The sequence below is a fragment of the Micromys minutus genome, assembly GCF_963924665.1.
Source record: "Micromys minutus genome assembly, chromosome: X".
In the NCBI taxonomy this organism is placed as follows: domain Eukaryota; kingdom Metazoa; phylum Chordata; class Mammalia; order Rodentia; family Muridae; genus Micromys; species Micromys minutus.
The window spans coordinates 120,302,836-120,591,193 of record NC_137970.1 but is presented as its reverse complement, the minus strand read 5'-3'; the positions used below and the strand labels follow the sequence as shown (position 1 = coordinate 120,591,193).

Here is a 288,358-nt window from a genome sequence, read left to right as displayed (position 1 = left end):
GTTGACCCCGGTCCCTCCTGCTGACTTATACCTGGGCTGAGGCCTGGCTGTCCCTGCAAGGTAGTGCTATTGCTGCTGATTATTATTTGCTGTCTGGACTCTACCAAACCGGACTGCTGGTATATCCATGAAGTGTTTACAAATGGATGAAGCTGCTGCTGCTGACCTGTCAACTGAACAACTCACAACACAGATGAGGTTTGCCCAAAAGAAAAATTTCGAAACAGGTACACTTCCCTCTATCCTTTCTTTTTACTGCCTCTAGTGGGTGGTGGGCTAGAAGGGAATTTAAAGTAATTAAGAACCATCATTAAAATTGTGCATTGAAAAACTTAAAGATACAATGGACTTTCATTTATTGAGCCATCCCCACACCTCTGGATAAAGCCTACTTGATCATGGTGAATGGTATTTTTGATATGTTCTTGGATTCTGTCTCTGAGTATTTTATTATTTTTGCATCATTGTTTATTCAGGAGATCGGTCTGAAAGGCTTGTGTTTTGTTGAGTATTTACGTGAATTAGGTATCAGGTGACTGTGGCTTCATGAAATGAGTTTGACAGTGTTCTTTTTGCTTCTATTTTTGAGTAGTTTGAATATAGTTTGAGTTATAGGAATAGTTTGACGTATAGGCATAAATTTTTTTGCAACCTCTCCAGCTCACCAACTGGCAGAGGTAGTTCAGGAAAAAAAGTTATTAGAATATGGTAGAAGTGAACCTGTTCAGCAATATTTCTTTGGGGGTGAGTTTGATCAACTTTGGCAGCAGTTCAGTCCTGTAGTAAACACCAAATACAACCCAGCAGCTGGAGACCAGTTCTATAGGTGGGTAGACATCAGGAATGAACCAGCAGCTACAGTTCAGTCCTTTCAGCAAACAGACACCAGGCAGCTGTAGTTCAATCCTGAAGAAATAGCCAGGCTCACTCACCAGCCTAAGGCAAGACTGCCGAAGTGGCAAGCTGCTGCAGGACCGTCGAGTGCAGTTCTTGGGTGAGGTTCTCTCAATGGTGGTATGACCACAAGTTGATCTCAACAACACTATGTAAGGCAGACCTATATATGCTGGCCATTAGCAAAGAATAACAAGGTAGAACAAACCAAACCAAGGCTAAGTGCTAATCTCCCACTGTCTGTAAAGTTATATTTATACTCTTTTAAGCATCCTTTCATGTGTTTGCTATATCCAAACATCCTTTCTCCTGTGTCTGCTTCAGAAAAGTAGTCTTTCACATGTTTGCCTTGGCAAGATAATATTTCACCTGTGTGCCCCAGTAAAACATTTGACATAACGAACTTTCCAAAGAACTAGAAGTTCACTACATTGAGGAGTATTGGTATTAGCTCTTCTTTGAAAATCAGATAGTATTCTGCACAAAAACCATCTGGACCTGGGCTCTTTTTGTTGGGAAGATTTTGATGGCTGCATCTATTTCCATGGGGCATATAGGACTGTCTGTTTAGATAGTCTAACTGATCCTGATTTAACTTTGATATTTGGTATCTATATAGAAAATCATCAATTTCCTTTAGATTTTCCAATTTTGTGAAGTATAGGCTTTTAAAGTAAGATCTAATAATTTTTTAAAATTTCCTCAGTGTCCTCTTTTTCATTTCTGATTTTGTTAATTTGGATACTGTCTCTGCTTTTTAGTTAGCTTAAATAAGGGTTTGTCTTTCTTGTTGATTTTCTTAAAGAACAAGCTCTTGTTTTCTGTGGATTTTTAAACTGCTCTTTGTTTCTAATTGATTGATTTGAGCCCTCATTTTGATTATTTCATGTCAAAAAAGCAATATTAAACAATGTACAATGGATATGACCAGGCACCTTACCATAAGAGAGATGTAGGATTAAATTAGTAAGTGAAAATATTTTCAGTATTATTTCTCCTAAAATTACCACATAGCTACTCATTTGTTTACCCTTTTTCTTTATCCCTGCTTTTATAAACAAACATTCTTTTCTTGTACAATAGAATCTGAATCAGTTTCTCCTCCTTCTACTCCTTCCACTTCCTCCCTCAATCCACATCCACTCCATTTCTGTTTCCCATTAGAGAACAGGCTTCTAAGAGATAACACAAGACAAATAAGAGAGACAAATAAACAAACAAAAACAGAAAATAACAGAGTAAGATATAATAAGATAAAATGAAAATAATCATATTGATATTGGTTAAGCCAAACCTACAGAAAACTGAAAGGGCTTAAAATAAGGAACAAGAATCAAAGTCCCACTTGTTTACACATTCAGGAGTCACACAAAAACACTAAACTGAAATATATAGTAAATATACAGACACCTGTAGGCCCTGTGCTTTCTACTTCACTCTTTCTGGGTTCATATGAGCTATGCTCAGTTGTTTTTGAAAGGCTTGTTCTCCTGGTGTCCTTCATCCCCTCTCTTTCCCCTCTTATTCCTTCTGCTTTCTCTTCTATGTGGTTTACTAAACTGAACGAAAGGATCTAATGGAGATATACAAATCTGGGCAACTTAGACTCACTCTGTCCTAACATAAAAGTGGGAAATAGGGTTAAGGATACCTAATAGCTTTGTATTTGACCCCTTGTCTAGCATTCATTATGCCTTAGTGTTTGAAAGGTTTAACCTTTATTTAATTTTTAATAATTATTTAAGAAATGCAAACACATCACCAAAAAGAAAAGTTAGTATAGTAATAATACAATAATAATTTATGTATGTACAATGCAAACAGTGCATATGTATATGTCCCTAATAATTTATGTCTTGGCTTACCAAATCAAGAATCAACTTAACTTTCTTTTATCTGTCACTTGCTTATTTTTCACATGATATGTAAATTTTAGGCTGACTTGCTTTGCTTTACAGTTTATTATGAAGCCTTATTCTGGATTTTACATACTTCTGTTGGCTTTTTAGTGTTTCCTTCTATAAAGCAGGACATTATGTTTATTTTATTGCTTGTGATCACAGTGATGAATATTTTGGCAATTTTTGGCTCTTTGCCAGTGAGAATTGTCTACATGAACAGTTATACACATGTTGCCTGTTATACATGTGGAAGCTTTTTCTAGCACTTCATGATGAATGAAAGTTAATGATCCATATTATGTCCCATAATGGCTCCAGTATATAATAGTCCAACTATATTTCACTTCAACCTACTATATAGAAAATGTATATTGTGCATTTACATTCTGGCCAGCAGGAAATGTTATTGGTCAATAAATGGAATAAAAGCAGACTGCACCTAACCTTGTGGTTTTGTTTTGCTTATATCATGTAATTATATTTTCAAAAATGTATTGCTTTTAAAACAAAGAATATTTTATCCAACTGTTTAGTGGATGATTTAGAAGTTTTATGTTTCCAATAATATTGTTTAAAATGAAATTTGATTTGTATAAATGCCTTTAATTGTGAGAATTCTATTTTGATTAGCTGCCTTGTTTGGGCTCAAATCTCTTGTTCTGCTCACACTGGTTCTAGCAACTTCCATTGATGCATATTTTTTCCTTCTGATAATTTCTCCATTATGAATTTGGACCCTATATTAATATAAGCTCAATTTTTCATTGAAGAGTTTTGACAGTTCATTTCATATTTCCTAATTTTTTGGAATGATAGTATTTAGATCACCTACATAACAAATTCTCAAACTGGTGTGGGTAGGAATCATCTGCAGATATTATTTTTAAAGAATACAGATTCCAATTAAATGTACCAAGAATAAAACCCAAGGATCTAGATTTCTAACAAGTTGTCAAGGTATGATTCTTTGTTAATCCCCAAAACTGTAGTTTGAGGAATGTTCTAATAGTCTGTCATAATTCTGGAAATAGAATTCTGAAAATATTTTTTAGGTATAAGTTATAAAGAAAATATTTAAGGGATATTTCTAGCAAACTGATCCAACATTTCTCTGAAACCATCAAACCACGAAGCTCTTAATTCCTAGTATGTTGACAAGAAGGTTTCTAATTTAAAGTAGGAAATTAACATATTATTAATAAATGCACATTGTTGCATATGATGAGTTTCTGCTGTAGAAATATCCTACATTGCTCTGATATTAACAACTTATTTAGTATTTAGCTTATTGATCTACACAATAAATCTACTTAGGAGATTTAAAAACATGTATCAGTGATATTTTATGAAAGCTATTTTGATCATATTAAAATCACACTTTCATTACTTAACACAAAGAAGACTGTATTTTCTGTTCCATTTTGTTACTATTTGAAGTATATTATGTTTTAGTTCAGGTCATAAATGGACTCTTGATAAAGATTAATATTCATTATCTGATGGTTGTGGGGGGGGCAATTCTGATCACAAACTACAAGTGGTTGGAATAGATTTTTCCAATAATATTTTCCTTTCTTTATTGTTTTCTCAAACAATGCACTCTCCTCCCAGCACCCCTCACCTCCCCTTTCCCTCAGATTCATTGTTCCTGAATTTTCCTTCAGAAAAGAGCAGGCTTTCTAGGGATATCAACCAAACATAGCATAACAAGAAACAATAAGACTAATTATACCCTCCCCTCATATTACAGCTGGCTAGGTAACCTGGTAAGAGGAAAAGGGTCCCATGAGCAGGAAAAAAAGTCAGAAACACACCACTCATACTTTTAGAAGTCCCACAAACACACTAACTTTGACAAGCACAGCATATAGGACCTAGTGTATACCTATGTAGGCTTTGTGATTGACTCTTCAATCTCTGTGAGCCCCTATGAGCCTTGCTTTTTTGATTCTGTGTGTCATATTTTCCTAGTGTCCTCCCACTCTTTAAATCCTTCATCCTCCAAGTGTTGCCTAATGTTTGACTGTAGTTTTCACATCTGCTCCCATCAGCTGCTGGAGGAAACCTCTCTGATTAGAATTGGGCTAGGCAAGAGAACTGAGCACCCAGGAGAACCTCAGGAGCCCTCTCTCTCCTGAGGTGACAGGTGAGTCCCTCCATGTTCTCTCCCCTGACTATCTATAGAGAGACCACTGGGAACTCTTGGGTTCTCCATCTGTGCCCAGAGCCAGAGCTGTCACACTACTATCAGGACTCACAGCCCACCCACAGAGACCTGAACACCCAAGATCAATCTTCCTTCTGCGCCCACGGGCCCACAGACATACAGGGGAGACAGGCTCCACTTAGAGACAACATAATCAACTAGCATCACAGACAACAAGATGGGAAGAGTCAAGCTCAAGAATCTAAGCAACAGAAATCAAGACAACCAGGCAACATCAGAACCAAGTTCTCTCACCACAGTAAGTAGTAGATAGATATCCCAACATACCAGAAAAACAAAATTTGGACTTAAAATCAAACCTCATGTTGATGATGGAGTGTCTTGAGAAACGCATGAATAACAATCTTAAAGAAATACAGGAAAGCACAGGTAAACAAGTAGAAGTCCACACACACACACACACACACACACACACACACACACACACACACACACACACACAAATTTAAAATGCTACAGGAAAACACAAACAAATAGGTGAAGGAATTGAAAAAGGAATTAGAAACAATAAAAAAAACACGAAAAGAGAGAACTCTCGATATAGGAAACCTAATAAAGAGATCAGGAGTCATAGATGCTAGCATCACCAACAGACTACAAGAGATGGAAGAGAAGATCTTGGGGTCAGAAGATACCATAGAAAACAATTAAACAACAGTCAAATAAAATGCAAAATGCAAACAGCTCAGAATCCAAAACATCCAGGAGACCCAGGACATAATGAGAAGACCAAACCTATGGATAATAGGTATAGAAGATAGCAAAGACTCCCAGCTAAATGGCTGTACTGACTAGTTTTGTATGAACTTGATACAAGCTGGAGTTATCACAGAGAAAGGAGCCTTAGTTGAGGAAATACCTCCATGAGATCCAGTTATAAGGCATTTTCTCAACTAGTGATCGGGGGCAGAAGTGGGGGGGGCAGCCCATTGTGGGTAGTGCCATCCCTGGGCTGGTTAATCCCAGGTTCTATAATAAAGCAGTCTGAGCAAGCCAGGGGAAGCAAGCCAGTAAGTAACATCATCGCTCCATGGCTTCTGCATTAGCTCCTGTTTCCTGTTTGGGTTTCAGTCCTGACTTCCTTTGGTGATGAATAGCTATGTGGAAGTACAAATGAATAAACCCTTTCTTCCTCAACTTGCATCTAGGTCATGATGTTTTATGAACAAATAGAAACCCTGACTAAAACAATGCCCCATTAATATCTTCACCAAAATTATAGAAGAAAACTTCCCTAAAAAGGGAGATGGCCATGAACATACAAAAAGCCTACAGAACCCCAAATGGATTGGATCAGAAAAAAATTTTCTTCTAACACATAATAGACAAAACACAGAATGTTCAAAACAAAGAAAGAATTCTAAAAGCAGTAAGGGAAAAGGGACACGTAACATATAAAGTAAGACCAATCAGAATTACACCAGACTCCTAAACAGAGACTAGGAAAACTAGAAAATCCTTATCAGAAGTCATACAGACCCTAAGAGAACACAAATGCCAGCCCAGGTTACTATATGCAGCAAAATTCTCAATTACCATAGATGGATAAACTAAGATATTCCAGGACAAAACCAAATTTACACAATCTCTTTTCACAAACACAGCCCTTCAAAAGATCATAGATGGAAGATTACAATGCAAGGAGGTAAACTACACCCTTAGAAAAGCAAGAAAACAATATTCTTGCAAAAAACACAAGAATAAAACCACAAAACATAAATCTACCTCTAAAAACATAAATAAAATAAAACGGGAGACAATAATCACTATTCTTTTATATCTCTTAAAATCAACGTAATTATTCCCCAATGAAAAGACATAGACTATCAGAGTGGATACATAAACAGGATCCAGCATTTTGCTGCATACAAGAAACTCATCTTAGTTACAAAGACAAACATCTCCTCAGAGTAAAAGGCTGAGAAAAAAAATCCCAAGTGAGTGATCCCATAAAAAAAAAAAGCTGGAGTAGACATTCTAATATCAAATAAAATAGATTTCAAACAAAAGTTATCAAAAAAGACAAGGAAGGACACTTAATTCTATCAGATCACCACGGACTAAGGCTGGTGTTCAAAAACAACAAAAAGCTGGCATAAACATGGAAGCTGAACAATTCTCTACTCAAGGATAAGTAGAAATAAATTGGTCAAGGTAGAAATAAAAAAGGAAAGAAAGAAAGAAAGAAAGAAAGAAAGAAAGAAAGAAAGAAAGAGAGAAAGAAAGAAAGAAAGAAATTGAAGACTTTTCAGAATTTAACGAAAATGAAGGCATAACATACCCAAACATATGGGACACATATGAAAGCAGTACTAAAAGGAAAACTCATAGCTCTGAGTGTCTCAAAAAATTGAATGGAGAGAGCATAATAAACAATCTGACAGCACACCTGAAAGCTCTAGGATAAAATGAAGCAGATACACCAAAGAGAGTAGACAGCAGGAAATAATCAAAATCAGAGCTGAAATCAACCCAGTAGAAACAAAAAGAAGTATACAAAGAATCAATAAAACCAGGAGCTGGTTCTTTGAGAAAATAAACAAGATTGATAAACCCTTCACCAGACTAACTAGAGGGCACAGAGGGAGTATCCAAATTAACAAAATCAGAAATGAAAAGGATGACATAACAGAAACTTAGGAAACTTAACAAATCATCAGATCCTACTACAGAAGCCAATACTCAAAAAAAAAAAAAAAAAAAAAAAAACTGAAAATTCTGGAGGAAATAGACAATTTTCTAGAGAGAAACCCGGTACCAAAATTAAATCAGCATCAGATGTAAACAGTTTTATAACCCCTAAACAAATAGAAGCATTCATCAAAAGCGTCCCAATGAAAAAAACAAAAACAAAACAAAACAAACAAACAAACAAAAAACCATAAATCCTGGACCTAATGAGTTTAGTGCAGAGTTCTATCAGACCTTCATAGAAGATCTCATCAATACTCTCCAAACTATCACACAAATAAAAACAGAGGGAAACATACCCAACTCATTGGTCGACACCATATTATGCTTATATCTAAACTGCACAAAGACTGTACGAAGAAAGAGAACTTCAAACACATTTCCCTCGTGAACATCTATGCAAATTACTCAATAAAATTCTCAAAAACTGAATCCAAGAACACAGCAAAACCATCATTCACCATGATTAAGTAGGCTTCATCCCAGGAATGCAGGATGGTTCAATATACAGAAATCCATCAACATAATCCACTAAATAAACTCAAAGAAAAAAAAAACCGCATGAGTATCTCAATAGATGCTAAAAAAGCATTTGACAAAATTTAACACCTCTTCATGTTAAAAGTTCTGGAAAGATCAGTAATTCAAGGTCCATACTTAAACATAATAAAACATTACACAGAAGACCGGGAGCCAACAACAAATTAAATGGTGAGAAACTCAATGCAATGTCACTTAAATCAGGGCTTAGACCAGGCTGCCCACTCTCCCCCTATGTATTCAATATAGTACTGGAAGTCCTAGCCAGATCAATTAGACAGCAAAAGGATATCAAAGGGATACAAATTGGAAAGGAAGATGTCAAAATATCAGTATTTGCAGATGATATGATAGTATACTTAAATGAGCCCAAAAATTCCACCTGAGAACTCCTACAACTGATAAGCAAATTTAACAAATTGGCTGGATATAAAATTAAATCAGTAGCCTTCCTGTACTCAAAGGATAAACAGGCTGAGAAAGAAATTAGGGAATCAACATTTCTCAAAATAGTCACAAATAATATAAAATAACATGGCGTGGCCCTAACCAAGCAAGTAAAAGACATGTATGAGAAGAACTTCAAATTTCTGAAGAAGGAAATTGAAGAAGACCTAAAAAGTTGGGAAGATCTCCCATGTTCATGGGTTGGAAGGATCAACATAGTAAAACTGGCCATCTTGTCTAAAGCAATCTACAGATTCAGTGCAATCTCCATCAAAATTCCAACTCAATTCTTCATAGAGTTAGAGCAATTTGAATATTTTTTTGGAATAACAGAAAACCCAGGATAGCAAAAACTATTCTCAAAAATAAAAGAACTTCCTGGGGAATCACCATCCCTGACTTCAAGCTGTTAAAGATTAATCAACAAAAACCCACACGATATTGGTACAGAGAGAGTAAGGTAAATCAATGGAACAGAATTGGACCCAAAAATGAACCCTACACCTGTGGTCGCTTGATCTTTTCCAAAGGAGCTAAAAATATTCAAGGGAAAAAACACTCACCTTCGTTTTGAAAGACTACCTGCTTCTATAATACACAATAATTATATAAGCATATAACATTTTTAGTAGGCAGTCAATATTGGAGGATGTGTTTAACATAATCTTAAAAGATTATACCATGGCACTAGTGACTTGGTTTTAACATTTCAATGGTTCTATTAAATAGATGATATGATCATACTAGTATGATCAACTGAAAATATGGGGACTATAATGGTAATTCAATTATGTGTTATAAAATAAAAATATGTAAATCCATATTTTTCTTGCACAGCAATAAGTTAAAAATACACTAAAATACATTAATTCACAATGGAGAGAATATAACAAACTATAAAGAAAACTATCATTTTAGGTATTATAAACAATTAAATCATAAATTTTATTACTTAAGCAAAACTATCATTTTAGCTACTGGCTGATTCTTGTACCAGCACTATACACTTTCACTTATTATCATTTTTATAGGTTAAATGGATACCTTACTTTTCATTCCTTGTGTTTTGTATTTTAAAATCGCCATCTATGTACTCTTAAAAATAGTCTGCAATAATAATATGGTAAATTTCTAGACAATTGTCTAACAATGTGAAAATTTTCTATCAATGCCTATTTAAAAAGCACAACTTTGAAATTTTTATCAAGGGTTAATTGAGCATATATGTTTTAATATTCAAAAACAGAGCGTTATAAGGGAAGATCCATAATTTCTTTGTTTTATATTATATATGCTTTTATTTTTTTCAGTTCATTAGATTTATTTTTAACCATGACATAATAACCTTTAATGAATGAATATTGCAAAGAAGAAACAAATAAATAGAAATGAAATTATAACTAATGAATCAAAAATACACATTTCTACATATGACCAAAATTATTATAGGTTTACTAATTCAACTTTTTTTTGTTTTTGTTTTGTTTTGTTTTCTTTTCTTCTTGGACTTCATACAGTCTGTGAGTTGTTTCTGGGGCAGTGCGAGCCTCTGGATTTAGCATCCCACTATCAGTGACTACATAATATGTCTGTTCTTTTGTGACTGGGTTATCACACTCAGGATGATATTCTCTAGATGCAGCCATTTTCTTAAGAATTTGGTTAAGTCATTGTTTCTGGTGGCTGAGTAGTATTCCATTGTGTAAATGTACCACAATTTTTGTATCCATTCATCTTCTGAAGGGCATCTGGGTTCTTTCCAGCTTCTGGCTATTATAAATAGAGCTGCTATGAACATTGTGGTGCATGTATCTTTGTTGTGTATTAAAGTGTCTCTGGGGTATATGCCCAGAAGTGGAATAGCTGGGTCTTCAGGTAGTATTATGTCCAATTTTCTGAGGAACCGCCAGACTGATTTCCAGAGTGGATGTATCAGTTTACAACCCCACCAACAGTAGAGAAGTGTTCCTCTTTCTCTGCAACCTCGCCAGCATCTGTTGTCATCTGAGTTTTGGATCTTGGCCAATCTGACAGGTGTGAGGTGGAATCTCAGGGTTGGTTTGATTTGCATTTCCCTGATGGCTAAGGATGTGGAGCACTTCTTCAGATGTTTTTCGGCCATTCGGTGTTCCTCAACTGAAAACGTTTTGTTTAGCTCTGTACCCCATTTTTAATAGGGTTGTTTGATTCTCTGGTGTCTAGCTTTTTGAGTTCTTTGTATCCCTTGGATATTAGGCCTCTATCTGATGTGGAGTTGGTAAAAATCTTTTCCCATTCTGTTGGTTGCCGTTTTGTTTTCTTGACGATGTCCTTAGCCTTACAAATACTTTGCAATCTCATTAAGTCCCATTTGTTAATCTTTGACCTTAGAGCTTGAGCCATTGGTGTTTTGTTCAGAAAATTTTTTCCTGTGCCTATGTGTTCTAAGGTTTTCCCTACTTTCTTATCTAATAGTTTCAGTGTATCTGGTTTATTGTGGAGATCTTTGATCCACTTACACTTGAGCTTTGTACAAGGAGATAAGAAAGGGTCTATTTTCATTCTTTTGCATGCTGAGTGCCAGTTGGTCCAGCACCATTTGTTGAATAGGCTGTCCTTTTTCCATTGAATGTTTACAGCTCTTCTGTCAAAAATCAGCTGACCATATACGTGATTTATGTCTTCAGTTTTTTTTCCATAAGTTAGATTTTTAAAAAAATAGAATAAATTAATAAATAACTCTTATTCCTGGTATTCTAAACAAAAACTCCAATCTTCTGGGCAGGACACAGCCATTAACTCTCTCTCTCTCACACACACACACACATCAGCTATTGATACTTGTGGTGGATCAGAACAAAAATCGCTCAGTCAGACACAAATTGTGGACACTCTCAGGAGGCTACACCTTTTACTCCTTAGGCTATATGCTACTGATTGATTTGGGGAAGGTGAAAATTTTTGTCTTCAGTTTTGTTGTTTCAACTTGTGACCCCACTATAATCTAATGGATACTTCAAATCCAGTGATCACCAAAATGGTTCTGGTTAAATGGATCATAAAAAAAACCAAAAGTCATGAATCCTGAAAAGGAGCTATTGGAGATAAGGGGGCAAAGGGAGGGTTGATTCAGATGGTGGGAGGGAAAAAAGAAAAGTTGGGAGAGAGAAAGTAATCATAAGATATTTTATAAAAGTGTAAAGTTGTTAGAGAACGAAACTAGCCAGTAAAACAATAGGAAAATAATAGAGCAAAATCTCTCAACTGGAAAAGGCCGTCTACATTATACTTCATTCTAAAAGTGAAATATTCCAAATAATCAATATCAGCAGAAGAACTACGAAGAGAACATTGTGACATAATTAACAGTCAAATGCTGTGGGAAATTCTTGTGATTTTAGGGAAAAGATGTTAAAATGTCATTCACAGTATACACAGAGATGCTTTCTGCATTTAATAATAAGTTGAAAGTTAAACAACCCAAACACCTACAAAATGTCAACAATGTACAGTAAGCTAAGGATATTAGGAATTAAAACACTCTAGATAATATATCATGAATAATAACAATTTATTATTAATTTTTATATAGATTGTATATGCAAATATATATTCAGACTTTTGGTAGAAGTTATACTGAGGCTAAGAGAGAGTGGAAGTTATATGTGGTCACCTCAAAGTGAAACTATAAATCAATGGGCATGATAAGAAACTTTAAATCGGTACACAGAAAAGAAATATGGTGATGCAGAGATCAAGCAACATGTAAGAGTACCTGGTATATAAGTGTGAGGATCTGAGTTCAAATCTCCAGCACTCACATCAAAAGCTAAACATGTTCACATGTAAATCCTTAATGCTGGTGCTGGTGAAGACTGACTGGATAATGTTGTAGGACTATAGTCATCATCATAACCAGATTTGGTGAGATACCCCATCTCAAAGGAATAAAGCAGTGTGACTAAGGAGAAGACCTAATACCCTTCTATTGCCTCCATGCTCATACATGAGTATACACACTTGATCATATATGTATGCACAATGTCCCTGCACATATATACACATACAAGCACAACTAACATTAACAAAGATGTTAGATAATAATATCAAAATCACATAGAAGGATAAAATTTGCTACTCCAAAGCACGGTGATAGAATAATAGTTTCGTTATAGCAATAATTTAGAACAGCCTATAGTCTATTTTTTGAATAATTGGAACTTAAGACTGCATAATAAAGACATAGAAATATTACTTATCATTTCATAAAGAATGTTATATTAATAGCTAAAATATGAAAATATGCTCAAAGATATATGCAAATTTTATGTGCTAAAATGGTAAAATATTGAAGTTCATTTGACTTCATGAAATTTGTAGGTAAACTGATGGAAATAGAGACTATCATCCTGAGTGAGGTAACAAAAGAACACACATGGTATGCACTCACTGATAAGCAGATACTAGCCCGAGAAAGCTCTGAATACCCAATACCCAGGAAACAATTCAGACATTATGAAGCTCAAAACGAAGTAAAGCCAAAATGGGTTGCCTCAGTCCTTTTTAGAAAAGAGAACAAAACTCTCATGGGAGGAAATGCATGGTCAAATAGAGGAACAGGGATTGAAGAAAAGATCACTCAGAAGCCGCCTCACCCGGGGATCCACCATATATGCAGTCACCAAATCCAAGCACTATAGCTGATCACAAAAATTACTTACTGGTAGGAACCAGAATGAAATGCCCCCTCAGGGTCTATGCTACAGTCATATAGATACAGCTGAGAATGCTTGCAGCTAACCATTGGTCTGAACTTGGGGATCCCAATGATGTTGCTAAAGAAAAGACCAAAGGAGCTAAAAGAGGTTGCAACCTCATGGGAAGATAACAACATTATCAACCAACCAAACCCTCCAAAACTCCCATGGAGTAAAACACCAACCTTTGTGCACACTTTAAGAGACCTATTGATCCAGTTGCAAATGTAGCTGAAGATAGCAGTGTCTGGCATCAATGTGAGAAGAGACTTTCGTTCTAGGGCATGTTTTCCCAATGTAGGGGAATGCCAAGGCAATGGGGTGGAGAGGGGGATCAGGAGGTAGTGCACCTTTGTGAAGGCAAATGAAGGAGGAGGGGGGATAGGAGTAGGGTGGGTAAAGGGATAACATCTCAAATGTAAATACAGACTATCTAATAAAAATTTTTAAAATTAAAAAAATCATTAAAAAAATAGACACAGAAGAGGGAGGGGCCACAAAGAGGGAGGGGAAAAAAGAAAATATAAGTGAGCTGTAGTACTTAATAAAAATTCAAGTGAAGTAATCCAGAACCAGAAAGAAAAACCCTGCATGTTCTTGCTCATCTGTGGTTTTTAGCTTCAAATTCTCAGATGTGAATATCTAAATTAAAATAACCACAGAAACCAGGAAAAAGTGTAAATGGACCACCATATAGTTGTGTGTGTGTGAGTGTGTGTGTGTGTGTGTGAGAGAGAGAAAGAGAGAGAGAGAGAGAGAGAGAGAGAGAGAGAGAGAGAGAGAGAGAGAGAGAGAGAGAGAGAGAGAGAGAGAGAGAGAGAGAGAGAGAGAGAGAGAGAGAGAGAGAGAGAGAGAGATGGACGGAGGGAGGGAGGGAAAAAGAGAGAGAGGGAAATTAGAAAAGGAATAGCAGGCTATAAAATGAGAAATGGAATATCAGGGAGGGAACTCCAACTGGACAGGAGAGGAAGAAGGGAGGTCAACACAGAAGGAGAAGAAGGGATTTGAGAAAAGTGACTTTAAGATTGTCTGATAAAGCTTCAAATATTTATATTATTTCATATTTAGAAAAACATAATACTGAGTATATGTAAACATATGTATTTGTATATAATCTAAAAAGAAATGCCACTTGGGCTGTCAAACCTCTCCTCAAGAACAATAGGCTAATAAAACTCCCAAAACCAATCATGAGAAACCTTACCTCAAATGGTAGGTTAGGAAATTCCAGATGACTTCGAAAATAATGTAGGTTATCAATATAGTCTTTGGTTGCTTCTCAAGAACTGATAGTAGGATTCTATTACAGAAGACACTATATTTGGGGTATTTCAACTTGGTTTTGACCTGACAGGCTTTTTTCCCCCGTGGCACTCATGGTTTCAGAAAATTCTTTGCAAACTGTCAAGAGAGACACTCTTACCCAGGTGCAACAGCATGAACCACAATAATTACTAGCCTGACAAGCTATGGACAAGGGTGCATTAAGTGGCAATCATTGGCCCAGGAAGACTCCTGACTAGAACTCGGTTAGCACAGGCACTGGGATCAACAGTTAGTAATGGGTCCTTCCTCAGGACTCAGAAAAGTCTGTGCATGGCAAACAGCATCACTTGGACAAAGCTGCAGAAAAAGGAAAGATTTTTACCAACTTCATATTCGATATGGGGGCTAATATCCAAAATATAGAAAGAACTAAAAAAAAACTGTTTATCAAGAAAACACTTAATTTAAAAAATGGGGTACAGATCTAAACAGAATTTTCAAAAAAGAGCACAAATGACTACCAAAGAAATGTTCAGCATCCCTAGTCATCAGAGAAATGCAAATCAAAATGACTTTGTTTTTCAGTTGCAACCTCATGAAAACCTTGTGAGTTTTATCAGGACGATTAAACTATATCATTTCTACGAAAGTTTAATGACAAATACTGTCTGTGGATTTAATCTCTTGTTTCATGGATGCATTAATTTGAATCTTAAAAACTATAGATGGCTGGCTGATGTAACATTTCAGTACTTTTGCATATTCGCCAGACATGTAAATTCCAGTACTCATGTTTTCAGGGCAAGTTCTTTACCTACTAAGTTATCTGTCCAATCTCTATTTTTTTGTAAAATTGTATTTATGGATAAATAACGGTTCATTTTCACCAGCATTCATTCTAGAAACTTTATGTCATCAAATTTCTATAATCTTTGCCAGTTACTTTAGCAATAAATAAATAAAAGTCACCTAATTGCTATTTTGATGTGCTTTTCTCTAATTCTCATTGTGCTTTAGCAACATTTCATATGTTTATTGCTTGCTCATTTTCTATTATTTTTATTGTTATAATTTTCACTTTTTCATTCTCTTTCAAACAGTTTGTTGAAATGTTGCATATGGTGGTCATTTTATTTTGTCTATATTAATATGTGTTATAGAGCTATTTTTCTGCAGACATTACTTGTCATATGGCATATTGCATTCATTTCCATTTAACACATTTTAATTGATACCTGTTATTATAATTTTGCAGGTATTGCCTTTTCTTTTTTCCTCCATTTAGAGACTCCTCTATCCAGATTTATGCCAAAGTTATTATAAATTGAGTTACTTGTCATACTTAGATCCTTAATCCACAAGAATTTAATTCTATGTGTTGGAAAATAAGTCTAAATTCATTTTCTATAGGATTCGAATTATTTTTTTTACCATTGAAAAGGATAAATCATCTTTGACTCACTGGAGTAAAAACTGTATTCCTATGTATTTTAAACTATTTTATACACTTTTAATTTTGATTCCATTACTTATTTGTCAATTCTGTGTCTGTGCTGTAGTATTATAATTTCACTACAAGTTTTGTATATAATTAGGCAAATATTTCTTCACAATTTCTTTGCAGAGTTTTTTTTTTTCTGTAAACATTAAACCCACTTTATGCAGTTCCAGAAATGAATCTGTATCTGTCAGGATTTGTGCAGATAACAAATGATACATTCACCTCGATAATTAGGGAGACTTCAATAAAAGGACAGGTGCAGATGAGATAAAGGCTACTGAAAAGGCATGGTTAATCACCATTGGGCTAGCAGTACCAAGAGGCCATGGCTACTTCTTGGTCTGAAGTTTGAAGGGAAAGCAGGAATTGCTTCAGTCCTAAGAAACAGTTACTAACAGGGCTCTTTTGTAAAGGACCACAGGCTGTCTATGACAACTGGATGTGAGGAAGTCAGTGAAATAAATACCCTGACTGTACTCAACCCCCACATCCAGAGTTCTTGCCTTACTGGCCATACTGAATCAGGAAGCAGAAAACAAGAGAAGGGGCACATGTACTACATATCAATCAGCATCTTAGGACACAAAGCAGGATAGAGAAGTGAGAGAGTGCATTTGGGGGACCAGACCAGATGGAGCATATCTAATTCAGAGCCCACTGAAGCCATGATCCCAAATCATATTCATATAATGTAGATTAATTTGTAACACTGAAATTTCACAGAGGAAAATCTCTGTGGTAGAAGGAAACTTGACAAATCAGAAGACTAGAAAGATTAATGAACAAAGGCAAGGATGATAAGGGTGAGGGGATGAGGAAGAATGTGGAGAGTTTCTTAACTTATGACAAGGAAGGGAAGCACTATTCTAAATACATTGATCTGCAGTCAAAGACTTTAGCCAGTCCAGGAAATGACCCTGCAGTTTTCTTTAGTTTTGGTACAGGGCTTGATATTTTAAACATACTTCAAAATCACTTTCCAAAACACACCAACCAACTTATGTTCACTTCAAAGTAAGTGATACTGACCATTTCAGTGACTATTGACTAAATAAATAAAAGTCTTGATCCATTCGTGTTACAATAATAGAATACCTGATATCAGGAAACGTATAAGGAACAGAAATGTTACTGATAGCAGCCTATTCAGCATAAATGATAACTTTTGTCTTCATGTGCAGGAGGGATAGAAATATCTGGAGAGTTTCCTCAAACTAATTTCTATTAAGTCATAATTTAAAAGCTTTCCTTTAAATTTTCATTAATTTTATACATTCATTTATTGAGTTGTATGAGAGGGAGAGGAAGAGAATACAGACACACCACGGTGCACATGCAAAATTGATAGGACAGTGCATGGAAAATAGTTTATCTTCCTTAATTTGAGTCCTAAAGTTCTAACTTAGGTCCTTAGGCTTACAGAGCAACCATAGTTACCTGCTGGCCACTTTTCCAGACCCTTTAAAGCTTTTTAAAAGACCATAGAATTTAAAACTAGCCCATTAGCAATTCATTTAAACAAATTCAAACTGTAACATAAAAGTATCCTGTTTTGACTGCATGTTCCTAAGTAATGTATGTTGGCATTTGTATTTGTTTACTTATTTTAATTTTTCTTTGACATAGTATGTCAGTCACTTTGCTCTTTCTGGGTAGAAGCACCCCCTATAACTTTCAGTGTGTGTCCAGCAATTCTTACTTAAGTCTCTTTTGAAAGGCAAGCCTCTCCTTTGGGTAAGCTATTTTCCAGTCAATGGTCAATGCAGGGTTAAATTTCTGGCCCTAGATTTAAAGGGAAACACTTCTGAAAGATTATGCCAGCTCTAATGCATTCCTGGGAAAAAAGAAAGAGTCAGTCAAGCTTCTGCTTTCATCATACACTGAGCCTATTAATCACCAAAGCACTTGCCAATTAGACTGCCACATGAAGGTTCTCAAGTCTGAGTCTGTTTCCCTGAGCCAGGATGTTAGTTCAACACCGAATTTACTCAGTGATAGATACACTTTTGTTTTTTAACCCTGGATCTTATATGTTTTTAAATGATCTCTGTTGCCTGTTATTTGAAATTTGGTCAACAGCGCTTTGTTTATATCCTTATTTAACTTAATAAAAGTTTATAATTTATATTATTTAAGTGGTACTTTTATAAATTTGGGCATTATTGTCAGTACTGCACCAGTAGGTGTGTCCTGATAGGCTGGCCATGTTTATAGTTCTCATGGTGCATAGCTGTGTAAGACTGGTGGTTACTTTTCTCCTCTGGTAGTGTTCATAGAAGCTTCTAGCACCATGAAAAGTTCTCCAGTAGAGAAGACACTTCTAGGTCAGTCCAAGATTGATTTCCTCATGCTGCGTGACTCAAGTACATACGATCTTCAGGATTTGTGTTTTTCTGTAAAATTCTGGAGAGTAAGAAAGAACAGTGATAATAGTTTATAATATTTGTGTTCAGTGAGTCTGCACTGAACAACAACTTCAAAAGAATCAACTCATTCCTGGAACTGGGCTTTTTGTAGTCCCTGGTGATTAGTAGGGGCATTGTTGCTCTGGCATAGAGTAGCTTCATTTAAACTTTATATATACATATATATTTATAATTTAAAAATCATGTGTTTTCATATTATTTCTTCAGAGGGTCTTTATTGTTATGTATATATTTTAACTTAAGAACATTTTAAAATTTTTCTCATTTTATTTTTACCCTTTGCATTGCTTTTGCTGTGATAGGGACAGAGTCTACCTCCCTGTACATTATAGGCAAAAAAAAAATTATTTGTATCTCCCCAGGATCCAAATTCTATCCCTCACAAAAACACTTTATATAATGATAATTTTTAAATGCTAACTTTATAGGTTATTCTCTCATTTTAATAATGATCCTTGGTAAAAAAAAATTCTTATGGAAAATCACTTGAATGTGTGTACTAAAGTAAAGGACTGATTTCATAACTCCAACTAAATATATTCAAACTGACTAACAAGATACCTGTCTGCTTCCCCCTAACCTCCCTTGTGTTCCCCAAAACTCTGACTCAAATTCATATTTTATTTAATCACTGATGTGTGTGTGTGTGTGTGTGTGTGTGTGTGTGTGTGTGTTCTCTTCTACAAACTTTGAGCTCACCAGACACAGATAAGCTGCCTAGGTTTATAGTAGTGCTAGACATGAATTTCCTCCTATTGAGTGAACTTTAAAGTCATGACTTTTGGTTACTCCCAAGTTCCACTACAGCATCCTTGGGTATACCTTGATGTGCTGATCATACTTATGATTCATAGGCTTTACATCTAGGTAGGGTATTTAATTAATTTTATCTCTCGTCAGGCTAGATATTACATCTTCAGGTGACATGAGAGCTAGGGCTCAGGGAGGAGGCTTCCAGATCAGTTCCAGCTTGAAACCTCTAAGTCCTATGTTTAAAAGTATAGTATCTTTGTTCTCCCTTCTAAGAAGAACTGAGTTAAATATAGGAACAGGGATTGAAGAAAAGATCATTCAGAGACTGCCTCACCTGGGGATCCACCCCATATGCAGTTACTAAATCCAAGCACTATTGCTGATGCCAAGAAGTACTTACTGGCAGGAACCAAATATGGATGCCTCCTCAGGGGCTCTGCCAGAGTCATACAGATACAACTGAGCATTTGTGTAGCTAACCATTGGACTGAACACTGGGACCCCAATGAAGGAGCTAGAGAAAGGACTGAAGGAGCTGAAAGGGGCTGCAACCTCATGGGAAGAACAACAGTATCAACCAGCCAAACCCTCCACAACTCCCATGGACTAAAACACCAACCATTGAGAACACATGGAGAGACCGATGGCTCCTGTTGCACATATAGCAGAGGATGGCACTGTCTGACATCAATGGGAGAAAAGGCCTTTAGTCCAGTGTGGGGAAATGCCAAGGCACTGAGGTGGAGAGGGTGATTGGGAGAGGGAACACCTTCATGGAAACAAGTGGAGGGGGAAGGGGAATGGGAGTGGGGGGGAGGGGATAACATTTGAAATGTAAATACAAAGAATATCCAATAAAATAATTTTTTAAAAAATGTAACTTTAGTAGTAGTTTTTTTTTTTTTTCTTCAAGTGGTGGGAAGCTACCATGAAGCACAACACAACACACAGGCACGCATGCACATGCACGCACACACACACACACACACACACACACAAGGGGGGAGGACAATTTAACCTTTGGATGTCTGCATGAGCCCTGAACAGAACTTGGCAATTCATTTTACTTTTGACATTTTTTTCTTTTTACTGTGAGTTAGAGGAAAATGCTTATTTGATATGACTTATGAGTTATTTAATCCCATTTCCCTCTGTTTCTGCTTTGAAAGGTAGAAAGAATAATAGCCATTGTGTGGTTATTTTGTAAATACAAAAATAAACTGATAAACATTAAGTCTTCGAAATATATCTTTAAAACATTTTAAGTAAATAGTATGTGAATGTTACTACCTTATGCATTTACCCCAATCATTTAACTTAGCTAGTCTCTTTTGTTAATTCCCAGTAATATTAGCCATCAGTAATCCATCAACCAATAAATTATCATTAGCAAGTCTCTCAACTCCAGAACACCCAGTTTAATGAGTATTTCAGCCACTGCACTGTTTTTTTTTTTTTTTTTTTTTTACCAAGATTGGTGAACAAAACCTCTATGATCCCTGCTTTCATATACTTGCAGGATATTATGTGTAGAAAGATACTTAAATAGCATGCAATCAGATATCCAATTAGATGTTATAAATGAAAAATGGAGAAAACTATCTTAATGTATGTGGGAACCAGTGCATGTTGCAACCCAATCATTATCAACCTCTTGGATAGTATTGAATATTCAAAGAACAGGTATAGACAGTAATCAAGATATGCATCAACAACCTCTAAGGAAGAAACTTTGGATTGAGAAGCAGTGTATATTATTGGAAAACAGTGTTGTCTAATGACCATTATGAGTATAGGTTGTAGGATAACATAGACTTGGCCATGGATCAAACACCTGATATTTACTGTGGACCCTGGACAATTTAACCACTCTAATCTTGTATTTCTTTATTTAAATAAGGTTGGAATCCTCTAATATTACTGCTAATTGTGAGAAATATGTGCAATACATGCACTTTGTTATTAGTACAGATCTTTATGTACAGAAAGTATTAACTGGTATCATTTATTATTAGACAACTTTTCTATTCCCTCAAGATTTATCTGATTTGAATGCTGTTTTTTTCTAGTACCAAATTGTATCTGTTTTCCCTAGTGCAATATTATTTCAGATTAAGATTACTTGCCTATGCATTCTTAGTATCTTACTGAAATCATAACAGTGCCTGTACATAGCTTATTATGTACTAATGTCACATGATGAATTTTACAGGTTCGTTCCTTAATTTTACATCTGCAAAGTAAAATTAATACTCATGTTTTAAAATGTGAATTGAGATAGTCAGAAGAGTAAATGATATGTACCCAAAACTACAGTGTTAGTAAATAAAATATAATTTTACAAGAAACTCCATTTCTACCTTCTTCAGAATTACATCAGAAGTGCATTTAGTATATTTGATCCTTTTCTCTCCTCTCTTCCAGGTTACCTGTACTATTTATCACTAGTCTCTTTATATTTTTATGTTTTTATCTTTATATTTTTCATATATAAAACCTACTACCATTTTTATTCTTCCACCTTGAATTCTCTTCAGGTAAATTGGTCCTTTACATAAACAAGGCAGTATTAAGTTGACTTGAACATCCCTTATCAAAGTTTAAGAATGTATCCCGTGTTCTTGGAGGGCAGATTTCGTAGTGCACGGTGGAATTGGGTACTTTCCGGCCTAGAGAGGGCCAGGTAACCACCATCAGGACTCGGGACCTGCCCCCAGAGAGCTGAGTTCCCAGAAGAGCCTCTCAAGCTCTTTCCCACCTGAGCCCACAGAGACAGAATGGAGTCCCTGCCATCAGAACTCACTGCCTTCCCACAAAGAGCAGAGGCAATTTACCCATTGTTTGTATAGAAACAATCTCCTTTCTGAGCTCATGGGTCCTCAGGCTAACAGGAGAGACAGGCTCCAGTCAGAGACAGCAAGATCTACTATAATCACAGATATCAAGATGACAAGAGGAAAGCAAAAGAACCTAAGCAATGGGAATCAAGACAACCTGGCAACATCAGAATCTAGATCTCCCACCATAGCAAGTAATGGATTGCCAAACACACCAGAAAAACAAGACTTAGACTTGAATTCATACTTCATGATGATGATGGAGATCTTAGAGAAGCACGTGGATGACTCCCTTAAACAATTACAGGAGAACACACATAAACAAATAGAAGCCTATAAAGAGGAAATACAAAAATCACTCAGATACAACAAGAAAACACAACCAAACAGGTAAAGTAATTGAAACCAGAAATAGAAACAATAAAGAAATCACAAAAAGAGACAACCCTGGAGATAAAAAACCTAAGAAAGAAATCAGGAGTCATAGATGCAAGCATCACCAACAGACTACAAGAGATGGAAGAGACAGAAGACAACATAGAAAACATTGAAACAACAGTCAGAGAAAATGCAAAAATCAAAAATCTCCTAACCGAAAAACATCCAAGATATCTAGGACACAATGAACAGACCAAACCTAAGGATAACAGGTGTAGACGAGAACAAGTCTCCCTTCTTCCAACATCCATCTAAAAGAAAGGCACAATAAATATCTTCATCAAAATCATAGAAGAAAACTTTCCTACCCTTAAAAACGAGATGACCATGAACATACAAGAAGCCTACAGAACTCCAAATAGATTGGACCAGAAAAGAAACTCCTCCTGACACATAATAGTCAAAAAATTGAATGTTCAAAACAAAGAAAGAATCCTAAAAGCTGTAAGGGAAAAACAAGTAACATATAAAGGCAAAACAATCAGAATTACACAAGACCTCATGAAATTGCAAAACTTCTGTAAGGCCAAGGACAATGTTAAAAAGACAAAATGGCAGCCAACAGAATGGGAAAGGATCTTTACATCTGATAGAGGGCTAGTATCCAATATATACAAAGAACCAAAGAAGCTAGACATTAGAGAATCAAATAATCCTATTAAAAATGGGGTACAGATCTAAACAAAGAATTCTCAACTGAGGAATATTGAATGGCTGAGAAACACCTAAAGAAATGCTCAACAACCCTAGTCATCAGGGAAATGCAAATCAAAACAATCCTGAGATTCCACCTCACACCAGTCAGAATGTCTAAGATCAAAAACTCAGGTGACAGCAGATGCTGGCAAGGATGTAGGGAGAAATGAATACTCCTCCACTGTTGGTGGGGTTGTAAGCTAATAAAACCATTCTGGAAACCACTCTGGCAGTTCCTCAGAAAATAGGACATAGTACTACCTGAAAACCCAGCTATTCCACTCCTGGGCATATACCCAAAAGATGCTCCAACATATAACAAGGATACATGCTCCATGATGATTATAGCAGCCCTATTTATAATATCCAGAAGCTGGAGAAAACCCAGATGTCCTTCAACAGAGGAATGAATACAGAAAATGTGGTACATTTACACAATGGAATACTACTTAGCTATTAGAAACAATGACTTCATGAAATTCCTAGGCAAATGGATTTAACTCAAGACTATCATGCTGAGTGAGATAACCTGGTCACAAAGGAACACACATAGTATGCCCTCACAGATAAGTGGATACTAGCCCCAGAAAGCTCTGAATACCCACGAAACAATACACAGACATTATGAAGCTCAAAAAGAAGGAAGGCCAAAATGGGGATGCCTCAGTCTTTCTTAGAAGGGAGAACAAAACACTCATGGGAGGAAATGCAAGGTCAAATAGAGGAACAGGGATTGAAGAAAAGATCATTCATAATACTCCTCACCAGGAGATCCACCGTATATGTAGCCACTAAATCCAAGCACTTTAAGTACTAACTGGCAGGAACCAGATAGAGATGCCTCCTCAGGGACTCTGTTAGAGTCATACAGATAGAGCTGAGCATGTTTGCACCTAACCATCTGACTGAACCCAGGGACCCCAATGAAGGTGCTAAAGAAAGGACTGAAGGAGCTGAAAGTGGTTGCAACCTCATCGGAAAAACATTATCCACCAACTAAACACTCCAAAACTCCCATGGACTAAAACACCAACCCTTGAGCACACACTGAGAGACCTATTTCTTCAGTTACATATTTAGCTGAAGATAGCAGTGTCTGGCATCAATATGAGAAGAGGCCTTTGGTACAGGGAGGGCATGATTTCCCAATGTAGGGGTATGCCATGGCAATGAGGTAGAGAAAGATTAGGAAGGAAGTGCACCTTTGTGAAGGGTAAATGTAGGGGGAGAGGGGATGTGAGCAGGGTCGGGGAAAGTTTTAACATCTCAAATGTAAATACAAAGTATCTGAAAAAAAAAAAAAAAGAATCTATCCACCTTCTTATCAATACTGTGAATAATGCTTCCATGGACTCTATTCTGGAACTACACTATCATACCATGACACATGAAAAAAACATATTTATGATTAACATAATTTTAAATCCAGCAGTACAGTAATATTTATTCATGAAAAGTGTTTAAAAATCAGAACAAAGAACCATATTTTAGCTAATTATAGTTACATTGATTTAAATAGCTTATGTAGATTATGGATAAATCAGTCACATAGTCAGACTTTACAACCTTAAGATTAAATAATAGATTGTTCAAGACACCTCACTTCTTTCATTAACTTAACTCTCTGGTACCTTTGTGACCATGGAAAATCTGGGTGATATATCCAACATTTCTTTTTAAGCATTCCAGCTGCTTATAAATGTCCTTTGCAGGAAGGTAAAGATGAAGAATGAAGTAGCTTTTCAGATATATTACACAGAATCCAAAACGGAAATCTTTAGTCTGAATTCAGACTTCATTTTTGAAAAAAAAATGCTTCTTTGTAAAGCAGCAATTCCCAATTATATCCAGTAATTTCCACACAGCTCAAAATGAAACAAATGATTCACCACTAACAGAACTGTAAGTGAATTAAAATGGGTTATAGAAAGTGATATTACTCACTGAAATGACTTCTTTTTCTTTGCTAGTGGAGTTTAGTGAAATATTCTCCTGAATTTCACTATGTAAAAAGAACAGAGAACTTCTTTCAGGGGTAAATAAATAGAATATCCCTACCTCTAATGAAAAGAACAAAGAAGGTTTCCACTGATTATAGTTTGGAAGCTATTCAAGTAAATTCAAAATGTGTTTATCATTAAAATGTGTTAACTAAATGTGTTTGTAATTGAAAGTTAAAAAATATCCTCAAAGAAAGCTTTCCCTGAAACTATGAAGTAACTACTGTTATTCATGGTGTTCCATTTTTATCTGCTCAGTTTGGAGTTCTACTTCACCTTTAACTCAGTTAGATAAACTCTCATTTTCACAGAAACAGACCCCTATCAAGCTGGAAAAGAAACTTGGCTGTTAAGCATTTCTACATACTAACAATTAAGATTTAGGTAGCATTCTTCATCCTCAGGTAAACAACAGATGATGTTGAGCAAAAATTTCTGATTCCTACGGGAGAACTTTCAGAATAGGAAAGTACCTTTACTAGGCAACTTCTTCAGTACCCAGATAAAAACATGATCACTTACTATATGTAAAACACTTTTATATGAAATTCAGTGAGGCTGTACTTCTTCAGCTTGGCAGTTTTTAATGGCTAACAGAATCATTTGAATGTTAATATTAACAGGAATAATTTAAGATGGACTGTAGTCACATTTCGTTTAACAAGCAACAGGGAAAAGATGTAAACAGCAAAATAATGACTTACTAGGGGATACTTTACTCCACTATATGGTTTACTTTACGTTCACTCATGTACATTTGAGTCATCTTGAGGTCCACTGAATGTATACCCTCATAGCATAAATATAGCAAACTCTAAGTAGCTAAATTTCACCCGTAAATCATTGCTTTTACATACTCACAAAAGATCTGTGGTCTATTTCTCCATTGTTTTATTTTTGAGATGATAATATATTGGAATCATTTCCTTCTTTATGCCCTTTCTTTCTTCCAAATCATCCCATATGCCCCTACTTGTTCTCTTTCAAATTAATATTCTCTTTATTTGAATTTTACATATATATTACTAAATATAATTTGGTCAGTCATAAAAACATTATCCATATGTATGACTTCAGGTATGACCTGAAATCCAGGTATTAGATTACTAATTGGGATTATCTACCACGGAGAAAACTATTTCTTCACTCTCAGAATTCCTTCATGGCCTGTACTTCTTTGTGTAGGGTGGAAGACTCATGGGCTTCCCTCCATCTACTATGCAATGTCTACTGTGTTCTTTGTTCAGCTCATCTTTTGGCAGTCATGTTGGTGAAAATGTATTGGTGTAGCTCCTAGCATTACCAGGAGACACAGTCCCACAACAAACTTGCAGATCCTCTGGCTCTAATAATCTTTCTGTCACCTCTTCTGCAATGTTCCTTGAGTTTTAACTACATTGAGACTGGGCTCCACAACTCTGCATTTTGAATAGTTGTAGGTTTTTTTGTAATGTATAATGACAACAGTTAGAATGTAGTTATGCGTTATGATGGTTTAATAATGTGGTCGTTGAAGGTTCTGTCCCAAGATCCTGAGTAGTTGGCTGCATTGCTAGTATCATATGTGGTTTCTCTTTTGATGAGCAACTTATTATGGCCTATTAGAGACCTGTTTGTTACCTCTAAGGTATGTATATTACCATTACACACTTGGGATTATGGTACTTTAATGGTTGTTTTAGTTTATAGGTATCATTACTGGGTAAGACGACTGGTTGGTTTCCTCCTTTGAAAGCTTGCACAGCACCTTCTGGAATGAGCCATATTTTAAAAAAAATTTCACTATCTAAAGTTTGACAGTGGTAGTGATGGTTGGCTAGGGAATGCCACTTTTGCTGGAGACCTGCAAGTTAATTAATTAATTAATATATGTTTTTATTTTTTATTTTGAAATAGATTTTCTTCACAAAATATATTCTTATTACGGCTTCTTTCCTGGACTCCTCCCAGATTCTCTCAACCTCACAGCCACCCCAATGTACATTCATTGCATTATTGCTCATTAGAAAACAAATAGACATGTAATAATAATAATAATAATAATAATGATAATAATAATAATAATAATAATAATAATAATAAAATGAATACAAGCAAGCATCATTAGGACAAAACAAAATGAAACAAAAAAGCAAAAGACAAAGCATAGGAAACACATGTAGACACAGAGATATACACATTCACATACAAAGAAATCCAATAGAAGCACACAAATGGAAACTGTAATATAGATACAAAATACTTATAAGGTTAAAACATAAATAAAAACAAACACATAAGAACTTCAAAAAGACCATTGAGTTTGTTTTGTATTGGTCATCTACTGCTAGGCATGGGGCCTAATATTGAAGGATGGTTTGTATGCCTAGTGAGACTCCACAGGCAAAAACTAATCTTTCTTCTATGAATAGTTCTGAGTTAGAGTTACTTTCTGGGTGGAGATGTGGGCTTGTATCTCTCAGTGCTGGGATGCCATCTTGCTGAGATCTGTACAGTCCTGGTATTTTCTGTAATAGTCTCAATGTGAGTTTATATGTGCATCAGTCCTCTTATATCTAAAAGCCCTTGTTCCCTTTGTGTTTTCATCTGCACTGTTTCAGACCATCTTGCCAACACTTCTTCCGCAGCATTCTCTAAGCCCTGTGGAAGGTATTTAATAGAAATATTCCATTTAGGTCTGAGTGTTCTAAGGTCCCTTACTATCTATACAGTTTCCAATTGTAAGTCTCTGTATTTGTTTCTAACTACTACAGGAGGGAGCTTCCCTGATGATGGCTGAGCAAGCCACTGGACTATGAGTATAATATGATGTCTTTGGGAACTATTTTATTGCTACATTCCTTTTGCCAAAAGAGTAGTATTTGGTTTTCCCCTAGGTCTGTGATTTATCCATTCTCAGATTATTGGCCATCTGAGCAGTATCAGGTATGAGGTGTATTCTATCTCATGGAATAGGCCTTAAAACCAATGAGAAAATGGTTGGTAACTCTCACAGTTTTGTGCCACTATTGAAGCAGTGTATCTTGCAGGCAAAGCACCATTTCAGATAGAAGGGTTTATAGGTGAGTTGCTGTTAATTTTTCTCCTATGGTAGCATGAAGTGTCCCTTCCAGTACCCTGAACACTAGTCAGTAGGGGTAAAGGCCCTAGGTATGCTCCAGTTCACTTGACTTTTCAATATTCAATGAGTATGTAGTTATTGTCTTCAGCAATAGAGCTTTACCATCAGTTTATGGAGAATAACCTATTGGCAATAACCTGGGTTACTTGGAAATTTCCATGAGACTCCTTTGGGCGACAACTTAATTAGATGTAACATATCTCTGACACTGGAGGTTTCATCTGGTGGTGAAAGATGTCTACTTGAAACATTGTCTCCTTTGTTATTTGGTACTCATATATGTATAGCTTTTAAAAAGCTTATTATGTTAGGTTTACATTAGACCCCTCAAATGGTCCTTAGTTTTAGCAGGCTCTTCTCATATTGTTTCCCTTCCCACCTTCTTCCCTTTCCCCATTTGACCCTCATATTCTAGCCCTATCCTTCCCCACCCTATCCATCCATAACTGTCTATTCTATTTCCCATTTCCTAGGAAAATCTTTCTCTTGTTCAGGGCTTGTCTAACAAGTTATGTCAGGGTCTTTTTTTGTATAGGAATTAACCAGACCAGTTGCTGTACTAACTAAAAATGGCAAACCTATTATCCACAGAATCAATAATTATTACAATTTCTTAATTCACAAGAAACAACTAAGGAGTATGGATTTTGTACTCAGACATCAGTTCTTGAAGCAACATGTGCATTTGAATGGAGGAATTACTTTAGGGTAAATAAAAAGTGAAAATAATCTGGCATAGGCACATCTAGTTACTGTGTTTTACATGGAGACAGTAAGTAGTACAGTTTATAGTTTGACCTGTGAATTTATTAAAGGACTGATGTTTGGAATAAAACTTAATATATGCATACATAGGCACATATACACATAAGTATACATGATCTACTATCAGAAGACTAATAGTTTGTAAAAATAAGATCAGATCATTTGATGATAATACATTATCTAATGAATACTAACTACTTAATAAAAAGTTATGGTTTATTTTATAAAATATCACATTCATAAATATTGAGATTTCATGTTATCACATGCATTGATTTTTTATTATTAGATGTACAACTATATGTATATGGAATTAACTATGCTTGTGTTTTCACAATTCTCATTTAGATAGTTTTCTAAATATATTATAACATTTATTTTGCTGACAACTGAAAATTATATGCATACCTAAATGTATGTAAATGAGTATTTATATTTCTCTAAATTATGGCTAATCAATTAAAGGAGATATAATCATATTATACAGCTAATTTCTAAGAAAAATCAATTTAATTTTCTTATAAAACTAACTAAAGGGATATAAGTTGTTGTTCATAAACTGCTAAGTTATTACTCCTTTATTTTACCTGGCCTTATTAAGTTCTCTTTTAGTGGCAGAGGTAAAACCCTGTAAATAACATCTCTTCTCTGGAGCATCAAGATATAAAAGTAGCCATTTTCAGTGTGCTGGTTTTTGGTTATTTCAATAAAGTAAAAGAGTTGGATATTTTATGCTGTTAACTTGAAGAAACTTTAAGATTAAAACTGAAAGAGATCCAATATAAAATTTTAAAAAATTGGAATTCTGTGGCTATTGAAAGAAGTGGTAATATAATAAATGAGAATTTAATCTCAAAATGCCTTTATGAATGAGGAAATGTTCAGGAGGTTCCCCTCTATATGAGTAGCTATTGGAAACTGGCAGCTGATAAGTTAAAGAGATCTATCAGGGGATGTAGCTGTCTATAGGCATTCCATGTTCTAGCAGGTGGTCCTCCATCATCTACATACTGGTGGCACTAACTGGACTCAGTGGGTTACGAAAAAGCACATAATGGTTGGAGAGAAAATTGGTGATAAGAATAGTAGAAGGAGTAAAGGGAAGTGTTGGAGGGTTTGTTTTATCAAAACACATTGCATTCATGTAAGATGTTCTAAACACAAATATGAAAACATAGTTAATTCAGCTGAAACTCTAAATCATCTGTCCAAGAGACCACCTCGGAAAACTGATTCACTTTAAGCCATCCTAAATACATGGGAGGAATAATTATCACTTATTGAGATATTGTGCTCTTCTAACATATAAGCTTCGTCTTTGTGCAGTAGATGCTAGATTCATGTACTTGTGTTAATCCTGCCCTCCTTTTTATTTTTAATTTTTTTTTGGGGTAGACAATCTATTTTATTTTATTTTTATTTTTATTTTTTACACCCCTGTACCTAATGTATTTACAGTGTTTATCAAAGAATAAACCCTTAAAATATGCACACAAGTCTAGGTCTGGTTCACTATGAAGTACAATTACAGGGCAATTCCACCTATTTAATTATAAAATTATGAAGAAAATGTGTTCATTTTTATAAGGTTGTAATTAAGTATTTGTGGGTACCTATACATATACATATGTATATATGTAAGAAGATCCAGAAAGGAGCCCTCATGTATATGGTCACCTGATTTTTGACAAAGGAGCTGTAACATTCAATGGAAAAAGGACAGCCTATTCAACAAATGGTGCTGGTCCAACTGGCAGTCAGCATGCAGAAGAATGAAAATAGACCCTTTCTTATCTCCTTGTACAAAGCTCAAGTGCAAGTGGATCAAAAATCTCCACATTAAACCAGGTACACTGAAACTATTAGATGAGAAAGTAGGGAAAACCTTAAAACTCATAGGCACAGGGGAAAATTTCCTAATCAGAACACCAATAGTTCGAGCTCTAAGGTCAAAGATTGACAAATGGGACTTAATCAGATTGCAAAGTTTCTGTAAGGCTAAAGACAATATCACGAAAACAAAATGGCAGCCAACGGAGTGGGAAAAGATATTTACCAACCCCACATCAGATAGAGGCCTAATATCCAAGGTATACAAAGAACTCAAAAAGTGAGATACCAGAGAATCAAACAACCCTATTAAAAAATGGGGTACAGACTTAAACAAAAATTTCTCAATTGAGGAATATCGAATGGCTGAGAAAAATCTAAGAAAGTGCTCAACATCCTTAGTCATCAGGGAAATGCAAATCAAAACAACCCTGAGATTCCACCTCACACCAGTCAGATCGGCCAAGATCCAAAATTTAGATGACAGCAGATGCTGGCGAGAATGTGTAGAAAGAGGAACACTTCTCCACTGCTGGTGGGGCTGTAAACTGATACAACTACCCTGGAAATCAGCCTGGTGGTTCCTCAGAAAATAGGATATAGTACTACCTGAAGACCCAGTTATTCCACTTCTGGGCATTTACCCCAGAGATGCTCCAACATACAACGAAGATACATGCACCACAATATTCATTGCAGCTCTATTTATAATAGCCAGAAGCTGGAAAGAACCCAGATGTCCTTCAGTAGGTGAATGGATACAAAAATTGTGGTACATTTACACAATGGAGTACTACTCAGCTATCAGAAACAATGGCCTAACGAAATTCTTAAGAAAATGGATGCATCTAGAGAATATCATCCTGAGTGAGATAACCCAGTCACAAAAGAACAGACATAACATGCAGTCACTGGTAATTGGATACTAACCCCAGAAAGCCCTGAACACTCCAGAAACAACCCAAAGACTGTGTGAAGATCAAGAAAAAAGAGGAAAAATATATTTTAATTAAAATAGAACTGTATCACATCCCCCTTTTTTTCTACAGCCCCTCCCAGTTTCTCTTCTATCTCCTCAAATTAATAACCTCTTTTCCTGCCCTCATTTTTAATTCATAAAACTATAACTGCCCTCCTGTCACCTCCTCTGATTTTCGATACTGGACATGGACCTGACATGCTTTCACAGACAATGTGAACTGTTTTACTTCTTCTCCTGCATGACGCTTACAAATGGCATTGTTTGTATACTAGGCTTTTCTTTAAACTCTAATAAAAAATTTCTCAATCTTCAAACAGACAGAACTTTAACTTTGGATGAGCTCTTCTCTTAGCATGTAGGACTGTGGATTAAATGATATCAGTGACTTGTTCAATATGACTTCCTAAATTACAACGGATAATGGAAAGATATCTACATTTAGGTTTCTTTACTTTCACATTGTAGCCAAAGAATCTCTGTTCACAAATCTAAAACTATTCAATATTGGATAATTTTTCTGACATTGCTTCTGAATAACCATACTAGGTGATTCATAATACAGTACTTACTAACTAAATACTTCAAATGTATTTTCATGGTTCTTAGGGCAGAACAAGTTATTTAAAACTAAGACGCAGAAATATGTACACATTGGCTTTACTGGCCATGCAATAGAATTTTCAGCTCTAGAAAATTAAATATATTGTCAAAAATGTTTTCAGCTAGTCCTAATGGTGTCAAATCCATTCTGTTATGAAGGCTTCTGCTAATTATATGTTTTACACAATCATTTCCACCAATTTGGGGAAGATTATATTTAATCTAATAATCATCATTCTGATACAATTTTTCATTATTTAAACCTTATTCTTTCGAGCTAAAACTGATGCATTGCTTTTTTAATCCAAATTATGTATATATATATATATATATAAAATGTCTTTGTGAATTTTCCAAAATGGCACTAAATATTGAACCTTACTCAAGATTTGTGAAACATTATATAGTCATTAGCTCATTATGTTATAAACCCTGTAGTTTCTCTTACAAAAACATGCAGGTGTGGCCCAGAGTGACTCAGGTAGATTCTGACCTGTACCTGCACCACAAAGCTGAACAGCACTCAAAAGAAATGGAAATAAATAGCTAGTTATATAGTTTCTAGAAGCAGGGTACATTGCACACCAGGAATATTTGTTTCAATTTTAATTAAATATTGTCAACACATATTTAAATCCTTGTTGGGAAGTGATGAAAGTTCCAGATCTTGGGAGGAAGGAAGGGGTAAAGTAATTTTGAAGGGCTAAGGGAATAATTTAAAATTTTAAGTAAATAAGAGAAGTATATGCCTGTAATTAGTAACTACACCATTTATTGGGCCAGGTATAATAAAACAAAAGAATTTTTGAGGAAATTTTAAAACTTAAAATTTCAGTTACTTTTTACATGGATAGGGTCTATCGACATAAAGATGAACTTAAATCACTTAGATATCCAGAAGTATTTTTCAAGAATAATAATCATAAGGGTGCCTCTTAAGTTAATCAGGCTTTTTAAAAATTAGATACTTGCTGTAGTTATATTTCAAATGTTATCCCCTTACACCCTCTCCCATAACCCCTTACCCTCCCATTGTCTCCACTGAAGTACACCCTCTGCAAATCACCCTCTCCACTTTAGTGCCTTGGCATTCTACTACATTGAGACAACCTGCCCTCACTGTACCAAAGGCTTCTTCTCACATTGATGCTAGACAACTGCGATCTTCTGCAACATAGGCAACTGGAGCCATGGTCTCTTCGTGTGTGTTCAATGGTTGGTGTTTTAGTCCAAGGAAGTTGTGGAGGGTTTGGTTGGTTGATAATGTTCTTTCCATGAGATTGCAGATCCATTCAAGTATTCCAGTCCATTCTTTAGCACCTACATTGGTATCCCTATGTTCAGTCTGATGGTTAGCTGCAAGCATGCTCAAATGTTTCTCTATGACTCTGGCAGAGCCTCTGAGGAAGCATGCATATATGGTTCCTTCCAGTAAGCACTTCTTGACATCAGTAATAGTGCTTAGGTTTGGTGGCTGCATGTGGGATTGATCCCCAAGTGAGGCAGCATCGAATGATCTTTTCTTCAATCTTCTGCACCTCTACTTGATCTTGTATTTCCTCCCATGAGTGTATTATTCTCCCTTATTAGAAGAACTGAGATATCCACATTTTGGCCTTTCTTCTTTTTGAGCTTCATAAGGTCTGTGAATTGTTTCTTGGGTATTCAGAGCTTTCTGGTAGTTAGTATCCACTTATCAGTGACTGTGCGTTTTTTTGTGACTGAGTTACCTCATTCAGGATGATAGTCTCTAGTTCCATCCATTTGCCTAGGAATTTAATAAAGTCATTTTTACTAAGTAGTACATTCAGCTAAGTAGTACTCCATGGTATAAATGTGCCACAATTTTTGTATCCTTTCTGCTGTTGAATGACATTCTGGATATTAAAAATAAGGCTGCTATGAACATGGTGAAGTATGTTAGGTGTTGGAGCATCCTTTGGGTATATGCCCAGGAGTGAAATAGCTAGGTTTTCAAGTAGCACTATGACCAATTTTTTGAGGAACAGCCAGATTGATTTTGAGAGTGGTTGAATCATCTTGCAAACCCATCAACAATGGAGGAGTGTTCCTCTTTTTCCACATCCTCGCCAGCATCTACTGTCACCTGAGTTTTGATCTTAGCCATTCTAACTGGGGTGAGGTAGAATCTCAAGGGTGTTTTGATTTGCATTTCCCTGATGATTAGGGATGTTGAGCATTTCTTTAGGTGCTTATCAGCCATTCAGTATTTCTCAGTTGAGAATTCTTTGTTTAGCTCTGTACCCCATTTTTAAGAGGATTGTTTGATTCTCTGGAGACTAACTTCTTGAGTTCTTTGTATACATTGGATATTAACACTGTCAGATGTAGGACTGGTAAATATCCTTTCCTAATCCGTTGGTTGCCATTTTGTCTTCTTAACAGTGTCCTTGGCCTTGCAGAAGCTTTGCAATTTCATGAGTTCCCATTTGTCGATTCTTTATCTTAGAGCACGAGCTATCGGTGCTCTGTTCAGGAAATATTCACCTGTGCCTATGTGTTCTAAGCTCTTCCTTACTGTCTCTTCTAAAAGTTTTAGTGTACCTGGTTTTATGTGGAGATCTTTGATCCACTTGGACTTAAGCTTTGTACAAGGAGATAAGAAGAGACCAATTTGATTCTTCTACATACTGACTGACAATTGAACCAACACCATTTGTTGAAAAGGCTGTCCTTTATCCATTGAATGTCTTTAGCCCCTTTGTCAAAGATAAAGTGACCATAGGTATGTGGGTACATTTCTGGGTCTTCAATTTTGTTCCATTGATCAACCTGTCTATCTCTGTACCAATACTATGCAATTTTTATCACAATTGATCTGAAATATAGCTTGAGATCAGGAATAGAGATTCCCTTGGAAGTTCTTTTATTGTTGAGAATAGTTTTTGTTATCCTAGGTTTTTTGATATTCCAAATGAATTTAGAAATTGCTGTTTCTAACTCTATGAAGAATTGATGTTGGAATTTTGATGGGGATCATATTGAAACTGTAGACTGCTTTTGGCAAGATTCCATTTTTACAATGTTGAACCTTCCAATCCATGGGTATGGGAAATCTTTCCATCTTCTGAGATCTTCTTTAATTTTATTCTTCAGAGATTTGAAGTTTTTGTCATGTAGATCTTTCACTTGATTAGTTAGTGTCACACCAAGGTATTACATATTCTTTGTGACTATTGTTAAGGGTATATTTCCCTAATTTCTTTCTCAGTATGTTTGTCCTTTCAGTAGAGGAAGGCTACTAATTTGTTTGAGAGTTAATTTTATACCCATTTACTTTGCTGAATTTGTTTATCAGCTGTAGGAGTTCTCTGGTGGAAATTTTGGGATCACTTAAGTACACTATCATCTGCAAATAGTGACAATTTGAAGTCGCCCATTCCAATTTGTGTTACTTTGACTTCCTTTTGCTGTCTAATTGCTCTTACCAGGACTTCCAGTACTATATCAAATAGGTAGGAAGAGAGTGGACAGCCTTTTCTAGTCCCTGATTTTCGTGGGATTTTTTTCAAGTTTTTCATTGTTTAGTTTGATGTTGGCTATTGGTTTGCTGTATATTCCTTTTACTGTGTTTAGGTGTGGGCTTTGGATTCCTGATTTTTCCAAGACTTTTAACATGAAGGAATGTTGAGTTTTGTCAAATGCTTTATCAGCATCTGATGAGATGATTATGTGTTTTTTTTATTGAACAACTTTATTTTAAAAATAAAGATAAATGTACAGATTTTAAGCATTTTTGGATAAAAGTATACGAATACATTTTTGGCAGTACTTGATTTTTTTTTAAAGGTTCGATAGTGTGCATTAAGATCTTACTAGTTACAATGAGCATAACGTACATGTAAAACAAGATGTAAACTGGAATTAGTCAAAGTTTTCTTAGTGTGTAAAGATTAAGCATAATGGTTTTTTATTTATTTATTTTTTCTTTTCTTGAACTTCATATAGTCTGTGAGTTGTTTCTTCGATGTTCAGTGCTTTCTGGGGTTAGTATCCAATTATCAGTGACTGCATATTATGTCTGTTCTTTTGTGACTGGGTTATCTCATTCAGGATGATATTCTCTAGATCCATCCATTTTCTTAAGAATTTCATAAAGTCATTGTGATCATGTGATTTTATTTTTCCTTTGAGTTTGTTTATGTAGTGGATTACTTTGATGGATTTCTGTATAATGAACAATCTCTGAATTCCTGGGAGGAAGCCTACATGATCATGGTGAATTCTAACTTGATGTGTTCTTGGATTTGGTTTTCAAGAATTATATTGAATATTTTTGCATCAATATCCAAGAGGAAAATTGATCTGAAGTTCTCTTTTTAGTGTCTTTGTATGGTTTAGGAATGAGCATACTTGTGGCTTTGAAGAACAAGTTGGTTAGTATTCCTTCTGTTTCTATTTTGTGGAACAGTTTGGAGATTATGTCATTAATATGTCTTCTACGAGGGTCTGATGGATCTGGTCCTGTCCTTTTTTTTTTTTTTTTTTTGAGGGTGTTTTGGTGAATACTTCTATTTCTTTAGTCTTCATGGGGCTTTTTAGATGGCTTATCTGATCCTCATTTAAATTTGGTACCTGATATCTATATAGAAATTTGTCCATTTCCTCTAGATTTTCCAGTTCTGTTGAGTAAAGGCTTTTGTTGTAGGATCTGATATCTTGAATGTCTTTAGTTTCAGTTGTTATGTCTCCACTTTTATTTCTGATTGTATTAATTGGATTTTCTCTCTGTACTCTCTCGATAGTCTGGCTAAGGCTTTAGCAATCCTGTTGATTTTCTTATAGAACCAGCTATTGGTTCTGTTGATTCTTTGTATATTTCTTTTTGTTTCTACTGGTCTTATTTCTACTCTGAGTTTGATTATTTCCTGCTGTCTACTCCTCTTGGGTATATCTGCTTCTTTTTGTTTTCTTGAGTTTTCAAATGTGCTGTCAAGCTGTTAGTGTATGCTCTCTCTAGTTTCTTTTTGGAGGCACTCAGAGCTATGAGTTTTCCTCTTAGTATACTGCTTTCATTGTGTTCCACAAGTTTGGATATATTGTGCCTTCATTTTTGTTAAATTATAAAAAAATCCTTACTTTTTTTATTTCTTCATTGACCAAGTTATCATTAAGTAGAGTATCATTCAGCTTCCATGAGCATGTAGCTTTTTATTGGTTTTGTTTATATGTAAAACCAGCATTCTTCCATGGTGATCTGATAGGATGCATGGAAGTATTTTGATCTTCTTATATCTGTTGAGGCCTGTTTTGTGACTGAGTATATGGTTAGTTTTGGAGAAGGTACAGTGAGTTGCTGAGAAGACGGTATATATATATATGTTGTTTTAGGATGAAATGTTCTATACATGTCTGTTAAATCCAATTAGTTCATAACCTTGGTTAGTTTCGCTGTGTCTCTCTGTTCAGTTTCTGCTCCCATTGTCTGTGCATTGATGAGAGTGGGGTGTTGAAGTCTCCCACTCTTATTGTGTATGGTGCAGTATACGCTTTGATCTTAATTAGATTTCTTTTATGAATGTGGGTGCCCTTGTATTTGGAGCATATGTGTTCAGGATTCAGAGTTTGTTTTGACACATTTTTCCTGTGATGAGTAAAAAATGTCCTTCCTTATCTTTTTTGATAACTTTTGGTTGAAAATCTATTTTATTCAATATTAGTATGGCTACCCCAGCTTGTTTATTGGGACCATTTGCTTGAAAGTTTTTTGTTTGTTTGTTTGTTTGTATTTTGCCAGCCATTTACTCTGAGGTAGTGTCTGTCTTTGTCTCTGAGATGAGTTTCCTGAATGTAGCAAAATGCTGTATTCTCTTTATGTATCCAGTCTAATAGTCTATGTCTTTTCATTGGAGAACCGAGTCCATTGATTTTAAGGAGTTGTGATTATTTTTTCCTGTTATTTTTGTTCGTAGAGGTAGAATTATATTTGTGTGCTTTTCTTCTTTTGATTTTCTTGCATGATTATTTTCTTGCTTGTCCTAGGATGTAGTTTCCCTCTTTGTGTTGGATTTTTCTATTAATTATTTTTTGTAGGGTTGGATTTGTGGACAGATATTATGTAAATTCAGTTTTGTCCTGGAATATCTTGGTTTCTCCATCTATGTTAATTGAGAATTTTGCTGGATATAGTAACCTGGGCTGGCATTTGTGTTTTCTAAGGGTCTGTATGCAGTCTGTCCAGGATCTTCTAGCTTTCATAGTCTGTTGGGAAATCTCGTGTAATTCTGATTGGTCTTTATATGTTACTTGTTAAGTGTTGGGTGGAGTTTCTCTTCTGGTCCACTCTATTCAGAGTTCTGTAGGCTTCTTGTACGTTCATGGTCGTCTTGTTCTTAAGATTAGGGACGTTTTCTTTCATGACTCTGCTGAAGATATTTACTGGGCCTTTTAGTTGGGAGTCTTTTGCCTTTTTTACTGTATAGTTTATGTATTTTCATTTAAAATGCTACACTCTTTCCTGGTCCTTCCCTCTCTAATCTTCCTCTCCCTGCTTTTATATGAATGCTCCTCCTGCACCCACCCACTCCCACTTCATCATCCTGTCATTCCCTTACAATGGGGAAATGAGCCCTCACAGGACCAGAGTCTTCTCCTTCTATTGATGCCAGATAATGCCATCCTCTGCTTCATATTCAGCTCCAGCCATAGGTTCCTCCATATGTACTTTTTAGTTGGTGATTTAGTCCCTGAGAGCTCTTGGGGGTCTGGTTGTTGATATTTTTGTTCTTCCTATGAGGTAGCAGACCCTTTCAGCTCCTTCAGTCCTTTGTCTAACTCTTCCATTGGGATCCCTGTGCTCAGTCTAATGGTTGGCTGAGAGCATTCTTATCTGTATCTGCTCTGGCAACACCTATCAGGAGACAGCTATATCAGCTTCCTGTGAGCAAGCACTTCTTGGAATCAGCAATAGTGACTGGGTTTGGTGGCTTCATATAGAATGAATCCCCAGGTGGGGCAGTCTCTGGATGGCTTTTTCTTCAGTCTCTGTTCCACATGATCATCTGATTAGATGCTGATAAATCATTTGACAAAGTTCAATACTCCTTCAGGTTAAAAGTCTTGAAAATATCAGGAATCCAGGGCTCATACTTAAAACATAATAAAAGCAATATGCAGCAAACCAGTCACCAACAAGAAACTAAATGGAGAGAAATTTGAAGCAATCCCATGAAAATCAGGGACTAAACAAGACTGCCCACTCGCTCCCTACTTTTCAATATAGTACTGGAAGTCCTGGCCAGAGCAACTAGACAATAAAAAGAGGTCAAATGGATACAAACTGGACAATTAATCAGGTTTTAATGTAAGATAAATCTAGCTCCTTGAAGGCTCCTATATAAGAACTGTCCTCTCTCTTTCCCTAACACCCAGAAATGGAGTTGATCAAAGATACTCAGTTTTCCTTGTCCCTTTGATCTTGTTTGTACCTCTTCCATGAAGGCAAAGTGACCTACTATTCATTCTGTTATGTCTACAAAAAACACTAGCCAAGTCCCTGTTTCTTGAAAGAGCTATATTACAGCAGATGTTATGTGACTTCTTTCCTATATTTTTCTTTTTTGAGAAAAGACTCTAAATAACCTTACATGTGTTGTTATTGTATATAAGCAGGGACTGTGTCCCTAGGAGACTAGAGCGCTCCATCATCTGGACAAATGCAGAATGTGGTAGGAACCTTTAGTCACCATGAAAATTTGAGATACTTTCATTTCTTAATCCCAAACCTATACTTTGAAAATCATAAAATTACAGATAAAATCTTGGATAGGATGAAAGTGGAGTTCTAAGCCAATCTTCTCTAGTATTTAAAGCAAAACAGGACCTTAGGTGAAATCACAGTCTATACCTTTTACCTAAAATTCATTCTTTGACATTTAAAATGCTTTTTAAATAAATTTCAAGCAATAAATTTTTAACTATTTAAATATCTTTCATAGGAGAAAGAAATAAGGTGTAATATACAATTAAATACAATAAGGTTTAAATTTTACTTTGTACCCTTTGAGATTACACTGGTGGCATGGAAAATAAGTATTAAGTACAGAATACATACACATGTTCATAATAAACGTATCGTTCCTCTGTTAAACTTAATTCAAAAACAACTTAGAAGTTGTCACATAACAGCTAATATACAACCCGAAATGGAAAGGGATACAATGTAAAGTAAGCATTATATAGGGGTATATTTTATTATTTATTGCTTATAATTATTTAATACATTATCGGTCAACACATATATCTGTATGTGTGAGTATATGTGCATGTAATTTTTGACATCTATTTTCAGTTTGATATTAGTTTAGTTTGTCAAGAAAGCAGTTATGCTACTATTTATTTCTTAGGATAACATTACAATACAAGTATCTTGCCTGATCCTTGACACATATGCCTTTGGTAGGAAACCACCAACCTTCCATTTAGGCTTTTACTGTACTCTCGGATTTTTTTTTTTTTTTATCATCCTTCTTATACTGCATTGAAAGAATAAATGTAATTGTCTATCCAAGTGCCAGCTGATTTTTTTCAGCTTCCTCTTTCTTCGTCCATGGGGAAAAATGATTTTTCTTTTTCCTATTTGGCAAATGTCAAAAAAAAATAGACTGGCTAAACTATGTATCTCATTCAGCAGCATGAATGAACATTATTTTTCCCAGTTATGGAGATTACCTACCTAAACCGTCATTATTCTAAACTCAGCGAATATTTTATTACTTGTCTATTGCCTCTCCTTGATTTAGTTCTGTTACTTTTCCAAAAATTCTGATTCCTCTTAAAAATGCCATTTTATATCTTTTTATAGTATATTTATCCCTGACCACTTACTCTACATTCTTGGAGATTTTTCTCTACTCTCATATTTTTTGATTTTGCCTACTATTTGCTGCCCTAATGTTATAATGTGTATTATAAAATTCTGGTTTTAACCTTGACATTCTTCTACACTGGGAAAATGTGCCTTCACTGGACAAAAGGATTTTCTCCCATTGATGCCAAAGGAAGCTATCCTCTGCTACATATGCAACTGGAGCCATAGGTCTTTACATGTGTGCTCAGTGGTTGGTGTTTTAGTCCCTGTGAACTGCGGAGGGTTTTTTGTTGGTTGATAATGTTGTTCTTCCCATGGGGTTGCAGACCCTTTCAGCTCCTTCAGTCCTTTTTCTAGCTTCTTCATTGGGTATCCCGTGTTCAGTCCGATACAAGCTTGCTCATGGTTTCTAAATATACCGTGAATCATTAAGGAGAACTGTAAATGAACAGATTTGTATGTACCATGTGATCTGATTATTAATCAGATAATAGAAAATAATAAAAATGAACAGCAAAAGAAAATGAAAAAATAAAATTCTGGTTTTGTACAAAATATACAATTTTATCTCACATTTTTTATTTTTATCTGTTTTTGTTTCCTTTTATTGTAATAAAATACCCAGACAAAAGGAACTCAATAGAGAAAGAGTTTTATGTGGTTTATAGTTTAGAGGTACCATCCATCATGGGTTAGTAAAGGTGGCAGAAAGTTAAGACATCTGGTCACACTTCATGAACAGTTAAGAAACAGGAGGATGAATGAAAGCTAATGCTCAGTTTGACATATATATATGTCCTATACAGTTTAGGATCCTCTATCAAGGGGATAGTCCCATCTGCAATTAAGATGATACATTTTATACAAATAACATATCAATTATTTTCCATATCAATTAGCAGATCCTTTCAAGGTGACAATATAGCATTAATCATCACAAGGGGGCGGGGATCTGCTCTTTGTCCAAAGACTAGTTCATTTTCTTTAGACTTTGAATTTTTTTTTAAAGTGTGCTAACAATTTGTGTTTTCACATTGTAATAGAAAGATCTCTACGAAGTTTCATTAACAGGGATGAGTTTGGGTAGAAATTGTTTTGTTTCTCTTATCTTTCCTATTTGTGGTGGATTGCATTATGCCATGTTCATGTATGTAAGGATATTCAGTCTCCATTACTTTCACTTTACTTCTGTGGATCCCCTTCCTCTTCCCAAATAATAACTAATGTATGCAAGTAAGAAGAAAACATACTTGCTGATTTTAGTATGACTTCTTTTGCTTAACATGATGATCTTTGATTTTTTTTCAATCTATTTTTCTGCAAATGATATAATTTTGAATTTCATTATGGCTACTAGTGTTTTACATTTTATACTTTTATTTTTTAGATTGATGATTCAAACTGTTATAAATCAATAAAAATTGGGTCCCAGTGATTTGTATTGGGCATAATGTTATCTGGAAGACATTCCACTTCCTACTCTATCATTAAATGCAATACACCTTATGTAACTATAATCTTCCTATTTAATGCATCATTCCTGTTAAGGGGCTAAGTAGAAAAGTAGCCCCCCTCTTGGTTCAGCAATAGTACATTTGTTATAGAGGCCCTTGTGTAAATGAATCTTTTTTTCTTTTATATTGGATATTTTATGTATTTACATTTCAAATGTTATTCTCTTTCCCCTATCTCACTTCTCCTCCTCCTTCCCCCCTCCCCATGCTCCTATGAAGATGCTCCCACTCCCACCCACTCACTCCAACCTCAACACGCTGGCATTCCCCTACAATAGGGAAATGAAGCTTCATAGGACCAAGGGCTTCTCCTATTGATGGCAGACAATGCCATCCTCTGCTACATACACAGTTGGAGTCATGTGTACTCTTTGGCTGGTGGTTTAGATCCTAAGAGCTCTGGGGGGGGGGTCTGGTTGGCTGATATTGTTGTTCTTCCTATGGGGTTACACAACCCTTCAGCTCCTTCAATTTTTTTTTTTCTAACCCAGTCACTATTTATGATTCCAAAAAGTGCTTGCTGACAGGAGCCTGATATGGACGTCTCCTGAAAGATTCTGCCAGAGCCATACTGATACAGATGAGGAGGCTTGCAGGTAACCATTGGACTGAGCACTGGGACCCCAATGGAGGAGTTAGATTAAATGAATTGTTTTATTTGTATGATGTAATTGTTGTTTCTGAGGCTTCTGACTCCATCTGCTAACCTAGGCTTATTTCTGGAAGCTTACTTCTGTACAATCTTATCTAGGCCTAGAATGTTTTCAGCCTCTGTACTTTACTGATGAATAAGCTTGCCCTTTCTACTTTTTTTTTTTTTTCCTGAATTCTGGCTGGCGGGTTCAACTCAGCTGTTCTGGCTCAAACTCTTCTCCAATATAACTGAATCAATCTGATTTTTCTCTTGGCCTTTTAAATTCCTGATTCTTTCAGAGTCTGGGGCTTGATTTCCTTGACCCAAAACTGATTTCTATTTCTTTATTTTCAGCAAGCCATTTCTTTATTCATTTAAAGAGCACTGTTAAAGATGCACAGTTTACTTTTATGAAAGTTCCAGTTGATCATCATGAGATTACCTTTACCTCCAAGACTTTGGAGCTTGCTACTCTGGCAAGAATGCAGAGATAGCTGTTCAACATTCCTGATTTTTAACCTTTTGTGGCTTCATTGCCATTGGGAATTCATCAGAAACACTTCTGAAATGTTCCAGTCTTCGGCTGGAATGCACAACTTCTAACTTTCTGTCTCAGCTTCTCTTTTCAAATCCCATCATAAAATTTCCCTTTTCTTCTTTGCTCAGGACAATGTAACTATTTGTTTCCTTTCTTTTCTTTCATCACATTCATATCTCATCATCATCATACTCATCCACAATGTTTGCAAGGCATTTCCCCGATCCAAACTAGTCTTCTGTGAGAAAATCACAACATCTAATATTGATAAAGTACTTGACTACATCACTGCATATATTTCTCAAAAAATTATATATATAGGCACACCCAAAAGGATGCTACTGTTTCAGAAATACGGTGTTATAGATTAATTTACACCCTATGTCATTATTGAGAAACATTTTATTTCCTCCAAATGCATGCTATGGCTAAGTTTAAAACAACAACAAAATAAAAACAAACAAACAAGAAAATGAAACCCTGAACCTCTGCAAATTATCTACTTATAAATAGAAGATGATTTGTTTGAACTTACCTGTTCAGTTTATAAGATTTTTTATATATATTTCTTTTTTCTCTTCTTTTTATGCTTTATTTCTTTTTTCCTCAAATGTCTTTTTTATTGGATATATTTTATTTACAAATGTTACTTCCTTTCCCAGTTTCCTCTCCATAGCACCTATAGCATCACTGTTCCCCTGCTTCTGTGAGGATGTTCACCTATCCACCCGCCCCCTCCCACCTCCCTGCCCTGAAGTTCCCCTACACTGGGGCATGAAGCCTTGGTAGGACAAAGGGCTTCTCCTCCCATTGAGACTCAACAAGGTCATCCTTTTCGACATGTGCAGCTGGATAGTGGTTTAGTCCCTGGGCTCTGGTTGGTTGGTATTGTTGTTCTTATGGGGTTACAACTCCCTTCAACTTCTTCAATTCTTTCTCTAACTCCTCCATTAAGGACCGTGGTCTCAGTTCAATGGTTGGCTGAGAGCATTCACCTCTATATTTGTCGTGATCTAGCAAAGCCTCTCAGGAGACAGCTATATCAGTCTCCTATCATCATGCACTTCTTGGCATCAGCAATATTGTCTGGGTTTGGTGGCTGTAAATGGACTGGATCCCCAGGTGGGGCAGTCTCTGGATGGCCTTTCCTTTAGTGTCTGCTCCAAACTTTATCTCTATATTTTCTCCTGAAAACATTTTTGTTCCCCCTTCTAAGAAGGACTGAAACATCCACACTTTGGTCTTCTATTTTCTTGAGCTTCATGTGGTCTGTAAATTGTATCTTGGGTATTCTGAGCTTTTGGGGTAATATCCACTTATCAGTGAGTGCATTACATTTTGTTTGTTTGTTTTGTATTTTGTTTTGTTTTGTGAGTGGGTTACCTCACTTTGACTAGTACTCCATTGTGTAAATGTACCAGGCTTTGTGTATCCATTCCTATGTTGAAGGATATCTGGGTTCTTTCCAGATTCTGGCTATTATAAATAGGGCTGCTATGAACATGGTGGAGCATGTGTCCTTGTTGTATGTTAGAGCATCTTTGGGGTATATGCCCAGGAGTGGAATAACTGGGTCCTCAGGTAGTACTATGTCCAATTTTCTGAGGAATTGTAACTTTAATACATATTTTAAAGTACTTTTTAAAATAAACTATATATTTTAAACTGAATAAAATATAAATTTTAATGCATACCCTTTGAGAATTACCATGTAGAAAGTATAGACTAGGGTATTTCTGTGATTTAACTTTAGATGAAAGATTGGAAATTATTTTAGTTCTATCTAGCATTAATTATTTTTCCAATAAGGTCTAATAATTGGTCATTACTTTTAGAAATGGGAAAAGAACACATATGAATCACAAAGCAAAGAGCTTGTCTTTAGAGCCTTTTCACAGGTGATTCTAAGAGAAGTCAGTTTTGAGTCTAGGAGGTAGCTCATGGAGTAAGGAACTTACATGCAGACCTGACAACTTGAGTTACATTTTTAGATTCCACAGGGTGAAAAGAGAGAATAGTTCCCAAGAGATATCCTCTAACCTCTGCATTTGTCTCCTGACAAATACATTTCATTTCTATCACACACACACATATGCAGGAAAAATAAAAGAACTTCAATAATACTGAGGCTACTGTGAAAATGAAAATAATTTTGATATGTTGCACATTTGTCATGGCTTCACAAAACAAGATTTTACACCTAATTATTCCATCCTGTTCAAAATAATGTACAACACTATGCTTGGAAAATTTCAGCACTAACATTTTTGTTACTGCATTAACATTGACTAAAGGATCCAGATAGAAGATGAGTAAAACTGCTTAGTAGTAAGTATGCAATAGGAAGAAAGCTTTTATTTAACAGAGAAATGTTAAAGGCTCATGATTGTTTTCAAAACCCAAAAGTAGCTAAAATACTGAGCTGATATAATCCTAAAATTCTTTTGTCAAATATTTTCTACTTAGTTTTAATTTTTTCCCATAATTCAAAGGAAATCTGTGTAGACCAGGCTGGCCTTGAACTCACATAGATCTACCTGATCCACCTGCCTCTGCCCCCCGAGTGCTGGGATTAAAGATGTGTACCACTCAATCTGTCTACTTTTGTATTTCTTATGATCATTTCTCTAGCTTGCCTAGTGACTTTCAATGGAGATCTGTTTCATTAACCTAATAATATGTCTATCCTTATAAATTAGTGGGACATTTCTTTGAAAAAAAAGCTTTCAAAGATTTTATATTTGCTAAATAAATAAATAATAATTTAATGAATAATAATTGTGTTATTAACTGACAACTTGATCCTTAACAGATATCAGCTGGTAGGAGTCCTTCAGGTCTGAATGTGGTCCAGGTTCTGGTCTGTGAGCCATGTGCTAGCATATCTAGTATCAAGATGGTCATATTCAACAAGACCTAAGGTTACATCAGAAGACAAGTTAACTATTTCTCTAATGGCAGGCCTTCAAGGGGCTGACCTACTATATCAGGGCCAATGACTAATGTGTTCTACTGACAGAATCAAAGCAGATGAGCAAGTATTCCCAAAGCATAGGTGGCATCCATTGAACTCCATTAAGCATTCAAATACCAAGTGACTCACACTGTTCTTAATGGAAAAAAAAACCTGCCACTCCACCCACCTTAACCCATTTATCCATTAATACCTTAAGCCCTCAGCAAAGAAGTTCTCCAAATTGAGAAATATGTGATTACAAGTAGGATGCTAATTGAGATAGTACTGACTTGAGGAGGGTTATAATAGGCTGTGTTTATAATTATTCTCTAGGAAAGAACACATTATAGAAGGAGAGCTCTGAGAGTTGTGGTTAGGGTGTGAGGCAGGTAGGCTGTGTTATGAATGAACCCTTCTCGGTTGAGATGGTTGAAGCCCTGAAAATAGTAAATGAGATGGCAGGAAGCTTCCCAAACTCTCAAGAATCAGGAATATTCACTCTGCCATAAGCAGTCCATGGCCCTACAAGGTGTTGGCCATGTCCCAAGTCCCGCCTCCATAAGAGTATGTGACATAGACCCAAGCAAGCCAGATTGGCCATGCCCCAACTCCCTCCCCTGTAAGTAGACATGGAAGCAGGTCACCTCAGCTCTCAGCAGTAGCAGGACCACCCCCAAATATGTAGACAAGATCTTCTTTCAAAGACCTCAGGCCAAGCCAATAGGAAGTACCTGTGGTCAGACTCCCAACCATTTCCAAAATGTATATATACAGGAGCTTGGGGCAAAAGTAAAGAGAGATACTTGTAAAAATCATTCCTATACCTGAGATCCTTTGTTGTAAAGAGCTGATAACACCTCTGGTTGGGAGTAATTATATACATATATATTATTTATATATATAATTATATATTACATATAAATAAAGGACCAGCTAATAATTTAATTGCATATCTCTGTGACATTAAAGTACATTCCCATCACTGTTCTTAAATCAGCACTGTTTATCCACAAAACTTTTTCATTTTACAAAACAAAAACTGGTACCCAATAAACAAAAAAATCTCCTTTCCCCTTCCCACACAGGCCTTAGCAACTACATTTTCACTCTTAAAATTATAGGTAGAGTTGAAATGATAGCACATGCCTATGGTCATAACTACCTGGGATGTTGAGAAAATAGCCTTCACATTATATTGGGACTCCCTCTAAAATACACACATGCACATGCACACATACTCACACACACACACTCACACCACCACCACCACCTTATGAACTTAGTAACTTATATTTCTTGTATTTTTTATGAATATAGATATTCACTTTCTAATTCTTTACTTGGGAATTTTATTCATGAATATAATGCATTTTACTTAAATCCACCCTCTACTTCATTCAATTTTTCTTCTGTCTTCCCATCACCCCTCTTCCCAAACAATTTCATGTACTTTCTTTGTCTCTGTCTCTGTGTTTCTCTCTGTCTCTCTATCTCTGTCTGTCTCTCTCTCTCTCCACATTCATATGCACACACATACACACAAACACACCCATACACACACATACACAAAAAGAGAGGAGAGAAAAATAACAAAAAAAAAAGGATGAATGGGGGGAAGGGTAGTTAGAGAGATCAAGGGACAGAAGGAGAAGAAACCCTTCTTTAAACTTGACTTGTGGGATCTCAGGCAAATGCACTCCTTTGCCTTTACTTTTCCTCTGTATCAAAAGAAACTCTGAATGATTTTAAATACCCTTCCTGGCTTTCACAGTATTTGCTTTTGGTGAATATGAATAACTATGACACTAACAAACACACTGCCACATTTCTTTTAAAATGACCTATTTGCTGGGAAAGAGAGGTTGATGAATGTAAAAATCACTTCCTGGAAATTAGATGAGCCATTTTCATAATGAATATGATTTTATGCACCTAGCTTTTAAAGGTGTAATTTACTTGCCTAGTTGCAAAATTGAGGATTATCATGATGATAAGCAAATTAATGGTTAACATTTATGACCATTTACAACATCTACTCCACATTGATAAGTTCTGAAACATAATGTAGCATATCCCATTAAAGGACTGGATTTCTCTTGTGCAGATGAAAACCTTAAAGGTGAATTATAATTGAATCGGGATATAGAACTCTAGCCAATGTGTTTAAATTTAAAATGCCATATGTCTGTATGCAATAAATATATCACAAACCTATCTAAAAGTGTTTAATTTACTTTAAATATGTGACATAAAATTGTATTTCTAAGAAAAAGATTTATCTAAATAAAATAAAGCATATCTAAAAATACAGTCTACCTGAGACTAAACCAATGGAAAGCATGCTTATTTATTTACTACATCAAGTTTTACTTAGAGGTTTTGTAAGTAGACTGATCTTAATAGGAATATCTATGTGCAAGCAAGATATTAAACTCTTGATTGGGGAGACATGACATGATTATGATTTTATCTTTGAAATATCTCTGAGCATAAGTAACAGTAAACAAATGAAACGCAATGTAGTAGGAGTTATATTCAATTATTTCTTTCCCCTTACATCTCTCTTCATCACAAAATCTGGATCTATCCACTAAAAGAATCTCTAAAGTTGGGGATAATTCACTTTGTTGTCTTCAAGGAATATAACCACACAGGAAAGGAACTGTACTAAGGACTGAGATAGTGCTATGAGTCTGAGATAACACACTAGAGTGTTGACTGGCTTCCCATTTCAGTCATGGTGTTTTTCTTGATTTTAAAATAAAGGGCCTATACAAGCATTTTCAAAATGCCTCTGTTATAAAACATAGGCCTATAAGTAAACCTTCATGCTATAACCTCAATAGATTATGTTTTGAAGGATTTCAAAAATTATATAGTTCTGTAAAATTTTTCTTCTTCCTTTATATAGTTATACGTTAAATACTGAAAGGAAATAAGAACGTTATTTGACAACTTAAATAAAAATAGATGAAAAACAAAAGAAAAAGTATTAAAAGGTACCTGGAAAATTAAACTATACACCTTGATTTTTTAGCTATGTACCAAGGAGAATTGTCTCCACGCAGCTTAGGAAACACTAGGAAAAGAGAAAATTCTGTTTGTGGTGTAAACCACAAAGCCCATAAGGAACAAATATATAGATTATATAATAAGCATTATATAATCTCTAGCATAGAGATGGACAAGTTATTCAGGTATTTATGTAAACAGTAGTAGTGGTGATCTATGCTCTGTGGTCTAAGTCTCTAGCATTAGCTCTTTATGCAGTAATGAATTGCAGTGTTTTATTTTTTAATGGTGAAATACACCATAGTTTCACAAAAAACATTCTTATGGAAAGCTTGGGTTTTTACATCTGTTTCTAACTGTTTGTTGACATAGTGTCTAAGTTCTGGAGTGTACTGGGAGAATGTATTGGACGATTTTTATTACTAAATTTTCCTCTACTTACTTGGCTTTTACTTTTAATTTATCTTTTGAACAGAATGGAATGGCATAGAACTTGAGACTGTCCTCTCTGGTAAATAATAACAACTCTGTTGATTCATGTTGCAATTAATTTTATATAAACCAAAACCTACATATTTATGTTTAATAGGATAAGATAATATGATACAATAGATAAATGGTACAGATTGTTCTTGAAATTTGAGTAGTGATTAGAGAAAGGTTTAAAATGAAAGACGGCATTACTACCAAAGTTTAATTGAATTGTTGCTAGTATCATGCATTATTTAATGTGCTTTTTGCAACTAATCCCTGTATTCATCAAGCCAACCATTATTTTTATCCATTTTCCTCAGCAGAGTGACCAGACATAAGAGCAATACTAAGAAACTTAGCCAGTTTCGTACAATTTTGAAGTGATGCAACCAGCATGTAAAACTAGCTGATTCTACATTGTCTGCTATAATAGGTTGCATCATTGTAAGAGAGTGTTTGTTTCTCATTAACTTAAAGTGGTATCGTCCCTAAAAAGAGCAGAGATAGATGTTCAGTATGCTGCAGAGAGTTTAATAAAGACAAGCTAGATATGATACCCAGTTGGAATTTTACATAAGAAACAATCTAGAAACTCCCAAAAGTCCTAACTATACCTTGGGCTAGCAATCATGAGAAATAGAGCTACATATAAAGTCAAGACACCTGGTTCTGACTTGTTCTTGTGTAACCTTGTGTACATTTCTACTTGTCTTCATCTTCATTTGTCCAATTGCACACTGAAAGTTTTGAAATATAATCTGAGGGATGTGAACACAGATAATTCAGAAAATATGCAAAGTGTGTATATTAGGACCAGTCTCCAACTTGCTGGCTTCTTATTGTGGGTTTGGTGCTGTTGAAGACATAGAGTTAAATTTTCAAAGGCAAGCTTCTGCTCTGAGAAGGCTTTTATGAACTTGCATAAAGAGGAATAGCTTTGTCGATGAGCAGGTTTGCACTGTGCTAAAAGCTTGAAGTATACATATGAATCCATTTGATCTAAAATTGTAGCAATACTGTTAGTCTATCCTAATAAAGGACATTTGGAAAAGGGTCATATAGGGAGAATCTAAGAAACAACAGCCAAAACAAACCTGTAAGACCCAGGCTAGCCTGCTGAAATGAACAAAGCATCAATGTGACATGCACAGAAACAGAGAATTTGCAAGTAGATTTAACCATGTTAAAAATTCCAATAGAAGAGTGAGGTATACTACAAGCGAGGTTACTGACTTTGAAGGTTCACATCAGGAACTGAAATTCTAGCTTTTCTCATTTAGCATATGTGTAACATACAGCGCATATATATATATATATATATATATATATATATATATATATATATATATATATATATATATATATATATACATATATATATATATATGTATACATACTTGAGCAACTATTTCTGTAAATGGAATATGAAAAGTAAAAGTACACTGTCAGGTTCATGGGGTTTTAGTTGGCACTCGTTCTTATTCTTTCTAGAGATTTACTCTGTCATTTTTACTTGAAAGGACTACTGTAAACTTTAGGGTTGTTACATTATTTTATCTTTCCCACAACTTAAACAAAATATTAAAGCCAGCCAGTAAGTGAACTGTTGGTGTGAATCCAGCCTGCCTAGTGTACACCCACATGCAGTCAGAAAGAAGGTGGTATTCAAGAATCACTTGTTCCTCTCTCCCATTCTACTTAGCATGAGCAACAGTTCCGAAAGGACAGAAGCTACTAAATGCATCTTTACAAGCTAAGTCCTTTATATCCTCTCCATTATGAAGATGGCTTCTCTAGTTCCAGAAAGTGCTTTTTACAAGACTCATTAAACTCCGTTTGCCAGTGTACATGCCATTTTATGAGTGGCAAAATACAGCTATTAGTGTCAAGGATTTTCATAGACTCACAGAATCACTGTATTATAGCTATGTAGGTCTTTAGTCATCTTCTGATCTATTCTTTTCCATTCATGCACAGAACCTGAGGTTCAGAATGGACAACTGATTTAAACAGAAATATCACCAACATTATAGCTAAATTCAAGGAAATTGCCAAGTTCCATTACTGTGACATCAATGCTTTCTTCACTTTCTTGCTCATCAATACAAGTCACCAAACTTGAAAATATGGTGAGTCATTCATTCGGTTATTGAAGAGATATTTATTGACCTTTTTTTGGTGTACCAGGCACTGCATAAAGTCTTGGACTGAGGAGATATAAGCAAATGGCTGTGGTTTTTTTTAGCAGCCCATCATCATTTGTAATAGAAGAGGGGAGAAGCAATTAGGTAATTTGGAACTTTTACTGCATCCTGGAGTTACCTCAGGATGTCTTTAAAATGACAGTCCCCAAAAGGAGTGGAGTAGAAGCCTAGGTAAGTTTAATAAGAATCTCTGCATAGGTACTAAATGTATGTTGTTCTCTAGTATGATTTTAATGTACCCTTGATCTTTTGTCTTTTAACTCAAATATAGTTACAACATTTCTCCTTCCCTTCCTTCAATCCCTCCCATGTCTTCTCCTTCCAACACTTTCTATGCTGTACCTTACTCGCTGTAAAAATCATGACATTATTATTATTATTATACATATGAATAAAAGTATAACCATATAAATACAGCTTATTGAGTGCATTTAGTGTTGCTTGTATGTATATGATTTTAGGGCTGACCACTTAGTTTCATATAACCAATTAGGGGACTCATCATTGAGGAAGACTAATTCTTCCTATCCTAATAGTCCTTAGTTACCTGTACATTTTGTCTATGAGTGGTCCCACATGAGATTTTCTCTCTCCAAGTCAGTTTGGCTTGGGTCTCCTTTAGGTAGCTATACTTTTTAAGTATCGTGGTGTAGCTTCCCTGCCATTTTTAGGAGTCAAATTTTCACAACACACAACTTAGTCCTCCTTGTAATATTTCTATCCCTCTTCTGTGTTATTATCTGTGCCTTAGACACAGGAGTTGTATTTTAAACTTATCCACTGGGGATAGGTACCACATGATCAATCATTTTCTATAGTTTAATCAGTTATGGTTTTCTCTGATTGTCTCCATTTACTGCAAAATGAAGCTTCTTTGATGATGTTTAAGACTGGGAAAGGGCACAGTGTTTGATATAAATAAATAAATAAATTTAAAAAATAAATTAAAAAATAAAATAGCTACACTCATCTGTGAGTATATTAACAAAGGTTTAGAATGTAGTTAGGGAGTTTGTTGGTCTAGTAAAGTAGTAGTAGAAGGTTCTGCTCTAAGATCCATGGCTTCACTACCTCCAGGACGTTACCTAACTTTCTAGTACCAGGCTTCATTTGTCTCTTGTTTAGAAGATTCTTATGTTCAATTAGAGAGGTATTGGTTACCACCAAGATATTTGTGTCATTATTGTAACCTTAAAGATATTTTGCTTTGGCAACTTACATAGTGTTTTCTGTTACTTTGAAAGGCTACAAGAAGGAAGCTTTCAGGTTAGATCCAACTTAAATCATCAAGTCCTATGTCCAGAGTTTAGTGTGTCTTCAAAGACAGGGACTTAGCTTCAAACCCTGAAAGGCAACTGAGGGCAACAACAATAGCTTAGATTATTTCAGGGATCTCTTACCCTTCCTTGATCAACAACTTGAAAAAAGATTTATCATTTCTACTTCTAGGTATCTGTTAGATGGTCTATAGCTCTTGGGGGAAGCACTGGATGCCTAAGTTTTGTGCCCTTTATCTTCATAAACACATTTTCTTGCTCTTTTGACAGAAGCAATACATGTATATAGAAAGCATGATACTTTAGTGAAATGCTAAGTTTTAGCAAGAGATCACTTTTGTAGGTTAAAGAAAGACTGGCTAGAGAAGCAGTAAGTCTAAAAATAACTAAAACACATTGAAATGAATGTCATAGCTTAGTTTACTCATGAGTAGATCATGCCATATTGTATAGTATCAAGTAATTTCTTACTCTTTATGTTAAGAGGTTTTATTTTATTTTATTTTTTTTATTTTTTTGTGGGTCTGGAGAGGTGGCTCAGTGGTTAAGAGCACTGTTTGTTTTTTTCCAGAGATCCTGAATTTGGTTCCCAGTAATCATATGACTCATAGCCATACTGGGATCTAATGCCCTCTTCTGGTATGCAGTATAGATGCAGATAGAGAACACTCACATATCTAAAATAAATAAATGTTTTTGTATAAAAATATTTCTTTTATGTATATAAATCACATTTTGGGTATGAACTCCTATCTGAAACACTTCTGTGTTAATTAATCTGTCTGAATTAATCATTGTGAGATACTATTATTATTATATTTATTGTGAACCTAAAGAACTGAATACTCACAGAAACAAACATACTCAGTATCACAGAAGTGGTAAAGCTAAGATTCTAACATGTCTTCTGATAGTAGAAACAGTTTTCATTCTATCAGGTTGCAATGAAAGACGAGATAACAAAAACTCAGATTATAGTATAGTCAGATGATTTTAAATTTATTGTAAAATTTGTCATTAAATGGTGAAAGTACCATTTTTCCTGCCCTGAATATTGTTCTTCCCCACTTCTAATATATCCTCTTCTCATTGTAGCCAAAGGTATAATTATCAAAGACAGGAATAGGAAAGACCCTTGCTAATCATCTCTCTTTCTTCCCAGAGGGCTGAGGATGTCATATGTTTGACTTTGAAATCACTTCCCATAATGAGTTTTGCCAGAGAACAGGCAAAAAGAATTGTGTCTTATTCTTAGCACATATTCTCAGCATGCCTTTTAATGACTCCTGTGGAACTGGTTCCAAGCATGCTGTGTTTCTGTCTATACTGAGCATTAGCAAACACAAACAAACACTTCTCTACAATAGTTTAAAATTATCAAAATATTGTTGGATACATTTTTGCTCTCTTGTTGTGTAAAACTAAAATATGTATTTACTTTCTTCTGAAGCAACCCAAAATTTCAGACTAAACTGTGCCTGTGTGCTTTTGCTGTATTTAAACAAAGCACCTCAGTTGACATACTATGTAGATTTGAGCCCTGGCCTGTAAGTATTTTCATCTACTTCTTGGAGGTGGCAGTAAGAGTGATGAAAGTATTTTTATTTCATCTGTTGGCAGCCCATTCCCACGTCCAATGTGCTCATACAAAATCTCTGCAATGAAAATCTAGCACAGAGTGTCAGAAGCAATAAAAGGCAAACCAAATTTAATCTCAGTATTTTTATGGGTACTGTTAAGGAAAAGTAAATGTCACAATGCTGCCTTCAAGATGCTACCACTTAACACTGCCAGCTTGCCATTCCGCAGTGGCTTCTCACCAAAGTTCAGTAGCCACTTAATAGGGAGCCTTTTGGAAGAAGGACATGTTCACACATACAGTAGTTCCACACTCATAAACAAACAGGGACCGAATCTTTCAATACCTATAGCTTGTGCTGAATTGCTGACTTTGTGGAAGGGTAACATGTGAAGTCTGCCATAGTTATGAAGTCATTTGTACTCAGGCAAAGGGTATGGTAGGAGGAAATAGAATCAGACTTTGAAGAAAACAAAAACCTCATTTGGACAAGCAACTACTATCATTTCATAAGACTTTCTGATAGAAAGATTGGGCCTTCATGCTGTTGTCACCAAAGTAAGTTAGAAAGACAAATCAATCTTGTAAAACATTTTTAAATGTCTGAGAAGAGATTAGAGGTCATTAGTGTTTCACAGAATAATATTCAGTTTTCTCCATCTCCTAGAAGGCATGATTTCAATACTCTGTCTATAGATACCAAACATCATCAAGCATAAGATTTTATAAATTTATTTTACTATAATTGTTATTAGTTATTCATCTTATTTTTATGCATAAATTGTTTGCATGCTTTATGTATATGTGTATGATTGGTGCCCATGAAGTTCAGAAGAGAGTATGAAATCCCAAACTTTGAATATTTGTTATGCTTTCCTAAACTGCGGCAGCAGACCTAGGGTCGCCAGGGCGCAGGGGACACCCTGGGGCGGAGGCCGCCCCCTCCTGGGCATATACCCAAAACATGCTACAACATATAATATGGACACATGCTCCACTATGTTCATAGCAGCCTTATTTATAGTATCCAGAAGCTGGAAAGAACCCAGATGTCCTTCAACAGAGGAATGGATACAGAAAATGTGGTACATTTACACAATGGAGTACTACTCAGAGTGAGGTAACCCAACCACCAAACAAAACAAAATAAAACAAAACACAAAAACAAAGCAAACAAAACCATAGAAGCAGGAGGAGGGGGGAATGGAGGATCAGAAGGGGGTAAGTGGATAACATTTGAAATGTAAATACATAGAATATCCAATAAAGTGATAAAAAAGAAAAACAAACACAATGAATGGTTGTAAAGCACCATGTGAATGGCTAGAATCACACTTCGGTTCCCTGTAACACCAACAAGTGCTCCTCACTGATGAGCCATTTCTCCAGACCCCATAAATTTTTGTTTTTTTGTTTTGTTTTGTTTTTGTTTGTTTGTTTGAAAGACAGGATGTAGGACAACAAAAATCCCTTCCACCAAATGAGACCATGGTTCCTTTTTTCCAGAGTTTTTCAGATCTCTGATGAGCCTGCAACACTGTATCCATCTAGCTCTTCCTTCACATATTCTGGGTGACTATCTGGACTTCTACAAGCCTTTTGGGGGCAGCCATCAGGCACTGGGGACGGGAGAACAATATGCTATATTTCTTCTCAAATGAGTCTTTTGTTCAGACATCTATCTCCCAGAGTTAAAAATTGAAACAGCAAATTTTCTGTTCTAGTTAAAACTTCCAGAATCTTACTCTCAGAATGTGGTGCAAAGTAGCACTTTGAGGGATTTGTGGCTGCTTAAATTCTTGACACTTCTATAATATTTGAGGGACATAAATGGTTAGGGAACAAAAGCCAAATCTAAATGCCATGATAAGAAAAAAAAATCAAACAATTAAGGGAATTTAGTTTTTGTTGTTGTTAAGAACTGCAAACTAAAAATTCACAAGAACATGGGTGGAAGAAAATTTCTCAAAGCTATACGCATAAAGGAAGAACTACAGGTAATTAATTAGTACTGATAATGATTAAAAACATGATAACCATATTTTAAGGGATGAGATCCTAACCTTAGGTAGTTAACTGTAAACACACACAAATCAGGATGCCAATTAAATTCAGTAGTTTTCTATGTACCCCTTTTTATATGTGTTATATAACATAAACACAATTTTAGAAGAAGTCATGTATCAGAGGAGGAGATGGGGAAGAAATATGGTTGAATGATACAAATATAATGTACTCACATATGAAATGCTCAAATAAATTAAAAAACAGACAAAAAGATTTTAAAAATAAATAAGAAATAAAACATAGGAAATTATAATTACTATAAAAACAAACCATTATTGTAGAAAATTTTAATCCCAATCTGGAGTTTCTACCCTGCCTCTGATCATTTAATTCCCAGGTAAAAGACACACACACCTTTATGTTTACAATATGCTTTAAATAGCACAAGAGCCGGGCAGATATCTACCCTTTATTCTATTAAAATCTATTTCTTATCAATAACCTCGAGTTATTACTTACAGTGCTTCATCTGGGCTGCTCTTAACTCCAATTGGCCAGCCCTCAGGGCTATGCTTGCTTGAACTACTAACTCATGTCATCTTTCCCTTTCTCCTTACCTTCTTCTTTCCCTTATGATTCTCCTGTGACACCAAGCCTGGGAATCATAAACCTTGCCTACATCTCTTCTACACAGCTATTATCTTTCAACATCTTTATTCACCAATCAGAAAGAAATAACTTGAGGTAAAATCACATAACATTGCTTGGGTCTACATGTGAACTCTCTAGTCTCTGAGGCAACCAAATCTTGGGGGCCCACACTCAGCATTACAATACACAGAAAACAACCATACTTCAATGAACTATGTGGCTTAAAAAAAAGAAAAACCCAAAACCACACAAAACAAAAAACAAAAGAACAAAATTCATATAATGGCCATGTATACACATATACACATGCTTTTGGAGGGTGAGTGGGTTGATAGTTTACTAATACGTTTAACTGTGTCACTTTGAATTGAAACTTCTCTCAAATCATGAAGCTAGTATTCCTATTAAGTTCTTTTTTTATGATACAATACAATAAAATATAATGAAAGGAAACAAAAACTAACACATCAGAATTGAACCAAACAAACAAACATAAGGACATATCCAAAGAGAAGGATCAATAAACAGACCCACACGTTTTTATACTCAGGAATTCCACAAAAACACTTAAGTGGAAGCCATAACATATATGCAGAGGGCCTTTAAAATAGTTTGGCTCCACAGGGAGACTCCTTTGGAAGAACCGACATTTTTATTTGCAAACAATTATCAAAGGGAGACTGCCACTGGGATAGGCATGATGGCCTGTGTCTACTTCTTCTTTCAGCTCCAGGACCCCATCTGGTGCAAACCCTTGAAGGCCATGTGCATGCTGCCTCAGTCTCTGTGAGTTTATACATGCATTGATCATGCTGATTTAGAGAGCCTTGTTTTCTTGCTATCCTCCAGCTCCTCTGGCTCTTACACTCTTTCTGCCTCCTCTTCTGCAGAGACCTATAAAGCCCTGATGGGAGGGATTTACTGGCCTGAATCATATACACATTCTTACTTAGGTGTTTCTGAGTATAGCATGAATTAATACAAGTAAAACAATGATAATATTTTGTGGTATAAATAAATACTATATAATTATCATTTATTGATTTAGCACTGGACTATAACCATATTGGATTCATCAAAAGAATTAACATGCTTTCTCCATGGTCAAATCATAACAAGAATGGAATGAGAATATTCACCTTTACATGCTAAAATTAATACGGGAAGAGAAATAAATATTGGAAGCAAGTAAGACAGTGCTCATGAATCAAACAAAAGAGAAAGCAAATATGAAAGCCAGCACCAGCTAAAGAAAACTATACAGAGACATCCAGATACCTTTTGTTACCACATCTTGAATATAATGAGTTTTGTAAACAGTCATACAATTTCAGGAAAATTGTTACTAGGCTTATAGAATCCAAAAGCTGAAGGACTTGGATGCTGCTTGGTAGTAGAATGCTTATCTAGCAGGTACAAGGCCTTGTAGTTAATCTACAGCACTGAAAGAAAATGCAAAAATTGTTTTTCTGTCTCCTAACCTTCTCCCAGAAAGCAGGACAATTCCCATTTTGGCTTATAAGCTAGACAGGTTTTCCATTTTTATTTAACACACATTTTTAGCCTTAACCCTCATTGCTTGAAAATTATTTTGGAAGATTCCTTCTGTCCTAATGATTTGTGAATGGCTGTATCTACCAGGGTGCTTCTTATACATCAGCCTAATTCATACCTTGTTCACTTTCCTTTTAAACTATGCTTGAGACATATTTAATCCTGGAATGTCAGAACTCGAAGGAACCTTAGCCATCAGCTGGTCCTACTTCCTCAGTTTATACTCAACAGATAACTGTGTTCCAATTTGTCATCCATGTTGCTTTTGGCATGGTTACTGCAGCTAACACTGGGAATATGGGAACAGAAAGATCAAGGTCACATTCACCCTTCCCAAGCCTGCTTCATACACAGTTTTCATTCTGCTTCTGTGTAAGGCAGCTTATAAAGCAATGTCTCTTTGTTGCTGAGGGAAGAACAAAAGCCTGCCTCTCAGCAATGGTGAGATTTATACAGAGCTCAAGGAAGGTCAAAAGGGTAAATTGTCCTGTGACTTGTATGTAATCAGCATCTTTCTGGCTTAGTAAGGGATGAGGCTGATTACTTAGAAGGCAAAGGTGAAGAAAAAGAAGCATAAATAATCACACAAAGGAAGCTTAAGCAGGTCATTGCCATCACCCCACCAACCCCGAGCCCCTAGTCTTTATACATAATTCTGGTAAATCTGTTTTATCAGGGTATTTAAGGAGAATGAACAAAGATTTTTCTTCAATTTGTATAAAAAGAGGAAGTCATTTTTTTATTGTGTGAGATTTTCTTTAAGGGTCACCAAAAAATACACTCATAAATTAGAAGACGCTGTCCACAGTTGAGAGCTGTAATGATTCAAGAGTCACTTCCTGTGTGGAGGAAATAAGAAGGCTTCTGAAATGACTGTTTGTGTTTGTCCCATCTCTCTTCATTCTTTGTTTAATTTCTTAGATGACCAAGAGGATGTGAGAGTACTCAGGCAAAACATAAATGAGCATGTTTTTGCTTCTTTCTCTCTTTCTCAGTCTCTGTCTGACTGCCTCCAACACTCCTTCCCTACCTGTACGCATACCACACATGTCCATGTATATAAATTTGAAGAACCCAACACATCAAGGGACCCTCTAGTCTCTAGTTAACCACACCCTAGCATTCTACACATTGTACTTCATGTACTCACTACATGACAGAAAGCTCTATAAGAGTACTGTTTTTCTTTTATTTACCATTATGTGTCCAGTGCCAAGCATAGTGCCCACCAAAGAAGAAGCACCTAATAAATACCAATTGAAAAGTGAACACATGGTTATGACAAAACTTCCTTATGGATCTCTGTGGCTGTGATTAAAAGCCAAAGGCACAGGCTACCCTAGCTTTGCTACCCCTAACTTTTATAAGGATCACCATCCTGTCTGGCTCATACATGCAAAATTCACATGTTTTACAAAGTCTAGACAGTTAAATATGTGTATAATAATAAAATGGATACATTTTAGAAAATATTTAGTAAAACATTGTAATAAACCCAGAGGCTTATGGGATACTGCTTTCAGTATGGAATGTACATGTCTCTTTAAGTCACAAAAATAGGAATAAAATGTAGCTTCTAACTAAATTATAAATCTATGCATAAATGCTTCCTAAGTCTTGATGTTTGTAATGTATCACTCACATCTAAACTATATTGTTCATCCTTACTAAATAATCTGTTTTATAATAAATTTGCATGTTTTAGGTTTTCCATATTTCATAAAGTTTTACATTTTAATATATTTATACAATATATGTCAACATCAAAGAAAGAATATTAGCTAATAATCATGATATGAAAAAACTGTTAATACACTTCCTAATTAGTACATTTGTAGATGTATATTGTTAATGTAGTTATTCTGAAGCAATATTTATCTAAAATGTCCTTCACTGTATATGAAAGAGAAAATTTCTGCTTCTCATAGGTAATTTGAAATTCCACATAAACAAGGCTGTCAAATTAGTTAAAAGTTTTCTTGACTAGCTTTCATCAATTAAGTAAAGGTTTAGTTAAATATGTATGAATATCTTATATGATAACCATATACAAGGTTCTAGAAGGATCTTAACTCTATCCATTTTTTGCAAAACTTAGTTTTGCAAAGGTCTTTGAGAACTGGTTCTTTCATTCCTTGTCTCTCTTGTTCATCAGAACCTTCCATCCCTGAATTTTCAGTATACCAGTTCTTCTTGTATTATTACCTCTAGTATCTCCCTACCCTAGTCTATCATCCAAGACAAGGAAAAGCAATTTGTGAGTATGGACTTGAGCATGTTAATGTCTCTTTAAAAAACCTACACTAACTTGTTTCCTTAATGTGACATTTGAAGCCCACATCCCATTACTGAATTCAAGCCTGCCCTATATTGATTTCAGTCCAATGTTTCTTTCTCCATTATTTGCAGTTAATACAGTTCTACTCAATCTAACTCTAGTATACATTTTACTGGATCTTCCTAGCTAGATCCAAATGAACTAGTGGCTGCCTCTTGTTTCTTTTCAGTTCACCCAGCACAGCCTTCATTTCATTTACAGCTTTGCATTAGCATTAGTTTCCTGCATGACTTTCTGCATTCCTTGAGTGTGAACTCCTTGAGGATTAGAGCCAGAGTTTCACATACAGGTTAATAAATGTTTGTTGCATGAATGAATGAAGGAGTTAATGAGTTAATTATTTAACTCTGCTCTGGACTTTAGTCAGCATTCAAAATGGTTCTTTTACATTTGGGAATCACTTTATTTCCATATAGTATAATGAGGCCTCTATGTTTACCAGAGGCCTGGGAAAAGAAAATATAATAAAAAAGAAAGTATCTTTACATAGTCATGTGGGCATTAACTTAAACCTTTGGAAGACAAACTTTACACTCCAGAACACATTATAAATGAAAATGTTGAGAAAATGTCATTTTGTATAAAATGTATATTTGTATAATAGCTATAAGTAAAAAGACTTTTTCTTCATCCCTGAGGACAACAAAGTAATTATCCATATTTTAATACTACTTCCCATCTATTCTTGCTAGTATTTACATTGACAAAATTAATTAATAAATAAAATGAAAGTCTTTTTTTCAGACTCATGATCTCTTCCAAAAATTGAAAAGAAATATATTTTCATTTTAGCTGACCTTTATTTTCATAGATTTATTAACATCAGTTAAAATTTTAAAATACTTTCTAGTATAGTTAAAAAAGTAAATTGCCAGATACTTTTGTGTTTCAGAAGCATAATTATTGGTTTTTACATAATCATCTGATATGTACCTCCCTCAAAATATGTTATAACTTTGGCATGTTACCAATCTAAAATATATGTATATATAATATGTATGTATTAGTGTGTATAGATAAATATGTACTATTAGCTATAAATAAAACTTATCTGCACAATTCATAAAACTGTAGAAATTTCACGTAAAGTTTAATCCATTTGCATCCCTTAAATTGTGCAAACCAAATCTTAGTTTTTAAAGCATGTTGTGGAATTATCCATTTTGAGTTCTCATCTGGTCTAAGGGCCAGTGTTATCCAAAGAGACCTCAAAGTCATTACTATTTATAGGGGTTGCTTTTGGCAACATCAAGCATGGCTTAAGTTAGTTAATGAATTTATTCTTTGACAGCTTCTTAAATGTATATAATGAATTATAATCATTTTCCCACTATCCTCTCATCCCTCTTTTGACTTAAGCATCTTCCAAAATGTTCCCTTCACATTCATATATATATATATATATATATAATCGTGTCTGTATGTGTAAGATTCACTGAGTTTAATTAGGATTACTTACATGAACATAGTTGACAGGTTATTTACTGGAGAATTGGCAACTTTTCAGTGACTACATCACTGAAGAAAAGAGCTTGCTATTTTTAAAGCCACAATATAATTGTTTTCAATTTTAAAATATTTTTAAATATAGGGGTATTTTGCCTGTGCTCGTAGAAACAAGGAGAGTGCATTGGATTTCCTGAAACTGGAGTTACAACGGGTTATAAGCCTCCCTGTAAATATGGAAATCTGTACCTGGGTCTTCCAGAAGAACAGTCTGTACTCTACTGCTGAGCCTCCATATTACTAGTTTTAAACTACTATCCCTTCTGATAACTAAAAGCATAAAGAATTCTTTATTCGTCTATAAAAAGGAATAAGCCTGAAACTTAAGTCATTATTTAAAGCTTGCAAAATATTTGTCTAATATCACTAGGTTATATTGTCTCTAGTATTTATAAGTAGAGTTTAATAATGTTAGAATTATTAAAATAAATTAACATAAATCAGAAAAAGGTGATGCTACAAATTTTAAAGTCCCAAAAGGACTCTCTATTGTGATTCAGCATCCTTTATCTGTTATAGGACAAGACTTTCTGAATCTATAGCCATCTGACTAGTCCTGAAACAGAATGAGAATTTGGTGCTTAATCCCCCACCCCTTTCATGTTTGAGGGAACAAAGCAGTCAGCATCTCCCATGGGCTTAGGGATTTTGCACTGCTTGGCACTATTAGGGTTTTATTAGGCTAGTTATCAATAGACAATGTGCGGAGTACTTCTATTTTAAAATATGAACATAAGCCCTAACTGTTGAGCTAAAGATGTAGTGTAGACTTTTTGGTCCCACCAGTGTTTTCAGTACATTTAATAACAAATGTGTTTTAGGTCCAAAAGACCAAATACAGCAATAAAAGCCATGGTCTCAGTACAACTCACTTGTTTGCATTCTGAGTAAGGCCTTTACTTAGTGGGTCAGATATAAACAAAAGACTGATATGTAGTCTAGAGACTCTACGTACTGAATTCTTTGGGCTTCTAAAGGTTGCTATGATGTTTTACAATGAATTTCTCCTATATATCTGACAAATGTTTGATCGAAATCTCTGCATGGGTGTCAGGGGAGTTTTTGCTTGTACAAAGTTGTCATGATGTGACCTTTTAATTTACTATTTAAGGAGCTTTGCTATGAATAACTATGAAAGCTTATCTAGGTGCCATTTAATAGAAATTCTCAAAGGCTTTTTGAAACAATTTCATTTACAATTCTGCAGTGGAATGTAATTGAAATATTCTAATCCTGTGAATCAAGATTTCATCATTTCCACCCCTGCTCTGAATTACTGTGTCAACTTTTTAAAGCTCCTTTCTCTTTGAAAGGTTTTTCTTTCTTCATAATATTAATATAAAATATTACTCACTCATTTTAGGTATGAACTTGTGAGTGAAATCTGGCCTTACTTGAAGATATTCTTAGGGAGCAGAGGCAGAGATAGTGGAAAAAAATTTAAGTCTAAAAGTGTTTCCTTAAGAAAAATACTCAAACTATACCAAATCATTTTTTCTACCCTAGAGAAACACAATTTCTCTTCTCACAGCAAAACGGCCTAGCTACTTCCATCAGCAATATACAGCGGAGACAACAATAGGCTATACAGCAAACAGACATGTGTTGTGTCCTGACTCTCATAGCTCTAACTTTATACATAGCTTGATTCCTAAAAACATTGTAAAAACTTTATATTAAAACTGCCTAAAAGCCAAAGCATCCACAATTATGTTTATTTCAAAATCTCATAGGAGAGGACAATGTAATAAGACACAAGTAGTCACACAGAAAAAGGGATTATATGATAGTCATAAAATAGTTAAACTATAGAAATAGCTCTGCCTTAAGCAAGAATATGTGGCAAGTCAGTTGAGTCACTAGTGTCATGAAACCAGGAGGGATTATATAGCTTAGAAATATTGGGGCATAGGAAAATAAAACAAACAAACATAATCCTTTCAAAAATTATTCATAGAGGTAGCACACACCTATAACATCAGCCTTTGGAAGGCAGAGTCAGGAAGATTCTCATAAACTCAATGCTAGTGTAGTTTATATGGTGAATATTTGTCTTACAAAAATAATGAATCATAACTTCTGTAGCCACCAAGGCAGTGGGACATTAAGCTAAGTGCAGGAAACACCTAAACTTGAGCCCTTGTGCATGGTTATATAAGTGGCATGTTTAGAAATTTTGTATTAAACCATGTAAAACCCAGATGACTTTTGTAAATACCAGAGAAGCCTAAAATTCTTCTCTAGGTGGTCTTATATGACTACTCTCATAGAAGAAAGAGCCTCACAATTGTCTCCTTGCCCATTTTAACTCATGCCTTTTCCTTGGAGTCTGAATATTATCTTGCTAAGAATACACTGATGATAAGTGATGGATGTGCTACTAAATATGGATCTCCAAAAGATCAATCTGTATGCTCAGTTTGTAGACAGCCCAGCCAGTGGTTGAATATGTGAGCAGGATCTGTCTTGCCTTCATCTTTCTAGTTCATCCCTTAGTTCTACATAGCCAAAACAGTTCCTGGCCCTAATGCCCCTTCTCTACCCAAATGTTCAACTCACTCTTTTCTTCCAGATGGTTCACAGATTCTCTGTTAAAGCAGTAAAACCCAGTAGTGGAATAGTTGACAAGAGTTAAAACAATCAGAGCTCATTTCAAGTGACCCATTTGCTACATTAATTTTGTATAAGTAATATTATTTTTTAAATATTAACTTACTGATCCAAATAACCATTCTGTGAGGTAAAAATAATCATTGTAACTTGATTTGGATGAGAAAGTTTGGATTCAGAGAAGTTGAGTGATTTGTCCAAGGTCACAGAACTGGTGATGACAGAGCTGAGCTTTAAATTTCTGTGTATGCTCTACTGAACCACTTGCCTTCTACAAATACTCAGTGGGCCACTGCAGCCATCACTAGAACTCCAGAAACCTCACTTTATTTCTTGAAACACACTTAGTAACCACAAAGGTTAACTTTAGAAATGCACATGAAATACTTTATCAGGCCTTATGCAAATCATAAGCATTCCATAATCTTTGTTTTGCTTTAAAAGCCTTACATGATGTATGGAATTAAATTGAAATTTCATCTGCCTTTCAGAGCTATCAAAGATAAATTAAGCTTGCCTTACCATTGTCTTCACTTTTCTGTGCGTACTTATTTCTATCTTCATTTTCAAGCTTCATAATGCACCATGCTCTTTGCATTTTAAACTCTTCAGGGGATTTCTCTGTTCCAAGAGCCTTCTCAAAGAAATACCAGCCCAGTCCTTATTGAACTTTTTCTCTTTTCAAAGATAAATAAATTACCTTGTCCATTTTGTTATAAAGCCCCTGACTATTACATTAATTCTTATTTCAGGTTTTTATTATTTTAATAAGTCTTATTTCAACTTCTTTTTTTTATATCCTAGTGGCCTTACAAATATTTGGTAGCTAGTGAATTTTCCATTAGATCCAGCATCTTGTCCCAGTGTTGAATACACACTTGGCTTTGAGGAACACTTGTGGATTTGTTTTAGACATGCACCAGCATCTGTTTGAGTATTCAGCACACAGTGAGCATTCCATAAATCACAGTTTTAGAGACAGTCTGGTAACACATACCGGCTACCAGAAATTACACATACTCTTTGTGTAAATTAATTCACACTCTTTTAATATTTAAAAGCTACAATAAGCCCATGGGAAAAGAAAAATGTTAGATTTTATTAAAGACAAAAAGAACACTAAAATTTTTAGGGTAATTTTTAAAATTTGTATGTTGTAGAACAGGTTGATATTTGTCAAAATGTAATATTTCTAGCTTGAGAATGATTTAGAATTTTAATGAATGAAAATACATTCACACTTTGCTTGATAAAAATTTAGAAAATGGTTTTATGTTATTTATTATTATTGTGGGGGTTCTGATGTATAAGAATAAGAGGTTAAATATGCCTATTACTAGCCTCAGCTTCTTCTCATTCAGAGCATAAGAAAGAATCAGCATAATTTAAAAAGAAACCAAGACAAAAATCTTGTTTTAAAATATTGAAACTATTTGTCCAGGCTTGGGAAAAGTTTCATTTGCACAGGAGAAAAGAGAGAGTTGTGACTGTATTATAAATCATTTGAGACTCTGGTAAGGTTCTTCTGGCGATAAACTCAGGAAATCTGACTGAAACAAAACAAAGCAAAACAAAACAAAAACAATGCCAGCCAAGGCTTTGCTTCATTTCAATCTGTACAGAGAAGAATTATTAACTTATCTTGTGCTCCAATTTCATGTTTATACAGAAACTGAACTTCCTAAAGACAAAATCTAAATAATGCAGTTTAAAAATAATGGCTTTAAATGTTCAAGTTAGATATTTCAAATGTAATCATACTTAGACTAAGTATGTAATAACTAAATAGTATACTTTTCATTGTACTTTGGAGATTTTTTTGGACAAGAATAACCTGTACTTCCTTTAATAACTTTATTTAAGAAGACAGAAAGAAATTATGAACAGAAATTTTTGAAGGGACTTTGCTTTCTTTTTCTAGTCTTATAAAATATGAGAGCAAAATATTATAAAGTTGAGGTGTTTATTTCTTTGTTTCTAGTTAAAATCTATTTGGTTAGATAAGAGCACACTAACCCAAGATTAAAATTATGACTGAAATTTATGATCAAGAGGACACCTCATACCACTTGTCAGCTAAGCGCCTTGCTCACTGGAATGAATCATTGGATTTCTCAAGCTCAACTGATCTGTCCAAAGGTCCATCAGTTTCTTTCATGTTAAACTAAAAGTGGTCAATGATGTTCAGTTGTTTTCCCTTCTATACAGTGATGTGGTCTTCCTAGATGAATTCAAATTTTAATTTTCTTAGTCACCACACAAAATAGCTAAAATAATTCATAATAGAAAAGGTAATCCTTTGAAAAACAAATGTGGAAAACTCTTAATGCCTAACCTCCTCCCCCACAAATAGTATGATGTTGTCATTTATAAAATAAGTTTTTAAAAGTGTTTAAGCCTTTTCCGTTAAATTTATGAAGACATGTTAGCCTGAGATAAATTATGTCTTTGAGTCTTATAGAGACAGAATAAGGTTAGAACTATATCCAAAATAGACTTCTAACGTGAAAAGTAAGGTAAGATTTTCCTACTTGAATAATAATTGCCCGGCTGTCCTTCTTTCAGTTTTAGCAACCATTTTCTTGTGGCCTAGATCATTAAATACCCAAGTATGAGAGATCCATTGAGCTTATCCAGTCCATTACTATTTCAACTGAAATGTGAAGGTCCAAAGACATCTATGATTGTCTTGGCAACTTTACAATCTCTTTAAGGTCTGGACCTCAGATTGTAGGACTCACCTCAAAGAAATACAATGTTTAGCTTCTTATTTTAAATAAATAACACTTTTTGAAATGACTCTATTCTGACAGAATTGTTACTTGACCCTCTCTTATCTGGAAGACTGAAAAAGATGGTTGGATTCTGGAAAAATTTATCATTTAAACTTGTCAGAGTGAAATTATACTCAATTCATAATCACTTGTTTCCTGCAGCCAATGACAGAACAGTCCCATAGCTGATCATTAAAGCTACTTTGAGCGTTAGAATGATGTCACTGAGTTCAATGGACAAATCATAGTATCACTAAATCTTGGATTCCACTTTATGTAATTGTTTGATAAATTTTTCCTACCTATTAGGCTAACTTCTATGGGATGTATATGTGTGTATGTATGTGGTGTGTGTGTGTGTGTGTGTGTGTGTGTGTGTGCATGTATGTGTACGTGTGTCTTATTTAAGAGTTTCTAAGACAATTATCCATGGTTGAATTATACTATGAACTTAGATTCTCTGGGTTTCAACCCTTTATCCAGCCTTCATGTAAGAATCAGCATCTTAGCAATTCACTCATCCATTCATTAAAGCATTTTTTATCAAATGATAGCAATATGAAAGGAAAAAAGAATGTGTGTTTGTGTGTGTGTGTGTGTGTGTATACGTGTGTGTGTGTGTGCATGTGGTGCATAAAGCTGCAGTAGACTTTAAGTATAAGCCCTTAGCAACCAAGAAATGGATAGTACAAGCAATTAACCCAAAGAACCACTTTCAAAATTTTACCATAATCACAGAACAAATGATTATTTATCTCCTCATTTCTTGTCATCTCATTTTTAAGAAATATAATAAATATCATTTATATTTGTATGTCAATCATTTGTTTACTTTTTAAATACAAACTTGTTAAATGTTGTATGGTATTAGAAAAGATTATGATCAAAAATAGAGTCAATATAGAAGTGAATGTGTGTGGTATGGGGACAGGAAAGTCAGTAAGTATTGGTTCAATGTCTAGAGAGACATCTATCTGTATTGCTTTGTTACTGTTGTTTTCTTTTGCTTTTCAAATATAATACTAACAAATATTCATAAAGAAATATTAACATTTTTAAAAGCTCAATTTATACCAAACATGAAAACTGTAATCACCTAAAGAATAAAAATGTTCATTTATAAGCACTAGAACAGCATATATCAAATCAAAGAGAACAGCTCTCACACTTGTCATTAATTCTTAAGATTCAAAAACCTAGGGCTGGGTGTGGTGGCACAAACCTTTAATCTTAGCACTCAGGAGGAGTAAGCAGGCAGATATCTGTGAGTTTGAAGCCAGCAAGATATAAATAGCAAACTCCATGGTAGCCAGGAGAATCCGGTCTCAAAAAAAAAAAAAAAAATCCAAAAAAAAGACTTTTCTAACTAATCCAAAATGTGCATTTTAGTGAATATTTATTTATTAACTGAAAGCTAACTACAGCATAAAATAACTAAACAGTTTATCCAATAAAATACAATATAATTTGATCACATTTTCAGTATTTCATTTGCCTATTAACAGCCCAAAATATGCCATTTATTTTCTTAAACAATGTCACTATTTGGCACAAGAATTTATTTACATTATAAATTGTTTCATTTGCCATTTATTCCAACAACTTGAGAACATTTTTTTGAAACTAATTCTAACAGAATTTTATACAAGCTAAAATACAGCTAAAAATTTCTAACACACATGCAATTCAGTATGTTTACATAGTAACGTATGTATTTTATTTTTTTTTATAAAACCTGTATCTCTAAGCACTTTATAGGATGTGAATACAGGCATCAGTCTATTCTTTAAGGAAATAAGGTTTTAGGCGAGGAGATGCTGCTGAGCAAGTGTCCTGTGTTCAGTTGTATTGAAATGGGCTAGTCCAGGCGTTCAGGAATGCTATTGGGCCATCGTAATTGTAGATAGCTCAATTCACATAAAGATGCCGTAGACTTTAGTATAAGCCCTTAGCATCCAAGAAATACTGACAAAACACACTCTTATTATGCATGTGAACTTGGTTTTAAGCATATTTGATAATTGAAAATCCAAATATATAAAACAGATAGAATGGTTATTTGCATTATCAAATAGTTTTCTGCCTCATAAAGAGATTCCCAATTTTTTTTCTAAATGGCAGCTCCCTTAATGCACTTAAAATAGAATTTGATTTTTTAAAAAAAGTTTAATCTATATACTACTTTTTCCATGACAACTGTAAGGGACAAAGTAGGTAAGCTTGTACATAGTACTTCGATCTCTCTCACGCACTAAAGTCTCTTATCATTATATAGGTGAAGGCATAATATTACCCTTTAAGCCACTAAAATAGATAGTAAATATTGCCTCTAAAACATGGATATCCCAAAAAATTGAAGTATATTAGTAGTTCTTATTTTTACAAGTTTGGTATTCAACTTTACAAAGTCGGTGTAGATAGCACAAATATATAGCTATCAACAGGCCATAATTGGACCCAATTCTCCTGTGATTTAATTTTTAAGTGGGATTTCCCCTTTAACTATGTAATTCCAGACATATGTTAATAGCACTTACATGGTAACCAGTCTATTTATGATTTATCCAGAGAATTTAAAAACTCAACCTTCTGCATTGCATTCTTATCCTCACTACCTACCTGGGATGATTTTCATTCAGGTAAAGCTCTCTTTTATTTTGGAATATAGTCCTTACCAAATTTGGGAGGTCTGTGAGGGGAGGGGGGTTTGGTAACAATGGGAGTAGGGGTAAAGGCTTGGCGTGAGGCAATTAGAGATCCTGTCTCATATAGGATCTTATACTTGTGACCCCTCAGCACACAGCAGATCCAGGCACCAGGGGAGAGAGCACTCAAGATATATTAAATTAGGGCATGAATGAATGAAAGAATGGATGTATGAGGAAACAAATTGAGTAAGAGAACCATCTGGAAGGCTTTGTTCACTCTACCGTTCAATCTAGTATGTTTCTGGAATGTGTAGTATAGTATCATAAGGAATTTTCAGAGTTTGAGAAATGACAAAAACTAGCTTTGATTCATTACATATATTTACTTTTTAAAATATTAAGCCCTTTATGACACAGAATTATTTTTAAAAAGTTAAGTCACCTTAGAAATTAGAGGACAAAGAGGATATTGAAGGTCTTTTTCTTACTCACCAAATGCCCAAGGAAAGAAGGCACACAGGTTGACCTAAGTTCATACCAAATACTCTTGGCAATGGTGTTAAGTCTGAGGATTAGTATTTTTAAGAATTTTGTACAAATTTTCCCACTGGAATATGCAGAAGCCATGATAGTAACTAATTAAACAGTAAAATCTAGAGTAATTGCTGTTTGACAATTTGTAGGGCCAGAATCTAGTTCTGTTCCAGGTGGAGACCTCGGAATGCCATTATCTTGCCTGGAACAGTTTTTATGCTCACACTCACTACATGAAACATGAAAACATTGAAATGGATAGTAGTTATTGAGCCAAAGAATTTGTGGATTTGAGTTCTTCCAGGAGGCCTCTTCAAAAGAAATAATGAAAATGAATGAGAAGTAAAGTATATTTCATTACGATTAATAAACTAATTTAGACATTATCATGGATGCTTAACTTTTCAGGAGGATAAGAACAAACATGGAAGTAGAATCGTGTCATTAACAGATCAAATCACAGTTAAAGCCTAAAAAACTAGATTAATATGATATATGCTGATTTGCCTTCAAAATGACTTCCCCAAATATCTGCCTCTGTACAATGTATTGATCATTATACCAAAGGAAAGCCACTTTAAGAAAACGTTCAGAACTCCTGTATTTATATATAAATGTCAGCCAAAGATTCAGTGTTTTCCAGAAGCTCTCTCTGTGTCTGACTGTTTCACTATTCTGGCTTCTTTTGTAAAAAAAAAAAAAAAAAAAAAAAAAAAACGTAAAATTTCTATATATTAACATATGTGTAGATCACTTTGACCTACTTTTTCAGTTGTGAGCTAATGGATATAAATGACAATTATGACTTTTAAGCAAACAGTGAAAATATTAGTCACTGTAGATAGCCAGAGATTTCAGATTATTAAAACATTTCTTTTCTTGAGGGTCCTTTATTTTTATATATGGGCACAATTATCTTCTGTTGTTTAAAAAGTTTATTTTGCACCATTAATAATTAATCAAAAAGATTTGGAATTAAGTAATTTCTAATTGAAAGCCTCTAGCATGAATTGTTAATAGTGGTAATGTACTATTAGTCAATTTAATGCTTTAAAAGTAACTTATCAGGATCCACTTCAATCTCCACATGATAATAAAGGATTATTATGTGCAGTAACCTATTTATGAAACGGAAACAGTGTGCTTCTTTCAGACGCCATCACTTGCTTTAATAAGGAATTGAAAAGCTGCACTACTTTATATGCTGATCACCATCCCAGTTGCATAAGGATTTACAATAGACAAAACAAAACTATTTTTGTTGTAAAAAAAAGGCTGTTTGTTTAAATCATACAATAATCTTTGCATCTAAAAATTATTTACAGTCTAATAAGGCTTCATAAATGTTATATAGAGTTGGTTAGTTAAAATAATTGACTGCTAAGAACAAAATGAAAGGCTTGCTGAAGCTAACAAGAATAATTTTCAAGTAAAGCATGCCCAAAAAAGGCAGAAGGAAAAGAAGATGCTTACTGCTGTGGTTTAGGTAGCTGTTAATGATTTTGGAGATGCAAATAAGTGCAGGATTTGATAGCACCTCATTAACGCTTCAGTTAAAATCAAGAGGAAAATCTAGCTTTGTGAAAATTGAAAAAAATTCTGTGTCTAATTTTTGATTCTCAAAGAAATAAAATTTGAGATATGTAATTTTATCTCTGCTGTCTTGAATTTGCAGAGAACTTATGTGGGAAGTTTTCATCTTACCTTTGAAGTCTTCCTTCAAGGTATTTAATGGCTCTTGTGTCTTGGTTAAATGAGGTGTGTGGCGGCCTCTACTGGTGTGTGTTTATAGAAAATGTTGCAATAGGCAGAAAAAATATTAGTTTCAATTAAAAAGTTAGAAATACAGATTTTCATTTAAATATATAAAAATATCTAATTTAATGCAGAAAAAATATACTACTAGTTGTGCAATGTACTCTTAATTAGGAAAATAATCTAAAACATTGACCATGTTAGTGTAAAATAATGATTCACGGAAGGGCATTAATTGTCCAATTCACTCTGGTATTGGGTTAAATATATTTTATTAATGAATTACTAATCCAGACAGAGGTGGCTTATTACCTCTAGTCCACTGTTAAATCCCCTTACTTGACTTAAATAAAATCACTTATAACAAACCCAGAAGAAAGGAAATATTTTACATTTACATCTATAAAGTCCTAAGCTAGAATCTTTTGATGACAGGCTGGTTTCTATAACTCAGGCAAACTGTATGTTGACTTAATATAGATGACATATAGATCTATTTTACATTGATTTCAATTTTAAAAATACATCACAGTAAAATACTTTCAATTTTCAAAGCTAAAAGCAACATTTAAGTTATGTCTTTAAGTGCAAAGGCACTTTAACACAAAGTAGCAATGCCCAGGCCTATACTACTTGGTAACTGTGGATGGCAATATCATATAGCATTATTTACAAAAAAAAGTTGTAGTTTCAAAAGATCTTTGGAGATCTTCTACAAAATATTTTCATTTGAAAACTTTGCCTACTATTCCTTCATTCACTATCATTTCTTTCCACTCCCACACTGGGGAAAGAAAAAAAGAGAAAGAAAACAGAAACACAACCTAAACAAAATCACATGAAAAAAATGCATTGTAGAAACATTCATGTTCTCTAATAGTCTCTAAGAAGAGAAGGGGAAACGGGGGTGGGAGAGCAAGAGAGAAATAATTTAAAGGAAAGCTTGCAAGAGCAATATCATTGCTTCACCCGTCTCCCAAAAGCTTTCAGTCTCCCATTAGCACTGGGGAAGGAGGACACAACAAAAGCAAAGGCAGCTCTTTCCAACAGTCTGGAGCTGCATCCTTTTATGCTATAGGGTTGTAAATGGTTTCCCTTCACAGCTGACTGATTGCAGTTTGTTTTTCCAGAACTTCGAGGTAGTCTGGTTCAGATTGCGGCTTAGCTTGCAGTAAAGGGTGGTCTGGCTTTGACTGCCCCACAAAGCATTTTCTGGGAGTCCCATATAAAACGGTTTTATTGATTCTGTCTTGGTTTTGGCGTCGAGATTCATATGAAGGGGCAAAGTGCCTTTTAGGTAAGGTACAAAAGTTATAGTGGACTATGCCTGCACTTGGAAGTTCCTGAACTCGCTCAGCAACATTCTGATACAGCAGCTCCGGCTCTCTTGGTGTGGCCTGTTTTTCTAGCAACTCAGTGGCACTTATTGTGTAAGCAAGTGTGGCAGGTTCTTCTTTTTTTTCCTCCAGGTTGCCATAGCTGAAGTCCTGCAGGTTTCGGTAATAGGCTACTGGGTCTCCTTCCTTCTGCATGTAGATGGGGTTTTGGCACATCTGACCCACAGGTGGGGGAATGTAGTTATAGACGTGGCCGTCAGCTTTATCATTAGTTTCGCTGTTGTAAGACCCATATTGTAACTGGAAGGAACTTACATCTAAGTTGGTGGCACTCCTGGGAACACTTGGCACTCCCTTTCGACGCTTCAGAACAAAGACAAATAACCCCGCCCCAAAACAGACAGACAGGATAAAAACCACAAGCAATCCTAAAATTAAGACGGAGAGTGGAACTTCAGTGTGTAGTTCAGGGTAAGAACTAGGAGACACACTAAGTGATCTAGGTGTATCTGTGTTGTGATTCATTGATAAAACAGTCCCATCTGACAGGTTAGGATTATCTGGACAGATAGCCTCCCTTCCCAGGAATTTCAGTATCTCCCCTGCATGCTTAGCGGGAGACTCACAGGTCACCTCATTGATGATGACAGGAGAATTGGCATGTTCAGTCCAGTCCTTAAGCCCCATGATGTCACAGGTGCAGTCCCATGGGTTCTCTTGCAGATCTATCTGGATAAAAGCAGGAAGCTGGTCCAAGACCCCTTTCACAGGCAGGTGAGAAAAATGATTGTTTCTCAGATTCAGCCTGGTGAGGGCTGTGCCCCCAAATATATTATCAGGCAAAGACCTCAGCAGGTTGTTATTCAGAAACAGGAGCTGGAGGTTAATCAAAGCATCAAAAGTCAGAGGCTTAATTTCCTTAATGACATTATACTCTAAATAGAGATACTGCAAGCTCTGCAGTCCATCAAACATAGAAGGATACAGCACTTCAAGGTAATTGCCATTTAGATAAAGTCTTCGTAAACTGGTCAGGTTTGTAAAGGCACCTTCTTGGATGACTGCAATCCGGTTGTTTCCTAAATGCAACAAATCCAGTGAACTGTATTCTAAGAGGTCATTCTTATAGACTGTCTGGAGATAGTTCCCTGTTAGGTAGAGTTTCTTTGGACTGGTAGGTTTAGGCTGTAGGTCAGAGATGTTAGTGAACTTCCTTTCTTGGCAGTTAACATTCAGACCATTGTCTGAGCTCTGAGAGGTACAGACACAGCTGCTGGGACAGGTGAGGGCCACGGGGGACTTGGTCTGGTACACCATGATCGGGCCAAAGCTCTGCCGGTCTTTTGACACAGTCATTCTGGGAGTTGGACGATTTCTCATTTTGGGTGGCCGGCTGGCTTTTGGAGCCCTGGTTGGGTTGAGAGCAGGATTCATTGTAGGGGACAGCCTTTGGACATGTGTGTCTGAATGACTGCTCCTCTGACTAGAATCACCACTTGCACTTTTTCTGGGACAGAGGTCTTGTCTGGTCAGCTGGGTCACATCTTTCCCATGTAATCTGAAAGGAGTTTCACAAACAATCTCCCCCACAAAAACAGTAATGGTGTCCAGCCATGCCTTGAGAGGAAGTAAGTCACAGGTGCAATTCCACGGGTTTTCTTCCAGCTGAATTTCCATGATTCCTCCAATATGTTCAAGGACACCAGCAAAAGGCATTACTTTCAACCTGTTCCCCCTCAAGTCTAAGTGAGTCAGCAGGACGAACCGAAATACATTACTGGGCAGAGACAGCAAAAGGTTGTCATTCAAGATGAGTACTTTGAGCTTATTCAGTTTGCTGAATGCCCCTGCCTCGATGGTACTGATGTAATTGTAGTCAGCTTGGAGGTACTCCAGACTCTCTAGGCCTAGAAAAGTGTCCTCTCGCAATACCTCCAGTTTGTTGTTATTGAGGTGCAGTCTCTTGAGAGTTTTCAGACCACTAAACGCCCCAGGTCTGATCTCCTGCAGCCCATTGTTACCGAGATGAAGAGTCACTGCATTTGAGTAATTGACAAACTCATTTGGATACAGTTTGGTCAAGAGGTTTCCGTTGAGAAACAGCTGATAGATGCGATACTGGGGGGGTTGAAGCAAACTGACAGTTGTAAATCCTTTGTTTTCACAGTTAATATTCAGTACGTTTTCCTTCTCTTCGCACAAGCAACGGATCTTGCAAATGTCTTTGGCAGTTTTGCGACTCTCCGTCTGTAAGATCCCGGCCACTGTTAACACACTGAGGAACCAAACGCCGCTCAGCATCTTTAAGCACCTTCGATGTCAGCTCAGGTACCTACAAGCAAACCTTGAGTGAGGGACAGGGAAGAAAGCGGGATGCAGGAAAAAAAGACACAAGGAAGCCCAATTAAAATGGCAAAGCTAGGAGGCAGGCTGGTGGGAGGGAGAGAGAGTGAGGGGGTGGGTAGCAAGGAAGAATGAAATCATTGCGTATTTCAAAGCAGTTTCTTCTCTTTCTCTCTACCCACTACCCCCAGCCCACCCACACAACGCATCCAGGAACACACATGCTTGCACCTGATTTCCCTGTGGGTCACAGCCAGCCACGGAGTCATTAGTAATCGAGTTGTCCTACTAAATCCGGCCCATCTCCTCCTCCCCTGAGGTATTTTGAAGAAATCTCAAGCGGATTGCCCGTTTGGGGCTTGCAGTAGAAATTGCTTTACTTTTTTGTTTTTTTTAAACTGCACAAAAAAAAAAATAAATAAATAAAAATAAAAAGAAAGGTTGGAAAAATTAAGTCTGGGAGCTGGTGGAGGGGACAGAATGATAGGGCAAAGAAAGCTCCGGCTGGGGTACTCACACATCAGGAGAAGACGCGGCTCCTCTCCTCTTCAGTCCACCAGTAGTTTAGCATCTTCGGGAAGAGAAGGAGAGCAAAGTAAAAGAATATGCCGCTTGCACTGGGGGATGCTCTTGCTTTTTGTTGCTTGATTTAATTTGATTGGGAGGGGGTGGGGTGAGCAGAAATTAGAAATCCGGCTGGCGGCCAGAGAGGAAGAGGAGGATTGGAGCAGAAAAAAGCCGCGCTGCGGGGAACCAAGGGTGCGATTGCCTAGGGAGGTCTTTTGGACTGGGTCACTGCAGGCGGTTGCCACAGCGGAGCCTGGGCGCGCGCTTTCAATCCAGCAGCAGCAGCAGCAGCAGCAGCAGTGCGTCTAGCAGTTTGAATTTGAGAGGTTTGCAGGCTCCTCGGGACAGGACTAGGGTGACGTCACGGGGAGAGGAGTGTGGGCAGTGTATCCAGGGCGCTTGGTGGGGGAGGGTGGGGTAGACGCTTCCCTTTCCTGTGAGTGAAAGCTTTGCACAGCTCAATTCCCAGCTGCGTCAGTTGCTTCAGAATTACTCTATCTCCAGCCGGGCTGGCGGCAAGAGAAGCTCCTTCTGAACAGGAGTTTGTTTCTTAAGCAGGCGGCCCAGCCCCTGTTTTTGGTTCTGGCCTCACTGAAAACTCCCCAAAATCCAGACCAGACCTAGTGATCTCCTTCACTTGACCTCCCTCACCTACACATGGCATAAGGACAGTGACTTGGCCATTAAGATGAATCTCATGGCAGACTCCCAAGGAGGGATCCAGACCCTACCAGGAACTTTGTGTGTGTGTGTGTGTGTGTGTGTGTGTGTGTGTGTGTGTGTGTGTGTGTGTGTAGCCTCTTGCTACAGGAATGATGCCAGCTAGGCAGACTGCTAACTGAGATGCTTGAGGTGCAGAGTGGGGTGTTCCTGCACTAGTGTCTGTGTGGGAGTGAGAAGAGTTCTCCTAGGGGATCAATACTTTATATACAGAGAAAGCTCTGTTTCAGTGCTTAGGGAATTACTTCCTTGGTGGTGACCAGCCAAACAGCTATTTGCCTGGACTCAGGAAAGCCAGCTCAATGTTAACTGGTAGACGAAGCCAAACAAAAATAAAATGCTTCTCCCCCTGAGATTTATACTTAGCCAGATAATGAGTCTTAAACGTGTGCTTTTTTGCCTGGAGGAAAGTGAAGTGGAGTGGGTGTCAGAAAAGCATTGCCAGGCTGAGGCTCAGCTAGGAGTGGGAGCCAAGGCAAGAGTTGTTGAGCCCTCTAGGCTGCAGGGGCTGGGATCCTCCCCCCATTCTCCCCAACCCTGCCCCAACCAAACAAGGAAGAATGCAGGACAGAAGAAATGACTCCCCTTGAAGAAAAGGATAAATGAAATCTTGAGCTGAGATGCAGAATACCAGGGTTCTTGATCTAGCTCTGTGGCCATGCCTGTAACTACTTTTAAGATCTTACTGTTTCCATTTGCTAATGTTGCTGGAGTACTGGTCCTCTGGGCCCTGATGTTGCATTTGGTTTCAAATAACCTTTCTAGAGCATTACTAATTGGCTAGGTGTTGGATTTTTGCCTGCATTATCTCTTTTCTCCTTAATATATTATTACTTCTCAGGTCCAGGAGTCCTGAGAGGGGAACCCATTTGCATGTGTGAATAATGCCTACTGTTGCTTAGATGAGCCACAGGCCACCTCAGATAGAAAAGAAGAGAGGAGTCAGGAAAACCCAGGGAAAAGACTGTGAAGAAAGGGGCTGATTAAATGTGCCTGCTACACAAACAATTCACAGTCCTCCACTTTAGATCTGCTACAGAATTTATGCAGGGTCTCATTGCCTAGCCAAAAATGGAAGGTAGGCGATGCCACAGGCAAAACAAGCCATTCAGGAATGGAAAATGGCCTGTTTTATATGGGTTCTCTCCCAGTTAAGCAGAAGTCTCTGACCTGTGTAGCTTATACAAATTCCTTCCTCTCTAAGAAAGACAGGGCAGTCTATAAAGTTCAGCACTCAGGCCACCTGTGGCAGTGTGATCTCCTGCCACATTCTGTCTGGATTTCTTCCCTCCTGCTCCTTTCAAGAAAAGCCTTTGAGCCATTTCAGTCTGGAGCTTTAATTGTCCTTCTCTGGGTCATAGGGAAACCATGAGACTAGCACAGAAGTCCTGGGAGTGGGAAAGGCAGTTGTGGATATCCTCCCATTCTGTTGCAGGTGCATAATTATGTGCAGGCAGAGTGATGTGGTATAAGCAACATTAGGCTTCTTTTTACAAGGAAATGGCACTTTATTTCTAAATATTAAAAGTACATTGTTCCTAGGGAGATATGATTTATTCACTCAGACTTTCATTTAACAAACATTTGCTAATTAGGTTATCTGACTGAAGTAAAAGCCAATGTGACAGCTGTACAAAACCCAACAGACCAGAATTATTTTACAGATCAGAACATTCCTCAGCCAGGTGACTTGCTGACTTGGTTAACTTCAAAATGCTAAAATTAGAAACAGAGCCCAGTAATGCTTAATATGAATTAGAGAATTGTAAACCTAAACTTAGTAGGGCATTTCAAACAAATGTTAAGTTTTCACTGCTAAAATAAATATTATTACAACTAATTCTCATTCATAATAAAATACTCAAGGCATAGATAATTCTCTGGAGACCAGAAATTGTTTTGCTAGAAATGAAAGAGAAAGATAGAAGAGAGGGAGAGAAAGAAGAGAGGAGAGAGAAAGAGGAGAGGAGAGAAAAGAAGAGAGGGGAGAGGAGGGAAGGAAAAAGAAGGGGAGGAGAGGAAAAGGGAGATGAGAGGATAGGAGAAGAGAGGACATAAAAGGAGAGGAAAGGACATAAGAGGGGAGGGGAAAAAGGAGAGAAGAGATAAGGGATTTGGAAAACTTGAAATTTTTACCACTTACACAATAAAGGAAATCTGGTGGTAATCTAGTTGTGATGAACCCCACCAAGGAGTGCCAGGTTTTCATTCCATGATTTTCTTTCTGCAAGAGTCAATTTGCACGGCCACTCTATTTTCTGCCTGCATTTTAGCATCCACCGACACTTATCAGAAACATGACTGACTGTTATTGGAAGCAGATAAGCCTCAAATCCGACCAACACTTTTAAGTAAGTTTCATTTGGTCCCGAGTATCTCTAAGAACCTCACCTAAAATAGGTGGGCTTTTAAGGAGCTGGAAAGGTTCAGGGTGAACTGGGAACCCAAGAGTAGCAGGCACAGACGGGTAAATAAGCAAAATGTTTATTCTCTTTAAAGAGAGGGAAGTTGACATTCGTACTCCATTGCCAAGGCCTCTTTTGTCACTAACCAGCTCAGGTTGTCCTGGCTTTTTCCACAAGTCACAAAGGGGTCCAGGCTGCAACTCAGAGTGTACCTTCATCCCGGCAGTCCTTAGGCCATAGCCAAGTCAGAAGTCCGGCAGACCCTCACTCAGCCTTCTTCAGCCCGCTGGGTGCTCCAGACTAATTTCTCACCTAGGGGGGGCTCAAAGGGAGTCCCCCCTTTGAAAGGAACAGGACTAAGCACCAGCCCTAAAGTAGTTCTACCTTTACTACACCCTAGAGGCTAACATCTTGATGCTAGGGATGACCTAGCAATCGCGAAAACCACTCTGCCCTTACCACTGAGCTTGGACACTGTGAGTGAATGGATCATTTCACTAGCAGAAGATCTTGCATGGGTCATCCCTACCAGCAGCTGTGGTTTTCTAGCTTTGGAACTCCTGGATCCTTACCACACCCGGGATAGGGAGATTCACAAGGGCTGACTGACCACGGTGGGTATAGCCTAGCCTCTACCTCCTCATACCCATTTTAAGGCAGAAGAAATCTGGCTCGTGGGTCTCGTTGTGGGCACTCCCCAGTATTCTGAACTTACCCAGAGAGAGCGCGCCTCCTCGATCTTCTCCCTGGAGGATCCCGCAGCAACGGTGTCGGTGTCTCCGAGAGGGCTCAGAAGCCAGCACTTCTTAGGTACCAGCCAGGCCGGCTGCGCAGTGGCACAGCAGCAAGGAGCACAGGCGGTATCCCCCCCCTACCCACCCACCCCAGGGTAGGCAGATCCTCGCTGGAGCAGCTCCCCACCCAGCAGCGCTTCTGGCAAGAAGGAGGGAGGGAAAGAGAGAGAAGAGAAGAGGGAAGGAGGGGAGGATGGCCACCCCTCTCCAGCACTTATCAATCACCCTGCAGATCAAATGTCCCTGCTGTGCACTCGGGAGGGGTATGTACCAGCCCACAAAGGAGCCGCTGCTCCAGTTCTCTCTGTCTGACAAGCTTTGCAGAGCACTGCTCTTGCCTGTCAGCCCCTCTTCACTGGAACTCTGCCCAGCTCTTGCAGCTTCTACCATGCGCTGCCCCTCAGACTAGGTCAAGTGAAATAAGGATGACACTTGCTTGATATCATATCTAAGGGGGGCCTAAGATCCCTGGGTGGAAGTTATGGACAAGTAAAAAAGCAGTCAGCAATCTGAGTTGGACTCCTTCCTGAAATGCCGCTGCCTCCCTTAACTAGTAAGCACCCAATCGCTGGAGTTCTCTTGCATATATTTAAGGATCTCCTCCCAGGGTGGTAAGCAAGGTGTTTTCATATTATTTAGTGCTCTGGAAGACTCGGAAGACTCGTGCAAGCAAACATTTGAACAAAAGCAAGACTTAGCACTGTTCCAGACCCCGCCTTAAGAATGATTATTTTAATACTTCAAGGAGGTTGCCATCCCTCTTTCTTGCCCCCTCCTTTGCTACCCCCCATCTCCTCTTTATTAGTAGTCTAGACTGGTTCTATTAAAGGAAGACACTCATTTAAAGAGTCAGTGTAGTTCAAGAAGGTAGTAAAGATTGCAAAGAGCACTGCAGTTCCCCTAAAGACCGAACTCCTTTGCAGCTGCTTACTAACTACCCAGGAATATTCTGGATAAAGTTGCAATTGATTCAGGTAAACAAAAAATGGGGAGTTAATTTTCTGGTGCCAAGACATGGGCCCTCATTGAAGTCCCAGTAGCCTCCTAACCTTTTCATACATTCTCTCAGAACCTGTGAAATTCCTCTTGCACAGAAAGCCTGAGGGTTGGTAGGAAACAACAGGCACCAAAAGAAAGGGGGGGGAGGAAGGGAGGGAGGAAGGGAGGGAGGGGGAGAGAGAGAGAGAGAGAGAGAGAGAGAGAGAGAGAGAGAGAGAGAGAGAGAGAGAGAGAGAGAGAGAGAGAGAAAGGGAGGAAAAAAGAAAAGTTGAAAATGATGTCAGTAAAGAGGTGCAAAATTAGAGCAAAAATTAGACAGGAAGCTAATGTTAGGGTTTCTCTGTAGTCAAGGTTATTGCACATACATTTAAACAGGAATCACACAGTAATCATGACTTCCACCTTGATCCCTCCAATAGAATATTCTGTGCTTCTTCCTTTGCTCTTTTCTTTGGTTTTCTTTTTATAAAGGTTGCTGAAAGGGACTATCTGGGCCTTTGAAAAAGAATTCTACTCATAATCTTAAACTGTGAACAGGTGAAGTTTACATTAGCTCAAATAACTGCCTACATTTATCTCTTGGATCTAAAGATCATTAACGTTTTTCTTACTTCAATATTGATAAAGGTTATTTTGAAATTTCTGCCATTCAGATAAGTAATTTCAGAATAATATATTTTTGAACATAGCTTTTGGATAGGCTGTTTTCAGCTACATAGAAACATTCCTCTTTTCAACAACATGCTTGTTTATGAAAAACATTCAAGGTGGTGCTTGCTAAAGATTATAGTGGCAGTAGGTGCATATTACATTATTGTTGAGGGCAGTTAATTTGTTACCTCTCTCTTTTCCTCATTTCTGTGTCATCTTTTTTTATAATTATTTAATGGGTACTGTAAATAACTACAAAACGCTGAGCTAACAGACCATTCAGATGTAAAAATAATGAGACAGTTCACTGGAGAAAAGGGAGAGTAGTCTGAGAGAGGTGGTTTCTAACAAAAGGGAACAAACACACACACACACACACACACACACACACAGTAGTCCTCCAATTTAGTATATATATATATAATACTAACCATTAAAAGAAACATGTTTATTTAGATCTACAAGTAGGCCTAGGTAATGGATGAAATGCCTTTATTTCAGTTAGCCTTGCAAGCAAGTCTCACATGCTTACCAGTCTTCAGAAAGCATCTAGCAACCAGGCTTTCCAGTTTCCAGGATCGCAGTTATAGTAAGATAAAATTAAAAGAAAACACTATACTTTTAGTTGGCAAAAAAAAAAAAATCTAGTAGGTGGGTAGCATTTTCAAATGTGTTCTGAATGTGAACATATACACTAAATGATAAAAAATACCAAGTTCTGTGAGAGCTGTTGTAAAGATAATTATAGTAGAAGAGAGGTTGAAGCACATGAAAACAATTAACTGGGCCAATTTATTTGAAAGCTACTTTATACTTACTTTTTACAAAAAGTTTCTGTTTTAGGGGGAAGTTTCCAAGTAAAACGGAACACAAAAGATACATAGATATGTATTATTTCTGTTAATGCAAATGACTTTATCATCCTACGTTACAGCAGTATGAATGTATTCAATGTTGGGATGTTTTTCCCTATAGTATGGTCTTACTAAAGGATTAGAGAATGTGCCTGCACTGCAAGTGATAATATTGGGGAAATAAAATTCCCCTATAGTTTTATAAATTTAATATTAGTCTTATTATAACTTGTTATGCCATGTTTGTTGGATATCCCTGGGAGGTGAAGGGAAATGAAGGAGGAGTGGATTTGGGGAAGATGGGAAGTAGAGGGAAGGACTGGTGGGAGTGGAAGGAGAGAAAAATGCGGTCGTCAGGGTATGATGCATAAGAGAGAAATAAATAAATAAATAAATAAATAAATAAATAAATAAATAAATAAATAAGGAAGGAAGTCAGAAATTTCATATGTGACAAAAAGCCATGCTCATAAGATATTCAAGTGTTCTCAAGTTACTGTGTGGTACATATATAGTTTGTCTTAGAATGGCATTTTTCTAAATTTTCCACCGAACTAGAAAGAATTAGATAAACATAATGAAAGAAGAGCGCATGAATTCTAAGATTGCAGCCTTTTCAGAGAAAACTGTTCCTTTGAAGCAAACATTTTAAAAAGAGCTCCAAAGGACAGAGAAATTACTAAATAAAGGAGACTGACATAAGGAGGACATGCCCTTAATACCAGTGATTACAGTTTAAAGGTGATTTTAGACTTTGGTTTCTGGTGTTATTGAAAATATAGACATTTCAAAAATTCACTTCAATTATTCTAATTATTTTGGCATGGGTTTTATCTTTTAAATAGTGTGCCAACACCCAGAGCAGTTTGTCTTTTAATTAAGCACATGTCTAAGTTCTTTACTGCAAAGATTCTGGGCTCACATCCCACCCGCATTCATTCTTCATCATGGGTCCATAGGAAGCTCTGCATCTCTTTCAGTTTTCCCTTGTGTAAAACTATTGTTACCATTCATATTATATCAAACCAGGATATATTTCCAGGTAGTAGATATAATTGCAAGGAAACCTTGAAACAAGGAATTCCTAAACTTAATTCCTAACATAAAATTGAACAATCTTAACAAAAATCTAATGATTTTAGTAATAAAGGAAAATTTAAATTTTGTTTAATACAATCAGAATTAGCAAAAACTTGTGATTCCCATTACTGCTGACTATACAAAGACCTCATCCTATTTTGTAACTTTTTTTTCTCCAAAAAACTGTGTGTGGGTGGTGGTAACTATTGTGAATTGACAGGATCTAGAATTTATTTAGGAGACAAATCCTTGGCTATTTCTGTAACAGAATTCCTAGATGAGGTTATTTTAGCTAGTGAAACCCACTCTAACAATGGATAATACCATTCTGACAGCTAGAATCTTAGAGTGAATAATAAAAAAGAAAAAGAAGTGGGTATCTGTAGTCATATCTCTCTGCTTCTTGACCTTAGATGCAAGCTGAACAGCTGCCTCCTGCAGCATGAGTTCCCTTGACAGGATAGACTGTATCCCTTAAAACTGTAAGTGGAAAAAACCCTGCCTCTCTGAAATGGCTTTTGTCAGGTGTTTTGTCATCACACTGAAAAAGGTTTACACAATATTATACAGTGGAGCTAGCTGTTCAACTTGCAAGGGTAAGAGTTTAGAGTGTCTGGTAGTGTGCTTTGTTCCATACTACACTCTTCATCCTTTTGTACTATAAGACCCAACAGTGAAGGCAGGAGTGCAGGCAGTCCACAAATATGTGCTACTCCACAGAAAGAAATGTGTTTCATATTATGACCCTGGGTAGTCATAGACCAAAACAAGAGTGTCCTAGAAAGAAATATTCTCCAAAATATTTCTTTTTTAAAAAATATTTTATTCAATATTTTATGAATTTACATTTCAAATGTTATTGCCTTTCCTCCCTCTCCCATGCCCCTCCCCTTCCTCTTACTTCCCCAAAGATGCTCCTACCCACCAGATCCCAACTCTTTGCTCTGACATTCTCCTACACCAGGGAAATGAGCTTTTACAAGACCAAAAGCTTCTTCTATTGACGCCAAACAATGCCATTCTCTGCTATATATGTGTCTGGAGCCAAGGGTATCTCCATGTGTACATATCCGTTTGTGTTTTAGTTCCTGGGAGCTCTGGGAACTTGGTTGGTTTATTGTTAGCTGCAAACATCCTCATCTGTATCACTATGGCTTTGGGAGAGGCTCTCAGGAGACATCCATATCAGGCTTCTGTCAGTAAGCACTTTTGGCATCAGCAATAGTGACTGGGATTAATGGTTGCATATTGGATGGTTCCCCAGGTGAGGTAGTCTCTTGATGAACTTTCCCTCAGTCTCTGCTATACCCTTTGTCCCTGCGTTTCCTCCCTTGAGTATTTTGTTCTCCCTTCTAAGGACTAATGCATCCACATTTTGGTCATCACTCTTTTGAGCTTTATATAGTCTGTGAATTGCTTTTTACGTATTACAAGATTTTGGGCTAGTATCTGCTTATCAATCAGTGCTTAGTGTGGGTGTTCTTTTGTGACTGGGTTACCTAAATCAGGATATTTTCTAGTTCCAACCATTTGCCTAAGAATTGCATGTAGTAATTGAATTAATATCTGAGTGGTACTCTATTGTGTAAATGTACCACACTTTCTGGATTCTTTCCTTTGTTGAAGGATATCTGGGTTATTTCCACCTTCTTGCTATTATAAATAAGGCTGCTATGAACATGGTGGAATATGTGTCCTTGTATTTGTTGGAGCATCTTTTGGGTATATATGCAGGAAGGGTCTTCAAGCAGTACTATGTCCAATTTCCTGAGAAACCTCAGATTGATTTCCAAAGCGGTTGTACCAGCTTGCAGTCCTACCAACAACGAAGGAGTGTTCCTCTTTCTCCACATTCTCACCAGCATCTGCTGTCACATTAGTTTTTGATCTTGGCCATTCTGACTGCTGTGAGGTAGAATCTCAGGATTGTTTTGATTTGTATTTCCCTGATGACTAAGGATGTTGAATATTTCTTTGGGTGCTTCTCAGTCATTCAGAATTCCTCAGTTGGAAATTCTTTTTTAGCTCTATACCCCATTTTCTTTTTACATTTTATTGAACATTGTCTGCATTTACATTTCAGATGTTATCTCCTTTCCCCCAATCCCAACACCCTCCCCTTCCCATTGCCTCCATGAATGTGCTCCCTCTCTCAACCACCCTTTCCCACCCCAGCACATTGGAATTCCCCTACACTGGGAAAACAGCCCTTACCTGGACCAAAAGCCTCATTCCAGGGATGCAAGGATGGTTCAATATACAGAAATCTATCAAGGTAATCCACTATATAAACAAATGCAAAGAAAAAAAAAAACATGATCATCTCTTTAGATGCTGAGAAAGCAGTTGACAAATTCAATACAATTTCATGTTAAAAGGCTTGGAAAGGTCAGGAATTCAAGGCCCATACCTAAAACATAGTGAAAGCTATATAAGGAAAGTTGCTAATATCAAACTAAAGGGAGAGAGAGAGAGAAACTTGAGGAAATCCCACTAAAATCAGGGACTAGACAAGGCTGCCCACTCTCCCCATACCTAGTCAGTATAGTATTAGAAGTCCTAGCCAGGCTTGTTTTGTGACTGATTATATGGTCAGTTTTGGAGAAGGTACCATGAGGTGCTGAGAAGAAGGTTCATTTTTTTTGTTTAAGGATAAAATATTCTATTGATATTTGTTAAATCCATTTGGTTCATAACTTCTGTTAGTTTCATTGGGTCTCTGTTTATTTCCTGTTTCCATGATCTGTCCATTGATGAGAATGGGGTGTTAAAGTCTCCCACTATGTATTGTGTGTGCAATATGCTTTGAGCTTTAGTAAAGTTTATTTTATGAATGTGGGTATCCTTGTATTTAGAGTATAGATGATCAGGATTGAGAGTTCATCATAGTAGATTTTTCCTGTGATGAGTACTAAGTGATAACTTTTGGTTGAAATCTATTTTATTTGGTATTAGAATGGCTACTCCAGCTTGTTTCTTGGGACCATGTGCTTGAAATTTTTTTTTCAGCCTTTTACTCTTAGGTAGTGCCTGTCTTTGTCACTGAGATGACTTTCTTTTATGTAACAAAATGTTGGGTCCTGTTTATGCATCCAGTCTGTTTGTCTATATCGTTTTATTGGGGAATTGAGTCTATTGATGTTAATAGATATTAAGGAAAGTGATTGTTGTTTCCTGTTATTTGTTGTTAGAGATAAAATTATGTTTGTGTGACTATCTTCTTTTGGGTTTGTTGCAAGATTACTTTCTTGATTTTCATAGGGTCTAGTTTTCCTCCTTGTGCTGGAGTTTTCTATTTATTATCCCTTGTACACCTGGGTTTGTGGAAAGATATTGTGTAAATTTGTCTTTTTGTTATGGAATATCTTATTTTCTCTAAATATGGTAACTGAGAGTTTTGCTGGATATAGTAACCTGGGCTTGCATTTGTGTTCTCTTAACGTCTGTATGACATCTATCTGGGATCTTCTAGCTTTTAGAGTGTTTGTTGAGAAGTCTGGTGTAATTCTGATAGGTCTGCATTTATGTTACTTGACATTTTCCCGTATTACTTTTCATATTCTTTCTTTGCTTTGTGCATTTCATGTTTTGACTATTACGTGATGAGAGGAATTTTTTTTCTGGTCCAATCTATTTGGAGTTCTGTGGGCTTATTGTATGTTTATGGACATCTCTTTCTTTAGGTTAGGGAAGTTTTCTTCTATGATTTTGTTGGCCCTTTATGTTGGGAATCCTTCCTCTCATCTACACCTATCATACTTAGGTTTGGTCTTCACATTGTGTCCTGGATTTACTTGATGTTTTGGGTTAGGAGCTTTTTGCTTTTTGCATTTTCTTTGACTATTAAGACAATGTTTTCTATGGTATTGTCTGCAACTGATATTCTCTCTTCAATTTCTTGTATTCTGTTGGTGATACTTGGACTCTCGATCTTTTTTCTAGATTTTCTAACTTTAGGGCTGACTCTCTTTGTGATATCTTCATTGTTCCTATTTTCATTTTTAGATCCTGGATGGTTTTGTTCAATTCCTTCACCTGTGTGTTTGTGTTTTCCTCTTTAAGGGATGTTTGTGTTTCTTCTTTAAGGGTTTCTACTTGTTTACCTGTGTTCTCCTCTATTTCCTTCAGGGAGTTATTTATGTCCTTCTTAAATTCCTCTATCATTATCATGAGATGTGATTTTAAATACAAACTTGCTTTTCAGGTGTGTTGGGATATTTGGGTGTGTGATTTTGTAGTAGTTGATGTGGTGGGAGAACTGGGTTCTGATGATGCCAAGTTGTCTTGGTTCCTGTTGCTTAGATTCATGTGCTTGCCTCTTGTCATCGTGTTACCTCTGATGTTAGTTAGGTGTTGCTGTCTCTGACTGGAGTTTGTCACTCCTGTGGGCCATTGATCCTAGGAGTAAAAGTGCTCCTGTGAGACCAGCTCTCTGGGCAGGTTTTGTGTTTGGAAGGTTGTGGGCTTCCCAGCTCCGGGCACAGATGGAGACTAGAAGGTTCCAGTCCCAGGCAGTCCCACGATTCCTGTGCTCTGTGCACTCCTGGGGGGGTCTCTCTTTGGACAGTCAGTGGGGAGAAAGTGGGGTCTCACCTGCAAGATTAGGATTAATCTGGGAGGCCAGATTTCTTGCAGGCAGGATTTAGGTCCGGAAAGCTATGGGACAGCTTCAACTCTGGGCGTAGATGGAGCTCCAAAATATTTCTAACTTGTGGCCTACTGAATTGATTTCAGAGGTGACTAATAGATTCTATCTCATAGTTTGAAAAGACTAACTCATAAGATTAGACAGGAAAGAAAGAAAATGGAACAGAAAAGAAAAACCGGCAATAAAGGCAGAAAGGAAAAATCCTTCTGTATAAAGTTACAGAAGAATTTATAGTGCTTAGACAGTTATATCAAGTGCCACCTACAAATGCCTCCTGTTCCCTGAGGGTTCTAGATCTTCCCTGTTGTTGGCTGAATCCAGTGATTCATCAGGATCTGTGTTTAAACGTACTGCGTATGAAAGTAAATATGTATGGCAAAACCACAGATAAGGCATGTATTTCACAGAAGTAAGGATAAATTTCATTTACCTTAACATAGTCTAACCCATTAATCTCACTACAACTGGACATTTTATTTTGGTCTGGAGTTACAATTTAATACATTCAGGAGGAAACCAAATTTGTTGGGGTTGACGTTGCTCTTTATTGCAATGGTATAATGATGTTGAGTCTTTGTTCTAAGATCTCTTGATTTTATTTGTATATTATATAACAAATTATATTCTGTGATAGAGAGTTTAATTCTGACTTGGCTAAAAGATAAAAAAAAAAAAGTCTGCATGCTAGATGCCCCATTCTAAAGTGTTACAGCCAGAAGTGTAGTTATTAAGGATTTCCATTAAGTAATTTTGATTTTTATAAATATATTCATTTGTGAAGAGGAAGAGTGTCTTAATATTAAAAATGGTAGATATGGCATACTAGTAAGAGATAGAATGAAAATAAAACGATTTCTAAATAACAGTTGGATGCACTATTTAACCAGCATTACAAATTAATAAGGACAAGTTTGTTTTTAATTTAAATCCTGATGAATAATTATATTCAAATGTAACATTAGTTCCCCTTTCAGTATGTCTTAATGACATCTAGAATATAGCTCTATTCATCTGATTATTTTTATTATTGCTCTTGAGGTCAGCACCCCTAAGTCGGTGGTAAAGACCCTAAGGCATATGCTATAACTTTTGGCATCTGTCTATAGACTTAACCTTTGAAGTTCTAAATATATTTCTTATGAGTGAATCCCATGATTTATCTATAAAGCATTATTTTTGTTGACCTCAGGGAACGATAAAGATACTGGACACACAAATGTCAGCCAATAATATTAGTATGTTTGTTTTGTAATACTTTGAAATGAACAAAAATAAGCACTGTTTTTACTATATATCATGGCTTCTGGACTGAATATGCAGATTGCGTAGCTCTTTATATGTAGATGTAGTGATTATATGCCAAGAAATGACACTTCCGGAGCCAGGCCGTTTAGTTGCCATAATTTGTTCATATTGGATGTCTTGTTTATTTAATATATTTTCAGTAGAAATTCTAATATTTAAGAAAACTTGCACATGGCTGCTAAATAATGAGTGCAGTAAGGAAGGGCATCTGTCAAGTTAATAAATTATTATTCTCATAATTTTTAAAAATAAAATGACTCAACTTATGATAACTCCCTTTTTGTATATAAACAAACACTACATACCTATTTTGTATAAATGACAATTATTGGTGTTAGGTTCCAGTTGTTTGAAAATCAAGTAGAACTATTTTACTCAAAGGTCTGAATAGAACTGCTTTGATTTTCACTAATAACATCTGGGTTTATCAGATTGCAATTCAAATTTATTTTGTTATCTCTTATGTGTATATTAGCCACATTCATCCTTGAGACTTCAGGATGATATATAATGATCAGCGGTTACTCTGTAGGTTTATGCTGCTGCTTTCACACACTTTCAATTGTTCCCTTTCATTGAAATACCAAAGCAATAAGTCCTTCTTCAGAATTTGCTATCTATAAAATGGCAATGATGGCATTTTGTACAAATATTGTCTAAAAGTCCAGGATAACCAAAGGACTTATGCTTCCTGTGTACACCTGTTTATCTATTCTCCTTCCTTTTTTCTGTTTTTGATTAAAGTTGATTTGGAAATTCCTCCATTCAAAATTTGTCAATGAAATCTATAAATTCACAGGCACCAGCATTCTGAGAAAATACTTGTTTTCAGTAGACCACATACAAGATTCTAAAGAAAATACAGTGTCACTGATAGTTATTTTTGAATTTTTTGTTTTTTTTTTTTATTTTCAGACTATTTAACTACAACATTTCTTCATTATCTTTTCTCTTTCCAAGCCTTTCCATATAATAGTACTCCCTGCTTTCCTTCAAATTCATGGCCTTTTTCTTCATCAATTATTGCATATATATATATATTATATGGAGGAAGCTCCATCAGCCAAGATAAGAAAAGTTCATTAAAACTATAGAACTGAATATTTGAGTTATGTTTATTATAGATATTTTAATAAATGTTAAAATGTGATTAATTAAATTAATTAATAATCAATATTATAAGTTCTTGTGACTTTTTCAGCCTTTCATAATGTTATTTTTTTTTTGCCTTCCCTCTTCCTCTGTGTTGAGCTTCATCCTTTTCACTAAGGACCTCCTTTTTATCATAGCTCTTACGTAATCAAGTCTGTCTTGCTCTTCCCCTTTACCCACTTCTCCCCACTTCCCAATGAGCCTCCCCTTTTCTCATTCACAAATCACATCACTTGTGTCCTGTCATTGCTGTCTTTATTCCTCTTTAATACCCCACTTGACATCCTGTCAATGGTCTCATTTTACTTTCCTGGTGTCGGTAATTACTGTAGGTAATAGATTCACATGTAGAGATTTGAGCTAGGAGCCTGCAATAAGAGAAAATATGAAGCAATGTCTTTCTTGATCTGATTTACTTCACTCAAAATGAGCTATAAATTTCCCTTGTAGGAGTGCTTTGAATGTGTCCAAGAGGCTTTGTTGTATTGCATGTCCATTTTCATTTAGTTTCTTGGAAACTTTTTTTCTCTTGATTTTTTTTTTTCTTTGACTGTTGAGGAAGGAGTTCTTTGATATCCACTAAGAATTTTTTCATATTTGTTTGCATATTTGCTAGAGATCTTTTGGCTGTCAAATTTAAGTTTTATTGCACTGTGGTCAAGTTCATCAGACAGGATTCAAGGAGAGATTTAAATCTTTTTGAATTTGTATAGATTATTTTGTGGCCCAAGATGCTGTCTATTTTAGATATGCTTTCATGTGCTGCCCAATAGAATATGTATTCTTCCATTGTAGAGGAATTTTAAACCAGCAAAACATGTCTGCTCTGGCTACTGATCTCACCAAAGACCTGTCTATGTGATCTGGATGGAATACAGACATGACCTTAATGCACACTTTTAATGTCTAACAATGAAGGTAAGGTTAGTTTGTAAAAGGATACAGCAATGTTTGAAAGTGAGATCTAATTGACGGATAAAGTAACAAATCAGAGAATGATCTGACAAAATAAGTCAGAGATAGGATACATTCAATGCTCCTGAGAAAAAGCACAGGAAAAAGAGGTAATACAGAGAGAGAGAGAGAGAGAGAGAGAGAGAGAGAGAGAGAGAGAGAGAGAGAGAGAGAGAGAGAGGAAGAAAGAAAGAGAGAGAGAGATTTACCAGGACAGTTTTAAAGAGACTGCAGAAAGAAAGAACAACAGGTGAAGACAGAATAAGCCAGAGAATGAGAAGGAGTAAGAAGTTTAGAGTATATTGCCAAAGTAGGTATGAGGCTAAGCAGAGCACAATTGAGCCAGAAGCTGAGAGAAGCCAGACTGAATGAGCAAACTTGAAAGATTCCAGGTCTAGGCCTTAAAACAGAGAAAAAATGCTCTGAGCTTAGTTCACACTGTGTATTCACGGAGCTTAGGTGTGTCTCTCATTTCATCACTTCATCTGAGACAATTAAAGTGACATTTACATTTGTTGGTTGAATATAATATCCTGTAGATATCTGTTAAGTCCCTTTTGATATATGATGTTAATTAATTTTGGTGTTTCTGTTTTGTCAAGACTGCCTGTCTACTTGAGAAAGCAGAGTTTTGAAGACATGTACTATTAATGGATTGGTGTAAATCTGTGTCTTTAATTCCAGTAATACATTTTTTAAATGAAATTGGGTATCCCTGAATTTGGTGCATAAATGTTTAGGATAGTAAACACTTTGTGATTACTTTTTCTATGATTAGAATGAATTGTATTCCTTTAGCTCTTCTGAATCATTTTAAGTTTAGTTAATTAGATATGAGGATATTGATATCTGCTTGCTTAATTGTCCTATTTAATTGGAATAAATTTGTCAGTGGTGCCTGTCTTTAAAACTAAGATGTGTTTCTGCTAGGTTTTGTTTCTTTATCCATTAAGTCAGTCTGTGTCTTTTGATTGAAAACCTGACATTTAAATAACATTTAAAGTTATTATCAATAACAATATCAATGGTAAATGAATAACATCTAAAGCTATTATCAAAATTTATTTGTAAGTTGTGGTTATCATGTTGTTGATTTTTGGGTTTGTTCTTTGTGTTGTCATTCGTAGTATTTTAAGTTTTAATAATTATGTCTTCATATGTTTATCTATAGTATATCTGATATCCTCGTTCCTCTCTTTAGCCCAAAATAATGTATCCTATATTTTCCTTAGGGTTGGTTTTTTTATATCATGGCATATTTTCTCCTTCAATTATGGCAGAATGGTTTTTCTGGATACATTATTTTAGGTTGGCTGAAATAGTCTTTGGATGCATCCCCCTGAGCTCTTGCTTTCAAAATTTCCATTGAGAACTCAATTCTTACTTTAATGGGTTTTTGCTCATGTAAAACTTACATTTCTTTTCTCTGGCAGCTTTCAATACACATTTTTGTCTTATGTAGTTAGTGTTTTAACTATGATTTGCTATGGGAAATTTTCTTTTCTGGTCTTGTACGTTTGGTGTTCTGTATGCTTCTGGTGTGTGTGTGTGTGTGTGTGTGTGTGTGTGTGTGTGTGTGTGTGTGTGTGTGTGTGTATGTGTGTGTATAATTATCTTTATGTTCTTTATTCGGACCAGATCCTCTATTTTATCTTTGAGTCATGATATTCTCTTTTCTTGATTCATTCTTTTGGTAATGCTTTCCTCTGTATTTTCTAGATGAACTATTGGGTGTTGGAGAAGATCTGCTGCTATGTTTACAAATGTGAAATTCTAAACTCCATGATCTGGTTGTTGTACAGATGAATGCAGCCTCACATACAACAGCCTTTGTTGTGTAAACTTTGCTCCTCAATTTAAAGCTATTGATTAACAGTGAGAACCCATGATTGGATAATAGGGAGAGAAATGCCAGACCTCAGAATGGAGTGAGGGGTCTTGTGAGAGACCATGGGGGGAGAAGGAGAGAGAAGAAGGAGAAAGGAGGATGCCATGAAGGTAGATGGATCATGAACATGTGGCCAGGAAAAATGTTCTGTGAGGACAGGCTGATGGAGCAAAAGCAGCCCAGGTAAAACTAAAACAGCAAGTAACAGGGGCATATGGTTTAGAACCTGCCCAATCAAGACTTACAGCTTGTAAATGAAATACCAAGTTTCTATATAATTTTTATGGTCTAGCTAGAATAAATATTTTATTTACATTTAGGATTTTCCATTTTAGCCTGAGGCATTTTCAATGTTTCTACTTCTTTACCAAATTCTGTCTTCAAGTTCTTGATTGCCTTTGTCATTTCTGTCAACAATAGGTTTCTGTTTTCTCTTTTGTTTGGTTTGTTCTTGTTGTTCTTGTTGTTGTTATTATTGTTATTTGTGAGTTTCAGATCATGCACTGCAATTCCACTCATCTCATTCTTTCATATCTGCATTTTCCCTTGAAACCTCCCCCACAATGAAAAAATAAATAAATAAAAAGTAAACAAAACATAAAATTCATCTCATTATGGAAGCTGTAGTATGTCACAGTGTGTCCCACAGTATGACCCTTTTGTCCACACATGTTTATTTGCAAATGTTCATTGCAGTGTATCATTGGTCTGGTTCAAGGTCTTCGACACCTGCTACACCATCAATACTGAATCCTCACCAGGACTCCTTTCAGTTTCCAGCTACTGCTCTGTGTCATGAAGATCTTGCAGCTTTGGATCTGCAGAACCAGCTTCTTCATACGCTCCAGCAGTTCATAGATCAGGAAGATGTTGGGGTGGCCAACTCAAAGCACTGGATCTGGGCTTGGGAGGTGACTGTGTTGTTCAATTTACCAGCTCTCTTGAACCCACACTACCAGGGACAATCCATACTCTCATGCCTTCTGGGCCAGCTCACCAGACAAGTCCTACTGTGGTGCCTAGTCAAGGTGCAAAGCCCACTCTCCCAAGTGTTACAAGGGTCTGGGCCAGCTCTGCTGAGCTTATACCCTCCAACCAGCTCACCTGGGTCAGCTAAGGGTTTACATTATTTTTTCTGTCAGTCATCTGAGAGATTTATAGATGGACCTTAGGGAATCTTGTGAAAGGGGGTGGGGAGGATTGAAGGAGCCAGGGAGGTCAAGAATACCACAAGAAAACTGTCTTAAGTTCTACTGCTATGAACAGAAACCATGGCCAATGCAACTCTTATAAGAATGATATTTAATTGGGGCTGGCTTACAGGTTCAGTGGTTCAGTCCATTATCATCAAGGAGGAGCATGGCAGTGTCCAGGCAGATGAGGGGCTGGAGGAACTAAAAGTTTCATCTCTTATTCTGAAGGCAGCTAGCAGAAGACTCAATTCCAGGCAGCTAGGACAAGAGTATTAAAGCCCACACCCACAATGACATACCTATTCCAACAAGGCTACACCCCCTAATAGTGTCACTCCCTGGGACAAACATGTATAAACTGTCACAAAATCTTACAGAATTAACTGACCTGGCCCAATAGGAGCTCACTGAGATCTAACCACCAGCCAGAGAGCTGGAACAGACATACGCCTCATACAAATGTGCAACAGATGTGCAGCTTGATCTTCATGTAGAACCACCTAACAGCAGGAACAGGGGCTGTCCCTGACATTGATGCTTGCCTTTCTCCTAACTTAGCTTCCATATCTAGCCTCAGTAGAAGATGAACCTAGCCCTACTGCAACTTGAGATGCCAAGGTGAATTGTTATCCACAGGAAGCCTCCCCTTCTCTGAGGAGAAAGCAAGTGGGAAGGGGAGAGATGTGAGGGAGAAATTAATCCTTGAGGGGAAGGGGAAGCTGTGATCAGAATGTAAATTTAATGAATTAATTAAAATGGTTTCACGTAGGCATTTATTCTTCTTAACCTCTTTCTCCTTGATTTCATTGAACTGTTCTATAAGTCCTTTTAAAACTTGTTGACTCACTTGAGGAGGCTTGTGATTGTCCTTTTAACTTCTGTGTCCTGGAGTTCATTTAGAAGCATTTTTATAGGATTGATAGATTTTCCAAAGAAGGCATTGGTGAGATATCTCATATTGTTGGTATTCATATGATGCAATCTGGGCATGTTACTTCCCATGTTCTGAGTTTGTGATATAGGCTGGGGGAGAAAAGAAGGTATGGGATCAGCTGGGTCTATTGGTTGAAAACAGCTTGGGTGGAATAAAGTCAGGTAGACAGAGGGGTCTGCACTGGTTTACAAGATGTGTTTCCTATTCCAAGTTAGGAGTATGAGGGTAGTAGATCAGAGAGAAAAATCTGGATTTGATGTACGAGAATCCTGGAGTATGGCAGATAGGTAGTAACAATACTGGCCTAAGCCACTATTCACAACTCATAAGCTGTGAAGCCAGGGTAGGCTAGACTATGCTGGTACACTGGTTGTAGGATCCATGTTATATTGTGGAAAAGACAAGCATGAAGAGGTCAGAAGTCCTCATGGGCTAGGCCCCAAGGAAAATGTGGAAAGCCTGGGTATGGAGTGGGGTAGTATAGGCTGTCACTGATTAGTACTTATAGTGAAACTTCCTAAGACCATTAAGGTGTGGTATCTTGAATGAATCCTAGGTTCTTTGTACCTGACTTTCTGTGTGTCTCCATTTGAATCCCTTGGATCTTTACTTTGCAAAATTGTGGTTCCCACTCTGTAATTAAATCTCCTGGTATAAAAATTGAGAATGCTATTTTATATGACTCCAAAACAGAATGTGATGTAATCTGTAAATTCATTTCTGGTCAAGTATCTTCATTTTAGAGGAGAAACCAAGACTCCAATTGGTAATGTGATTCAGTTACCCAGAGAGATCTCATAGTTGATGTTTCATCTCACACATTTCTGTTATTTAGTTGGTTACTTATTTGTTGGATGTTTTGGTACTTTAATTTTAGAAGCATATGTTTCTTTATGTGGATGCTCAAAATTAGATTTTATCACAACAATGCATTTTGCTTATTAACCATAGGGCTATGAAAAGTTCTTTGTTGATTAACCCCATAAACTGATAGCATTTTAATTTCAATTATTTTTTCATTAAAGGTTTGATGCTATTTTTGTTTCTGGATTAACTATGGAAATTTGAAAGAAATGCTTGTAGGTACTTATTAAGTTGAGCAAAGTTCTCAGTATTGAGTTTGAGTTTGAAAGATTCATCTTGTTACTGGCCTGCTGCTGCTGTTAAGTAGAATCAGAAGCAGCTTATTTTTCTTGTGATCATTTATGAGATGTACTAAATCATTTTGAGGAAAGTATAGGGAGAGAAAGGTCCATAATATGTGTTTTATTTTTTGTTCAGTTTGCTTTCTCTGTACAATTTTTTAGTAAAGTTACATAAACTCTTCAGAATAGGCTTTAAACATGTAGGAACAGAGGACACTATCAGGAAGCTCTCTTGCAAGACCTGTATCAACTTCAAGAAAAGTTCTGGTAGAACCTTTTGAAGATAAAATAGAATACCTAATTAACATTTAGAAGAGGAAGATAGATATCCATTTCAAATAAGCTGACCTGGATTTCAGTAACAGAATCTCTTTTGGTTGCAACTTATTGTAATTGCTAATAAATACTGTGTGTACACTACCAAAGCAGAGGGGTACTTAAGCTCTCAGACTTACAAAGGTGAATTAACTTAAAAATAAACAAGACATTTTGTGAAAAGATATTTCATTTGTCAAATATGTCTCATCTGTGAACACCAATTGCTCTGCAATGTTGAAAGTACTAATTACACTTTCTTCTCATCTATATTACTCTAATCATCTTAAGAGTAATCAGGTGACTTTATTTGCATGTAGTATGAATAGTAGCAAGAGTGTAGACTTTGGAGTTGAACACACCTCCTTCATTCAACTAAGAAAACTGTTTTTAAGCCAGTGTGAATTTCTAGCTTCTCTGAGATTAGGTTGCCTCTTTTGGAAAGAATGGATCATTATACTGACCCAGTGAAGACTGTCTTGAGAAGCATAGCGAATAGGCATTCAGGAGTTTCATGCTGTACACAGATGGCATTTAGAAGCTAAAGGATTCTCTCTGGCCCACAATAAGGGCCATTGTAGACTAGAGACACAGGCTCTTTTCCACCTGGAACAGCAAAGAACCTGGGGTAAAGGCCTGGCGAGGATGCACCTTGAGTACCCAAAGCACAGAGAGTGAGTGCATGGCAGAGCTTGTAGAAAATGTTCCTCTCAGGCCCAGGCCTTTGTCAGAGGGAACCAGGATCTACCTGGGAAATCAGCTCGAAAATCAGCTCCACAGGTGCTTTTACACCTGGACCAGAGGTGAGCCAGGCATATAGGCCCAGGAAGGGCACATAGAGATTTCTCAGAGAGCAGAGAGGGCTGTGTTCTCTGGAAAAAGAGTCCTTTTTGGCCTAGAGAAAGAGCCAGGTCCCCGCCAGTAGTACTCAGGACCTGTGGGCAGAGGGCTGAGCTTCCACAACAGCCTCACAAGAGCTCCCACACCTGAGTCCACAAAGACTGAGCTGAGTCACTGTCACCAAAACTCACTGTTTACCAAAAATTGCCAAACACTCAGAAGCAATTTTCTTCCTGAGCTCACGGGCCCTCAGATCTACAGGAGAGACAGGCAGAAGTCACTGACAACAAAACAACATATAATCGCAGATAACAAGATGGCAAGAGGAAAACAAAAGAAGTTAAGCAATAAAAACCATGACAATCTGGCAACATCAGAACCCAGCTCTCCCACCACAGCAAGCACTGGATTGCCAAACACTTCAGAAAAAGAAAATGCAGGCTTGAAATCATACTTCACAATGATAATGGAGATATTGGAAAAGTTCGTGAATAACTCCCTTAAACAATCAAAGGAGAACATACAAAAACAAATAGAAGTTCTTAAAGAGGAAACAAACAAACAAAAAAAAAAAAAACACTCAAAGAACTACAGAAAAACACAACAAAACAGGCGAAGGAATTGAAAATGGAAATAAAAACAATAAAGAAAACAGAAAAAGATACAACCCTAGAGATAGAATACCTAAGAAAGAAATCAGGAGTCAGAGATGCAAGCATCAGAAACAGACTACAAGAGATGAAAGAGAGAATCTCAGGGGCCAAAGACAACATAGAAACCATAGACAAAACAGTCATAGAAGATGCGAAAACCAAAAAGCGCCTAACTCAAAATGTCCAGGAGATCCAGGACACAATGAGAAGACCAAACCTAAGGATAATAGGAATAGAAGAGGGCGAAGAATATCAACTAAGAGGCACAGTAAGTATCTTCAACAAAATCATAGAAGAAAACTTCCCTACCTTTAAGAATGAGATAACCATGGACATGAAAGAAGCCTACAGAACCCCAAATAGATTGGAATAGAAAAGAAATTCCTCCTGACACATAATAGTCAAAACACCAAGTTTTCAAAACAAAGAAAGAATGCTAAAATCAGTAAGGTAGAAGGACATGTAACATATAAAGTCAGACCAATCAGAATTATACCCAACTTCTCAACAATGACTATGAAAGCTAGAAGATACTAGACAGACATCATACTGAATCTAAGAGAACACAAATGTCAGCTCAGGTTACTATATTCAGCAAAATTCTCAATTACCATACATGGAGAGACCAAGATATTCCAGGACAAAACTAAATTTACACAATATCTGACCACAAACCCAGCCCTACAATGAATTATAGGTGGAAAAACCAATACAAGGAGGGAAACTACACTCTAGAAAAAGCAAGAAAATAACTAAGCAAGAAATCCAAAAGAAGAAAGACACACAGACATAATTCTACCTCCAACAGTAAAAATAGCAGGAAAAACAACCACTCTTCCTTAATATCTGTTAAGACAAATAGAGTCAATTCCCCAATAAAGAGACATAGACTATCAGACTGGATACATAAATAGAATCTAGCATTTTTCTGCATACAGGAAACTCATCTTAGAGACAAAGACAAACACTATTTTAGAGAAAAAGGCTGGGAAAAAACCTTCCAAGCAAACAGCCCCAAGAAACAAGCTGGAGTAGCCATTCTAATATCAAATAAAGTCAATTTTCAACCAAAAGTTATAAAAAATGATAGGGAAGGACACTTTTTACTCATTACACAAAAATTTATCAGAATGAATTCTCAATCCTAAATATATATGCTCCAAATACAAGAGCACCCATATTCATAAAAGAAACCCTACTAAAGCTCAAAACATACATTGCACCACACACAATGATAGTGGGAGATCTCAACACCCCACTCTCATCAATGGACAGTGTCTGAGAGATCTCAGGGGTCCAGGTTAATTGAGACTGTTGGTACTCACTTAGGGTGGCCCTCCTCCTCAGGTTCTTCCAGCCTTTCCCTAATTTAACCACAGAGGTCAGCAGATTCCATTGATTGGCTGGGTACAAATACCTGCATCTGACTCTTTCAGCTGCTTTTTTTTTTTTTTTTTTTTTTTTTTTTTTTTCATGATAGGTCTCTTTTGGTGAGCGCTCCATGGCCTCAGTAATGGTTTCAGGCCTTGGGACCTCCCATTGAGCTGGATCCCACTTTGGGCCTCTCACTGGACTTTCTTTTCCTCAGATTCTTCTCCTTTTCTATCCCTGCAGTTCTTTCAGACAGGAACAAATTTATGTGTCAGAATTTTTACTGCAGGATGACAACCCCATCTCTCACTTGATGCCCTGTCTTTCTGCTGGAGGTGGGCTCTACAAGTTCTCTCCCTCCACTGTAGGACATTTATACTAGGGTACCCCCCTTGGGTCCTGAGGGTCTCTTACCTCCCAAATGTCTGGTGCATTATGGGGGTTCCTCATAACCTCTTACCTGCCCAAGTTGCTTGTTTCTATTCTTTCTGTTGGCCTTCAGGGCTTCAGTCTTTCCCCACACCCAATATCAGACCATGTTCCCCACTCCCCAACCCCCTCTCCTTTTCCTCCCTCCTCCCTTGTGGTTGCTTTCTTTTCCCACCCAAGTGAGAATTAGGCACCCTCACTTGGGCCTGTCAGCTTTTAACCTGTATGATTTCTTTGGATTGTAGCCTGGGTATTCTGTACCTTATATCCACTTACTAGTGAATACATACTGTGCACGTCCTTTTGGGTCGAGTTATCTCACTCAGGATGATATTTTCTAGTTCCATTCATATGCCTGAAAAACTCAGGATATCCTCGTTCTTAATGGCTAAGTAGTATTCCAACGTGTACATATTTTCTGTATCCGTTGTCTTGAACATCTGGGTTGTTTGCAGCTTCTGGTTATCACAAATACAGCTGCTATGGACATAGTGGGACACATGCTCCTGTGTCATGGTGGGGCATCTTTTGGATACATTCCCAAGAGTAGTATTTCTAGGTCTTCAGGTAGATCTATTTCCAATTTTCTGAGAAATCTCCAGATTGATTTCCAGAGTGTTTTTTTTTTTTTTTTACCAGTTTGCAATCCTACCAGCAATGGAGGAGTGTTCCTCTTTTTTCACATCCTGAGGTTTTGATCTTAGTCATTCTGATTGGAGTAAGGTGGAATCTCAGGGTCGTTTTTGATTTGCCTTTCCCTGATCACTAAGGATTTTGAACATTTAAGTGTTTCTCAACCATTCGAGATTCTTCTGTTGTGAATTTCCAGTTTAGTTATATACCTCATTTTTTGGTTGTGTTGTTTGGTGTTTTTAGTGGTTAGCTTCTAGAGTTATTTATATATTTTGGATATTAGCTCTCTATTGGATGTGGGGTTAGTGAAGATTTTTTCCCCAATCTATAGTTTGCCGATTTGTCTTATCAACTATATCCTTTGCCTTACAGCAACTTTCCAGTTTCATGAGGTCTCATTTATCAAATCTTAATCTTAGAGCATGAGACTTGGGAGTTCTGTTTAGGAAATTTCTTCCTGTGCCAATGAGTTCAAGGCTCTTTCTCAATTTCCCTTCTATTAGGTTGAGTATATCTGGTTTTATGTTGAGGTCCTTGAGCCACTTGGATTTGAACTTTGTGCAGGGTAACAAATGTGGGTCTGTTTTCATTTTTTCTACATACAGACAGCTAGTTAGGCCAGCACAATTTATTGAAGATGTTTCTTCTTTCCATTGTGTATTTTTGGCTTCCTTGTCAAAGATCAAGAGTTCAAAGTGTGTGGTTTTATTTCTAGGTCTTCAATTTTATTCCATTGATCAATTTGTCTATTTCTGTACCAGTACCATGCATTTTTATCACTATTGCTCTGTAGTAGAGCTTGAAGTCAGGGATTGAGAGACAGATTTCTAAAGACTAAATATATGCTTTGGGGAAGAAAAACAGATTTCTGAAAGTTACTTGTGTTTAAAGACTGTATGGAACTATATGATACCAACTTTCAATTGCCTACCTGTGGGTGATGTGTGAGTGTGTATGTGTGTGTTTGTGTGTGTGTGTATGTGTGCGTTGGTAGTGGTGATGGTGTCGTGCATGCAAGTTTGTGTATATGTGAATGGAGGCAAGAAGTTATCCATGGGTGTAGTATGGATGTAGTTTCTCAACAGCTGTTCACCTTGATTTCCAAAATAGGGTTTCTTGTTGGTCTGAAGCACAAAGATTAAGCTGAGGTAGCTGGTCAAGATCTACTTGGGATTTGCAAGCATCTACCTGTTTCTGAATCCCCAGTGCTAGGATTGCAAACAGACAACAGTATACCAGGCTTTTGTATTTGAGTGCTTGCGTGGCATGTCTAAAGCAACTCTTTATGTTTGTAAAAGCAACTGAACTGACTGAGATAGCATCCTATACTCTTTTTTCGACTTTTGTTTTAACTTGAGAATTAAACTTTTGAATTCAGGTGATGGCTTCAAATAGATTTATTTAGCTAAAGCAATACTATCTTAGGAATCTTTCTGCTTATTAAAAATATTACATTTGGGAATGTATACGTATCTGAAAATATATATCCATATAATAACAACTGTTTTAAAAATAGGCTGTGAATATGAAAGAACGTTCTAAGGGTATGTGAGAGGGTTTGAAGAGGGGCTAGGAAAGGGACAAATATATAAATACAAGCTAACCCAAACTTCATTTAATAGCAGTAAACCTGAACAACAAATTCTCAGGAATTTTTTTTAAATTTTTGTTTTCTCTTACAAAAGCAATAGGATACACTTCTAATTATATAAGATATTTTCTAAATATTTCTGTGATCCCACCTAAATCATTCTGGAATTTTGGGATAGCATTAGAAAGAAATGAAGCTTGTACTTACAGTTTCTCAGAAACTCATTAATTTAATTATTTTTAAAATCACTTAAATGTACAGTAGTTTGAACTTTATCTTTGTACTGTCTAAAAAATTCTTCAACAAATCTGCAGGGTAATTATTGGCTTACTTTGGAAACCAACTGCTTTTTAATTGAAAGTTGGCAGCTCATGTTTGTACAGAAACAGTTAAATACACCAATTTTAAAAATCCATTTACTAAAATAATTTGGCAAGAACTTATTATGTTACTCATATTGTAATGAGGTGGTTCAAAACAGAACCTCAAAATTTCTGATTCCTTAATAGTTGGCTGAAGAGATTAAAAACTACTTTTTTTGGTTTTTTGTTTTTTTTTTTTTTTTTTTTTTTTTTTTGTTTAATGGCAGGAAATTTGCTTTATGGGATAGAAGAGTGGAAAACTGTGCCTCTTTAGGGAAGGTGGTCATTCTTTGTTCTGGAAGGATTACTTGGGAGCCTTATTAACATACAGAAGTATGTTAAGTACTTATTATTTGTCCTCTACTGTTGGAAGCAATGGAAGTGTAAATAATGTAGATGTTTACTTTGGATGAGGGGTGAGAGGGAGGAGATCTAAGTCTCCCTGGATATTTAAGGGTTTTCAATTCCTTTTGGCCAGTCTTCAGACAGAAGCTTAAGAGCCTTAAAATCTGAGAAAGAAATGAGGGGAGATGAAATTCCAACAACCAGCTTGGGGTGCTTACCCTGTATTTAATGATATCTGGTATTAAGCTAATATTTTTCACTGATATGCAACATTTTTATAAAATTCTCAAGATTTCAGCAGTACATGCATTTATCACCAAAACCTAATTTCAGATTTGTATTATCATTACCATGAAGAGGGGAGGAAGAAAATGCAAAAGGAAGTTATTTTTCTTTCTTTTTAAATAGACTCTCTGTGCCTTTGTAGGCTAGTTTAGAACTTGGAACCTTCCAATCTTAGCATCTATAGTGCTGGCATTACAGGCACAAATTGCCAAGGTTCTGCTACATAATAGATTTGAAAGCTGATGTGGCTTGGCTCAATTAAAACCAATTGGAACAGAGTTAGTTGTAGGAAGAAGTAAGCCTAAGGTATTTATTGTGCCAAAAGTCATTTGAAATCTACAAAAAGTCTGTGTATTGCTCTGATCATGCAGGTAATTTCAAGCTACTTTATTTAGATATTCTTGGAAGGTAATTTTTATAAGTATAAAAAAGTTAGCCCATGATATTTCCCTAGTACAGTTGCCAATTATATTGAATGTTTTGTTACATACATGCCTTGTCCCTATGCAAGGCACACCCAACAGACAGCAATGTTTTCCTTACCAGTATAGGAAGTACTTAGAAGCATTAATTGTATGTTTATCTTATTCTTTGTTCCTGTTATAAATGTCTTTAGCTTTTGCAAATAAATTCTCTTTATAAAAATCTATTTATTTATTTTGTGTGAGTATACTGTCATTATCTTCAGATATACTAGAGGAGGGCACCAGATCCCATTACAGATGGTAATGAGCCACTATGTGGTTGCTGGGAATTGAACTCAGGACTTCTGGAAGAACAGTCAGTGCTCTTAACTACTGAGGCATCTTTCCAACCTGCAAATCAATTTTTAATAGTCTTCTTTGCACTTAATAAGAGTGAGTAACATTTTGGTAGTCAGATTAAGAAACATCTTGTAGAAATTACTGGCCAATTGAATTCATTTCTAGGAAAAACATGGGAATATTTCTGCAATTCTGGAACATTTAAAAGACAGCTATGCTTAAAATACATATGAGGAGAAGCTTTACAGCTTAGAATTAAGCTAAATTTTGACTTATTTATTTATTTTGTAATTGTATTTCAGGTTTTGACTCATAATAAAATAACAATGAGAATATTGTTCTCAATTTTCTAGTATTAAATGACTATCAAGCACTGGTATTTAGTAATGAGCCTCATAATTCAAATTTTATTGCCGTGGTCCAGAATGAACACAATGATTATGTGCTGCTAATCCAGTACATTCTGGGTGGACTTAATAATAAAAAAGTGTAACCAGATAAAAGACTATATTAGAAATGGATAATAAAATAACAGAAAGTCTTTATGATAAGCAATATTCCAGCTGTGTCTGCTGTTTTTCTTAAGTTTATTTTTTTGATTTGTTATAAAATAGCCTTTAATTTCTCCCTCTCACAGCGTATCACTGATTAAACTGGAGCTGGCACTCAGCTCCCTAGGACTCGTTTTTTGTGAGGAAGGAAGGAAACAGCCCCTGGCTGCTGTGCAGCTAGAGCAGTACCAGACACCAAGCTCAGTACAAAATCAGAAGTCCAAATACCTACAATGTGCCGTAGTCCAGTGGCTCTGGAGTTCTGGGGCCAGCAGTGCAGTCTCTGTTCGTGCCGAGTGCACCAGGCACTCATGTCTGGAGCTGCTGAGCTGCTTCCGTTCTCCCTTACTGCTGTCCCTAATCCCGCAGTGCTCAACTCTGTGAAGTACTAAGGAACACCCAGCCGTGGACCTCCGGCTCCCAACACTACAGGTTTGCTCTGTTTTGCTTTACGTTTGCTTCAGACTTCCTGGAGGCATGACCCACACTAACCTGATCTGCTCCACGCAGGAATCTTAGAAGCCACGTCTTCCATTTTCCTTCCTACGATAGTTCCTTTTAACATCTCTACTACTGTGGACAGGTCTGAATTCAGGAGTGAGGACTGGACTCCTCATTCTCTCTAAGCCCTCCAGTCTTGTGTCTTGCTCACGTTTTCTTTAACATGCACATCTGCATGTGCACAGCTCTGGAAAGATCCTCTTGTCTCAAGAGTATCAAACACTTCCTAATTCATGGATTCATTCCTTTGAGTATGTGATGTTCAAACCACAGATTGGTCTCTGCCTTCCCAGATGTCTTCCCATTGCTTGTCTTCCAACCGTTTTCTTTCTCAGGCTTCCTGCAGGTTCCTGAGCTCTGCTTCCTGTTCAGTTTTGCTCTGTTTGCTTTGAACCCCAAGGGCACTAATGATTAGTCTTCTGGCTAAGGCTGCTTAAGTCTCAGGTCACTCCTTTGCTGGCTGGAGAAAGTCAGTACAAGCTCTAGCTTTGGCCTTGGCTGCTCTTATGACCTGTGACAAGGGCCAGATCTTCACCATGGTAATTTTTCTTGTTGTTTTTGTGAAAAAGTCTTTATTTTAAGAAAAAAAAAAAAGAGTTAACAAAAATTTAACAAGTTTCACTTAGCCAAATACATCCAAAAGGAAATCTCAGTACAAAGAAAGCTTTAAGTCTAGGCCTCACCAATTCCTACAGTATTCGTATTGGGTCTCAGTTCTCAAAACTAACTTCTGAAAAGCTTAAGCTTAACCTAAAAATTTTAAATGGAAATATAAACTAGAATGAACATGAGAAATGCTTCTCTTAGCATCAGGGATCTAACACCTTGAGTTCTCCAGAAAAGTACAAGTTCCCTGTGTATTCACTGTGGTGTGCTTAAAGATCCACTCAGCATAAACTACTTAACTCACATCACATCACTCTTAAGTACACTTCCAAAAATGTTAATTGAGAAAAGAGGAAGAAAATCGTTTTAGTTTGCTCAATATTACATGCTAGAAGAAAAGTTTGCATGAGAAACATTGAAGAAGTATCTTTTTTTAATCCAGATTTCACAAGCTCATTGTACAAAGTGGTTCCCCCAGCTCCGTCTAGAGTTGTAAACTGCTCTTGACTGCTTATTGGCTGCCTGTGAAATTTTCTGATTGAAATAACTCAGGTGTTCCTACGATACTAATCATATCTACCCATGCTGTTCTGACCGCTGTAGCCGGCCCCGTAACAGACACTCGCTGACCACTGTAAGTTGCCTGGGCAGCTGACACACCCATGCCCTGCATCACCTGGCTGCTCTAAGCCCCATTGCTAGTTGAATTCAGGAAGAGCTCTATGTATCTGTGCTACATGTTGGCCCTGTCCTTGGACATAGCTGCCACTGCTTCTTCATGAGTAGCAAACTCAGCATCAGCTTCTCCCGTCACTCTTCCATTGGGACCAATCTCAATATGAACTCTCACAGGGTTGAATGGAGAGAAGTTGTAAATGTCGTTCTCTGTTGCTTTGTAGGGCAGCCCTCTCATGCGGACGCAGTGACCGGTGGTACTCTGCCCTGGGAACTCGCTGTCTCCATATCTGTGGTCATACCTTCCTGAGAGACAATAGCTGAGGTCTCTCCCAAACGGGTCAGTGGTGAAGCCATAGCCATCACTGAGGTCACTGTATTCTTCATAGCCCACATAGTCTGCACTATAGGCACCAGACCTCATCCTATCCAGGCCTGCCCTTTCACAACGCCAATATACCTAGGGGCTATGCCAGGCCTGTCAAAAGGCCCAGGTATCTGCAGGGACGTAAACTTCAGAGGTGGATCTGAGTATGACCTAACTCCTCCCGACTGCTCTTGAACACTTCAATATACCTGTGCCCCATTCTCTCCTTGTGCTTCCCTAAAGCTTTCTCGGCGAACTCTTGTGAGGCATACTGAACGAAGGCCTCCCCTGTAATCTTGCCTTCCGGGTCCACAGGTAGTGTGATCCCGTTTGGCACAATTTCCAACCCTGAGAAAAACTGAACAATTTCTTCCTTTGTGCATTCAAACAGGAGTCCTCAAAGCCTCATGAAGCCATCATTGTCACTGTGGGCGCTGTTTGGACCACTGTACTTCAATACCCAATCCATCTCGGTTCTGTGTGACTTGAACACCTCGATATACCGGTGTCCCATGGTTTCCCTGCCCTTTTTCAGAGCCAGTTTTACATCATCTTCTGATTCAAGTTCAACAAAAGCCTCAGCACTCTGCCTGCCTTCTCTAGTATAAATGAAATGAATGCCTGCAACCCCATCATAAATTGTGCAGTCAGAGAGGAAGTTTTGTACGTTCTCAATTGAACAGGACCAGGGTAGACCACAGTTTGACTACTTAACTTTCACCTCCCTCAGGGCTCAGCATTATGGACACTTGACAGGGCTGACATCACACAAGCTTGAGCAATTTTTGCAGCTTAAAGAACCACCACAGATGCCTTCTGTAGGAAATACTTAATGAAAACTAACAAGCTTTTCATGGGAGGAAGGTAGAAGTGACTTCTATTTCCAATAAGGAACGGGGCTTACAAACCCCAACTCTACCCAATGCCTTAAAAACGCATAGGGCTCCGGGGAGAGTCCAGGTGCATCTTCTTTTTGTTCTCAACCTTCAGGAAGACAAGGCGCAGTACTCCTTCCACGACAGATCCGGAAGGGTGCAAGACGTGACAGGGCAGTGGAAATCCCGGCACGGGGCATCTGCAGAGCCATTCTCCCATGCTATGTTTAATATCTAGGGCATCGCAAGCTGTGATTGGACTGGAGAAAACTCTTAAGGTATGTGTATCATCGACCAATTTAACATCAAATCCTTTTTTTTTTTTTTGGTAATTGCAGAAAATCTGCAATATCTGTACGAAATTCTTGAGGAAAGTCATAAATTTTAATGACATGTGGAAATTGACATTCACTGAGGTCAATATGAGGAGGTTCATGGCTGTAATAATCAAATCTAGGCTCCTGGATATTTTTTTCTGTTCTTCATATTCCCTGATAACAGGACACTGTTGCTCTCCCCTTAAATTTATTTTTAAATACTTTACCCCTTCAGCCCACCACCAAAAAGGGTTTAACACTCTGTTTTTCCTTTTTCTTCCTTAACTGACTAAATACTTAAAGACTATATTCAGAAACTCAGTCAAGTATAAGTGGAAATGCCTGGCAGTAAAAGTCTATTTGTTGTTCCTAAAATTAGGAGAAGTATTGATAGCCATTCATAAAGCATAGTTAGTTGATTGCTGAAGAGAGGTGTCACTGTGCAAAAAAAAAAAAAAAACTTTTTTGTTGATTTTTTCACTGTGCTCCAAGCATGGGGGCAACAAATTAAATCAATAGTTTGGTATTATTTGGAAAAGGGATAAAGATAGAGGTTTGTCATTATTTGAGCCTGGTAGTATCTGGTAGCTCACTGTTACATAATTTCTTAGAAAGCTCTCAGAATTGTGTGCCTACTATCAAACAAAACTGTAAATTGCCAGGTAATCTGGGAGATATTAGTCTGGTTACCTATATAGAAAACCAGTTATAGTGTAGGTAAGGCTTAAGTTTGAGATATTGTCAGATATTAGAGTTGGGGACTGAGGCTAAGCCTCAGGGGCAGATCTGCTGACTAGCATAAAGGAAATCCTGGGTTTAATTCCCATCATCACAAAGAAGAATAGAATAAATAAAAAATCATATTCAGTAGACACAGGTCTTGTCAGAAATAGAAGTAATATTTTGTTTTCAGATGCAAATGATTTTTATATGACTTGACATATTAAGATTAGAGCCCAGTGAAATGAAGGACTGCTTGTCTCATTGGTGATAAAACAGGAACAAGCAGTATTTGGAACTGTGGTCAAGGTCCAATGAAGGAACTTACAAGATTTCCTCCAAAGGATGTAGTTCGCTTGATTGTAACAACTGTCTCTAGTTTTTCAGGAGAAACACTGGTGTTTTTCCTTTTAAGAAACCTCTGATTTCCATTGCATAATATTAGTTCAGATTATGGGATAATAGTTGTTTGGGTAGTCATCACCAGTGTCATACCAGAGTCATCACCAGTGCATGTAGGAAAACCTCCATCTCTGTGAGACATTGAAAATCAGACATAGACGTTATTTATTTAGTATCATATGCTGGTCTAGGGCTGTAACTTTGAGGTAGATCTTGTACTTAAACTCATTCATCAGGTGGTTCCTGGTTTCTATTCCCAGCTCCTCAAAAAAAAAAAAAAAACAAAAAAACAAAACTACAAGTTAGTTATGTTTAATAACACCTCAGTTGCTTAGGAAATCTATTTGAAATATCCTTTGTTTATTGTCTCATATATCTTGAATTTAAGGTCTCATATACAAGCCAACAACATATACAGCAACAACAATGCAAGTCAAAGCCTGGAGATGGGTCTTAAATGCTAGAAAGAAAAATGAATCTAATCTCTGCATTAGTTTTTTTTTTTTTATTGATGTGTGAATTAGAACAAACTCTGCAACTTATAATAACATGCTTTTATGACTCCTAATTTATACAGACTAGGACTTATAAGTATTCATAATTAGGTTTTCTACTCATAAGATCACCAGGTTACAACCAACTCCAGAACATTCCTATCACAGATATTTCTAGTGGATAGCACTGGCCTGTTGTTAATGCATTTAACTGGTCTTCTCACCACCTCTTTCGGTGGTAATAACAATAAGGGTCAAGGCCTTATCTCATAGTAAGGGTTCTTTTGCAAAAATTAGTCATAACTTTAAAACACAGGCTGTCTTAGTTAGTCTGCTGTGAAGAGACACCATGAGCAAGGCAACTCTTATAAGGACAACATTTAATCAGGTCTGGCTTACAGGTTCAGTCAGAGGTTCAGTCCATTATTGTCAAGGCAGGAGCATGGCAGTATCTAGGCAGGCATGGTGCAGGAGGAACTGAGAGTTCTATGTCTTCATCTGAAGGCTGCTAGTAGAAAAGTGGCTTCCAGGTAGATAAGGTGAGGGTATTAAGCCCATGCTCACAGTGACACAACTACTCCAACAAGGTCACACCTCCTAATAATGCCAGTCCCTGGGCCAAGCATATACAAGCCATCAAACAGGCCCTCAGCATTTAGTTTTTCTCTGGTACTCTATCTCATGATACCTTTCTCAATATAACATTTTACACTTGGAAGGTCAGTAGAAGGATATTTGCTGCTGTTTCTCCTCTTTCTGAACTATAGTACCAGGCTTAATGATCTTACCTGATAAGGCCAAACCCACTTAGGAAATATAGGAATTAATTATATTAAAGTTAGCTGATTTAGGACCTTAATTAATTACACCTGTAAAATCCCTTGATATTTGTAGTGTAATATAAGACATTCAGATACCTGCTTGAATAAAGCCCTATCACATTCAGTAGTCATAGCCATACTCAAAGATAAGTTATTGTACATTAATATACCAAGAGAATGTTTTAGGATTGTAGTTCTATAATTCTATAAGTTTTAAGAAATGTGTATTTCACTATTGAAGTTACCAGGTGGAGTTATTATGTTTTCTCTCTCTTTTCCTGTTTTTACTCTGAGTTATATGAATTGCAATTAACATATCAACCTAAAACTTTAGTCTTTCTGTCAAATTAACTACAACTACTCTATCACTCTATAGTCTTAGGAGGAAAGGTTATTGTTTTAGGTTAATTACGCTTAAAATCAAACACATTAACTAACTTTGGCATTAATTTCTTTTTAAAATGGTAGTTACAATAGTAACACACATTTACATTCTTTTTGTAAAGCAAAAAAAATGAAAGAAAAAAAAAGAAAGAGAGAGAGAGAGGAGCACAGTAGTAGGGCATCTGCTGAATATTTGCACACCCTTGGGTTCTTATTCTTCACCATAATAATAAGCAAACAACAAAGCCAGATGCTACAGAGTAAGTTACCTACATAGTAATATATAAATATCAAGTCTCTTCTTAACTTTCTTACTCTTCAGAAGTGTATTTTTGCAGAAGTTTTGATGTTTGAAGTTAAACATACATTGGCATGCATACTCTGTATTTTTGCCATTTATTTGTATAGCATAGTGTGTGTGTGTGTGTGTGTGTGTGTGTGTGTGTGTGTGTCCAAGAAAGATTTATAGAACCATGTGTGTCAAGGTTGAAGGATAGCTCTAAAGAAAAAAAAAAAAACTATTACAAAGAATAAATTTTCAGTTAGGAGTCCTTATCTTATCCCCATAATACATTGCTGTTTAGACTAACCCTGGGTTTTAGCCTCCTTAGAACCAAGGAGAGCCCATCTCAAAACTCACCTGAATCTTTAATCTTTGTTTTTCTGTCAAGAGCTATTTTCAGACCATAATCACAGCTCTGGTGCTTTAAAGTATTGAGACATTTTGATATCAAAAGGATTTAGCTTTGTTCTTTTGAGGAAGACAGACAAAAAATGCTTGCTTGAAATAATCAAAAGGCAGCAGAATTGGCTATTTCTAATCCCAGCTTTCTTCATGGATTAAGAAGGATGAAGAAGAAATGTTTAAGGAGACAAAAATATAGCATCTCTGAAATCTTTGACACTCTTCGCCTTTTACAGAGTCTTGGTTCTGGCAACAAACAGTACCAAAAAACTCTATACATTTTTTTCCTTTGTAATTGTTTAAGGAATATTTAGAGATATTTGTGTATGTGTGTGTGTGTATTTGTGTGTGTGTGTGTGTGTGTGTGTGTGTGTGTGTGTGTGTGTGCGTGAGTGAGAGAGAAGCAGACAGACAGAGAGACAGAAATATGATAGTACAAAGCTGACCTGCTCCATGCAAACAAAGGCATATCATTGTTTTATTTTTTGGCCATCAGTACCAGCGAATGACAATAATTATAATGTACTTTGAAGTTTACAAGGCACTTGTTGAACCATTTAAATTATTTAATCATCATAGCCAGTCATTCATTCATGATGGCTAATCTTCACTGGCATTTTGACTGGATTTGGAATTACATAGAGGAAGTCTTTCCAGAGAACTTTAACTGAGGAGAAAAGATACAAACTGAATGTGGGTAACATTGTCCCATGGAATGGGGTCTGGGACAGTTGAAAAAACAAACAAACAAACAAAATAACAACAGCAATAAAAGGAAGAAGTAAGCTGAGCTAAGCTACAACACTCATCTTTCCCTGCTTCCTGATTACTGAGGCAGTTTGACTGGCTACTTGGAATCATAGGGTCAGAACCTTTCCCTTCACCACACATAGAGGAATGCTGCTTACTTGCTTGTCCCTTGTGTCTTGCTCATCTTATTTTGTTATGCAACCCAGAACCATGTTCCTGAGGGTTGCATCATTCTCACTGAGTTGGACACTCAGGTATCAATTGTTAATCAGGAAAATGCTCCACAGACTTTCCTACAGACTGATCTGACTGAGGTACTTTTTCAGTTGTGGTTCTCTCTTCCTAGATAACTCTTGTTTGAATCAAGTTGACAAAAAACTTAACCACTACTGTGTGTGTCTTATATCCCATACATTGTAGTTTGTAAAAAGTGTTCAAATTGAGCAGAAGTAGAACTACTCTAATACCAAGCTCCAGTTTTCTTTTAATATTTTGTTAATTTTCAAGATTTACTGTGTGAATTTTATATATATATATATATATATATATATATTAAACATTTTATTTTACAGCAATAATAGTTAAATAATACAAAGAAATACCTTTAGCAGAGAAAATATTGTGTTTAAAAATCAAGAAAAACATTATACAAAATAACCCAAACAATAGAACATTCCCATGTCTAAAATAATACTGGAAAAAACAAGTAGTTTCTTCCAGGTATGACTTTATTTTGTTAACCCTATATGGTTTGTTACAGACTGATACATAGTCAAATCTTGAAAAAAATAATTTAATATCACGGAACATAAGAACAATAGTTTCAGAGTTGAAACTGATCAAATTTTGTGCATTTTCATACAAACTTTTAAGACTTAAAAGGGAAAGAACATTTTTGTTTTAGTAATTGTGTTTCAAATACCTAGATGCTATTTTTCATGGGTGATAGCATTTTACCTTTATTTTTTCTTATTTGGACTATGAACAAGTCAAACTGTTGAAGCATGGCACAGCACCGAGATGATTAGCATTCGGTAGGTCGATATGCAGAGTTTAGGTGAGGGAGATGCTACTTATAAGGTACAAAGTTTCAGTTAGACAGAAAGAACAGGTTCTAGTGGACTATTACACAGCAAAAGAATTGTAGCTATTGCTAACATTGTGTCCAGTGTATTTACTTAGTGGCCAAATATTTGCCTTACTGGCAAGTGGCCCTTAGATTTACCCTTAGCACTACAAATTAATTATGTATTTCAAGATAGATAAAGTTGGACTTTAAGTGTTCTCATTAATGCTGAAAAACTTAAAAGAACTTTAAATGGTAGATACATTAATGATCTTGATTTGATTATCATAATATGTGCATATGTACCAAAACACTTTTTAGAAAAAATGCTTATTGTCTATTTAATGATCTTATGCATATGTTATGCATAATTATTGTGTGTGAAATCATTTTATTCATAATTATATTGCTTGCATGTATGTCTAAACAGCATGTGTATTCCTGGTATTCATGGAAGCCAAAAGAGGGCACTGGATACCCCAGGACTTTGGTTATGGATAATTGTGAGTACTTATGTGGGCTCTGGGAATTGAGCTTGGGTCTTCTCCAAGAGTGTCAAATGCTGTTAACCACTGAGTAATCTGCCTTGAAACATATTTCATGCTGTATAAATATATATCATTTGTCGATTGTAAGCAAAATACATCCTTACAATATATGAAATTACACCCAAGAGAGCTATTTTTCTAGTGTTCAGTATTTGCTATCAATGTTTATGATGGTAAATGTGCTTTGAGCATTATATATGCATACGTATTTGTGTTAGTCATTCTAATGCTCGTTGTTGGTAGTGCAATACCACCTGAAACTTGTAGTACTTGATATTAGTAGGGGTTTATTTTTCATCTACACAAAATCTGATGTAGGTGCTCCTAATTAGGATGCTCTCTTAGACAAATTTAATCCTAGCCAAGAACTTTGAAGTTGGGCTTCTTCCAACATATGAGACTGTTTTACAAAATCCACCCAAACAGATGGAGAAAATGGAGAATAGACTTGAAAATTTCCTGAGAGAGTTTAGTTGTCAGGTATAGAAGTGATGTATGTATAAAGCCTCTACCATATTCTATCAGCCAGAATTAGATCATATGGTCTGATCTCCACACCAGGAAAGACAGTGGAATGTAGTATATCTATGTGCTCTGGAGTAAAACAAAACCATGCAGTAAACACATAATATTTTTCTCTGCTGTGCTTACAGATTATTTGTAACTTTAATCTAGAAGAGATGTTATATCTTATTTTATGAAGTAGAAGCTGAAGCACAGCCATGAAAGAAGCACTGGGTAAAACTGGAAGGTCACAGGTATATCCTGAATCTTTAGTATCTAGATAATAATTTGGATTAGTCCAAATGTTTTATGCTGTTATTTAGTCTCACCTATTGCCCAGTGATTAAGAACACTTTGTGTTTTTCTGGAGCAATATTCCTAATACTATGACCCTTTAATACAGTTCCTCATGTTGTAATGGCCACAACTATAAAATTATTTTTGTTGCTGTAATTTAGCTACTTTTATGAGCCACAGCATAAATATCTATGTTCTCCACTGATCTTAAGCAGCCCCTGTGAAATGGTCATTCAACCCAACTTCCCTCCCGAGCCTGCCAAGGGTCACCTCAGTTTGAGAACCACTGTTCTAGAGGCCCTAAGTTTGGTTCCAGCTACTCATGTTGGAAACTGTCCTCTACATTCACAGAGACATTCACAAAGAATTAAAAATAAACCTTCAAAATTTTTAAATGCTGAAATTAGCATATATAATATTTATGGGTATTTTAACATAGCTTTGATTTTTAAATCATTGGCTAATAAGGCTTTATATTATAGTGGACACCATGCTGGAGGAACTGCAGTGGGAAAATGAGCTTCCTGTAGATAGCCCATTGTTTTGCACAGCTCCAATAGGTGTACCTTGGAAAGGCACAGCCCCAGGGGTGTCATCCCAGGATTGCTTCTAGATACTGATGTGCATTCTCTTGTTTGTCGTTGCTATATTCCTCATACAACTGGGATGCTGAAACTGGACATGGGAAGCCCCTCACTGCCTATCACCTGGTTTGGTTACTTCCTGAGTGACAGTCCACTCTATTGGGCAACTTTCCTGCAGAGCAACATGAAGATGAAGTTTCATGAGATAATATTATTTAAATGAATTAATGATTTTATAGAATTTTTGATTTGATTTAAATAGTTTTAGGAAGGTAGGGCAGTTGATATAAACTTTAAGGAAATGTTTTAAGTTGTTTTTACAGAAAGATATAATACAGTTATCAAGAATAGAGAATCAATAGAATGTGTCCCCTCTTGTAGAATAGTAAGTAAAGCATGCATAGGTTAGAAAAGGACTGGAGTGAGCTTTTCTGAGTCACAAGCACATGAATTTTACTCTGAAGAGAAAAAAAAAGGCTTGAGACAAGTTAATGATCAAAGAAAACATTGTTTCTAGGTTGTGTCTGAGGTCCTAGATCTTGTGATCTGGGGATGTAGCCACAGGCACGGGTTTCAGTGTGCACTGTGATTAAACAGGGTTATAAAGAAGGAGTAAATAATTCTACTACGAGTGTAAGAACAAAAAAACAGATGATTGGCCAGTTTAGCTGAACAAAACTTCAAAAATAAGATGTAAGATGGTAAATGCTGTGGAGAGATGTGTTTTGGGTAACTGAAGTACCAAGATGAACAAAAAGAACATGTTTCTGAAAGAATGCACCCATGTGTATGTTGGGTACAGGATGAGAATGAACACACACACACTTACACATAAAATAATGGGACTCAATAGATAATAGAAATAGAAACATGATTTGAATGTACATAATTCAGTGCTTTTTGAGAAATTATTATGTGATTGATGAGGTAGCAAACATCTCATAGGCAAATAATGGTTACTACTCACTTCAAAAAAGAAAAGGGGAGGAATGGCAGCATTAGGACTGCTCCTGAGAAATCTTTCTTTCTTCCAAACCAGATGTACTTAATCTCTACCTATAATGTATACATATGTGTGTTCCAGCATCTTGTCAAGTCCAGGCGCTCATTACACCTAGAACAGCTCCAGAGAAGCAACCTACAGATGCTTCAGACTTCTCTCACAGACACAGACGCTTCCACTGGACCTGTTACTTCTGACCTATCCTCAGATGGTTCCACAGACCCTAGAAAACAAGGAAACAGTCAACTCTTAAGACTGGACAAACATCCCTACACCCACTTTTCTGGACTCTCTAAAAACATCGCCCCAAACAAGCATGAAGCAGTCAAGAGATCACAATGACCCTATTCCTGGTCCACCATCGCCTCTAATTTTTCTTTTTTAATTAAACAAAAATGGGGGAATGTTGGGATTCTATAAACCCCACCCCTCAGTTACCTAGCAATAGCCAGGTATACCCCACCCCTCAATTACCCAGCAGTGGCCAGGTATGCTCCGCCCCAGTGACCTGACACTATAAAAGGAGCTGCTTGACCCCTCCTCTCTCTCTTGCCCTTGTGCTCTTGCAGCCTTGCTCTCCTACCCCTACCCCTCCCTTCCCTTTCCTTTCCCCACCTCTCTCCCATGTGCTCATGGCTGGCCTCTACTCCTCTACACACACTCTCTCTCTGCCTCTACCACCCTCTTAACTCTCCCATGACCTGAATAAACTCTATTCTGTACTAAAAAAAAATAAGGTGTAAGATAGATGATGATCTGTTTCTTGGTAAATACAAATTGTCATCAGCTAAGTATAAAAAAAAACTGGCTACTATAGACTGGTTTGCTTAAACTTTGTTAATCAATGACAAAAGAATTATTGCTTTGGGGTTATGATGAACTTATTAAGATAAACATAGAAGAAAAATATTTAGTTAGGTATGAATTTCAAATGAAGAATATATAATTGATAATCCTGTTGTAATTTCTTTTGGTATAATGATTTTAATTTGTTTTTGAAGAATATGTTTATGTGGTAATTGTTTCTAGAGAGTAACTATGAGATGATATTTTTCTGACAGCGAACTTTGCTAATGATCAAAGAAAACATTATTTCTAGGTTGTGTCTGCGTTTCTGTCTCTTAGATGTAATAGATGATATAAAAAAGCTAAGAGAAAAAATAAAATTGTTGGAGTCAACTTGTTGGAGTTTGCTCAATCCACCAAATGTATGGTGTGTGTGTGTGTGTGTGTGTGTGTGTGTGTGTGTGTGATGTTTGTTGGAGCCTGCTCGTTGGAACTTTGTTCCATCTACCCAATGTGTGAATGTATATAGATGAATATGTGTGTATGTGTGCAGTTGTTGGAGCTTGTTGTGACTTGCCTTATCCAACAACTGTGTGTATGAGTATGAATTCTCTCCCTCAGATCCCCCACTTTTCACCCTCTCCAGAGAATTAAGTTTTGCTCCCTCAGAAGTGTGCTGAGTGACCAATAGCCAACTCTACACTTGGTCCTTCTGGGTTAATTTGTGATGTCAAAGCTGGCCTTTGACAATATTATTTTATGATGCTGAAAGACTTTGGTCATTAATGAATTTTGTTAGCATTAAGTAGCATTTTTGGAAAATGGGTATGAAGTAATCTAAAATAATATTCATATTTCTTTTGTATCTTGTCTAAAAGTTTATTGAAGAAGCTACATTCCTTCTGTATAACCAGTGCTCCTAAAGCATCATATTAATAATCAATCAATCAAATGGAGTTGTTGGTACATTAAATTTGAGATCTTCATTTTGTAGCATTTATTATTCTATATTTTAGCTTATACTATTTCTATTATCATGTAGACAATAAATAATATAATTCATTGCATGTGGTAACAGGATTGACTTGGAGATTAGGATGAGGATGGTTAATAAAGACTTCTATATAAAAAGTAAACTCATAATTCCCTCTGAATGTTGATGAGAGATAAAACTTTTTTTCATGAGAGTATTTGAAGGATTATTATAGTTTTATACTTATCCTATTAGCCCCTTACTAGCCCTCACCAGCTTCCACATATTAAGTTGGCAATTTCTTGGAAGCGTTTGTATTTACCAGGTCTTTTACAAATTCTTTTTCTGGCCTTGTTCCTTCATGTAGTAGGTTAGTATATATTTTATCTACATTAATAGGAAAAAAAGTACATACATGCCATACTATATTCAAATCACTCTGATGTCATGTAACAACAATAGTAATGCAAACTACACCTAGAAATTATTAAACTATGTTCCTGTGGATTAGTGTCTATATGACAATTATATATACATTAAATCACATGTATAAGTTCATTTAACCCTACAAACGTGAGTGTACATGTCTGAGTGTTTGTGTATGTATTTAACACATATATACCTTATATTATTTTCCCCACAGAAACCTCCCACATATTTATTTACAAACATCAGTGGCCAGAACTATATCAATTTTCCATGGCTTAATTAATTGTTTACAAGAGGAATGAGTCCACTCTTTGGGTAGCTTGGGGGTTAACCGGAATGAACCATATATAAGGGGAAGAACATTGCCTTCAGAGAATGTTGAATGAAATTTTAATTTTGTTGGCAAGGAAGAAGACAGAGATATGATCAGTGGGCCAGAAGTAAACAGTGTGCACCACAGTAGGCAGGTAATAATATTAATAAATAATAATAGGCCAAATTACAGATAATTTTGAGATACTTTGGAAACACTGAATGTTAAAGTAAAGAAAAATTACTATTTGCATCACCTAGTTTAAGAAACATTTACTTTAAGAAAACTTGAAAATCTCTAGGCATCTCTAATTATTTTATTCTTAATGATTTGTTGTATAACTTCAGAAAAAGTAACAAGCATTTGGCATTCTTTTTTAATATGACAACTTAGTAATGAGACATTCTAATTCAAACAACCAGAATAGTCATTTCTGTATATATTTTTATCTACTTACTCCTCCCATCACCCAAATCCAATAAGGGATAAAGAAATAGTTCAATGCCACTCAAACTTGGGGTCCTTCTACTCTCTGTGTCAGAAATGCAAAGAGGTTGGTGCCTGCAGACATTATATGGACAGCAGTGGTTATAGAAACCCTCTTTACCTAGGATTTAAACACAGTCTTTTCTATTCTGTTGATACTCCCTCTCAGTTAAGACTGCATGGATTCCACTCAATATTTTTAGGTAACTTGGATTATCACAGATTTGCACACCTTTGGGAGGTTCCAGTGAAATCTGGCAGTCTGATAGACTTTCTCTCCTTAAATGGATGCATAGAATTTGTGTGTGTGTGTGTGTGTGTGTGTGTGTGTGTGTGTGTGTGTATGTGTGCAACAAAACTATTTCCTCTATCCTTATAATTGTTAAATTTACCCTAAATCTTTTGGGAAGTCACTTCCTGTATGTCTGTGCCACTCCACAGAGCCAACCCCACATTTTCATGTCTTCTTCCTGGCCTGTTAGTATTACCAGAGTCTCTTCTTCTATAGGTCCATCTTCCTTGATCAAGAGTGGCCAACAAACTACAATAATATGTCTCAGTTTTGGTGAATAACAGTTGAAAAGATCCACTTGCACAAAATACTACAAAACCATTTTTGTTCAGTTATTCTATTTTGGAATTACCTTACTAATTGTTTTTTTCCAGGAAGAGATGAAACAATCTCATTAATATCTAAACAGACTTTCTTTTGCCTCAAACAATAATATACAGGTTGAATTCCTTTTGTAATTAGACTTATTTCCTATAAGCTTCTGACTTTCATAAAAATTTATCTTAAACATAAAAATGAGCCAATGGGTATTGCATACACTTTTGAATAAAGAGGCACCTTCTCCTGACTCTTCTAGGAAGAGAATGTTAGTGATTGAAATTTACTCATTGTCAAAGCATTATCTTGTGAAACATTGCTTTAATCATTGCTGGAAGTGATATTTCTGCTTTTATCCTAGGGGATTACTCATAAGGCACTTGATTATTTGTATGAAAAGATTAATGAAAAACTAGCCAGTCATTGCCAAGTGACCTAAACCTGCAGCTTGTGTGCTATTCAACTTTCTGCTTGTATGCTAGGCAGTGGCTGCAGGGACAGAATTTACATGAAATACATACATACACACACACACACACACACACACACACACACACACACAGTGTGGCCACAGGAACAGAATTTACAGGAAACATACACATGTGTAAACACACACACACAGTGTGACCACAGGAACAGAATTTACAGGAAACATACACATGTGTAAACACACACACACACACACACACACACACACACACACACCCACACTTGTGCAATCCAGAAGCTATTTTATACAAGTGGATTTTATAAATATAACCACAAGCCCTTGCTATCTTTCCAATTTAACCCCCAAACTGCAGTCTTTGGAGACAGAGATGTATGAACTCCTTTGAGGAATGTCAGGAAAGAATAGAGAATATGGTCAGGGTACTGATTTGTCTTTAATTCTAAGCTGCCAATGTGTACAATTGATTACTGTATTTTATTGTTTTACACACACACACATACACACACACACACACACACTCACAAATAATAATGGAATTTGTGTGCTGTGTTTACCCATGTTTACAGAAATAACATGTTCTTCAGGAAGGAAACAAAAAAAGTTTACTGTACCATAATTCATTGGCAAAAAAAAAAAAAAAAAATGCATGTGAAAGTTTTTTGCATGTGCTATTCAAACTCTGTTTTGAACAAGGATATTTTCTTTGATCAGATACCACATATGTAAAGCCACAAGACCTTCTGTTTGTTTGTTTTGATAACAAAGCTGGAAGAGAAGGATGTTTCTAATCTTAAGATAATAAATGATTAGGTTTCACACCTTTGGTTTTGACTCATCCCTTGTATGTGTGTCTTAAGTTGCTCTAGGTTCTAGTTTGCCTCCAACTCATTATTTATAGCTCAAGATGAACTTGGACTCTGATACTCCCACCTCTACCTCCCAAGTGCTAGAACCATGATCTCACCCTTTATGCAATGTTTGGGATCGAACTCAGTGCTTCATGAATGGTAAACAAGCACCCTTATGACTGAGCTATATCTCCAGCCATGTTTTAAAAAATATATATATTCATATCTTTGTTTCTTATGCTTCATAAAAATTTTAAAAGTTACCTCAAAATCTTGTGCTGGTGAACTGGCTCAAAGGGTAGGAGAACTTGCAAAAAGACCTGATGACCTAAATTCAATCCCCATATCCCACAAGGTGGCAGGAGAGAATTAACTTCATAGAGTTATCCTTCACATGTGCATGTGATACATGTGTACCTACAGTCACATACACATGTATGTATGTGAGCATGAACACACATGCAAACATATATAAATAAGCAAACAAATAAATAAATATATCTTTTGCTCTCCTAGGCTCTGCCATCTGCTCCTAGGACCTACCTCAAGGCATTCTGCCTGTCTTATGTGAAGTAGAGTTCTTGAGAATCTGAGATACTGAACCCTGGACATCAGCAATATGGAAAGAATGAAGGATAAGTAGCAGAGAGGCTCAGCTAGCCAAAGTGCAGGCTCTATTATAACTAATATAATTTTTAATACATAGTCTGGTCTTGCTCTTGAGTTTTTTCCTTAGAGCATCTTTGTTTTAAGATCAAGCTTTTTTCTTTTGATATTTGGGATAGGGTTTTCAATCCTGTTTTTCTCATTCAATTGTGCCTTATCTGATTTCTATCACCTTAAGTATTTTTAAGATCTCTGGTATATTACTTATTCTCTTTCTGATCTTTCTAGCAACAATAGCACTCCTTCCACTTCAAAATGAATTCAGTAATTATGAGAGGATTTAGTGAAGAAAGACAAATAGAGTTGTGTGTTCAACTTACCTTGCAAAATTGAGACTCCCTATTTTTAGTTCACTTCATGATTTGCTTATTAAACTGAATGACACCAACTTTGTTAACTATTATAGTTTGAGGAGATTCCTAAGCACATTATAACCGTGATCAGCAGACCGATCTGACTGCATCATCAACTGAGCTCATGGCTCTTCAATTAGGCTCTCTAGGGTATCAGTTGATACTGCGTATGACCTCGTCCTCAGTCTTACTGCACAAAAGTACTTCATACATTTTCTCTGAACTTTATTAACTGATGGATGAACAAATGCAATGTAGTATGTATACACTATGGAATTTAATTCAACCATAAAAAGATTGAAATATTATTTTCGGGAAAATAGATAGGTCTGAAGATGATCATACTAAGAAATGAGTCAAATTCAGGAAGCACATTTTATATAATATAATCTAGACTATATAGTATCTTTAAAATATGCAAAACACACACACACACACACATACACACACACACAGGCACACACACACACATGCTGTATTTCATCGCTGTGTTTGAACAGGTCTCTATCCATTCCCAGGTTAATAGGCCCTTAAAATGTTTATTCTATTGCTCAGCTATTTTTTTTTTTTTTGCTTATTTGCTTTATTGCTGTTTTTCCTACTTGTCCAATCTTAATCTCTATCAGTACATTTTTATTTTTATGTATTTTAAAGTATTTCTTTTACAGCACATCAATTGTACAACATATTGAATTTGTTATGGCATATTCTTATACAGATGTAAATACTTTGATCATAATTATAGGTTCTTATCTTCAACTCCATTTTGCTTATTTCTTCCTTTTTTCATGTAGTCAGACTTCTACTTTATTTATTTATAGTCCTCTTATTTAACATAGATTATTTATATAAAATAAAACACATAATATGTTCCTGATTTGAACTAATTTTGTTTAGGATTATGTTTCCTAGTTCCATCCATTTTCTTGCAAATGCAAAGTTAGATTTATTTGAAGCCTTTGCATTTGTTTGTTAAACATTTATCTCCATAAATTTTCCTCTTCTAAATATTTTGTAGTTTCTGGTGTTTTGCTTTGTTTATGTCTTTGTCTATCACTATGTATTTTTATTTCCTTTTTGATTTCTTCATTAAATCATGAGTTTATCAAGAGTGTATTGTTATATTTATATACGCACTTGTAAGTTTTGGTATTTTATTTTTGTTGATTGTTAGTTCTATATCATTTTATTTACAAAAAAATCTCATATCTTTCCAGTTTTCTTAAATTTACCATGATTTGGATTGTCCCAGAACATCATCTGCCCTGTAACATCCCCCTTCATCAAAGTTATTTTGGGGGGTTGGGCTGGAGTAAGGGGTTGTTCGTTTTGCTTTATAGGTTTGGGTGTTTTAGTATTGTATCGTTTGTAAAAGAGGACCAAATGGATGAAACTGGTTTGTCATTGAACCCTAAATGAGTATCCAGAAAAAATAAGAGAGCTGAAAATCTTTTTCCTTAACATTATAGTTTTTCTCTTAGTCATTTATTTTTAAGATTATAATTGTATTATTTCTCCCTTTATTTCCTTAAAACCCCCTCATATAACCACTCCTCCTTATTCTTTTTCAAATTCATGCCACTTTCTTTCTTCCTCATGTTTTTATTAATTATTACACGTATATATGTTACATGCACATATGCATGTATTCTTATATATAAGCTGTTCAATTTGTTTAGTGTTACTTGTATACATGATTTCACGGCAAGCCATTTGGTACTAGATAACTAGTCAGTGATGTCTTCCTGGAGGAGACAATTTTTCCTACTCTCAACATTTCATTGTTTTCTACAGTCCTTTGTGTGGGATTGAAGTATTGTGATTATTGCCCCCTTCCACTTGGGTATGTCTGTTGTTGTTCCTATTTAACTATTGAAAACTGCAAGTCATATCAAATGGTTTTAAAGTACAGTAAGATGCATAATATTTTGTTCAATGGATATATGGTTCACATTATGAACAATTAATAAATTCTAGAAATCTTCTGTACAGTATCTATATTTTATACTCAAAAGCTTAGAAAGTTAAATCTCATGGAAAGTTAACTACAAAAATCAATAAAATATATTTAAAACGTTTAAAAATGCATTATGATAACATTGTAGGAACTCCTTCTGACAATTGCTTCCATTCCTCAAAAGCTGATCAGTCACATTTTTAGTAATCAGAAATGAATGGGCTTGTGAGAAACCCAGCTTATCTCTGTAAAATCAGTTCAAAATTGCAGTTATGAGGCACAGGCAAGAAAAGTGAAGTGAATGGAATGAGAACTTTCAGAACACATATCAAGTAAGATTTATGTAAGAGGATGTAAGGAGAAAAATTGTAGATTCACAAGAAAACATATCCCCAGAAAGGAAGGGCAATTGAGATCACATTTAGAGATAAGAGCAAGTAAGTAAATAGGAAGAAGAGTTATAAAAGTCACCAGATGATTCATGTGTTGGCTTTTGATGGAGAGTTCCTTCCTGTAATCCTGGCATTTGGGAGGCTAAAGGAAGAGGTCACATGCTAGAGTTCATCTTGTCCCTCTACACAATAAGACATTATCTCTAAGAAAAAAGAGAAAAGCAATTAAAATCAAAATAACATTTATAACATCTTAAACAGCAATTTTTTGCTCCTCTAATATAGAAGAAAACCCAATTGCTCTTTCTTCTATTTCTTTTAATTTGGAAATATTATAAATTCTGGAATCTGGAAGGCAATACAAATAAGTATTTGATTTTTCCATTTTTCATATAACTGAAAGTGTATTTCATCACATCATATAAAAATCAATTTGTCTTTACATGATAATGTACTTGATGAATTGAAACAGGTGAAGTATTAGTCATTGACTGAGATACATGTAGAAATATTTCAAGATTATTTAGAATTTATCCATGATTCAATTGAGGAAGATACTCTTTTATGTGATCCCAGGATCCTTCTCATTTTCAGCTTGCCCAAAAAAATATCCCCATTCATTGTTTGGTATGTTAAAAAAAAATATAGTAAATTTTTAACTACTGTTTAAAAGAAATTTGAAGAAACCTAAGATAATAAAGCTTGTGTTTCTCCTCTATTATCTGCTCCAACTAAAAAACACATCACATTTTCCCTGCTGTATTTATAAAATAAAAGATACTAAAAAATTAATAGCATATTGAATGATTAATTCAATGGTGAAGGATGAGTAAATTGAAATAATATTTCTGAAAACTGAATTACAAAATTAGACAAACTTAAGAAGTTCCTTAGAACAAAGGCAAAACAAGAGATTAAAATGAAAGTGGTGGGTCTGGAGAGGTGGCTTAATAGTTTAGAGCACTGACTGCTTTTCCAAAGGTTCTGAGTTCAATTCCAAGCAACCACATGGTGGCTCACAATCATCTGTAATAGGATCTGATACCCTCTTCTTGTATTTCTGAAGACATCTACAGTGCACTCTTATATATAAAATAAACAGGTCTTTTTTAAAAAAATGAAAGTGATGACAGTGAATACAATCAATATGGATAATAGATATAAGCAACAAGTCACAGGGGAGAACATGTTAAAAAGACAGTGAAGAAATACAAATGAGAGAATGTTTCCTATCTCAAGAATGTAACTCAATCTTGAAAACAATAGCATTTGTTGGATTCTACGAAAATGAGTAAAGAAGAATCATATCAGATATAGCAGTTCAATGTTATCCACAAAGAATACAGTCATAATATAGCATATATATTCTACCAAAATGAAAACAATCAGAATTAATAATAGTTCAGATCCATCATTAGATTGTAAGACCCAAATTGAGTCTCATCTATTTGAGGCTCCCATGAAGGTGATTAGAGACCTGAAACGCTGTTAAAAGAAGTTAGTGAGCATATGCACTGTGCAAGTAATGGTGCTCAAACAACAGGATGAGGCTGTGGAGCAGGATGACCTTTTATTTCATGGTTGAAATAGTGGCCTAGAAAAGGGGGAAATGAAGAAGTCACAGTGGGAAATTCTCTACCCTTGGCTTCCCCTGCTCTACACATTCCTTAAATTCTCATTCTTCCTGCCCTTGCAGAAACAATGACCCAGCAGCCCACCCTGCCTCAGCCTAAGGGACTTCCTTGAGTAAGTAATTCTGAGGAGAACCATAAAATGTGCTGACTGATAGCCATCTGACCCTCTGGAAAGTCCTAGTTAGGGTCCTGATGCATATGCTCACTAACAAACAGGTTTCAAGGTCAATATGCTTAGCCAATGAATTATAAATTATAACCTTGCTGATGTAACCTTCACCCCTAAAAAGTATAAAACCTGCTTGTAACATCCTCTGGGGTCACCTCTCCTCTGGATGTAGGTCACCCAATGCACTGGACTAATAAACCTCTTGCTTTTGCATTGATCCCTGATCTCTTGTGTCATTCATGGGAGCCTCAAATAGATAAGACTCAATTTGGGTCTTACACTTTTATCCCTAAAAAAATATTTTCTAGATAGCTCATCACCCACAGAACACAAGCCCAGTCTTTTATTTTACATATCAAGCCACTCCTTTATTCCAGGTTTCTTTTTGATTAATCAGCATCCCTAGACCTCAGCCCTTTGATTCTTAACAGACAGCAAGCATACATTTTTCTTAACTTTGCCAAAAGAATTCAGAGATCTGTCTGCCTTTGTTCAGCACAATAGATAAACTAGTTGGGTAGGACTCTGCCCTGAAATTACAATTTCATCCACACCTGGGCCTAAACTTGCTCTGTCCTAGGCTAACCTTGAAATCTGCCTTCCTTTGTGTCTTTCTGACTAACTGGCTCCTTGTGTTCCTTGTGCCTTTGTTCCTTTAGATCTGTGAAGCCCCTCATAATTCATATTGTATCCTTATATTTTGCATAGTTGAGAAATTATATGTATTTTGAACTCTTGTATTTAGAGCATTTATCTATAGCCTTATGGGCTGTCCTGAAGGTCCCAGTGTTTACCATTTTTCCGGAGACATAGCCACACCCTTCTGGACTCCTGCTGTGAGGACTCCCAAAGGGAATGTGAAATATGTTCATTATTATACAAATAGCAGCCATCAACATTCCTGGAGGCTCTTGCTGAGAACCTTGTCCCAGGGCCAAGTATCAGGTCTTTCTGTCTTCACCAGAGCATGGTAGGTTCAAGGTTTTTGTATCAAAAAGCTCTTAGAAGGTTGTGAATGTTATTCAGTGGTAGAATGTTTCCCTAACATTTGTAAAGTCTTGGGTTTGGGCACTCCAGATAAATAAGCAAACCAAGAAGCTTTTAGGATTTAGGATATCTTTTAAAAGGAAAGGATAAAAAGAATACAGATTCAGTTATAAATGCAAACAAATGTTTATCTGGATAAAGGAACAATACAGTACAATCATGTTTTCTGATTGTAGTTGTAGACAATGTATAATCATAGAGTATATTAATACTTATAAAGGAAAATGATCATGGCAACATCTCAGTCAGCAAAGTACTTGCTTTTCAAGCATGAGTATTTGAGTTTGATTTCTGAAAACTCATGTAACAAATAAATTGGTTGTGCGGTTTGCTTTTGGAAACCCAACACTGGGAAGGCAGAGGAAGACATATCTCTGGGGCTTGCTAGCCAGCCATCTTAGCTTAATTGGTGAGTTTCATACATAAAAATTCATGGTTCTGCTCTTAACCTTGTGATATCCAATGACCACTTCACTGTAGATTTCACTGAAATCCAATGGTCACTTAGTAGCATTTAATATAGTTCACTTCACGTAACTTAAAATATTGACTATTATCTATGTTTATGAGAACATATTTCCATATTTCTGTTCTCTTCTCTCTCTCCTTCTGTTTCCCTCCTCCCTCTCATTCGCTTTCTTTCTCCCTCTTTCTGCCTCCTGCATACCATGAAGTAACAGCCTCTACCATATATATATATGATATATATATATATCAGTTGTTCTCAACCTATGGGTCATTACCCTTTGTAAGTAAAATGACCCTTTTACAGAGGTCTCCTAAAACCATTGAAAAACAGATATTTTACATTACAATTCATAACAGTTACAAAATTACAGTTATGGAGTAGCTACGAAAATAACTTTATGCTTGGAGCTCAATCTAACTTGAAAAAGTATCTGTATTAAAGGGTTGTACCATTAGGAAGGTTGAGAACCACTTCACTACATAATGTATGGCTGTGGGTCTCTGTATTTGTCCATTCTACTACATAAGAAAAGTTCTTAGACAATGACTGAGCAAGAAAATTAGTACTTGGTTTTACCCTAGGTCCTTTTGTATATAGTCTCAGGTTCAGTTATTGTTGGCTATGGGTTGCATCTTGTATAGTGCGATTTAAGCCAAACCAGATGTTTGTTGGTTACTCCCACAATTTGTGCTGCAATTGGACTAGCATATCTTGAAGGCAGAACACTGTTTTGGATCAAACGTTTTGTGTCTGTTAATAGTTCTATTACTTCTATGGTAGCATGAAGAGTACCTTCCTAAATCAAAGATGCTAGGTCTTAGATGTAAAAGCTCTATGTAAGCACCATCTAGACTTCATGTTCAATGAGTATTGTATGTGTTGTCTTTAGTTATCTTTGCAATCAAATTGCAGAGAGCAATCAATAGTGTTTTCAATAGTTTAAGGTTTTTCATTGTTCATTTTTTGTTTCTTTGTTGTTTGTTACAATAAGACACCTTTGGACAATATATCAACTATATGTAACAAAATCCCTGTACTGGAAGCTTCATTTGATAACAAGTGATGGCCAGTTTGGGCTTTATCATCCACATTGTTTGGTGATTTCATTTAAATTGCCTTCATATAAACATAAATTTCAGGACACTTCTATTGAAATACTACTACCCCTCAAATGACCCTCAATTTTAACTGTTTCTCCATGTATACCCACACCTCACCTTCCCCCCTCTTCTCTCCCTCTCTTTACTTGATTTTCCTGTTCTTGTCCCTCATCTATCCATAACTTTCTATTCTATTTACATTTCCTAGAAAGATTTATTTGACTATTCCTAATCCCTTATTCTATACCTAACCTCTGTGAGTCTAAGGATTATAGCTTTCTTATCATTGACTTAAAATATTTATATGTAAGCAAGGCATGCCGTATTTGTTTTTCTGGATATTCAATACCTCATTCAGGATGATTATTTTCTAGTCTTATCCAGTTACCTGCAAATTTTATGATTTTATTTGTTCATGACTGAGTAATACTTCATTATATAAATGTATCATATTTTCTTTATCCAATCATCTGCTCAGGGACATCTAAAGTCTTTCCAATTTCTGGCTCTTGTAAATTCAGCAATAATTACGTGGTTGAACAAATGTCTGTGTAGTACAGTAAAGCGTTCTTTGGGTATAATGCCTAAGAGTGGCATAGATGGGATACTGTCACACTGATTTTCCTACTGGCTGTCCATGTTTGGACTCCTACCAGCAAACTCACATCATGAGCTGTCACTTGGTTTTATTTATCTTAGCCATCTGATGGGAGTAAGATGATTCCTCAATGGAGTTTTGATTTTCATTTTCATGGTGACTAAGAATGTTAAGCATTTCTTTAAATGTTTCTTAGGCATTTTAGTTTCCTTTTTGAGAATTCTGTTTAGATCTGTACCCCATATTAAAATAAGTTTGTTTGTTTTATGATATGTAGGTTTTTTAGTTCGTTTTATATTTTATATATGAGCCCTCTGTTAGATGTGTAGTTTTATAAATATTTTCTCATTCTATAAGCTATCCCCTTTTCTCTGATTAATGGTCTTATTTGCCATACAGAAACTTTTCAGTTTCATGAGATATCATTTATTAATTGTTGATCTTAATGGTTGCTTAAGTTTTTCTGTTCAGAAAGTCTTTTCCTGTGCTGATAAATTTAAAGCTATTCCTCATTTTTTCTTCTAACAGGTTAAGTGTTTATGGCTTTATGTTAGTTAATGTTTTTGATCAATTTGGAGTTGAGTTGTGTACAGGATGATATGTATGGGTCTATTTGCTCTCTCCAACATCTTGCTGTCTAGTTTGAAGAAGACCATTTGCTCAAGATGCTTTTTTTCCCCAGTCTTTATCAAAACTCATATTCCATAGGTGTGTAGATTTGTGTTTGAGTCTTATTTGATTCATGGATCAATGTGTCTGTTTTTGTCCTACTACTATGCCATTTTAATTACTAAAACTCAAGTACAACTTGAAACTGAGGATATTGATCTTCCTGCAGTTCTTTGATTATTCAGAGCTGGTTATTTGTATTTCCATATAAAGCTAAAAATTGTCCTTTCAAAGTTTTTCAAGGCTTATGTTGGGATTTTGATGGGGATTACATTGAATCTGTAGATTGCTTTCATTAAGATGGCCACTTTTACTGTACTATTTCTACTGATCAGTGAGCATGGGAAATCTTTTCAACTTTTTTTCAGAGACTTGAAGTTTTCTCACACAAGTCTTTTACTTGACTGGTTAGAGCTACCCCAATATATTTTATATTATTTGAGAATATCATTAAAGGTATTGGTTCCACAATTTTGTTTTTAGTTCATATGTAATTTGTATATAAGAAGGCTACAAAGTTTTGTGAATTAAATTTGTATCCAGTTACTTCACTGAAATTGTTTATCAGCTGAAGGACTTTCCAGGTGGAAAATTTAAGATCACTTATATATACTATCACACCATCTGCAAATAAAGATATTTGTATTTCTTCCTTTCCAAGTTGTATCCCCTTGATCTTCAGTTTCCTTATTGCTATAGCTAAGATGTCAAGTAAATATTGAACAGGTATAAAGAGAGTGGAAACCTTGTCTTTTTCCTTGTTGTAGTGGAATTTCTTTGTTTCCCTCAATTTAGTTGATGTTGCCTATAGACTTGCTCTAAACTGCCTTTATTATGCTTAGGAATGTTCCTTCTGTCCCTAATCTCTCTAGAAATTTTATCAAGAGGAATATTAGAATTTGCCAAAGGCCTTTTCAGCATCTAATGAGATGATCATGTAGTTTTCTTCTTTCATCTTGCTTATATAGTGGATTTTTTTGTTGTTGTTGTTTATATATGCTGACTTATCCTTGCATTTCTGGGATAACACCTATGTGATCATTATGGATGGTGTTTTTGATTTTGGTTTGAAAGTATTTTATTAAAAATAATTGCATCCATGTTTAGTAATGGTAATTGGTCTGTATCTCTGTCTGTCTCTGTCTGTCTGTATGTCTTTTTGAGTGGTTTAGGCATCAGTGTAACTATGGCCTCATAAAACAAATTTGGCAAAGTTCCTTCTGTTTCTGTTTTCTGAAAAAATTGAGAAGCATTATCATTAACTCTTCTTTGTAAATCTGGTAGAATTCTGTTCTAAAATTATCTGCCCCTAGGCTTTTTTTTAATGGTGGGGTGGTTGGGAGATTACTGTTCTGTTTCACCAGGGTTTATAGATTTGTGTATATTGCTTATCTAATCTTGGCTTAACTTTGATAAGTGATATGTATTGATAAAATTGTCTATATCTTTTAGATTGTCAGAAAAATTAAATTAAGTTGAATATGGAAAGCATCTAGCACATAAAAGATGCTCATTGTGGATGTGTCTTTTGTCTACTCATCTAGCATTGTAACTATTTAAAAACTATTTCCACACTCACCAGGTTCTAGTTGTTCAAATCACTTCCTTTTATAAATGGAGAGAATCAGCCCCATACCTTTGAATTATAGATTTAAAATAGGATCTGTGTTTTCCATGGAACATACTATCAGAAAACAAGATCAAGTAAGAAAATTTGTAAAATCTAGGCAGATTTCTTTCTAGCATACGAACAAGCCAGCTGTTACTGAACTATTCAGTATATAACATCACCCTATATCTCAGTAACTTCCAGTACTACAAGTTTTTTTTTTTCTCACTCATCTTTCTCATGTTGATAGACCATGTGCAAGGCTATTCTGTATCTTTGTTTTTTTTTTTTTTTTTTTTTTTTGAGAACAAAACTGAAAGTACAGTCTGAGATCAGATGGAGAATGAAAAGTGTCATAGGGAACATGATTTCCCTTAGCAGTTTCTGTTCAGCTGTAACACATGGAAGTTTCATGAATGTTTCATTGGAAAAACTATGTATAATATGGTGTCAAGGAAAAGAACAGTAGTTTCATGTAATTTGTAAAATCACAGTTGAATACATTGTGTCCTGCTTTTCTCAGTTTGTTATATGCAGAGACCAATGAGCTATTATCAAACCTTAGTTTTTGTCTCTGTAGAAACAATGGTGATGACTAGAGACTATAATATTTGTGCTTGCTTTCTTTCAGACAATGGCCAGAAAACATACACACTATATTTCCCTCTGCACATTCATTACAAGAAATTGTTGTGCCCAGTTCACTGCAAACTATAATTATTGTCTTGTATTTGATGCCCTGGTATAATTTTCTCTCATTTTGGCTTTGTATGGTTCTTGTTCTATTCTGTGAATGTTCAGATTTTCATTTTTAAGAACTTCAATATCATTTTTGAAAATACTTCAAATAATGAACTCTCAAACTGAATGTATGAGTCATAATAATAATCTGAGAAGAAAATATTCTAGTCAATGTTACTATATCAGATGATAGAGTACTTTGAGCCTGAACATTGGTATACTGTGAATAATGATCTCTTTAGAACTAAATTATAAAAAGTCTATTAATTTGCAGTTGTGTCAGAATGAATATGCAAATAGTTTAATTTGTTAAATTTTCCAGCCAGAATTCAAATTTGATGAAAAGAGATCCCAATTTTGTCAATTCCTTGTTACTTAGAACCTTTGGATTTCCACTTCCTATAAATCAGATTTGTGTAAATACAGTATTTCCTTTCCTTTTTGTTGTCCATATAAAATGTGGAATGATTAAGATAATTAACATACTTGTAACTTCACTTATTTATTCTTGTGTTAAGACACTTAATTTATTCCTTTGTCTATTTGATATATATGATATAGTATTGTTGACTATCATCACCTGCTGTTTAATAGGTCTCAAAATCCTTTTGTCATGTATCTTTTAAACTTTGTATCCTTTTATCCATGGATTTCCAACCTCTCACTTCTCCTCTTTTAGTGTGAATTCTCATTTACTCTCTGTTGTTATAATGTAGACAATTTAGACTCCATATATAAGTGAATTTGCATAGTAGTTTCTTTCTGTGCCATAGTTACATTAAGCATAATGTTTTTCATGCTTATCCATACTGTGGCAAATGTCTTTATTACCTTTGTTTTTGTAGGAGTGGGTAGTATTCCACTGTCTTTATATATGGCACATTGTCCTCATCAATTGATCCATTAATAAAACAAAAATGCAAGGACATCCTTTCAACACAAAGATTTCAATTCCTTGGACATATAGACCCCAGAGAAGGATTGGTGGAGCATGTGTAATTTTAGTTTTAGGCTTTTGAAAAACTTCTATGCCATTTTTATAATGGCTATCCAAATACATTTTCACTTCAAAAACTATACAAGTATTTCCCTTTTCCCCGATTTTGTGCATTTTAATAAAATCCACACACTCAAAAGAAGTGAGACCTTATAGTGACTTTAAGTGGTACTTCCATTGGGAATAGTGGTTCTGAATATATTTTCAAATACAACTGGCTATTTGTCTTGCCTTGATGAAAGTACGTTTTTTTTGTCATTTGTTCATGTCGAATTTGGCTTCTTGATATTAAATTTGACTTCCTAATTTTTAAATATTAGTTACTTATGCAATGTATGGTTGGCAAATATTTTCCCATTCTGTTTCTTCACAATGTAATTTGTTTGTTTTACTATGGAGAATCTTTTTGATTATAAAGGATTACTGGTTTTGCTTTATGTGTCATGAAAAAAGTTGTGCAGTTTTATACAAATTTTCATCAGATATTTTCTCTTCTAATCCGTTTTCAATTAATTTTGTATATGATCAGACACAAAGAAAATTAATTAGCTTTCCTATCCTCACTTATTAAAGTCTTAGTTCTTTCCCACTGTTTGCTCTTGATACCTTTATCAAAAATTAATTGTTCCTAAATATTTTGGCTTATTTATAAGCTTTCAATCTTGTTTCATTGGACAAAGTTCCTCTTTTATATGCATATCACATTGGTTTGATTATAGTAACTTTATAATATAGTTTGAAGTTTGTAAATTTGAGGCTTTTGATTTTACTCTTTTCTGCTTTGTTTTAGATATCTGAAGTATTTTGTGCTTTCATAATCATTATTTTTTTAAACGACTTTATTTTACAAAACAAAGATAAATGTAAAAATTTTAAACATTTTTTGCTTAAAATTATACATTTTTGTCAGTACTGTTTTTTCAGACATTGAAATAATTTTTACATAAAACCATGTGAATATATTTTTTTAGTCAGTACTTGATTTTTTTCAAGGGCTTGACAGTCTGCATTGAAAACCTAATAGATACAATAAGCGTAGAGTACATGCAAAACAAAACGCAACATGGAAATAGTCAAATTCTTCTTGTTTTGTAAATAAATGTATATTTTTTGTTTTCTTTATTTCCTGGACTTCATACAGTCTGTGAGTTGTTTCTGGGGGAGTGCAAGCCTCTGGGGTTAGCATCCCACTATCAGTGGCTGCATATTATGTCTGTTCTTTTGTGACTAGGTTATCTCACTCAGGATGATATTCTCTAGATGCAGCCATTTTCTTAAGAATTTGGTTAATTCATTGTTTCTGGTGGCTGAGTAGTATTCCATTGTGTATATGTACCACAATTTTTGTATCCATTCATCTTCTGAAGGACATCTGGGTTCCTTCCAGCTTCTGGCTATTATAAATAGAGCCGCTATGAACATTGTGGTGCATATATCTTTGTTGTGTGTTAAAGTGTCTCTGGGGTATATGCCCAGAAGTGGAATAGCTGGGTCTTCAGGTAGTACTATATCCAATTTTCTGAGGTATTGCCAGACAGATTTCCAGAGTGGTTGTATTAGCTTGCAACCCCACCAACAGTGGAGAAGTGTTCCTCTTTCTCCACAGCCTCCCCAGCATCTCCTGTCATCTGAGTTTTGGATCTTGGCCAATCTGACTGGTGTGAGGTGGAATTTCAGGGTTGTTTTGATTTGCATTTCCCTGATGGCTAAGGATGTTGAGCACTTCCTCAGGTGTTTTGCGGCCATTCGGTGTTCCTCAATTGAAAACGTTTTGTTTAGCTCTGTACCCCATTTTTTAATAGGGTTATTTGATTCTCTGGTGTCTAGCTTTTTGAGTTCCTTGTACACCTTGGATATTAGGCCTCTATCTGATGTGGTGTTGGTAAAGATCTTTTCCCATTCTGTTGGTTGCCGTTTTGTTTTCTTGACGATGTCTTTAGCCTCACAGAAACTTTGCAATCTCATTAAGTCCCATTTGTTAATCTTTGACCTTAGAGCTTGAGCCATTGGTGTTTTGTTCAGGAAATTTTCTCCTGTACCTATGTGTTCTAAGGTTTTCCCTACTTTCTCATCTAATAGTTTCAGTGTATCTGGTTTAATGTGGAGATCTTTGATCCACTTACACTTGAGCTTTGTACAAGGAGATAAGAACGGGTCTATTTTCATTCTTTTGCATGCTGAGTGCCAGTTGGACCAGCACCATTTGTTGAATAGGCTGTCCTTTTTCCATTGAATGTTTACTGCTCCTTTGTCAAAAATCAGGTGACCATATACATGAGGGCTCATTTCTGGATCTTCTATTCTATTCCATTGATCCACATGCCTATTTCTGTACTAGTACCATGCAGTTTTCAGCACAATTGCCTTGTAATATAGCTTGAGGTCAGGGATAGTGATTCCCGCAGATGTTTTTTTGTTGTTGAGGATGGATTTCGCTATTCTAGGTCTTTTGTTATTCCATATGAAATTGCACATTGATCTTTCCAATTCCATGAAGAACTGGGTTGGAATTTTGATGGGGATTGCATTGAATTTGTAGATTGCTTTTGGTAGGATGGCCATTTTTAAGATGTTGATTTTTCCTATCCATGAGCATGGGAGATCTTTCCATTTTCTGAGATCCTCCTCAATTTCTTTCTTTAGAGGTTTGAAGTTCTTGTCATACAGGTCCTTCACTTGCTTAGTTAGAGTCACACCAGGTATTTCATAGTTTTTGTAACGATTGTGAAGGGTACGTTTTCCCTAATTTCTTTCTCCACATGTTTGTCCTTTGAGTACAGGAAGGCTACTGATTTGTTTGAGTTAATTTTGTATCCAGCCACTTTGCTGAACTTGTTTATCAGCTGTAGGAGTTCTCTGGTGGAATTTTTGGGGTCACTCAAGTACACTATCGTGTCATCGGCAAAGAGTGATGTTTTTATCTCTTCCTTTCCGATTTGTATCCCCTTGATCTCCTTTTGCTGTCTAATTGCTCCAGCCAGGACTTCCAGTACTATGTTGAATAGGTAGGGGGAGAGTGGGCAGCCTTGTCGAGTCCCTGATTTTAGTGGGATTGCTTCAAGTTTCTTGCCATTAAATTTGATGTTGGCTGTTGGTTTGCTGTATATTGCTTTTATTATGTTTAAGTATGGGCCTTGGATTCCTGTTCTTTCCAGGACTTTTAACATGAAGGGGTGTTGGATTTTGTCGAATTCTTTCTCAGTGTCTAGTGAGATGACCATGTGATTTTGGTCTTTAAGTTTGTTTATATGGTGTATTACGTTGATGGATTTCCTTATGTTAAACCATCCCTGCATCACAGGGATGAAGCCTACTTGGTCATGATGAATGATCATTTTGATGTGTTCTTGGATTCGGTTTGCAAGGATTTTGTTGAGTATTTTTGCATCGATGTTCATAAGTGAGATTGGTCTGAAGTTCTCTTTCCTTGTAGGGTCTTTGTGTGGTTTAGGTACGAGGGTTATTGTAGCCTCAAAAAATGAGTTGGGCAATATTCCATCTGATTCTATCTTTTGGAATAGTTTGGCGAGTATTGGTGTTATATCCTCAATAAAAGTCTGATAAAATTCTGCACTGAACCCGTCTGGACCTGGGCTTTTTTTGGTTGGGAGGCTTTTGATGACTTCTTCTATTTCTTTAGGTGTTATAGGGTTATTTAGATGGTTTTTGAATTGATGAACTTTATTTAAAAAAACAAAGATAAATGTACAAATTTTAAACATTTTTGCATAAAAGTATACGAGTACATTTTTGTCATTGCTTGGCTATTTTAAAAATAAGGTTTCATAATCATTATTATATGAAATACATCATTTGTATTTTTATAGAAACTGTACTATTAATATTTCCAGTCTACGACAATGCTGAAAATTGAAAGCATTTCGTATAAGGTTTGGAACAAAGCAAGATTACCCACTTTTTTTTGAACAACTTTATTTTAAAAAACAAAGATAAAAGAGTAAATTTTAAGCATTTTTTGCATAAAAGTATACGAACACATTTTTGTCAGTGATTGGCTTTGATTACCCACTTTTATTATTCCTTTACAACACATTGCAGGGCTACTTTTCTTCAGAGCCGTTAAGCAAGACAAAGAATTGTAACACATTTTGATAGGGCTAGAAGACATATGTTTACATTTCTTTATTGATTACATAATATTGTGTTCTAGAAAATGTCACAATTTTCTCTTCAAAAACTACTAAAACTCAAAAAGTTGTAGGATCAAGATACATGTAAAATCAATAATTAACTTTTCATATTCTAACAAGTAACTTTTGAAAATGAAGAAATAATTCCACATATAAAAAACATCAAGTAAAAGTACATGTGAATGTAACCAAGAAGATGAAAGTTCTGCATGATTTAAATCACTGATAAAACAAATTGATGAACATGTGAAGGAATGAACATATATCTTAGAATCATGAGCCCAAAGGACCATTATATTTTTGAGAGTTGTACTCTTACATTTGTGTGTCATAAAATTTAAGTACAACTATTCCAATTTCCTGGATGTTGTAGTTTAAAAGAAACCAAATTTGATTTAAATGGAAAATATGGGAAAATTTGGGAATAATAGTAGACAAGTGGTAGTGCATATGAAGAATGTGGTAAAACAATGTTTAGGTTATTTAGTAATAATTGACATCTGGGAAGCATGAGTTATGCTCTTTTGGCCTTAATTGTGAAATGGCGAAATTGAATGATATTTTAGAATTTACATACTTTTGTAAATGTTAGGAAAGTACTCTACCACAACCTGCATCCCAACTCTAGAAATGTACTTTATACTTTTATTTATTTCAAAAACTCATTCATCTTATAACACATAATGTTCCAATTTTGAAATCTATTGAACCCCCTCTATAAAGCAGGAATTTAATGAGATACTACATGTACAAAGGTTGATACATATATTGTCCCCCCAAGTTAAGCAATTGGCCATATATATTAAAGGAATTAAATGAAAATGTGTACCCCTTTATTTATTTGAACTAACTTTAACCACATATTTAAAAACTCCAGTATAAGTTTGATTTACTATCTATTGTGTGTCAATTTCACTTTCACTTTTAAGTAGTAATTTGAATCTAAGTAAATTCAGCTATGTTTTTTATTTAATCAAAGGTCAATTACATGCTCTGATTAAACAGGATATTGTCACTGTGCTTGTGATATTGGCTTTGAAAACAAGGCCAGAGACCTAGATATCAGGTGAATCTGTGCTCTATAAATAGCAAAGATAATAAGGCACTTCAGCTTTCTTCTAGTAAAACTTTACACAGGGTCTCCATGACTAAATTATAGGCATTTAGAATGTCAGGAAGGGGAAAAATCTTATTATGGTAAGTTTTGTCTCTCTATAATAGTTATGGGTTTTTTTCCTTGCCAAAAATAACATAATTTTATGAACTTATAATAGCTGCTAGAAATTAAGAGGAGAGCTGCATATTGCAGCTCATTAAGTGTTGATTATGTAAGTATTGTTGGGTGAAGCATCATTTGAATTTTCCTCTAAAATAAGAATTGATATTTTTTCTCTACTGCATTTGTTAGTATTTTCTCCACTATGCATTTAAAGATATATTTATTTTATGAATGAGAGTACACTTTTTCTGTCTTCAGACACACAAGAAGAAGACATCAAATCACATTAGAGGTGGTTGTGAGCCACCATGTGGTTGCTGGGATTTGAACTCAGGACCTCTGGAAGAGCAGTCAGTGCTCTTAACCACTGAGCCACCTCTCCAGCCCCACTATATATTTATAAAATATATAATTCCTCTTTGTATTAACATAAGTATTCATTCTCATATCTACTAGCAATCTTTTTTTTTAAAATTTTTATTAGATACTCTCTGTATTTACATTTAAAATGTTACTTCCTTTGCCCAGCCCACTCTCATCCTCCCTCCCCATCTACTTGTCTTCACAAAGATGCATTAGCTCCCAATCTCCCTCTCTACCCCATTGCCTTGTCATTCCCTACATTGGGAAAACATGCCCTCCCTGGACCAAAGGCCTCTTCTCACATTGATACCAGACACTTCTATCCTCTGCTGCATATGCAACTGGAGCCATGGGCCTCTCAATGCGTGCTCAATGGTTGCTGTTCTAGTCCATGGGGTCTGTGGAGGATTTGATTGGTCTACAATGTTGTTTTTCCCATGAGGCCGCAACCCCCTTCTGCTTTTTCACCCCTCACCCCAGCACCCTCACTGGGGTCCCAGTATTCAGTCTAATGGTTACCAGCAAGGATACTCAGCTGCATGACTCTGGCAGAGCCCCTGAAGAGGCACCCCTATATGGTTCCTGCCAGCAAGCACCTCCCAGCATCAGCTCCAGTGCTTGGGCCTGGTGGCTGCACATGGGGTGGATCCCCAAGTTTGGCAGCCCCTGAAGGATCCCTTCTTCAATCCCTGCTCTTCCATTTGATCCTGTACCTTCTCTAGTGAGTGTTTTTTCTCCTTTCTAAGAAGGACTGAGCCTTCCACATTTTGGCCTTTTTTCTTTTTGAGCTTCATATGGTCTGTGAACTGTTTCTTGGGGCTAGTATCCAATTATCAGTCACTACGAATCATGTGTGTTCTTTTGTGACTGGGTTACCTAACTCAGGGTGATATTCTTTAGTTCCATCCATTTGCCTAGGAATTTCATAAAGTCATTGTTTCTTGTAGCTGAATAGTACTCCATTGTGTAAATGTACCACATTTTCTGAATCCATTCCTTTGTTGAAGGACATCTGGGTTTTTTTCAGCTTCTGGCTATTATAAATAAGGCTGTTATGAACATGGTGGAGCATGTGTCCTTATTAAATGTTGGAGCATTGTTGGGATATATGCCCAGGATCTCCTTGTACAAAGCTTAACTGTAAGTGGATCAAAGATCTCCACATAAAACCAGGTACACTGAAGCTATTAGAAGAGAAATTGGGGAAAACTTAGAACACATAGGAACAGGGGAAAAATTCATGAACAGAATACCAATGGCTTATGCTTTAAGATCAAGAATTGATAAACGGGAGTTAATGAGATTGCAAAATTTCTGTAAGGCTAAGGACACTGTCAAGGAAACAAAATGGCAGTCAACAGACTGGGAAAGGATCTTTACCAACCCCACATCTGATTTAGAGGTCTAATACCCAATATATACAAATAACTCAAGAAGTTAAACTCCAGAGAATCAAACAATCCTGTTAAAAATTGGGTACAGAGCTAAACAAAGAATTCTCAAATGAGGAATATTTAATGGCTGAGAAGTATCCAAAGAAATGCTCAACAACCCTACTCATCAGTGAAATCCAAATCAAAACAACCCTGTGATTCCACCTCACACAAGTCAGATTGGCCAAGATCCAAAACTCAGGTGAGAGCAGATGCTGGCAAGGATGTGGAGAAAGAGGAACACTTCTCCACTGTTGGTGGGGTTGTAACTGGAAATTAGTCTGGTGCTTCCTCAGAAAATTGGGCATAGTACTATCTATTAACAATCTTAAGTCTCAAAAAATTAATAAAAGAAACAATAGAGAAATTGGTTTAGTATTAGATAGAATTAACATTTATATTTTGGTTGATTATTCTGTAACTACTTATTGTTACCATCATATTGTTTTGTTTTATCTTAATCTAAATATGTATTCACATGGATAAATTTAGTTTTCAGTGGCAACTACTTTAAGCGATGTTTATGGCTCTGATTTTTTTTCTACGTACAGAAATTGATTAATGATGATGGACACCACGATGGCTCCTTCTTAAACTAAAGAGTCATCTCCATTACTCTATGGAGAATAAAATATTTAAGACTTGAGATGGTAGGAATGTGGGCTAACATTTTATCAGTAGGTGGCAATAGATTATCTCAGGTTTATCACTGTATGTTTAATCATGGGACATATAACCAGCTGAATGACTTCCTTGTCCCAGACTCAAATATCTTGATGTCTTAACCTTATGATGTTAAGTAACGTTTTATGTTAAGAGTCAAGTAACTACCAAAAGAAGAAAGAAAGAAAGGAAGGAAGGAAGGAAGAAAGAAAAAAGGAGGAAATACAGCCAGTAAGACTAGATAGCATAAGGAGGACCTGTTAGCAAGAGTTTGCAATGATATGGTTATACCATATTGAAATGTATAGAGATTTATAGAGGAATCTACATAATTTCTGGCAATATCAGTACTTCTTTCAAGTGCAGGCAAACATAGAATGTTCGTATTGGAACCTTTCCTACTCTGTTTTTCTTTCTTTCTTTTTTTTTTTTTTTTTTTTTTTTTTTTTTTGAAGAATTCCCAGTTATGCTTAAAAATATTTCAGCTATTGTCAGGAACCATCTAGGATAAACTAAGACTAGCCTGTGTCCTTTATGGAGGTGGTCCACTGCTTTTGGATGGTCTTCCATGGGTGAGCTCTATGAGGCAATGTCCCAAAGAGATTTCATCTCAGGATTGCTTCTTGTAGCTTATATACCTTTCCTGTCATTAAATTAATATAAATATCCCTGAGCATTAGCCCACCCTTTTGATCATATTTCTTGCAGATCAACATAAGATGAAATTTCATGAATTAATGCTGTTGGGATGAATTAATCATTTCATAGAATTCCTGATTTGATTCAAATAATCTTGGGAAGAAAGATATAAGAGATAGTTTTAACTGTTCTGTTAGAAATCTGTGATAAAGTTAGAATCAAGAATAAAGTATGACTACTCCAAATAATAGTAATTAAAAGCTGCATAATAAGAAATACTATGAGCTTTCACAATTACACTAAAAAAAGAAATAGACTTGGGACAAATTTGTGTTCAAAGAAAAGCATTCATGTCCAAGGATGAAGCCACAGGTATATACTATGATATGACAAGACCTTGTAAAAGCTCTTTGAACTTATAATGAGCATATAGAATTAAACACTCCTTTGAACTTAATATCACCATACTTTTGTAATTCCCAGTTTGTGTAACATTTTATCTATGAGCTAATTTTCCAAGGAACTCTTGTCTATAAAAAGGCCTGAGAAAAGAAATGGTGTGAGTGTTGGTATTCTGTAAACCCCAACCTTCACTTACTTGGTAATAGCCAGGTATACCCTACCCCATAGTTACCTGGCAATAGCCTGGTATGCTTCCCCCCAGTTACCTGACACTATAAAGGAAACTGCTTGGCCCCTCCTCTCTCCCTCTCTCTCTCTCTTGTTTTCTTGCTCTCTTGGCCTCTTGGTCTCTTGCTCCCTACCCCCCATCCCTATTTTCCTTATTACCCCCCTTCAAGTTCTCATGTCTGGCCTCTGCTTCTTTATTTCTCTCTCTCTCTGCCTCTACTACCCTCTTAACTCCCCCCATGACCTGAATAAACTCCATTCTATACTCTACCATCCTGTTTCTGGTACCTCAGGGGGAAGGGATTCCCAACATGGGTCTTCCAGAGGCATTCCCCTGTCCCCTGGCCATGCCACACCTCCATGGAACATATTTCTCTCCCACTCTGTTCATCTTTTTACAAACATTAGTGCTAAAACCCAGGACATCGTCTTTTCTTTTGTATATGCACACCATTGGTGCCCCGTGTGAGGGGATTAGATTTCCTTACAACTGGACATCTCTCTTCTTTTAGTGAGGTGGTGTGATGGCTTGGGGACACTCTGCATCATTAATTCATTGAAATGTATACATGTATACATTTGTTTATATGTACATATGTAGGTATTTGTGTATGTATGTATTCATGCATGAATACTTGTGAAGCTAGGCCCGGTCAGAGAGTGGGTGTATGAATGAATATGTATCTGTGTATATTTGCTTGTGTAAAGATTCTTAATTTGTGTCCTTTCCTTCTTCCCTGTTTCACAGAGTTAACCAGCCTAGTCAGTAAGAGGCTTCTGGCTGCCTGTCCAGAAAAGGGAGCCCTGGCAATAAATCCTTTACCTAGTCTCTCCCCTGCTGTCAAGCAAAAGGTGATAATTCATCTGAAGCCATTGGCTTCTGGCCCCAGTATAACTAAGAATCAAAGACAGTAAATATTAATACTAAGCAAACTAAACACTTACAAAAACAAGTTTTGCACCCCATCTCTGCTCCCCAATGTTTTGGCAGGTTGGCTGCCTTCCAGAGAAAGCCACCAGTACACATGCATGGGGCTGGTCCCCAGCAAGCTGTTTTTAATACCTTCCTGCTTCTCTGCCTGTCCATTTCCAAGACTAAGGCTCTTTTCTATGCTAACTCCTTTTTAACCCCCTGCTACAGTTTATACCTGAGCATTTCTTAGTTGTATTATAATGACAATAATAGTGATTAGAATGACTTCAAATGTCTCAGATCTATTCCATTTACACACTTCTTGAACGAATGGACTGGATATATATATATGAGTGTGTGTGTGTGTGTGTGTGTGTGTGTGTGTGTGTGTGTATCCAGCTACTAAAAATGATCTAATTTACAATTTTAAGACTATGCTCTTCTGAAAGTTAATTTCAATAATAACAGAAGATCTGGTGTTTTTCAAGAACAGTACAACACAGAAAACTCTTCAGGGTGAAAAACATTATGGAAGGGTGGCTTGTGAAATTATAAAAACACTCCCTATATCTCCATGTGGTATGATTAAACTATAGAACACAATTATGCAAAAGCCTTCAATAAATAATATATTTTCCTTGTTGAATGTAAAAGAAAATTGGCTGAGATTTTTGTGATCCAGGTGACTTTTTGATTTTTATAAACATGACATTTTATGAATGTAATAGCACTAAAGTATGTATCAGAAGCAGCATATCTAAAAAGTTTTGATTCAAGATGTGACCTTTTCTATTTCAGATAATATCTGGATCATTTTTCTTTTACTTATTAAAACACACACACACACACACACACACAAAACTATCACAGGAGAGGCCACCAGGAACTCTCAGGGCCCAGGTATTAGTGTTGCCTGTGAACAGACACTTTCTGCACAAGGCCAGACCGAGCCCAGTTGCACCAGGACCAAGCATTGCCATCAGAGCTCACAGCCTGTACAGAGAGCCAAACATACAGGAGCAACCTCCCTCTGGAGACCATGGGCCCACAGACCCACAGGAGAGACAAGCTCCTATCAGAGACAACAAGATCACCTAGCATCACCTATAACAAGATGACAAAGGCAACACAAGACTCTAAGAAATGGAAACCAAGACAACCTGGAAACACCAGAACCCAGTTTTCCCACCACAGCAAATAGTGGATATCCCAACTCATCAGAAAAATAAGGTTTAGACTTTAAAACATACTTTATGATGATGATGGATGTCCTTGAGAAATACACAAGCAACACAATTAAAAAAATACAGGAAACCCAGGAGAACACACCAAAAGAAGTTGAAGAAGCCCTTAAAGAGGAAACACAAAAAACACAATAATAACTTAAAGAAATACAGAAAAGCACAAACAGGGGAAGGAATTGAAAACAGAAATAGAAACAATGAAGAAATCACAAAAGGAGACAATTCTGAAGTTGGAAAATTTAGGAAAGACATCGGGAGACTTAGACGAAAGCATTACCAACAGACTACAAGAGATGGAAGAGAGAATCTCAGGAGCAGAAGACACCATGGAAATCATTGACACAACAGTCAGAGGAAATGCAAAAATCGAAAAGCTTCTAACCCAAAACATCCAGGAAATCCAGGACACAATGAGAAGACCAAACATGAGGATAAAAGGTGTACAAGTGAGTGAAGACTCCCAAATAAAGGCACAGTAAATATCTTCAACAAAATTATGGAAGAAAACCTTCCTAACCTAAGGAAAGAGATGACCTGAGGTGGAGAGGATGATTGGGAGAGGGAGGACCTTCATGGAATCAAGTTGAGGGGCAGGAGGGAAGGATGTTGAGGGGGGGAGTATAACAATTGAAGTGTAAATACAGACAATATCCAATAAAATTGAAAAAAATAAGAAATATATCCTATTGCTGTAAGTTGCTAACTCATGTTTTCACTGGTCTTTGCAAAGAGACTGTGCTAAGAACACTAGCTACCAGTTTGTGTATTATTAATGTTCATTCTAAAGAAATTAAAAAACAATTTATACTATCCACTTATATATAGTTTATATATATATATATATATATATATATATATATATATATACACTTTATATATATGTAAAAGACAATTGAAAATACTTACATTCAATATTGGCTTAGATTGGTATGCCAGTTTGACATTAAATTTTTAGAGATATAAATAGTTATAGCATTAATGACTAAAATAAAAGTTATTTTCTAGAAAATATTTTCTTTTTATAAAAATTAAAAACTTTATTTTAAAAAACAAAGATAAATATACAGATTCTAAGCATTTTTGCATAAAAGTATACGAATACATTTCTGTCAGTACTTGATTTTTTTTTTAAAGGTTTGATACAATGCATAAAAATCTTGCTAGTTACAATGAGCAAAAAGTACATGTAAAACAAGGTGTTACCTGGAAATAGTGAAAATTTTCTTGGTGTGTAGAGATTAAGCATAGTGGTTTTAAATTTTCCTTTTTCTTTTTGGCCTTTGTTTTTTCTTAAACTTCATATAGTCTGTGAGTTGTTTCTGGGGTGTTCAGAGCTTTCTGGGGTTAGTATCCAATTATCAGTGACTGCATATTATGTCTGTTCTTTTGTGACTGGGTTATCTCCCTCAGGATGATCTTCTCTAGATGCATCCATTTTCTTAAGAATTTCATAAAGTCATTGTTTCTCATAGCTGAGTAGTACTCCACTGTGTAAATATACCACAATTTTTGTATTCATTCATCTAGTGGAGGACATCTGGGTTCTTTCCAGCTTCTGGCTATTATAAATAGGGCTGCTATGAACATTGTGGTGCATGTGTCCTTAATGTATGTTAGAGCATATTTGGGGTATATGCCCAGAAGTGGAATAACTGGGTCTTCAGGTAGTACTATGTCCAAATTTCTGAGGAATCGCCAGACTGATTTCCAGAGTGGTTATACCAGTTTCCAACCACACCAAAAGTGGAGGAGTGTTCCTCTTTCTCTGCATCCTGGCCAAAATCTGCTTTCATCTGAAATTTTGATCTTAGCTATTCTGACTGGTGTGAGGTGGAATCTCAGGGTTGTTTTGATTTGCATTTCCCTGATGGCTAAGGATGTTGAGCACTTCCTTAGATGCTTCTCAGCCATTCGATATTCCTCAATTGAGAACTTTTTGTTAATTCTGTATCCCATTTTTTAATAGGGTTGTTTGGTTCTCTGGTGTCTAACTTCTTGAGTTCTTTGTATACATTGGATATTAGGCCTCTATAAGATGTGGGATTGATAAAGATCTTTTGCCAATCTGTTGGCTGACTTTTTGTTTTCTTGACAGTGTCCTTAGCCTTACAGAAACTTTGCAATCTCATTAAGTCCCATTTGTTGATATTTGACCTTAGAGCATGAGGCATTGGTGTTCTGTTCAGGAAATTTTCTCCTGTGCCTATGTGTTCTAAGGTTTTCCAACTTTCTCTTCTTATAGTTTCAGTGTACCTGTTTTAATGTGGAGATCTTTGATCCACTTGCAATTGAGCTTTGTACAAGGCGATAAGAAAGGGTCTATTTTCATTCTTCTGCATGCTGAGTGCCAGGTGGACCAACACCATTTGTTGAATAGGCTGTCTTTTTTCCTTTGAATGTTTACAGCTCCTTTGTCAAAAATCATATATGTGAGGGCTCATTTCTGGATCTTCTCTTCTATTCCATTGATCCATGTTCCTATTTCTGTACCAGTACCATGCAGTTTTTAGCACAATTGCCTTGTAATATAGCTTGAGGTTAGGGATAATGATTCCCACAGATGTTTTCTTGTTGTTGAGAATGGATTTCACTATTCTAGGTCTTTTGTTGTTCCAGATGAAATTGAACATTGCTCTTTCCAACTAAATGAAGAATTCAGTTGCTATTTTGGTAAGGATTGCATTGAATCTGTAGATTGCTTTTGGTAGGATGGCCATTTTTAAAATGTTGATCCTTCCAATCCATGAACATGGGAGATCTTTCCATTTTCTGAGATCTTCCTTGATTTTCTTCTTAAGAGTTTTGAAGTTCTTGTCATACAGGTCCTTCACTTGCTTAGTTAGAGTCACACCAAGTTATTTCATAGTTTTTGTGACTATTGTGAAGGGTATCTTTTCCCTAATTTCTTTCTCCACATGTTTGTCCTTTGAGTAGAGGAAGGCTACTGATTTGTTTGAGTTAATTTTATATGTGGCCACTTTGCTGAACTTGTTTTTTCAGCTGTAGAAGTTCCCCAGTTGAATTTTTGGGGTCACTTACATACACTATCCTGTCATCTGCAAACAGTGATGTTTTTACTTTTTCCTTTCCAATTTGCATCCATTTGATTTACTTTTGCTGTCTAATTGCTCTAGCCCGGAATTCCAGTACTATGTAGAGTAAGTAGGGGGAGAGTAGGCTGCAGCCTTGTGGAGTCCCTGATTTTAGTGGGATTGCTTCAAGTTTCTCACCATTAAGTTTAATGTTTGCTATTGGTTTGCTGTATATTGCTTTTATTATATTTAGGTATGGGCCTTGGATTCCTGTTCATTCTGAAACATTTAACATGAAGTGGTGTTTAATTTTGTCAAATGCTTTCTCACCATCTAGTGAGATGATCATGTGGTTGTTTTCTTTGAGTTTTTTAATATGGTGGATTATGTTGATGGATTTTCATATATTAAACCATCCCTGCATCCCAGGAATGAAGCCTAGTTGGTCATGATGAATGATTTTTTTTTGATGTGTTCTTGGATTCGGTTTGCAAGGATTTTGTTGAGTATTTTTGCATCAATGTTCATAAGTGAGATTGGTCTGAGGTTCTCTTTCCTTGTAGGGTCTTTATGTGGTTTAGGAACGAAGTTTATTGTGGCCTTGAAAAATGAGTTAGGTAGTGTTCCATCTGACTCTATCTTCTGGAATAGTTTGGAGAGTATTGGCATTAGGTCAATAAATATATGGTAGAATTCTGCACTGAACCCATCTAGTCATGGGCTTTTTTTGGTTGAGAGGCTTTTGATGACTGCTTCTATTTCTTTAGGTGTTTTTTTTTGTTTTATGGGATTATTTAGTTGGTTTACCTGGTCCTGGTTTAACTTTGCTATCTTGTATCTGTCTAGGAATTCATCCATTTCCTTCAGATTTTCCAGCTTTGTTGAGTATAGACTTTTGTAGTAGGATATGATGATTTCTTGAATTTCCTCAGTTTTAGTTGGTATGTCTCCACTTTCATTTCTGATTTTGTTAATTTGCATACTCTCTCCTTGCCCTATAGTTAGTCTGGGTAAGGGTTTATCAATCTTGTTAATTTTCTGAGAGAACCAGCTCTTGGTTTTGTTGATTCTTTGAATGGTTCTTTTCGTTTCTATTTGGTCAATTTTTGCTCTGATTTTGATTATTTCTTGCCATCTACTCCTCTTGGGTGTACCTGCTTCTTTTTGTTCTAGAACTTTCAACTGTGCTCTCAGGTTGCTAGTGTATGCTCTCTCCAGTTTCTTTTTGGAAGGACTCAGACCTATGAGTTTTCCTTTCAGTACTGCTTTCATTGCATCCCATAGGTTCGGGTATGTTGTGTTTTCATTTTCATTGAGTTCTAGAAATTCCTTAATTTCTTTCTTTATTTCTTCTTTGACCCTGCTATCATTTATTAGAGCATTGTTTAGTTTCCATGTGTATATGGGCTTTTTGTTGTCCTTGTTGTTATTAATGATCAACTTTAGACCATGGTGATCTGAAAGGATGGATGGGAGTATTTCAAATGTCTTATATCTATTGAGGGTTGTTTTGTGACCGCTTTTGGAGAAGGTGCCATGAGGTGCAGAGAAGAGGTTGTATTCTTTTATTTTAGGATGATATGTTCTATAGATGTTTATTAATTCCTGTTGGTTCATAACCTCTGCTAGTATCACTGTGTCTTTGTTCAGATTCTGTTGTCATTGATGAGAGTGGTGCATTGATGTCTCCCACAATTATTAAGTGGGGTGCAATGCATTTTTTGAGCTTTTATGAATATGGGTGTGCTTGTATTTGGAGCATATATGTTAAGGATTGATAGTTCCTCCTGAGAAATTTTCCCCGTAATGTGTAAAAAGTGTCCTTCTTTATCTTTTCTGAGATCTTTTGGTTGAAAATCTACTTTATTTGATATTAGAATGGCCACTCTAGCTTGCTTCTTGGGACCGTTTGCTTGGAAGGTTTTTTCCCAACCTTTTACTCTGAGATAGTTTCTGTCGTTGTCTCTGAGATGAGTTTCCTGTATGCAGTAAAATGCTGGATTCTGTATATGTATCCAGTCTGATAGCCTATATCATTTTATTTGGGAATTGAGTCCATTTTCTTAATAGATATTAAGGAATAGTGGTTGCTGTTTCCTTCTATTTTTGTTTTTAGAGGTAGAATTGTGCCTGTGTGTCTTTCTTCTTTTAGTTTTCTTGCTTGAGTATTTTCTTGTTTTTACTAGGATGTAGTTTCCCTCCTTGTATTGGGTTTTCCACCATTGTAGTGCTGGTTTATGTTCAGATATTGTGTGAATTTAGTTTTGTCTTGGAACATCTTGGTCTCTCCATCTATGGTGATTGAGAGTTTTTCTAGGTATAGCAACTTTGGTTGACACTTGTGTTCTCTTAGGGTTTGCATGATGTCTGTCCAGGTTCTAGCTTTCACATTCTCTGTTGAGAAGTTGGGAGTAATTCTGGTTGGTCTGCCTTTATATGTTACATGACCTTTTTCCTTTACTGCTTTTAGTATTCTTTCTTTGGTTTGGGCACTTGGCGTTTTGACTATTATGTGTTTGGAGGAATTTCTTTTCTGCTCCACTCTATTTGGAGTTCTGTAGGCTTCTTTTATGCTCATGATAATCTCATTCAAAGGGTAGGGAAGTTTTCATCTACGATTTTGTTGAAGATATTTACTGTTCCTCTTAGTTCATATTCTTTGCCCTCTTCTATTCCTATTATCCTTAGGTTTGGTCTTCTCATTGTATCCTGGATCTCCTGGACATTTTGGGTTAGGAGCTTTTGACTTTTGCATCTTCTCTGACTGTTCTGTCTATGTTTCCAATGTTGTCTTCGGCCTCCAAGATTCTCTCTTCCATCTCTTACAGTCTGTTGGAGATGCTTGCATCTGTGACTCCTGCTTTCTTTTTTAGGTGTTCTACCTCTAGGGCTGTCTCTTTTAGTGTTTTCTTTATTGTTTCCATTTCCATTTTAAATTCCTTCTTCAATTCCTTCATGTCTTTGGTTCTGTTTTCCTCTAGTTCTTTGATTTCTTTGAGTGTTTTTCTTTTTTTCTCTTTAAAAGCTTCTATTTCTTTATTTTTTTCCTCTCATTCTTGTTTAAGGATCTCTATCATCATCTTGAGGTATTATTTCAGGTCTGAGTCTTCTTTTTCTGTAGTGTTTGGCATTCTGCTATTTGCTTTGATGAGAGAGCAGGGTTCTGGTGTTGCCAGGTTGTCTTGTTTCCCTGGGGTAAGTACTTTTGCTTTCCTCTTGCTATCTTGTTGTCTGTGATTATAAGTTGTGTTGTTGTCAGTGATTGTTTCCCATCTCTCTTGTGTACCTGGCCGGTGTCCCTGGAATTCTGTTCTTCCTGGTGGCCTGAGATGACATGACATACCATACCATACCATAACATAACATAACAAATATAACACAACATAACATAATATAATATAGTATTATATTATAAAAAATAGATGCTCCAGGGTTGTGTGGTACACAGGGCATGCTCCACTTCACTGAGAAGTGGAGGAGAAATGGGGGAGGAATTTATAATGTGGAACTGGGAGGAGAAGAGGGAAGGAGGTTCTGCTTGGGATGTAAAGTGAATAAAATATAGATTATTAAATAATGAAATAGAATGACCATGTGACTAAAAAAAGAAAGTCCAAAAAGATAATTTAAGTCAGTTTCTTTCATATAATAACCAGCCATCTTCTTATGTCTTGACAAACACCTGATGATAAATTGGGACTGAGTTCATACAGCCTACACTGGGAAATAGCTGTTTCTTTAGTGACTGTGATAAACATTTTAGAATTGCCTCTTTTTTCTATACGGCAGGAACTATATGAAGCAGATATTAAAGCCATGACTTTTGTTGTGGAGGATCAAATAGTAAAAAGACAGGTAATAAGCATACAGACATAGACAATAGTGCTGTAGCAAGATGTTGCTTTAATGTAATAATGAAACCTGTTCCTCTTGACAGCCTCATGACAGATGAACATTTCTGAAGACATTTCTCAAACTAAATATTTATCTTATGTAACCAATGGACTATACTGAAGACATTTCTCAAACTAAATATTTATCTTATGTAACCAAAGGACTATAATTGATTTTTAAAAATTCTAGGTAGACTTGCTGGTTCAGGCCTTTAATCTCAGCTACTTGGGAGACTGAGAAAAGAGAATCATATATTTTTCTTTTAATTTTATGAGCTATTTATTTTTATTTCTTAGTATAAGTGTTTTGCTTGTATGTTTGTATACTATGTACATAATTGTGCCTTCAAAGGTAAGAAGAGAATTTTGGATCCACTAAAACTGGAGATTTAGAAAGTTGTGAACCACTATATAGCTCTTAGAAACTGATGTTCAATCCCATCCTGGGCAACCTACTGAGACTTTGCATCATAAAAATAAAACAACCTTTTAAAACAAGAAAAATGAACTGGGGATATAACTTGATGATAATAAGCTTGCTTTTGCAAAGCTTTAGTCTAAGTCCAAACCTTGTGCAACAAATCAAAACAAAAATCAAAAAGAAATAGTAAATGTGGTTGTTTGAATGATAGTTGTACTCATATGTTTGAATACTTGGTCCTTAGTACAACTGTTTGGAAGGATTAGGAGGAGTGGTCTTGTTGTAGGAGGTGAGTCACTGGGGCAAGATTTGATGTTTACAAAGGCTAAAACAATTTCCAGTGTGCCTTCTTTCTGCTCCTTGCTTTTTGGGATGTGCCAGTGACTGGCTTTGACATCCATGTGGTGGGTAAACTGAGGCAGGCAGGCATTTGTGGTCAGTACTTAATGTTGCTGATAGAGTGGATCCAGATATCTATAGGTGCTACTGCCAAATGCAGCTAGTGATCAGAGAAGTTACTCAGAAAACTTCTTTTCTGAGGGAACAAAGCACACTCTGTGATCAGGAGACAAACTATGAACACTTTTCACTTCTTGGGGCTAGCAAGAAAGAGAATGAAGGAGAAAATTCACGTGTATACATGTGCATGCATGTGCACATGTGCTCTCTCTCTCTCTCTCATACACACACACACACACACACACACAAAAGCATACATACAAACACTGGATGAATGAAACTAAAGACAGAGTTCAATAAGTTCATACAAACTAATAAACATCCATATATACATACACATATACCTACATGCATATAGACCTACAGACAGACATGTACATATTCACACATAGAATGTTTAGAACAAAACTAGAGCAAGCAGGCTCCCAGTATTTTACACATATGTGAATAGATATACACAATTGGTAGATGGAAGGGACAATGTTCCAGTCACCCATTGACACAAATTTTATACATACACACATAGTTGATGGATGGGAGAAATGATCTTCCAGCCACATTTATTATTTCTTCCATTGCTTATATATCCCAGCAAAACCTTTCAAACAGTATATAATTACAGTGTGATTATGTTTTAGTTTTTTCTAATAAATAACTATGAAAAAGCAATGTATTTTCCAATACCATTACAAGAAATAACATTACATAGTACAGGTAAAGAAAACAAATTATTCTCAAAAACCCACATACATTCATAACCAAGAAACTTGTTATATATGAACAAAGTGTAAGCAAGCAAGATATTTTTCTCAGCTAGTTTTTCTTATTGGCAGGCAGCAATTTGTGGTTAAAAAGAAAGAGGTAATTATTTTTTAAATAATGAATATTTATTTACATTTCAATTGTTATTCTCTTTCCCTATTTCCTCTCTGCAAACTCCCTATCCCTTCACCCCTTACCCTGCTTCTATAAGAGTGCTCCCCACCACCCATTCCTGCCTCACCTCCTTAGCATTCCTCTCCACTGAAGCATCAAGCCTTCATAGGACCCTGGGCCTCCCCTCCCATGGATACCAAATAAAGCCCCTTCAGCTCCTCCAGTCCTTCCCCTAACTCCTCTCCTGGGGTCCCTGTGATCTGTCCAATGGTTTCTTGCCCCTTTTTACATATCCTCCATCTCCTTTCATACCTGATTCTGCCCTTCTTTTCCCCCTCCCTTCCTCTCTTTCTCTCAAGACCCTCCCACCCTCTACTTCCTTGATTATTTTGTTCCTCCTTCTAAGAAGGACTGAAGCATCCACTTGTTGGTCTTCCTTACTCTTGAGTTTTTACTGCTTTTAATATTCTTTCTTTGTTTTGTGCCTTTGGTGTTTTGAATATTATGTGATGAGAGGAATTTCTTTTCTGATCCAATCTATTCGGAGTTCTGTAGGCTTCTTGTATGTTTATGGGCACCTCTTTCTTTAGGTTAGGGAAGTTTCTTCTATAATTTTGTTGAAGATATTTACTGACCCTTTAAGTTGGGAATTTTCACTCTCTTCTACATCTATTATCCTTAGATTTGATCTTCTTATTGTGTCCTGGATTCCCTGAACATTGGGTTAGGAGCTTTTTGCAATTTACATTTTCTTTGACTGTTGTGCCTATGATTCATGATCTCTTTCCTAGGTTTTATGTCTCTATGGCTGTGATTTCTTTATGTTTATATTACCATTTTTTAGATCTGGGATCTTTTGTTCAATTCTTTCAACTGTTTGTTCGTGTTTTTCTGTAATTATTTAAGGGACTGTTGTGTTTCCTCTTTAAGGGCTTCTACCTGTTTACCTGTGTTCTGTATTTCTTTAAGGGAGTAATTTATGTCCTTCCTAAAGTCCTCTAACATCCTCATAAGATGTGATTTTAAATCAGAATCATGCTTTTCCAGTGTGTTGTGGTATCCAGGGTTTGTTGTGATGGGAGAACTGGGTTCTAATGAATGATGTCAATTGGCCTTGATTTTTGTTGCTTGGGTTCTTGCACTTGTCTCTCGACATCTAATTATCTCTTGTGTTAGCTGGTCTTGTTACCTCTGATGGTAGCTTGACTCCCTGTAAGCCTGTGTGTCAGCACTCCTGGAGATCAACTCTCTCCAGAAAGAATTTCGCTTTGGGGAGCTGTGGCACAGAGTCATCTCCAGAGCAAAGAGGGAAACCCAAAAGGATCTTGTCCTTGGCTACTCCTTCGTTCTTGTGTCCAGTGGGCTCAGGGCAGGTCCCTCAGAGCAGAAGTGGTGGTCTCGCCTGTGCTCTCAGGTGTGTCAGCCCTCGTGGGAGATCAGTTCTCTCCTGGTGGGATTTGGCTATAGAGAGCTGTGGCACAGGGTCAGCTCCTGGTGCCGTCAGAAACTAGAAAGATCCTGTTCCAGGCTGCTCCTCGGTTCCTGTGTCCTGAGGGCTAAGAGTGAGTACCTCTTGGGCCAGGTATTTGAGCAGAAGTGGAGGTCTCACCTGTGCTATCAGATGTGTGAGCACTTCTTGGAGACCAGTTCTCTCTAGGAGGGATTTGGGTACAGAGAGCTTTGGCACAGGGCCAGTTCCGGGCACAGATGGAAACCGGAAGCAAGAAGTAATTGCTTTTAAACATTTATCTTTAAAATCAATCGTGAAAAGATCTTTAAAAAAATCACAATTCTGAACCCTAACATAAAAATCAGTCATATCTACTTTAAATCTCCCAAATTCATAGGTACTCATCAGCAATTCTTATTAAATCATATCAGGAAGCTGAGGGCAAAAATGGGTAGAAGAAATCAGTCATCAGCAGTCCAGCCTCAGAGAGTCACGTCGGCCAGTGCTGCCATTGTTCTTGTTCCCTGACCATAAAGGTTCTTACCTTAACTAATAAGAGTGTGCCTTTCTGAACTTCATATTGTTCACTAAGATTTTTTTTTTTAAAATCATAGCCAGTAGTAAAAACATGCCAACCTAGCTTTACTAACAATTTTATTTTTCCAAATATTCTCTAAGGTGCTGACAATCTCCATCTCTAAGTTTTTCCTAGGGTGGCGATAGAATCATTAATCTGCTCCAGCAACAATGCCTGAAAAAGATCAAGCATTTGTACTGTTAGTACCAGACATACTGCCCAGGGAGGAGCTGGAAGCCCCCTTAACGTTCCCTTACAATTCTTAGATTAGGAGAGATGTGAGGGCAGCCATCAGGGCAGAACTCATAAAAAGCATCATGTCCCCAGAACACATAGTTCTTGGGGCCATGCCACACCAAAGCCCACCCATATGGCTGTGATAACCTGTGGGCTGCATTCCATGAGTTTTAAAGCCATTTGTCATTCCTCTTGCATGGCCCTCAGCAGAGATATGAACTCTCATCCTGCTGTTCTTGCTTAAATGCCTCTACTCTGCTGGTACAGACTCTAAATCTCTGAGACTATAAGCCGTATTAAACACATCCTTTTATAAATGTCCTTGGTCATGGTATTTTGTCACAGGGATAAAAAGTACAAATACAGCAAATAAAATATCTCAAGGGCTCTGGAATGAGGGACTAAATCCTGAAATTGAAATACTACCAGAATTTTGTCTTTTGCTTCTTATTTTTATTCTTGAAAAGTTACCTTTTACGTCTCTCTTTTACACTATGGATGTTTTATTTTTCCAAAAAGCTATCAATATTTGAGCATCTTCAGAATATGAGAGGGCCACTTGAATATATGTTACGTTTTCAGTTTTGCCAGAGGAAACAGAATGTAATTAGCCCAACTTGGGTCACTGTATACTCCTAATAGTATATCTGTGGTATGGGATCAGAATCATGCATCAAAAGTATACTTGCTATATTACAAAACTCCAGTAATGAAGAGTTCACACTGAGAAGTGGTTAGATTGCTGCCATTAAGAAGTCATTTATCCTGCATGTGCACAAAATTTCTTTAGTTCAATATAACCGAAACAAGCATGAAAATATTTTATTAATTCCAACGATGGTAGAATTGTCAGAATAATTGTATTTACCAAGGAGAAATTCAAAATAACTTGTCTATTTCATAAGAACAAAGCATTAGTCTGTCTATGGTGCATATCCAATTTGAAGTAACCAACTTATCACTAGGTGACTGATTGACAACCCTGAGATATTACATAGCATTGATTTGTACTAATGACAGAATTGACACCTAGAATTGACCAAAAAGTTGGCTTTGGTGAGTGGCAGTTTATGTCACAGCTCATTTTTAATATCCATCACTGTGTTTGTATCTTCATTTCTGAAATCCATTAGGTGATGACAGAAGTACCTGGTAAAAAATTCTGAATGATAGCCACAAAAACAGACCATCTTGTCCAATTAATTACTAACACCCTCCTTTGCTAATAATACTCTTTAGTGACAATAGAGATATCTTCCTTCTCATCTTTGTCACCAGTTGCCTTCCCTCTTCTCTTCCTACTTATTCTTTTATAGGAAGAGCTATTCAAATAAATCTTCCAAAATTTTCTTTGTTTTCAATTTTGTACCATACTACTTTCAGACGAAATTAACAACTAAATGTGCTGCCCTAAGTTGTTGCCATTGGGAGGATGTTCTTCTACCCCATCCTACACTAATATAAAAGAAATAATCTATAATGTCTTATCATTTTTGATGATGTCTGTATATTCGAATAATTTCTTTCTTTGATTTGATCAGTATATCTCTCTTCATTCAAATTTCTGTAATGGCAGAAGAGAAATTGGAGCTGAGTCATAAGCATCTCTGTTCTTTTTAAAAATACAAATTTATATTTTTATTGAAAATAGAGTATTCTCTCATACAATATATTGTGAGCACAGTTCTAATAAGTATATTCTATAGATTATTTACTATCTACATTAATTAAAAAGAACTGTACCTAGGCACTATCATTGTGTCTTATATGTCAACACTATAACAATGTTATTCTACAAGCAATTTTATAGATACAGACCCAAGAAAAACTGAGTAAAAACAACATCTGTCTTCTTAGCAACATGTATAAAGAAATATTGCCTGAAGCATTCCTGGATATCATTTTAAAATTATTTGATTTCCTTTTTTAAGGCAATGTCTCATATGTTCTGCACTGGCTTCCAACTCAGTATACTCAATAGACTTAAGCTTCTGATTTTGTTTTCACCTCCTAAGGGCTGGCAAGACAATATATGCCACCATGCTCAGTTATGTGGTGCTGGAAATTGAACCCAGAGCTTCATTCATGATAGAGATGCACCCTATTAACTGAGTCCTTATCTGCCATATATCCTTTATGCAAGGAACCATGCAATTTCTTTTAAGTTTTTACTATGAGTTTAAGGACCAAACATGTGTCCATATATTTTAATTAGAAGAGTAAAACCTTTTGCACAGCAATTCTCAATTTAGTCTTAGGACAAGTAGAACTAGCATTATTTGGGAAGTGGTGAGGAATGTAAATTCACAATTTTACCCTAGGATGACAGAGCTAGTATCTCTGGGGTTGTGACTTAGCATCTGAGCTTTTTAACAAGCCCTCTAGGGGATTCTCAAGTGTACTGGAGTTTAAGAATCACTAGTAGAACAGATGCCTCAGGCTTTTGGTAAAATCTGGCACAATTAGCATTTTCTTAAGTGTGCTCTCTTTGAGGGTGTCCTTTATTTATTCTCTTGTCAGATATTCATCACTGTTGTTTGCACATTCAGGAACCCCATCTCCATCTTTTCCTTTGCTTTAATGGTCTCTTCATTTGCTAGAGCACATCAAATTCCTTGAGACATCATAATAACCTGCACTAACTTGGTTGTCCCTCTATATGCACCATTCTTCACTGTGTCTGTGAAATGCTTGATACTATACTGTCATTTATATTTCAGTTTACATATAAAGCACTATCTGCAAGCAACCAATTTAAAATAGCCAATCAGTCCTTCGGTAATGTCATCTACTTTATTTATCTTTACCATACTTAGCACCATCTTCCACAATATAAATGAACTTATTTACTTATTCTATTGTTTTGAATAAAAATGGCCCAAATAGGCCCATAGGAAGTGGCACTATTAAGATGTGTGGCCATGTTGATTTAGCTGTGGCTTTGTTGTAGGAAAGGTATCTCAGTTATTTTCCTGACTGCCTGCTAATCAAGATGTATAATTTTAAGCAAAAAATGTTTAAAATCTTTACATTTATCTTTGTTTTGCAAAATAAAGTCGTTTAAAAAAAAAGATGTAGATAGAACTCTAGGCTTTTCCAGTACCATGTCTACCTGCACACCACCGTGCTTCCTGCCATAATGATAATGTACTAAACCTTTGAAACTAAGCCAGCTCCCATTAAATGTTTTCCTTTGTAAGAGTTGCCTTGACCATGGTGTCTCTTTACCACAATAGAAACTGTAACTCAAACACTTTTGTCTATTTCTGTTGCTGTTTGTAGTCGTTTATATATGCCTGGCCCATAGAAAGTAATACTTTTAGGAGGTTTGGCCTTATTGGAGTAGGTATATCCTTGTAGGAGAAAGTGTCATTATGGGGGTGAGCTTTGTAGGCCTCCTCCTATGCTTAGGCTCCATCCAGGGCAGAAGAAAATCTCTCCTGACTGCGGTAGGATCAAGATTCAGAACTCTCAGTTCCTTTTCCAGCATCTTAGCCTAACTGAAGCAGTAAGCCCACAGTTTCAGTGAGAGAACCTGTTTCAAGGGAAAAGGTAGAGAATAATAGAAAAACAAAACAATTGTCTTTCTTCAACCATCATATGAACACAAACAAATGCATGTCCCTTCACACTCACAAACATGCATCACACATACAGACACTGTACATACCCAATGAAGAAACACACACACACACACACACACACACACACTTATATGTTTTGCAACAACAAATAGGCAAATTATTTTTATAATGTTATAAGATAGAAACTCAGAAAAATCACTTACACATTTCTGGATATTAACAGTGTCTATCATGAAATGAAATTAAAAATCCAAGTTATAATAGCATTACAGAGTATTTAATTCATATTTATTAATATAATATATTCCTAACAATATACTATATAATAGTGATTGTACTGGCTGGTTTTGTGTCAATTTGACACAAGCTGGAGTTATCACAGAGAAAGGAGCCTCAGTTGAGGAAATGCCTCCATGAGATCCAGCTGTAAGGCATTTTCTCAACTAGTGATCAAGGGGGAGGGCCCAGCCCATTGTGGGTGGGGCCATCCCTGGCCCAGCCCATTGTGGGTGGTGCCATTCCTGGCCCAGCCCATTGTGGGTGGTGCCATCCCTGGGCTGGTAGACCTGGGTTCTATAAGAAAACAAACAGAGCAAGCCAGGGGAAGCAAGCCAGTAAGTAACATCCCTCCATGGCTTCTGTGTCAGCTCTTGTTTTCTGACCTCCTTGAGTTCCAGTCCTTGCTTCCTTTGGTGATGAACAGCGATATGGAAGTGTAAGCTGAATAAACCCTTTCCTCCCCAACTTGCTCCTTGGTCATGATGTTTTGTGCAGGAATAGAAATGTTGACCAAGACAATGATATATATATATATATATGCATACATGCATGTAACTACAATTAAGAGACCATGAAGAATGGGAGTGTGTGGAAGGAGGAAAAGGGAGGAAGAAATTATGCAATTATATTATAATCTCAAAAATAAAGTTATAAAGAAAGGATAAATTGTATATGTGGTGTGTGATTGTATGTGTGTGTGTTTTCCTGGTGGTGCACATTTCTGTGCAAGTCTGAGCATACACGTATGTGGAGGTCAGAGTACAACTCAAGTGTCATTCCTAAGGAGCTGTCCTCTGTGTGTTGGACAGGCTTTCTGGTTGGCTTAGAACTTACTGATTATTCCATGTTGACTTTATGGTAAATCCTTTTTCTGCCTCCCCAGTTCTGGGATTACAAATGCCTGCTAACATTCATGGTTTTTTATGTGCATTGTAGGAATTTAACTTAGATTCTAATTCATGCTTGGTACAAGTATTTAGACTGAGATATGTCCCTATTCAAAGAATAAAATATGTAGAAAGTTTTCTAAAAAGAAAAAGAAACAGATACATAAAACTAGTAAACATTGGTAATAGAAACCAAACAAGATACAACAGAATGCAAAGCCTTTTTGTGCTTATATGTAGGATAAATTAATGTTGACATGTCTCTAATTCTCAAAGCAGTCTATGTCGTTAGTTCAGTCTTTGTCAAAATGAATCCTTACATTCATAGTGAAATGTTCTTTTAGAAAGGTGCCAAAATTACATAATATGGAAAGTATAGATTACCCCCACCAAAAAAATAACCAGTGTGAGAAGATTTAGGTATCTACATGCAAAACCAAAACAAAAAATTTGAAGGTTGCCCATATCCTGTATCAACTTTAATAATTTCTATAAAAATATTAAAGATCTAGACTGAAAGTTACAACAGCCTCAGAAAAGAGGGTAAGACAAGAGAAAAGTTTAGCATGTTTCATACACTAGAGTGAATACAGGTAACAGTTAAATATTGCATAGTTCACATTGCCACTAGAAAGATGATTGCATCATTTTCACCATAAAGGATGATAGACAAACCTAATGTAATTTAAAAATTATAGAATTTATGTATATATTAAAATATCATAGGCAACCCATTAACATTTACAATATGTTAATAGGTTCATTTCAAATTTAAGCAAAACCTTCAGGAGATAGGATTTGACATTCCTTTTGGGGAACAACAAAATCACAGAATACAAAAGTGAAAATCTATGTCTGACCAAAAAGCTGTCCGTGGGAGAAACAAACATAGTGATAAGATAACATACAGAGCCAAAAACTCTACTTGTAAACTATATAATTGACAAGAACCTAAATATTGGCTTTGTATCAGAAACTCCCACAGCAATTAACATAACCTGATTTCCTGCATGTGAGTGTATGCTTATAATCCAAAACAGAAGAGGGCAAAGGGTTGGAGGTGGCAGCAGAAAGAGGAGGATCAGGATGTCTAAGCCATCTTCAGCCACCTCCCTCTTTTTCTCTCCCTCTGCTCCTCTTCCCTTCTTTTTCCTTCACTTCTTTCTTTTCCTTGCCTCTTGTTTTTCCCCCCTCTGTACTTCTCTATATATTACTCCTATTATTTTTGTTTCTTTGGACTATTCTGACTGAACTTCATGAAGTCTAATACAGTTTAAATCCAGGATAATATGAGAATCACCCTGTCTGTCTATGTCTGTCTGTCTGTCTGTCTATCTATCTATCTACCTATCATCTATCTATCCCATAAACATTATAATTCATGAATCCCTTCATATATGAGCAACCAATAAATTAATGGACTAAAACTGTAAGCTCTTTCTTATAATAGAATGTCAGTCTATTTATTATCTATTAGAATATTTGATATCTATTAGAATATTAGATATCTATTAGAATAATTGAATTAGAAATTAATTATTGCACAATCATGGTAGAAACAGCTATTTTATTATATAAATATGAACAGATCATAAAACTATTAGGTTAAAAAGGACCAGAGTTTGATTTTTTTATATTTGCCCCAATGTCTATCTCTTCCCAAATGTTATTCTTGATGAATTAGGAAATAGAGTTACTGCATAGTAATAAATATCTGGGAAGATAACCATCTTAATCAAGTGACTAAATTTATCAGCATCACATACTGATGAATCAACATTAGGTACCTCTTTATTCCTATGATAGTTCAATCAAAAATGAATAATGAATATAATCATCAAGAAACTATAGAAAAACTCACAATGAAGGGCATTGTAGAAAATACCTTGTTCTATAAAAGTACATATTTAAATAATATCAAGTAGAAAAAATATCAGAGAAAGGCTAAAACTAGTATGAATTTGAAATAACTGAAATAACATATCATAGTGGTGTGATCTTTGGTTTTGGACTGGATACTACAAGACATTATTGAGACAACTAGTAAATCTTGAAAGAGATCTCTGGGAAAGGGATATATAAGATTTCTTTGAAAATATCATTTTTTATAGATTTAACTTTCCTCAAACTATAAAGTTTTAAAAGAGTTACTAAAGTAATAGAATAAATAATTTTACACAGCAAAGCTGACTAATTGTATCATACTCAGGTATCACTTTTGAATGTTCACTATGTACAAGATCTTAAGGTACTTATAGTGATGTGTGTGTGTGTGTGTGTGTGTGTGTGTGTGTGTGTGTGCATGCTTATGTGTACCATATATGTATACCCCATTCTCTATTCAAATATCTTGATATACATGTGTATATCATACTCACACAACACACATACATACATATATCTATGTCTATGTCAATGTCTATATCTATGTATAGTATTCTGGGAATATTTGTGCTATATGTCACATGCTTGAGTGATCAAAGGCTAAAATCGTTACATTTTTCTCAAAATACTCAGTTTTATGCTACATGAGGTCCAAGCAAAAAATTGAAACAGGAAAATAAGAGGGTAATTATTGTTATTCAAAGCTAGTCTCAATAAAATGGAGAAATTGTTTGGCTTTTAGGGCAGGTACAGCACACAGGATGCACTAAGACACTAGGTAGGAAATCTAAGCACTAGGCAGGAACTTCATCATCCATGCGTTCCATTTGATCTTGACTATCTGCAACTAGTTGATCAAGGCCTACTGATGAAGTTTTGTTCAGGAAACAGCTATTGGGAGGGCTGGAAAGAAAATTGGAAATTGTGTCACATTAACACAGAAAGGAATGAAGTCACATGTAATAACTCTATTTGAAAAAATCCAGCACAAAAAGAGTATACATGAAATAATACAAGAATAAAAACTAACCTATGATTACAGATAGCATATCAATAGTCTAGAAGAATATATAGGAACTTTTGTGGATTATGGAAATACATCATGTCTTGACAATGATGGTGATTATATAATGTGTGCCAAGCACACTGAACTGCTCATACAAGACTGAATAAACTTGGTTATTTTCTAAATTATGTCTCAATAAAGTTTCTTGAAAAAAAGAGAGAAAAACTAGAAAAAGTGTGATAATAAAAAAACACTAAAAAGGCAACCACAAATTTAGAATTAAAGATTATTATACCACTCATTCACTCAACTCTAACTATAATACATATATATATATATATATATATATATATATGCAAGACATTATAATAATTACAGTGATGATAATAATTTAAAGTTCATTAATGTTTGTATGAAATGCTTTTCATGATTTTTTTCTTTCAGAAAATATTAAGGTGTTATGGAAGGAGGAAATATAGTAAACACCTATTTTCAGAAAGATTAAAGCCTATTGGCAAGAGGCAGCTTGTCAATGAAAAGACAAAATGTCTAGAATATATGTATATGTACATATAAAACTGGAACCTGTCAAATATGTGTCTGTTATATTGTTCTGGTATCTTTAAAATCTATTATTATTATTGTAATGATGATGAGGAGGATAGTTGTTTTAGATGTGATGTGCTGATGGTGTGTTTACATGGGTGTTCAAGGCAACCACCCTTATTCACACATGCAAAGTGCAAGGAAGAACAACAGATATCTTCTACTGCTTTCTACCAGTTTACCTCATTGCAGAGTTTCTTACTGAACTTGAAGCTCACAATCTTGGATAAGTTGGCTGGTCAGTGAGGTTATAGGATTCACCAGAGTCAGCCCACAGCATCAGGCTTATGGGCATGTGCAACCATAGCAGAAATTATAGTAGGTGATTGGGTTTCACTTAGTTTCTCACGTTGCACACACAAAACTTTGGTCTCACTGAGCTATCACCACAGCCCCAGCTCTAGCTACTTTGTTTCTGTGCACTCCATAACCATTGGCTTCAAACAGTTCTACTTATGTTGTCATATCTATAGAAATGTTTGACTGTGTCCTCCTAGTAACACATACTCAGAAGCTTTTAAGCAGGTGTACTTTGGATACATGACCATTATGCATTCCTCTCTCAGTTATTTGTTTTCCCTCACACCACAAAGAAATTATTTTCACTAACCAGAATCCAAATCTGCAGGCATTCTGTAAGAGAAAACTATTTTGGATTGTATAACATTTGGGAACTTTTAAACTGACATAAATCTATTAATTTTTTATGAAAACATTGGATTATGTTTAACTCTGAGCTACAAAGCTTAAAGTAATCAAATACTTGCTCTTGATAAAGCCCATCACGTGTTGAGTACTTAAAACTTAAAAGTGAACATCACAATTATTTCTACCCTGATGCTACCATATGTTTTCTTTTTTTTACCATTGGGTGAGAGAAGCATTTACACCTATTTATTTTTCACATTCTAATCATTTGTTTCAGACAAGACTATTCCTGTAACATATTTGTTACTTTTATCAGTGTATCTAAGGTACACATATACTATGAACTCATGTAGTTTAGGCAGTTCAATAAGGCAGTCCATGGAGTGAGACTGGGTTCTAAACTATTAACTGTCAACACTGTGTTTGGTGCAGTGTAAGATTAAGTATTTATGGATGTTTAAGGTGTTTTGATTTTAGTGACACCCAAGATAGTGATTCTGAGCTTTGAAAAGTATTAATATATGATGTGCTGGTTTAAAAGTCAATAAAGATTGTGTGAAAGATAGAGAGATGGCTCAGTGGTTAAGAGCACTGACTGCTCTTCCAGAGGTCCTGAGTTCAGTTCCCAGCAACCACATGGTGGCTCACAACCATCTGAAATGAGATCTAATGCCCTCTTCTGGTGTGTCTGAAAACAGCTGCAGTGTACTCATATAGATAAAATAACTAAAAATATTTACAGAAAAATAAGATGATAAAAAAAAGATTGTGTGAGTGTATGATGACTCACAAGGAAAAAATTCAAGTGGAAATGACTTGCTCAAGGTCTCCTGGTTCTCTTCTTAAGCTTTCTACATAATGTATTAAAAATCGTTCTCTGAACTCATGAGAGACAGAATGTTATATCAATACTAAGTACTGCTATTCATGGATACCATTCATAAAATATTGCCTATATTCAGGCACTGAATAAGGCACTGTTCATAATACCTCTACATTATGCGTGCAATTATTTTGTAGATGAGGAACATAAAGCTCAGGAAAGTAAATTAACCTCCATAATATCAGACAGAGGAAGTGCTGGAAAGAGGATTAAAATGCAATTTTGTGTAGATTTAAGATCTTGTCTATAAAAATTCACAAATTCATCATCTCAGTTACTTCTTTAGCCCTTCTATCATATAGTTACTATAATTCATTGTATAGTTAGAGAGACTAAAGCTGAAAGAAATTAAACTACTTACCTGTAACCATATATTTTGTGAATAATAAAGCTGGGCTTAATTTGTCTTTTGGCTTTTAACTGCATGCTATAAACCTACTATACTACACTGCTTCAAAATTACCCAGTGAGAAATGTGAGCAAGATAATAGAATATTGTTCTCTTGGTATTGAGGCATATCAGTTTCATGGGAAAGGTCACAAAGCTGGGAGAGCTTGGAAGTCTAATCTGGGACTCCTGCCAAGCTCTGAGTCCTGTCTTTTTGGCACATACTTAGATTTGGCATATATCAGTGTGTCACCAGTGTGGACTATAGCTCATGTTGTCTGTTAACTCCTTTTCTTTAGCCAAGTTTCAATGTGATTCTGGAAGGTTTTTCTGCACTTTCTCACTCTAGGCAAATGCTAATGATCGTCCCATTTGCCTAGAATTATCTTTCCCCCCAGTTTTCTTAATCCAGCTGATATGTTTATAATTTAAATACTAGTTTAAGTTTTACTTCTTTATATAACTTTCAGGCAAATCTTACGAAGTCATATTTTACTATTATGCAACTTCACAGCACACTAAAATTCTCTATAGCATTCCAAAGAATTGATTGTATAATTCCTCATTTCACTTTCTCTTAGGATGTAAGCTTTGGGAGAGTAGGACTTTTGTCCTGCTTCACTCTTACATCTCCAGTTCCTAACCTGAGGCCATACAAATAAGACACCCCATTACTACTTTTTCTTAAAAATAAGAAAAAAATGCATAGATGCCAAATTTTGAATTCTTATCCAACTAGTCTTGTGCTCCCTTTATTAAACTTTCCTGATCATAACAATCATCTAAAAAAGTGCTTCAAATATGTTATCATGTAGGCCTGGAGCTACCCAAAAATTTCTGGGTTGTTTGTTTTGTTATTGTTTTTGTTTTATAAATCAGTTCTCTAGGCAATTCTTTGGCTAGGAATGTTTGGAAAATGCTCATTTTAAGCACTTGTGTCTTCTAGGAGTGTAGTATCTGACAATGAGTTCTAAAATTATAATCAAGTTAATCCTGATCTTAAACCTTATAATGTAGTATTAAGTATTAAAACATACTATATAGGAGAAGATATTATGTATAGTATTGAACCCACAATTTTTATCAAAGAACTTTCTGTCCAGTTATGTTTTATAGGTTAGCACTGATGAAAGAGTGAAGTTTTTACATATAGTCTTGCATAAATTTCTGTGATTTGACCCAAACCAACCTTTTCTACTGTTACTTATTTTATGTCTACTCCTTCATGTACATTTAACCACCACTTATCCTTTTATGTGCATCAAATATTCCACATCTATAATTTTAGTTTTACTATTTCTGTATCTTCAGATACTTCTTTGTAGATACAGTTCAATGTCATGCATAACATTCTGAGCTCTCCTTTTTCATAGTCAGTCTTTACATTATGAGAGTAAATATGTTGTGATTCTTACATTCAACTTTGTATTATCACATTTTTTAAGTATATGAACTACTTGAAGGTTAGATTCATATATATTTAACTTTGAATTCTTTATAAAACACACACACACACACACACACACACACACACACACACACACACACACACTTTATCTTTTGTAAAAAGAAAATCACCTATTAGTTTAAGGCTTCCTCCACTAGACATGAAACACTGTTACGAAAGTAGACAAGCAGGTAAAGTTTTCCTCAACTATTCTGCTCTTTCTACTTCCAAACCCATCCAGACCCTCATCTCATATATCTTCTTTTTGTCTAGAATAATAATGTACACAGCTCTTACTTTCCATGGTGATCTTTCCTACAAAGTTGTTTAAATATTTTGATGAATGAATAAAATAATTTATCAAGATAAGCGAAGTCATTCTGTGATAAAAACAAAACAAAATACATTAAAAGTTTCTCCCTTTACTCATTCTACCATTAAAATACAGTTTAGCAGAGCCTCTGCTATATGAAGTTATTCAAGGCCCCAGGAATATTTGAACTTGACACAAATATGTACTACTTCTGAGTTATGTGGCAAAGGAGCAAAAGAACAATGAATTGCACACAGATTTTTCAGGGCTTTCACCTGGAACTGACATGCATGCGGATCACATTTACCATATTTCATTTTAATAAGCAATTCATTTTATTGGCCAAAGCAAATCACACAGTAATTCCTAATTTAAAAGTAGGCAAGGAAATATATCTTATACCTGAAACAACCAAAATGTTTAAAATTAACCCTAATGGTTTACAAAGTACATGGAGATACCATATTTCAATGACACCCACTTGCTTGACTTTTATTATCCTAACTTGGTTAAAGGTTATAACGGGCTTTAAATTTCTTTTTTTGTTTTTTAGTTAACCAAAAGAAAAATTCCTTGTGGGTGGGGGAAAAAGTTAACCAGGCTGTGTTTGGATGCTTCTTTGATAGGAGTCCAAAGAACTGGGAAACCAAGAGTCAGAGGAAGATGAATTTGGGAAAGGGCAGACTCTGTTACTTTAGAGGACACTTAATTACACTTAATAATTTGCAATTTAATGCTTGATGTTCCGTGCAGATAACATCTGCTATCTTATAATAGATATATACAAAACAATATATCTCAAAACATTTTTGGAAGGTGAATTTAATGATCATGCAAGTATGCTGATAAGTCAACTTTTTTATGACAACCATTTAGGTTTCATTTCTTGACTGTATACAGACTAATTTTTCTAAGTAGAATAATGTCCCTGAAATTTTTCTACATTATTTGTCTCCCATGAAAAGGAAATAATACTTGCTTTTAAAGCCTTTTTTATCTTTAAAAAGAAGGCCATGTAGTAAACAGAATGTTGGGAAAAAGAAATTATATGAATGTTTAAGGTATGCCTTCAGGAAAAAAAATTGTTAATTTTATGTTGCTGCAATAGGCTACCATTTCAAAAAACAATTTAAAAAAAGTCTTTTAGTGGGTTATATTTTCAGAGTGATATAGTTTTCATGGAAGAGAATTGTAACATGGCAACAAGAGCAGGAGGTTGGCAGAATACCTTATAGCAACAGAGTGGAAATCGAAAACGAGAGTTCAGGAAGTAGAGTAAGACTATAAATTTTAAAAGCTTCACTTACTTACATATTTCCTTCAGCAAGGCTCTACCTCCTAGAGGTTATATAATTTACCCCAAACAGTAACACTAACTATGAAACAAGTGTTCAAATACATGAGCCCATTATCATTTCATTATCATTTAGACCATCACATTCAGTCCCCTGGTTCCCATGTTGTCACTAGCATCTCATGGTGCAGAAAGTGTTAACTTTGTTGAAAATCCAGTGTCTCCTCTAAGACTCTCTTAATTATTACCTCGTTGTTCTAAAATCAAAATGCAAATTAAATACATATTTTCAGTATAGGATAACACTGAGTGTGGTGATAATGAGAGAATCCTGGGAAGAGTGTGGTGATAATGAGAGAATCCTGGGCAAAAGTAGGACTGAAACCTAGAAGTATAAATGCCAAATGATATAGTTCTATGTCAGGTGTACAGGGCTAAGCTTACTCTTTTGCTCCAGCTTTCCTGTCTGTATCACGCGTCTTTCTCTTGAGCTCATTACTCTCCCTGTATATAGTCCTTCTTCCTTGCCAAACATCTAATGGCTCTGTTATCTCCAACATATTGGGATCTCTTTCACATCTCAAATTTCACCTTTATAGTTTCACATAATGATCTTTCAAATCTTCCTTCCTGGGATTTTGACCTTACCATAGCCCTAGCATTTTCCCCAAATCACATCAGAAGAATCTAAAAATGCCCCAATCTTGCATGTGTCATACCTTCAAAGACAATATCACATAGATAACACTGACAATTTTAGCTGCTAGGCTGGGATGGACCCTTAAACTCTTGGACCACATTAGCAGCAGCTTTTGTATGTAATTGCTTTTTAGGGACAGAAAACACCTTAAGGCATTTTTTTTTCTTTAAAATTGAAGCTTTAGCTGAGTGGGGTCTTGTCCAGAAGACACACTTTATTCTTTTCATTACAGAGCCAGAGGCTCTACTTTAATGGTATTCATCTCTTTAATAATTGTAGCCTTCTTTTCAGTACATGACTTGGTTGCAACATTAAGCTTCCTAGTGCTATTTTTCATCTTCACATAGTACATTTAAATTTTTTCTTAATTGATTTTTTATTGTAGGCCTCTATAATGTGTATAATGGTAATCAGAAATAATCATGTCATAGACTTGACTTTATTCTTTCTTGAAATTTCTTCAACCAAAGAAATGCTTCATTAGTTTTTGATTCAGCCTCAGGCAAGTTCTCAGTGCATGGGCAGAATGCAACTAAATTATATTCCCAACTATTGAAAGAATGGCTTCTAGCCTTCTTGCTAATAAAATCATTGTTTTCTTTTGAAAATTCCACTGTCTGCTTTACTTTTAGTACTACTGTCTTCTAGGCTCCCATTAATATCTTCTTATAGCATTCAACCAGTTTTCTGGTCCAAAGTTCCAAAGACATTCACATTCCAGCAAACAAAAAAACAGACAAATGACAACAACCCTCCCCCAAACCATGGTCATGTTCAATATATCATGAAACCCATTCTCAGTACCAATTTATGAATTAATATTTTTTTCTTGCTTTGATAAAATATTATGACCCAAAGCAACATTAAAAAGGGTTTAATTTTGTTTATAGTTTAGAAGTATAGAGTCTTCTGGTGGAAAAGAGAACATCACCATGTTTCTTAGAGCAGGAAACTAGCTGATGAATTTTTATCCACATATAGAAATTTGGTAGGGGGTGTATAGGAAATAGTGTGGGGTTCTCAATCATCTACCCCCAGTCACTGCTCTTAGTTAAATATACCGTTGCTTCCCACTGAAATATAAGAGTTATACATACTTTATATCTGGGGATAATTTTGCCTAAATAAAAGCAAAACAAATAACAATGAAAACTGATATGGTAATCTTCTAATCATATTTTAAGATTTTATACTCAAATGTAAGAACAAAATAAAGAATATACTGGTATGACTTTTACTAAAACAATTAACAGGAAAATAAAAATATTTACTAATAATTAGAGACTTTTTAAGAGTCACGGAAAATGAACATTAGGCACACTTCTTTTACAAAATTGTCTATATTAATGATTTCCCACACATATGTCTATGTATCACATGTATGTCTGATGCTCACAGAGACTAGAAGTAGGCAACAGCTCCTCTGGTACTAGACTTACAGATGTTTTTGAGTCACCTGTATATGCTAATAATCAAAACTCCTTCCAATGAAAGAACAACAAATGCTATTAACCGCTGAACCATGCATTTCTCAACAATAATGGTTATCAGCAGAACAATACTTGAACTATTTCTTTTATCATTATGATCCAATATAAAAATTCATCTAAATATTTTATAAGCCAATTTTCTCTTTCTAAAATTTTAACAAAAGCATAGATAATAAAGATTTTTTTGTAGGTATCTGGTATAAAAATCATCAGAACATTAACTGGCAAATTGTTGCTATATTTCAAAATAGTTATAAAGAGAACAAAGATTTGGTGGTAAGAACAAAAATAGGATAATTTGAGGATAAGGTTACATAGAACAAGACACACAGCAGGAAGTCGGATACCAGCTTCAATTGTTATCTCTATAGCATACTCAAGGACTGCAAACCAAGCATAATTCAAAATTGTTTGTAGATGTATAGTGGGCATAGGGTTCCTACTTTCCTATATTATACTCTGAAATTTATTTGTGAATTCATAAAGCTACACATTCTTGCAAAACATGTCAGGAATATCAGTGCAAAATTATTAGAAACCTGTTATTGATGTTCTTTTGTAACTCTTATTTTGTGTTACATTACATATATATACTAATTTTCTAAAGAACTTTGTCTAAGAAGGTATAAAAATAAATAAACTGGTGTAGTGTGATGACTTGCAGGACTCTGTGCCACACATCCATTCATCCATCCACCCACCCATCCATCCATCCATCCATCCATCCATCCATCCGTCCGTCCGTCCATCCATCCATCCATCCATCCATTCAAATGTAGTGGTAGCCATTTTCTGCTTCACCCAGTGTGTATGCGTTTGTGTGAGTGACTCTCTCTTTCCTCTCTGATTCACAAGGAGTTAACTAGCCAGTCCTTCAAAAGGCTCATGGCAGGCTAGCCAGACGAAGGAGTGCTAGCAATAAATCTTCTATTGAATTCCTGTTGCATGTGTTAATCACCAGATATTAGCACTTATTTAAGCACTAATAAGAGTTAAGTCTTTAGCATAGAATGATAATAAACAGTTAAGTTCCAAAGAGCTTAATAGAGCACAGAATCATAATAAAGAGTTAATAGAGTTTGGTTTACAGTGGTTAATGAAGGACAAAATAATAATAGTTATAAAATAAAGATACAACATTTAATAAAACACAGAGATTTATAAGATACAAATAAGTACAGAGATAGAATAAAGAAGCCACAGAGTTAAAGAGAAAAGAACCCAGCAGTTTTCAGCCATAGAATAAGCAAGAGACATAATCGTCAGAAGCCACCAGTATCATCACTAGCCATAATAGCATCCGGTACTGTTACAGAAAGTTACAAGGCCAGACATTATCAGTCTTTGGGCCCTTATTCATCCCACCTCAGCTTATTCCCTAAGGCTGGTCAGGCCCCAGGTAGCTTTCTGTCTTACTGTTTTTATTTTAAAATAAATGCTTTTAACTAATTCAAAAAGTCAAGCGTTTAAGTGAACTACTTTTGTTGAGTTTCATAGTAAATATCTGTGAATAATACTATAACTTTACAGTTTTTAGTGGCTAGCATTTTTACTGTTCAGTTACATAGTCAGGCACTGATGTAATGCCATGGCTTAATACATTTTTTCCAGGCAGAGCGGAGCCAGGCCCAACTGCCAGCCGGAAAGGCGGCTCGAACAGGCTGAGCAACTGGTGAGTGGGAGACCTAGGGTGCGGGGGAGCAGAGGGATCTCTGCGGAGTGCACACGGAAAGGGCACCCCCTGCCCTGACCTGCCCTGTCCTCCCCGATCCAGTGACCGGGAACAGATCTTAGGAACTTCTGTTCCCACCAGGAGACGACTTCAGGACACAGAGCAGAGCCTGGCCCACCTGCCAGCCGGAAAGGTGGCTCGGAGAGGCTGAGCATCTGTGACCAGGAACAGATCTTAGGAATGTCTGTTCCCACCCGGAGGTGACTTCAGTACACAGAGCAGAGCCTGGCACAGCTGCCACCCGGAACCTGGGCTGCCGGGGAGTAGAGAGATCTCTGCGGAGTGCACACGGAAAGTGTACCAGGGACACAGACCAGATACAAGGGAAAGGCAAGAACATATCACTGACAACAAAATGGCAAGAGGAAAGAGAAAGAGTATATCCCAAAAAAACCAAGACAATCTAGCAACACCAGAACCCAGCTCTCCGATAGTAGCAAACATCGGAATTCCAAACATTCCAGAGAAAGAAGACACAGACCTGAAATCATGCCTCAAGACACTGATAGAGTTACTTAAACAAGAAAGGGAGGAAAAGCAAAAAAGATTCAGAAGCTTTTAAAGAAGAAACAAGAAAAACACTCAAAGAACTCAAAGAACAAGAGGAAAACAGAATCAAAGAAATAAAGGAATGGAAGAGGGAAATTAAAACAGAAATTGACACAATAAAGAAAGCGCTAAAAGAGATAACCCTAGAGTCAGAACACCAAAAAAAGAAATCAGGAGTCACAGAAGCAAGCATTTCCAACAGATTACAAGAGATCGAGGAGAGAATCTCGGGGGCAGAAGACAACATTGCAAACATAGACAAAACAGCCAGAGAAGATGCAAAAAACAAAAAGCTCCTAACCCAAAATGTCCAGGAAATACAAGACACAATGAGAAGACCAAACCTAAGGATAATAGGAATAGAAGAGGGAGAAGAGTATCAACTAAGAGGCACAGTAAATATCTTCAACAAAATCATAGAAGAAAACTTCCCTACCCTCAAGAATGAGATGACCACGAGCATAAAAGAAGCCTTCAGAACTCCAAATAGGTTGGACCAGAAAAGAAATACCTCCTGACACATAATAGTAAAAACATCAAGTGTCCAAAGTAAAGAAAGAATACTAAAAGCAGTAAGGGAAAAAGGTCAGGTAACATATAAAGGCAGACCAATCAGACTCACACCCGATTTCTCAACAGAGACTATGAAAGCTAGAAGAGCCTGGACAGACATCATGCACTCCTTAAGAGAGCACAAGTGCCAGCCCAAGCTGCTATACCCAGCAAAGCTATCAATCACCATCGATGGAGAGACAAAGATATTTCAAGACAAATCAAAATTCACACAATATCTGACCACAAACCCAGCACTACAACGAATTATAGGTGGAAAACCCAATACAAGGAGGGAAAATACAGCCTAGTAAAAACAAGAAAACTCCTAAACAAGAAAACTAAAAGAAGAAAAAAACACAGACACAACTCAACCCAAAAAAGCAAAAATGGCAGGAAACAGAAACAATTATTCCTTGATATCTATTAACATAAATGGTCTCAACTCCCCAATAAAGAGACATAGACTATCAGACTGGATACATAAACAAAATCCAGCCTTTTGCTGCATACAGGAAACTCATCTCAGAGACAGAGACAGACACTATCTCAGAGTAAAAGGGTGAGAAAAAAACTTCCAAGCAAACAACTCCAAGAAGCAAGCTGGAGTGGCTATTCTAATATCGAATAAAGTAAATTTCCAACCAAAAGTTATCAAAAAAGATAAAGAAGGACACTTTTTACTCATTACCAGGGAAATCTGTCAGGAGGAACTCTCAATCCTTAACATATATGCTCCAAATAAAAAATCACCCACATTCATAAAAGAAACTCTACTAAAGCTCAAAAAATACATTTCACCCCACACAATAATAGTGGGAGACTTTAACACCCCACTCTCACCAATGGACAGATCAGGGAAACAGAAACTGAACAAGGACACTGCAAAACTAGCAGAGACTTTGAACCAACTAGAATTAATAGATATATACAGAACATACTATCCTAAAGTAAAAGAATACACCTTCTTCTCACCACCCCATGGCACCTTCTCGAAAATTGACCACATAATTGGACACAGAATGAGCCTTCATCAATATAAGAAGATTGAAATACTCCCATGCATCCTCTCAGATCACCATGGTCTACGGCTGGTCTTTAACAACAACAAAGACAACAAAATGCCCACATACACATGGAAACTAAACAATGCTCTGTTAAAGGATAGCAGGGTCAAAGAAGAAATAAAGAAAGAAATTAAAGACTTTCTAGAATTCAACGAAAATGATAACACAACATACCCAAACTTGTGGGATGCAATGAAAGCAGTATTGAGAGGAAAACTCATAGCTCTGAGTGCTTCCAAGAAGAAACTGGAGAGAGCTCACATCAGCAACCTGACAGCACAGCTAAAAGCCCTAAAACAAAAGGAAGCAGATATACACAAAAAGAGTAGACAGCAAGAAATAATCAAAATTAGGGCAGAAATAGACCAAATAGAAACAAAAAAAAACCATTGAAAAAATCAACAAAACAAAGAGTTGGTTCTTTGAGAATTTCAACAAGATTGATAAACCCCTAGCCAGACTAACTAAAGGGCAAAGAGAGAGTATCCAAATTAACAAAATCAGAAAGGAAAGTGGTGACATAACAACTGAAACTAAGGAAATTCAAGAAATCATCAGATCCTACTACAAAAACTTATACTCCACAAAATTGGAAAATCTGGAGGAAATGGACGAATTCCTAGACAGATACAAGGTCCCAAAGTTGAACCAGGACCAAGTAAACCATCTAAATAACCCTATAACACCTAAAGAAATAGAAGAAGTCATCAAAAGCCTCCCAACCAAAAAAAGCCCAGGTCCAGACGGGTTCAGTGCAGAATTTTATCAGACATTTATTGGGGATATAACACCAATATTCGCCAAACTATTCCAAAAGATAGAATCAGATGGAATATTACCCAACTCATTTTTTGAGGCTACAATAACCCTCGTACCTAAGCCACACAAAGATCCTACAAGGAAAGAGAACTTCAGACCAATCTCACTTATGAACATTGATGCAAAAATACTCAACAAAATCCTTGCAAACCGAATCCAAGAACACATCAAAACCATCATTCATCATGACCAAGTAGGCTTCATCCCTGGGATGCAGGGATGGTTTAACATAAGGAAATCCATCAATGTAATCCACCATATAAACAAACTTAAAGACCAAAATCACATGGTCATCTCACTAGACGCTGAGAAAGCATTGGACAAAATCCAACACCCCTTCATGTTAAAAGTTCTGGAAAGAACAGGAATCCAAGGCCCATATTTAAACATAATAAAAGCAATATACAGCAAACCAACAGCCAACATCAAACTTAATGGCGAGAAACTTGAAGCAATCCCACTAAAATCAGGGACTCGACAAGGCTGCCCACTCTCCCCCTACCTATTCAACATAGTACTGGAAGTCCTGGCTGGAGCAATTAGACAGCAAAAGGAGATCAAGGGGATACAAATCGGAAAGGAAGAGATAAAAACATCACTCTTTGCAGATGACATGATAGTGTACTTGAGTGACCCCAAAAATTCCACCAGAGAATTCCTACAGCTGATAAACAAGTTCAGCAAAGTGGCCGGATACAAAATTAACTCAAACAAATCAGTAGCCTTCCTATACTCAAAGGACAAACATGTGGAGAAAGAAATTAGGGAAAAGGTACCCTTCACAATAGTTACAAAAACTATGAAATACCTTGGTGTGACTCTAACTAAGGAAGTGAAGGACCTGTATGACAAGAACTTCAAACCTCTAAAGAAAGAAATTGAGGAGGATCTCAGAAAATGGAAAGATCTCCCATGCTCATGGATTGGAAAGATCAACATCTTAAAAATGGCCATCCTACCAAAAGCAATCTGCAGATACAATGCAATCCCCATCAAAATTCCAACCCAGTTCTTCATGGAATTGGAAAGATCAATGTGCAATTTCATATGGAATAACAAAAGACCTAGAATAGCGAAATCCATCCTCAACAACAAAAAAACATCTGCAGGAATCACTATCCCTGACCTCAAGCTCTATTACAAGGCAATTGTGCTGAAAACTGCATGGTACTGGTACAGAAATAGGCAAGTGGATCAATGAAATAGAATAGAAGATCCAGAAATGAGCCCTCATGTATATGGTCACCTGATTTTTGACAAAGGAGCAGTAAACATTCAATGGAAAAAGGACAGCCTATTCAACAAATGGTGCTGGTCCAACTGGCACTCAACATGCAAAAGAATGAAAATAGACCCGTTCTTATCTCCTTGTACAAAGCTCAAGTGTAAGTGGATTAAAGATCTCCACATTAAACCAGATACACTGGAACTATTAGATGAGAAATTAGGAAAAACCTTAGAACACATAGGCACAGGAGAAAATTTCCTGAACAAAACACCAATGGCTCAAGCTCTAAGGTCAAAGATTAACAAATGGGACTTAATGAGATTGCAAAGTTTCTGTAAGGCTAAGGACATCGTCAAGAAAACAAAACGGCAACCAACAGAATGGGAAAAGATCTTTACCAACACCACATCAGATAGAGGCCTAATATCCAAGGTGTACAAGGAACTCAAAAAGCTAGACACCAGAGAATCAAATAACCGTATTAAAAATGGGGTACAGAGCTAAACAAATCATTTTCAGTTGAGGAACACCGAATGGCCGACAAACATCTGAGGAAGTGCTCGACATCCTTAGCCATCAGGGAAATGCAAATCAAAACAACCCAAGATTCCACCTCACACCAGTCAGATTGGCCAAGATCCAAAACTCAGATGACAGCAGATGCTGGCGAGGCTGCGGAGAAATAGGAACACTTCTCCACTGTTGGTGGGGTTGCAAGCTAATACAACCACTCTGGAAATCTGTCTGGCGATACCTCAGAAAATTGGATATAGTACTACCTGAAGACCCAGCTATTCCACTTCTGGGCATATACCCCAGAGACACTTTAATACACAACAAAGATATACCACAATGTTCATAGCGGCTCTATTTATAATAGCCAGAACCTGGAAGGAACCCAGATGTCCTTCAGAAGACGAATGGATACAAAAATGTGGTACATATACACAATGGAATACTACTCAGCCACCAGAAACAATGACTTAACCAAATTCTTAAGAAAATGGCTGCATCTAGAGAAGATCATCCTGAGTGAGATAACCCAGTCACAAAAGAACAGACATAATATGCAGTCACTGATAGTGGGATGCTAACACCAGAGGCTTGCACTCCCCCAGAAACAACTCACAGACTGTATGAAGTCCAAGAAATAAAGAAAACAAAAAATATACATATATTCACAAAACAAGAAGACTTTGACTATTTCCATGTTGTGTTTTGTTTTGCATGTACTTTACACTTATTGCAACTAGTACATTTTCAATGCATACTGTCAAGCCCTTGAAAAAAATCAAGTACTGACTAAAAAACATATTCACATGGTTTTATGTAAAATTTATTTTAATGTCTGAAAAAACAGTACTGACAAAAATGTATAATTTTAAGCAAAAAATGTTTAAAATCTTTACATTTATCTTTGTTTTGCAAAATAAAGTCGTTTAAAAAAAATACATTTTTTCCAGTTGTGAATATTTTCAAAATTTAACTACTTTAATATCTAAATTCAAGCATGCATATAAATACATACACACATATAAAAGATCAAAAGAAATGTTATAGAAAGCTTTAATACTTATGCTTGATATAATTTTTTAATTAAGTATGCAGAGTAAAATAGAATAAAACAATAAAATTTGCACATACACATATAAAAGATTAAGAGAAATAATGTTATAGAAAGCATCAATACTTATGCTTGATATAATTTTTAATTATGTATGCAGAATAAAATAGAAAAATTAGAAGCAAATCTAAATTAGTTTTAATGTTTCATAATCAATGTGTTTAATGTTATAATTAACTAAAGGTTAGAGATTAAAGTTCCTTCTTCCTCATGGAAGAACAACATATCAGTCCTTGTGGCTGTCCTATTAAGCCATATACTGATTGTGTTACCACTATAGTCAGGTATTTGTGTCATGAAGCTGTATACATACTTTTTTATTAAAACACAACAACACTAGAGAAGTACACTTCTCTGGTACTGGTTGGGCTATTCTCCCTATTGTTTATTCTCTTTTACTGATTCAAAGTCTTGTTTCCGCTAACACCTAATTTTTGGCTTCTACTAAGACTCAAATTTGAAAATAACCTATAATTACAACATAAAAGGATTCTGAAACTAAAAGTTCCCTTTAAATTGACTGGATCATTCCATACAAAGTCAGACTCAGAAAATATAAAACTACTGTGCTCCACAGACAATCTGTGAATTAACAGAATTCAAATGAGGAAGCCAGGCAATCCAGTCAATGTTGCTTAAGTGTTGATTCTTTTGCTTATCATTTTTGTAGACTTCATCTTTATTCCAGGTAATACCTACTAATTTATGCTTATTCATAAGCTGAATAAAGCTATATTTTGTTTTATCATATATTCACAAATTATGATTTTATATAGTTTTATAAAATGTTTTGCAAGTATTTATAGATACATATAGAATGCTTAATCAAACCATTCTGCAAATATCTATGACCTCTGTAGATTGTCCTGAATCTGTTTGTATTTTAATGTTAATTCCACTTCCCCAAGAAGGGCCAGCCAGTCACATAGTGTACTCAAGAGGTGACTTCATCTGAACCTTCCCATTTTAATTAGTAGAATAAAGGAAGGGCAGTGACTGGGCAGTACAAGGGGGTGGAAGGAAGGGAGGTCTAAGAGGTCAGGAGAGGGTGGAGATCATGGCAACATGGAGGTTCCCAAGGACCAGTTAGACACAGGTGGGATTAATTAGTGTTAAACAGCTATGAACATTAAGGACTTTATTCATCTAATATCTCATACAGAAGGGCAGTTTGTATCTTTGTCTATTTGATATAATCTTGTTGTATAGAGGGTTTGTGAATTGCCAGTTGACTATATAAATCCGAATGAAAAGCTATCATGCTGTAGAGTTGTATTTATGTGGGATATTGGGGTAGAGAAACACCCCGGGACACAGACAGAGAACAGGTAGTAGAAAAACCCCCAGGGAAGGGATTTTCATGACAAGTTGGGCCATGGTGGCAGCTCAGACCAGTCTTCAGAGGAGAAAGAGGCTCTGAACTAAAATTGGGCCTGATGAGTTAGACCTCAGGACTGATAAAGAGATAAACATAATTAATATTTTTAATATTTACTGCAACAAACCTCAAAAACTATTAAACTTATTTACATTTATTCTTTTACTAATATTCAAGAATGTATTACACTATTAAAATAGGCACTTTTTTGTTACATAATTTACTTTTCTAAATAAAATGAACTATTTGTTCAGTATTTTACTATTCCTCTCAACCTAAATCCTGTTAACTACTATTCTATACTCAGATTCCATGAAATCAATTATTTTGAAATATACATATAAAGAAGACCATACACTATTTATCTTAGGGTTCTTAAATTATTTCATTTACTATTATGTCCTCTGGATTCATCTGTGTTGCTAAGTGACATGCTTTCACATTTTTTTCTCTTTTTTTTAATTGGATACTCTCTGTATTTACATTTGAAATGTTATCCCTTTAACTTGCCATGCTCCCATCCCCCATCTGCCTCCATTTGACTTCAGGAAGATGCACTCCCTTTTGATCCCCCTCTCCACCCCATTGCCTTGTCATTCCCTTACTTTGGGAAAACATGCCCTCTTTGGAACAAAAGCCTCTTCTCACATTGATGGCAGACACTGCTGTCTTCAGCTACATTTGCAACTGGATCAATAGGTCTCTCAAAGTGCTCACAAAGGTTGGTGTTTTACTCCATGAGAGTTTTGGAAGGTTTGGTTGGTTGATAATGTTGTTATCTTCCCATGGGGTTGCAACACCTTAGTTTCTTTCTTTAACTATCTCATTGGGATCCCTGAGTTCCGACTGATGGTTATCAGCAAGCATGTTCAGCTGTATCTATGTGACTCTAGCATATTCCATGCGGGGGCATCTCTGTCTGGCTCCTGCCAGTAAGTACTTTTTGTGATCAGCTATAGTGCTTGGATTTTGGTTACTGCATATGTGGTGGATCCCAAGGTGAGGCAGCTTCTGAATGAACTTTTCTTCAAACCCTGTTCCTCTATTTGACCTTGCATTTCTTCCCATGAGAGTTTTGTTCTCTTTTTTAAGAAAGACTGAAGCATCCCCATTTTAGCCTTCCTTCTTTTTGAGCTTCATAATGTCTGTGAATTGTTTCTTGGGTATTGGACATTCCAAGCTTTCTGGGGCTAGTATCTGCGTATCAGTGAGTGCAGACCATGTGTATTCTTTTGTGACTGGGTTACCTCACTCAGGATGATAGTCTCTGGTTCCATCCATTTGCCTAGGAATTTCATAAAGTCACTATTTCTAACAGCTGAGTAGTACTCCATTGTATAAATGTGCCTCACTTTCTGTATCCATTCATCTACTGAAGGACATCTGGGTTCTTCCAGCTTCTGGCTATTATAAATAGAGCTGCTATGAACATTGTGGTGCATATATCTTTGTTGTATATTAAAGTGTCTCTGGGGTATATGCCCAGGAGTGGAATAGCTGGGTTTTCAGGTAGTACTATGTCCAATTTTCTGAGGACCTACCAGACTGATTTCCAGAGTGGTTGTATCAGTTAACCCCACCAACAGTGGAGGAGTGTTCCTCTTTTCTATGTGTCTTTATGGGATATTTTAAACCAGTGATCCACCCATGTTTTGAATGGTTGTTTTGCTGTTGTTTGAGTATTTTAGATATGAACCCCATGTCAGATGTATAGATTGAAAATATTTTCTACCATTCTGTAGTTTCATCTAATTTTTTGAATGTTTAGTGTGATGAGTTGAAGATTTTTTAAAAATTTTCTGCACTCTCCTTTTTCTATGCTAATTTATTTGTTCTTTTGAGATTTTATATGAAAAAATTGCTTCAAATTCAGATCATATAGTGTTTTTAGTATACTTTCCTGCATGGGTTTTTAGATTTTATTTCATATTTGAATATTTAATAGAACTTGAGTTATTTTTCTACATTTTATAAGTTTTCTATTTTCTCGAAACATATCAGTGGCATTTTGATTTAGAATACATTTAATCTGTGTAACATTTTTGAGTAGTATGGTTATTTTATACTATTCATCTTTCCAGCCCATAAATATAGAAGAATAAAAATAGAAAATTATTTTAAAGTAATTTTGACAGTGATTGTAAATGGAATTGTTTTATGTATTTAATTTTAATGCTTTATTTATACTTTTTGAAAATATTTTTGATACCCTGTGAATGCTACTGCATTTGATTATTATATCTATCATAGTTTTAGATTGCATGTTCCTTTTTCCCTAGTTGAATACTTGCTTGTTAATTTTCATTTTCATAATTTTATTTTATTCCTGAGAATATAATATATGCATAATGTGAAATGTTCATATATAAGTTTCTCTCTCCAACCTTCTTCCATAACATATATTTTCCTCCTAACTTCTTGCATTATTTTAAAAAAATAGCAAAAGCCAAGAACTCCAAAAACAACCAAGTGCTATCCAGATTTATTAGAATGTGGGGCAGTTCATCAGACCATGTAAATTCTACAAGTGGCCATTTTCTGAAACAAACAAAAATAGAGAACTAAAACCCCCTTCCTCTTAATTAGTTTTCTGTTGTAGTAAATATTAAACATTAAAAATGGTTTATCGTTTTATAGGCCCTGAGGTCTCACTCCTCAGGCTCGACCGTGATACGGAGCCACACGCACCTCTGGAGCCCGGTCTGAGCTGCCAACACGGCTCAACTTGTCTTTGCAACTTCCTTCCCTTGGCAGTTTCTACCACCTGTTCTCTGCTCTGTCCCGGCATGTTTCTGTACCCCAAAATCCCACACAAACACAACTCTACAGTCCGATAGCTTTTCAAACAGTTTTATATATTCTACTCTCAATCCATAAACCCTCCATACAACAAGATTGCATCAAATAGACAAAGATACAAACTGCCCTTCTATATGTAATATTAGACCTGTAAAGTCCTTAATGTTCATAGCTTTTTAATACTGATCAATACCACCTGGGTCTAGCTGGTCCTTGGGAAGCTCAATGTTGAGAATATAATATATGCATAATATGAAATGTTCATATATATTTCCAGTTTCTCTCTCCAACCTTCTTCTATAACATATATTCTCCTAACTTTGTGCATTATTTTTAAAAACATATCAAAAGCCAAAAAAAACTCCAAAATATATATGTATATATTATCTTCCCCCTCTGTCCTCTGACCTCCTCAGACCTCTCAGCCTTCTCCACCTACCTCACCTCTCCTAGTCACTGGCTTTCCTTTATTTTAATAATTAAAATGGGAAGGTTCAGTTGGAGTCATGTGACTAGACAGCCCTTCCTTGGAAAGTGGAAGTAACATTAAAATGCATGCGAATAGCTTCAGGACAATCTACAGTTTTCTATTTATTTCTTTTTTGTCTCAGTCTTTAATCATTTGAGAAAATACCATATTGAAAATTAACTCAGGGAGAAAGGGTTTGTTTCAGTTTACGATTTATAATTCATCATGTATATTGATGTCTATATGCAGGTGAGGGCAGATGTAAGGTAAGGCAATGCTGATGATTGGACAGTAGAAAAGGAAGATGGGCACAGTTTTTGAGAGGCAGGAGAGATAGGAGAAAAGAGAGAGAACAAGGAAGATGGAAAAGAGAAGGACAATCCAAATCTGTGTGGCTTTAAATAGGCACAGTAGCTATGAATATCTTATAAGGGATGGATTACTACAGGACATTTTTTTTTTATCTAGGTGAGTAAATTATATCAATACTAACAGGCTCTGAGTTTATTGTGTGGATGTTTTGTGAGATAATAATTTACTGATATAAATCTGATTGATAAATTACAAGCCTCTAGAATTTTGATTTTGCTGGGTTACAGAGATTTCTGACCCCTAACCATAGATGAACGACTGTTGCATCAGGCTGGCATGGTAGTTACTCGCCATGGGAACTAAATGGGTAGCCTCTGCTGCAGCTAGCCATGGGGGTGAGATCACTGTGGGGGCCAGAAAGTAGCCAGTGCTAGTGTGGCATTGGTGTCATTTTACATTTTAAATATTTAACTCCATACACCATGCAGGGAAGTCGGGGGGGGGGGGGGGGGGAACCTGGATGCAGGAAATGAAGCAGAGATTGTGCAGGAATACTTCTTTCTGGCTTCCTCCCTATTCACTACTCAGCTTGCTTTCTTAGGCCACCTAGGGCCACCTGTCCAGGACTGTACCTCTCACAGTTGGGCCCTTCTTTATTAATCATTTATTCAAGAAAAATTTCTGTAGAGTTGCTTGTAGGTGATTTGATGGAGGCACTTACTCAACTGAGGTTCTTCTTTCCAGATAACTGTCTATACCTTGTGTTGGAAAAGACTCACCAGGACAGGCATCAGCCTTCCCCTAATGCCTCAGTAAGGGTAAGTGATCACCTATCCCATGTATACCAGGACTTTTATTGGCTTAATATTGTGTAGATCTTGAATAATTAACCTTCTAAGCAAGTTGTACACATTGGTTCAATAGAGTCACCAATGTTATAAGATAGCATAACTATTTTATTGAAATTATGACCTCCTCCAAAGGAATAATTTTCATTTCCTTCTTTTTCTTAGTGGTAATATTTATTTTTTTCACCTTTAGTTTCCCATTTTTTTTAGTTTTTGAACACATACACACACATATACACACATGCACATATATAATTTAATAAATTAGTTTATTTATTTACATACAAAATTTGGACTTCTCCCCAGCCACCTTGTAGAGTTCTTCCCCCTATAGCCTCACCTCTTTGCCTCTGAGAGCTTGCCCCACACCTGTCTCCCCCAACCTGGGACATAAAGTATTTCTACAAAAAATAGGCGTATACTCTTCCACTGAGGCCAGGCAAGGCAGTCCTCTGCTACGGATGTGCAGGCGCCTCAGACCAGCCTATGTATGTTCATTGATTGGTAACTTAGTCTCTGAGAGTTCTGGTGGGTCCAGGTTAGTTGACATTGTTCTTCTTCCTATAGGGTTGCCATTCCCTTCAGTTCCTTTAATCCTTCTCCTAATTCTTCCATGGGGGATCCTGATTTCAATCCAATGCTTGACTATGAATATCTGTATCTGTTTCAGTCAGCTGTTGGTGGAGTCTCTCAGAGGACAGGTATTTAGCTCCTGTTTGCATGCACAAAATAGCAGTGATAATGTTGTCAGATATTTGCCATCCATGAGAAACATCCCTGGTTGGGCTGGTCACTGATTGGCCATTCATTCAGACTGCTCCATTTTTGTTTCTGCATTTCTATTAGACAGGAGCAATCTTTGGGTTGAAAGTTTTGTAGTTGGGTTGATATCCTCATCCTTCCACTGGGAATCCTGTCTGACTGTTTACTGGAGCTCGTCTCTTCAGGTCTCATATTACTACTATTGTGCATTTCAACTAAGGTCATCCACACAGAATCCTGGCCTCTCAGACTTCCTAGAGAGTTTTCTCCCACCCTGTAACCCTTATCTCTCACCCTCCAGGGGTTACATATTTCCATTCATTCTCCTGGGCCTCTCTTCCAGTCTCTAGTCTTCCCCCATTCCTGATCCTGCCCTCTGTTTTACTTTTTGCTTCCCTTTCCCACCCATGTCTCTCCTTCCCATTGTTTTCAAAGACTATTTCGTTCCCCCTTCTAACTGGATTTTAAACATCCTCATTTGAATCTTCCTTGTTATTTAAATTCTTAGGCTATCTGGGGTCTATTATGAGTATTCTCTACTTTCTGGCTAATATCCACATATCAGTGAGTACATACCATTCATGTCCTTTTGGGTCTGCGTTACCTCACTCAGGATGCCATTTTCTAGTTCCATCCACTAGGAAATTTAAGAAAAAATCAGATCCTACTACAAAAGACTATACTCAGCAAAACTGGAAAATCTAGATGAAATGGATTAAAGTCTACGAAGAAGGAAATTCAAAAAGACCTCAGAAGGTGGAAAGATCTTGCATTCTCATGAATTAGAAAGATAAACATAGTAAAAAATGGTCATCTTGCCTAAGGCAATCTACAGATTCAATGCAATCACCATCAAAATTCCAACTCCATTTTTCATAGATTTAGAAACAGCAATTTGCAAATTCATATGGAATCATAAAAAATAACAAGGATAACAAGAACATTCTCAACAATTAAAAAAAAAAAAAAAAAAAAAAAAAAAAAAAAAAAAAAAAAACTTCTGGGAGAATCACTATCCATGACCTCAAGCTGTATCACACATCAATTGTGATAAAAATTTCATGGTATTGTTATAGAAACAGATAGGTAGATCAATGGAACAGAATTGAGGCCCCAGAATCATAGACTCAGAAATGAACTCACACACCTAAGGTCACTTTATTTTTATCAAGGAGCTAAAACCATTCAATGGAAAAAGGACAGCCTCTTCAACAAATGGTGCTGGTTCAACTGGCAGTCAGCATCCAGAAGAATTCAAATCAATCCATTCTTATCATCTTGTACAAAGCTCAAGTCCAAGTGGATCAAAGAACTACACATAAAACCAGGTACAATGAAACGAATAGAACAGAAAGAAGGGAAGAGAAGAGGACACACAGCCACTGGGGAAAATTTGCTGAACAGAACACCAGTGGCTTATGCTCTAAAATCAAGAATCAACAAATGGGACCTCATGAAATTGCAAAGCTTCTGTAAGGCAAAAGACACTGTTAAATGTGCAAACCAGCAACCAACAGATTAGGAAAAGATCTTTACCAACCCTATATCTAATGGAGGGCTAATATCTAATATATACAAAGAATTAAAGAAGTGAAACTCTAGAGTATCAATTAATCCTATTAACAAATGAGGTATAGAGCTAAACAAAGAATTCTCAACTGAGGAATATCAAATGGCTGAGAAACACCTAAAGAAACGCCCAACATCCCTAATCATTAGGGAAATGCAAACCAAAACCACCCTAAGCTTCCTCCTAACACCAGTCAGAATGGCTAAGATCAAAAACTCAGGTGACAGCACATACTAGTCCTAGTCTTCCCCCATTCCTAATCCTGCCCTCTCTTTTCCCTTTCCCACCCAGGTCTCTCCTTCCCATTGCTTCCAATGACTATTTTATTCCCCCTTCTAACTGGTGAGGATGTGGAGAGAGAAGAACACTCCTCCACTGTTGGTGTGATTGTAAACTGGTACAACCATTCTGAAAATCATTCTGGTGAATCCTCAGAAAATTGGACATAGTACTACCTGAAAACACAGCTAATCTACTCCTGGGCATATAACCAAAGAAGCTCCACCATCTAACAAGGACACATCCTTCACCATGTTCATAGCATCCTTATTTATAATATCCAGAAGCTGGAAAGAACCAACATGTCCTTCAACAGAGGAATGGATACAGAAATTGTGGTACATACACACAATGGAGTATTACTAATCTATTAAAAACAGTGATTTCATGAAATTCCTAGAAAAATGGATGGAACTTGAAGCTATTATTGTAAGTGTGGTAACCCAATCTCAAAAGAACACTCATGGTATGTACTCACTTATAAGCAGATACTATCCCAAAAAGCTTGAATACCCAAAATACAATTCACAGATACTATGAAGCTCAAAGAGAAGGAAAACCAGAAGGTGGATGCCTCAGTACTTCTTAGAAGGGAGAACAAAATTCTTATGGGAGGAAATAAAGGGACAAATATAAGAGCAGGTATTGGAGAAAAGATCATTCAGAGACTGCCTCACCTGGGGATCCATCCCATATGCAGCCACTAAACTTGCTGATACCAAGTAGTGCTAATTTGCAGGAACCTGATATGGATGACTTCTCAGAGGCTCTGTCAGAGCCATACTGATACAGAGGAGGATTCTTATAGCTAACCATCAGACTGAACACAAGGACTCCAATGAAGGAACTAGAGAAAGGACTGAAGGGACTGAAAGTATTGCAACCCCATGGGTCAAACAGAATTATCAACAAACAAAACCAACCACAGCTCCCAGAGACTAAAACACCAACCAATGAGTTCACAGGTTGAAACCCATGGCCCCAGGTGTATATGCTTCAGAGGATAGTATTTTCTGGCAGCAATAGGAGGAGAGGCCTTTGGTCCAGGAAGGCTCATTTCCCAGTGTAGGGGAACACCAAGGTGCTGAGGTGGGTGAGGGTAGTTGGTAAAGGGAGCACCTTCAAGAGTGGATACTCAAACTTGTTTCTTGGAGCCATTTCTGTACTTCTTCAAGTATGTTATTTATGTACTTCTAGAGGAATTCCATCATCATCATGTAGTATGATTTTAAGTCTAACTCTTATGTTTCTGGTGAGTTGGGATATCCTCTATTTGCTGTGGTGGGAGAACTGGGTTATGATGTTACCAGGTTGTTTTGGTTTCCATTTCTTAGGTTCTTGAGCTTGCCTCTTGTCATCGTGTTATAGGTGATTCTAGGTGATCTTGTTTTTTTCTGACTGGGCCTTGTGTCTCCTGTGGGTCTGCAGACCCATGGTCTTTGCAGGGAGAATCCTCCTGTATGTTTGGCTCTCTGGGTAGGCTGTAAGTTCTGATGATAGTGCCCAGTCCTGATGCAAGTGGGCTGGTTCTGGCCTTGGGTTTAGTGTCTGTTCCTGTGTAGCACTACTAGCTGAGCCCTGAGGGTTCCAAGAGGACTCTCCTTGGATAGTAAGGGGAGAGGAAGTGTGGACTCACCCCTGGACTCAGGAGTGAGATCCCTCTTGTGGCTCTTTTGGGAGCCCAACAATCTCATCAGATTGATTTCTAGAGTGGTTGTACCAAGTTTGCAATCCCACCAGCAATAAAGGAGAGTTCCTCTTTTGCCATATCCTTGCCAGCTTGGGCTGTCACTTGAGGGTTTTTTTTTTTTTTTTTTGTTAGCTATTCTGATCTTTATTAGGTGGAATCTCACTGTCGTTTTGATTTGCATTTACCTGATGACTAAGGACATTGAACATTTTCTTAAAGATTTTTTTTGTATTTTTTGTTGGATATTTTATGTATTTACATTTTAAATGGACCAGGAACAGCAGAGACCCAGAGACACAGACCTGGTGAGAAGGTGTTCCGACTAGCCAGGGTGCAGAGAGATCTCTGCTGAGCACGCGGAAAGTGCGCCCCTGCCCTGCTTGATTCAGGGACTCAGGAACCTGGCATTGGGCCCTCTGTTCCAAGTCAGTGGCTTTTGGGTGCAGAACAGGTGCTCAGACCATCCGCCATCAGGAACAGCAGAGATACAGGGACACAGGCCAGGAACAAAGGAAAGGCGAGAAGCAATCACTGACAACAAGATGGCAAGAGGAAAGCTAAAGAACTTACCCCAGGGAAACCAAGACAACCTGGCAACACTAGAACCCAGATCTCCCATCACAGAAAACAGCAAAATGCCAAACACTCAGGAAAAAGAAGTCTCAGACCCGAAATCCTACCTCAAGATGATGATAGAGATCCTTACACAACAACGGGAGGGAAAGCATAAAGAATTAGAAGCTTTTAAAGAAGAAACAAGAAAAACACTCAAAGAACTCAAAGAACTAGAGGAAAACAGAACCAAAGAGATGAAGGAATGGAAGAAGGAATTTAAAACGGAAATGGACACAATAAAGAAAACACTAAAAGAGACAACCCTAGAGATAGAAATCCTAAAAAAGAAATCAGGAGTCACAGATGCAAGCATTTCCAACAGACTACAAGAGATGTAAGAGAGAATCTCAGGGGCTGAAGACAAAATTGAAAACATAGACAAAACAGTCAGAGAAGATGCAAAAACCAAAACGCTCCTAACCCAAAATGTGCAGGAGATCCAGGACACAATGAGAAGACCAAACCTAAGGATAATAGGAATAGAAGAAGGCAAAGAACATCAACTAAGAGGTACAGTAAATATCTTTAACAAAATCCTGGAAGAAAATTTCCCTACCCTTAAAAATGAGAAAAAAATCAAGGAAGATCTCAGAAAATGGAAAGATCTCCCATGCTCATGGATTGGAAAAATCAACATTTTAAAAATTCCCATCTTACCAAAAGCAATCTACAGATTCAATGCAATCCCCATCAAAATTCCAACCCAATTCTTCACTGAGTTGGAAAGAACAATGTGCAATTACATCTGGAATAACATAAGACCTAGAATAGAGAAATCCATCCTCAACAACAAGAAAACATCTGCGGGGATCACTTTCCCTGACCTCAAGCTATATTACAAGGCAATTGTGCTAAAAACTGCATGGTACTGGTACAGAAATAAACATGTGGATCAATGGAATAGAATAGAAGATCCAGAAATAAGCCCTTACTTATATGGTCAACCTGATTTTTGACAAAGGAGCTGTAAACATTCGATGGAAAAAAGACACCCTATTCAACAAATGGTGCTGGTCCAACTGGCACTCAGCATGCAAAAGAATGAAAATAGACCCTTTCTAATCTCCTTGTACAAAGCTCAAGTGTAAGTGGATCAAATATCTCTACATTAAACCAGGTACACTGAAACTATTAGATGAGAAAGTAGGGAAAACCTTAGAACTCATAGGCACAGGTGAAAATTTGCAGAACAGAACACCAATGACATGAGCTCTAAGGTCAAAGTTTAACAAATGAGACTTAACGAGATTGCAAAGTTTCTGTAAGGCTAAAGAAACTGTCAAGAAACAAAATGGCAGTCAACCGAGTGGGAAAAGATCTTTACCAACTCCACATCAGATAGAGGCCTAATATCCAAGGTATACAAAGAACTCAAAAAGCTAGACACCAGAGAATCAAACAACCCTATTAAAAATAGGATACAGAGCTAAAAAAAAAAAAAAAAAAAAAAAAAAAAAAAAGTTCTCAATTGAGGAATATCGAATGGCTGAGAAACATCTAAGGAAGTGGTCGATATCCTTAGCCATCAGGGAAATGCAAATCAAAACACCCTGAGATTCCACCTCACACCAGTCAGATTGGCCAAGATCCAAACTCAGATGACAGCAGATGCTGGAGAAGATGTGGAGAAAGAGGAACACTTCTCCACTGTTGGTGGAGTTGTAAACTGATACAACCACTCTGGAAATCAGTCTGGCCATTCCTCAGAAAATTGGACATAGTACTACCTGAAGATCCAGCTATTCCACTTCTGGGCATTTACCCCAGAGACACTCCAATATACAACAAAGACACATGTACCACAATGTTCATAGCAGCTCTATTTATAATAGCCAGAAGCTGGGAAGAACCCAGATGTCCTTCAGTAGATGAATGGATACAAAAATTGTGGTACATTTACACAATTTACAGCTATCAGAAACAAGGACTTAACCAAATTCTTGAGAAAATGACTGCATCTAGAGAATATCATCCTGAGTGAGATAACCCAGTCACAAAAGAACAGACATGACATGCAATTACTGATAATGGGATACTAACCTCAGAAAGCTCAGAACACCCCAGAAACAACTCATAGACGCTATGAAGTTCAAGAAAAAATAAAAGAAAGAAAGAAAAGAAAAAACCATTATGCTCAATCCTTACACATCAAGAAAACTTTGACTAATTTTGGGTTACATCCTGTTTTACATGTACTTTATGCTCATTGTAACTAGTAAAGACCTTAATGCACACTATCCAACCTTTGAAAAAAATGGCAAGCACTGACAATAATGTATTTGTATACTTCTATGCAAAAATGCTTAAAATTTGTACATTTATCTTTGTTTTTTAAAATAAAGTTGTTCAAAAAAAAATACCTTTCAAATGTTATATCCTTTCTTGGTTTCTCCCATTGTCCCTCCTCAGCTTCTATGAAAATATTACCGGATCTGCCACGCAAACCACCAGCCCCTAGGAGTTGAGAAACTGGTGAGTGGGAAATCTGGGCGGCCAGGGAGCAGAGAGATCTCTGCAGAGTGCACACGTGGAGCGCACCCTCCGACCTGCCTGATCCAGGGACCAGGAACAGAACTTTGGAACCTCTGTTCCCACCCAGCGACATGAGGCATAGAACAGGGCTCAACCCATCTGCTACCAGGGCCAGTGGAGATGCAGGGACACAGACCAGATACAAGGGAAAGGCAAGAACATATCACTGACAACAAAATGGCAAGAGGAAAGCAAAAGACAACCTGGCAACACCAGAACCCAGCTCTCCCATAACAGCAAATATCGGAATTCCAAACACTCCAGAAAAAGAAGACACAAATCTGAAATCATACCTCAATATGCTCATAGAGATACTTAAAAAAGAATGGGAGGAAAAGCGAAAAGATTCAGAAGCTTTTAAAGAGGAAACAAGAAAAAAACTCAAAGAACTACAGGAAAACAGAAACAAAGAGATGAAGAAATGGAAGAGAGAATTTAAAACGGAAATTGACACAATAAAGAAAACACTAAAAGAGATAACCTTAGAGGTAGAACACCTAAAAAAGAAATCAGGAGTCACAGAAGCAAGCATTTCCAATAAATTACAAGAGATGGAAGAGAAAATGTCGGGGGCAGAAGACAACATTGTAAACATAGACAAAACAGCCAGAGAAGATGCAAAAAACAAAAAGCTCCTAACCCAAAATGTCCAGGAAATCCAGGACACAATGAGAAGACTGAACCTAAGGATAATAGGAATAGAAGAGGGAGAAGAGTATCAACTAAGAGGCACAGTAAATATCTTCAACAAAATCATAGAAGAAAACCTCCCTACCCTCAAGAATGAGATGACCACGAGCATAAAAGAAGCCTTCAGAACTCCAAATAGGTTGGACCAGAAAAGAAATACCTCCCGACACATAATAGTAAAAACATCAAGTGCCCAAAGCAAAGAAAGAATACTAAAAGCAGTAAGGGAAAAAGTTCAGGTAACATATCAAGGCAGGCCAATCAGAATCACACCCAATTTCTCAACAGAGACTATGAAAGCTAGAAGAGCCTGGACAGACATCATGCACTCCTTAAGAGAGCACAAGTGCCAGCCCAAGCTGCTATACCCAGCAAAACTATCAATCACCATCGATGGAGAGATGAAGATATTTCAAGACAAATCAAAATTTACACAATATCTGACCACAAACCCAGCACTACAATGAATTATAGGTGGAAAACCCAATACAATAAGGAAAATACAGCCTAGTAAAAACAAGAAAATTTGTAAACAAGAAAACTAAAAGAAGAAAAAGACACAGACACAACTCAACCCACAAAAGCAATAATGGCAGGAAACAGAAACAACTATTCCTTGATATCTATTAACATAAATGGACTCAACTCCCCAATAAAGAGACATAGGCTATCAGACTGCATACATAAACAAAATCCAGCCTTTTGCTGCATACAGGAAACTCATCTCAGAGACAAAGACAGACACTATCTCAGAGTAAAAGGGTGGGAAAAAAACTTTCAAGCAAACAGCTCCAAGAAGCAAGCTGGAGTGGCTATTCTAATATCGAATAAAGTAAATTTCCAACCAAAAGTTATCAAAAAAGTTAAGGAAGGACACTTTTTACTCATTACCGGGGAAATCTGTCAGGAGGAACTCTCAATCCTTAACATATATGCTCCAAATAAAAAAGCACCCACATTCATAAAAGAAATCCTACTAAAGCTCAAAAAATACATTTCACCCCACACAAAAATAGTGGGAGAATTTAATACCCAACTCTCACCAATGGACAGATCATGGAAACAGAAACTGAACAAGGACACTGCAAAACTAGCAGAGACTTTGAACCAACTAGAATTAATAGATATATACAGAACATATTATCCTAAATTAAAAGAATGCACCTTCTTCTCACTACCCCATGACACCTTCTCGAAAATAGACCACATAATTGGACTCAGAACTAGCCTCAATCGATATAAGAAGATTGAAATACTTCCATGCATCCTCTCAGATCACCATGGTCTACGGCTGGTTTTTAACAACAACAAAGACAACAAAAAGCTCACATACACATGGAAACTAAACAACACTCTGTTAAACGATAGCAGGGTCAAATAAGAAATAAAGAAAGAAATTAAGGATTTTGCAGAAGTCAACAAAAACGAAAACACAACATACCCAAACCTATGGGATGCAATGAAAGCAATACTGAGAGGAAAACTCATAGCCCTAAGTGCTTCCAAAAAGAAACTGGATAGAGCTTACATCAGCAACCTGACAGCACAGCTAAAAGCCCTAGAACAAAAGGAAGCAGATATACCCAAGAAGAGTACACGGCAAGAAATAATCAAAATTAGGGCAGAAATAGACCAAATAGAATCAAAAGAACCACTGAAAAAATCAATAAAACCAAGAGTTGGTTCTTTGAGAAAACCAACGAGATTTATAAACCCCTAGCCAGAGTAACTAGAGGGCAAAGAGAGAGTATACAAATTAACAAAATCAGAAAGGAAAGTGGCGACATAACAACTGAAACTGAGGAAATTCAAGAAATCATCAGATCCTACTACAAATCTTATACTCCACAAAATTGAAAAAATCTGGAGGAAATGGATGAATTCCTGGACAGATAAAAGATCCTAAAGTTAAACCAGGAACAAGTAAACCATCTAAATAACCCTATAACACCTAAAGAAATAGAAGAAGTCATTAAAAGCCTCCCAAACAAAAAAAAGCCCAGGTCCAGACGGGTTCAGTACAGAATTTTATCAGACATTTATTGGGGATATAACACCAATACCCTCCAAACTATTCCAAAAGATAGAATCAGATGGAATACTACCTAACTCATTTTTTGAGGCTTCAATAACCCTGGTACCTAAACCACACAAAGACCCTACAAGGAAAGAGAACTTCAGAACAATCTCACTTATGAACATTGATGCAAAAATACTCAACAAAATCCTTGCAAACCGAATCCAAGAACACATCAAAACAATCATTCATCATGACCAAGTAGGCTTCATCCCTGGGATGCAGGGATGGTTTAATATAAGGAAATCCATCAATGTAATCCACCATATAAACAAACTCAAAGATCAAAATCACATGGTCATCTCACTAGATGCTGAGAAAGCATTTGACAAAATCCAACACCCCTTCATGTTAAAAGTCCTGGAAAGAAGAGGAATCCAAGGTCCATACTTAAACATAATAAAAGCAATATACAGCAAACCAACAGCCAACATCAAACTTAATGGCGAGAAACTTGAAGCAATTCCACTAAAATCAGGGACTCGACAAGGCTGCCCACTCTCCCCCTACCTATTCAATGTAGTACTGGAAGTCCTGGCTGTAGCAATTAGACAGCAAAAGGAGATCAAGGGGATACAAATCAGAAAGGAAGAGATAAAAACATCACTCTTTGCCGATGACATGATAGTGTACTTGAGTGACCCCAAAAATTCCACCAGATAATTCCTATAACTGATAAACAAGTTCAGCAAAGTAGCTGGATACAAAATTAACTCAAACAAATCAGTAGCCTTCCTATACTCAAAGGACAAACATGTGGAGAAAGAAACTAGGGAAAAAGTACCCTTCACAATCGTCACAAAAACTATGAAATACCTTGGTGTGACTCTAACTAAGCAAGTGAAGGACCTGTATGACAAGAACTTCAAACCTCTAAAGAAGGAAATTGAGGAGGATCTCAGAAAATGGAAAGATCTCCCATGCTCATGGATTGGAACGATCAACATCTTAAAAATGGCCATCCTACCAAAAGCAATCTACAGATTCAATGCAATCCCCATCAAAATTGCAACACAGTTCTTCATGGAATTGGAAAGATCAATGTGCAATTTCATATGGAACAACAAAAGACCTAGAATAGTGAAATCCATCCTCAACAACAAGAAAACATCTGCGGGGATCACTATCCCTGACCTCAAGCTATATTACAAGGCAATTGTGCTGAAAACTGCATGGTACTGGTACAGAAATAGGCATGTGGATCAATGGAATAGAATAGAGCCGTCACATATATGGTCACCTGATTTTTGACAAAGGTGCCACAAACATTCAATGGAAAATGACAGCCTATTCAACAAATGGTGCTGGTCCAACTGGCACTCAGCATGCAAAAAAATGAAAATAGACCCTTTCTTATCTCCTTGTACAAAGCTCAAGTGAAAGTGGATCAAAGATCTCCACATTAAACCAGATACACTGAAACTATTAGATGAGAAAGTAGGGAAAACCTTAGAACACATAGGCACAGGAGAAAATTTCCTGAACAAAACACCAATGGCTCAAGCTCTAAGGTCAAAGATTAACAAATGGGACTTAATGAGATTGCAAAATTTCTGTAATCCTAAAGACTTTGTCAAGAATACAAAACAGCAGCCAACAGAATGGGAAAAGATTTTTACCAACTCAAAATCAGATAGAGGCCTAATATCTAAGGTATACAAAGAACTCAAAAAGGTAGATACCAGAGAATCAAATAACCCTATTAAAAATGGGGTACAGAGCTAAACAAAACATTCTCAGTTGAGGAATATCAAATGGCTGACAAATATCTGAGGAAGTGCTCGACATCTTTAGCCATCAGGGAAATGCAAATCAAAACAACCTTGAGATTCCACCTCACACCTGTCAGATTGGCCAAGATCCAAAACTCAGATGACAACCGATGCTGGAGAGGTTGTGGAGAAAGAGGAACCCTTCTCCACTGTTGGTTGCGTTGCAAACTAATACAACCACTCTGGAAATCAGTCTGGCGATACCTCAGAAAATTGGACATAATACTACCTGAAGACCCAGCTATTCCACTTCTGGGCATATACCCCAGAGACACCTTAGTACACAACAAAGATATATGCACCACAATGTTCATAGTAGCTGTATTTATAATAGCCAGAAGCTGGAAAGAACCCAGATGTCCTTCAGTAGATGAATGGATACAAAAATTGTGGTACATTTACACAATGGAATACTACTCAGCCACCAGAAACAATGACTTGACCAAATTCTTAAGAAAATGGCTGCATCTAGAGAATATCATTCTGAGTGAGATAACCCAGTCACAAAAGAACAGACATAATAGCAGTAACTGATAATGGGATGCTAACCCCAGAGGCTTGCACTGCCCCAGAAACAAATCACAGACTGTATGAAGTCCAAGAAATAAAGAAAACAAAACAAAAAAAAAAACCAAAAAAATCTCTATACGATAAGAAAACTTTGACTATTTCCATGTTACATTTTGTTTTACATGTACTTTACGCTCATTGTAACTATTAAGTTTTCAATGTATACTATCAAACCTTTAAAAAAATCAAGTACTGACTAAAAAATAAAAAAAAAGAAATATAGTCAATTCTATTTGGCAAGTATTTTGTGCTAGTAGTAATGAGCAATTTTCTTAGTTTACTTTCTATTGTAATGACAAACAGAGCCAACTTATAAAAAATTTATTTTAAGGGATGATGCTTCTAAAGGGTTACATACAGTTCATAACCATTATGGTGGGAAGCATGGTATCAGGCATGCAGGAAGGATCCTGGAGCAATAGCTGGGGGCTTACATCTGATTCATAAGCACTAAGCAGAGAAAGCTGGATTTTTATACCTCAAATGTCATTTCTAGTGACACACCTCCAAGGCCACAGTTTGTTATCTTTATGAAATAGTTCCACCAATTGGAGATCAACTATTCAAATTTATCAACCTGTGAAGACCATTATTATTTACACTATCACATTATACCCCTGACTTCCATAGGCTTGTAGTCATGTGAAACAAAATGCCTTTAGTCTAACTTTAAAAGTCCCAAAATTGTTTCATAGTCTCAACAGTTTTAATGTTCAACGACTTGAGATTCAAAGCAATCTCTGAATTGTAATCCCCTATAAATTAAAAAACAACACACTTCCCATGTAAAATGGCATGGGATATATTTTACCATTCTAGAAGAAATGAAATGAGGACCTAGTGACAAAATACTGGACCAAAGCAAGACCAAAAAATGCAAGTGAAAAATCCTGTGATTCCATATCTGATGTCAAAAGGATTATAGATGCCCCCATTATTCCAGAGTAACTGATTACAATACATTTTTCCTTCTTGATTTAATTCTACTCTTTCTATGTAGCTCTTCCTGGCAAACATCCTGTAGCTATGACAGCTCAAACACAGTAGGCTCCCCAATACAATCCAGGTTTAATTTTTACAATTTCAGAGAGTTAGAGTTCATGACCACCATAGTGAGGAACATGGTAACAGGCAAGCAGTGCAGGGCTGGGAAATAGCTTAAAGCTTACATATAATTCACAAGTATGAAGCAAAGAGGCACAAACTGAATGGCCAAACTAGATGGGATGGACTTTTAAAACCTTGAAACTCATAACTCCAGTGACACACTCTCCTTTAACAAGTCCACACCTTCTCCAAAAAAATCACACCTCTTAATCCTTCTCAAATAGTTCTACCAATTGGGAGGCAGCATTCAACTATATAAAACTTGTGTACTATTCATTAATTTTAGCATATTCTCTGGTTGTAGTCTCTGCACACACACACACACACACACACACACACACACACACACACACACACACAGGGAATTAAGAAAAGCTTGAAGTGGGGGAAGTGCTCTTTCATACCAATTAGAGTTGTCCATTATTAAAAGGTTAGTTCTGAAAACATATGGACTGAACAACTTATATTTCAAATTATATGTGTATATATACATATTTGCATGCAATAATAATTATGTAAGAAAGGGGGCTATGAATTTGAAGGAAAGAGGGATGGTATATATGGTAACATTTAGAGGAACAAAAGGGAGAAAAGCAATGCTGAAACTATATTAAAGTCTGACAAACAAAAGAAAAATATGACCTATGGGGGCTATTCTCATTCAAAACACCAAAGCAGTTCAATATTTACTTATTCTTAAAAACAAAAGGTAAGACAGTTCAAAGGATTTAAGAGTGTGACCCAGTCAGCTACAGCAAGTAATAAATGTACTATTGCATATTTCTAATACGTGCAAATGCAGTTGCCTCTATACTAAGCTGAGGATGAGTTAAAATTGCCTGAATAGATATTAAAGGAAATAAACTATAACTACAACTTCAATAAACATTTTTCTTCTAAAAGAATATCTTTTTTTCTGAGTATTTACTCCTTTTGTTTTTGTCACATGAAATCAATCTTAAGTGTAAGCTAGCAGTATATAAATTGAAAACCCATTATTAATTATGTCCTTAGTTGTTTTACTATCAATCAGTAAGAAAATTAAAAGGGCTTAGCATTAATTACCTGATCTAAAAAAATTTAAATACTAAAATCTCATTCAAATATAATGGTAATAATTGCTGTGTTAGGCTATTGAAGAACTTATTCACATGTCCTGTGATTATACCTTCATTTTTATCTCACTGATGATTATTGCTCTCTGGGGTACCATGATACATAGAACAAAGCTCAATGTAGCAGCAATATTGCACAAAGAGGGTAAAAATGAGAGGTAAAATTAGGTCAATTAAGCATTTGTAATTTTTGGACAAGTTAAATTTGTTCATAATAGTATGCTTGGTTAGTATAAACCATATGTGCCCAATTCATGTGACAATAATTTTATGTTGTGTTGAATCCTATTCATATTATGTTGAATATTATTGAAGTAAGTAGAAGTTAAGCTATAGGTAAAAAAGATAATAGCCTTATTGCTTTTGGTTGTAAAAGATTATAAATTAAGAAAGCTGTAAACTTTACCCATGCGCCTTAATCCTAAAATACATACACTTAAGATAACAATACAGAGAATATTCTCTGACTGGACCAATTTCTGGGCAGATGAGATGACTAATAATGGCTATTTGACAGGCCTCAACAAGTAAAAGAAGATTGAAATAATCCCATGCATCCTATAAGAATACTATGGACTAAGAATATTCTTCAATAACAACAAAAAACTACAGAAAGCCCACATACACATTGAAGCTGAACCATGTTTTACTCAATAATAACTTTGTCAAGGAACAAATTAATTAATTAATTAAAGACTTTTAAGAATTTAATGAAAATGAAGGTACAACATACCCTAGCTTATGGGACACAAAGAAATTAGTGCTAAGAGGAATACTCATATCTCTGAGTGCCTCCAAATAGAAACTGGAAAGAGCATACCCTAAGAGCATGACAGCACACATGAACACTCTAGAACAAAAAGAACTAAACACATCCAAGCAGGAAATAATCAAATTCTGGGTTCAAACCAACCAAGTAGAAACAAAAAGAAATGTACAAAGAATCAACAAAACCAGAAGCTAGTTCTTTGAGAAAATCAACAAAATAGATTGACCCTTAACCAGATTAACCAGAGGGCACAGAGACAATATTCAAATTAACAAAATCAGAAACAAAAAGGAAGACATAACAAGAGAAACTGAGGAAATTCAAGAAATCATCAGATCCTACTACAAAAGCATATATTCAACAAAACTGGAAAATCTGGATGAAATGAACAACTTTTTAGAAAGATACCAGGTACCAAATATAATCAGGATCAAATACACCATGTAAATATTTCTATAACCCCTGAAGAAATAGTAGTCTTAATCAAAAGTCTCCCAACCCAAAAAAACTGAGGACCAGATGTGTTTAGTGCAGAATTCTTTCAGATATTCATCGAAGAAATAATACCTTCCAAACCATTGCACAGACTAGAAATAGAAGAAAAACTACCTAATCCCTTCTATGAAGCCACAATTACACTTATACCTAAACCATACAAAGTCCCAACAAAGAAAGAAAACTTTAGACTGATCTCCATTATGAACATAGATGCAAAATACTCAATTAAATTCTCACAAATAGAGTCCAAGAACACATTAAAAGTATCTCCAACATGAAAATGTAGGCTTCATCTGAGAGATGCAGGGATAGTTCAATACACTGAAATCCACCAACATAATCCACCACATAGTCAAAATGAAAGAAAGAAAAAACACATAATCATCTCATTATATGCTTAGAAAGCATTTGAAAAAAGTCAACACACCTTCATGTTAAAAATCTTGGAAATATCAGGAATTCTAGGCCCATACCTCAACATAGTAAAAACAATATACATCAAACCAGAAGCCAACATCAAACTAAATGGAAAGAAACTAGAAACAATTTCACTAAAATCAGGGACTAGAGAAGGATGCCCACTCTATCCCTACTTATTCAGTGTTGTACTCAAAGTCCAAACCAGAGCAATTAGTCAACAAAAAGAGATCAAAGGGATACAAATTGAAAAGGAAGAAGTCAAAATATCACTATTTGCAGAAGATATGATGATATACTTGTAAAACTGATATACAATTTCAACAAAGTCACTGGATAAAAAATTAACAGATTCAATGCAATTCCCATTAAAATTCCAACTCAATTCTTCATAGAGTTAGAAACAGAAATTTGCAAATTCATTTGGAATAACAAAAACCTAGGATAGCTAAAACTATTCTCAGCACTAAAAGAACTTCTGGGGGAATCACCATTCTTGACCTCATTCTGTATTATGGAGCAATAGTGATAAAAACTGTATGGTATTGGGATATAGACAGGAAGGTAGATCAATGGAGTAGATCTGAAGACTCAGAAATGAACCCACATACCTATGGCCACTTGATCTTTGAAAAAAGTGCTAAAACCATCCAGTAGAAAAAAAAAAAAACAGCGTTTTCAACAAATGGTTCTGGTCCAACTGGATGTCAGCATGTAGAAGAATGCAAATTAATCCATTCTTATCACCCTGTTACAAAGCTCAAGTCCAACTGGACCAAGGACCTCTACTCAAACTAATAGAAGAGATATTGGGAAAGAGCCTTGAACACATAGGCACTGGGAAAAATTTCCTGAACAGAACATCAATGACTTAGGCTCTAAGATTAAGAATCGACAAATGGGACCTCATGAAACTGCAAAGCTTTTATAAGGCAAATTACATTGTTAAAAGGACAAAACAGCAACCAAAAGATTGAGAAAAGATCTTTACAAATCATACATCTTATAGAGGGCTAATATCCAATATAAACAAAGAACTCAAGTAGTTAGTCTCTAGAGAATTAAATAACCCTATTAAAATATGGGGGAACAGTGCAAAACAAAGAATTCTCAACTGAGGAATGTTGAATGGCTGAAAAGCACCTAAAAATGTTCAACATCCTTAGTCATCAGAGAAATGTAAATCCAAACAACACTGAGATTCTACCTCACACCAGTCAAAATGGCTGAAATCAAAAACTCAGGTGACAGCAGATGCTGGTAAGGATCTGGAGAAAGAGGAAAACTCTTCCATTGTTGGTGGGATTAAAAGGTGGTACAAGTACTCTGGAAATCTGTCTTGTAGTTCCTCAGAAAATTGGACATTGGACTATCTGAGGACTCAGCTATTCCATTCCTTGGCATATACCCAAAAGATGCTCTAACATATAACTAGGATACATGTCCACTATGTTCATAGCGGGCTTATTTATAATTGCCAGTAGATGGAAAGGACCCAGAGTACCATCAACAGAGGAATGGATCTAGAAAATTTGGTACATTTACACAATGGAGTACTACTCAGCTATTAAAAATAATGAGTTCCTGAAATTCTTAGGCAAATGGGTGGATCTAGAAAATATCATTCTGACTGACGTAACCCAGTCACAAAAATACACCCATGGTATGTACTCACTGAGAAGTGGTTATTAGCCCAAATGCTTGGAATACCTAATTCAATTCACAGATCACATAAAGCTAAAGAAAAAGGACGACCAAAGTGTGGATGCTTCAGTCCTTCTTAGAAGGAGGAACAACCATATTCTTAGGAGGAAATATGGAGACAAATCTTGAAGCAGAAACTGAAACAAAGGCCATCCAGAGACTCCCCCATCTGGAGATCCAGCCCATGTACAACCACTAAACCCAGACAATATTCCTGATGTCAAGAAATGCATGATCACAGTAGCCTGATACAGCTGTTTCCTGAGAGGCTCTGCCAGATCATGGCAAAAACAGAGGTGGATGCCCACAGCCTACCAGTGAACTGACAATGAGGTTCCCAATTGAGGAGTTAGAGAATTACAGGAACTGTAGGGGTTTGCAACCCAGTAAGTACAACAATACCTACCAACCACAGCTCCCAGGAACTAAACCACTACTCAAAGAGTACACATGGTAGGACCAATTGCCCCAGCTGCTTGTGCAACAGAGGATGGCCTTGTTGGTCATCAATAGGAAGAACAGCCCTTGGTCCTGCCAATGCTCGATACACTAGTGTAGGGGAATGTCAGGGCATGGAGGCAGGAGTGGGTGGGTAAGGAGCACCCTCACAGAAAGAGTGGGAGGAAAGATTGGATAGTGAGTTTATGGAGGGGAAACCAGGAAAGGAGATAACATTTGAAATGTAAATAAAATATATCAAATGGTAGGGGGAGGGGCAACTGTTTTAGTGCCTCAGGCTTTCCTGAACAGTACTTATAATGCTATCTCACCTCCAAGTCTAGGGATTTTATTTAATAACCACACTGCTCTAAGAACATCATTGCATTATCTAGCTATGAATAGTAAATTCCTCTAATCTTAATTTTGTATTTTTTAATTTGGATTATACGGTAGTAGGTTTTTAGGATTTTTTCATGCACACTTTATTTAGTTTTTTACTCCCCATCCTCACACTTTGTTTCTCTCATTCTCTACTTTTCTCCATGCTTAAATGTTTCCAGCTCTAGTATCCTGCTCCTTTTTTATCTATGTTCTGCTTTCCCCCATTATGGTTACAACCACTATATAATTTTCCCCTTGCCTGTTTTTTTTTTTTTTTTTTGTTTTTTTTTTTTTGTTTTTTTTTTTGTTTTTTGATGCTACATGCATTCCTTGTTAAACACAACTAAGTCATCAAAATTTGGTTTACCACATCAAAGTAGGCATGTAGCCATGAAGCAATTTCTTTTCTGAGACTAGGTTAAAGATCAATATATATGCATTTACTTGCAGGTTTAATCATTTTATTTTTCTTTAGATCTGAATAAAATTCCATTGTATATATGTACCACATTAGTTGACAGACAATGAAGCTGCTTTTGATTCCTAGATATTTTGACTGGTGAAGCAAGGAACACAGATGGATATGTATCTCTGTAATAGGAAACAAAGTCCTTTAGTTATGTGCCTAGCAGTTCTATAGCTAGATCACATGGTAGACCTATTTATACTCTGTTTTTTTGTGAAACTTCCAGACTGAGTTCCAATGTGGCTGTACTAGTTTGTACTCCTACCACAGTGGTTAAGTGTCCCCTTTCCTATACATCCAAACCAGCACTTGTTTTCACTTGTATTCTTTTTTTTTTTAATGTAAAAGCAAGAGGTGTATTAGTCCAGTGTACTGAGGTGACCTACATCCAGAGGAGAGGTGACCCCAAAGGGCTCTTACAATCAGTTTTTACACTTTATAGGGGTACATGTTACATCAGCAAGGTTATAATTTAAATTCATTAGCTAAGCATATTGATCTTTGAATCTATTGGCTAGCAAGCATGTGACAGGCCGTCGAACTCTATCTGTGACTAGAGGGGTCAGTTGACTATCAGTCAATACATTCTTTTTTTTTTTTTTTTAATTTTCAAGAATGTTCCTGCTCCTCCTGAGAACTGTGGGTAGAGAATGGAACTTGGCCTAGCCTTGACCTGAGGCAGTGGGTGTAAGGCTGGTGAAAGCCCCTAGGGTCCTTCATTCTCCCCTTTCTCTAGGCTACCATTTCAATTTTGAAATCAAAAGTTATCCTGCTCCACAGCTGTTGTTCAGCACCATTATTTGCACAATGTTAAGGTATTTCTTGATGAAAGCAACTAAATGATTCAAAATGTGAGGACCAAACATTAGGAGCAAACATAGGATGATAAAAGGTTCTTGTATTCTTGATGATTACCATGCTGACTGGGATAAGGTGTATTTTTTTCTAATGCTTTATTTATTCATTTATTTACAATTTTATAATTTGTCAATGAGTGAGTCCTGATTTGTATTCTCTATTTCACCTTCTCTTGTCTTCTGTTGTCCTCTATCTGTCTGCTTTCTGAATCTGTGTCTGTGTGAATATTGTCTAGAGAATGTGTCCCTGACTCTGTGTCACCAACAATGAGCTTTGTTCTTTCTTTGTTAAACACAGACAGATTCATTTGGGAATTAATGAGTGATGCTTTACAGAAATCTTTACCCAGAGTTCTATGAGGAATTAACCAACTTAGTGAAAAGACCACAACTGACCCAGATAATAAATGGTATTATGAATGACATGATAATCAACAATATTAGTATGTTTCTTTGAACATTTATGATGGAGTTTTTCAAGTTTAAGATATTTTTAATTGAGAATGGATTCCTTTTTATACAGTTATCATGATGACAGTAGACTGCTTTTGATAGGATAAGTGATTTTACTGTTAATCTTACTGATTGATCCATGAGAATTGGAGATCTTTCCATATTCTGATACCTTCCTCAATTTTTTTTCTTCAAGTACTGTGAAGTTTTTGTTATAAAAGTCTTTCACTTGCTTGGTTATAGTAACTCCAAGATACTTCTTTTTTTTTATTTTATTTTAGGTTATTATGATATGTGTTGTTTCCCTGATTTCCTTCTCTTTCACTTTGTCATTTGTGTATAGGATGGCTACTGATTTATTTTATATTTATTTATTTAATATTGTAACCAACTATTTTGTTGAGAGTGTCAATCAGGTGTATGTGTTCCTTGGTTAAATGTTTGGGATCACTTATGTATACTATCATATCACCTGAAAATAATACTTAGACTGGGGCTTGGGCTTGGGTAGTTTGTTCAATCACTAGTGTCTACCCTGAAGAATGAATTTGGGGGAACAGAGAGAATGGTGAAGCTCTACTGGCAGCCTACCTACTGGCAGGTGTCACCTATGGTTGTGCAGGGGGCTGGGACACAGCAACAACAGAGGAGAAGTAAGAGGAGTAGGGGGATTCCTGTGGGATTCACAGAAAGAGTAGACTTGGGGGTAAGGGAACCTTCAGCAGCTGTTGTGTTACAGCACTGGGGAGGACTTTGAGGATTGTGTGTGGAGGAACAGAGGTAGTGGAGAAGGTCCATGGGCAGGCTGGGAATCTTAGAGTAGTTTTAATTTACAACTTTTCAATGTCTAAGGACTCAGCACACATTTATTATATAGGCTAGACCCTTCGCTGTGCATTGTTATACAAAGCTCAGTATTCTGTATCTCCTATTTTAAGAAACATAGTGTGTGATAAAAGTATAATGCAAAAGGGAAGAGTCATGTGAAGGAAGAATCTTGGGGTTGTGTTGGCAATAGGTTAAAGTTAACATTAGTATTAATCTACAATACTCAGATAAGGGTTAAATAGCCACTCAAGTGAGAACCAGATTAGTAATCATGCATTAAAACAGCCAGTTTAAAGACACCAGACCTTGCATAAGTCTGATCTGTGCCAAGGTTCTATTCTAGGAACTAAGAACCATGAGGCCTTCAGCAAGTTAATTAACCTCTCAGAGCTTCCATTTCTGGAACTACTAAAGGGTTTTATGCAGAGGGATAGAGTTATATTTCTACTTTAGGAAGATTTGTTGAGTATCTGCATAGAGAGCGGTTTGAAACAGCAAAACAGAAACTGGAACTGAGATGAGAGACCAGAGCTTTGTTGAGGACTGGACATTTTCAAACGCAAGCTCTTTTATATGCATTCCCAGCATCTGGCAATGCCAGTGCTGACAATGATTCACCATATACAGTACTTACTTCAGGTTTGGCATGTAGCCAAAGACCAGTGAGGAAATCTACCCCTCCTCCCTGGTAGCACACAGAGCCCATTCAGTATCATTCCTTTGGACTATACTGGGCTTCTTGCCCTCCAATCCCCAGGCCTCACCAGCCCTGGGGAAATGACAGGCCCTGGGAATCAGGGAGACAGTGCCCTTCCTCATCATGCTCAGCTGCCCTACTGGCTGGGAGGTCATGGATTGTCCTAGAGGCAGCACAGCTTTCAGCCTATTTGCTAGGAGATTCTCATGGATGTAACCTTTCACAGCCTGTATTTCCGCTGAAATGGAGCTAAGATATAAAGGCACAATCCCTTTGAGCTCCCTGACTGTAGACGTGTTTGTCCGGGGAGATTTCTTTTTAAAGCAATCCATGAATATTTTTTGTTGTTGTGCTTATTAATCAGAGTGTTTATCCTGGTTTTTATTTGGAAATCTCTTCAATAACCAGTATGATACAACACAGACAAGGCGTAGAAAATAAACCTGTTTAACTTTCCTTAAATCAGTTTCTTCAATGTATTTGGCATTGTGCCCTTTTACTGTATATCTAATAAGTGTTATGCAGAAATTATTTGGAAGAGTTCTACTATAATCAATCTGGTATGGTAGAGGGTATTTGGGAAGTGCAGTGTAATGAAGAGAGATGTGGTTTTAGAGTTACCTTCCTTTGTACTTTATGACCTGGTTCACTAGACATGTTAGCTAACCTCATTGACTTTTTGTTTCTTTGTCTATAAAACTGAAATATCATTTGGATATTTTCCTCGGAAATATCAGAAATGAAGTAGACAATTTTTTTAGTATATAAGAAGTAAGAACAGGGCTGGGGACATGGCTTAGGGCATGTACATGGACCTTCATATAACTATATGCATATGTAAATGTATATACTTACAAACACAAACATGTACCATTGTTACATATTTGAGTGTGTAACATTAATAGGTAACTTTTGTTTGTTCATAGTTGTTTCTGATTTTTGCCTGTATAAAAAATTAGGTATGAAAAAGTTCTGACAAATAAGAGGAAAAGTGTGAATCCGAGTCCTTTGCTTGCTTGCATTTTCCCATCTGCTAGCTACTACTTGAAAACACTTGGTATCATGCTCTTTGCTTTTGGCTGCACAGACAATGGAAGGATGGACAGATGGATACATAGATGTATAGATAGCTAGATAGAACTCAGAGTTCTGGTTGTGTTCCTGTGATAAATTATTTTTTCCATAGAACATTTCTTTATCTGAACAAATCTGTTTTGAGTCGCTCTTTCATCTTTCTTGCCAGCAATAATTTCTTAGCTTATTGCACTACTGTCTGCCTGTCAGTCTGAGATTCCAACCCCTTCATAGATTTAAACAAGTCCCTTATCCATAAATGACTCTGTTAAAGGAGGTTAAATCCATAGTGTGGACACTCAGAACTGTCAGATATGTTCTATAGGTTCTGCTCAGCAGCCACTGCCTCACCAGCCCTTCTCATACTTTTGGAGTTCAAAGGTTACTGCCTAGTTCAGTGAATGGGAGGGGGAGAGTAGGAACAAACGTCAGCAGATGACACTTCCTGACATTGATTCCCCTTTCTCAGAAGTGGTATTTTGTTGGTTCCTTTCCCACAGCTGAGCTTGTCATAAAGGAGCTCTGTTCTCTAGCATGTGCTAATTGCAGCATCACTGGGTTAAAAAAGTCAAGAACGTGGAGACTGTAGTCTTAATTCATTTTGATATCTAGTTCTTTCTTGCAAAGTCAGTCTCTAACCATAATTTTGATACACCAAAATTGTTAATTCAGTTGTACTGACACACTCAAATTTCTAATATTTAAATAACTCTTTATTCTAATTAAGGATAAATTCCATTAGAAATATTGAGTTACAGAGCTGCAGAAAACCCAGCAGTTACATAATCTCCTGAATTCTGTCAAAACAGCCTTTTTCTGGAGGGAGAGGTTCTTCACTAATATCTAGTGAATATCTAGGCCTTTCAGTGAAATTTTTTTGACAACTAATTTTATACTGAAGCAAATAGCAGCTCTCTTTGATCTTTTGATCTGGTGATGAGATGAGAGTCAGGGGAGGAGGAAAAGACTGAGGAGAGTCCACTTGATAGTTTAGATAGTTCCTTTCATGGGATTAGGGTGGAAATCTAAAATAAAGCAAAATCAAAGCAACAACAACTACAACTACAACAACAATCCCTGCATTGTTTAGAGCTTTAATGATTAGGATGCCTCACTTTAGGTGGACTAAATTCTAAAGTCATCCCAGTGGCTCTGACAAAGTCAGGGAGTCCATTTTATTCTGTGCTTAAGAAGCATTCCCCTGAAGGAGTCCTGCTGATTCTGGAGATTAAGGAAAGACTTCCTGGTGATAATTAATTAATTGCATGCACCACTTTAATTTCAAATGAGTCATTTCAGTTTGGCGATAAATAAAATTCTCTAAACTGTGAAAGTAAAATGAAAAGGAATGTTGATAGCCAGATCCTTATCTGTGTACTTAAGTTTATTTCTCTTGGACTCCTCCTAGTACCAATGTTGCCATGACTGCCACACCTAGAGCTCAGAAGAGGCCCAGACTGTTTTTAAATATATATATATATATATATATATATATATATATATATATATATATATATATATATATATATATAATTTTATTTATTTATTTACAATCCAGTGTTGCACCCTAGCTCCCTCCAACAGTTCCTCATCTCATTCTTCCTCCCCACTGTCTCAGAGAGGATGCTCCCCCACAGAGGCCTCCCTGCTCCCCAGAGCCTCAAGTCTCTCCCGAATTAGGTGCATCTTCTCTCACAGAGGCCAGACTGCTTTTTCAAACCAGGCTTACATGCCCCTTAAATTGTTGCCAGAGGACCGACCCCTGGTAGAGGTAGTATGCTGCTAGAAAAACCTAGAACAAATAACATGACCCAATGTGCATTGTGCATTTCTTTTTATTTAAATTCATTATTAGTGTGTGTGTGTGTGTGTGTGTGTGTGTGTGTGTGTGTGCATTCATATGAATGGAACAGAAGACAACTTTTAGAAACTGGTTCTCTTCTTTCACTGTGGATTTTGAGGATCAAACTCAGGTCAACTCTGAGTAGAGCAGGAATTCCTTTAAAGCTGGCTAAAATTTAGCTACCCCCATAGTGTCAATCACAAAGTAAAGGAGTTCAGTAGTTTCTGAATGAATTGATTCTAGTGTACATTTCAATCACAACAAAACTCTAGAAATAAATAAAGATGTCAGGCAAGAAAGAAGTAGAGATTTTTATTTTTTGGTAAAGATTCATTTATATTTCTAAATTTTTATTTGTGTTGGTGTTTTGCCTGCATGTAAATTTGTGAGGGTGGCAGATACTCTCGAATTAGAGTTACAGACAATTGTGATTTTCCATGTAGGTGATAGGGATGGAATCTGGGTACTCTATTAGAGTAGCCAGTGTTCTTTTTTTTTTTTTTTTAATTAATTTATTGGATTCTCTCTGCATTTATATTTCAAATGTTATCAGTGTTCTTAATCAGGGAGCCATGAACAGGGTGCTCAGAGGGTGGTAAGGGTGTGGGGAAGGGGGTGTTAAGAGGGTGGGGAAGAAGGTGTTAAGGGAGTAGAGAAAGGGGTGTGAAAGGGGGTGGGGAAGGGGTTGGGGAAGGCTTTGGGGAAGGAAACTGCAATGAGGTATAAAGTGAATAGATAAATGAATGGAGACAAAAGAAGTGGAAATGGGAAGGAAACTTAATCTCTGATAATCCATTTGAAAAGCAGTGCCTTGAAATGGCAGCATTCAATGAACATTATGATAAATTAAAAATAATCTGCCTTACTTTATATCATAACTTCTTTCACATCAGAAAGATCCTGTCATTTTCTATATCAAACCATAAGTATAATTTGCTACCACCAGCATGATGAAGCCACTCTCCCAACTTATTATAAGAGAATGGTATGAGAAAGTCACCAGTGAAGGTTAAGTGGAAACTTAGCTTCTCTCTGAAAGTACTATATAACCCAATAATTTCCCATTGTAAGGGAATACCAAGGCAATGGGGTGGAGAGGGTGAATAAGAGGGAGTACACCTTTGTGAAGGCAAATGGAGGGGGAGGGGGATGGAAGTAGGGGGGGAGGAATAACATCTCAAATGTAAATAGAGAGTATCAAATAAAAATTGAGAAAAAAATTAATACTTCTTTACTTGTACTTTTGATTTTGGTACTAATATTCAAATAAAGGCAACCAATGTAGCTTTGTTTACCGAGTGTTTAACAACATATAAAATGCATATGATAGTATTACCAAGTAGACAAGGGCACAATCACAGAAAGACTTCATAGAACTATTAAGTGATTTGCAGTATATACATTATGCCCTTGAATGCAAAAAAACATGCAGCTGCACATATGTAGGTACCTCCAACACACAAACAAACACACACACACACAAAGATAATTGAACAGTCTTTGCTTGACTGAGAATTTCTTTTTTTCCCCATGTTGCAATTTAATGATATATATATATATATATATATATATATATATATATATATATATATATATATATATATATATATATATTAAATTGAACAACTTTATTTTAAAAAACAAAGATAAATGTACAGATTTTAAGCATTTTTGCATAAAAGTGTATGAATACATTTTTTAAAGTACTTGATTTTCTTAAAGGTTTGACAGTATGCATTAAGATCTTACTAGTTACAAGGAGCATAAAGTACATGTAAAATAAGATGTAAACTGGAAATAGTCAAAGATTTCTTGGTGTGTAAAAATTAAGCATAATGGTCTTTCACTTTCTTTTTTTGGGCCTTTGTTTTTCTTAAAATTCATATATTCTGTGAGTTGTTTCTAGGGTGTTCAGAGCTTTCTAGGGTTAGTATCCAATTATCAGTGACTACAGATTATGTCTGTTCTTTGGTGACTGGGTTACCTCATTCAGGATGATATTCTCTAGATGCACCCATTTTCTTAAAAATTTCATAAAGTCATTGTTTCTGAAAGCTGTATAGTACACCATTGTGAAAATATACCAAAACTATTGGATCCATTCATCTACTAAAGGACATCTGGTTTCTTTCCAGCTTCTGGCTATTATAAATAGGGCTGCTATAAACATTGTGGTGCATGTGTCTTTGTTGTATGTTGGAGATTCATTCTATGGGATATATTCCCAGAAGTGGAATAACTGGGTCTTCAGGTAGTACTATGTTCAATTATCTGAGGAATGGCCAGACTGATTTCCAGAGTGGTTGTACCAGTTTACAACCCCACCAACAGTGGAGAAGTGTTCCTTTTTCTCAGCATCCTTGCCAGCATCTGCTGTCATCTGAATTTATGATCTTAGCCATGCTGGTTGGTGTGAGGTACAATTTCAGAGTTGTTTTGATTTGCATTTCCATGATGGCTAATTATGTCAAGCGTGTCCTTAGATGCTTCTCAGCCATTCAATATTCTTTAATTGAGAACTTTTTGTTTAACTCTGTACCCCATTTTTTAATGTGGTTGTTTGATTCTCTGGTGCCTAACTTCTTGAGTTCTTTGTATACCTTGGATATTAGGCCTCTATCTGATGTGGGGTTGGTAAAGATCTTTTGCCAATCTGATGGCTGCCGTTTTGTTTTCTTGACTGTGTCCTTAGCCTTACAGAAACTTTGGAATCTCATTAAGTTCCATTTGTACATATTTGATCTTAGAGCATGATGCATTGGTCTTCTGTTCAGGATATTTTCTCCTGTGCCTATGTGTTCTAAGGTTTTCCCTACTTTCTCTTCTAATAGCTTCAATGTACTGGGTTTAATGTGGAGATCTTTGATCCACTTGCACTTGAGTTTGTACAAGGAGATAATAAAGGTTCTATTTTCATTCTTCTGTATGCTGAGTGCCAGTTGGACCAACACAATTTGTTGAATATGCTGTCCTTTTTCCATTGAATGTTTACAGATCCTTTGTCAAAAAATAAAGTGACCATATATGTTCGGGCTCATTTCTGGATGTTCTATTCTATTTTAATGATCCATGTGCCTATCTCTGTACCAGTACCATGAAATTTTGCACTATTGCCTTGTAATATAGCTTGAGGTCAGGCATGGTGATTCCTGCAGATGTTTTCTTGTTGTTGAGGAAGGATTTCACTATTCTAGGTGTTTTGTTATTCCAGATGAAATTGCACATTGCTCTTTTCAACTCTATGAAGAATTGGGTTGGAATTTTGATGGGGATTGCATTGAATCTGTAGATTGCTTTTTGGTAAGATGGCCATTTTTACAATGTTGATCCTTCTAATCCATTTGCATGAGACATCTTTCCATTTTCTAAAATCTTCCTTCATTTCCTTCTTTAGAGATTTGAAGTTCTTGTCATACAAGTCCTTCACTTGCTTTGTTAGAGTCACACCAAGGTATTTCATATTGTTTGTGACTAATGTGAAGGATATATTTTCCCTAATTTCTTTTTCCGCGCATTTGTCCTTTGAGTAGAGGAAGGCTACTGATTTGTTTGAGTTAATTTTATATCCAGCTACTTTGCTGAACTTGTTTATCAGCTGTAGAAGTTCTCTGGTGGAATTTTTGGGGTCACTAAAGTACACTATCATGTCATCTGCAAATAGTGATGTTTTTACTTCTTCCTTTCCAATTTGTATCCCTTTGATTTGCTTTGCTGTTTAATTGTTCCAGCCAGGACTTCCAGTACTAAGTTGAATAAGTAGGGGAAGAGTGGGCAGCCTTATCGAGTCCCTGATTTTAGTGGATTGCTTCAAGTTTCTCACTGTTAAGTTTGATGTTGGCTGTTGGTTTGCTGTATATTGCTTTTATTATGTTTAGGTATGGGCCTTGGCTTCCTGTTCTTTCAAAGACTTTTAACATGAAGGGGTATTAAATTTTGTCAAATGTTTTTTCAGCATCTAGTGAGATGACCATGTGGTTGTTTTCTTTGAGTTTGTTTATATGGTGGATTACATTGATAAATTTCCTTATATTATGCCATCTCTGCATCCTAGGGATGAAGCCTACTTGATCATTGTGAATGATTGTTTTGATGTGTTCTTTGATTCGGTTTGCAAGTATTTTGTTGAGTCTTTTTGCATCAATGTTCATAAATGAGATAGGTCTGAAGTTCTCTTTCCTTGTAGGGTCTTTGTGTGGTTTAGGAACGATGGTTATTTTGGCCTCGAAAATCAGTTAGGTAGTATTCCATTTGATTCTATTTTGTGGAATAGTTTGGAGAGTATTGGTATTAGGTTGTCAAAAAATATCTGATAAAATTCTTTAGTGAACCCCTCTGGACCTCTGCTTTTTTTTTTTTTTTTTTTTTTTTTTTTTTGGTTGGGAGGCTTTTGATGACTGCTCCTATTTCTTTAAGTGTTATGCGATTATTTGGATGGTTTACCTGGTCCTTGTTTAACTTTAGGATCTTGTATCTGTCTAGGAATTCATCCATTTCCTCCAGATTTCCCAGCTTTGTTGGGTATAGGCTTTTGTAGTAGGATCTGTTGATTTCTTGAATTTCCTCAGTTTCAGTTATTATGTCTTTACTATCCTTTCTGATTTTGTTAATTTGGTTACTCTCTCTTTGCCTTCTAGTTATTCTGGCTAAGGGTTTTTCAATCTTGTTAATTTTATCAAAGAACCAGCTGTTGGTTTTGTTGATTTTTTTAATGGTTCTTTTTGTTTCTATTTGGTCAATTTCTGCTCTGACTTTGATTATCTCTTGCTGTCTACTCCTCTTGGGTATATCTGCTTCCTTTTGTTCTAGAGCTATCAACTGTGCTGTCAAATTGCTAGTGTATGCTCTCTCCAGTTTCTTTTTGGAAGCACCCAGACCTATGAGTTTTCCTCTCAGTTCTGCTTTCATTGCATCCCATAGGTTTGGGTATCTTGTCTTTTGGTTTTCATTAAATTATAGAAAATCTTTAATTTCTTTCTTTATTCATTCTTTTACCATGCTATTGTTTAATAGAACATTGTTTAGTTTCCATGTGTATATGGGATTTTTGTTGTCTTTGATGTCATTAAAGACCAGCTTTAGACCATGGTGATCTGAAAGGATGGATGGGAGTATTTCAATCTTCTTATATCTATTGAGACTAGTTTTGTGACAGATTATATGGCCAGTTTTGGAGAAGGTGCCATGAGGTGCTGAGAAGTTGGTGTATTCTTTTGTTTTAGGGTGATATGTTCTGTAAATGTCTATTAATTCTATTTGGTTCATAACCTCTGCTAGTTTCACTTTGTCCTTGTTCAGTTTCTGTTTCCATGATCTGGCTGTCCATTGATGAGAGTGGGGTGTTGAGGTCTTCCACTATTATCTGTGGGGTGCATTGTATTTTTTGAGCTTTAGTAGGGTTTCTTTATGAATATGTGTGCTCCTGTATTTTGAGCATATATGTTAAGGATTGAGAGTTCCTCCTGACAAATTTGTCTTGTAATGAGTTAAAAGTGTTCTTCATTGTCTTGTTTCATAACTTTTGGTTGAAAATTTACTTTATTAGATATTAGAATGGCCACTTCAGCTTGCTTCTTGGGGCTGTATGTTAGGAAGTTTTTTTCCCAACCGTTTACTTTGAGATAGTTTGTCTTTTTCTCTGAGATAAGTTTCCTCCATGCAGCAAAATGCTGGATTCTATTTATATATGGAGTCTGATACCCTATATCCTTTTATTGCAGAATTGAGTCTATTTATGTTAACATATATTAAGGAATAGTGGTTGCTGTTTTCTGCTATTTTTTGCTTTTAGAGGTAGAATTGTGCCTGTGTGTCTTTCTTCTTTTGGTTCTCTTGCTTAGGTATTTTATTGCTTTTACTATGGTATAGTTTCCCTCCTTGTATTCGGTTTGCCACTGTTTTAGTGCTGTGTTTGTGTTCAGATATTGTGTAAATTTAGTTTTGTCCTGGAATATCTTGGTCTCTCCATCTACGGTGATTGAGAGTTTTGCTGGGTATAGTAGCTTGGGCTGACACATGTGTTCTCTTAGGGTCTGCATGATGTCTGTCCAGGATCTACCTTTCATAGTTTCTATTGAGAAGTCTGGTGTGCTTCTGTTTGGTCTCCCTTTATATGTTACATGACCTTTTCCCTTACTGCTTTTAGTATTCTTTCTTTGCTTTGGTCATTTGGGGTTTTGATTATTATGTGTCGGGAGGTATTTCTTTTCTGGTCCAATCTATTTGGAGTTCTGTAGGCATCTTTTATGCTCATGGTCATCTCATTCTTAAGGGTAGGGAAGGTTTCTTCTACGATTTTGTTGAAGATACTTACTGTGCCTTTTAGTTGATATTCTTTGCCCTCTTCTGTTCTAATTATCTTTAGGTTTGGTCTTCTCATTGTGTCCTGGATCTCCTGGATATTTTGGGTTAGGAGCTTTTTGTCTTTTGCATCTTGGCTGACCCTTTGGCTATGTTTTAAATGTTATCTTCAGCCCCTGAGATTCTGTCTTCTGTATCTTGTAGTCTGTTGGAGATGCTTGCATCTGTGACACATTGGTTTCTTTTTTTTGATTTTTTTATTAACACCTTTAGTTTACAAAACAAAGATAAATGTACAGATTTCAAGCATGTTTTTGCATAAAATTATACAATACATTTTTGTCAGTACTTTTTTTCAGATTTTAAAATAATTTTTACATCATTCTATATGAATAGTCAGTACTTGATCTTTTTAAAGGTTTGACAGTATGCATCGAAAACCCACTAGTTACAATGAGCACAAAGTACATGCAAAACAAAATGTAACATGAAAATAGTCAAAGTTTTCTTGTTGTGTAAAGATTTTTTTGTTTTGTTTTCTTTATTTCTTGGACTTTCTACAGTCAGTGATTTGTTTCTGGGGCAGTGCGAGACTCTGGGGTTAGCATCCCACTATCAGTGTCTGCATATTATGTCTGTTCTTTTGTGACTGGGTTATCTCACTCAGAATGATATTCTCTAGATGCAGCCATTTTCTTAAGAATTTGGTCAAGTCATTGTTTCTGGTGGCTGAGTAGTATTCCATTGTGTAAATGTACCACAATTTTTGTATCCATTCATCTTCTGAAGGGCATCTGGGTTCTTTCCAGCTTCTGGCTATTATAAATAGAGCTGCTATGACACATTGGTTTCTTTTTTAGGTTTTCTACCTCCAGGGTTGTCTCTTTTAGTGTTTTCTTTATTATTTCCATTTTAAATACTTTCTTCAATGCCTTCATCTCTTTGGTTCTGTTTTCATCTAGTTCTTTGATTTCTTTAAGTGTTTTTCTTGTTTTCTCTTTAAAAGCTTCTACTTCTTTATGCTTTTCCTCCCATTCTTGTTTAAGGGTCCCTGTCATCATCTTGGGGTATGATTTTGGGTCTGAGCCTTCTTTTTCTTGAGTGTTTGGCATTCAAGTGTTTGTTGTGATGGGATAGCTGGGTTCTGGTGTTGTCAGGTTGTCTATGTTTCCATGTGGTAAGTTCTTAAGCCTTCTTCTTTCCATCTTGTTGTCTGTGATTATAAGTGGTCTTGTTGTCAGTGATTGGTTCCCATTTCTCTCAAGTACCTGGCCTGTGTCACTGGATTTCTGCTGTTCTCGGTGGCAGATGGCCTGAGCGTTTGTTCCGCATGCACGGGCCCTCTGGGTGGAAACTGAGTCCCTAAGGCAGAGTTCCTGCTCCCCTGAACAACTGGGGTGGAGGGCTTGCTTTCAGTGTGCTTGCTCCAGACCTCTCTGAGACTGGGCTACTTGCAGTACAGTATCACCAGGCCTGTTTCCGTGGTTCTCTGCTGTTCGCGGTGGCAGATAGCCTGAGCATTTTGACTGATAATTTCTAAGGATTGATGTGTTGGCAGAGAAATTAAGCAATTCTTTTTTCTTCAGGCAAGAGAGTTTTATTATCGTCTGTAGCCTAGGGATTATTATATCTCATTCCCCATATTTTTTTGAGGCATGTAGTGTGTTTTATACAAAACAGTGGACATCAAAAGTCATTAACATGCTAACAATGTTCATTGTTATTGTAAAGACTTCTGATCCATATTAGAATGTAGAGAATCACCCTTTGGTTTATTTATCAAGGTGATGTCCTCTTATAAGTGTGTGGAACTAAGCCCCAGTAGTAAAACCGAAGTGAGAGTGGAGAGAACCCACTTCCAAATTTCTGTCTCAGGTCATTACATATACCTATAATATGTTTAACTCTTGTGAGTTACCACCTTCTCTGATACCAGGATATGAACTCAAATGATTGAAAGTCTGAAGCATAAACTATAATCTGACAATATTCCCTGTTTGTTTAATGTACTTTGTGTAGCCCACATCATTTCAGATTAGTTCCATACATTTAATACACTAAATAAGGTTAGCAATATTTTATAGTCTAGAAAACTGAAGCCCAGAAATTCTAAGCACTTGACTCATGGTACCTAGTAAACTAGATAGTGGCATTATGGAAAATCTATTTTTACTCTGTGTGGTCTTTAAAATACAAGGTGTAACAACACAAGACTCCAAAGTTATCATAACATTAACAATCACTGTTGAAAATTATCACTTGCCTCCTTTCTTTTATATTTTCAAAGGTTCTTAGTGTCTATTATGAGCTCAAAATTACCATAAAATCCTCATTCGGTACTATCTTGGTTAAGAGTAATATTTACTTATGTATTTGGAGATTTGTTAAGGCTCTATTGTTATAATTTCCTGCTTAGGATTAAATAATTCAAATTTTAATGCTTGATAAATTACTTTGTTGGACCACCTCTGCTATAATACCTCTTAAAACTAAAGTTTTAGTTGTACAAAAGAGAACACTGACAAAATGAGAATTGAATATATGGGTTTTTGCATTAAGAAACTTGCAGATGTATATTTAAGGTTTTGCATGACTTAACATTTTAATTCTTGCTTCATGGATGTGTCTGGACTTAAAATATCTACAATTTTATTTTTTCTTTTAAGGATTACTTTTATGACTTGTCTTAGATTTCTCTAACAGTGAAGATAAATAACAATGAAAGCAGATTTTAATTTGATATGAATCTGTCAGTACTGAGGTGGAATTGACAATGAATTCATATACTATAATAAAGTCTGGAAGGAATCCCAATTTAAAAAATAGCATTTCAAGTTAGATTGTGTTAGCAATGTGAGTTCTAACACTACTACATGCTAACACTACTACATGCTAGCTGTGCAATTCTGAACATATTGATTAATCATAGTGATCCTTCATTTCTTCATCTATACAATGACATTTATAATATCTGCTTTTTAGAGAGAAGATATGTTGTGCAGCAAGCTTTTCTACTGATTTGTAAAAAAAAAAAAATGGGCACCTAGTTTCACCATAAGTTGGGAAATTATTTATTTTAATTATCTTCTAAAAGTAAAAAGGAGGAGAAAAACATGGCTCTCTTACAGTGTACAATGTAGAAATCACTTAACTTCATTCTCAGTCTCTCTGTCCGTTAGTCTGTGTGTGTGTTGCAAAACATGTACAACAAGATACTTAATGAATAGATCAGTAGCACATTGTTAAGACACACATAGATAGAAGGTAATTTAAATAGAACTTTTATAATTACTCAGATCATATTCTTGCCCTTGCTGGCCTCTGTTCTGCAACCATCAGTGACTTTTCATTCTTTTAAAGGTAAAACTCTTGTTGCCATAATCTATGTCATCCAGAACAGGCTCAGTCCATCTGTGGAAAAAAAGGGTCCTACTTTGGCAGAATTCAGTAGGAACCAGGACATGTCCTGTTACAGAAAATACTCCAAATGTTTTAAAAGAATAAAGTAAACAAATGCTATTCTATTCATTGGTTGTCAAAGAACTAAGACTGGAGATGCATTGTGCCTTAGTATTGTACAACAAGCTTAGTCCATAATATTTCTCAAGGAAATAATTTATTTTATACAATTTACAGGATATTTCTATTCAGTGATATCTGTCATTTTGGATATCACTAAGTTTGTAGAACAGCTAACAGAGCACAACTTTGGTCACCAACTTGAGTCATAAATGACAACATTTTCTTACAGTATGTTAAATAGTTGTGCTCATTTATTAATGGTTGTGTTAATTTATTTCAATTATACTTTAAGTAAGGAATATGTAAAATTTTAATTCAATAATTTTGAGTTTAATTTAGCCTTATAGCAGCAAGGTACAATAGGCCTAGAACATAAATGATATACTTCACATTTATTCATTTATTTGTTTGTTTGTTCGTTTATATGTGTATATGTGTGATCCTTGGAGATATTTTGTTATAATTGGATATATTTTATTTAAATTTCAAGTGTTATCCCCTTTTCTGGTTTCCCCTCCATATCCCTATCCCATTTCCCCCCTCCCCTGATTTCTATGAGGGTGTTCACCAACCCACCCACTACCACCTCCCTGCCCTGACATTCCTATACACTGGGACATCCAGCCTTGGCAGGACCAAGGGCTTCTCCTTCCACTGATGCCCAATAAGGCCATCCTCTGCTACATGTGCAGCTGGAGCTATGGGTCTGTCAATGTGTGCTCTTTGAATAGTAGTTTAATCACCGAGAGCTATGGTTGGTTGGTATTGTTGTTCTTATGGGGTTGCAAACCCCTTCATCTTCTTCAATCCTTTTTCTAACTCCTCTATTGGGGACCCCATTCTTAGTTCAATGGTTGTCTGCAAAGGATACACATCTGTATTTGTTATACTCTTGCGGAGCCTCTCAGGAGACAGCTATATCAGGCTCCTGTCATCATGTATTTCTTGGCATCAGAAAAATATTGTCTGAGTTAGGTGGCTGTATATGGTCTGGATCCCCAGGTGGGGCAGTCTCTGGATGGTCTTTCCTTCAGTCTCTGTTCCAAACATTTTTGATCTTTGGAGATCTTATGTGCACTGTGTATGTGCATGTACATCCAGAAGCCAGAAGTTGGTGTCATATCCATAGAACTACAGTTACAGAGGGCTATGAGAAACCTGATATGAGGGCTGGGGATGGATTTTCAGGCCTCTCCAAGAACAGTAAGACATATTAACCACTGAGCCCCCTCTCTAGTTCCCTCATGTACAAATAAATCAGACAGAAATAATTTATGTTTAGGAGCCAACATTTAATGCCATTTATAAGTATGGGGTTTTGTTAGAAAACAATTTATGAAGATGTCCATTTTCCCTTTTGTTCCTCTTTATAATTTTATGATCCATGTACCCCAATTCATATATACCTGTATCTATGACTATTAAACCTAGGATCTGAATATGAGAGAACATTTCTTTCTGAATCTGAATTATTTTACTTAGTGTGGTTTCCAGTTCATTCTATTTTTCTGCAAATGTAAATTTTACTGTTTTAATGGCTGAAAAAAATCAGTTGTGTAAATGCATTGTGACCATTTTAGTATTGCTCATTTACTGATGGTCATCAGGTTCCATTGTTTATTTATTGTGAAAAATACCACAATAATTATAGATTTTTAAGTATCTCTGTTGTAAAACTTTGAGTATATACCACAGTGGTATACCTTGGTCACATTATAGCTTTACTTTTAACTGGTGGTTATTATTTCGAGGAATCACCTTTCTGATATTCATTATACCAGGAAGCATTTTTATTCCTTTATACCTAATCAGCATTTGTCATTATTTGTTTCTTTGATCTTAGCCATTCTGACTGGAATGAGTTGAAATAGCAAAATACTTTTACTTTTCATTTCTCCAATGGCTGAAGAATTTGAAGTTTTCAAACATTTATGAGTCATCTGCCCTTTATATTCTCTGTTTATGTGATTGATTCATTTATTGACTATATGCTTTTATTTATTTGTAGTTACTTTACCTTTATTTGTTTACATTATGTTGTAGTTTTTAACAACATATAAAATGCACATGATAGTATTACAAAGTAGACAAGGGCACAATCACAGAAAGACTTCATAGAACTATTAATTGATTTGCAGTATATACATTATGCCCTTGAATGCAAACACACATGCAGCTGCACATATGTGGGCACCTCCAACACACAAACACACACATACACACACACACACACACACACACACACACACACACACACACACACACACACACTTTTCAGTATATGCCAAGTAGTGATATAGCTGGGTCCTCAGGCCAGAAAATATTATTGATGCCAAGAAATACATGCTGACAGGAGCCTGATATAGCTATGTCCCAAGAGGCTCTGTCAGATCATGACAAATACAAAGGCAGATGCTCACAGTTAACCATTGAACTAAGAATGGGGTCTCCAATGGAGGAGTTAGAGAAAGGATTGAAGGAGTTGAAAAGGTTTGCATCACCATAAGAATAATACCAGCCAACCAGAGCTCCTAGGTTCTAAAGCACTCTCCAAAGAGTAGAAATGTATGGACCATATATGTATGTATGTGTGTGTGTGTGTGTGTGTGTGTGTATACACACACATAATTTTTTACTCATTGATTTTACGTCCTGCTCCCTGCCCCCTTTCCAGTAACTCTTTCACATAATCCTTCTCATATCTATATCTTCTCTGAGAAGGTTGAGCCCTGACTGGTTATTTCCTCAATAGGACATTTTATGTCTCTAGGAGTCTAAGTGCTTCTTCCAAAGAAGCCAGACATGGCAGCCCACCTAGAAAAATGTATCCCACATACAGGCAACAGCTTTTGGAATAACCCGCACTCCAGTTGTTTGAGACCCACATGAAGCCCAAGCGGCAAATCTAATACATATGTGTGGGCAAGCAAACCTTTGGAGCTTTGGGCATTGGATTGAGGATTTAGATTCATTCTGTTCACATGTGTAAACATTTTAATTCATTTCAATGATTTGCCTTCCAGAGAAACTCATGAGAAGTAGAATATACTGTGTGCCTCCTCTGACAGATCCTCTCCCGGGCTCTTATTTAGTTTTCCCAACAACCCTACAACTGATTGTGTATCACTTGCTTTCACAGAGAAGCCATTGAACTTCCCAAAATGAATTAGATTTCTGAAGGTCAGATATTATAGGTTACAGTGACCAGTTCTACACAGTTGCTTTAATCACTTTTTGTTTTCTAAATTATATACTTAAGTACCCTTGAAGATGAAATTATTGCAAAATCCCTCCTATGATTTGACAGGCCACATTCAAGTATTTTATTATAATTAGATAAGTCAGTAGGCAGGCAATTGTAATTTATCACAGTAGAAGCCAGTAAACCATTTATTTATGATTCTGTTGGTGAAGTTTTCTGTTTCTCTCCCTCTTGATAACCCAGCAGGACATCACTGTAGAGGATACTAATCTCATCATGGTTCTTGCACCATTAATTATAGACTAGCTGTGAGAAATGTATCCATTGTATAAAAACTCCATTCACTATGATACTTAAATAATTTTTAAGTCACATTATTCTCAAGTCATTCAACTTAACTATAGACAAACATAATACACTTGTTACTCAAGTGGATGGTATAGAGTTTTTCACCTTCAGACCCCTAATGCACTGTGCTAGAGAGAACAATTTAGAAGAAGTTTAAAAGTACAATGCCACTTGCTCTGCCTCCTTTTTGAATGGATTTGAAATCTCCCTGGTGATTTCACCATAATTCTTTAGTTCTGGGGTTTCAGGGAGGGTAGCACTTTTAAGGGCTAATGGACTGGTTTTAGAGGTGTGGGGAACCTTTATAGTTGGACATATCTTAACAGTATATTTCTTCAGTATTAGGGCTATAGTTCAGAAAAGAACAAGGGAGCTCATCAGTGATTCTTGTTTTTCTAAAGTCAATAGAAAGGCCCAACTATAATCATGATGTGATGTGGGTCAGTCAGGAAAGAAGGGCAAGGTTAATTGGGAAGTGCAGAAGCCTTTCCAACCTTAACTTTTTTAACTCAGACATGGCATTTCACTAGTGTAGTAGAGGATCATTTCTTTGTGCACATTCCAAGATGTGTGTGTGTGTGTGTGTGTGTGTGTGTGTGTGTGTGTATTTGGTGGTGGGCGATAAGAGACTGCATATGCTTTTATTGGGTAATTATATTAAGTACATGGGGGAAGTATATTCTGGGCTCTGTCTCGCTGTTTTTAATTCTCCTCCCTGGTGTGCCACAGGGATCCCATTTTCAGGACCAGCCATCCTCCTCCTTCTTCACACACAGAAAGTAAAAGGGGTAATTATCCCCCAGGAACACCTTAATTGTTCCAATTAACCTGACCAGTTTTTGCAATCAAAGCCAAGCAGAGAAGAGGATTTAAAGTGATCAAACACCATTTATGGGCCATAGGTAAGTAACAGGCAAGTGAAGGCATTTTCTATAAAGGGTGGGTGTTCTCTGTACTGCCATAGGATTGCACTGAGGGATGTTTCTACCAACATTGCTTAGAGTAAAAGTGACGTCTTAGGTGTTTTTAATTGTACTATCACTGTATCCGATAATAAAGGACATGATCACAATTATCTGTGTTAATTGAAGCTGTGGAAGCATTCTGTGAGGGAGTCTGTTTAACTGCTTTATAAGGAGGCAGGCCTGAGTTTGAGCACCCCACTCACATTAATATGAGCTGTAATATTGAAAACCTTTTCCAAATCCTTCTGAACTTCCCCATTCTTACTTGTACATCAGGTACTTATAATAGCTCATCTCGGAAGTTCCGGCCATCTCTAGAGAGTAGTCATTTTGTGGATTTTTTAGATAATGGAACTGAGGTTTCTTGAGTTGAAGTAACCTTCCCAGGTTTATATTTAAGCTTGCTGGTGATTCATAGAGTAAATTTGCCTTTTCCTATTTTATGTTTATTTCCTTTTACTTCTTAACATTTACTGAGATGTAGTATGTGCCAGGAACTTTGCTAAATATTGGAGATACAATGAGTTTCCATTGAGCTTAAAACTAAACCTGTTAAGACTGTAGGTGCCTTGCCATTGTCGTTCTTGTTTAAAATATTGATGTCTTTAAAATTTTATTAGCTCAAATGAGTGAATAGATGCACTTCAACATAATAAGCCAAACTCTCCAGTGTGTGTCTCTCTCCAAGAGGTCCCTATCCTTTTAGGGTTATGGCCTTACATGCTTGTGTTACTCAGGAGTACATTACATTGTGTGTCGGAGAGCTAGCTGTAAGGGAAAGTAGTGGTCTGATGTCTTTCACAGCTTCAGGGTTTATCTTAAGTATGGCAAGTAGGTGCATGGTGTGATTTCATAGAATATGTAAAATATAAAGCCTGTAAGTGGTTAACAGATACATATAAACTATACTGGTTATGTGAAAAATAAATAGCATGTTTTTTTGTTTTAATTTTAGTTTATTTTGTTTTTTTGTTTTGTTTTTGTTTTTTGTTTTTTTGTGGGGGAACAAGTACACAGGAGTCATATCATGTTTGTCTATGTAACAGACAGCTATCTTCCATACTGCTAAGTATATAAGATGTGTCACACATGTCCCCAATTATAATTGTTAAGAAAATTAGCTCTGGGATCAGACTAATTACATGTGTTTTCATTCATTTAGTTATCTGGTAATATTGCATGTCTTAGTTTCATCATCTATAAAATAGAAAGCTGTAAGCATTTATGCGAGAATGCTGGGAAGATTGTATTTGTTAATACATATAAAGTAAAATGCTAGCCAAGTATTTTGCATATAGAAAGCATTCAGAAGTTGGCATCTCTCATTATCATTCCAGACTCCTAAATGGCAACTTGTTTTACATACCTCAGGAAGAACAGATGGTTTAATTAATAAAATGTCTACACTATTTCATTGCTGTTAAAGAGCTTAAAGTTTTCTGAGAAAATGCAAGTTTCTAATCATTAGCAGAGTATGGAAAGGGAATTAGCACCTCCTACTCTTATGTTCTCCCTGGGAGCTATGGCACAAAAACCCAGGGATGGGTGACTCTGTGACAGGATGCTTCATGATCTTATCATCTATGTCTACATCTGGGGCTAGAATCTGCTCTGCTGGATCATTTTGAGGGGAAGATGAGCCAGTACATACCAAAGCACTAAGAGTGTTAACTATTACAAGGAAACAGGCTTGCAGATGCTAAAGGACTATAGTAAGTTCACAGTGGAAATTATTTGCAAGCAGTTGATCATATTCTAGAGATCATGTATTCAGCTTCACAAGTCATCTACTGTGAATCTTTAAGCAAGTGTAACCTCTCCCATTTTTAATGTCTTCATCTGGAAAATATAAGAGTAATATTGTTGATGCATAATGTTGTTATAGGAATTGATCAAGACACATAAAGTACTTAGAATATTTCCTGCTATGTACAAGGTTCCCAATAACTATCACAAATTACTTTATTACTGTGATTGTTTTTCCTAAGGCACTTTCATTTTTAAATATCTTAGAAAGTAGGTCACAACTTGTAAGAGGAAAATGAGATGGGTGGGGAGGAGGCATCTAGAGCTCAGGGTTTACCTGATTGTCCATCTCATTAAATACTAATTATACTGGGTTTACTCATTGAAAAAATTGGAGTCACCATTAACTGTTCCTTGTTTCTCATAATAAAGTTTTATTCTATTAAGAAATGCTATTGCATTTGCCTCCAAAATAAGTCCAAAGTCTGACCTATTTTCATTAATTTCATAGCAACCACCTTGACCCAGAACAATATTGTCTGCCAAGTGATTTATTACAATAGCATTCTGATTGGTCTCTATGCTTTTACAGTGAACTCTCAGCACAGCAGACAAAATGACCCTGTTAAAACCTAAGGCAGGTCAAGCTACTCTTCTGTCCTCTTATTATTCTTTTCTTCCTCATTCATACCTGTTTCTTTCATTTCTATAGCAATAATCTACCACTGCATAACAAATCGTCATAAACACAGCAAGTTGAAATACCATTCACTTATTATTATTCAGTCTCCATGAGCCAGGGTTATACTTTGCTTCCAAAAGATTTTCTTATGCATGACCTGTTTATATTTTTCTTTCCTAGCTCTGACACATGGCAAATAATCCTGTAATTATCCATGTTATAGACTATCATGCCATCAAAATCATGTACTATATTACTTTTCCAGACTGCTTCTTTAAATTAATACAATAAAACTGAGATTGACACATATGTCCTGTGGCTTAATACCTTTTTATTTCTAAGTCATTTTGAAGAGTAAGAATATAATAGGTTTTCCATCTGCCTGTTGAAAGAGATTGGCTACTGCACATCTTGATGATTACAGATAAAGCTGCTCTAAGCCTATAGATGTGTTCAATTCTGATCAATCTTTGCATGACCACTGAATAATGATACTACTATTTTCTTTAATCAGTTGAGTTGTAGATTTTATAAACTGACTTTTGCATGCTAGGTCAGTCTAGCATACTTGTTATAAAAACCCTAGTTTCTCATGATATATAATTTTTCTGTCATAGGATTCTATTAAGTAACACTAGGTTGAAACTGTTTGCATCTAAGTACACGAAAATACTGGTACATGTTTCTTCTGTATTGCAGTATCATTATATGGATTTGCTATTTGGGAAAATGTTAGCCATATAAGTTAATGTATATTTTTAACTCTGATACTGTTTCATAGAAAAGATGGTGAATCTGCAGATTGCTTTAGGCAAGATGGCCATTTTTACTATATTAATCCTGCTACTCCATGAGTATGGGAGATCTTTCCACCTTCTGAGATCTTCCTCGATTTTCTTCTTTAGAGGTTTGAAGTTCTTGTCATACAGGTCCTTCACTTGCTTAGTTAGAGTCACACCAAGGTACTTCATAGTTTTTGTGACTATTGTGAAGGGTATCTTTTCTCTAATTTCTTTCTCAGCTTGTTTATCATTTGATTCAGCTACTGATTTGTTTGAGTTTATTTTATATCCAGTCACTTTGCTTCAGTTAGTTATCAGGTTGAGGGGTATCCTGGTGAAATTTTGGGGGTCACTTAAGTATACTATCATATCATCTGCAAATAGTAATATTTTGACTTCTTCCTTTCCAACTTTTATCCCATTGACCTCCTTTTCTTGACTAATTGCTCTGGCTAGGAATTTGATTACTATATTGAATAAGTAGGGAGAGACTGGGCATCCTTGTCTAGTCTCTGATTTTAGTGGGATTGTTTAAAGTTTCTCTCCATTTACTTTGATTTTGGCTACTGGTTTGCTGTATATTACAGATTCAATGCAATCCCCATAAAAATTCCAACTCAATTCTTCATAGAGTTAGAAAAAGTAATTTGAAAATTCATCGAATGACAAAACAACCCCCCCAAAACAACCAACCAAACAAAGCATTTGTGATAAAAAAAAAAAACATATAGTATTGGTATAGCAATAGGCAGGTAGATCAGTGGAACAAAACTGAAGACCCAGAAATGAACTCACACAGATATGGTCACTTAAACTTTGACAAAGGAGCAAAAATTTTAATGGAAAAAGGACAGCCTCTTTAACAAGTAGTGCAAGTTCACTGGCAGTCAACATGCAGAAGAATGCAAATCAGTTCTTTCTTATCTACTTGCTCAAGTGCACATAGATCAAAGACACCACATAAAAACCAGGTACACTGAAACAAATAGAGGGGAAAGTAGCAAAGAGCTTAGTACACATAAGCACAGGGGAAAATTACGGAACAGAATACCAATGGCTAAGGTCAAGAATAGACAAATGGAACCTCATGAAATTGCAAAGCTTCTGTAAGGCAAAGGGCACTGTCAAGAACACAAAACAGCAGCCAATAGATTGAGAAAAGACCTGTACCAATCCTACATCTGATAGAGGGCTAATATCCAATATATACAAAGAACTCAAGAAGTTAGACTCTAGAGAATCAAATAATCCTATTAAAAATGGCGTACAGAGCTAAACAAAGAATCCTCAACTGAGGAATATCGAATGGCTGAGAAAAACCTAAAGAAATGCTCAACATCCCTAGTCCACAGGGAAATGAAAAACAAACCTGAGGTTACACCTCACACCAGTTAGAGTGGCTAAGATAAAAAAATAAAGCTCAGATGACAGTAGATGCTGGAGAGGATGTGAAGAAAGAGGAGCACTCCTCCACTGTTGGTGGGGTTGTGAGCTGGCACAACCACTCTGGAAATAAGTCTGGCGCTTCCTCAGAAAATTGGACCGGAAAACCCAGCTATTCCACTCTTGGCCATATACCCCAAAGATGCTCCGACATATAACTAGGACACATTTTCCACCATGTTCATAGCAGCCTTATTTATAATTACCGGGAACTAGAAAGAACACAGATGTACTTCAACAGAGGAATGGATACAGAAATTGTAGTATATTTACACAATGAAGTACTTCTCATGTCTTTGAAACAATGGCTTCATGAAACTCTTAGGCAAATGTAAATGAAATCTTAGGATGTAACTTGAGACTATCATCTTGAGTGAGTTTACCCAGTCACAAAAGAACACAGATTGTATGCACACACTGAGAAGTGCACACTAACCCCAGAATGCTGTGAATACCCAAGTAACAATTCACAGACCTTATGAAGCTCAAAAAGAAGGAAGACAAAAATGCGGATACCTCAGTTCTTCTTAGAAGGGAGAACAAAACACTCATAGGAGGAAATACATGATCAAGTAGAGGAACAGGGATTGAAGAAAAGTTCATTCAGAGGCCACCTCACCCAGGGATCCACCACATATGCAACTAGCAAATCAAAGCACTAGAGTTGATGCCAAGAAGTACTTACTTTCAGGAACCAATCAGAGATGCCTCTTCAGGGACTCTGTCAGAGTCATATAGATACAGCTGAGCATGATTGCAGCTAACCGTTAGACTGAACTTGGGGACTCCAATGAAGGTGCTAAAAAAAGGACTGACAGTGCTAAAAGGGGTTGCAACCTCATGGGAAGAATAACATTATCAACCAATCAAACACTCCAACACTCCCATGGAGTAAAACACCAACCTTTGAGCACATAGTGATAGACCTATTGATTCAGTTGCATATGTAGCTGAAGAGACAAGTGTCTGGCATCAATGTGAGAATAAGCTTTTGGTCCAGAGAGGACATGTTTTCCTAATGTAGGAGAATGCCAAGGCAATGTGGTAGAGATGGTAATTAGGAGGGATTGCACCTTTGTGAAACAAATGGAGGGGAAAGGGGAACAGGAGTGAGGGAGGGGAAGGGATAACATCTCAAATGTAAATACAGAATATCTAATAAAAATGAAAAAAAAAAGTTGTGTCTACAGGACTATTGTAGGTTTTGTGAAATGAATGGAATTGGTTAAGGTCATAGTCTGTCTCAATTAGATTATTCAGAATTTGAAAGCTTCAGTGCACATAAATTTTTCTGAAGGAGTACTAAATATGTAAAACTGTAATAACATGAAAATGAGAAAATATCTATTTAAGTAAGATTAATTCTTGGTATATAATCAGAATATTTCAGTTTTAGCAGCGACTAATTCGAAGACTGCAACTGCAGACAGAGTAATAAGGTGGTAGTGTTTGCCCCTTGCCAGAGTTTTCCTGGTTACCAGTTACCCACAGACTAGTTTGGAACTTTTCATCTGGAGATCTTCAATAAAATATAAAGCATTAATTGCTGTGAACCATTTACCCCATTGAGTTATATTTTAGTTGCTTGACAAGAACCTTCCCAAATAATGAAAGCTGACAAATCATCTTAATAATGTTGGATATGTGATTGCGAATTTGGACTTGAACTTATCTAGAAAGAACATATATCTGAAATCTTCTTGCTTGGAGCATTTCATATTTTATTAACTTGAATGTCAGAGGTGAAATGTTACATGTTAGTTAGAAAAACAATTGGTGTGTTTCAAATTCCTACCTACTCAAATTTAAACTCCTATTTGAAATAATTGCAGACACAGAAAAATGTCAACAATAGTGGTTTCTCTACAATTGTCAGTTTTTCTTGCTGCTAACCTGTTAGTCACCTGAATTACAAGTAATACAACTAAGCCATACCGATTATTTTATTTTGCAAATATATTATTAATTAGTGACCCCACTATGTGAGCTTTTATTTTTGAAGGATAAGAATCAGTAGTTCTAATGGAAATAATAGGGAACTTGAATGTATAACTCTGCAGGGAGATTCTGTCCACTCTGCATTTAAAGAAATATAATATCAAACTTCAGCACACATGTTTGAAAAAGAAACATAAGTTTTTTTGAAGGAAACTGTATCCTGAAAATTACTTGGCCAAAAGAATGTTAGACTGGGGCCCAGAAAACCTCGGATCCAAGCTCATTTCTACCATCGATGCATTCTGTAAATTTGTGCAAGTCTCAGCACTTCCAGGAACAATTTGAGATCACTGACTTATACGATCTTTCCAGACTCCAAAATTTAATGAGTGTATGATATGGTTGGAAGTATAAAATTTAAATCCAATACTTCATTAATATTTAAGAAGCTTTAAACTACACTTGACTAAACTGAACAATGTTCTGAGGATGTCTCTTGTGTATCTAATTGGAACAAAATTGCTGAAGGAAATAATCATATTTATTTTATGCCACTGAAATACCATACTTCATGGTATTCTCTTATCTATCCTCAATATTGACTTCTGCTTTGATCTTTGGCTAGTACAGCAAAATGAGCACCAATATCTATTTATGATTCAGATAAAAACACATATGGAAGACAGTTTGGAATACAAGGACTGATGAGGAAATGATCTTCAATGTTTATAATAAAAACAAACTGAGTTAAAAGCTAATATAAGAGAATATACAAAAATGTCTTTACAACATTAACTTATATTCTTTAAAAAAGTTCGTAAAACTATAGATTCAATAAGGAGGCCCAATTTTCCAGGAGAAAAAGAGGTAGATAAAGGTTGGGCATGAAAGAGGCAAAGTTAGGCATTGAAGAAGGAAGATAGAGAACAATAGTTAAAATACTTTTAGTACATAGTATAGTTGAGGAAACATACTATAACAAAATTAAAATCTGCTTTTAAATGAAAATAATTTAAGAAACTAAGCATAGTCTTGCTTTTCCACAAGTCAAAGGGACATGAGTAGACAAACAGGGTTTCAGACTGCCTGGGAGTACAGTGAGTATGCATGGTAATGATGGCATACACAGACCAGCTTTGGGGAGGCAGATCAACTTTACTTGGGGGTAGATCAAGAGCCATTTAGTTTTGGGAAAAGGGTAGGAATATCTAGGGTGGGTAATGGTAGCTCATTTTGAACTCCCCAGATGAGGTCAAAGGAGGAGAAACCCTGCTGGTAAGAGTAGTTTTCCATTTTGTGTTAAGCCCAGAAGGTTATCCAGACAATGGTACACTTCAACCTTAATTAGTAAGGCAACAAATAAATAACACACACTGATGAAGTTATAGCCACATTGTTACCTTGTATTTCACAGAAATACTTGCCCATTTATGTACATTGCTGTGCTATCCACAATAGCTAGTAAATGGAAACATTCAAACTACATTCTTGATTGAAGGGCAGATAGTTTGATACATGTGGTAGCAAGAATCAGCACACAGATGAAGAGAGTTTCTAGTTTAGAATTTAGTATTGGAATACCAGGGGAAGTAGTTCATTCTAATTGAGTCACAAGGTAAACAGCTACATTGTGTATACGTGGAACTGATTCTGTGTAGAGAATAGCATAGGCTATCTTTTGTTTCAGAAGTTGACAGGAGATTAAATGAAATCATAACCAGGCACATAGCAAATTGGTTGCTTCTACTGACCAGAAGGTTGTGGCTCTCATCAGGGTAGTGACTAGAGAGGTGGTTACAAGTCTATTTTCAAAGAAATATGAAAAGATACTGTACATTTGTGGATGTGAATGTTTTCTGAGATGAGAAAATAATGTTCACAACTTTTTATAGCTTTAACTGTTTTTGAGCATCTCTTCTACTTCTTTTTGTTTAATACAAACTTGTCTTAAGAAGGACACTACTTTATTTGAGCATCTTTTCAATTGAAGAGGTAGGGTAAAGAGAGTAGCAAATTTTCCTAGAATAGTTTAAAGTACTAAAAGACATGGGTCAAATAATGTTTCTTATATTTTGCATTAAGTTACAAACCTTGCATTTTTGGAAAAACAATCAATTATATGGTAAAGAAACATCTTGTAGTTTCACTGTATTTTCTTTTTCAGGGAAATAATAGCATGGAGAGAGACACAACAGATTACAGTGCCTCTTGAGCACTAATTAATTACTTTTTCTATATCACTGCTCTAGTAATCGGTCCAGGACAGTGATAATGTCACTATTGCTCTCCATGGCCTCTTCAAGAATATTTTTCTTCTATGCTGTCATTACATCATTTTGCTATCTTGAAAATTCTCTTAGACCTCCATATTTTTTTTGGATTGCTGTCAACTACTTTGCTCATTTATCTAGTGAATATGACAACACATCTAGAGTTTTCCTTTCCGTGTAAGTTCTTCCAACCTTCTAGGAAGATATCAGATGCTCCATGTATGTTCTATATGCCCTTTTATTCAAATGGTGGTCTTCTTTAGTCTTGTTATGTTAGCTGTCCCTATACCTACACTATGGCTCTTGTCAGTATCTATCAGGGTTCTACTTCATTGTATTATATGAGCCTCTTTTTCCATTTTATACTTCAAATGCTATCATAACTATTATTTCATGTCTTTAGGATATTCAATTAACTTGCCCTTTACTCTCCAGTTATGAAGCAGTACCTTTTCTTTCATTCCCTTTCAACAGGGCTACTTATATAGGAAGTAATATTAGCAACTTCTTTGTCAGCAATCCCAAATAATTTACATTCTTTTTCTAAAAGTGTATCAACCTAAAAATAATCAAATTTACATTAATTCAACCTTGCAATTTCATAGATCATGCCAATAGTCCACTTCTACAAAACTGTAATTTAATATAAAGCTGATGATTTTTAATATTCTTATGTTTGTTATTATTAAATACCAATATATCTAATTGAATCTCTGCTTCTTTCTGGAAACTTATCTTATTCCTTATTTAAATGTTCAGGCTTCTTTTATCTTATATCAAAACTACAAAACTTTTGTCTAATATAGACCCTATTCTAAGTCAGTCTACCTGTCTGCCTGTCTGTCTTTTTGTCTATCTACCTATCTACCTGTTTATCTCTATCCATCTACTTATTTACTTACCTATCTAATCTACCTACTTACCTACATTCTATTTATTTTGGCATATATTCATTGTATGTAATTCTAGGTTTTATCTTCCTTTTCTAAGTCAAGTTTCCTCTTGGTCGAATCCTGAGATTCATCTATTTTAGCTAGCTAGCTTCCTCAAGTAACCCTATCTCTCTTCCTGTTGAGACTTGGTGTTAAAGGAAAGCCACTATTTCTACCTGACATTTATGTATTTATTAGGGATCCACATTCTAGTCTTCATGCTTGTGTGGCAAGCAATTTACCACTAAGCCATCTCCACTGTTCCAGTTCTGGTTTCACAACAAAATTTCTTTCAAGCCTATTGTGTACTTTGACCGTATTCATTCTCCATCTGTTCTCCCTTTTCCTTACTTCTTCTCACTAATGTCCCTCCTCGCAATTTCTCTTCTGCTTTTATGCCATTCATTTATAAAAGCTTATAGATGATTACTTTTTCACTATTAATATAGAGAAGAAAGTTTCAGTTTAAAATATCAAATATGCAAGCTTACCTACATATCCCTCAAACCATTTAAGTTTTAGTTATTTTGTCATAATGCAGAAATTTCTTCCTTTCAAAATGATACCACTTAATTTGTCAGGAGATTCAGTTATAATGAACTTCCATTTTTATGAAACTGTTAATTTTCCTCTTTTTATTTTCAATTCAACATTTTGTTGCTTTGCATCAGCTTCTGTAGATGTTTGCTTTTTAGTTGATGAAAATAAGCACAAATTTATAACCTATTTCTTTTTTTGTTGTGCAGTTTAGCTACTTTGTATGTTCCTTTTACTCAGTGCCTTCAGTTTTTTTGCTATCCAAAAATCTCTAGACCTAAGTCAATATATGCAGCTTCTCAGTATGTAAGAAAATCATCAAAGGTAATGGGTTTCATGAAACCAACTCCCAAGCCATTTAAAAATCTTTATTCTCTTTGACCTATCAAGGTACACCCAGGCCACTCTTATTTTTTAGAACATGACACACACACACACACACACACACACACATTAAGACATACATGTATATATCCAAATAAAAAAAAATAATTGATTGCCTTGCCTTAATTATACAGTTTTAAAACTTTCCATTTGCTTCTCTATTTTTGCCCTCATTTGTTCCTTCAGTACTGAGAACATTCCTTTTTCCATATATTCCCCAAACCCTGAGCTTCTCTTGTCTTCTTGGCTTGGGCACAATATATATAATAACAGAGAGATGAAAAATTTTGCATCATTGGAGTCTGATTTTCTTGGTCTGTTCACTGCAAGATTCAGTGAGAAAAAAATTGTACTTCTAAATTTTCACAATCCATTACTTTGTCAGTGGCTTTCAAACTATGTGTTCATAGCCTTGCACTTTTTGAAGGTCATATAGAGATCACGTTGAGGTAGAGCAACACAAATACTGAGCTATAGATCTCCATCTAAAGTATTGCTGTTTGAGTCAGAGATCTGCTTTTTTAAAAAAAAAATCATGGCCTATACTGTAAAAATTTCATACAATATTTCTTTTAAAAAGAAAGACTATTTTGATAGATACTCATATTAATGCACATACAGGGACATGTGTACATTGAAATTTCTCCAAAAGTAATAGTAAACATAAAATGAAGAAACAAAATGTGTTCAGTTTCATTTAAAATATTGCCATATACATTTCCAGAGACAAATTATAGGTTGTATAGGAAGATAGAGTAATATGTGCAATCTGCTTGTTTCAATGGTGCTTTATTCTGACTCACAGAGAAAATATTATCCCTTTGCTCTACTGTCTGAACTTGATCTATCTTAGACTTTCTAAACTTATGTCTATTTAACTGGTCATAACATTTAGTTAGAAGTTGTCAGGAAGGATGACAACATTTAAATAATACTTTTGAGTATACTAATTATTTCAGGCAATGGATTCTCTATAAAGAGGATGTATGGGAAATATTTCCAGACATAGCTATCAAGAGGATAAAAAGACAGTATTTATCAATCAGTTGACTAGTCAATGAGAAAAGACTTTCCAATTGTTGGTTTATATTGCCAGCATGTTGTTGTACTTTAGTGAATGTCAAGTCCAGTATTTAGCCTTTTATCCCCAATTTTATTTCTATTTAAAGCACATTTATTAAAGACTGGGATAGGTTGAACTTTCAGTCCCATAGGATGTGACATACAAGTGACTGTATTGTCTTAGCTTCCTATTGCTGTAATAAAACACCATGATAAAATAAATCTTGGGGATGACAGAGTTTTATTTCACTTCTACTTCCAAATTATACTCCATTATCAAAGGAAGTCAAGGCAGCAACTGAAAGGCAAGAATTTAAGCATAAATCACAGGGAAATGCTGCTTGCCTGCCTATCCCCCTTGGCATACTCTCCATAATTTACACAACCTGCTTTCTTATAGTGGCCAGGACTCTCCTGCCCCATGGGTAGCACAATCTTTGAGTTCTTCAAAATTAATCATCAATTAAAAAGAACCACTGAAGGTTTTTCCATGGATTTCTCTTATAGGGTCATTTCCTCAATTGAGATTCCTTCTTCACAAATGACTCTAGCTTGTGCCAAGTTGACAAAACACTGCTAGCACTATTGACCCCTTATCAAGTTGACACACTATTGTTAAATCACATTTTCTTTTCTTTTATTCTCAAAATCTAATATTAATAATTAATTTTAATATCACAATATAAAATATTTCAACTTTTAGAGGTGCCACATTCTTTAAAATTCTGATCACTTTCAAAGTTAATCTCAAAAAGAGTAAATAAAAGTTTAGTCTATATAAAATATCCATGGTCCTTGTAAATTCCTAAGTCTCTCAAATGTGGTTTCCTATCAAATAAAAACTAATTAAATATTTCAATAAAACTTCAAGACAGAATAATGAGGACACAGTCACAATCACATCAAAGCAAAGCAAAATGAAAATTCAACAGTATCAAGCTTAGTGTCAGACTTCTGGGGCTCATGATTTTCTGGACTTCTCTAAAATGCCTGGGTCATTTCTCTGGTTTTGCCCTCTATAGAGAACACTGTCTCTTAAGGCTGAGTTTGGCTTCACTTAAAAGCTGATAACACCCTTGGTGGTCATCCCACTGTAATGGCTTGTCTAAAATTCCAGGATTGTCATTACAATTGGTGTGGACCTTTATCAATAGCTTCTGCTGGCTGTCTTCAATGAGGACTGTAATCCTGACACATGGAACCAAGCTTCAGCTTTCTCTATGACTCCTTCATTCCCAAGTGTAACTGCAGGCTATTCTACCAACTGTCCCAGTTCCCAAATAATGACTTAGAGGCTTATTATTTATTAAAATATACCTAGGGCATAAGCTGTGGCTAGTTCCATGACTCACTTATAAAGCATATTAGCCTGATTAAACTATGCTATATCTGTCACATAGCTAGTTATCTCTTCTCAGTTTTATATGATCGACTTCCTCTGATTCCTGGTGAGGAACCTTCTGCCTCTGACTGTCTCACATCATTCCAATCTCTCTTCTGGATGGTTAGCTTCTATTCTACCCCTTGCTATAGTCCACGGGCTTTTTATTGACAGATGATGCTTCCACACAGTTCATAAGATATTATCCCTATATCTCTCCTTTTTAGTTCAATAAAAAGCTGTTTTTCTAACATTAATATACTATATACAATAAGAACAATTATAAAACCTATCAGGTAAGAATTACTTTCACAATGTCCAGTCAATATGTGTTAAGGAAACTTCGAGAAAGTAATCCACTATTTATACAATTTTGGTGAGTCAAAATTTCTGTACCTAAACCACTTTCTATCAAAACTTGCATCACCAACCTAAAAACAATATACTTTTAGGCTTTAAAATTTTTTTAAACATAAGTTTAACTGTGAGATTATAACTATCTAGTCTTGAGCCTCATCAGAGACCTAAGAAGGATGAATATTACCTGAAATAATAAGAGGTGCAAAGCAAACAGCTTCCAAAACTTTAGAAAAGACAGAGGTTGCTGGCCGCCTGGACTGTCAACCAAAGTTTCTCTGAGCTGTTGGAGCATCATCTTCAGCTTTCTGACCCAAAATATATGATAGACTTTTCTGTGAAGCAGTAATATTGAAGGACATGCCTACCTTGTCCCTACAAAGCTTGACAGTTGTCTTCCCTGCATCCCATTTGTCCAGTTTGGACAGCATAATGTCAGCAGTTGAAGCAAGGGCAGTTTCTTGCCTAGTGGTAGCTTGCCACATTTGAAGCAAACTCCATAAAAAGGTTCTTTGATGCTCAGTATATTTGAAGTAGAATAGAGGTTCTGCCAAGAACAAACATGTCTCGCTGTCATGAAAAGCCTCATGTTAATAAGACATTTTAAAATGCCATATTCCATAGGTTTCTAAGGTTTTGAAGACCACTATCTATCTATAGTATATATGAAGAGACAAATGTTGCATTTTTCTATCTACCCACAGTCCATTCAACTTTGAAAACATCTACAGGAGTCTAACTGAAGCTTATTCTTGTCATTAACTAGACTATTACCTAGTATGACAAGTTTGGTTGATTGACTACTAACTTCCATTTCTTAATTATTCTAGACAGTTTCAATAGCAGCTTTCAGACTAGGACTTCACATTTCACTTTGAAGTAAGTTGTATAGACACAATACCTTAGATAAGAGTTGAAACATGTATACCTAGTATATTGTAGCAAATTTATAACCTAAATTTGTATCAATATACAAAGTCCATACACAAATTTGTAAAATATTTGTCTTGAAAGACTCAGAGAGTCTTTGTATTTGTGAGACACCCTCTCAAAGAGACATGGAGGTAGCAATTGGTTCAAAAGTAAGAAGTTTATTGATCCGGCATGGCCAGGTTGTCCAACACCCTAAGGAGAGACGACCCTGGCTGACAAGCAGTTTTTATACTTTTTAGGGATATAAGTTACATCTGCAAGATTATAATTCACATTCATTGGTTAAGCGTATTGACCTTTAAATCTATTGGCTAGTGAGCATGGGCTGATTGTGACATGTGTCAGGACCCTACCTGGGACTTTTCAGATGGTCAGGTGGTTAGCAGGCAGTACATATTTTTTTTGGGGGGGGGGTTCCCGTGATGATAGTTTTATTGAATTATTTTTAACAAGGAAATAGACATTATTTTGTGAATGTTTATATCAACTGAATACATTTATTACAAACCCATGCATTTTAATTCTCTATTAATGTCTTTTTATTTATGTATTAATTTATTGATTCATTCAAACAAATCTCAATCAGTGTCCCTCTCACAGAATTCCTTTTCTCATCTCTCATTTCTTATGAGTTGGTGCACCACTCCTTGTATTACCCACCCAGGCATATAAAGTTTCTGCAGGGTTAGGTATATCTTCTCCAACTGAGGCCAGACAATGCAGCTCTGTTAGAGAATGGATTTCAAGACAGGTAGCAGCTTCAGGAAGACGCAGCACTTGTTGGAAGAATCAACATGAAGACTGAGCCGTACATCTGCTACATATGTGCTGGGCCACTAAATTTTTTTAATTGAAGAACTTTATTCTAAAAAAAAAAAGATAAATGTACAAATTTTAAGCATTTTTGCATAAAAGTATGTGAATACACTTTTGTCATTGCTTGGTTTTTTTTTTTTTTTAAATAAGGTTTGATATTACTAGTTACAATGAGCATAAAGTACATGTAAAACAGGATGTAACCTGGAATTAGTCAAGGCTTTCTTGGTGAGTAAGGAGTAAACATAATGTTACTTTTTTCTTTTCTTTCTTTTTTTCTTGAACTTCACACAGTCTGTTAGTTGTTTCTGGGGTGTTATGAGCTTTCTGGGGTTAGTATCCAATTATCAGTGGCAGTCAGTACATTTTACGGTTTTTCTGAGAATAATTTACTCAAGGATGTTGCTTCTGCTGAAGCAGGGTGGACTGCTGGGCCATTGTTCCCTTTATCTCTATTTTTCAGGCATGGGCAGGGGAGGAAGAGGGAATTTGGGGAATTTGGAAGGTAAAGGTGTCAGGGGTAGAGAATTTTCCACTGTGAATTCTTCAATCTTGTCAATCTTGTCTAAAACTAGATCCAAGAATTTACCCTTTTATCTTATCATTCCTACATGGCTCCTATTTTCTTTTCATCCATTCTCCCCACTTCTTTTCTCCTAACATTAGATAAGAGAGGGGAAAATGGATAGAGGGAACAAAAAGAAAGTTAAAAAGAGATCCCTCAATCTAACCTCTTATAATTTGTTTTCTCCCGGAAGAAGACCATAAACAACTTGTAACAAATTCACCTTAAATGGTGACAAACACCCATCAACCAATGAATGATCAAAACCCACCTGCTTCAGGTTTTGAGAATGAGTCATTGTTCTCTTAAATTTTCTTCCTGTTCTCTGGGGCTGATGTTCCTTGTTGGGAGCCATAAGAAATTGAGATAGTTGTCAAGTCCTAAGAAATCTAGCTGTATCACTTGATGTCCAGTATTTATGTGATGGGAAAGTGCAGATCTTAACTAAAACCCCAGGAAAAATAGTCTAACTCCAGAGGATCTAGGTAGACATATAGAAGATTTTTCTGGATGCAGATTTTTGAGGAAACAGCATTTGAAGTAGTCTGTGAGGTAGTTTCACTTGGGCTACCTGTCTTCTTTGGTATCTGGTCCTTTTGCTCTATGAGCACATAAACTTTCAAAGGTTTTATATATATACAAATTAACATATTTTGGGGTGTTCAGTGTACAAAGACCAGATAAAGATGATCTCTGTTCCTGGGGATTTTATGGCAACTGAGGCTTCACCTTCACCAATGGCCTCTAATGGCTTCTCACAGTTTCAAGTCTCAGCTGTTTCCCATGATCATTTCAGGTTCTAAAAACTAATAACTCCTGAGAGAGCCTTACACATTACTGGCATGAGGTAAAACCTTGGCCACCTCTGAACCAAAGAGTCTATGTGCTGATTAGGAGATTTCACTTCAGTGATGCTGGTTATTTCCTAATCACCACTAATTTTTCAGATTTCGAGATAACTAGTATCAATTGCCCTGGTAAAGCAAAGGCTTTGCTTCAGTGGTACTTAATTTCAAATATTGAATGGTCCCAATAATGAGTCTTTAAGAAATGTTCAAACTTTTTTCTGAAACTTCAATAGCAAGGACTTCATCATTTGTGCTGCTCTCAGAATTATTTCTAAGTTCCAACAAAATAGTCCATTGGACACTGAATAATCAATTACTTTTCTAGTTCCAAATTCTGCTGCCATAATACTCCAAAAATCATATTGTCATGTCAATCACATCAATTCACCCACTTATGGTACCAATTTCTGTATTAATTAGAGGCTATGGAGGAGTGTGCTGCTTACTGGCTCATTCCTCACGGCCTGTTCAAGTATCTTATAGTGCCCAAGAGCACCAGTCCAGTGATTGTCACTGTTCACAATGAGCTAGGCTCTCCCTCATTAATCACCAAATTTAAAAAAATGTACCACTGGTTTCCCACATTCAAATCGAATAGAAGCATTTTCCCAGTTAAGATTCTCTTTTTTCAAAGGACTCTAGAATGTGGCAAGATGACATAAAACTATGCAATATATGTTTTGAGGTTTCTTCTACCCTCAGGGAACTTGCAGTGATACCAAGGACCAGCCTTGGCTTGGAAAGGAGTTCTGAGAAAAGGGGTGTCTGGAAAAGAGAAAACAAATGATTTGAGGTCAAATCATGGGTCCAAGCTGACAGCCCATGTTCTGCTTGAGATGGTTCTCTGGATAGGTCACTCTAGATAGTTCTTAGGTCTGCTCGACACAGCTTTTCAGATTGCTCTTTCTCTGTGTTCTGCTTTACTCTAGGCAGCTTTTTCTTGCTATTCTAAAAATTCTATGTTGAGACAGATCTCTTTCCAAGTAAAAATTCTAAAAGCTCTATAGATAGCCTATGGGTTTTCTGACCAATGTCAGAAAAGCTGCTATGAAAACATTCTTTGATCTTACCACCAACTCAGAAATTTTGTTAGAAAAATTCTAAAAATAATTATTGGGTTTTCCAGTCAAAATCAGAAGGCCAGAAAAATTCTTCTAAAAAGCTGTGTTTGCTCTTTAAGTAATTCTTAGAATTTCTAACCAGGGTCAGAAATCTCATTAGAAAAAAATTCTAAAAGAGCTATAAAAAAATCCTAAAATAGCTATATTTGCTTTTCATGTTTTTTTTTTTTTTTTTTTACTAAAATCAGAAATGCTGTTGGAAAAATAATTCTTGAAGAACTATGTTTGCTCTCCAGAGATTTCCAGATAGCTCAGCTCTCACTAAAGAAGAGTTGTTATTGCCTTGTGCCAACTCATCTCATGCAGACAAAATGCCCAGTTTCAATTTACATATCAATTCAGTTATTTATTCCAGGTTCCCTCTTGACCACCCCATTATAATCAGAATTCCATGACTTTCACCCCTTTACTCATAGGAATAGACAGCAAGCATAAGCACAGACAATAAATAAAATAGTAACAGAGGAATGTGAAAATGTGTACATTATTGGACAAACAATCCCTATACCCACAGTAGTCAGCAACACTCACAGAGGCCCGTGTCCTGTTGGCCGTGTCCTAGGAGCAGGGGCCATGAAATTCTACCCCCACCAAGACCATGTCAGTCTTGGAACAATATGTAACATAAAGCTCACAAGTCGTTTGTCCCAAATGGTTACATTCTAAAGTCTAATTGTACAAGAGTGAGTTGTGAATGCAACACCACCACCCAAACTCACACACCAGTAGAACACACTTGGAAGAGAAAACAGTAAAGAAACATTCTCCATTCCCCCAAAAATTAGTAAAATGGTAACTAAAATGTTATGTAGTTAATTGACTCAGATGTTCTGAGGACTTAGGATTTCATATTAGATTTATTTCACATTTTTGCTACTGCTCCTACTAGTAGCAGTAGACAGCATTCATAAAGTTAGTTTGAAATAATTTCATTGATGCTTTTAAACCTCCAAAATGACACAAAAGGTAGAAATTAATATTTTGATTTTATTATTGGAAATTTTAAGGCATAGAGGCAAACTAGTACTTAGGTCTGAGTAATGTGGATGGCAGTAACTTAAGTGGAATATTACAAATATTCATTTGGGTGAATGCCAGAGAAAATTTACAGAGCAGCTAGGAAGCATTTTTTAGAGCATACACACAGATTTATTTGGGAACCTGCATTCAGGTGGGAGAATTCACGGGTTCTAAGGAATCTAGGGAAGTAGCTATGGGAAAGAGACAGAGGGAAGAAGGAAAGCACTTCCAGAGAGAGAGAGGGGGGGGGGAAAGGATAGCTATACCCCATTTTGTATAGATTAAAAAAGATAAAAATCTTGTAGGTTCTTAGGGAACCCATCTATAATTCTAGTACTTGGATGTTGGATAAATGAGGCAGGAGGATAATGAGTCCAAGGTTAATATTGCCTCATAATAAGACACTGTCTCCAAAACAGAAATATAAATGCAAACAAAATTGAAACTCTGCACTAGTGCAGATATGGAGGGGTTGTAACATTTGAGAGGCAGCAACTTTAAGAGGTATGTCCAATTAATATCTATTTTCTTTCTGAAATAAAAGAAAATCATTTTACAAGAAAAATGTGGTGGGGGAGGGGTAATTTTAAAGCTCTTGAAGAGAAAGTTTTTGCTTGAAACAGCCCTTAAAATGAAAGGAAGAGTTGACTGAAAAGAAGAATATAATAAGAATGTTTGGCTGTGTTGATTGATTTAAGCTTTTTTGACTATCAATTCACAGTAGTATACATTTACACTATTTCAGGACATTCTTCTGCAGTTCCAAAAATCCTCATTGTACACTGAGAGATAATAGGCACACAAATCAGTTTAGCTTTTCTTCAGTTTAGGATAATGACAATACTGCTATTGGCACCAGAGAAGGTGGAATCTAAGCTGAATAAAGAGCAGTGAAAGAAACTGAGAGTTGATCAATACAGAGAAAGAAAAGTCAATGGCTGAATGTCACAAGAAGAGGGGGTCAATTTAATGCTCATAGAAAGGAAAGCTTTATGCTAATTGTAAGAGCCACAGGAAATGTTGAAGACCTAGACATTTTGATCAATTCTTTCAATGGCAACATCGGTTTGGGTAATGATGGAATCTATGGTGTAAATAAAAGGATAGATAAACAGAAATGAGGATAAAAGCTGAATTCTTTTCTTGGATTACTTGGCATAAATCTAGATATTCAAAGGTGTGATTTACATTCTTCTTATTACTTGTAAGAAGAGATCTTCTATAGTCTATCGAGAAACTAATTTTGCGTGTTCTTGTCAGAAACTCAAAATTACATCAATATGTACTATTGCCCTCTACACCAAGCTTTGCATTCTGATACCTATGTATTGATCCTAAGCTGAATAGTACATCCCTCTTTTTCTTTGAAGAAATACTTTGAAGTATGTTGGAGTAGGTTTTTTGTTGTTGTTTTAAAGAATCATTTAAAATCACTTTCTTTAATATACGAAAAAACATATAAATTCAAAGAGAGCTCAATAAAGTCTACATTCCACTGTTGGTAGCCTGGGAGAAATCAAAGAAAAGAAGTTTTGCCTCAGTGTCCTTGGGAAAAGGAGTTGGGGTGAAGGACACAGAATATTGCCAAATCTGGGTGAATTCAGCATGCACCTAGCTCTCCATCAAAGCAAAATGCTTATATTCCTTGTTAAAAAAAAAAAAAAAACAAAAAAACAAAAAACCTGGCTTTATTCCATGCTTCTCCTCCAGTTTCTGGGAATCTCTCAGTGCCAATATTTAGTTCCTTCCTTTAGCTTCCCAAACATTTTCATTTAGGGAAGAAGGCTTCTTACCCTCCCTCGAAAGGTCTCAAGGGAATTGATATAATGCACTCTGAGGGGGTATCTTCTTAGTATCTTGCTTGCTGTTTCTTTTCCATCTCTTGTGCTTTGGAACTGAAAGTTTGGAGACCCCCAGAATTTCTCCAAGGTTTGTCCAACTTGTGGCTAAGAGTAGGACAGTGGAAATCTGAGTTCTAGGCTAGTTTAGGATTCTTCAGCTCTTCTGTTTGTAAGCTTGGCTGTAGAAAGCGCTTCATCTCAATTAAAGTGTTGCATGTGTGCACTAGGTGAACAATAGACTGCTCCTAGAGCTGTATGCGTGTTTATGGCAGATATGCTGAATTGAAAAGAATTCGTGAAATAGATCTTATCTATCTCCACTAGGGACCTTCATTGACTCTCTCACTCCCTCCTTTCTTCCTTCACTCGGTCCCAGTGCCCTGTATGAGTCTGTATGTAAGTATGTGTATAGTGTGTGTGTTTTCTGCCAGCATTGACCACAGAAGATTCTTTAGGCCGTAGATAAGTTAGCAATGATGGCAAACAAGATACAGAGATTTGGCATTACTATAGATATCCACACAGTAATGATTAAGCTGCCTAGATATGATGGAGTGCTTATATAGGCTTTGAACCAAAGAAGACTATGTCATTTTCTGCAATATGTTTAGAGAAAAATACAGTTACACAGTTTCTCCCCTTCCCTTTCTTTCTCAAACACTTTCCCTTGTCTGCTCTTTCCAATTTCTTTTATGTTCTCTCCTTGTTTCCCTCTTAAGTAATGTGTGCCACACACACATACATACACATACATATATGTATGCATATATGTACACACAACACACACACACACACACACATATATATATATATATATTATTCAGGAATTATTATAAATGTAAAATTATATGTATAATATGTAGGTTAATTTTATATAGAAGTCCAAGCTATTATTTTAAATGATAGTAACCACAACATTTTACATATAAATTCAGGAATGTTTGTCCTTAGTTGTGTTGGAAAATTCATTAAAAGCTGTTCCAAATGTAATAGTACTTTTGCTATATCTCCTTGAGTTACTTTAACTTGCAGATTATTCATTTTTAAAAATAATTTAATAACATTTAATGTCCACTGAAAGGGTTTTAGATAAAATATCATATAAGTTGTTTGTCAGGGAGGCAACCACCAGCACGTAAATAGTTTTGGAGGCTTCCAAACCAATTTACATTCCTATTAGTTGCCCTCTAGAACTGAGTGGTAAAACCCCATGGCTGAAGATACCACCTACTGTTCTTTCAAACATAGAGAAATCAAGCTACAACTGCCCTGCAAATATTCTCTGTGCTGTATAGCTGTCATGGTGGTAGAAGTCTTTATGCAGACCATTGTAGAAGAACTCCATCACAATCTTACTTATCTATGGACTACTGGGTATCCAGGAAAAGTGTATTCACTGATGCAATATTGGTTAAGTCTGTGTTGGGCATAAGATTTTTTAATTGGATTTGAGGCAGTAAAGAATTCATATTTAATATTGTAAACCTGGTTAAAAATGATTGATAAAAATGTTATAGGCTCCAGTGGGGAAGCTATTTCTGTTGTTTTGATAAATGAATAAAGTTTCTTTCTATGTAATTGTATTTATGCATATAGATTAGTGTTTCCATCATCTTTGGTTAGAGTTTTTTTTTTTTTTTTTTTTTTTTTTCACTAAGTTCAAAGATTTGTGAGTGGTCAAATTCCTGGGGTTAAGTGACTATTGAATACTTAACCACAGATGGAAATCTGTGTCACCTTCTTTGAGCCTATTTTTATTTTTTATTCCGGAAGAAGGATAACAATTTAAGAGCCAGAGGGAGCAGGGAGTAGAACTTTGACTTGTGGATATGGAATGGCGGCTGCATTTTTTGCAACTCAGATCAGTTGTAATTACAACCAAAATATATTATACACATATATGAAAATAACTTAACCTACCAATCTGTGTAAATGATATGTGATAATAAAGTATTTTCAAGTGAAATCCTCTAGTTTTAAGTAATTGAGACACAATGTCTAGGCTATGTTCCGAATCTCATTTCAGGTAAAAGTTATGTCAGACTGGAGGAGAAAGAATAGTTTCTAGAGAATTGAGGAGCTTAACCTTATATACCCAAGCATGATGATTACCCTAGGAGTTGAAATCATTTGAATTTAGTAGCAAATTTCTTGAGCAGAATATATTCTCTTGCAAGTTTTTAAGGGGTGATGGCTTTCTGATACAGGTGGACATTAGTTACTTCAGCTTAGTATAACATTGACATTTATATACCTTTGTTTGACATGAAGGGAAGAGATCCACTTATATTTAAAAGAGAGTAGACTGATTCCAAGTAAGAAGCAGTGTATACTGTATACCAGAGCCTCAAAATTGCCCTTACTGTAGTGAATAGGCAAGGTAAATTAAAAATCTTTCCAAATACTATTGAGATTGAATTTACTAATCATTATTATAACAGACAGGAATTAAATTTGATAAAAAAAATTGAAGTTGCTGGCCCTGAAATACATTGGTGAAAATATGTACAAATTATGTACAAAATATTAGGCATATTTTCACTAGATAATCACTGGGAGGGCTTCACTAGGACTATTTGTATGGCTCTTTAGCCACATGTTCCAATGTAATAACAGCTTCAGGCTGACATTCTGTTTTGTCCTTCTAACACCTTTAGAATCATGTCTTTTACTTTTAACTCTCCTTACCCATTAGATTCTCTCTTTGAAGGCCTCAGGGGCACAACTCAATGTGAGGTTCTCTTTTCCAGAAAGAGTCACACATCTTGTTCACTGCACATCTTGTTCACTGTGTATCTTGTACACTGTAGAGTGTGTGGTAATGCTTCTTTGAAAAGCGAAGCTCCAAACTGTCAAAGCCCAGTGCTTTTGTGAGGCTGGTATTTGTAAGAAGGTAGATTGAATTAGTCAGGGTCAGACAGCAGTTAGAGTAAATCACCAGGGATGGCCATGAGTGGCAGGGTGAAGCTATTGGGGTGCATAGACTTGGGAAATAAGAAAACAGACCTTTAAACTATGCTCACTAAACAGACCTCTCTGGACATATCACATAAGAGTGATTGGATAGTGAATAATGAAAGTGTCTGCATTTGTATTCTGTACTGAATGATGGTGGCACTGTGAGCTAATGTGACTGCTTTGGAGGACAGTTCTATATGGTGTATTTTCTACTCTACTGAGATCTCTCAAGCTCAGGACAAGATATTTCAGTTGTGTGACTGCATTGTGCATGTTGTCACAAAATGGGGTGGGCAAGAAATATTGCTCTTTAAAAGTCAGTGAACCGTGGGGATTTTCACATGGAATTGTAAAGAGTTCAAACTAGTCAAGGGAAGAAGTGGCAGATGGACAACTTGAAGAAAGTTCAGGCAATGTATGAAAGACATAGCCATTGAGCTCAAAGGGCTTTCTTTTCAGAGATGCACAGCCTATGCCTTAGTGACTTCAATAGGTGGTCAAGAAAATATCCGTGTTATCACTTTGAGCTTTTTGCTGAATACCGTTTCCACATCCATCCTCTAGACAAGTTTATAGCTAGCTCCACACAGCCCATAAATTGTCCTGAAAAGGCCCTAAATGGTTAAATTTGATCAAACAAATGGTTATTTTGAAAACTACTCATTAGCATCCTGTTTCTGAGCAGAGCACTGCCTGAATTAAGTTGCTTGTTTCCAAACACCTGTTTGAAACGTGCCATATAAAGACTAATGGAATAGAAATTTTTTAAGAGGCAAAATCTTAGACTTTTAAAACCATGAATAGTAATTGCCAAAACATTTTATGTGCCTTTAAAGATGATATGCTTCTGAGTGGTATGAAAGAGTAGATCGCGTCCCTGTACAAATCTTCATTCTATCTGAATTCATCACTGTTGCACACTATTTATCTTCTCATTTTGCAATTTCACTTTCCATTTTCTAATCAAATCTGTGAATTCTAATTCATCTGACCATCCTGGCATTGTTCTTACCCATTCTCAGTTCTATTGGGAATTTTTATCTCTCTCACTGGGCTGCTTTAGTTTTCCTCTCTATTTGTAACACCCATCCTGAATTTAAATTAATTAAAGTAAAGTATTTAATTCTTCAGTAGCACTTGCTACATTTTAAGCACTTAGTAGCTATATGTCACCAGGAGCTCCCATACTTGATAGTATAAATAAATATAGGAATTTTTTCATTATCATAGATCTTTCAGGAAATTCCTTTATATGCTAATGCATTCATGATAGATATCCAGCTTAGAAGTCACTCTTGGATCTCACATGTATAATAACAGTTGAATATCTCTATCAGGATGCCTCATAGTCCTCATATTATTTTCAGCACACTCCTTTCCTGGAAGTTAGCCTATCACCTGGAATGCAAAGATAAAGAAACTCATCTTTATTCTTTGTGAAGTGGAGGGCCATTGAGAATTTTGACCGTTCCCAGATGATTTATTTCGGTATTGACAGTTCTTTATTGAAGAACCTTCGTTTCATCTGATAATTTCTAAGTTGAACAATTCCTTACAATGACCTTGTCACAAGCTCTATTCTTTCTCATTACCCCTGCCCCTAAATTAATTTCAAATACTGAACAAGCCTAACAAAGCAAGTATTGTGATAGGAATGCCACAGATTGCTTAATTGACACTTCCCAATCTTCCATTTATTTGGATTTCCAAATCAACAGAACTAAACTACAAATTAATTCATTAGTACAAACAATAAGAAATGAGGTCAGGATTATTAAGAAGAGAATAGACAAGCAGATGAATTGATCCACAGGCTGATACAGGTTGATCCTTGAAACTCAGCAAAAGTAGGTCACCCCCACCTCTCTTAATTACATGCCCACAAGCTTTATTTTGTCAGGTCTGGAAATCTTGGGGCTTATTTTTACACAGTGTAATTATGTTTCCATATCTGATCATGTCCAATTTTGAAATGAAATAAACAGTAGGAACTAGTCACATTAGCAAGTGGAGCCACCAAATTACATTCATTAAGCCATTGTTCAATTATGGAGTGCAGTCCTCCAGTGACCCTAGGAAAGCAAAAATTATGTTTACAATTAAAGATCTGTGCTACTCAGTAAATATATGTACAATTTTTGAAATGAATGTACTGTTTCCCTTTCCATCAAAGAGAATTTAGATTCAGAAATTGCTTGAATAAAGAATTCAATGAAAAGAAGCTGCATTCACCTTGATCAAAATTGGGTTAGTAGTTATCAACCATAACTCATTATAATGATCTTTTGGATTTATAATTATAAACCTTCAGAAGGGTCTTAGTGTTATTTTCAAGTAACAGCAAAATAACAAGCAACGTTTTCCACTTTCTTCTCTACAATACACAGGGCAATTCTCTATTGAATCACTAGTATTCTTTTACTATAGCTATTCCCCATGCTTCAAAAATACCCTTATCTCTGTCCCATTATACTGGTCTCATTATTAGTCTCCGCTTGCATTTCCACCTTTGAATACTTTGTTTGTTCTACACTGCCGAAATGAGCTACCACTTATCACACTGGCAAGATGTCTGATAAATGAGTCTTGATTCTGATAGTTACTAACTCTGTGAACTCAGAAAGGTCACTTATTCTCTGGGTTGGACATTTCTGTCTGTCTCAGAAATTATATTAACAACCCTGAACAATTATTGCCATGGCATACAAATGGTCTACTATGTGCGGAGATCCTTAAACTAAACATTAGCTAAACATAAAGGTGTCTGATCTTGTTGTATAATTTGCATTTTGAAAGGCAGTCTCATATTCTCTGTATGCAAGTTCAGAACACACACATGTGACTTTTTCCTTACGTTGGCTTTTGTTTACATCTGGAACCTGGGTCAGTCTTATTATTGGGACATCTCACTTTGTATGTATTAAAATTCACCATTTTGAATCTTGAATTGCTACTACTATAGTTTCAGACAGTGTCCAGGCATTTATCATTATGGAGTTAGCAAAGGATTCATCTGGGTACTGGATGTGGCAATGTGAATGTAATGTTTCAAACTGTTACAGACTTTTCCATTGTTTTTATAGGCAACTGGGACTAATGGATTAATAAGGATAACAGGCACAATGTAGAAATCAAGTTCTTCTCATCAGCATCTCACTACCTAGAACAAAACTTAAGTCCACAACAGGTAACTAATAACCTCATGAGTCATTTTGATCTCAATGTCTCTGACCTCTGTATTTCAAATGACTCAGAGTAGATTGACTCTATCTGGTCACTGCACACATTTAATGGAGTTTTATGCCTCATCCTGGAAAATAACTTATTTTTTTCACCCATTCTTTTTCTCCTCTATCAGAGATAGGGATAATATAATTTATTGTGATCTCACTTTCAAATCTCCAATGAAATAAAGTGGGAAGCATCTTTTAAATTTTGATTTTCTGTTAGCTTTGTTAACTTTCAGATAAGCTGCCATTTTGAATTGCTAAATGACTTTCTAATTCTCATTTCATGCCTGGTGCTCTGTCTCTTGTCAGTGCTACAGGACTGTCAGAGCCTATTTACGAACCTCGCCCATCTCCTCCTTCAGAACTCTTCAGCCAGGCCTTTTCTCCTGCTCTGTATTCTGTTCACTGCTCTGCAACCTCACAGCCTCAGCTGCAATGGAAAAGTAGGTGTGAACTGGAAGCTAGCCTCCATGATACATACATTAATGAGAAGTGCCCTCTCTCTATAAATTTGTGTCATTTAAAATATTACAAGTATGTTCTTGTTTAAAACAATTTACCAAAAACATTAAAAAATCAACTCCATTTCAAAACAATCTATGTAAGTTCAAGTTATAAAAGTCACATGTAAGTAAAACTGCTTGGGGCAGGGCACACTCGTTTATTGTCAGCCTTATATACATTTTGTACTCAAAGAAAATTCAGAGCAACTAGTATATGGTTCATCATCTGGTATAGTTTTGAGTTCTGTCCTTTTCTGCCCATGTTTTTACACTGAAAATATTTTCAAAGATGTGTATTAATCATACGAGTAATAGTGATACACTGACTATTAATAAAGTTGGAACATTAAAAGAAATAGAGTTTTTCAGAGAGCTACTGGCATTTTGGGGATAAAAATAATATATTCAGTAAATAAATTTCACATAGCTTGACTAAGCACTCCTACAGACTATTCAGATCAATATTTGATGAGAATGTATCAAAGCAAACTTATTGCTATGAGGAGCCACTGCTGTCTTTTGATTGAAGTTAATAAAGCAGACATATTAGTGTAAAGCACTTGCTGGATGCATTTGAAATTTGTTCTAACTACCACTAGAGCTGCTAATGGAAGATGGTAATTACTGTCCACATAATTCTGAAATAATTAGGAAAATGGGCACTTTTTTTGAATCATGCTATTAAAATGCAGGCCTGTTAACAGAAAAGTTTCTGGGCATGCATGTGTTGGCTTGAATCCGTGAACATAAAAGTGAAGGCAGCCTTTTTACCTTACAATCAAAATCTCTCTTCTGTCGCATACTGTAAAGCTTAAAGAGGGCAAGGAATTTGGAGATCTTGCCAATGATACAGTGTGGCACAAAAAATCAAGTGTGGCAGTGACAGAATTCTGCACATCCCGTTACAGCAAGAACACTGTAGCCATCCTGCAGCTTGGGGCCTGCTTTTGCTTCCTCCATGTACAGAGAGACAGCAGATTTAAATGCATCTCTTGGATGCTTCCCTGAAGGCATAGATAGCTCACTGCATTGACAAGGACTTCCTAGGACTGAAGCTGTTCAGGGCATTCACTTCCATCTCTGAATAAATCAGGGTAGAAGTGGCAATGCCAGACAGGTGTGCCCTGCTCCCAGCATCAGGCTGGGGCCCAGCGGATTTGCAGTCGGTGCACTCCCCTGACTGAAACATGAGAGAATGCTAAATGTGGTGTGCGTGAAAGAGAAGATGAATGGTTCCTGGAAGCATATTGTCAGTTGTGAGACAAGGCTCCCTCCCATAAAAGACAAGAAGATGCTTAAAGAAAGAGATCCTGGGACAGCATTAATAAAGGAGAGACAACCTGATAAGAAATCATGGTCTCCAAGGACCAGAGCATGTGCATACTTTCCCAGTCTATTTAAAATGTCTTGAATGTAATTTGTAATTGCAGCTTGTCGGATCTGAAATAAAAAAAAAAAAGAAAAGAAAAGAAAAGAAAGAAAGAAAGGGGCGAGGGAGAGGAAACCTTGCAAAAGAAAGGCCTGCCTGGAATGTGTAGGGGAAGCAATCTTTTTAAACAGAGGTGGCTGCTTGGGAAAAAACGCACAACCAACAAAATCTTGCTGCTAGTTGTGAGTCAGGGATGTCTTGGCACAGAATTGATGAAAGAGAGGGTTAAATCATGTACTAATCTTTGCAAGCTGCTCAAAATTCTTTATAGTGCAGAAGAGCTTCCATGCTTGTGATCTCAGCTCTCTGCATAGCTACCTTGTGAGAAATGGACAGTGAGAATTATCATCCTGACTTCACAGAGTAGGAACATGATATTCAAATATTCAAATGACTCGTCTTAGATCAGATCTTCCGACTTCAAGCCCAGTGCTCTTGTCATGACTGCACTCCTGTGTACTACCCAACTCAGAAAACATACAGAAGAAAACCAGTTTTCAGAAAGAAAGGGGAAGGGGAGAGATGAGAATGAGGCAGACAGACAGACACACACACACAGAGGGAGATGGAGAGGGCGAAGAAGAGGGAGAGGGGGAGAGAAACTGTTAATAGCAAAAGGAATGAAAGCAAAGCTCTGCTTTTCCAGATTTGATGTTTCGTTCTATGTAAGAAACCCTCTAAACCCTCTGCCCTGCCCAGCACACTTAATCAGCGTTTTAAACCCCCCAATTTCAACCCACCCCAAACAAAACAAACAAATAAAACCACCCCCCCAAAAAAAACCCATGAGATTTTTGTACTATTGTCCAAATTTTGAAAGACTTCCTGTCTCTTTACTTTGACTAAACCCTGTTCACTGTACTGAGGCATACATAAACACTACTGGCCCTGAGAAACTTCTACTACAGGTTCATCCTATGGAACATAGGCCCATTCAGTCTCTATTTCATGCTTCAGATACCTAGTGATTGCTGACTAGAGCAGTCACAACTGATTAGATTGCAAGTGACAGAAATTGAACTTGATCTAAATGGCTTAGGGGGAGAGAGAAGAGAGGGAGAAAGAAAGGGAGGAGGAGGGAGAGGTAAAGAGACATTGAGGAATTTAATGGATCAAGAAAGTGAGAACTATCAAGCACGGGGTGTCAGGGACAGTTAGTATCTGGGTGAAAATGCTCCTAGTGTCTGCTGATTTCTTGCAGTTGTGTCTTCTTTCTCTCAGATTCTTCTGGGTACCCTGGTGGTCAACAGTCCCTACCCAACATATCTCACAAGCTATAGAGGGAAATTTAAACCATCTCCCTCACTTCATTTCAGATGATTCTAGGAGATTACACCAATTGGCCTGCTTGCTTTATGTACCTTTCCCTAGAAATACCTGGTATGACTTAAGGCAAAAACATTTAACCTTAATCCTGGGGAAATTGTGGATCTTAGACTAGGTTCATTTTCTAGAACACAGAAGAAACTACCGGATCTGATCAGCCTTATTAGTTGTTTTCTACCAAAAGATTATGAAAATTGAACCTAGGAACACATTGCATACTCTTGTAGAGATCTGACAAAATGTATGGTATTTATGTACAATTTAATTTCTTTACATGCTTATTCAGTGCCTTTTCTGTGGCAAGTTAGTTCCGCATGTTGTAGGATACATTTGCTATATGCTCCAACTACTATTACAGAAGCCTTACTATCCCCGAAAACCACCATGGTATTTCTCATATCTGTCTTCAGGCCTTTCTTTACTCAATTTGGTGATGCCTTTGTGATTTTCTTTCACTCAACTGAAAATATAATCATCCTCTAAGAGTCAGTTGAAGTACCCTCCACTTTTGGAACGCCGTTTTTTTATCTTTCTTGAAGACCTGGGTGAAGTGCTGCTCCTCTGTGTTCCCAAAGCATCCTCCACGGCACTTACTGCTCACTGCTGTGTATCTAACCATTGTCTTATTTTTTCCATTTTATGAACAATAAGTGTTACTTAAAAGGTCCACTTCTTTAATTATCACCATCTCCCAAGTACTTGTTAGAAATGCACATTCTTGGGCTTTGTTCCAGAGTTAATGAATCAGAGATTCTGGGGTGAAGCCAGAATTCTTTGTTTCAGCTCGTCCTCCAAGTAATTCTGATGCATGTTCAGCTGTGAGAATCACTGAAATAGATACTCTTAGCTATTGTCATAGAATCTGTCTTAAAATAGCTGCTTGGTAAACTGTTACATGGAGGAATTAGTGAATCAATATTTTTTCTCCTAAGCAAAGATTTTGGATGTGTTATTTCTTCAAGCATTATCACCACCAAGTTACATCCATTCATTTATTCATTCATTGCATTCATTCATTCATATTTAGAAAACTAGAAGTCCAATACTGAAGTGTAATCATTATCACAATAATGAAGACTATTTGGGGAACATGCTTTTTCAGGATCAAATGGCACAATATTACCAGTATAATACAGTTCATTTATATCTTTTAAAATGAATTAAGAGAAATTCCAGAGAAAATCATTTTCTTGAAGCCTTTGTCATTCTTTGAGCTTTGTGTGATGTGTGTGTTTGTGTGTGTGTGTGTGTGTGAGAGAGAGAGAGAGAGAGAGAGAGAGAGAGAGAGAGAGAGAGAGAGAGAGAGAGATGGGGGGAGAAGCAGAGAGAGAGAGAGAGAGAGAGAGAGAGAGAGAGAGAGAGAGAGAGAATCCCTCACTAAATCCTGAATGCCTCCAACCCATCCTTGCTGATAAACCGCAGACTTAAGTTGTAAACAAATCATTAAAGACCACAAAACTTTCCTTTGGCACATTCTTTCAAGAACTTTATTGCTGTCTGTGAGCTACTTGGTTCCTTTCAGAGGGAGTAATTCTCTGCATGCTGGGCTAAACAGGGCTGTCCTGCACCTTGGCAAAGATGAGTGGGAGTGTGTGAGAGAGACTGAGCTGTCTCAATAGCCCAATGTTATGCTTTCAGCAAGCTTTTGAGAACAAAGTCTCTGTTTTTATTGCTCTCCCTGCCAGTGATTGCAACTAGCTTCTTTCAGTGAGCCGTCCCATGCCTTTGCACTCAGTGCCAAAGCAGGGCATCCCTAAGCACTCTAAGCTCTTCACAGGGCCCTGAAATGAGGCCATTCTTGAGGCAACCCTCTCTCTCATTCTGAACACACAAGCGCACACACACAAACATTTTCTGATAATCCTTTCCTGAATCCCAAAGAAGACTGTGCAAAAAAGACTCAAAGAACAAAAGGTCTCTTCTTATACCATTTCCCACTTAAACTATAAAAGTTATTATGCCAATGTAAGGGATTAAAAACAAAAAACAAATAAAAATTACACTATTAGTCTGAAAACGTATTTTGTTTTCATGATGTTCGAAGTACATGTCATATAAATATCTTGAGATAAAAATGCTTAAAATTTTAAGGTAAATTTAAATTCATACTGGATAAAGGCATATGTTGTTTCATAAATATGATACAAGGGTGACTGGCAACATGCATCTCTCAAATTGTAGTCATCATTACATTTCAATACCTGAAGATATTTGCTAAACACACCAACTTTCTTTAGATTGTTTCACTAAGTATGTACTCCAGGAAAATGCCAATCTAAATGGTTATTCTAGGCAACTCTGAAGTACTTGAGGATTTGATTTTGTACATTCCTTCTAATACAGTATCTGTGGGTATTTGTATTTTCTCATGCTTTACTGTGTACCTGCCTCTTCTTGTACCTCCTCTTTCTATTATTTCTGCTTACCTCCCTTTATTTCTTTCTATCCTTCTTCCTCTCCTCTCTCTCCTTCTTGTTCCCTTTATCTCTGTTTTTCACCTTTTCCCTCACATTCTATCATCTGTCTGTTTTATTTCTATCTAATAAAAGGGAAGAGTTCCTAATAACTTAGACATTACATTGGATCTCTTATATATTGGATCAGCCTTAGATACTTCTCACCTTTACTTTTTTCATGTGACAAAACTCTGCTACTATATCTGGTAATTTTTGGCAGGAAAAGAAGAAGAGTAGGAGGAAGAGGAGGAGGAGGAAACTTGGTATGTGATTTTTGCAGTATTTAATACCTTCCATGGTAAAAAATATTCCATCAGTCATAACTCATTTCAAATTGTGTAAATTATTTCATATGGTATTGGGAAGGCATGCAAACTATTCTAGTAAGTTAGTATAAGCTCACTCCAATTCAATAGGAACTAGATTATTTTTCAGTCTTTAATTTGTACATTTCATTTTATGCAACTAATAAGCTAACAGCAGTGCATATTTTTTTTTTTAACCAAAGAAAAGGCAGTCGTTGATGCCATAGGAAAGCTTAGGCTTCATGGTTGTGTGGATTGGGTTTAAATCCAAGTTTTACTTTTTATAACTTTGTGATAGATACTTAAATGATTGGTCCTGGTTTCATTATATGTAAAACAAAACAAACCCTCATTAGTGAAGTAAATGTAACATATGAATGACTAATACTAAAGAAAATAAAGGAAAAATGGCTGCATTAGCATTAGGAACATTAACACTAACCTGGAAAATTTTTTAAATGGGAACCTGAAAGAGCCATCACAGTGCACCTTAAGGTTAATGATGAGAGTTATTATTTTATGCAGTATTTACCATGTTCCGGGTAAATACTATTTAACATGGATTACTTTATTTTAAAGGAATATGAGGCATATAAATATGAGTAAACTGACAGTTCAAAAGCAAATTTATTCTTTTTAAATTTAAGTTTCTTATTTGACATGTATAGGGCAAGTATCAAAAGGACAAATGTAGAAACAGGATATGAAATCAGTATCATAGTTCCAGGCTTTGTACTTTTCTTGAAACCATTTGCAAACATTTAACATATGCAAGGTAAAGTACTAGGAGAGAACCAGCTACAAATTTACCAAGACTAGTTCTTTCTACTAGTAAAAGATGTACACTTAGGCTTAAAGCACTGATTTAATGCCAAATTTAACCAACTCTTATGTTCTTCTGTATTGTTTAGATAAGGAGTCATTCACCTGAGCATCCTGTTCCTAGTCTTTTATTCTAAACATATCATACTTTCCTTCCAAAGTCCTCTAAATTTGAAATAGTGGGAGCACATCCAAACTCATTTTAGAAAGCTAGAATTACCATCTTATCAATGCCAGACAAGGACCTCACAAAATAGAAAACTACAGGGCAATAAGTCTGAATAAGATAATAGCAAAAATTTTCAACAAAATATTAGCAAAACAAGTTTGAAAACATATTTAAAGGGCAAATAATATTCAGCTTTAGGATATGAAGATTATTTAATAATGATTCTATAAATGTCAAATATGTTAATAAATAACAAAAGGCACATATAATAAAAAGTTATTCCAGTGGATTCTGAAAAGTGATTTGATCAACTTTAATATATCTTCACAATAAAAATTGTCAACAACTATGGGAGGAATGGGTCTTAACATTTATTTTTTTTCTTTATAAAGCCAGCAGGTCACAGATGCTTCAGATGCTAGAGGGGTGAGGTAGGAGTGGGTCGGTAGGTGGGGGATCATCTTCTTAGAGGCAAAGGGAAGGGAGATGGTATAGAGGGATTGTGGGGGAGAGACCAGGAAAGGGACATTTGAAATGTAAAGAAATAAAATAACCAATTAATAAAAAGGTTATAATATCACATTAAAATTTAAAAAATGACAAGAAAAAAGCCAACAGCTAGTATAGTAGTAAACATGGAAATGTTGAAACCATTTTAAGATCAGAAGCAAGCAAAGATGCAATGTTTACCACATTGTTTCAGTAGTGCACTATGAGATCTTGTCACAGCAATTGTGTATGTGGGGAAAAAAAGTATTCCCAACTAATTTTCAACCAATGTCCTGATAACATGTACTGGAGGAATAGAGCATTATTGCCATAGCACAAGAGAAACACAATCAATAAGACTATTTTCTTTGTTAGGATCTTCTTAGCTGTATTTTTCAATCTCAGAAAGAATGTTGGCAAAAAAGGTGATTGCTATGGATAATCTTGATTTTCTACTCTGGTGAATTGAAAAGTTCCTAGATTAGTAAAACAGGACTCTCACTATTTCTGTGAAGCAGCTTCAGAGATAATTTATCAAGGGAGCTTGGTAATAAACTTTAATTGTTAATTTGACACAGCCTAGAATCATCTTCAAAGAGCCTCACTGAAGGATTGTCTGTGATTGTTTGGTCTGTGTACATGTCTGTTTAGGACTGTCTTAACTTAATTGATTTGGGAAGATCCAGGCCACTCTGATGGCACCATTCTCTAGGTACAAAGTCATAAATAGTTTGAGTAGAAACATTGAGCAGAGTATGAGCAAGAAGGTGTGGACACATTTGTTTTTCTTTGCTTTGATTGTGGATGTGGCATGTCTAGCGCAACTTCTTTTCATCTTAACTTCCTCATAGTAATTGTGAGATAAGTTAATCTTTCTCCATATTTCTTTTGTCATAGTATTTTATCAGAGGAACAGAAATGAAACTGGAGAAGGAAAGAAGATATATCTTGAGTAAAGGTAGCACCATTTATAAGTTGGAAACCTGGATAGAATGGGAGAAAGGAAGAAAGCTCACTATTTGCTGAAGACATATTCATTTTCTCCCTTTCTGTCCCTGGCTATCATTATATGATTTGATCAGCTCCACTGTGCCTTCCCTTACTTCATTTACAACATATCCTTTTCTTTTTCAGTTGGTTAAATCAAGCATTTTTCACAGAGATACAAAAAAATATCTCACCAATATAGAGATGGAATTCATGCTAACTATCAGATTGATGCTTCCTGCTGCTACATGAACCTCTCAGTCATTTCCCAAAACAAGACAAAACACCCATTTACTGGTCCCTCAAACGAATTGGTCATTTTTATTTAAACAGGCAATAAGGAAGAAGTCATTCTTTTGGAAGATGTAACCCAGCCTTAGTCTAAGGGCATGATGTCCATGGTGCTAGCAATTCTCATTTGCTTTTCTTCCTATACATAGAATATCTACTACATTCATTCATTTATTTACTTTTTGTCATACTTGTTTGTTTACCTGCTTACTCTCTAATTATTTTGTTTCTTCAGACTCCTCAGATAGAAGCAAACACTTCTGCTTATCTTATAAGCAACAGAGACAAAAGACAATAGATAATTGTCAACTAAAGAACCAAATGACATAATACAGAGTTTAGGGTCAATAAAATAAAAAAAAACTGAAATTATTTAACTCTTCATTATATTGTATGTTGCTTTTGTCAGTGGTGGGGATAGGAGGAACTTCTATACCAGAATACATTCTGTTTTTACAAGAAGAATTCAGAAGATAGAATCCAACCTACCCTCTAACCTCTCAAGTGTCATTATCTTCTCCAAAATTGAACAACATGCTCTTTATCTCTTGATTTTCTAAACTTTTTTGGACCTTGGGAGCTGAGCACAGCTACTCGGTTACTTTTAAACAAAGACTGTCCCTTCTCCATCAGTTAAGCTTATCTTCTTCCCCTAACTGTAGAGCTTTTTAAAGACATATGCATGGGGCAGTAATGAAGGAAGGGAACACCAATCTACCAGTGAGAACATCCATATAGACCCTGGAGATTATTGTGATCACAAATGTTACAACCTGATCACTCTTTATATCCTCTACTATTTTTGATAAATCACTAGATTCTTATATGCCTATCTGTTGAAATTCAGAATAAAAAAAGAACAAAAACAAACTTTAAAAAGAGGAAAAACTAAAATTAATGGGAGAAATGAAGCAAGTAAGTAGTATACATTTGATGAATTTATCTGAATTCTGAAATTCTTTTATGTAAATCTTACCATAGTTCTCACATATTAGCTCTCTCTCTCTCTCTCTCTCTCTCTCTCTCTCTCTCTCTCTCTCTCTCTCTCTCTCTCTCTCTCTCTCACTCCGTCTTCCTTCTTCTTCTGTTTTCAGAGGGTTAGGCACCCTGAGTGTCCTTCCCATCCTAACTTATGAAATCTCTGCAAGGGTAGGCATATCCTTTCCCACTGAGACAAGAAAAGGCAGCCCAGCTAGAGGAACATATCCTATGTACTGACAACAGTTTGGATAGCTCCTTCACTAGTTGATTGGGACCCACATGAAGGCCAACCTGCACATCTGCTACATATGTGTAGGAAGCCTAGGTCCAGCCATTGTATACTCTTTGGTTGGTGGCTCAGTCTTGAAAAACAATAAGGGTCCATGTTACTTGACTGTTGATTCTCTTGTGGAAATCCTATCCCCTTCAGGGTCTTCAATCCTTTCTCCAACTCTTCCAAAAGAGTCCCTGACCTCTGTCCAACAGTTGGCTATAGGTATCTGCATCCATTTCAGCCAGCTGCTGGGCAAAGCCACTCAGAAGACTGATTCTAGGCTCCTGTCTGCTAATATAGTCACATTTAATTCAGTTCTATTTTAATTCCCTGTATTCCTGGCTGAATTCATATAATATTCATGCAACCAGTCAATGGTAGTTTGTAGGTTAAAGTCCACGACATAAAGGTAATGTAAAAAACGAGATTTCAGTTCCTTAAACACAAAGCACAGGATGATGCTTCAGAACAAATTCACACACACCCTGCACCCCCCACACAAACACCTCATTTGTACCTTCTTCCATTTTCCACAGTTCATATATCTCATGTGAACACCCAATTGATTTATCTTTAAGACCTGGTGAACTCATGCTAAAAGCTTGGATAATGTCTTTCTTATCTCTTTCTCAAACTGCATTTTTCTAATCTGAGTTTTGTAATTATCACAGTTGGGCTTTTGGAAAGAACTAGTGTCCATTGAGGAGATTAATATGCTAGGTAAGTGTTTTATTCTTTGCTTTCTTATAGACGAAACAAAAACAGTTTAATCAACTCACATAGAGTTCTTTATTCTTTTTGTGTAATAGTAGCTATCAAATTTATTTACTATATCTAGGACAGCATTTTAAATATATTTTAGTTACTTTATAATTATGTATATATGTATGTAGTTATGTGCATATAAATTCAGGATCACAAGGAGGCCAAAGACTTTGGATACTCTGAAGCTAGAGGTATAACATGTATTACATAAGCACTGAGAACCAAATTCAAGTATTTTGCAAGAGCTGCATAAGCTTTTAATTGTAGGGCCATCATATCTCCAACCTTATAAGAGGACAGTTTAAAACACTGTTCTAATTTATTTATGATTACAATGAGAAAATAATTTATACATGTTATTCAATATTCTCTTTCTTTTTTACTAGGGACTCTCTGTATTTACATTTGAAATGTTATTCCCTTCCCCCACCCAGCTCCCCTCCCTACTTGTCTTCATGAAGGTACACTCACTCCTAATCACCCTGTTCACTCCAGTGCCTTGGCATTCCTCTACATTGGTAAAATGTGCCCTCCCAGGACCAAAAGTCTCTTCTCACATTGATGGCAGACACTGCTATCTTCAGATACTTATGCAACTGTAACTATAGGTCTCTCAATATGTGCTCAATGCTTGGCGTTTTAATCTATGGGAGTTTTTGAGGATTTGGTTGGTTGATAATTTGTTTTTCCTATAAGGTTGCATTCCACCTTCAGCTCCTTCATTCCTTTCTTTAGTTCCTTCCTTGGGGTCCCCGTGTTCAGTTCGATGGTAAGCTTTAAGCATGCTTAGCTATATATGTATGACTCTGGCAGTGCCCTTGAGGAGGCACTTCTGTCTGGGTCCTGCCAGGAAGTAATGCTTGGCATTAGCAATAGTGCTTGGGTTTGATGGCTGCATATAGGGTGGGTCCCCAGATGAGACAGCCTCTGAATGATCTTTTCTTTAATCCCTGCTCCTCTATTTGACCTAGTATTTCCTCCCATGAGTGTTTTGTTCTCCCTTCTAAGGACTGAGGCATCCATGTTTTGGCCTTCCTTCTTTTTGAGCTTCATAAGGTCTGTGAACTGTTTCTTGGGAGATTTATGCGGCTAGTGTCAGCTTATCAGTGAATACATAACATGAGTGTGTTTTGTTTATTTGTTTGTTTGTTTGTGACTGGGTTACCTCACTCAGGATGATAGTTACTAGTTCCATCCATTTGCCTGGTAATTTCATAAAGTCATTTTTTTTATAGCTGAGTAGTACTCCATTGTGTAAATGTATCACAATTTCTGTATCCATTCCTCTGTTGAAGGGCATTCATGTTCTTTCCAGTTTCTGTGTATTATAAATAAGGCTGCTATTAACAGGGTGGAGCTTGTGTCCTTGTTAATATGTTGGAACATTTTTTGGGTGTATGCTCAGGAGTGGAATAGCAAGGTCTTCAGGTAAATACTATCTATGTTCAGTTTTCCAAGGAACTGCGTGACTGGTTTCCAGAGGGTTTTACCAGCTTGCAAACCCACCAACAGCGGAGGAGTGTTCCTCTTTCTCCGCATCTTTGGCAGCATCTGCTGTCATCTGAATTTTTTAACTTAGCCATTCTTACTGTTGTGAGGTAGAATCTCAGGTTCATTTTGGTTTGCATTTACCTGATGAGTAGGGAAGTTGAGCATTTCCTTAGGTGATTCTCAGCCATTTGATATTTCTCAGTTGAGAATTCTTTGTTTAGCTCGGCACGCCACTTTTTAAAAGGATTGTTTCATTCTCTGGAGTCTAATATCTTGAGTTATTTGTATATATTGGATATTAGCTTTCTAATGAATGTAGGACTGGTAAAGATCCTTTCCCAATATCTTGGCTGCTGTTTTTTTCTTCTTGACAGTGTCCTTAGCCTTACAGAAGCTTTGCAATCTCATTAAGTCCCATTTGTAGATATTTGACCTTAGAGCACGAACCATTGGTGTTCTGTTCAGGAAATTTCCCCCGTGCCTATGTGTTCTAAGCTCTTCCCCACTCTCTCTTCTAATAGTTTCAGTGTCCCTGGTTTTATGTTGAGATCTTTGATCCACTTGCACTTGAGCTTTGTACAAGGAGATAAGAAAGGATTAATTTGCATTCTTTTGCTGGCTGACTGCCAGTTGAACCAAAGCTATTTGTTTGAAGAGTCTGTCCTTTTTCTATTAATTTCTTTTTCTTTTTTGTCAAAGATCAAGTGACCATAGGTGTGTGGGTTATTTCTGGGTCTTCCATTCTGTTCCATTGTTCTACCTGCCTGTCTTTGTATCAATTCCATGTGTTTTTTCTCACAATTCCTTTGTAATATAGCTTATGGTTAGGGATGGTGATTTCTCTAGAAGTTATTTTATTATGGAGAATAGATTTCACTATCCTAGTTTTTTTTTTTTTTTTTTTTTTTTTTTTTTTTTTTGTATTCCAGATGAATTTGCAAGTTGTTCTTTCCAACTATTTGAAGAATTGAGTTGGAATTTTGATGGTGATTGCATTGAATCTGTACATTGTTTTTGGCAAGATGGCCATTGGTCCTTCCAGTCCATGAGCATGGGAGACGTTTCCATCTTCTGAGATCTTCTTCAAATTCCTTCTTCAAAGTTTATAAGTTTTTGTGATACAGATCTTTCACTTGCTTAGTTTGGATCACACCAGGTATTACATAGTTTGTGAAGGTTGTCTTTTCCCTAAATTCTTTCTTAGCCTGTTTCTCCTTTGAGTAGAGGAAGGCTACTGATTTATTTGAGATAATTTTATATCCAGTACTTTGCTGAAGTTGTCAGGTGTAAAAGTTCTCTGGTTAAATTTTTGTGGTCACTTAAGTATAGTACATTATCATCTGAAAATAGTGATATTTTGACTTCCTCCTTTCCAATTTGTATCTCTTTGACTTCTTTTTGCTGTCTAATTGCTCTGGCCAGGAACTCCACTACTATATTGAATAGGTAGAGGGAGATTGGGCAGCCTTGTCAAGTTCCTGATTTTAATAGGATTGTTTCAAGTTTCTCCTCATTTAGTGTGATGTCGGCTACTGGTTTGCTGTATATTGTTTTACTATGTGTAAGTATGGGCCTTGAATTCCTCATCTTTACAAGACTTTTAACAAGAAGAAGTTTAGAATTTTGTCAAAAGCTTTCTCAGCATCTAAAGAGATGTACTTGTGTATGGTTTTGTGTGTGTGTGTGTGTGTGTGTGTGTGTGTGTTTTATATAGTGGATTTCTTTGATAGATTTTCTTATATTGAACCAACTTAGTGTTCCTGGGATTAATCCTACTTAATTATGGTGAATAACTGTTTTGAAGTGTTCTTGAGTTGTGTTTGCAATAATTATATTGAGTATTTTTTGCATAGATGTTCATGAGGGAAATGCAAATAAAGTCCTCTTTCTTTGTAGTATCTTTGTGTGGTTTATGTAGTAGCATAATTGTGGCTTCAAAGAATGATTTAGGTATTATTCCTTCTTTTTCTATTTTGTGGAATAATTTTGAGAGTATTGGTATTAGGTCTTCTATGAAAGTCTGACAGAATTCTGCATGGAACCCATATAGTCCTGGTCTTTTTTATTTTTTGAGAGGCTTTTGATCACTGATTCTATTACTTTAGGGGTTATGGGTCTGTTTAGATGGTTTATCTGATCCTGGTTTAACTTTGGTTCCTGGTATCTGTATAGAAATTTGTCCATTTCTTCTAGATTTTCCAGTTTTATTGAGTATAAGCTTTTGTAGTAGGATCTGATGATTTCTTAAATTTTCTCAGTTTCTTTTGTTATGTCTCCCCTTTCTTTCCTGATCTTGTCAATTTGGATAATATCTCTGTGCCCTCTGGTTAGTCTGATAAGGGTTTATGAATCTTGTTGATTTTCTCAAAGAACTAGCTTTTGGTTTTGTTGATTCTTTGTATAGCTCTTTTTGTCTCTGTTTGTTTGATTTCAGCTCTGAGTTTGATTATTTCCCGCCATATGCTCTTCTTGAGTTTATATGCTTATTTTTGTTCTAGAGCTTTCAAGTGTGATGTCCAGCTGCTAGTGTAGGCCCTCTCTAGTGTCTTCTTTGAGGCACTCAGAGCTATGAGTTTTCCTCTTAGTACTGCTTTCATTGCATCCCATAAGTTTGGGTATGTTGTGCTTTCCTTTTCATTAAATTTTAAAAAAATCCTTAGTTTTTTTCATTTCTTCCTTAACCATGTTATCATTGAGTAGAGCATTGTTCAGCTTCCAAGTGTATGTATGGTTTCAGTTGTTTTTGTTGTTATTAAAGACCAGCCTTGGTCCATAATGATCTGATAGGATGCATGGGGATATTTCAATCTTCTTATATCTGTTGAGGCCTGTTTTGTGACAAACTATAAGGTCAGTTTTGGAGAAGGTATGGTGAGGTGCTGAGAAGAAGGTATATTCTTTTGTTTTAGGATGAAATGTTCTGTAGATGTCTGTTAATTCCAATTCATTCATAACTTCTGCTTGTTTCACCATGCCTCTATTTAGTTTCTGGTTCTATGATCTGTCCATTGATGAGGGAGGGGTGTTGAAGTCTCCAACTATTATTGTGTGTAGTGCAAGCAATACATGCTTTGAGCTTTAGTTTTTTTTTTTTTTTTTTTTTTTTTTTTTGATGAATGCGTGTGCCCATGTATTTGGAACATAAGCGTTCACGATTGAGAGGTCATCTTGATAGAGAGTTCATTTTTCCTGTCATGAGTAAAAAGTTAAAAAGTTTCCTTTCTTATCTTTTTTGATAACTTTGGGTTGAAAAATCCATTTTATTGGATAATAGAATTGATACTCCAGCTTGTTTCTTGGGACCATTTGCTTGAAAAGTTTTTTCCCCGGCCTTTTACTGTGAGGTAGTATCTGTCTTTGTCTCTAAGATGAGTTTCCTGTATGCATCAAAATGCTGGATCCTGTGTATGTAGCTAGTCTGATAGTCTATGTCCTTTCATTTGGGAATTGAGTCTATTGATGTTAAGAGATCGTAAGGAATAGTGATTGTTGTTTCCTGCTATTTTTGTCCTTAGAGGTAGAATTATGTTTGTGTGCTTTTCTTCTGTTGGTTTTCCTGGGAGAAGATCATTTTCTTGATTTTCCTAGCATGTAGTTTTCCTCCTTGTGTTGGAGTTTTCCATCTGTCATCCTTTGTAGGGTTGTATTTGTGGAGAGATATTGTGTAAATTTGGTTTTGTCCTAAAATATCTTGGTTTCTCCATCTATGGTAATTGAGAGTTTTGCCTGATATAAGTAACCTCAGCTGGCATTTGTGTCCTCTTAGAGTCTGTGTGATATCTGTCCAGTATCTTCTACCTTTCATAGTCTGTCTTGAGAGTACTGGTATAATTTTGATTGGTCTGCCTTTATATGTTACTTGTAATTTTTCCCTTACTGCTTTTAGTATTCTTTGTTTTGAACATTTGGTGTTCTGACTATTATGTCTTGTGAGGAGTTTCTTTTCTGATCCAATCTATTTGGAGTTCTGTCGGCTTCTTTTATGTTCATGATCCTCTTGTTCTTAAGGGTAGGGCAGTTTTCTTCTATGATTTGTTGAAGATATTTACTGTGCCTTTTAGTTGGGAGTCTTTGCTCTCTTCTACACCTATTATTCTTAGGTTTGGTCTTCTCATTGTGTGCTGGATATCCTGAATGCTTTGGGTTTGGAACTTTTTCTCTGACTGTTGTGTCAATGTTTTCTATGTCGTCTTCTGTCCCTCACACCCTCTCTTCTATTTCTTGTAGTCTGTTGGTGCTGTTTGCATCTATGACTCCTGATTTCTTTTTTAGGTTTTCTATCTCTAGAGTTGTCTGTTTTTGTGATTTGTTTATTGTTTCTATTTCCGTTTTCAATTTCAAACATTTTTCGCATGTTTGGTTGTGTTTTCTTCTAGTTCTTTGAGTGCTTTTTGTGTTTCCACTTTAAGGGCTTCTACTTGTTTACCTGTGTGCTTCTGATTCTCCTGTAATTGTGTAAGGGAGTAATTCATGTGCTCCTCAATGATCTCCATCATCATCATCATCATGATGTACGATTTTAACTCTAAATCTTGTTTTTCTGGTATGTTGGGAAATCTACTACTTATTTTGGTGTGAGAGCTGTGGTCTGATGTTGCCAGGTTGTCTTGGTTTCCATTGCTTAGGTTCTTGTGCATTCCTTTTTCCATCTTATTATCTGTGATTATAGGTGATATTGTTGTCTCTGACTCGAGCTTCTCTCTCCTGTGCATCTGAGGACCCATGGGCTCAGGAAGGAGATTGCTCCTTGGTGTTTGGCTCTTTGTGGGCAGGCAGTAAGTTCTGATGGCAGTGATTTATTTCTGTCTTTGTGGGCTCTGGTGAAAGAGCACTAGTAAGACTGTTCTGGGTGCTCAGCCTTCTGCGGGCAGGTCCTGAGATTTGATGGCTGTCAGCTAGCCTTTCCTCTGGGCTGGAAAGGACCAGTTCCCAGAGAGTACCATGCTACCTGTGCTCTGAGAACTACGGGCGTTCACTCCTCAGATAGCCTGTGGGGGTCTGTGGCAGGCTCAGAGTGGGTTCAGGTGGGAGAGTGCTTGTAAGGCACTTCTGGGAGCTCAGTTCTCTGTGGGCAGGTCTTGAGTCCTGATGGCGATCTTTCAGCCCTCTCTCTGGGCTGGAAATACCAATATTCTCTCTCAACTATCAGATGTAGTAAACTTTAGTGCTACTTTCTTACAAAAATGTCTTAGTCCATTAAGGGCACAGTTAGAAAGAACTATAAATCAGAAAATAGACAATTCCTCTCGTTGATGCCACCACATGCTTCAAATGTTTTGTGATAAGAACATACAAAATCAACCCTAATAAGAATATTCATTAATATCATACGCTACAACCAGTATCTGCAGTCATCATAAAAATCTTCACAATTTATCCCTCACTTTCTCATTAAAATTTGTTATAATTTGACCTCTACTTCCTTATTCATCTTACCCTAGGCTTTGGCGCATTCTACGTACGTTCTGTTTATATGTTTTGCTTGTATAATACACTTGTTAAACAAGTTATGCTATGCAGTATTTTTCTGTTACAGCTTTGCTTGGTGGCATGAACCCAAGAGGGTGGCCAAAAAATGACTCAGAGTAAAGTTTCATGTAGTAGCCAACTTTATTCAGGGTATTAAGCACTTTTCCTTCTGAGGGTTAAGAAAAATCATATGACAAAATTCACTTGAGTTCAAGTTGTATACTGTCAGAAGGACAAAGTCACATGAGTTTAGCCTGTTTACAGTTATAAAGACAACTTGTTCTTGGAAACATCATTCATAATAATGGATAAGTTCATGGGTAATTTGAAACAGAACCCAATCCTATTTACTATATCTTGGAGGGGCACAAAAACACAATTGATGTTTTTTTTTTTTTTTTTTTTTTTTGACTAACAGAGGTCACAATACTTTTGTCTTTGTTTACATGGAGTTTTCTCACAAGCTATCAGAAATCTCACACATTCATTCCTGGACTGTGTTGTGACATTTGTCCTTCTATACTTTGATTACTTCATTTAACATATTTTCTAATGATTGCCAAAAAAAGACAGCATTTTATGGGTCAGCACCTAGTCCTCTGCACATATATTATAGCTTTCAGTCTAGTGTTTTTATGGACTCTCAAGTATGAGAACAAGAGGGTCCTCCCATCCTCCTACCTCCAGATATTGCCTGTTTCCATTCTTTCTGCTAGCCCTCAGGGCTTCAGTTCCTTCCCCTCATCCAATATCAGATCATGTTCCCTTCTTCCTGCCCCCAGACCACCCTGTCTTCCTTTCCTCCCAGGTGCCTACTACAGAACAACAGTGATAAAAACTACATGGTATTGGTACAGAGACAGACAGGTTTGTCCATAGAATAGAATTGAAGACTCAGAAATAAAACCTCACACTTACTCACACTTGATCTTTGACAAGGAAGCTAAAAATACACAATAAAAAACAAAAACTATCTTCAATTAATGCTGCTGGTCTAACTGGCTGTCTGTATGTAGAAAAATGAAAATAGACCCATATTTGTCACCATGCACAAAACTCAAGTCCAAGTGGATCAAGGACCTCAACATAAAACCAGATACACTCAATCTAATAGACGAGAAAGTGGCAAAGTGCCTTGAACTAATTGGAACAGGGTGAAATTTATTAAACAGAACTCCAATGGCTCATGCTCTAAGATCAAGAATAATAATAAATATTTTAATCAGTGTCAGTTACTACATAGTTAATTTAATTTGCATTTTAGTTGATTTATTATGGTGACCATCTAAAAATTACAAAATTACGTTTGGCAACTTAAATGGTATTCAAATAAGAATAGAGTCTTTGGTTCCAAATTAAGTAATCTTATATTTAAAAAGCCTGAGACTCCACATAAAACAAAACTAATAATTTCAATAAATTTAAATAAATTTGTATGATACAACATAAAAGAACCTGTAGCATTTTGTGTTAAAATGAAGTAAAGCAAGAAATATAAATTAAGTTTATTAATAATAATCTGAGAAGAATACATTACTTAGTAATAAACCTAGAAGCCCTATGTTATTTTCTGCAGTAAATGGATAGGCAGCCAATGTTAATTTTTGTATGGAACCACAAAGGACTTCCAATAGACAAAACAATGTCAATCAAAGAGGATGAAGTTGAAGGTGTCACACTATGATATTTAAAGTTATATTACAATGTCAGAATAATCAAATCTGAATAGGACTGGCACAGAAATATACATAGCAGTTAAATAAGAGATATCACACCCTGGCATTTATGGTTACTTTAGTTTTGAAAGAGGTATCAAGATGCGAATCAGGGAAAGAACAATGCATTAAAGAATATTGGGTAAAACTGGATATGCACATGCAGATTATATTATAACTCTGCAGATACATTATAACTAGTCAGTATCTCATTAATTTTCATATTCAGGAATCAGCTAAAAATGATCAGGATTTTGATGTAAATCAAAAACTGTAAAACTACTAGAAACAGAACAGAAAATTTTGCACAAAAGCATTATCATTGTAAGTGAAGTCATTCTGAAGCATCGTTATTGCTACCTGAAAATAGCAAGGGGAATGAATGTTCTATGACCTAGGTCTAGAGAATGATTGCCTCTTGAAAATGACACTAAAGAATAGGCAACAATAGCAAAAATCAGCATATGAAATTGTGCCAGCCTTCCAAGTTTTGTACATTAAAGTGAACAATGAACAGAATAAAGATATAAGTACTGATTTGGTAACAAGAAAGAATAAGTCTTTATACATGGGCAAAAGAACAGATCAGAAAATTCTCAAATGAATCTATACAAATTCCTGTTCATACTTGATTTTCAATGTCACTAATGGAGAAATGACAGAATACTGCTATCTTCCTCTGCTGTCTCCTGAGATGTATAAGCTATTGTTTTCATCGTTTAAAGTGATCTCAGGTATACTTCTAGTTTTATAGTTGTTAGAGATTTTACTTATATTGATTTTGATGTTTGACATTCTATGTTCTAGCCTTTTGCTGCCAGACTACCTATGGTCCAAAGTTGAAATGAGTGCCTCATAGGCTACATCTAGCTCATATCTTTGTTTTTCTTTTTAACTTTCCAGGCACTTTGTGTCTTTTTATTAGAAAAGTTCATCTATTTACATTCACAGTATTGGTTATATGTAATAACTGGATAATGCCATTTTGTCCACAATAGATTTGTTTTTGTTATTCTTTTAATTCTTTTCTGCTCATTTTGGCTTTTTTGTGATTAAGTATTTTTTCTAATGCTATTCTTCCATTGATTGATTTTTACTCAATTATATCTACTACAGGTTTTAGATTAATGATTACCATGAAGTTTTCATAAATTATTTTATAATTTCAGTAGATTATTTTAAGATGCTAATTTAATTTTGATCACATAACATTTTACTCAACCTTTTCTCTGTTTGAATTTTTTATTCTGTATTATACATTATTTTATATTATTTATTACTGACTTAGTTATTGGAGCTTGTATTATTTCTTATATTTGCTCCTTTAATGTCCTAAATAAATATATGCCATTTTTAATCTTACCCTATGCACCTTTTGTAATTGAAAATAGATTTTGCTATTATATAATACATCTCAAGCACATATTTTCCTCCCTCTTTCCTTTCTTCTCAATCCTCCCCTTCTTTTTCTTCCAGATACACTGTGACTTCATTTCTCTTTGGAAAATAGCAGGTCTCCAAGGGTTGGTAACCAACCAAACACAGAAAACGTAGGTACATAAAACAAGGTGGAAGCCCTTATACTGAGGCTGGACAAGGCAAGACAGATTGTAGGTCAAGGTTCTGTGGCTAGGTTAATGTCTAGGTTACTCTTTTTATAGCCTGCAGACTAACTACCTTTTCACTCCAAAGATTAGAATGCAGGAGTGAAGGAGATTCAGTGGGTGGACTAAGTGTGATGGAAATGGAGTTTGGTTGAATTAGGTGAGGGAGGGTGTAGGAGAGAGTATGAGACAGCACGCATTGCAGATCACTGGGGGAGGAGGGTAATGTGGCTTGTGCAGAATTTTCCGGAATCTACAAGGATGAACCTAGTGAGGATTTCTAGTAATGGAGAATATGGAATCTGAACTGACCATTCTTTGTAAACAGGCAAGGCTTCCACTGGTGGGACTGGGTTACATTCATTTGAGTTATTGGTTAAAAGATCCTGAGGAGATTCTCAAATAACCTAGCCAGATGCTAGGGTAGAATGTTTGAAAATTAATAATGGAACATTACTGTGGACAACTTCCATACAATTCATTGAATGTAGAGAAGGGATTTTCATCTTACCAAGGCAAGGTTAGAATATTCTGGATTTGACTAAATACTTACTTGTACCAATACATTTTATAATTTAATATTTTTATACACTTAACAAGTATCTTTTTATTTAAGATAGAACAGGTCCTTTTATTAGTTTTCTTAAGAAAGATATGGTAGATATACCTATCCAGATTTTCTCTTTGTCCAGAGCATGGGGTAGTCACAACTAGAGACCAAACCAAATGAAAACACACAAAGACATAGAGTCTGTGTCTTTGTTTTTGATACTTCATGTATTCATTCGCTTTACATCTAGATTGCTGTGCCCTTTCTTGTTCCCTGCTAACATAGTTCCTCCCCTCATCCTCTCCTACCCTTCTCCTCTGACAGGGTAGAGGCTTCCCCTGGATATCTCCCTCACTCTGGTACACTAATTCACTGCCAGACTAGGACCTTCCTCTCCCACAGAAGCCAGGCAAGGCAACCCAGTTAGGGGAACTAAATTCCACAGACAGGCAACAGCTTTAGGGACTCACTTAATCCAGTTGTTGGGGGACCCACACAGAGACTGAGCTGAACATCTGCTACAAATGTGCTTGGGAGCCTAGGTCCAGCCCGTGTATGCTTTGTGGTTGGTGGTTATTTCAGATTTTGACATTTCTAAGGGTCCAGGTTAGTTGACTCTCTTGGCCGTCCTGTAGAGTAACTACCTTCTTTGTGCCACAATCCTTCCTTATATTCTTCCATAAGAGTCCCCAAGCTCCATCCACTATTTGGCTGATGAAGTCTCAAGTTGGGCTGGTTATTGGTTGGCCATTTCCTCAGTCTCTGCTCCATCTTTGTCTCTTCATTTCTTGAAGACAGAAGACTTTTGGGTTTAAAGTTTTGTGGGTGGGTCATTGTCATTATACCTCCACTAGGGTTCCTGCCTGGCTACAGGAGGGGACCTCTTCAAGTTCTATATTCCCACTCTTATTTGTCTCAGTTAAGGACACCCAATTAACTCCTGGAAGCCTGACCCATCCCAGGTCTCTAGGATGTCCTCAAAATGCCCCCGACCTCCCCCACCTCCAGTTGCAGATTTCCTCTCATTCTCCTGGTCCTCTGACCCTCTTCTGTCTTTTCCCACACATTATCCTGACTCCCCCCATCCTTCCCTATCCTCTGTCTCACTCAGTTGCCTCCTTTCCTTTTGCTCCTATGACTATTTTATCTCCCATTCTAAGTGGAATTTAAGCATCCTCACTTGGGTTTTTCTTCTTGTTTAACCTCTTTGGGTCTGTGGTGTGTATCATGGTTATCCTGTACTTTATGACTAATAACCACTTGTAAGTGTGTACATACCATACATGTCCTTTTGGGTTACCTCACTCAGTATAATATTGTCTAGTTCCATCTATTATTCGTGAATTTCATGAAATTGTTTTTAATAGTTGAGTAGTATTCTTTTGGGTAAATGAAACGTATTTACTGTAACCATTTTTAATTGAGGTACATCTGGATTGTTTTCAGCTTCTGGCACTATCCCACAAGAATACATGTTCCATTATGTTGCTGATATCTTTGTTCAACAAATGGAGTGAACTCTTATACGATATCTCTCCATCTTAGCACTCTGTCACTTTTTGAAATTGCTTTTTACTCTGTTTTGAGATAAACTTTCCTTTCTACTTTCTTATCTGATATCTTCATTCAAGTAATATCTTCCACAGATTTTTACCTTTATCTCCTCGGTGACTCTGTCTGGATATCATGATTCTTTGTATACTCTTTGTATACTTCTTTGTTGATACATCTGATACTCCACATAGTTAGCTTAAAACTTATCTTTGGTTTTCAGATATTGTGAGATGCTGCTCACAATCTTCACTTTTCGCTTCAAATCCATTATAATCAAAGCTATTCTAATAGTTTTCTCCAAACTTCCTTAGTTTTTCAATTTTCTGTTTCTTTTTATATGTAGAAGTGTGTTGCCCCCCTGTGCAAATGACTATTATAGCACTTAGAACCGTCTTTGAAACTCTGTTTTTAATATCAACTAGTTCACAAATTTTATATTGGGACCTTTCTCCTTTATTTTTGTGCTTTCTGGGCCTTAACAGAGTATGTGACATAGTTAGTTTTTGATATATTTAGTAAAGTAAATTTAAGTGAGGACATCATAATTACCTTTGCAGATTCCTTTACTTGAGCCCTTACAGTTATATATGCATTCAATAAATTCTTAAACTAGATGAACTCCATGTGAAAAATTTTACCCCCTCTATGTCTTTATCTAGATTCTTTCACACAAGCTTCGTAGAACAGCCTGTACATTATTAAGTTTAGGTAGAGTTTTTCCCTCTAATAGAGCCTTTAAAATCATTCTTCCTACCTATTAGAAAGAAGTTAATTAAGTGATTCTTTTCTGGGAACACTATAGAGATTGCAGGTATATTAGGGAATAAGACAGAACAATTTCTCATACCACTTTCTTTTTAATGGTTGAGACTTAAGTTAATTAGCAAATAAATATGGCATATCTTTTGAGGCAGTATTAAGTGCTAAGTGAGAACCCTAAAGTCAGATACATAAATGCCATTTATGAATTTTTTATTGAAGAACTTTATTTTAAAAAACAAAGATATATGTACAAATTTTAAGCATTTTTGCATAAAGGGATACAAATACATTTTTGTCAGTGTTTGATGTTTTTTTGGTAAGGTTTGATAGTGTGCATTAAGATCTTACTAGTTACAATGAGCATAAAGTATGTGTATAAGAGGATGTAACCTGGAATTAGTCAAGGTTTTCTTGTTGTGTAAGGAGTAAACATAATAGTTTTTTCTTTTCTTTTTTTCTTTTCCTGAGCTTCACACAGTCTGTGAGTTGTTTCTGGGGTGTTCAGAGCTTTCTGGGGTTAGTATCCAATTATCAGTGACTGCATATTATGTCTGTTCTTTTGTGACTGGGTTATCTCACTCAGGATGATAATCATTTATGGATTTTTTAAGAGCTCTTTGAGAAATCATTTCATCTGTGAGGTAAGGTATGTTTTAAGAGGCAACATCTAAGTAAAGTAAAAGATCACACACATATTTCTGGAAAAAAACACACAAGACATAATGCATAGCAGGTATGAATGTATTTGGCTGGAAGTTTAGTTTGTGTAACTCATGTGGTTGATGTAAATAAAACAAGAGGTAAGAATCAGTCATGTAAGACAGAATTGGATCCTCAGTTTGTTTCAGTTCTTACTGAAATGAAAACAGCAGAGAACAATCTAGTCCCCCAAACTGTTCTTGTATGACCAATGAATGTTGGTTATACATCTGGCTATCACTGAAAAATAATACTAACATTCTACTCCAAAAATATGTATGAAATTTAGAAATTTTTATTCCTTAAGCAGTTGAAAATGGGCTATGATTAGATAAAATTCTGTGACATGTGTTTTATTCTCTTTGGACACATAGTTATTTAAGAGTTTGTCCTTCCATCAAAATAAAAGCACAAGTAAAAAAATACCTAATACACAGACATATTTGAAATTACTAATCATATTGCATATTCTAAAATCCTATATGTATCTTTCATCGAAGTGATTATAGGGCAATTGGCAAAATGAGTTTGAAAGTTGGAAAAGAAGAAAATAAATAAGAAAAACATAGTGAGAATTCTGAAATTTTGGTCTTTTTCAAAAACACATAAACATTGAAAATGTTTTTATTTTAATCCCAGATATGGCATATGGGGCTGCTTCAGAGTGTTCACAACAGCTGATTGTGATGTACCTTATGCTCTTGCAGGGGCATGCCAGCTGTACATAGATTTTGCAAGTTTGTGGTGTTTGGAATGTTGAGAACTTTTCACAGGGTATATAAATGCTAGGGCCCTTATAGGAGGGTTGTCAGTGGATGTTGGTCTTTCATTGGTGGGGATTGTTTTGGTCTGTTAGTAGATGTACTCAAAGAAGAAACACAAGGAAACAAATTGAATTCATAGCTTTAGATGTGATCATTTTGATCCTTAATGATTCTGGTATCTACTGCTTTGTTTCAGATATCTCTATAAGTGACTCTTCTTTCCCCAAGTTCTATGTTTTGACATCTCCACTTTATTTATCGAAATGTTTTTGCTTGAAACTTCTTTCCTCAAACTCTTTTATTTTTCATTAACTCTTTGTAAGACATGGTTCATGTGGTACTCTGAAAATGGCATTTCCAAAGTTGACCTTTGGTCGTTGCTACTGTTCCCATAATTAATTTATGTTCTTCTCTCTCTCTCTCTCTCTCTCTCTCTCTCTCTCTCTCTCTCTCTCTCTCTCTCTCTCTCTCTGTATCTTATTTATTTTATTTAATTGCTTTTGTTTTATTCTAAGATAGGGTCTAACTGCTGCTCAGTTTTTTCTTGACCTTACTTTCTGGCTCGGGCTGACCGAAAATTTTCAATACTACCACCTTAGCCTCCTGAGATAGATATACAATGTAAACAACTATAAACAGCTCCTACATTAAAAAATACCCTAATATGCCATCTATAGGACTTATATTCAGTTTCTATTAGCACTGACTGGTACACAAGTGATTCAATTTCCCCAAACTACTTTTTGTGATTCTATGCAATTTCTAGCCAATGTATCTAACCATCCATAGCATTGTTAGAAAAAAAAAAAAAAAAAAAAAAAAAAAAAAAAAAAAAAAAAACATTTCCCCAATCAACATTTCATTGTCTAAGTATAAAAATTGTCCCAAATATTGTAAATTACAAGTTCAAATATATACTGAAATCATTTCTACTTGCCCATATGGCTTGCAGTGGTTACTTTTGGCACAAGTTAAAATTACCTGGGAAAAGGGTCTTACTGAAGAATTATGCATATCTGGTTGACCTATGGGGATGTCTATGGGAATTGTCTAAAACTTAAATTGCTCTAGAAAGACTAACAGCACTCTGAAATGTGCCATTCCATAGCCAGAGGCTCGTAAACAGTATAAAAGAGGTGAAATCATGCAAGGATGGGTCTGTTCCTCTTTGCTCTTGACTCTGGAGCTGATGTCTAAACTTTCTTCCCAGGCTTCCATTCAATAATAGAATACAACCTGGAATTATAAGGAAAATAAACTCTTTTTCACTTAGCTCTCTTTTGTCAACATACATACATACATACATATATATATATATATATATATATATATTAACAACTTTATTTTACAAAACAAAGATAAATATACAGATTTTAAATATTTTTTGCTTAAAATTATACATTTTTGTCAGGACTTTTTTTCAGATTTTAACATAATTTTTACATAAAACTATATGAATATATTTTTAGTCAGTACTTGATTTTTTTCAAGGTTTGATAGTATGCCTTGAAAACATAATAGTTACAATGAGCTAAAGTACATGTAAAACAAAATGTAACATGGAAATAGTTAAAGTTTTCTTGTTTTGTAAATATTTTTTTTGTTTTGTTTTGTTTATTTCTTGGACTTCATACAGTCTGTGAATTGTTTCTGGGGGAGTGCAAGACTTGGGGGTTAGCATCCCACTATCAGTGACTGCATATTATGTCTGTTCTTTTGTGACTGGGTTATCTCACTCAGGATGATCTTCTCTAGATGCAGCCATTTTCTTAAGAATTTGGTTAAGTCATTGTTTGTGGCGGCTGAGTAGTATTCCATTGTGTATATGTACCACAATTTTTGTATACATTCGTCTTCTGAAGGACATCTGGGTTCCTTCCAGCTTCTGGCTATTATAAATAGAGCCGCTATGAACATTGTGGTGCATATATCTTTGTTGTGTATTAAAGTGTCTCTGGGGTATATGCCCAGAAGTGGAATAGCTGGGTCTTCAGGTAGTACTATATCCAATTTTCTGAGGTATCGCCAGACAGATTTCCAGAGTGGTTGTATTAGCTTGCAACCCCACCAACAGTGGAGAAGTGTTCCTCTTTCTCCACAGCCTCCCCAGCATCTTCTGTCATCTGAGTTTTGGATCTTGGCCAATCTGACTGGTGTGAGGTGGAATCTCAGGGTTGTTTTGATTTGCATTTCCCTGATGGCTAAGGATGTCTAGCACTTCCTCAGATGTTTCTCTGCCATTGGGTGTTCCTCAACTGAGAACGTTTTCTTTAGCTCTGTACCCCATTTTTAATCGGGTTATTTGATTCTCTGGTGTCTAGCTTTTTGAGTTCCTTGTACACCTTGGATATTAGGCCACTATCTGATGTGGTGTTGGTAAAGATCTTTTCCCATTCTGTTGGTTGCCGTTTTGTTTTCTTGACGATGTCCTTAGCCTTACAGAAACTTTGCAATCTCATTAAGTCCCATTTGTTAATCTTTGACCTTAGAGCTTGAGCCATTGGTGTTTTGTTCAGGAAATTTTCTCCTGTGCCTATGTGTTCTGAGGTTTTCCCTACTTTCTCATCTAATAGTTTCAGTGTATCTGGTTTAATGTGGAGATCTTTGATCCACTTACACTTGAGCTTTGTACAAGGAGATAAGAAAGGGTCTATTTTCATTCTTTTGCATGTTGAGTGCCAGTTGGACCAGGACCATTTGTTGAATAGGCTGTCCTTTTTCCATTGAATGTTTACTGCTCCTTTGTCAAAAATCAGGTGACCATATACATGAGGGCTCATTTCTGAATCTTCTATTCTATTCCATTGATCCACCTGCCTATTTCTGTACTAGTACCATGCAGTTTGCAGCACAATTGCCTTGTAATATAGCTTGAGGTCAGGGATAGTGATTCCCGCAGATTTTTTTTTTTGTTGTTGAGGATGGATTTCGCTATTCTAGGTCTTTTGTTATTCCATATGAAATTGCACATTGATCTTTTCAATTCCATGAAGAACTGGGTTGGAATTTTGAATTGGATTGCATTGAATCTGTAGATTGCTTTTGGTAGGATGGCCATTTTTAAGATGTTGATCTTTCCAATCCATGAGCATGGGAGATCTTACCATTTTCTGAGATCCTCCTCAATTTCTTTCTTTAGAGGTTTGAAGTTCTTGTCATACAGGTCCTTCACTTGCTTAGTTAGAGTCACACCAAGGTATTTCATAGTTTTTGTAACGATTGTGAAGGGTACCTTTTCCCTAATTTCTTTCTCCACATGGTTGTCCTTTGAGTATAGGAAGGCTACTGATTTGTTTGAGTTAATTTTGTATCCAGCCACTTTGCTGAACTTGTTTATCAGCTGTAGGAGTTCTCTGGTGGAATTTTTGGGGTCACTCAAGTACACTATCATGTCATCGGCAAAGAGTGATGTTTTTATCTCTTCCTTTCCGATTTGTATCCCCTTGATCTCCTTTTGCTGTCTAATTGCTCCAGCCAGGACTTCCAGTACTATGTTGAATAGGTAGGGGGAGAGTGGGCAGCCTTGTAGAGTCCCTGATTTAAGTGGGATTGCTTCAAGTTTCTCGCCATTAAGTTTGATGTTGGCTGTTGGTTTGCTGTATATTGCTTTTATTATGTTTAAATATGGGCCTTGTATTCCTGTTCTTTCCAGGACTTTTAACATGAAGGGGTGTTGGATTTTGTCGAATGCTTTCTCAGCGTCTAGTGAGATGACCATGTGATTTTGGTCTTTAAGTTTGTTTATATGGTGGATTACATTGATGGATTTCCTTATGTTAAACCATCCCTGCATCCCAGGGATGAAGCCTACTTGGTCATGATCAATGATGGTTTTGATGTGTTCTTGGATTCGGTTTGCAAGGATTTTGTTGAGTATTTTTGCATCAATGTTCATAAGTGAGATTGGTCTGAAGTTCTCTTTCCTTGTAGGGTCTTTGTGTGGCTTAGGTACGAGGGTTATTGTAGCCTCAAAAAATGAGTTGGGTAATATTCCATCTGATTCTATCTTTTGGAATAGTTTGGCGAATATTGGTGTTATATCCCCAATAAATGTCTGATAAAATTCTGCACTGAACCCGTCTGGACCTGGGCTTTTTTTGGTTGGGAGGCTTTTGATGACTTCTTCTATTTCTTTAGGTGTTATAGGGTTATTTAGATGGTTTACTTGGTCCTGGTTAAACTTTGGGACCTTGTATCTGTCTAGGAATTCGTCCATTTCCTCCAGATTTTCCAATTTTGTGGAGTATAAGTTTTTGTAGTAGGATCTGATGATTTCTTGAATTTCCTTGGTTTCAGTTGTTATGTCACCACTTTCCTTTCTGATTTTGTTAATTTGGATACTCTCTCTTTGCCCTTTAGTTAGTCTAGCTAGGGGTTTATCAATCTTGTTGATTTTCTCAAAGAACCAACTCTTTGTTTTGTTGATTTTTTCAATGGTTCTTTTTGTTTCTATTTGGTCTATTTCTGCCCTAATTTTGATTATTTCTTGCCGTCTACTCTTTTTGGGTATATCTGCTTCCTTTTGTTCTAGGGCTTTTAGCTGTGCTGTCAGGTTGCTGATGTGAGCTCTCTCCAGTTTCTTTTTGGAAGCACTTAGGGCTATGAGTTTTGGGTTAGGAGCTTTTAGTTTTTTGCATCTTCTCTGGCTGCTTTGTCTATGTTTGCAATGTTGTCTTTTGCCCCCGAGATTCTCTCTTCGATCTCTTGTAATCTATTGGAAATGCTTGCTTCTGTGACTCCTGATTTCTTTTTTTGGTGTTCTGAATCTAGGGTTATCTCTTTTAGTGTTTTCTTTATTGTGTCAATCTCTGTTTTAATTTCCCTCTTCCATTACTTTATTTCTTTGGTTCTGTTTTCCTCTTGTTCTTTGAGTTCTTTGAGTGTTTTTCTTGTTTCTTCTTTAAAAGCTTCTGAATCTTTTTGCTTTTCCTCCCTTTCTTGTTTAATTAACTCTATCAGCGTCTTGAGGCATGATTTCAGGTCTGTGTCTTCTTTTTCTGGAGTGTTTGGAGTTCCGATGTTTGCTGTTATGGGAGAGCTGGGTTCTGGTGTTGCTAGATTGTCTTGGTTCTCTTGGGATATACTCTTTTTCTTTTTTCTTGCCATTTTGTTGTCAGTGATATGTTCTTACCTTTCCCTTGTATCTGGTCTGTATCCCTGGTTCTCTACTGGTTGAGGTGTCAGATGGGTCAAGCCCTGTTTTATGCCTCAGAGTAGTCGGGTGTGAGCAGAAGTTCCAACGTTCTGTTTCTGTTTGCTGGTTCAGGCACAGTTGCTCAGCCTCTATGAGCCGCTGTTCCGCCTGGCAGGTAGGCCAGGCTCTGCTCTGAGTCCGGAAGTCGCCTCCGGGTGGAAACAGAAGTTCTGATTTTTTGTTCCCAATCACTGGATCGGGCATAGCGGGGCAGGGCGAGTTACAGTGTGCACTTTCCGTGTGCACTCAGCAGAGATCTCTCTGCTCCCCTGCAGTCTTGGTCTCCCACTCACCAGTTGCTCAGCCTCTATGAGCCGCCGTTCCACCTGGCAGGTAGGCCAGGCTCCGCTCTGCCAGAAAATAAATCTTATTGGCGAATCTCTTCTGGTTTCAAAGCACTTTCCAATAATTCTACTCTGAGACCAAGGTCTTAATCAACTTAATTATCAAAAAACATTCTACATTTCCAAGCCTTATGACTAACACAGACTAATGTAAGTATGTTTTGATTTCAAGGTTATTGTACCTGCATCAGATTAGTTTTGGTGAGAATCTCATCATAAATGTCATGCTGTTGAGTGTACATGCATTATATGATGTATTTCAAACCAAGATCAGTAATATCTCACTCAGTTCCCCAATATCTTCTGAGGGATTACCTTAATTAATCCAAAATATCCTTACCTCCTGGTAGGCTCCATCATTTAATAATTCCACCACCACCACCACAGAGGCCATGTTGCCAACATATGGACCTTTGAGTCAAAAAAGGCTATGCTAAATGTTCAGAGCACAGTATTTCAAAGAATACACATAGGATATATGATATATTAGTATACTTGTATGTTAATTATGACTACATAAGAATCAATCACACATTTCTAAACACTAAATTTCATATAGACATAATTGTCCTGAAGGTTATTATTATATACCACTAGAAAACAATTGAGGATCAATTTTAATAATATTATTACAATGACCTCCAGCAGTTTTGATAAATTAAATTTCCCATTTATTTTAGTACTTACTTGTTCCTCCTGAGTTTTATTATCACAAATTGCCAAAAGGACAGATTAATTTCTTTTTAAAATGTAGTATTGAAAGAAAAAATTAACTTTTATAGTTTTACACAGACACAGAAGATGCACAAAGGCAGCTACCATGTCCTTGGCCAACAAAATAAAAATTTTGTTTCAGAATGAATTTTAAATATATAATCACTGGGTTACAGCAGCCAGTTCTTTTGTCTATACCATTTTTTTGTGGATTCTAACTGCAATATAAACTGAGATCTTTACAGTGATCAATCTGGAAAAAAAAAACAGTCAGAACAGAACTTATGGGAATAAAAGGATGTAAAATAATGCAAGTTCGATTCTAGCTCCTGAGAATAGTGACAAGTCTCAAAGCACTGATAGCAATCAGAATTCAAATGGTCATTAGCTGCTCATAAGTTTGTGAGTTTTAAAGACTTATATAATTTTTGGAGAAGATGTATACAAATAAAAGTACAAAATGAAGATAAGGCACAATCAACTTGATTGTGTCTTCAAAAAGCAAGTTTTGTCAGATTACTAAAGATGAATAAGTCTTTATCGACTTCTTAAAACTTATATAATATCATGAGGCAACATGATAAAACCTGAAAGAGAACATGGAATATTTAGCATGGTAAGAATGCATACACTTGTAAAGGATTTGACTGATAATTTATACTGAATTTCATGCTCATCTACTCTAATAGCACTTTTTAAAACTAAAGTTTATGTGTGTGTATGTGTGTGTGTGTGTGTGTGTATGTGTGTATGTGTGTGTGTGTGTGTATGTGTGCTTTAGGTATGTGGGTAGTAGAAAGTTTTCATTTTGTAACTCTTCACTGTTAACTCTGACTAAAAACTAAAATTTTCAAACAAACAGCTGAAATCCATGGGAAATTCTAAAAGTTTGTAACATTTAAATACTTCTTTCAAAATACACTTAGGTGAAAATGAAGCTTTACTGCAATATCATGCTATTTAGATTATGCTGAAATTGAAAGAACATCTAAAAATACGTGAATTGCAGTTAGAAATGAATTTAGAAGAACTGTGGCCTAGTATTATTATCACCAAATATGCCTCCCTACCCAAACCACATACAAAGAATTCTACTAAATATAGTGCAATGAATATTTATTGTATATCTATTATGTGCCAGACACTATTGTAGATATTGACAATATAGCAGCAAAACAGTAAATACAACCCCATCTATGTACTCAGGAAACTGTTGAGAGATAGAAAGTTAACTTGCAAATAAGATAATGAATAGTGTATGCAGATATAACGATAAGGGTGAGTAAAAGGAGCTCTTTTAGAATGCCAAGAATATGTGAAAAAAATGTGCCATAGTACTCTTCAGCCAAAGCTTCAAGAATCAGTGTTTATTATTAGGTATGTTCTCATCTTACAGCCTCTGTGATCATGCAACTAGGTAACAAACTGAGATCTTCATGAGCCATAAGACCTAAGTGACCTCAATGACCTCAACCCCCAGTGACTTATATAACATGCATGATAAATATGGAATAAATGCTGTTGTTTTTAGATTAGGGCCATATATATATATAATTCCTTCAATATAACCTAAGCCACAATGGGCTATTAGACATAAGGCTTGGGGAGAAAAAAAGGAAGGCTCTATGTTATATTTGGTAGCTGACATCATGAAACTTGGCAAGATCACTGAACAAACATCCCAGAAACCTCACATGGCTTGTACCCAGAAATCTCTTATTAAGCCTTCTAATTCCACATGGGATAGTTCCTGCACTAGAATCCTAGGCAACCCAACTTCCTGAAGCAAGCAGGGGGCCATGGATTCTTCTGCTAAGGCTTACTTTATTTGTCCAGGAAACTCTTCCAGGAGGTCCACATTTAATGACCCATTATTTCCTTATTCAGCATACAGAGGAACATGACTACCTTACACATACTAAAACTTAGTCATCTTCTCAATATTATAAATATTTCCACTGAAACAAGGAAGAGACCTTGAAGAACATCAACAACAAAGCAAAAAATAAAATAAAAATAAAAATGGACTCTGCTGAAATTGTTCATACTGAAAAGTTTTAAAATTCACTTAGATTTGGTGTTGCTAGTTTTGTCTGTAAAATATCATAAGTTGTATAAAATACATCTTTCTAAATTGAAAAAAAATATATGGGCAACCAACCAACTACTACATATTCACAAATCCCAGTGCATAAACTGATACAATGGGACAAATCAAGGCAGTTTGTCATCTCCACAAATTACATACTATATTTGAATATTGATAGGGAAGCTACAGTAGATAGAAAAGTTGTTCATGATATAAAATAAGTTAGTTAGTTGCGGTCTTATGTGGGAGAATATGCAGTTTATTAATGTAAAAATAGTCTACATGAACTCAAAATTAGATATGAGGATAGATGTAATTTTGTATGTTAGTGCAAGTTTTTTTTTTTCCCAAATTGTTTCAAGTTCTCAATGAATTGTAAAGAAAGTTCACTGACTATAAAGGAGGATAAAATGTATTTGAAATTTGAAGTGAGACAAAAAGTACAAAAAGCACCCTAAAATGGGGAACAAAAAGGTATTTTTGCAGATGAATGACTGGTCTTGGCTTAGTGCAAGAAGATGTGCCTAATTTGTATGAGATTTGCAGCCCAGCTATGGGGGAGAACTGAGGGTTGGGGAGCACCCTCTGGGAGACAGTGGGAAGGAGGAATGGAATGAGAACTGAGGGAAGAGGAACAAGGGTGAGGCAGCTGCTAGAGTGTAAATAAACAAATAAATGAAAAATAGCTCTCCTGAGATGTGGGGGAGGGGAAAGAATCCAACAGCAGCTGTGGGACCTGGAGCCAGAAGTTCCATAAGCTTCCTGGCTGAGGATGAGAGCAACCTCTGCCACTGAGTCTGGCTAGCCACATGAGCTTGGGAAAACAGAGAAGGGAAAAACCGGTTTGGCCGCCTCCGCTGTTAGACTCAGCCTGCCTGAGTTTCCATCACTGCCATGGGGCACCAGGCCAGTCTGAACTGAGCCAACAAGAGGCTTTGGCGTGGGGTGCAAGATGCTGCCGGAGGAAAAAAAAATCTCTTCCCAATTGGAGGTGTCATCAGCTCTTAAAACAAAGTCTCACAGATGGTAGAATTAATCTTACACACATTTACTCTCAAGCAAAACCCCCATATGAAATGGTTCAGGGTCTGACACCTGGTACTTCCTATTGGCTTGGACTGAGAGCTTCAGAATTACTTGTCTACATATTTGGTGACAGTCCTGCTTCTGCCTTGTGCTTACATGATCT

General features: G+C 36.2%; 1 protein-coding gene and 2 pseudogenes across 3 annotated transcripts; all 3 read right to left on the bottom strand.

The window, feature by feature from the left end:
• Positions 1–75,143: 75,143 nt before the first annotated feature.
• SLITRK2 (SLIT and NTRK like family member 2) lies at positions 75,144–77,684 on the bottom strand (the record flags this gene model as incomplete). The annotated part of the gene is made up of 1 exon (XM_080909575.1): positions 75,144–77,684. The coding sequence occupies one exon, from the start codon at positions 77,682–77,684 to the stop codon at positions 75,144–75,146; it is 2,541 nt and encodes an 846-aa protein (XP_080765701.1).
• Positions 77,685–107,917: 30,233 nt separating this feature from the next.
• Positions 107,918–284,760, bottom strand: LOC308415236 (coiled-coil domain-containing protein R3HCC1L-like; annotated as a pseudogene). Its single transcript has 4 exons — positions 284,707–284,760; positions 113,957–114,020; positions 110,372–110,696; positions 107,918–108,184 (listed from the first exon to the last, which is right to left on the bottom strand). The product of its transcript is annotated as a coiled-coil domain-containing protein R3HCC1L-like (transcript).
• LOC308415575 (heterogeneous nuclear ribonucleoprotein F-like) lies at positions 108,828–110,043 on the bottom strand (annotated as a pseudogene). The gene has a single exon. The product of its transcript is annotated as a heterogeneous nuclear ribonucleoprotein F-like (transcript).
• Positions 284,761–288,358: the final 3,598 nt, after the last annotated feature.